Raw genomic sequence first — 288,358 nt, 5'->3', positions numbered from 1 at the left:
TAAGTGCTGCACGAAGAGGAAACCTAAAAGATCTGTGAGAACATTTCAGAGAGCCGTGTGCTGCAGAGGCTTCGCCCTGCCAGCCACACAACATGAATCATGGCCTGACGGCCGCCGACCCTCACAGAAAGACAAGAACTTCCCCAAGGAGCAGAGGGGACGGGACGAAATACGCTTTAGAAGTGGTGAAGTTCACCCATTTATAACTACACAACTTTACCTAAGTACAGAAACAGGTTTTTTTTGTTCCAAAAGATCACAAAAACACTGACTGAACTGCAAATATCACAAAATCTGGTCAATTAATGAAGCCTGATTGCACTATGTGTTAGCAACAGATCACATTTCATTCTTTTAACATTATTTCTGATCTTGTGTCAAAAAAACAGAAGTCAGAAGCAAACAACCGATTCAACTGTGAAACAACCTGCTGGTCTGAACTTTCAGGCCCACCTGATTTAAAAAAAAAAAAAAGAGAAGAAAGATACAATGTCATCCCAGAAGATAAATCCCACAGAAACACCAACATCATTGCATGTTTAAATTAATATTCTGCACTAATAAACATTTATTACACCATAAAGTAAACATTTTCAACAACAATATTTGCTCCAATTCTTACAATCCCTCACTTACAACAATATGTCACCTCTAAAATATAAAATGCCTGTGTGTCTGCAGAGAAGGTGATCTTTAAAACTCTTGATGATTTTCCTTTTTTCGCCTGGGCTGTTGAGGGAAGGACCGAGATGCAGACGCCATCCAGAAGAACCTCTGATGGACGATCCAAAATCAAAACTCACTAAAGTGGAATCATAACAACGAAGGCCGAACTAATCAAAGCATCAACCCACATTCAAGCCAGGAAAACAACCAGTGCACTTTCGGGGAGGCAGACAAGCCAGGAGGGCTCTCCAGACAGGCGACACGCACAAACTAACCCTGATATGTGGACAGACTGAGACTGAGACATCCACACCAGAGGGAGGGAAACGAGACCTCGCTGTGACTTCAGGAGTGTGCTTCACTAAGCTCTGAGCACAAGGCCACAAACTCAAACTAGAGAGAAGGGGAATGAAACAAAAAGAGGCTGCGATCTAAACGACACTCCCTGCATTTGTGATAGTGAGGATGATGGCTGAATGACAGGGAGGAGGAGATACAGAACAGATTAAAAAGATAAAAAATGTAAAATAATGCAAATTTAATAAGCAATGCAAACCTGATAAAAGGCCAGAGCATGATGAATGTTGCGGGTAAGCCTTACAACAGTTTCTAATTTCAAAGTATGATTTCTTCAACAAATGTCAATTACTGCCTGTCACTGACGTCTCTGCTTTACTTAGTAGATTTTAATACAATAATCTTGTGGGGGTTTTTTTAAAAAATGTGTTGGGGAAGTAGCTCCACATTCACACCCATGGAAAACCCTGGAGGCACAAATGAACTTAGTGTTTGTGGACTGAGGGGGACCTGGAGAAAAAAACCCGAGTTCAGACTCAAACCAGTGATCGTTTTTTTGTGAGGACAGTGTACTTTGCAGCAATGTGTGTTTCTATTTTGATTAATTTATATTATAATTAACAGTACCTGGAGATTTATGAAAACTGACGTTTCTGACGCTTCCTGTAAAGCCCAGGTGACGTATAGTTTCACCTTTCAACTTTCCTTGAAGTGATGGACTTTTTATTTCTGATCGAAGCCTCAAAAGTGAACGTGTTTTGCTCGACTGAGGTTTAGAATCTCACTTAACATGGCTCCTAACGCCCTGTGCAATCCACGTCTTATACGGCCCAATGAAACACACCCAGAGTCCAAACAGGAAATAAGACAAGGAGACCAGAACAATCTGACTGGGAACAATGTGGGAATCTGACTGTGAAACACCACGAAGACACAGAAAGCCACAGAACATGTGTCTGTACTGTACTGTATACACTCAAGCTCTAAATACATTCTTCTTTAAATGTAACTGATGTAATTTAAAGTTTAAGTTGACATGAAAACTTCAGACAAGTTGCAAACTATACAAAGTGAAATGATTCACGATGCGGTGAAACTATTTTTGAATTCATTCATCAAACTGAGTCTGAATCACAGAATCTGCTGACACTTTTTAAACAACTGTGAAAAATGAGGCAACATTTCAAGGAAATGCAAGTAAACACACATTCATGCTCTTATTGGTGCCCTTTTAGAAAGGCCAGCCAAATGTACAGAGTCCAATTAATGATGTGCTCTCTCTCCATCATCTTCATATCTACGCTCATCATCTGTCTGCCTCTCATGGAGCTGCCGCCTGAGCTCCGGCACCTCCTGTCCTGTCCACAATATTCAAACGTGGCTCTTTTCTCTTCCCTCGGGACCAACTTGCTGCTGCTGCCCTCATCACATTCAGCTCCTATATATAGGGGCACGGTCATCAATAATGCAGGGTGCTGTGTAAACAGACAGAGGATATGACCGAGCGGGAGTCACATGGACAAACTCCTGGAGGTTTTGATGTCGTCTCACGTCACTGTCAGGACGCTCGGATTATCAGACGAAGAGATCGATACGATACGGCTGCAGTGCGACAGGCCTTTTAAACTGCATCTCACCTGGAGGAAAGACAGCGAATCCCAAAAGCCCACTTAGTTCTTGAACTGCAAATTAAACTCCAGATCAGAACACGATCTGGTTAGTTCATAACTCAAGCCTCATGAAATCCAATGAATCACCAACTGAGACATGAATATTTACAAGCAAACACGATGTGGATGATGAAGGAGATTGTCTCTCACCTCTCTCAACAGCTGTTGTTATTCCTCAATGGGGGAAGCGTGACCCTCCAGTGTGCTCGTGACAAAGTTGTTGCAGTGTTCCTCGTTACAAATGTGTCAATGTGTAACTATGCAAAGCTGCTCTGCTGTTAATAAATCCTCAGAAGAAGGAACAGTTCCTCAGTTCTGGTCTCGGCTTGTTCTCGTCTCACGCATACTGCGCAAAAGAAGACTTAAATACACCTACAATAGCTATTTTTAGCAGACTTATTACAGTGCAATCGATGCCCGATTGAACAGTGAAAGCGAAACATGCTCACCAGCTCAGAGGCAAATTATCCACAAAGGAAATATGACTGCAGATAATCAACAACAGAGCTGGAAACAAATAAAATAGAAAATAAATCAAACCGTAGCTCGGTGTACGCTACTTTTATTAGCCCGTGTATTTATTGTTTATATGGTTAGGATGCTGAAGGCTCTGCTGGTATAATGCTAGCTTTAAAGGAACAGTGCTTTAATGTTCTACACCTGTCTCGCTACAGGAGTTGGGCTGTATTGAATCTTTTTGTGGATCCAGTTGGATCTGTCTGAAATCTCTGGTTAGTTAGATCTGATGATGAGACGATCAGACCTCTGTAAGCTGTTCATCGCACTCTCTCTTCTACATTATCAGCCCAGCAGCACCACAGCTATTGGCAGCTGTGTTGCATTGTGGGCGACACTGGCGAAACAATCCACAGGATATGTACAGACATCTTTAACCTCTCAGATCGGTTGAGATGAAGTTCATACATTCAAAAAGATAAGCACAGATTAAGGTTCAAGTCTCCTTTAAACCAATAACCTAGCCAAACGCTGTTTCAAATAATTTAATCTAGTTAAAAAAAAACATGATTACAAGCTAATCTGAATTTAAAATATGACCAATAATGAAACCGATGTTGAAAAAGTCATTTGAAGAAGCAAACAACCACAGCTACGTTTGGCAAAACAAACAAACAGACAGACAGACAGACGGAGACATTTCAAAGCGTTGTTCCAGATCAGAGCAGTTACCTAAACCTGGTCTGTCCTGCCGGTGGCTGCTCAGTCCCCAGCGACGCTGCTGCCAATAAATTCTGACAGACTTCACGGACACCTGAGGCTGAAAGTCAAACAGCGTCTCTGCTCGACTGCAATCATTCTGCAGCGTAACACGCCTTTTACACACACGCTCACACGCACACTCACACAAAGCATTGACTTCTCTTGTATGTATCCTCCAACTTCAGCCATAAATACTTTTTTTTTCCTCATCATCCTGTACTGTCAACCTAATCGTTATTTCTGTCCAAACTTTTTAGATTTAAAAAAATGTATATCTTTACATAAATAAAGGATGATACATTTCCATGATGAACAGAGGAATCATTACACATTCATGAATATAAGGGCTTGTTGCCTTTGGTGAGAAATTTCCATTGATGCTAATCACCCCAAAAAAAACAAAAAAAAAACAAAAAACAAAACACTTCTTAAAGTGAACCTTAAAGTGATGCCAAATGGAGTTGGCTCCTTCTCCCCAAGAGAGGGCACGCCCTGATGAGTGTGCTCTGCTCCCGCATTCCCACCCACGCACGCACGCACGCACGCACGCACGCACGCACGCACACACACACACACACAGCAGTGATGAACTTTGACATATCCTTGAGTAGACACATTAGAGCATTAATAATTAGCCAGCTGACTCAAGGCACCCTCATTATTACTTAACCAGGCATCAGGCACAAGAGATAACGGTTATAAAGAGAAAGAGTCAGAAAAAAAAGGAAGAAAGAGGCAAAAAAAAAAAGATGCTTATTACACAACAGGAAGGACAGAAAACTGAGAGACTCGCACAGATCATCAGACCCAGGAGCGAGTCAACATCAGGGTATCAGTTTCAGACGCCCTGCATCCACTCAATCAATACAGGTTTCCTAATGTGAAGGTGAAACAGGAAGTGCAGCAATATTTTTTTTAATTAACTCACACAAAAAGAATAAACAAAGTGTTCGCAACAGAGGGAAGTAGCTTCAGGCGGAAACACTCCGACTAATTAGAGGACAATAACACAAAGCTCTTTAGTAATTTCAAGGCAACTTGTGTGATGAGAGTTAATGGAGACGGTCGCACATCTCCCGTCCACTTTGATAACAAAACAAGCAGCCTCACAACATCGGCCACACGCAGCTCAAGACAGAAACCTGCGGGGACGCTGATCAAATTTGCCGCCCCGAATCCTTCAAGCTATGCAGGAGGCGAAAAGAGCCAGCCCCTCTGTTCAAACAGCCAGACGCTCGTCTGTGCCATCTGTGTGTCATCTAATCATATTTCTCCCTGCGGGGATTGCTCTGTTTGACCCTGGAGTTACATCCCATTATTGCAGGAGGCAATTTACAGCCCCTGTGCAGGCAAAGAGGAATTAAATGGGCTGCAGGTTGCTCTCATAAAAAAAAGAAGAAAAATCATATAATTGAGCATGCTTTCCTGCAGTGGTTTGGATATATTCCTTTCATTGTTGAGGTGGGACTTTTCGGTAAGGTCTGATGCAGTGTCACACACTACTGCTACTTCAAAAAACACTGAATTCTTTGACATTTTGACATCGATGACCTTTGAAGATAGTGATAATATGATCTTTTGGGTATTTTTGGCCAGGTTGGTGTTTTCGTTACATTTCCCAAGAAAGTTTAGATCACTGTTTTCCAACTACACTCATAAAAAAAACCCACCTGAATTGTGTGTGGCCTTCAACAATCCAATAAACCCCTTGTAGCGCCGCATTATGTAATAACGCCGCATTATGTAATAATGTAATAAATTTTCACATCATTATGTAATAACGCCGCATTTTGTAATAACTTGCCGCATTTTGTCATAAAATTCTTGAACGCAATATATAATAAAGTTTGCCGCATTTTGTAATAAGTTGTTACATATTGCACCAGTTATTACAAAATGCGGGTGTTAAAATTTTTTTTTGAAGAAAATGTAATAAATTGGTGCATTACGTAATAAACCACCAAAATGTATGTCTTAAAGGTGCTGTAGGCAGGATTCAGCATCTCCGCCATCTTGCTTAGTTTTACCTAAGCAAGATGGCGATTTGACCCATCTAAGATGGCGATTTGAAACCCAGCACAGCCAATCCTGTCCTGTTTTCTCTGACATTACGCCCTTTTGCAAGTTGAGCCCCTCCCACAAGAACGTGCGACAAACGCCACTCGACCAATCACGGTTAGAGCCTCAGGGGCTCTTCTGATTGGTCAAAGATACCTGGAGCTGTCGAGATTCCTTTTCAGCTCAGAACAGAGACAGATGGAAACGTTGTGCAATTATGCTACACTCCTAAAGGATTATCAATGGATACTCTAACATTTAATCCAAAGAAAACAGAAAAATTAGCACTGACTAGCAAAATCCTGCCTACAGCACCTTTAATTTGAAAAAAAAACATGATAACGTCAGAACAACATTGATTTTAATCATTCTAGCATGACTCAGAACTAAGAATTACTTTTACGAACTAGTAAGATGTTTCATTAGTCAACACTTATTTAAATATAAGTGTTCATTGTAATCATAGAGAACGTGTTTGATAGCTCAGAGACAAAAACTACATTACATGCATGTTACAGACAGAAACATCATCAGTGCACTGAAATGTCAGAAGACACACACACATCTGGATTATGTTATGCATATATATACGTGATAGAAAGCAGACAAAAGACAAAAACTAATATAGAATAGAAAAAAACTTCACTCCAATTCCATTTGTGCTAATGCAACATAGATGTCCTTTTCTATAGTGGTTGCAAGGTGTCAGAAAAGTTCCCACAGGGATAACTGGCTTGTGGCGGCCAAGCGTTCATAGCGACGTTGCTTTTTGATCCTTCGATGTCGGCTCTTCCTATCATTGTGAAGCAGAATTCACCAAGCGTTGGATTGAGGGAACATGAGCTGGGCAAAAATGAGACATTTCTAATCTGTTATTAAAATAAAAAGAAGGATATCCACAGTTGCCTATTAACAAAAAGATTTGCAATATATCCAATATCCAAGACATTTACTTAAGACTTGAAAAAAAGCAATTCCTAGTAGAAGCAGTAGGTCTTGAAAACATTGAGAAACCCTGTTGAATACATCAAGCACTGACATGTCAGAATGTAGTGTTAACTGAATAACATATGACAGCAATTCTGTCGGCAGGTTGGGCATGTCACAATTTCCATCATCATATAGAAGGACATCATCATGGGGTTTATCCAGGGCATCCTGATGGTGTTTATCCGGGGTGCAGTCATCGAGTTTATCCAGCACATGGATAAAAAATGTATGACAATGTTTGTGCTTAATTTTCTCTAAATAATCTGTAATAAAGGAGCAGATAAACAGTCTGTAGTGCCAGAAAAGTGCCAGAAAAAGTCATTTCAGAAACTTCCAAAACCAATCTACCATATTATTGCTAATCAGATCATGATTGAACATGATCATGATGACCTTAAAAGTTTGACCATTCAGTGCGCTGATAATGTTTGTCTGTAACATGCATTTAATGCAGCTTTTGTCTCTGAGCTATCAAACACATTCTCTATGATTACAATGAACACTTATATTTAAATAAGTGTTGACTAATGAAACATCTTACTAGTTCGTAAAAGTAATTCTTAGTTCTGAGTCATGCTAGAATGATTAAAATCAATGTTGTTCTGATGTTATCATGTTTTTTTTTTCAAATTAAGACATACATTTTGGTGGTTTATTACGTAATGCACCAATTTATTACATTTTCTTCAAAAAAAATTTGAACACCCGCATTTTGTAATAACTGGTGCAATATGCAACAACTTATCACAAAATGCGGCAAACTTTATTACATATTGCGTTCAAGAATTTTATGACAAAATGCGGCAAGTTATTACAAAATGCGGCGTTATTACATAATGATGTGAAAATTTATTACATTATTACATAATGCGGCGTTATTACATAATGCGGCGCTACACCCCTCAAGCAGACCTGAAGCTCCCTGGGTGCATGAGTGAAGCACCTCAAAGCAAACTGTGGTGCCCTCGGCATTTATTCCAGTTGAAACTGTGAATTCAGCCAATTCAACATATTAAGAAAATGATATTTGTGGAAGTGTAATAAATATAACATGAGCCACATGCAGTATAAACATTGCAATACATGAGAAAGCTAATTTTGTGACACTAATAAATTCACACATACTTGTACATATATGCAATTGTGCAATTAAAAAAAAAATATTTCTGTCTTTTTATGGCACAATCTCCTTAAATCACTCAGTACCAACATTAAATACCCAATAGTGACACAATTTATGCAACAAAATGCATTTATAAACAGCAACAAAAAAGTGCTTCCCCGTTTGCAAAATGGCAATCTGTCCCCGTTTCTTCAAGAAAAGAAGTCAGGTAGGAAGTCATGCCATGTTCTCCGTACTGGTACTGAGCTAATAAGTAACAGATAATAAATCAAACAGGAAATAGTTGAGAAGAATCAAACTTGCGAAGAATCAAACTTGCGATTAAAAACGGTACCAAATGCCAAACACAGGTATTCTGTCACCTCGACACTCGTGCGGGGAAGAGTTGTGATGAATGTTAGACGCCAAGATAATGCAAGTCAGTAACTCCGACAAGTGGGAGGCTCCTGTGACTTTTGGCCATTGCTCATCAAATCCTTATCGGACCATTCCTGATGGAAAGTCCACCGGTGCATAGGAAGTTCAGAGGAATGTGAGACGATAATGCAAATACACAAGAATGATAAGACGAAAAAAATATTGCTGGTTAAAACTGACATTATCCCTAAAACTCACAGCAGTTTACATTTGGAAATGACTTCAGTTGAATCCTGATCTAAATTTAGCAACTACTATAAAATCTACTGAACTGAGAGGAAATGACGAGCGGGAACAAGCTGAGCTAATCTGCATATTTTGTGTCATCAGGAAGCATGCTGTCGTACATTCGAAGGATTTTAGTTCACAATAACCTTCACTGAGAAGACAAAGGGTACTGCTATGTTCTTATCACTGTTATATATACTGCCCTGCTTTATATGCAGGAGTGTGGCTGTGAAAGCATTATCTTAGTGTTGAATTCATTCATTTCTTCAGTGGGACTGTAGTGAACGCCGTTGCTTTCCCTCCCAGTTTGTTTGCAATCAATAACGTTTTTTCGTCCTGCACACCGCTGGGACGCGGGGCGGACCGGGTGCTCGTTGAAGCCTGCGGTTCAGCTGCTGGAGTCACAGTGTGCAAACACGCCAAGCCCCCGATCGAGTGGAGCTGAAGCCGGGCAGGAATGTCAGTGGGTGAAAACGGAAATGACTCATTCAGCGACTCAAACAGAGCAGGTGCTTCAAGTGGCGAGAGATCAACAACACACACACAGAAGCCTCTGTTGCTCTCAGGGATGAATGAAATCTCCACAGGCTGCTGGACCTGAAAGCCACTCAGAGAAAATGACACTGACGGTGCCTTCAGGTGACTGCAAACCTGATGCTGTATTTACATGGAGTCAAAAAAATTGCGGATGATGCAAAACAAGTGAAACTAAAACATGCCAATCATCCATTCATCATCTGTACCTGCTTTATTCAACTTTGAACCTGGGAAACTGGAGTATCAGCTTTTTTCCATTGTTGCTGTTGATACATCCACAGTCATGCACACACACAGACACAGACGCCTTGCTTTAATGAAGCCGGTCACTATAGCAACGTGAAGCCCTCTTCCTTCCTCCTCACGTGGCCGTAAAGCACTTCACCGCTACAATAAATCTGAAGCTCAGGAGCCTCGCAGGGGCAAAGCAAACCCTCAGCCAACAGCTTCTAATAGCCTCTTCTTGTTCCTCTTCAGCTCTCCGTGGCTTTTGTGATGTAGCATCTATTATAGAGACGTCCCCACACACACAGACACACACACTGATTTATCACACTGTGGAAGGAGGAAGCATGCGCTTCACTTCATGCAGATTATCCGACTGCATCTTCCCGACGACACTCCGCAGGCAGTCAAAGAAGGATGACTTGCATATAAACAACACCGAAAATGTTTTATGAGACATTCGACTTCCACTCTACTTGATGTGAAGCAGTATCCATTTAACACACTGTCATTGGAAATCCAAAGATGGATACGGTTTTACGTCTTCTATGCTTCACTTTATTTCCTTCAAAGGACTCTTGTAGCTGGAAGAAAAGAAATCAGTTCCAAGAAAAAGATTCAAAAAATGTACTTGTTGATAATTTTGTTTTTATATCATCTTCATCATCAAACACATAAATTATAAAAATGAAAAATGTGCACAATGTTGAGAATTTGAGCCGAAGAATCTGTGGAACCTGAACGATTTTGGTTGAGAAGCTTGTTCTGAGCCGGGTTTACTCCTGATCTGCACTGCGCAGCCTGCCGGTTAGATTCCGCTGATTCAGAGTAAAGCCCAAACAGCTGAGTCAGAATTTATAGACACTATTAATGTCTCTGAGGATGTTTATAAAGTAGTTCATACCTTGACAAAATCAGTGTGTTCCATCTCTAGTTCAAGCGTTTGATAAACTTGATAGATTGTTTTTCAATCAGATAAAAGATTTATTTTTTATTTGTTTTTTTTTTTTTTTTCCAATTTTTTAAAAACTTGCGAAACATAGCAAAAAAACAAAATAAATGCGATCAATACATGCACAGACACTGGTGTACTGAGGGGTAATATAAGTGTGTTAATCTGACCTCTCATGATCAGATAAGAGCGGTCATCTGATAAAGTGTATCACTTTAGGCCGCAGTCCTGCATGCTTCCCATGTCTCCCTGCTTCAACACAGCTGATTGTAATGCGGCACCTTATCAGGCTTTCTGCTGAACTTGGTGATTGCACCATCATTAGTGTCACTTTGACAGCCCTGCTTTAGGCTGTTTACGTCACCACTTCAACAATCTGATAACTTCATAAGTTGGATAATAATATAATTTGTAGAGCGTAAGTAAATGAGCTCAGAGAATATAATTAGAAAGCATGAAAACTGATAAGAGTAAGGTAACTATTTTGGCAATTTGTTTCGTGTTACACTGGAGAAGGATGTGTTCCCTTTTCATTTATTTATTTTGTTAAATTCTTTGATTGTCAGTCTCCTAAATGCTAATATTTTCTAGCCTCCCCGTCCTTCGTAATAACTGTAATATGTTTGAACAGTTGGCAGAAAAAGATGCTATTAGTCTGAGAAAACACTGGTCAACTTTCAAAGCTGTGTGACAAATAGGATGATCTTTAAAGCTCTATCTGTATGTTCACACTTAATTTGCTCAGAATTAAAGCCCTCTGCCCTTTTCTGAACCCCAGTAACAGCCAAGGTAAACTCTTACTGATCGAAGCCTAACTGAATCCCTCATGTGAGACACCATCCGGACTGAAACCACAGAGGACAAAAACCCTCGACCTATAAGAAAGCCGCAGCCCTTTATTCTTCCCATCATCCCCAGCGAGGATCCTATCTCAGGATCCAATTACGCCTTACAGTTCAAGGCGAGTTTCATGCAGAGCTGTGACTCTGCTCTCTCCCCTCTCAGCCTGCAGGCCTGACTCACTTTAAGCGATCTTCCATTCGGTGTTATAAATCATAAACTCTAATGTCCGTCCGTAGATATTACACACGGCTGCGTTCAATACGCTCCCTGATTCCACTCATGCATCTCGCTGAGGAGCAGCATGTCAGACTATTATAGCCGACTACATATGGAGGCAATCCTCAGAGCAGCGGAGACAGAACGAAAGTTTTAATTGCATCGATCCACAGTCTGTAGTGAGATGGAAAAGCTCCGGATGTCTGAGGACATCTCAGGATTTAAAAGGCGACTGACACTAAGAGAATAATGTCACTAAACTTAACAGCCTCCATTCAATTATTTCATTTGGGCCTGTGAGCACCAGATGTGACATGTCCAGCTTGTAAGTGCAAATGAAAAAAGTAGGCACCCTGCAGGGTCTTAGCCCTTTGGGGATAACATATTCATAATGACATACACAAAGAGAGGGAGAGTCAGGAAGAAAAGACGACTTGAGGTTTAGTTTAATTAATCAGATTAGAAAAGAACCTTCGTCTGTCATCCCTCCTCCAACGTCACAAATCAATCGAATGTCCCCAATTTGTGAATTAATCTATTTGGGAACTCAAAGAAGCACTTTAACATGCGCGCACGGGGACACACTCATCCACTTAATCGGCCTTTTTAACCCTTTGAACCCCTTGACATGTTTTCTCACCCAGCTTCTTTGCGAAATAATTCATTCAAAATCTCAAAACTTAAAAAAAAAAATAAAGTTAATGATTGTCAGTAGATGTTTTAAGAAAATACAGCTTAACCAAATGGACAATCAAGGTCATTTACTTTTACTTTCTGTCCTGAAATTATGTTGACATGTGTGTGTTTTTAGGATCCGTGTGCAGACAGAGGGGTTCATTCATTACTTCTTGTTTTTTCCCAGTTCCTGTCTAGACACTACATAGAACTAAAAAACAAAAGCAAATGTAGAAGAAATCAGACCATCTGATTGCTTGAGAGATTTACCAGAACTCACCATTTTATGCTCCAAATGGAGGTCTGACACAGCATGATCATATCAGCCAGGACTTATCAACGTCACAGAAGAGGCTGCACTTTGTGCCATTGATTTAAAATACTCTCAGGGGAAATCAAAGATAAAACAGCCAAAAGAATAAATGATCAAAAACCTTCGCCTTCTGCAGTTTGAGTCTAAATTACCTCGGAAGTCATTTTCTGCCTTAAATGGTCCTGAAACAAAGTCATCTTTGTTTTAGCTATGTTTTAGCAGGCTGGCTCAATGAACAGAAATGGGAGAGAATAAACTGCTTATTGTGGCTTCTGAATGTGAATCCAGCAAGAAATAATAACTTTTTAAAACTGTTTTCTAATCTGCAGAACAACATAATAAATAGTTTACTTCATAAATATCAACTTGATTGTCTCGATATCTCTTGAAAATGGTTTGGTTTATCTCACTGCATTCATTCTGAACCTACAAATGTGTTTAAAGGATATTCTAGTCCTCTATTGGACCTCCGGGTAAATTAGAAAATATATTGTCTGATATTTTTTGCAGTGAAAATTACATAATTGATGAACACATTAACGTGTGTTAAAGTATTAGGGGCTGATCAAGCAGCCAGTTTATTATGTGTGACAAGAAAAAGCCAGTTTGTCCACAGTCATGCTGTATTCAGTCTCACTGCAAAGATTCAGCTGGAGAGACTAATGCAGAAGAAGAAGGTTTACTTAAAGCAGGTGATTTGTGAGATGTGCAACTGTCACAGCAGACAGAGGCGGAAAAAATTGAATTGGAAAGAAATAAAGTTTCAGTGTTACAAAACTGCATTGACAGTAATCAAACAGAGGAGGAGGAGAACCCCACAGACTCACAATGTGCACACACACAGACACACACACCGATCTTGGTTATAGATCAAAAGAGTTATAGAAGTGGCTCTTAGTTACTTTCCAGTTGCTTGGTCCTGTCCTGAGCTGCTCACACACTGAACTGATGTATGAGGCATGAACCAAACCTTTGCTGTAGAACCCCCGCCTGCTGCACTTTGAGTACAAGAGTGCAGGAGAGTTCAGAACCGTGGACAGAGCTCGCTCAGAGATGAGAGGCAGCTCAGACGGAGGTCTGTACACTCTGACCTGATCTCCTACCAGCTGCTCTGCAGACATAAATCAAAGAGATGGAGGCAGCACAGGCTCTCCCAGGAGACAAGCCTCTGACTTCACGCATCCCTCCCTGTCCTCTGCTGCAGCCTGCACGCACTGCCACTGAATCTGGACCAAAAAAAAGTCCCGCAAATTATGTTTTCCAGACTCAGCCTTCAAGTTGCATGCATTCTTTTTTTTTTTCTTCTGTTTTTTGCTTATTCTAGGAGTCAAACCGTCAACATGCTGATCCTGTCTTTGAGAGAAAAGCTGGAGCTCAAGTTACACATCCCAAGCACAAACTGTACGTTTGAAGAGAACTGTGGTGTTGTAATATACACCGAGCGCTCCTGTCTCCAAACAACTTTTAAATCCAATGCACTGCAATTTACATTCATTAACAGTCACCTCTTCTCACAGATGCAACGCTGCAGCAATATTTGCAATAAAATCAACCTGCTCCCTCATCCACGTGTGTCCATCCCGAGCAGGCATTCCGAGTTAAAGATATAAAATAACATACCTCAGCAAAAATGATAATCCAGCTTGTTTAAAGGCCCTGGTGTAGGATCATTGTGGTGATCAGAGGGGACTGACTCGGGCTCGGTGGTGTCTCCGGTAGAGAGCCTCCGGTATGGGGGATGGTGCAGGTCCAGGAGAGGATGAAAGGTGGGCAGAATAACCAGGGGAGGATCCGGGAAGCTCTTTACAAATAAAGGCTGCAAAGGAAACGGCCGTCAGTAAACAAGGGGGGAAAGTGTAATGAAGCCAAACCAATGAAACGAGGTTTATTGAAATATTCAAAATAAAGAATGTTATAGATACATATAGAAAACTTTTTTGTCAGAAAACAAACAAAAAAAACCTCACACAAATACACTTGATTGCTAAGTGACTGAAAAAGCTGATGCCTTTCGAACACTGACATATGCTTTGTTGTAGCCACAAGGCAATTTTCGTTTATTTCATTTCAAAGATTCTTTATATATTTTACATATTGAAATCGCTTCAAAAACAATCGGTTATGATGACATTTTGAAAGATACAGAAATTTGCTGTTTAGTACATGCTTCACTCTAACGACTTCCAGTATCCGTCCAGCAGGGGGTGCTCCTCCCTCCTGTCCAGCAGGGGGCGCTTCTTCCTCCTGTCCAGCAGGGGGCGCTGCTCCCTCGTTCTCACCCGGACGGAGAGTAAAACTACGCCGTCAGGAAAAGTCGTTCCTTCCGGCTCCGGTCCCGTATCAAGTGGAAAGGTAAAACGAGCCTGAGCGAAATAATCCACAAATATCTTCAACATCTGTCATTTTATCATATAATTAACTGTTTCTGTTGGTTTTTGTTGAGGTTACAGCTAAAGCCGTAAACATATTTGAGCTGTAGGTTGTGTACAAAGATCGATGTTGGGCTTAGAAGTGAGGAAGAGAGCCGAGCTTCGGTGATCATGACCGGCTGCCATTTCACTACTGTTCGCGGCCCGTGTGCCTTTATGTAATGCAAGTTTAACAGGTGTCCGCTGCTGTGAATGATCTAAACCAACATTGAGATGTTTTGGCTGCCGATTGAGTGGGTGGCTTCATGTCATTTTGTACCCGCGAGTAGTTGTCTGCTAATCAGCTAGCATGCTAATAGCCAGGCTAGTATGTGTTAGTGGAAGCACCTTCCTGATTCCGGACCCCTGCCTTTTATAGATGCTGATGCCCAAGAAGAATCGCATTGCAATCTACGAACTCCTCTTCAAAGAGGGAGTTATGGTGGCCAAGAAAGATGTCCACCTGGCCAAGCATCCCGAGCTTGCTGACAAGAATGTGCCCAACCTTCACGTGATGAAAGCGATGCAGGTGAGAGGCGACCTGATGTGTCCTGAGCATCAGCTGCTCATCGCTGAGCCTCAGTATTCACTCACATTATTTACAGTTGGGCCCCGGCTATTCTGCAAATGTAATCAATACATCTCAAGCTGAATTTCAAACACAAAATAAGTTTCAAAGTCATGTGTAATTGGCATGAGTCTTGAGTCCTTGCTGGTAAAATTGCCACAGCACTCAGTTAAGTCTGTTTTTATGTAATCCAGTTCACAGTAATGCTTCACGATGATGGTCTAGTGTGTTTTTTTCGATTTCTTTGCTGTACTTAATTCAGCTCCTAGAAAGAAATAACATGATTGGATGCTGGCCTTGCTGCACCAACCAGGAAGAACATAGATGATTAAGTATGACACATAAAGGCCAGGCTGTATCTGTGTTCTGTTGACAAGTGATGCCTAAACGGAGATCCACTAGTATCTATTGTATATTAATGTGAGGCAGCAGATGAACTTTGACTGTGATGATGTAATGTAATGTTGAGGATCAAAAAGCTTCAACAATAATACTTAGACTTTTTTCCTCTTGACATGATCTAACTAAACTTTGTGTGGGTTTCCTCCAGTCTCTGAAGTCCTGTGGGTACGTCAAGGAGCAATTTGCCTGGCGCCATTTCTATTGGTACCTCACCAATGAGGGTATCCAGTACCTGAGAGACTTCCTCCACCTTCCCCCAGAGATCGTACCCGCCACCCTGCGCCGCCAGACCCGCCCTGAGACCGCAAGGCCCAGGCCCAAGGGTAGGACACCATTACACACTGTGGATGGACTGCCTTTTAACTTAATTACAGTCTTTTCATTACCAGCAGACAATATTAATTCACAATTGATTAAAATCTTCAAGGATTGTAATTTTATGGGACTATTTGTAAAGACAGTAACACAGCCACATGTCATCAGTGGGAGGAGTTGAACATGGACTGATAGGCTACATGCAGCTCAGTGTGTCTCTTGTGCTTTGTAATCATTTCCATTATTCTCAGTAAGACGTCAGACTGCTGTATAGGCACATCCTCAATTACCAGCTAAACAGGCTGGGAGCTCTGGACTTGCAGAAAGAGAACGAACATGTTATTATTCAATGTGTTTTTCAATGAAAAGATGTTGAAGCTGTTTGATTGCAAAACTAAAGGTAAAATACAAGCAGCTTTTCTTGCACAGGATGTATAATTGATTAATTTAAGCGTTGAGTGTGGGTCATGACGGAACAGAACCCTCTTCAGTTTTTACTGAATGTCTTTATTACAAACACACATCCTGAGCTCGGCTGAAACATCTCAGACTCCACACTGAGATGAATGTGCAGCTTAGCTGTGAAAAGTTTGTTGAAAGGTTTGCCTGAGGCCAAACTTTTATCAAGTCGGAACCTTAAGGATATTCGTTGTGATTCCCCTCAATATTGAAACAAATACTTGGAATTTCCTGTTGTGAAATTTTTTCATCAAATATGATAACCTGTAAACATTGTGGATTTGAAGGTTTTCTGTCTCTTCCCACAGGAATGGAGGGAGAGAGGCCGGCTCGTCTCAACCGTGGGGAGGCCGACAGAGATGCATACAGGCGATCTGCTGCTCCCCGTACGTACATCTGCGCTCACACCAGTCCCATTTGTATAACTTAGCAGTTTGTGTGAGAGGAAGCCCAACTTGGGCTTTCTATGGATTGTGATTTGTGGGTGTTTTTGGATTAGGATTTAGTTTTTTGTCAACGAAATACAAACAAGGTTTCATTCACCGTTATATCCTTTATTTAACCAGGTAAAAGCCTCGCTGAGATAAAAAATTTCTTTTCTGAGAGGGACTTTGCATGGCAGTAGGAGGCAGTTACAACAACAACAACAAATACAATCACACATCAGTACATGAGAAGAAAGATAAAACGAGTAGTCCTGGAGATAACGGCTCTAAATAGAATGATGGGCACTCAAGAATGAAGTATTCAGAGTCAATCGCCTTGAACTAAATGTTCATCAGACTGGGTTGAAAAGTTTAGCTGAAAAATCAATGTTGCTTGTTTTCAAATGTTTTTTTTAGCTGATCTTAATTATATAGAGTATCACTAACCATAGCGCGAGTGGTTTATACAGTGATCATTTGGTGGATTTAAAGACCCACTTTTTCATGTTGACATGTTCATGTGGCATTTTTCTTGACACGTGTTGTGAAAACCACGCTCGAAATTGCATTTGAGTATTTTGGCATTGAAGTCACTGGGGGTGAGACCAGCAAATTCAGAATCAAGAAGATTGGATTTGTAACTTCATAAGCCCACTGGGCGGGCCGCGAGCTCGCGACGCCCATTTCGACGGGAGGCTTCGGCAGCTGACGCAACCGAGCACGTAGTGTCACGGCTCTGCTCGGAGATTCACAGGCTGCAGGGTCCGCAGAGAGAAAGCCCTGGTGGACAGAACCTTTTGCTGGCTGCGGCCATAGTCGTGCCAGCAGCGGGGCGTCTCAACGGCCGCAGTTAGCAGGCGAAGGCCTGAGCCTCTGGACTGAGCCCAGACACTGCGTGCTGTTTTGTGTTAGCGGAGAAGAGGCACGCATAACGCCTTCAGCCCGGTGTTTCGGATTGACTGGTTTTCCTGTTAACTTGTGACCGACATGTTGAAAGCATGACCAAAACTTGTAGTTGTTCTGGAGAACGTGGGTTACCTGCAGTTACCGTAAATTTCATGTCTTTTGTGAGTCTTATTTTAACGTTTGCTGTTAGCAGCATGCGTTTACAGAAATAATTCACCAGTTAATCTGAATCACCGTGCCCTGTGGGACAGTCAAGCGACAGCCGTGTTTAACTCGAGCATCCCGGTAGTAACGGCCGTCCGTGAGGCCGCGGTGAGCCGGGAGGAGAGGCGATCTGCAGAATCGTTGACTATTACTAGCAGCGCTGACTCCACCCACAACCCATAGACAATTTGCAAGTGAACTCTGGAGATTTGCAGGCACAGAGGCCTGGAAAATGGCACAAGTTTTGTGATTTTGACTAAAAACTTTATAATCACAATTTAAACACACCTGAGAACGCTTTAAAATAGCTTCAACAGAGGATTGGAGTGGGACTATAAATCGATTGTATCTTTGATTCAATTAATCTGAGCACAAATTCATTGACTGTTGTCTTTCTCTGTTCAGCCGGTGCAGACAAGAAAGCCGAGGCTGGTGCTGGAGCAGCCACAGAGTTCCAGTTTGTAAGTACTTTTCTTTTTGTGTGTATATTCCTCCAGTGTTTGACACTGCAGTGAAACAACAGAAACAATCCTGGCCAAAGTGTTGTGGGAGTGACTTTGAGTAGGGAATGCCACGAAGCTATCTATATTCAGTCTGCCTTTTGGATTTTCTTGAACATGTGGTTCTTCTGTTCACCTCCATGTCACTGATAAACTGAACCTTTTCTGTTTCAGAGAGGTGGCTTTGGACGCGGCAGAGGACAGCAGCCTCAGTAATTTTCACTGTTTCTGTACAATAAAGAAAAACAAAATACAACAAATGCCTCTGGTGTGAATCTGCATTTATTTTAGGCCAACTATCGCACTGCCGACTGGCACAGATCCTGGATCTTTTGGTAACGGGCCAATAAGTACCAAGACTCATACTGAAATTATTATTTCTAGGGTGGGCTCATGGGTGTTTATTGTTGTTAAAACTGTCTTCAAGTTCTGTTTTCTGGACCGATAATCATTCTGGGCTCCGACAGGTCCTCAGGTGAGGTGATTGCCGTTTATCATTACTCCTGCTTTTAAAACACATTTAAATAGATCCTCTTCGGTGAAAGATTTTCACTGTTTTTTAAATTTAGTCTTCAAAAAGAAAACAGGTTGCACTGCATACATCTTTCATGTGTTGCTTAGCTAATTTATTAGCACGATGCTGGTGTTCGCAGTTCCCCACTCAGCTATTAATGCAGTGTTGTTGGTGCCGCTTATTGGAGGGCAGAAAGAAAAACGATGGGAAGTAACTTGAGTCTGACAAAAGAAATGAATCAATGAATGTCAGGCGTTGCATTTGAATTCTAGTTTAATAGTATTTCACAACTCATGAAAGAGACCTGCACAGAAGTGCAGCTTGATCTTGTTGCGCAACCTTATGAGGCAGTCAAATGATTTCAGTAACTGTCAATGAGGCGAAATGGCCAAAAACCGGCAATTTTTTTCCACATTTATTTAAATGATGAACCTTCAAGTATGGAGATCAACGTGACTCTGGACTGATTTTGATATGCCTCATGCAAGCACCCCAGGGGGGTTCTGTCATGTGCTCAGTTACCATGGCACCAGCTTGCAGGGACAAAGTCACAATTTCTTCTGGAATTTTCTAGTTTGCTTTTGTCATCGTCAAGCTTTTTGTATCTTCATTCAGAAAAGTGCTGTATAAATAATTTTATTTTTTTATCATGTCTGTTTATTACTTTTTGAATGAAGGAGAAGGACCCCAGAGTGTGGTGGCGGGGTGTGGCTGAAGCTCCACAGCTGAGCTCCAACCACACCCCACCACCCAATTTTTAATTTCTATTTTTATAAAAAATTGTATCTATGTCTTTTTTTCTTACTTTTTAAATGAAGGATATGGGCCCAGAGTGTGGTGGTGGGGTGTGGTTGGAGCACCACAGCTGAGCTCCAACCACACCCCACCACCCAATTTTTAATTTCTATTTTTATAAAAATTTGTATCCATGTCTTTTTCTCTTACTTTTTAAATGAAGCCGAAGGGCCCAGAGTGTGGTGGTGGGGTGTGGTTGGTTGAGCTCCAACCACACCCCACCACCCACGTTTTAATTTTTATTCTTATTTAAAATTTATCCATGTCTTTTTATGACTTATTAAATGCAGGAGAAACTGGAGCCCCCAGAGTCAACCTGCAGGGACAGCCGTGTTTAACCTGACCTGAGGGCAGTTTGGCCACTTCCTCTTTCCCTTTTCTGATCGAACCCGGTCATATCACCGGGCTTGTTTGTTTTGAGCTTTGCTTTTTTTGTTCATACTTACATGATGTCCTTTTTTTTTTGACTTACTAGACTGCAACCCCACCCCCCAACTCTGTGGGGAGGGGAGGTTGCAGAAAACCGCCTTTTGAACTTAAACTTTCTTCAAATGCAGGACGTCTGCTTGTTCATGCCTTCCGAGCTGATTTAAGTTTGGAGCCGGGCACCGATAATTTGAGTTCCTGTGTGGGAACATTCGGTGGACTGACTTTTTTAGAGACTTTCTTTGTCACACAGGATTTAACCTTTTGTGTGACTGGCTTTGTCGCCTTCTCAAGTAACTTTTGGGTCTTCTGAAGCTCTTCTGTTTTTGCATGGTTCGATCTACATATCATAGCTGTGGTCGCTGTCATTTCTGTTAATCCTTTTTGTAAATGATGGATCTTGTTTTTCAAAGCCGTCCTTTCTTTGCCGAATTCTTTGTGAGCTCCCTCCAACTTCTTTTTGGTAAATTCCTGATGTTTTTGGCTGACTTCCAATCTCAGCTGTTCAACGACATCTGTTTTTTCGCACGGTGGTTTTCTGTCGTCCAGGTAGTGTCTTTTCATCGTGAGAAATAACCTATCAAATTTCATACGGTCATGTTTGACATCGGCACATGCTTGTAACTCCTCTTTAAATCTAATTAGTTCAGTTTCCTTCTTGGAGCACATTTCTTTCAGATGGGCTATTTCTTTTTCCTGTGCATGTGCTTTTTGCCTCAGAAACTCAATTTGTTTATCTGCCTTTTCTTTGACTGCCAGGATCTCCCGCGAGGAACACACAAATTCTTTGTTTTTGAGCTCGTCGTTTAACGTTTCGATTTGTTTTTCAAGAGTACCGATTGTGTTTTCTTGCTCGGAGATTTGTTTTGAGAAAACAGCTATTTTTATGAAATGCTCCTTGCATTTTTCCTTCATGTTATTAATATTGTCATTTTGATGTTGAATTTTGTCATTTTTCTCTCTAATAATTTTTTCATTGTTTTTGATCATATCCTTTAACTGAGATATTTCCTTCTCTGCTTTTGCCGTAATTTCTTTGACTTTCATCTTGTGTTTTTCCTCATTCTTTACCTCATTGGCCTTGAGGGCGATTTGATACTGGTGGGATGTTGCGATAACTTCAGCTGAAGGCATCTTAAATGAGCTCAACTCCTTCTTCAGCTTCAAGTTATCTTTTTCCAGGTCGCTTGTCTTGCACTCCAATGTTGTGATTGTTTTTTGGGAATTGTGCTTTTCCAATATTTCCAAATTGAGCTGTTTCTTGAGAGTTTCAACCTCAACCTTGTGAGCATCTACCTCATTTTTGTGTTTTTCTTCTAGTTGTTTGATCTCTTGTTTTGCAGCGAGGAGATCACCTTCTACCTTCTCATGCTGGATCATGTCCTGGTGTCTTTTCTCAAGTGCCTCCTGAAGGCTTTTAGATTTTTCCTGCTCTTCAAGAAGTTCCTGTTTCAGTGACTGGAGTTCAAGTGACATGTCTTCCATTTGACTGTGGATGCCTGATCCAGGCTGATTCCGCATTTCCTTGATCTTATCCTTGTTTTTGTATGACTGTAGGTCAGCCCGCAGAGACCTCACCGTGCCTTCTAGATCTTTAACTCTATCCTTGTAGACCACCAGCTCCTCGAACCAGCGTTGACACTGTGTGTTTCTATCCTTAATTTTCTGCTTCTCACCTCTCTTGAGAGCATCCCGTTCCCTTTTCAGGTTGGATTTGCTTGAGAGATCAGTTAATGGCATCTTCTCTGTAATCTGTGTCACGCTAAGAATGGCTAGAACAATACCTCTCTGCACCTGAGTCTAGTTAAGACTGAAAAGATGAGAATCTGGCGTGGTTGCCGTGAGGAAATATGAAAGCTTTCATCTCTGGTCGGTCGCGATGACGACACAGCAGTCGCGTGAGTGGGGGGGGAGTGACGTCATTGACGCTGCAGCTGGAGCTGAGCGTGACCGCAGCGACATACGGAAACTCTACTTCGACAAACTTTAGTAGGGCGTTCGTCTGTTTAAATTTTAAAAAAGTGATATAGTGGGGAAAAAAAAAAACCTAAAAAAATAAAAACAAATTTTGTTAAACTGCTACGGTTTGGCACCGATCAACATTATACGTGTTTTGCCGAGGTGTATCGCTGTCTTCCGCGGTCCTGGTGCTCCGCAGGTCAGTGACAGCCAGACACCCACACCTGCTTCGGCCGGCGGATCGTCACACTGCGGCTGGCGGCTGAGGCACGACCCGGTGTTTCACACTCCGTGCTTCTGGTCAGCATTTGCGCGCGCGTGTGTGAACAAATATAGATAGGCCAATATCAAAGATTTTTGCATTTTAGAGAGATGCATCTTTCCTATTATCACACTGAGAAATGTATATTTTAATGCTATATATTCAACATAACACATCAAACGAAACCATAAAAGGAAAAGCAAGACGATTTTATTTGTATATCCATTTTTACAGTTTGTCTAAAATTGCTTTAAATTGCATCACAGCATCATCTGTCCTTAAAGCATTACATCCACTGAGGAAAAACTTCTAAGAAAACACTTTAAACGGGGAAAAGGAGAGATCCCTCATCCAAGACAGGTAGACATTAAATGGATGTGTACAGACAAGAAAAGAACTACACAGAGGATGCAAAACAGGTAAACTGGCAGGGAAATCACCAAATAAAGCATAGAAAATAATATTATATCATCAGTCTTACTGATGGAACACATTGTTATTTATTACAAAGTAATTTCCTTATTATTTCAAAGATTTTCTTTGTTGTGATTCATTTAAACACAAGTAATGCTTGTTATTGACAATATCCTCACTGTCTTTATTTCAAAATTGTGTTGTTTTTTGTTCTGTGTACAATATTTTCTGACAAAATCATTGGTTACACGTCTGCTTTTATTTTATTAACATTAATTTTGAAAAGATGCTTTAAGGAATATAATCCCAACAGGCTGCTGAATGGGGAGCAGCCTGTTGTGATTATTTAGGTCAATGTCATAACACACACTTCAGTTCAGCTAGATGGACTTGTGAATGTTGCCTATCATGGGCAATGGAGTATATAGATTTGACACATAACAGTTGCCTAATTACATAACATCCCATTGTTATACAGACCAGAGTATGCAGTCTTTTCATTGCAGTTTACATGACTCAACTCAAGTGTGCAAAGTACAAATCTACAGGCAACAAAGTGCAATTCGTATGTAATATTATTTAGTAGTATAGCACTGTCACACTGGTGTACCTTTGAAAGAACTCTAATCCGATAAAGCCTGTTTCAGGTTGTGGGTCAGTATGGGTCAGCTTCAGTCGCATGCGTGTACTAGCTGTAGTGGTGCTCCTGTGGAGCACTGCAGGCATCAGATGGCAGTTTGATGCACCTCATAATGCTTTTCGTGCACATTGGGACATGCACTTCAAAATATGCACACCAGATGCTTTCAGTCCATTCAGACCATGGTAATGAAGTGACTATGCACCTGCGTATATCCTGCACCACATCACTGTTCACAAGTTCATTATTCAGTATTTTACTCGACTAAGTAGCAAGAACTGGATTACCTTTGTTTATAGTAAAGAGCATATATACAGAATGTACTGTATATGTGGCATGTTCATTGACTTAAGCATGCTGAACTGTGTACAGGATAAAAAAAAAACTGTTAGATTTCCAATGTACAATTACATAATACAAAAATGAAAGACAAAGAATATGCACAGTAAAGCTAAATCTAAAAGAGAGAGAATTTGAGGATAGATGAAAGTTTCAATGGGTGTGGCTGCTTGGTTGAAAGCCCACTCACCACGGGAAAAAGGGAGGGTAGAGTGTGTGGAGCACTGCAGCCAGCAAGGAAAATCTCCAGGTGGTCCATTCTCTCAAAAAGAAATACAAAGGGGTCCTCGGCATTCCGATCCTCTTCCTCTACTGCCACCCTCAAGGCCTCCTTCTCAGGAAGGTTGGCTCTTTCACCTCTCCTGTGAAAAGCCCTGGGTTGCTGTGGACCCACTACACAGCCAGGTGGAGGTCCTTGACGATTTTAGGCTCCTCCTTCAAAAAACATAAATACCTGAAATTGTGATTACTTACAGTGGATATAAAAAAACGTCTACACATCCCTGTTGAAATGCCAGGCTTTCGTAAAGTAAAAAAAATAGCAGCAAGACAAATAATTTCACAACTTTGTCCACCTTTAATGTAACCTATAACCTTTGTAACGCAATTGAAAAAACAAGCAGAAATCTTTCAGGGAGGTGAAGTAAAAATAAAGAACCGAGATAATGTGGTTGCATGAGCATGCACACCCTTGGTCCACAGAGAGCTTCCAAAGCATCAGAGGGATCTCATTATTCAAAGATATCAGTCGGGTGAAGGCTACAAAATAATTTCCATGGGATTAAACACACCATGGAACACGGTTGAAGACCGTCATCATCAAGTGGAGAAAATATGGCACAACAGTGATATTACTTACCAAGAACAGGACGTCCGAAAGTTGACAAGACGAGAAGAAAACTTGTCAGGGACGCTGCCAAGAGGCCAACAGCAACACTGAAGGAGCTGCAGGAATTTCTGGCAAGTACTGGCTATGTCATACATTTGACAACAATCGACCGTCTTCTTTATATGTCTGGGGTAGCAAGACAAAAGCCTCATCTTACAAAGAAAAACATCCAAGCCCAGCTTCATTATGAAGACATCTGAAATCTTCCAAACAGGTGGGAAAATGTGCTATGGTCTGATGAAACCAAGGTTTCACTTTTTGGACATAATTCCTAAAGGTACATTTAGCGCAGAAACAACACTGCACATCATCACAACACCATACCTACAGTGAAGCATGGTGGGGGCAGCATCATGCTTTGGGCCCATTTTTCTTCAGCTGGAACTGGGGCCTTGGTCAGGGCGGATGGAATTATGAACAGTTCAAAATAACAGTCAGTGTTGGCACAAAACCTTCGGCCTTCTGCTAGAAAGCTGAAGATAAAGAGGAACTTCATCTTTCAGCACAATGAACAGGGGTGTGTAGAGTGTTTATGTCCACTGCACGTTTCCAGGTCAATGTTTGTCCTACTCCTGCCTGAAACTGTGAGTAGTGTCACCAAGTCTTGAGGGAATGTAAATGAAGGAAAAATGATTTGACCATATTTGTTTATACTCATTGCAACCCTTGTGTTACCAACCAGTTTCCTGTAAACACATTCGTGAAATTTCACCATGTACATTTTTAATAACATGAGATGTGTAATGAACTGTTTTAACAACAATTTGTGTTGTATGTGTTTCCTGTATTAAAATCAATTTCACATGGCTGCATTGAACGATCCAATGTGTTGGATTACACCAACACAAACTGCTTTTGAAGTTAAGATTTTACATAATTGTGACAAAATCACTTTATCTACAATGCCGTGTTTGGTGATGCAGTACTGAGCAGACAAACAGAGTCAAGACAGTCATCTGAATGTGAAATACTGGTGTTTTTATTTGTTGGCACATTTATATTACAATCTTCAGTCTTCTCACACTGGTTTTATTCCACAGTCCCAAATGACAAAAGAGGAAAATAATATTCCAGTGACAAATATACCTTTGAAAACACAATTACAAGCATGGAACTTCAAGGCTGAGGTCATCAGCGAGAAGTGCCCACGTTAGTTTTGTCATGAATTTGTTTTTTGTACTCATTTTAATTTGGGCTGTCTGTATGAATTTTGAATCACTTTGCATTCGTCAATCATCCAGCTGACAAACAGCTGCTAAAGAAGGTGAACAGTACAATCTTCAGCTGGTCAGAGATGTGCCTTGCATACTTTTGCTTTGGCCACAAGATGGAGCCAGTTAACCCACGTGGCAGAACATATAAACCCTCAAAAACTTTGGTAAATTAAAGAAAGGGACTTCAACAGATAGGTCAATGTGACTGGGGGAGGAAAAAAAAAAAAAAAAAAGAGCCAATTTTGACTTCAGATAGTTGCGCCACCTCATTTCCACACTCATGTGGAAACATTTACTTCATGAAATTGTCTCCTGCACTTCAGCCAGAATGAATCTAAGACAGGCCCTGCATGACTTGCAGTATCAAGGGTTAAAAAAAATCAAAAAAAAAACATGGATTTTTATTGACCGAAGCCAAAGAGCATCCCCTGGCTCTAATGGTGCTGTGTTAGCCGTATGTACAAGACATTAGCTTGCCAATAACACAACAGATTAAAGAACGAACAGGAAAAAAAAAAAAGACAAAGAACAAGTGGTCATTAATTAAAATCACTGGCTATTGATTGTGGAAATCCTCCTCACATTCATTTTGAGAGTACCTATCACCCACATCAAACCGGAGCGAGTGAGTTCAATCATTGCCAATTACTCCTCGGGGGATTTGAGGCTTACGTTTCCCAGCATATGCAGGTTTAACGTCTAATTGCACAATTAGATGAAGACTGACTGAAAGGTCTACTCAACACAAACCGTCATGTGAAATGCCAGGCAGGGCATCGTAAAGCAAGACTTTGGCTACCACGCCTTTCTGATACACAGCAGTAAAATCAGGTCAAAGTCTCAGACTGGAAGAGGCTTCAGTCTCCTTTCAAAATGTACTGCCATGTTAAATCAAACATGTGAGTTCCTGGATTCTTACAGTTCAACATAAGGAGCCTGTCTACAGCTGTATTTGTCGGGACAATGATGCCCCTAAAAAAAAAAGGGGGGGGGGGGGGGGGGGGGGGGGGGGGGGGTTTAAAGTATAGGTGAGAAAACAAAACAAAAAAATTGGCAACCACTGCTGTCTTTCATTTAAGAAAAAGAAAAAGAAAAAAAACAACAACCCTAAATCCTGTCCTACTTTTCTTGATGGAAATTCGTTCCAACGTTTCTCTCGTGAGTCTGAGAATCCTGATACTGGAGTTTTCTGACCACATCCACAACTAAAGGTGTAAATTCAGCAGTGTACACTTCATTTTAACCAAGATCAAAATTAAGTTGCAAATGGAGCTCGCTCCCAGCCGGCACAGAGACCTCGCTCACAACTCATCCGGGAGCCACAACTCAACCACGAATAAAACTTAAGTCTACCCTAGTTTGGAATATCAGATTTATATTTAGTATTCATTTCATTTTTGAAGGTAAAAGGTGCACAGGGTCCATTCTTACAATAAAATACTGAACACTGTGCAAATCTGTGGTTTACAGGCTTTTGATCAAACCGTTTAAGTATTTCAACTGATTACACGGCACTCGTTTCTCCTATCTTTAATGTGTGGATGTTAGCTGCAGCAAAACAGGAGATGAGGACTTTTTTTCTTCAATCTGAAAGTCTGGCAAAAAATGTGGTTGTAAAATTCCCTCTCAAAAACATAACCGTTGATTGTGTAACCAGGCACAGTTTAGCAAACTTGAAAAGTGACAATATGCCAGTTTTGTGCTTTGTATTTCTTCACAAATATACCAACTGCTTTATGATTGAAACTTCAACATATGACCAGTATAGCACAGTATCACTGATAAACCGTTTTTTCGGGGGAAACACCCCCTACAAACACCCCTTTAAAGATGGTGGAAATGGGAAATTCAATGACTCACGCTGGTGTGCAGCTGCTGGCAGGAACAAATTTCAGGCAGGCTTAACTTGACGATAAAAATGGAATCTAATGTCACAGCAATTTTCTTTTTTTATGTTGCTCTAAATAACAAAAAAAAAGGGTCGGGTGGGGGTCGGGTGGAAGGGGGCAATTTTATCAATAATCGTTCATAAATAGGCTTTTCAATGTCACTGACATTCCTTGTTAACCTCAGATGTACAGTACGCCACCTCCGGAGGAAAAACTCCTCCGCAGTTTCAAAGTCGACGCAACAACTTCAGTTTTTCCAGCCTCAGTTGAAAATGACGTGTAGCACTCACAAGGTGTGTAAGAGGTGTTTTGTCATTTGTACTCTCAACTTTGATCTATACAGAAATAAACAATTTACAATAAAAACCTCTTACATGCTATCTACAGCGCCTCCAGTTTCACAGTATGGAGCCGGCTGCCTCGCGCCACGACCAGGCCGAGTGATGCAGCTCGGCTGAAGAGACTTTTGCCAGACATTAGAGAGAGAAGAAGGAAGAAGAAGAAGAAGAAGAAGAAAAAAAAAACTAGTATCCAAAAAGCATTTTACATGTTAAAAACGTGGTCTCAAACTGTACAAGGCTTGTTTGTTCTGCATCTTGCCAAAAAAAAAAAAAAAAAAAAAAAAAATAGATCCATTACTTTCAATGTCAAGCAGGTGTTCCGAGTCTTTTTGGGGATGCAGATTAAATACTAAAGAAGTAAGGGTTAAAAAAAAAAAAAAAAAAAGATAATGACCACAATGAAAAGTGCCCGCTAAAGTCATCTGTGCTAATGTTACGAACACAATGTAAACAATTACTTTTAACCAAACTGAATGTGAGGAGTAAAACATGGAAATGGGTTTTTTTTAATAACTTAAGTGATATGTGCTGCATTTTGAAATTACAAGTCTATGATTCAGAAATCTACTACTTCTACCCTCTCAGTAGGGGGAGGAAGACATTGTAGTTAGTCACGAAAGAAAAAAAAAAGGATTAAAAGGAGGTAAAGACACTGAGGAGAAAGGTGGTTCATGTTACGTTGTGTGTGTTGACATTCTTTCACTCTCCATAGAGCATACAGAGTGAAACCTGTAGTGCTTGGCTAGCTTCCCAAATGAGAGAGAAACACAGTTGACACTTGAAATTGAAAGACTACTGAAATCGAAACAACTACCCAGGGCCCCGTATCCTTCTGGCTTAAAAACAAAACAAGAAAAAAGAAGAAGAAGAAGAAGAAAAAAAAAAGAAGAAGACACCAACCAACTACAGTAAGGAGAGAAATGAAGAAGAGCCAAAGACCTCACAACAAGTCTGTTGCACAGTCGGCATCAAGTCACTCGAGTGAGTGCGACACAACATAACAGTGCTCATGCAAGACAAGTCACTTCCCACGATTCTGTTGGTTCAGATACAGGCAATATTTCCTATCCGGACAATAGGGGGGAGGGGGAGGAGGGGATACACTAATGGGCACATTCATTCACAGAAAAATAACCCAAATAAAAATGGAGGAGACGTTAAAAAGACCACCAAAAGCCTTCAGCTTAAGCACTAAGTATACACTTTTACATTACAACAGTAAAACGTAGTTCTTGCATTCAATAAACACCACGCTAAGGGCGCGTTAAGGAACGGGAGGGGGGGGGGGGGGGGGGGGGGGGGGGGGGGGGGGGGGGGAACAGTTCATGCAGTTGTCAGTAAAAAGAAAAAAGGAGGGGAGGTCAAAAATTACATTTACATTTACAAAGTGTTTCAGACTATTCACCTAACACTTGTCATCAAGTCTGTGCCACCGTTCTGGCACAAAGGAGTTGGCAAGGCAAACCATGTTATTGAGAGGAGAGGAGAGAAGAGAAGAGAAGAGAAGAGAAGAGAAGAGAAGAGAAGAGAAGAGAAGAGAAGAGAAGAGAAGAGAAGAGAAGAGAAGAGAACATAGGCAAGAGCGCAAGTGGTGGCGAAAGCTCCTTGGGGTGTCAGAGTTATGGTTTTAGTTATCTGATACCCGAGACGGAGCTCTGATTGATGCTGTAGGTAGGGGAGAGGTCTTCACCTATCGTGGCCACCAGCGGTGTTCCGTTACTGGTCAGACAACTCTCCTGGAGAGCCTCGAAGTAGGTGGCCTGCACAGGCTTGTGACACTGCAACACTTGTATGGCATCGTCTATTTTAAACCATTCCCTTTTTCTACCTGCGGACAGAACAAACACAAAATGCCGCGCAAAGAGTTGAAACGTTTTGCACAAGATGTAAAAAAAAAACCCAAAAAAACCCAAACAGCATTATTATCAATTAAAGCTAATTAATCAGTGCAGTAAACAGAGTTAATGTGAAAATCTGAGAAGCAGGCACAAAGCTGGTGTTAAAATCTGCAGCAGGAAACACACACTGAAATTCCTGAACTGTAATTTCACTTTTGAAAGCTGGAGAAAATAAATAAACAATTCTACGGTAAAGCATGTGACTGCTTGAGAACTTTATCCATATCAGCATTTTGATAAACAAAACAGTACTTTACCAATGTTAACCGAGTCCTCCCAGTCCTCCAGCACCTCAGTTACAATAAGAACGTACACGTAGGTCCTGTGTTTCCTCTCCTGGTTCTGGAGGAGGAACAAAAAGTGCATGTTTTTAACCAAAAAAAGACATTTCAAGAGTGAAACAAGAAAAAGTAAGCAGAAAAGAGCAGCCACAGTATTTTGTCAAAAACATAACTCAGTATTATTCATATTAAAGTCACAAAAAGAATTTTAGTTTAAGTCAATAAGGTATTGTAAATATTAGTAAATATGTAGTGAATTCAGCCAACTAAATTTAAATGAAAATGACGTGTTTCTTTTTTTTTTTTTTAATCGGCGAACAAAAACACAAGGCTCCTTTAGGAGACATTTTAAGACATACAACAAAGAAAGTGCACAGTCCAAGTGCAACGTTTTAAAAATGTCTGTAAATCTTTATTACAATTCAAGTCAAATTCTGAAGAAAGTGAATTTATGCAAAACATTAAACTATCTTCATTGTCTGACATATTGTGTTAATGGCTGCCATCACTGTTCTGCAATTGACACGCTTCACTGATAACTTCTGCAGACTGACCGATGAAACAAGTCTGTCAGTTACAGTTCCACCTCTTTTTTTTTTTTTTTTTGCATAGTTTACATCTCGTTTTAGTCGGGCCCAAGCACTTCGCCGTGGAAGCAATGAGAAATTTTTCGTCGGTGAAATAACCATTGATAAACGTGCAACCGCTTACCTCAAAAACTCCAACTAAGCGACCTAAAGTCCCCTTCACACCGGCCTGGAGAGAAGAAGGAGAGAACTGGATGGTGAGCTCTACCACAACAAACACCAGCTTTTCTCAAAAATAAACACATGGAGATCAGTCCATTACAAAACGTGTGTACACTGTGATAAACACTCATGACTTCATAAAATTTGTTTTGAAAGTGTGAATCTAAATTCCTGTTAGTCTGCTTTGGGTTTATTTTGATAAAACGATAACTTCCATCAGCGTTTCTTTCCTAAGCTTGACTCAGTCAGTTTTTTTTCACGCATGCTTTAAGGCCTCAAACTGACTTAAACCAAACATCGCTGAAGAACCTCTTTAAATGGGAGGAAAGACCTTAGGATGAGACAACTGAAGGAACCAAAAAGAAATCTACACCCCAATGAGACCAAGCACCCTGCTTTAAAAGACAAGCCTTTCGAGTTTTTCTGGAAAAAACAAAAAACAAAACATGAATGGGAAAGACAGAAAGTTGTTGAAGGCTACCACTTTATTAAATGTGTCTGCACTAAGTGAAGAAGAGCTGATCCTGCCGTGAACTTTTAGAAGCGGCTACAGTGAAAGATGTAGCACAGGTTCCTATTTCAGCTCCCACCATAACTAGATGAATTTGTGAAAAAGCAGAGGATGTTGAGGTGAAGTACACCGGATGTAAGGAACGCGCTTCAGGTTTCACTGTCTCCTCTGAGCCCCAGATGGGCGGCAAGCTCAGGGCTCCACTGAGTCTGTGTGATGGTGAGTTATGTTATATTCTATGAATTAAAATGCAATAATAATAGGAAAAAGCGGATACAATAGAATGACAAATGTATTTACATTATATGTATTGTATTTAATTTAAATGTGATGCACTTCACTGTATTTTGTCATGTGTGTGACCTCCCCTCATACACCCTCCTGCTGAGCCACAGTTATTCAGCTTAAAACTGGAACGTAGTGCAAGAAAACCCGAGGACCACTGGTCCAAATCATTGATCAAAATATTTAAATTGGAAATCAATTCACCAAGGTGTAGTGGTTTTGAATCAGAGTGTCGGATGTCTTGTTTTGTATGACTCAAAAAAATGTAAAAGACAGCAAAAAGGCAAAAAAAAAAAAAAAAAAAAAAACCCTTCAGCCAAGTTCCTGTTGTCACATATCCACAGTCTCTCATAAAACCTCCGAGTGTCATGCAACATTACATAAAGAGGTCAGAGACAGACGGAAAATCCTCATTACATTCTGGTGTTCAGAACTGTTCCTACAATCCTATCAGGAGGCAGGTCTTCCAACATTTTGTCAGTCATCACTGTAAATTAAAAACATGTACTGACAGGAATCTCCAACATTTGGACTCTCAGAGGTGAACAGTAGGTCAGGGGTCCTGGCTGAGACAGGCTGACATCTCTGCAGCTTTTTCTTCTCCTTCTTCCACAGGTTCCAGTTTCAGTCTATAAATACATTTCGACTCCAAGCACTACACCGTGGACTGAGTGTTACTCTCCTCGGGCCTTCAGTGAGATGATATGGGAAAGAACAGACCCAACACTACAAACCCCACAGAGGTGCCAGAGATTAAGTAATAGGCCAAAAGTCAACCTGTGCGTTTTTCTGACATGGAAAAGGTCTCCTGACTCAGGCATTCGTGTAACTAAAGACTACTGGCCAACATCGGGCAGAAAGATATGCAGCACAGACGCAGCACGACAAGTTACACAATGATGTCTTATGTCTTAATGGTTTGACTGTATCATAGCTTAGGAATAAGCTGGGCAAGACAAAAACACAACTGAAACAAAAGGAACTTTGTGTCACCTTTGGCCTGCTCATGACTCTGGTGACTTCACCACTGGCAAGTCTCCAAACCAATAAGCATAAGCAATCACACACACACCGAGCTCATATGGGCATCGGAATGAGCTTGTCAGGATTAGGATATGTCCTGTTACACCACCGTCCAATAAGAGGCTTAGAAAGCCAGAGTATGTGGTCAAGCATTGGGCCCCACTCAAAAGTCCTTCCAAAGTTTCTGAGTCCAGCGCTTTCACACTTTTAACAAACCTCAGCAGACTCGGGACATTGTTATTGACCCCGTGGAAATGTGCTGGCAAGCAACAGTGTCCTGCAACCATCACACTACCAAACAGCTGGAGCCAGGACACGACATGGTATCAGCATCCATCAAAGTGATGGATCACACACAGTGAAGGGGCTTTTATATGGTCAGCTGCCAAGAGCTGACAGCCAGGTGAGAGTCAGTGTCTTCAGTCCCCTGTGTCAATTCTGCTCAACGTGTCAAGAGGGATGAATTACAAATACATGGGAGGAACACCTGATTTAAGCGATGGATGTCGGCGGTTTAAGCTGCATATTGATTTCCAATGGGCTTCAGGACTGTTTACTAATTGCTGTCTGTTATACCCAACGCGCACCAACAAAACACCTTGATTTCTGAAATGAGACTCCTGTTGTAAAAGCGGAACAATGTCAGTTAATTATTCCAAAATCAACAACAGTCAATTTTTATGATGGGGTCATCATATTGGTGGGAATGGATAGTGCTGCAGTGATACTGCGGGGTAGCTAGTGTTCAATCTCAGCGTGACCTCCTTTGACACCCAAACACTGCTTTGTAACATGACGCTACGGTACAGCTTACATGTTGCTAGGCTCTCGCTCTCTGTCCACGCAAACAGGATGACTGCATTGACAAAATGGATTTTGAGAGTAAGGTGTTACACCCTGTGTTAAATACAGTCATGATTTCAGAGAAATGTAATACAATATACCTTATGAACCGCACGCAGTAAATGGAAACATGTTCTTAGAACAATATTCCTGGCGTGGACTAAGTCTAGTAGGGCATGTTTCTCACACACTTCAGTTCAAGTAAAGCTACATATCCATACTTGATCACAGACACAACGGGGGGGAAAACGTTGGACCAAAATTAATGTCAATAATAACAACAAACTCACCTCTTCACACACTTCTCTAGCTGCAGCCACATTGGGTTCCTCCTCAGGCTCCATTCCGCCTCCAGGAACTATCCACTTGTCTGGATGTCGACTACTGCTCACCAGCAGCACCTGCAATGAATCCCACAAAACGCCGGTGAGGTATTTCAGTCCAACTCAATTCAGAGTGTCAACAGTGTTGACAACACATAAGTGTCGCCTCTTAAGAAAGATATTCAGTAAAGCTGTCAACATTTATGACTGTAAACACTACCGCTGGTGCTAAGTGAGCCGGCTGGATATCATGCGAATGTAGCTGAAATTACTCGCTGCAAGATGGGTCAAACCATTTACCCCCTTAAATGGCTACAGCATGAGTCACACATTGTTTTCTTTTGAACATGTATCATTCGTTTTGTCTGCTGATCAGTTTGGGATCAACTTGTACTTGGCCGAGTGCCGATTAGATAAAACTGAAAAACATTGGTTCAAGTTTGTAGCAGCGTGCTGGTTGACTTTCTGTGATTTACCTCCCACATTGTCAATAATCTGGCCTCTTCTACCTCAAGAATGAGGAAGTGATTCAGTCTCATGCTGTATTGTTCCCAAGTACAATATTTATGCAACAACAATGCAGTTTTTCTTTTGAGTGGACACCCACTTTTTATACACATGGAGGAAAGAAGAACTGAAGTGGTCACAATTTCAATAATAAACTTCTGTAACCTGTTTATTCTGTTTGAAAGTATGACTGTCTTAGGTTCCATGTGATTACCACACTTTGGTCAATTGCACTGCAAAAAGTATCAACTAGTATCAACCATGTATTTTTCTGAAGTTGGCACAAAAGAGGAAGAGGGCAGTTCTCTAGAAACACTTTTAATTTTCATGAGGACTTTATCCGAGGTGTGGGAGTATATTCATTATAAATAAGCTGAGGGCCATCAGTCTGCAAAAACAGGATAAAATAAATGCTGTTTAAGGAAAGTTATTTATCTACCAAATTACTAGAATTACAGTACCATTGCCAATTTCCCGTGGCAATTTCAAATTTGAAAGCTGAACTACCTTTTTACACTATCCATGGTCAAAGTTTTGAATGAGTCTTTTTAATATGTACATAATGTATGCTCTTCAAGCTTACAATGTTTCTATATTTAAAACTTGACAATACTGCTTTTCTCCCAAAAGATCTATAGAACTGCACAAGAAAAGAAATAGCTTAAATGTTAGTTTTAAGTAACATGTTGTTATATAAAAGTTTTTACAAAGTGTTACATATATAAATGAGTGTTTGGACTTTTTTTTTCTACATCTTGATCACATTAACATTGATTGTAGTCATACGGATAACTCTGGATGGTTTTAATCCTCACACTAGATTTTCATACCGTTACATCAGTGCAGGATGGTCTGCTAGCTGGAGGCGGTGACAGCTACGTTAACAGGCGATGCGGTCAAGTGTGAAGCAGATTTTAACTCTGTCAACCCGAGACTCCAAATCTCAGCAGTGTCGAGTTTTAAAAACAAAATGAAGGAAATAACTAGATGTAGGAGTTCAGAATCAGCCGGGTGATCATTTGGATTTAGCTGCCGCGGCTAATGGCTACATGTCGCTAAAATCACTGGCTAATAAAACCAGCTCCACAAACTCGATTCACTTAGCAGCCAACATTATTCGAATCAAAATCCTAAATTAAATCCAGCCTGGCACTTTGAAGGTTGGACAGTGATTTTTACACAGAGCGATACAATCACTCAGCGTGGACCGTGGTGGGCTGTGGTCGGTGCCCGGGGTAGCAACACGGCGAGATATCATGCTAACGTTAGCTTTAGCCGGAAGCTAACAGGTTGCTGCTATGTGCAAAGCTACACGGGCTTACATAACACCGGAGTGAGTCTGGGCTCAAAACTAGAGATTCGCAGACAGCCTGGTAACACAAGACAACAAGCCGGGATACGCCCGACTCACTGTTTCAAGCTGACGTAAAACCACAGCTAAAGTATTGATTTCCAGACCGAGGAAACACTGAAAGCACCCCGGCTGCTCGCGTTAGCGCGGCCCGCCAGACGGCGTCATCCCCGGCCTCACCTCCTCCTCACTCTCGCTCCTGAAGCACAGGCAGGCGGCCCGCTTCTTGTAGCCGTCCCCGTCGTACGTCCGGGTTTGATTTGACTTGAGCTTCATCATTTCGGAGGCGCAAAAGTTCAAAAGTACAGCTAAGTTGACCACTTCAAGCGACGATGGTTGTAGACGCAAAGTCCTCCTTCGGGGAACCTCGGCGTTTTACTTAAAAGAAATAACTTCTTCTTCGCTTCATTTTCATAAACCTAGGCACATCTACGGCACGGTCGCCATTACAAGGAGCCGCTACGCCCACGACGTAATTTAACCTTTAATACCTCGGCGAGCGTAAGAAAGTTCCCCAACTCTGCTTGGTGAATCGGAAGAGCGGGGAGGCGGAGGGGGTAAACTGGAGTGAGCCGGTGAAGGAAACTGGCACTTTTGGCTCCAACTAGCTCACCATGGACACTTGTTTGAAACGTGCGTGCTTCTCGGTTTGTTGCACTTTTCTCTGCGAAATGAAAACATCCCACTGTCAAAGCACGAAGCCTTTTAGGGTAATGAGACTCGGAGGCAATCGTTCAGCTTCAGCACCCGCAGGTAATGGACAGCGACAGCAGGATCCTCCAAACTGCCTCAAACACCCGGAGATAAAAAGCCTGCAGGATGGATGGACGTGTTTACCTGTGTTTCCAACAACTTTACGTTCATGTTAATCATTTTAATCACGTTTAAACATGCACGAAAAGGTTTTGCTTTGCCATTTGAACTGAGTGTGATTTGCAGAGAGGGACTGATGAGGGGAAACACCCTCTGGTTTATGTGTCCCCCCATCTGTTTACCTGGATTCATCACAGGGGAGTAACAAGTATCTACCTTGCATGTTGATTAAAGTGGCTTTTTCATTTATTTTCATTCTATCATTTATTTTGAGCAGTAATATTCTTGGCATGAGAGGCTTGCATAAAACCAGATCAATAATACAAGTGCATTCAACTGAAAGGCAAACAAAAAAGAAAAAAAAAACAACCTAGAAAAATTTTCTTTTCTTTGTTTTTTCCCCTCATTCTGTTCTTCATTCCGCTGGAAAGGATTGAGAAGACGAGAACCTGTTTAATCCCACCCAAAAGTCTTTATCAGTCACTTGACCCTGAATTTTCAAATGCTTTCTGTCATCAGCTCAGAAACAACAACAATACCTGAAGTGTAATGGGCTTTCCCATCTGATTGAATGAAATGGATCAAATACACATATTTTATAATTGAGGTAAAGCAAACACATCTGCATGACCTCAGGAAACAGTTTGCTCACATCAAAGAGTAAGTTTTGACTGAATTAACCTAATTTGAATTGAATTTCTTGCAGTTTTAAAATAAAATACATGGTTATCAACAGTAGATACTTTTGCAAAAAATAGTGTTTGATGAGGAGTGCAATTTAGAGGCCAATGCACTGAAAGACTCAGTACCTGGGTGCTTTTCAAACACGAATTCTGATCTCGATCTCCCAGTAATATTTGTTTTATTCTTTCACTAAAACATGAAGTTTTAGTTAATGTATAAAACCTTGTGTTTTGTTTAAGGCTGTGAAAATTATCAATGTTTTAATTCATGAATAATCACATGTTGAATTGCATGTTAAAAATTCATTCATTTCAGCCACTTTGTCCCTTGCAGGGTTGCTGGGTGCTGGAGCCAATTCCATCTATTTCGGGCAAGGGACAACACATCGGGACAGACAACCATGCACACTCATCACATTCACAATTTAGGGTCACCAACCTGAAATGCTTGTTATTTGGACTGTGGTAGGAAGCTGGAGTACGCAAAGGAAACCCCCCCCACACACTCAGGGAGAGCATGCAAACTCCACACAGAATGGCCCCAGGCCCCTGCCAGTATTTTAACCCAGGTCTTTCTTGCTGTGAGACAAGAGTGATAATTGGTGTGGCCCAGTTCTTAAAGCAACACTAAGGAACTTTCAGTTTTCGTTGATTTTGGCGGCGCCAGTGGACAAAAGCGGTAGTGTTTTGCCTGAAAGAATACTACAGTTCCCATGAGGACTAGCGCGAGGCGTCGTAAAATGCTGCTCCCGGTGGCATGCTGTCGGACTGAAATCACCTACATTTGTTTCCAGTGGCTGTGTGAAGGACGGATAGCAACGAGGTCATGAATCTAATGGTGGCTAAACAATGTTATATCATGATGTGACGCATGCAGTAAAGCAGTCCGCACATTTGGAGTTTTTTAGTGTGCAGGGTTCCTACCACCCTCCTCACAGCTGCTTAGTCCAAGTGAAAGCAATACTGACGCCCTCAGCCCGTGACAGAGGGGTCATTCAACTAGTTGTAAGTCGATGTATCGTCACAAAAGATATTAAACTGTTTTATTAAGGCTGAAAAGTTCCTTAGTGTCACTTTAAAATGTTTAAATTTTTTTTTTTTTTTTTTGCATTTCCTCTCTGACTTTTTCTTCGGAAAATCTTATCAGATAACAACATATAATTGAAAGATCACTGTGGTTATTTTAATGTTATGTCGGATGATGCTCTGTAGTTTCCTGCCTGGGGTTACCTGAATGCATCTGTGGGGTGAATTATCAGGTGATTGGCTGAGAGAGAGCAGGGGGCGGGACAACAACGTGAGGTGTCGGCTTCTTTTTTTTTATACGTATGGATGCGCGCACGTGCACACAGGAACGGTATATGTACCCACAGATATGAACCGATATAGATATGAACCCTCTGTATGTCCATGCATGGACCCCGAGGCTCCCTCAGCTGTGCTTCGTCGGCTGCACCCATGGAGCTAAAATAAACCCTCCACGTTATTTAAAACGTGTGTTTTCGCTGGAGGTGGTTGCTCAGAGTGGACGTTCTCCGGTAGTTAAACTCCTTTTGACAAAAGTTACATTTTGACTTGTAAACTTAACTGGACGTTTTTTAAAGTTTAACAAACCGTTCTTTCCATCACCAGATAACTTTACTTCAAACAGGTGCTTCAAGAAAACAAGCTGCTACAGTCAGAGCCGACTACGGGTGAGTAGAAGGGACAAAAATCCTTGTTATTATTATTAGTATTTTTTCATTTGTGTTTTTTGTTATTCGTTATGAATTGCATTCATCTAATCGCGCTTAACGCTGACAGCTCTAGTTTTATTATTCGTATTATTTTATTTTGCCTTTCATTTTTTTTCATTGCTCTTTTATCTGATGTCCTGTCAGCCCTCCTCCACCCCTAAATTCCATTATTCTCAAAAACACCCCACTTCTTAAAAAAAAAGAAGAAATACAAATCACAATTTATATGAACGAATTTATAATAAATTAATTGATAATAGTTAAAGAAAACTTTGGCCCATTATTGGCTAAGATGTCAGCAAATATAGACTCCTTTTTTTTTTTTTTTTTTTTTTCCTTATGGGCTCAAGTCAATGTTGCATTCCCAATGTGAACTATATTGTTCAGTCACTGCAGACAAAAATTCCCATTCACTATTTTAAGCAATTTGACAAAATGAGCACTATTTTCCTGTGGAACAGAACGAGTCTCAGGATGTGCCCAGGTAAATTACAACAGCCAGTCTGCAAGGGTGGCTTGGGCCTCCGAAAATTACTATTTTATCATTATTATGCCTTCAGCTTCAGGCATCTGGCACAGAAGTCACTGTTCCCCAGCGGAGCCCACCCCTCCAGTTTAAAATGGAGCAGCTTCTCTCCTCCTGAAGTCAGAACCCACCCCATTATTTCCTCCAAGCTGGGCGTCTGGAAGAAAAGTCTCCTGACTGCTCAGAATCAGTCCCAATTCAAGCATGTTAATGATCCCAAACTGTTTATGGGTAAATCCACCTTTGATCGGAAGGAATGGGTAGAGAAAGACATCTGGAGCCTGGTGGATTTATATGAGGACAGCACATTGATGTCGTTTGAGGGACTTGTCCAACATATACTTTGCCCAGAAATCAGTTTTGGGATATTTACAACTGAGAATTGCTGGTTAGCATGCTCTCAGTATGGGAAAAGGACCTGGGACACAATTTCAAAGTGATGCAATGGAATGATTTCTCGGGGATTCCCAGCCAGCTCTCCAGGGATATCAAACACGGGTGATACAGTTTAAGATATTCTATTGTTTCTTTTGGGCCCCCTCCAGATTTTCCAGGCTGGGTTTGAAAGAAAACCCAGATGGCTGAACGTGCAGGGCAGAGGAGGGCTCGTTAGTGCATGCTCTTTGGATTTGCCCAAAGATTAGTGAGTTTTGGAACAGCTTTCACCATTATATCCTGGCGATCACAGACACTGAACACGGATTTGGCCATGGGTTGTATGTCCTGGGGAATTCTCGCTATCTTCAGTGTATTTTCAAACCAGTAGCACACTGGATACCAACTAGTATGATCGGCAGGCCTTCGTTCAATGACTGGCTTTTGAAATTAAGCAAAGTAGCAGCTTTCAAAAAGATTTATTTTAACCTGACAGAAGGAAATGAAAACGATGTTGATAAGTCTAATAAAATCCAAATTTATACTCCATATGCAAATGATACGTGAAAGGTATGTGCCACCCTAAACCACCTCTGCACAGCCTGTTTATCAACGCTACATGCACCTCCAACAGTTTTACAGTACGCATAAGACAGTGTGTAGCATATATCTGAGCTTGCTCTGTGCTGCCACATGCACCATGTCACTAGTAATACGTGTATCAGTCATATTTTAATCATGTTTAGCATCTAGCATGTATCATGACTGGGACTTTCGTGCTGCGCAGTTAAACTAATGTGCAATATTTGGCCAACTCTGCCGGTCCAAATGTCTCTGGTGATTAAATTGCAACTGTTTTAATAACTATCTTTCACCCCTTCACTTCATATTTTGGCAGACAATAGAAATATGCACCAAAAATCAGCAGAAATAAATCAGATGCAAAGTTGAAAAATCTCATGCTTTCAGTTGAACCTGTCCCAGAGATGATTTTTTTTTCATTAATCTTAATGTCTCTGGTGTGTTATTTTGCTAATTGTAATGTTTTATGTCTCTCCACTAAAATGCAGTGAAAAATAAAACAAAGCACCCCTGCAAAAGTTTAATTCAACTGAGCAGATAGATGTTTGTGAAATGGTGTACCCACCTCTGACTTTTCTGATATTATAAGATGCACAAGCGAAAAATATAATTAAAAGCCTCGCCCCTGGTCAACAGTAAGCAGTAAGTATGCAACATTACCATACAAATGTAATTAAACTGAGATAACAATATGACTTTTTTCCTTTTTTTCCCTGGTGCTGGAGTCAAAAGTCAACACATTATCGGCTGGAGGAAGAGAAACATGTATTCATACATATTCAACAGCACTGCTCTTACAGTCGATAGCCAGAAGGTGGTAATGAAAGGGCCGTGAAAACATACTGAAGTTGAGGCTGAAAACAACCTACAGTATGCTGCAAAACATAATTTCTCCACAAAAATATGAAGCAAATAATTCAAACAGATCTTCAATAGAAGCTAAAAAACATCCAGAGCTACAGCTAACATTTTTTTTTTATTACTTATCAATCGTCTGATCTCACAGTTGTTTTCTCAGTGGTTTGATATCTTGAAAGCAGGTTAAATAGAGAAAAATATCTTTTTATGAATATACTCATAGTGACTTTTCGACACAAACGAATTGACTTAAAGCAGAAAAAACAGCATTTCCTCATACTGGAGAATTGGAAGTCGAATAAGAAGAATCAATTATCAAAACAGAGATAGAATAATTTTGCTGTGGATTGGTTTCAGCTCTATTAACCTCAGTCTCTCCAAGCACCAGACTGCTGAGTCCACAAGTCAAGACAAGCATGATTTCTTAATTTATTCTTATTTAAATGTAGATGGCCTATTTTAGCTTTAGTGTAACTTCAGTAACAGTCTAACCAAATGAGACTTTTTGAAATTTAGATTTTTAATTTCCAGTGCAAAGAATTTGACATTTTCATACATTTTTGTTGTTGTTGTTGTTTTTGCAAAATTCCATTTCCGCTCTCTTTTCTTTCAGTAGCACCAGAGTAGAGCTTAAACACACTTAAACATATCAGTGGGTCACACTCACGAGATTGCACTCTTACTATCTGCTGTTGCTACGGCAACCCTTTTCTTTGAAAGCCCCTGGTGAACCATTCACATGTTCAGCCGCAGAGCGACTCTCCCTTCTGTGTCCAAAAGAGGGCGCTCGCCTCTTTCTGTTGATGCTCCACTGCTTGGTTTGAAAAGAGAGGGACTCAATAGACTGTGGTTTACAGTTTTTCCTCCATTGGTTTGGCTTATTTCTTGAAACTCAAATTACATTTTCAAAACTCGAAGATCATTTGGCAAAATGGTCTTACAGTTCAGTTCAACACCATAGTTCACTTGCAAAAGCTCATCTCTCTCCCAAAACTGTTCACACGTATTTCAAAGCTACATTTCTTTCACATATAAACAGTCAGAGCCTCCAAAATGTAAAGATCCTTCCCAACAATTTTGGCTCATTTCTCAAAACAGACTGGACGTTCTCAGTTCTCTTGGTTCTCTTGTCAGAAACAACCTGGACGGTTCAGCAACACACCACGGTTCACCTGTCAGAGATCAGCTCTCTTCCAAAACAGTTCACTCAGGTGGAAAAACTAAATTTCTTTCTCAAACAAATGGTCAGTGTCCTCAAAATGCTTTGTCCTTTTGACATTGTGTGAGCACTGACAGTCAAAATGTTTAGGTGTTTTTGACCATTGAAATATTCCTCCTCTACCTTTCTGTCTGAGCCCAGTCCTTCATTCATAATGGTTACTGTGATAGTTTTTATTTTCTTCTTTGGGTTTTTTTTTAGCTAACAGAAAATCGTCTGTTTGCTAATAGAGAGGACAATTATTCTTCCAGGCAAATGCTTAATTTAAAAGTTCAACGTGTTCGTACGACCCTCAAAAGCCAATGTATTACCCGGAGAGGCGTAAATCTATGGAACAGCTTAGATGGGAACCTAAAAAGTGCCATAACTATACATCAATTCAAAAAACTGTATATGCGCCGTATTTTTGATAACTATGCCAAACAAACATAACACACACTGTGTGGCATGCCAGGACATGAATCTTGTACCACATAACACACACACATTCATAGGCAGGCACATGCACATGCTACTGTGTAATGGCCTGGGTATGGATGATAAAATTATGTACAAATACAACAACATTGCCATGTGACCCTCAGTGATATAATTACGAGATATGGGAAGGGGTAGGCACTGATAAGCTTCTGCTTCAGCCTACTCCTTTTGGGCTTCATTGAATGGTTTTGTATATTTTGTTGACATGTTTATGTTATGTGATATGCCCAAATAAACGAAATGAAATACTGTGTATAAGAAACTGAAGACAAAAAGCATTTTGTAAGAAGAACCTTCAAGTTCTGATTCACACATTGCTCTCATACCTCCAAGGAAACTGTTATAATTTTTATTCACACACAAGGCAACTTCCATCCATCGGAGTTCAATGTACTGTAAAATAAAAACAAAGAAAAAACAAAAAAAACAAAAAGGAAAATTGTATGTAGCCCAATGTACTGTAAATGAAGCTGGAGTTTCACAGCTCACTTCTTCACTGGTCCCCCTCCTCACCCTCCTGACTGTCCTCACCTTCATGCAAACACATCCATGTCTGGTATTCATGGTATTGTGTGTGTTTTTGACTAATTTTGACAGTTGAACAGATGATTTTGCAGGTGGTGACTGATACAATGAAATTATGCCGATATGTTTTGGAGAGTACAACCATTAGACTGAGAATCAATCAATCAGTTCAGATCAACATGATATATTCACTTGGGAATTGTGCTAAATCTATCCTTACTGTGCTTAATCATTTGCAAAGATTTTCTGAGACATTGAGACATGTACTAAGACATTTGCAATGTGGTGACATGAATGAGAAATGCTGTTCTCTTGTAAGCAGTTACAGGGTAGTTTGGAGATTTGTTCATGTTGTTTTGAAAATGTAATTTCAGTTTCAAGAAATGAGCCAAACCAATGGAGAAAAACTGTAAAAAAAAAATAAAATAAAATAAAATACCTGAATAATTATGTAACACCCATAAGCTTACCTTCAGTGCAAACATCGGCTTTTATATACATTTATGTATGTCTGGGAAAAAAAAAAATCTGTCCATCAGGACAGTGTAGCATGCCTCTGTAGTCTTAATTTTGTTAATATTTATTTTCTATAAATCCAGTTCCCCTTTTATTCAAGGTTCAAGGCATTTTAAGGATTTCTCTTATTCTGGGGTAGGAAAACTGAATGAGCCTGATATGCCTAACTGCACCGATTACTTTGTGAATTCAAGCTATACTTGAATGTTTGGCTTCAATCTGTAAGAAGCCGAAAAGGGAACCTTAACCCTCCATGCTAAGGCATTTATGTATCCACCTTAGAAATAGTATTTCTACACCAACATGGCGTGGTGGTAACGTGGCAATGTGTGTTTTTTTGTTTTTTTTTGATGGAGCACTCTGTAATTGCAACATAACTTCCATATTTTTCCCTCATCACACTCACAGCAGTGAATGTTGTCAAGAGGATTGCTTATGGGCTCTAGTCACTGATGTTAGGAAGGAAAACGATCTCAGACTCTGGTTTTAACTCCTCCGGCTATCACTGACGAAATGATAAAGGTCACAGAAAAGTTTTTGTCCTGGGCAGATCCGGTGCAGACACGATTCAAAGATGTCTCACAGTCAGGGTTAAAGATGGTGCCACCAGCCTTTCTGTTTCATATTTCACTGCTTGAATTGATGAATGGATAAGATGTACTCCACTTAAGATGACTTCTAAATAACGTAAACCAGGTCACACTGATGAGGTCTAATGAGAGGTCTGCAAGTATCTCAACGTTTTTTATCATCTCTCTTCACTTCCAATATGTATTTTTACATCTGAGACGGGCAGCGGATGCAAAACAAATGATTTCAAAGTTAACAACAGTGGATGTGTCTATCAGACACAGACTTGAACCCAGTGACTAAAAGGAGTAACTGTTGCTAAGATACAGAGCTAAATTGTCTGTGCGAATGCCACTCTGCTAATTCATTGCTAAGGGGAGAGGAATCTCCTATTTGGTTTTTGAAGACATGCTGGTAATGCTGGTTTAAACGGATGGGATTTAAATCACTTAGATAAAGACAACTAATTTGCTAATTGTGTCAATTAGCTACATTAATCACCTTGATCTGACATGTCGTTGAATAACAGCAAAAACAACAACAACCTTTAGTACACTAGGGAAGCATCTTATTTACAGATTACAGGCACAGATTGCTCATATTATATTGTTACAGTTTAATATTTTGTTGCATTATGATTTATGTATATCACATTATCTCAGTGAATATGATATTGGACCCTAGAACGGAGTAGAATAGAAAATAGTTGGACTTTCTTTCTGATTCTTGGATGATATATATATATATATTTTTTTTTTTATTTTATTTTTTTTTTTCCAAAAATATAGTGGTTAGCACAGAATATCACTGCTTTGAGTCTGTGTTTATTTGCATTCTCTGTGTGTAATTTGCATGTTCTCCCTGTGAGTAAATGGGTTTTCTCTGTGTACTCTGGTTTACTCCTCCAGCCCAGAAACGAAAATTTTCCCGTCTCTGTTTGGACTGCTGACCTCTCCAGGTTGTGCCCTGCTTTCACTCATTTAGTCAGCTGTTATTGGTTTCAGCCTCCAGCGACCCTAAACTTGGACAAAGCGGTGTGGAAGACAGATGGATGGCTCGCTCTAAATGACACCACAGGTGTTTCTTAGCAACTCATTTACACATTATTGAGTTCTTCAGGGGCCAGCACATTATTAAGTTTCAGCGATGTAACGACATTTAGTAAACCAGCAGTTTCAAACTAGCGCTCGCAAGAACTTTGGACTGAAGACCTAAACTTTGTAATTTATTTATGAACGTTGGTAGCTGACTGCAGCCAAATACACTCTGCATCCAGTCAATGTTTGGAATGTGCTTTTTTTTTTTTTTTTTTTTTTTTTTTTAAAGATATTATAATAAATTGAAAAAAAAATCAGACAGTGGAATAAAGAATGTAATCTTAAACTGTAACTTAGTGTTCACACACTGGAAGAGTGTGTTTGTGTGGCAAAAGTAGCAAGAAGCAAGAAAATTCAGCTTCAGAGCAGTGTCTCTTTTATAAAGCAGTCCCTGAAGACGTCACGCAACCAACGGCGATGCTGCAGCTGAGGTTTGTTTAATTGAAGACTGCAAAGATATTGGCAACATTAACCTTTCGAGCACCTTTTTTTTTCCTCTAGGTAAATATGCACGTTAATGACTAAATAAGCAGGAGATTGTGTTGTTTTCGCCCAGGGCCTGAATAGATTGTGCTTGGCTTCACACGTAAGAAAAAGCAATTTGCTGTGTTGTGAGTTTCTTGGTTTGAAGTAACAATGCCCTCTCTACATAGGATTTTTTTTTTTTTTTTTTTTTTTTTGGAAGGATGCTACAAGATAGCAATATGTTGATGTCATCTGAAATCATTAGGTTCTTGTAAAAAGATTAGATTCAAGGATTCTTTGTTGTCTTACCCATTACATGAGATAGTACAAAATTCTGTACTGGAGAACAAAATCAACACCAAAATATAGATAACTAATGAATTAAATAGGAATTAATGTAATATAGAATAGATGAGTGATTTAAAGAAGACACATTGAAAACAATATATGCATTGTTTTGAACAGTAAATAGATAAAGTAGTAAACAGATAAATGGAGCTTCTATTCAATACGTACTCTAACACTTTAAAACACAGAATGAGGATGAGCCATTATTAAAATGTACTTGTAAATATCAAATGATTGCACATGAACCACATCACAAATGCATCAGTCCAGACTCACTGCTTTTGATAAATACATATAAATTACACGTTGTTGATGTCTGTTGAAATTTTGAAAATGATAAATCAGTGAAGGAATTTACTGATGTTCAGTGTTGAAACCACCAGGGGCTGCTATCATGCCAGCCACAGAAGGCCTAAGCTTGTTTCCAGATTTTGTTTATACCACATATCAACATTAAATAGATGAAAATACATTTCCCATGAAAATGAATGTGAAGTTTATATTTGTTCTCTTTTTTGAGGAATACTGTTATGAATATACTTAGGCATATGAAGATGATTGCACTTTTAAAATGTGCAGAAATGCACTTCTAAATATATGCACATCATGTTTATATCAAGTAAAGTTTGGTATAGTGTGTAATTTGCTTATTAGATGATGTCCTCTGATGCTGGTTCATATTTACAAGTATTTCTGACCTCTATATGTGCTGTGTCTACTCAGAACACAGAAAGGATTAATGGAGGGAAAGTATTTTATCCTTTGTATGTTTTCACTATTCTTAACTAATCTTCTTTTAGCACAGCTATATTGAACTAACGAAAACTTCAACGGATGTAATATTTACACAGTTATCATCCATTTTATACCCAACAGGAGGAGCTTTAACCCAGTAAGTAATAATTATTGTTATCGTTTTAAGTGTCAGTTACCTTCCTCAATGAGCGATTCGGACCGCGGGAAAGAAACAAACATTATTATTACATGAGAGACGAAGACATCACTAGCCTGCTGTGAGCTTCTCGTCTATATTTTTATTGCTCTAATGAATATGTTGGCGAAGGTATATTTGTTCCTCTGTAGTTTCTCGCTCTGCGCCGGTAATGACATCACTCTTATTAGTAGCATTTTCTATTGTTCACAGGACGACTTCCTGCACGCTGTAATCTAATGCAGCTGTCTCATGGGTTTGGGGGATTTGCTGCAGATCAAGTATTTTTCCCCCCCTCTGCACATATGGTGCTACCACAGATGCAATTTGCTTTGCAGTCAGTTTTTTATTGAACAAAAATAAGTGTTTGAGTTCAAAGGTCACACCCGTGACCACTGTCAACCAGTCAGAACACATAAGTCTAACGTTGAACATATGGCTCAGCCGTCTGCCTCAGCTGGCCTGCTTGGTTTCTGTGAAATATTGGCTTCAAACGGGAGTGACAAACTGACTCATTCCTGTGTCTTCCAGCTCGTGGGAGTGTTAGACAGTCACAGTCTCGTTTTTATATAATCAAATGTCAGCAGATAAACTGTATATCCTCACAGTTTGATATTAGATGACACTGGTGCTAATGAAAAGATGTGGCACACAAACAACATATTTGGTTTCTACTATTAGATTATCCGTGTGAGTGACTGAAGAAAATCCACATTGTCTCTCGTCCTCATCAGTGTTGAGGCAAAAGGCCTCCTAATGGACGAGCAAATCAGACCGCGTCAGACTTCTCATGAGTGTCGGTCTAAGTCAAAGAGCTACAGCAGAAGTTGGGGTATTTAATGAATGCCATCAGTAAAATTAAAATTTACAACCCGGACAATTTACATTTTGATTAATTCCCCTAATATACCCATGAAATGAGAGATGTCTGGGGGCAGCCGATTATGCCTTAGTAGCCAAGTCTTTTTGACTTGGATTTTCAATAGTGGCTGGAATTACCATGGCTTAAACTCTCTCTACCCCATAGCTAATTGAAACAAGTAATCTCCAGAGTTTGCCTTGCACAGAGGAATGCAAAGGAGTGTGCAGCATGACACGAACATGTTATCCTCTGAGCAGACACATTCAACAAGGCTCTGTCCCAGTGCACTGCAGCAGAAAGCGAAGCAGGAACGACTCTCCTGATGGATATAACGTTAGTATCCATTCTCCACAGCTAAATTATTCACTCATGCTCACTATGCTAAACAGAGAGTGAACAGTGGTTTGAGGAGCTGACATATGGAAGGCAGCGGATGCTTTGTGGGGCAATAAATGGATGTAAAACACTGTTCAATAATGTGCACAAGTTCGCTTTGTGATTTTATTTTTCTGCATGGCTTCTGCAGTCCCAGGATACCTCGCAAGACCGTCAGTCAGTCTAGTCATGTAGCTGGAATTTGCTCCAGCAGAGGTGGGGATGAATATTCAGAGGCTCAGCTGCTTCTGAGACCTACAGAGACATGACACACACCCCTCCAAGGACCCCCCACCTCCCCGAGCCCTCTCTTTCCACACTCGCGCCCCTCCTTTTCCCCTTGATGTGGTGGAGGCAGTCCAGCGCTCCACAGGTGTGACCCAGTCAGACCTGTGAAAGCCTCCACACACCACTCGACCCTGTGATCAGGAAGGCAGAAAGAGCAGCTGCGCATACACTGCGACTAAAGGGCGAATTATTACCACGAGGCTTCTTTTGGGCATGGCATGAGGTAAATCAGTCAGGACTGCATGATGCACCGATGCCACAGTCAAACTGATAAAGCCGAGGAGGTCCTTTTGTCTCCTCCCAGACATACTTTGCAGACTTTTGAAGGTTAATAGCCGAAGGATGGGCCAAATCAATCACATTCAAGACCCAAGAAAGGCACTGCATGCCTGGTTTAAAACTAATTTCTCGCATTTTTGCAGGATAATGTTGGACACATAGCCATGCCCTTGGACATAATTTCATGACTGCTGCGCAGAGTGTAGCTGCCGTCAGTCAGTGAAACACACACACATGCACACACACACACACACGCACGCACACACAGTATCTAGATTGAGTTTTCCCACCCAGTGATTGGACTTGATATGTTCGTCATGGGCGACGCGCTGTGAGGCTCAACATGCTGCACGGCGCGCGCGCGCGCGCGCAGCAGCAGCAGCGGGGGCGCGCGCAGCAGCACCTGTAACGTGTGAGTCCACCCAGAAGCGTCATACTTGAAATAATAACACCACATTTTCTGTTGCCGGCGCGAAGATTCAGGTGATTGGGGGGCTTCCTATCGCGCCGCCGCTAATCTCTCAGTTACACAAAAGCTTTTAATTGGGTGAAATTGAATTATTGAGTCTCGTTTTGTCAGTCCAAATGATCTGGCGCGTCTTCTAAATAAGATTAATTGACCGCAATATTAAGACGCTTTTGTTTAATTGGATTTTAACTGTTGGCGGAGGTAGACAGGGTGGTTTTTCCTCTTCTTGTCACTTCGCAGGGGTAAAGCTGAATTCAAAACCCCGCCGCTGAAGTCGGTGCGTGCTGAGAGGTGAGGCAGCAAGCGGCCAAATCGACATCATTTTTTTTTTTTTTTTTCTACAAAACTGAAGCAAAAAAGCTGCATGACACACTCCGGCTGTCTGGCCGGCCAAAGCCCTAGTGGTATTACATGTCGTAATCTGGCATTTACACCTTCCCCCCCGTTCACTGAATGTGCATTTCTGTCTTGATAAAGGCGGGATGCTGCGATGCATTTAACATCAATCACATCCAGCGCACGGAGCGCATATAGTCTTGCGTCTATCAGTTGGAAAGTGCTCTCTCGCCTCGGGTGTGGGATGTGCGCTCCTCCGCTGCATTATTCCGTAAAAAATCAGATCGTCTTTTCGCAGGAGCTGTGTTAGTCAGGAGCTCTGATGGACGTGTATTTTTTCTCCCGTTTGCACGGTGACTAAAGTTGGGACTTGAGACTTTCAGCACCACTTTTCCGTGGACAGCGCTCGCAATGATTTCTGGAGATCGACGCAGCCGCGTAACGCGTGCAGATTTCTCTTGGATACAATTCAGAAACAATGTTTAGATGTTTTTTATTTTATTTTATTTTATTTTTGAAAACCCAGAACTGCTAAGGAAAACCTGCTTTCGCATATTGGTGCACCCAAGAAGATGTGATTTTTGCGTTGGATATGGGTCACTTCTTATGAAAGGATTGCTCGTAGACTGAACAAAAGGGTGAGTATAGTCCTGCATTTCGCAAAGTGGGGCTTCAAATGTTTAAAGATATCGTTAGTGAGATTTAATGAAGTATACATGCAGAGTGTTGAGAAAACCCCGACAATTAGGACTCGTGATTTCAGCCTGAGGATGCACGTAAAAGATTTCTGGTGCTTGTTTCTGTGCGAGTAAGAGCTAAATCTGTGAATGGTTGACAGTGCTGTGACAGTTTTAGGAAAGTAAATGCATGCAATGCCTTTACAAAAGGAGTGCAACGCCCTGAACCGTGAGTGCATTGGTTGTTTTTACGCGTTAAGGCGCAGCAGCTTTTTGTGAGCAGCTCTGTGCGTCGCTGCGCTGCAGAGGCGCCCGAAGTCTCACAGAATTTGATAAAAGAATGACTCAATATCGAAACTGCTGGAGCTGCAGGGTTTTCACCATAACAATAGTTACGTCTTTGAGAGCTCGGATCAAGCCAAAACCCTTCAATAAGTACTTCCCTCCAATGCAAGCACATCCAGGCAACAAACAGGCTGCAAACCACGGCTTCCTCATCCCCAGCTCTCTCAGATTGATCCCATCCCCACCTCTGTCTTCGTGTCTCCCTCAGCCCTGAAACAAGTTGAGTCACGCAGGAGGGGGGGAGCACCCCGGCTGGGTGGTGTTTTGTGGGAGCTTGCCTTGGGTGGGGTGTTGGGGGGTAAACTGTGTGTGTGTGTGTGTGTGTGTGTGAACCATTGATTGTCAGTCACTGTGCTGTGCAGATGTGCAGCCTCCTGGCTGCTGATGGGAGACAGTGGTAGAACTGCTGATGTGAGACTGCTGCTGTGTACCCCACAGCAAACTTTAATAGGTTGTTTAGGCATGCACGGGTGTTACTTCAAGGCCATTGTTGTGTTGGCAGGGATGTCGATTGGGCTTATTTTGTCTGTTGGCACACAATGAAAGACTGTAAATATTGGCCAAGGTTTATAAGATATACCTGACACACAATAAAAGCATGGTTTTAATACTGCTTCCATTTTGGGCTGCTCCCTAAGGCCTTATTGAAGGGCCAGAGATTAGCTTTGTGCTATCATACTCTCATAGCTTCAATTCGTGGTGGGGGGGCTGCTATGATTACAGCCAAATATGCCATTGTCTGCATTCCCTCTGAACTTACAGCCAAGAGGGGAAATGTTCTTCATATCAGTGGGTAATTATCTACAGAGTGTGACTCAGCAGAAGAGAGATTTTAATTCAGTCTCGTCCAGCCTCTCACTTCCCATGAGACAGATTTTGTGTCTCATGTTGGGTTTTTCTTGCTGGCATGTTCTTCACAACTGCAGTGACTGATTGCGTACCTGGATCTCCCAACAAAGCCCGCTTAAGAAATGTCCCTCAGAGAGATTGGGAGGAACACACTGTGTGTAGATTGTAGCCGGCAGAGAGGTTCAGGACTTATTCAGACAGCCTTAGATTTACTTTTTTCCAGCTTTCCCTGGCTTATCTTGTCCTCTGAGTTAGTTTAGCAAGTGCAGACTCAGCGGAAGACCCCCGGTTTGCCTGCTACTTGCTTCTTTTCAGTATGTCATGGGCTGGAGTGTAAGCAGCTATCAGGAGATACTGTAGCATTGCTTCATTCTCTGCTTAATAATAAATGAGGACTCACGAGCATGCTGTAGATCAGCTCGACCAGAGAAAAGAAATGCTTCCTTACGTTTCATTTTATTGGCAGATGGATCAAATAATTTCCAAATCAAATTCACCTGACACAAACTATGATGGTCGAAGTCAGAGAAATCATTGGAGGACCGGGGTGTGTGTGTGTGGGGGGGAGCTGATCCTATTCGCCAGGCTGCATGGAGACGCCGCTATCCACAGCTTTTACTGTAGCTGCTGCTCCGATCCAAGAGCAAGGCTGCAGTAAACAAACATGTGCACTGCTTCCCAAAACAGACCCATGGTTAAATTCCCTGTAGACCCCCGTTGTTCCCTTTTTACAAAGGCTGTAGCTGGAAATGGGGGAAATGTGTGCATGGCGGAGAGTGCCCAGGTTCCAGCTTCTTTTTCCTCCCGACAGACGCCATCTGCTCACTGGGGAGGTTTTCCAAACAATTCTATAGTGAAGACAAGTGAAGTGAGAAACATGTCTGCACAACAAACGCAGCGTGCGTTGTTTTTTTTTCTTTCTTTCTTTTTTGATACTATAAGATAGATAACAGGTTGCCTAGTCTGAGAGAAAATTGATGCATCAGTACACAAATAAATGCATGGCTGCACAAAAAAAACCCTGCAGTATTTTATGCTCTTATGCTGCATTTAGATATTTACATATGTAAACAGTCAAGCATGATTGCGCGCGCACACACACACACACACACACACACACACACACACACACACACACACACACACACACACACACACACACACACACACAGACAAATTGATGTATATATCTCACGTTCCAACTCAATGCTTTTAGAAACATTAGAGGCTGTCTCATATTTGATCTTCTCAGCACAATTACTGAACTGCATTTTGTCCCTTGCCTGGCTTTTTTTTTTAAATGATTCTGTTAATATATATTCCCATTTCATCTGATAGATGAATGTGTATATTGTGTAAGGTAATGCACACATCAAGACCATTTATCCTGTAATTTATTGGTATCCTGCTACATCATGGGGAGATTTTCTATTCTTAGGTTGATGGATGGGAATTAAACGTTTGTCCTTGCAACAGGATATCACCGACAAACAGACACAATTTTCTCTAGAGGGTGATATTATATCAATTGTGTGTATTGGACTGTAAATTCATAATAAAGCAACAGGTAGAAATTAGATCTTCAAATAGCATTTTAATGTTGGTAATACATCTTATGAAGTCATTTGAAGGCAAACGCTGACTTCCTGAGACTGGTGTGAATCCTGCATACAACATGTGTTTTAGTTCTTATTGTTTTAATGATGTTGTTTTTTTTAATTTTAAAATAGTGTGACAAGGGTATCATGTTTGAATTTATTAAGAGAGAACAGAAACAGCAGAAAGATGCAGAAGAGTGATGTTTTGTATTTCCTGACTCATCATACACAGAGGCTTTTCCTAGGGCAGCATTGTGTGAAATGGAGTGTGAAATGAGTGCACTTAACATCCCTGCAGTGGATTATGTGCATTATCTTACACTAGGGTTCGAGAGCATCTTGCCTCATGCCTGTGAGTTTGTCATTGAGTTACATTCACCTTTCCTGAGGTCAATTTAATGCTCCTTGCATGCCTGAATCCACTTGTTCAATAAGTCTGTGTGCGAAGAAAGAATAATAATCTTAAAATAAGTCCTTTACATTTATTTTAATTTCTTCAAGTATGCATTATTAGTGTTTGATATTGCCAGAAAGTCTTTAAACTGTCTACAATTTCTATTGCTTCTGTTTCTTGCCACTCTTGCCAAACTATACAGTAAACTGGAGATCCCTATATATGTGTGTGCTGTGTTTTGGCATATATAAGGAATACACACCTCTCTTATGTACCATATGTTGTACATTTTTAAAAATAATTTAAATAAGTGGCCAAACACTGTAGGTCTGTAGGCACTTCAAGTTTCTCTCTAATGCGGCTTCTCTCAGGTCTCAGGATGCTCTTACCTTTTCAAGCTCTTTTAGGCAATTTTCATAGAAGAACCATGTGAGATTTTGTGTCTGCCAAAAGAGGAGCAGCTCTTTGGTGCACCAGTGATCAGCAATCACACAGGGAGCACTGGACCTACATCACAGGGCAGGAAGCAGTATCACTCTTCCACCTTCACTTTTACTTTCCCAACCATAAGTGGCCCCAATAGACAAAAATGCAGTGGAGGGAAATACTGCATTTTGAGTGAAAGGGACCGCCAAGATCACAGCTGCAACCACATGTTCGCAAACTAGTTGAATTGCTACTTGTATTCAGGCACCCACAGGTCCATATTTATAGAAAATTACTGTAACATGGTCACTCTTCTTCTCCGGGGGTTGTCAAATGGCTTTCTGTGAAGCTGCGACTGTTGGGAAACACTAGCGTGTGACGGAGGTGAATGGAAATGAAAATGTCACCGTTGCTTTATCAAATCATTCCCGGAAAAGATTTATTTTTCCTTTCTGACTTACGCTGTGAATATAATTTAGCTGCTCAAGGATCTTCAGTGTTACAGAGAAAAGCTACACATTGCATACCAGGCTTTTTGGGACCCGAATTCATTAGAAGGTGAATGTGTGATTTGTTAAGCTTAAAATTGTAAAACCATTGTTGAAATACAAAACATTTGGGGACAGTTTATGTGGAGGTAACACATTCTCCCTGAGGGCTTTGTCATAATATTCCATCTTACCACCACCCCCCAGGCTGTTGGCTCATTTGTTGTGAACACGTGTGCCGGGGATTGAGAGTTTCGCTGTGTCAGCTCTGTGACTGACGAGCAATCTTCCTTATGCCTCTGGTCAGCTTTTTGTTCAAAATTTCAAGTTGATATTTTCTTTGCATTTTTAACCCTTTGCAAAGTTGTCCCATGGTCCAGAATGGAGGATCTGGAGGACTGGTTTGGGCCTGCACGCCATATCTTTGACACCCCGAAGCTAGACAGATGAGCAATAGAGATGTATGTTTACTCAGGTCCGAATGGTGACAAAGGAGGAAACCACATACTTGATCTTTAAATTATCTGACCAGAACAATCCATTTGAAGCTTGTCCAGTAAAACTCCTGCATGCTCTCTGCCTGTCAGTAGCTGGAGTGCAGTTCACGAGAGAAAGCGAACGGTTGTCATCTTTAACAAGTAGCACAACCACATCATGTCTCACTCACATGTCAGAAAGCACCCCAAATTACCCATCAAATAACAGATAGTCTCTCAATAAAAACACAGCGACCGCATCATGATTTTTCCTTCCCCTCACCTCCCTCACTTGTCACTGTCTTTGAAAAGCCACTGTTATGTTGTCTCTAGTTTGACATTTTGCTTTATCCAAACTCATTACGGCTTTAGTTGCACGTCTGTGCCGCCGTGCTTTGTGTAACAGTGTAACCTGTTACAAGTAAAAATGGAGCTGGAAATCTTGGCTGCTCTTTTTTCTGTCAGGCCAGAGGATCTGTCGTAATGGTTTCAGCTAATTTGTAATTTGAACTTTCATTGCACGGAGTTGCAAATGTAGCAAACAAGTGTTTTGTTGCCGTAGCATTAGGTTCGATGATAGCAGTCAAGATGTAAAGATCATTTCAAAAAGTAAAACAAAAAAAGTAAAAACTGGTCCATAATACATTGCGTGCTCCAGCTTTGAGAAAACAAGTGTGTCAGGAGTAAGCCCTTCTACTTCATACATTACCAAGTAAAATCCACAAAACCCAGAGATGAAAGCCCTGATCCTGCGGACCCTGCAGCCTCTGCCTTTCATGGCACCTCCTTGCATCCCGCCCATAGCTTCCAGCTAAACTCAACCTCCCTCCGTGCCACCCCTGCTTTTATGCCTCCTACTATCTACACCTATGCATAAATACGCCCCATTAACATATAAACATGGGCAGTTCCAGTGCAATATATATTAATGTGCACAAGCTGAATGCATTCCGTTCTTGACAGGAAATTATGGCAGCCATAAAAAAAAAAAAAAAAAGAGCCACAGACTTTTGTGTTGAGCTTATTTCACTTTCTTCTTTTCCGCCCCAACAATGACGGTCGCAATGATGCCAGAGATGAGAGCCTTGGCTGAGAATGAGAGTTGTGACAGCGCTCGTGTCGCCTGTAACTGCTGCCTCCTCCTCTCCCCCAAGTATCACCTGTGATTTCTTTTCTTCCTATTCACAGTGCGGTTGTGTAATGTTTGCTGATTTCAGTGCTTCTCCTGTATTGCGCCTGCATAATGAAGTGATAGAAATGGTAGCTGTCATTATGTACAATCTACTCAGAAGCCGTATTTCAGCGTACTGGTCCTCCTCACTACCTCGACAACACAGAAAACCTAAGATAGATGGGTTGGTTCAATTGTTGTTTTACTTGAGCTTGAGTAAAATTGAACAGCATAGTAAAACTGTGGATATTCCTACCTCCTCTGAATGTGGGTGAGGCAGAAGTCCACTGTGATCACGCTGCAGTGCACTCTGTGTATCCTATTTGTGCTCACATTCTACTCACACGCTTCTCTGACAATTGTGTATCTGGGTGATTTAAGTTACCTTTTTTTTGTTTTGTTTAGTTTTAGTTCAAATTTTCATCAATATTTCATTCCATTAATATTTAAATGTGGGCTTTGTTTTGTTTGCAAGCCCAGCTTTCAGTGTTTCCTTGCAGTGTTGCCCCCGTAACTCCACCCAACAGTAAGAGAATACTTTTATGTTGCTATAATAAGGTAGGAAGTTAAAAGCACTTGAGGCTAAAGAACACAGGGGGCGTCCGTTGATGTCAAATAGACTCCTAATCCTGCTTTAGTTTATTGTATAGCCACTTGGGGGCACTGAACCAAATTGTAAACATATTATTGCCTTATAAAAATAAAGCAGTTGGCAGAACTATCTTATTGATGTATTCAATAGATATGGAGGAATATCAGCATTAGTTTGGAGTCCTGTTTTTGCTTAAGTATTTTAATCAAGTGTAGTACCTGTCTTCCTTGAAACTCTTTTTAGTATTCCTTTGACTATATCACACCAATAGAAATTTTGAGGAGAAATAAACAGAAGGAAACATAACTATTAATGGAAAAGAAAAATCCAGAATATGAAGCACCATGAGGAAAAATGCTCGATATTTCAAAGAAAGTGTGAAACGTTCAGGTCAAGGATGGTCAGAGCAAATAGCAGCTGCATCCACCATATTCTCAACTTCTTGCACAGACGCTGATGGAGAAACACTCGAGCCCTAACCAGGCACTGGCCCGTCTCCAGGAGTCACACATTCACTGGTGAGACCGGCATAGCTTACCAAGAGGATATGCGGCTGCTACCAACAGAAATATGGTGAACACAACAAACCATATTCCCGCTAATCCCAATATCTGGTATTTGTAGATAACAAATTGGTTTGGACCAGAGCAAATGAGGGACAGATGCTGCTGCTTAACCAGCCTAAATGAAACAAACCATCCATGATACGAGTGTCTGAACTGAATGGCTTCGTGGAAATGCTGTAACTCACAGCTTATTTAGTCATTTGATCCTAATGGCGTATCTCTGAGAAACTACACAGCAGCATTCACATTATGAATCACTACTGATCACATAACTCATTTATATTAATATTTCTGGTGTTTAGTCTTTGCAGACATTTTATTTTGCTTGCAATGCTTTAAAAAAAAGGCAAGAGAAGTCCTAAATTCTTTGAAAGCAAGTTATTTGTGTATTTGTTGATGTTTGTCTTTTTGACATTGTTTGTCTATTGCATGATACAAAGAGGCATTGTTATGATTTGTGGCTGATAGCATATTACCAGGACCTAACAAATCACAGCTGAAAAATGAATCAATGGTTTAAGATAAGGCATTGCTTTATTTGTCATATTTCAAGGCGATTGGATCCATGAGTACAGTAATAACCATCACCCGGTCCAGAGTTTGGGACTGGATGTAGTGGAATCAGGTTTGAATCCGCATCGCGGCAGGAAGGACATCCAGTGTGAAAACTCACCCGGTCCACAGTACAGGTTTCAAAGACTTGCTGTGGTGACCTCTGTAAAATAAGAAGGGCCAAACAAACACTTCTTTTAGGGGAAGATAGTTACTGTGGGTTTAAAATCAGTGCTGCTGTGCTCCATGCTGTCTTTAGAATAGCACAGTGTGAGACTTTTGAAATATTTATTTGAGTTTTGCTGTTTTCTTATTTGTATATGATAGATTTCAGGTACAGACTGGATTGAGAACATTGTGAAATAAAATAAGTAAAAAAAAAATGTGGATTTTGTCACTCTGATAAAACAAGCAAGCAAAAAACAAACAAAACAAAAACCCAAAAACATTAATTGCTGTTTCAAGGCTACAACAGAACAGCACACATGAATGCCAAAGGCACAATGTTGTATTTTTGTTTCAGTGCATCTCTCAACTTTGAGTTGAGTCAAATTATCAAATGAAGATTCAGCATCTCTCTTCCGTTACTTTCCCCCAATCGTCCTAATGACAAAAAAACAAAAACAAAAACATTCTGTATAAAGCACTGATGAAGCTGTCTTTTGGCTTTGTCAGATGACAAAAGTGCAATGATCACAAATGCCCTCTTTATCGATTAAAAAAATACATGCTAATTTCACACAGGCTTCAACATCCCTCTCTGCCTATAGGATGGGGGTGTGCATAAACTAAAGTGTAGCCTTTCAAACAATCACACCCACCGGCGAATAAAACAGATCAGCAACCTAAGTTAGCAACTATAATCATAACCCGCACACTCGCTGTAGCTCACAGTAATTGGTGGGTACCCTGCTGACAGTAGTGCCAGATGTTCCAAAAGATGGAGGCTGGAGGGAGAGACGGTTGCTTCAGCCTTATTCAGCAGTGAAACTAATTAATACATGCATCTCTGTTCTGATTGAATAGAACTAGTAAAACTATCCAGTGTATTGTGATCGCTGCAGATTAAGGTGCAGCAGGTCTTTCTCAGACCTCCATTAATGGGCCTCATCATAGATTTCATATTTCTCATGACCTATAGGAGGTTAAAATAACTAATTCAAGGTGTTCTGCAGATGTAGACATTCAGGAATTCTGAATTCTCATTTCTGCATCTTTTAGGCAGCTGTAAGTGGGAAAGAAAGCACTGATCTGCTATAGGCGAAGAGCTCCTCAAAGTATGGCATCACATCTTTGAGTTAACTCCACCCACAAAAAAATGATGGAACGGTTAAGAAACTATTTCAAACTTTTAAAGCACTGAGTTATTTATCGGCATGTTCAATGAATTCACAAACAGCAAATCTCCGTATTAACTATATACAGGATAATTACACCTCGGCTGGTGCTCAGCAGATACAGTAGCATAAACAAAGTAAACATGCTGTCGCTGAACATTTTGCCGATCCTTTAAATGTGAGCATGTTGTAGCTTGGCAGACATGTTAATTAACATTGTGTCCTCGGTACATGAGCAGAAAACGTCACACACAGATGAGCACGGGACCGCAGGAGTCACAGGATGTACAGGAGATAGGCTTGTTATGGAGGATTTTGGCTGAGCTCAGGAGACTGTAATTTTCAGATTGTTATGACATCAAATGAGCGGATATGTTTTGGAGAATGCAGCGTGTCCCTGAAGCAGACTCTCACAGACTTGGAAAAAAATATATATACCAAGGATCATTAAAGCTGCGTTGGCAGCTCATGGTGTCTCAACTCTCTTCGGAAGCATTTTTACTTCTGTTTTTTTTTTTTTTTTTTTCTTGAATTTAACACCCATGTGTACTTCACAGCAAACCACAAGATTAGCAGTTGGTCGCAAATCCATATGGTTTAAAATGGTTTAAATGCCTCCCTTGTATTCTAAAATGCTCCCTTTGTTCTTATTATTGCAGTCATGGGCACAATAGGATTCATTCTGTTGAGAATAACGCCCCCAAGGATTGGTGTTGAAGGCACCCAGTGCAAACACAGATGTCTGAATGCTCACAATGCAAGAAAATCTCTCCCCAAATGTTGCTCTCCGCATCATGAAAACAGGCCTAAATCTTATATTTCACTTTTGAATTCTACTTGAAACTGCCCGTGTGCATTTTGGCTCAGGTGGTTGCAGCAGTTTATAATGAAGACTTGCAGATGCACCACTGTGCCGCTTCACTCCCAGTTGGGAGACTGTAAAAAAAAAAAAGGAAGAAAGAAAAGAAAGAAATCAGCATTTTTGATGGCAGCTTTAGGTTCTTTTCCAACAGCGAGCAGATGGGTTCTCCACATAGTCATCTCCCATCAACATAGGTTGATAAAGTGTCAACAATTATTGGCTCAGACGTCAGAATTACAAATGAATGCCTGGGCCGTTACCTGGGGACAGCTCCAGCTCTCACAGTCACAGTCTGCTGGCTGGGAGTAAGGTGTTTGATTCAAAAAAAAGAGCTCCACTCCGAAATAGATTCCCGGCTTTGCCATGATGAGATCAGTGAGACGCAGGTTTTGGAGAATTGACAGATTCTAATGAGAGCTCTATAGCTGCTATATGGCTGATGTGCCCTAGAATTAGTGTCAATGGGCACCAAAGTGAAGGCTGAATCCTCTGATGCCCCGCGGTGATTCATTTAACTTTGCAACGGCTGATTAAACTGTCTCTCCTGTCTTTTTAACAAGGCATGACAGGCTGACAGCTGGACAGTGAAACTTGTTTGATTTTGAATCTTTGCAGCTATCGGTGGCCCAGGCAGTGGCTGGTGCAGACACGCAGGCAGACACACAAAGAAATACATTCATTCATGTGACAATATTACCTGTATGTCATATATAGGCTTTGAATTGTAGTTACATATGAGTACATACTCCTTTTATAATTCTGGAACATGAAGAAAGAATTGGAGAGGGCTGCTGTGGTGTACATGACAGCATTAATGCTTTACTGTGAGAATAATATTGGTTAATGCCAGGTACAAGTGAAGTTTGTATGTTCTCTCTGTGTAGTCGTGCTCTGGCTTCCTCTCACAGGCTAAAGACACGTCTGTCTGGTTGCTCTAGTTGCGTGTAGGTGTGTGACTATCCTCCGTTGCATCTGTGATGGACTGGATGATGGATGAAACTAAAGAGTGCAGAAGTCAAGAAATGAAAAAAAAAAAGAAGGATTTGTTCGAAATACAAATCACCTCGACTGCAGGGTAATCTAGTGTATCACTCTTGCCTCACAGTGACAATTTTCCTGACTTACATGAGGGGAGTTTACATTTTCTCCACGTACCATAGTTCTGCCCCTTAATTGTGTACATATGTGCGTGCATCCGTGCATGTGTGTGTGCGTGATAAATTGCTAACCTGTCTAAAGTGTGCCGTCCTTTAGCTCATGACCCTAACTTGGCTAAAGCAGGCAGAGAAGTGATGGATGGAGAAGTAAAGGTGAACAAACAACAGAAGAGAGATTTGTGCTCAGTAGTATTTGTAGGACACATAAATACGTTGATGCAGAACTGACTCTCGTGCATGTGTCATGCAACATGTAGCAAGAATAGGATGAAAAGAAGAAAAGAGATACCACCTTGATGGGGCAAAAAAGCTGAGTTGTTTTAAAGTAGTGTTGCTTAAAATCAGAACCTGCCTGTGCCATGATTTTACCTGCATGAATCAAACACCTGATCTATTGATAGGAAATATGAAATCCACCTAGATTGATTTATAAAACCCTGTCAAATTAGGAACCTAGAAGTCTGAATACAACAGATAAAAACAGTTTTTCCAGCTCCTGCTGTATGCAGCTCAAAATAGCACAAGTTGATTTGTGAGATGTAATGGCGCTGTCCCATTCCCATTCCTAGTACAGTGGCCTCTGAAAACACAAAAATAGTTCATATGTGTGTAGTTTTCATTCCCCAGTGGATAAGGAAAGAACATCCAAGTTTTTTTTTTTTTTTTTTTTTTTTTTTTTTTAAATATAAAACTGTTGAAAAGACTTTCTGTTGAGCCATTTTTGTGGAGATTGGTTCTTCAGGTGAGTAATTAATTTTATTCTGTGGGTGTCTACTTATCTTTGCACTTTCTGTAAAATGTTTTTATAGTAGACGGACTATTCGCACAGCTTTCAATGCCGGGTGAGTTTTTCTGTAAAACCAAAAAGCATACCAGCAGTCTTTCTGCAGTATTCTCAAATAAGACTACCTCCAGCAACGCTGTCTATATTTTGTTTGACTACTACTTCTTCCACTAGTAGTTTCGCTACTTTTTTTCCCTCAGTCCCTTTATTCTACTTCTACTATTACTTCTACTACTGATAGTCTTGTTCTTCTATTTGGTTGCATGCCAACCACTGATCTGTATGTAACGATGAGCGAATGTCCCCCTGCCTTGAAGGAGATTACTTTTCATACACATCGTGAGCACTCAGGTCATGGTTTGCCAGCCAAACGGCACGGTGTGTATGAACGCGGTTTTGTGAGTTGAGATCAGCCTGTTTTGTTGTTTCTCCATGAGGATGTGGACATGCCATGGCTAAATGTGTACATGTTTGTCTTGTCTTTTTGAAATCCCAGCAATTACATTGCTTGATCACACTCATCGGTGCTCACACATGTGAGCGTTTGCTAAATCTCTGCGCATTTGCTTTTAATCTCCAACATGTGGGTATCATTATCAGGGGCTTCCTAAAATAAAAAAAAAATCTAAATCCTATATCTCCTCTGACCGACTGCTGCTCACGCGCGCATAAAAGACAGAATATGATTTAAGTTCTGTGAATATCTGTCTCCACCACATCCACCTACACTTTGAGCGCAGAGCACAAAAGCATACGTACATGGAGCTGAGAGGCCCAGGCAGACACACACGCGCGCGCACACACACACACACACACACACACACACACACACACACACACACACACACACACGTGTAAAATGATGCGTGTTCTGGCGGATAGACACTCATTACCACACGCTACACATATGACGTATTGCACATAAGTACAAACATGCAAATCGCAAAATTCACACTCGGCTAAGGGGGCGGACGCGAAGCGAGTGAGTCCATGAGCTGCATGAGCGCTCTTCTGAGATCCCGCTCGCCCACCGTGGGTGTTTTGTCTTTCCCGCGAGGGATGCTCGTTGTTTTGCGGAGGCAGGTTCAGCACCAGGATTAATGAAAAGCTCCATCTTAGTCATGAAAAGAGCATTTTCACAATCTATTTAACATCATGCATACCAAAGGCTCACATTAGGCACTGTTGACTTATGCTCGCCTACAGCAGTGTTTTCAGATGCATTCATTGCCACTGCTGTGATCTTCAGTGGGTAGGCTGCCCCCCTCCAGTCATGCCCATTGCGTCGCTTGCATTTCTCATGTTCACTGTCAGAAAACTCGTTCCTCTGTGGTAATGTGAAATATGGCACACAACTGGAAGTCAGAGGGATGGATTGAATAAATCAGATTAATAAAGGTTCCCAGGACTTCTGTGTGCTTTTTGATAATGTCTCCCTCCCCCTCTACATTTGGAGATGGATGATTTTCCACAGAAACAGAATATTCACTGGTGCACATCGTGATATTAGCCAATTTAGACAAACCTTTATTGGTCAAACATGACACTTTATAAGCTTGGCGAGAGCGGTGCCCAATCAGAGGATTATAATGCAGGATGTTTCTGTCTCAGTGGCTTCGCTGACCCAACAGAGACTAAAGTAGTGTAATAGGCTGCAGTGGAAACGCTCACAGAGGCGCATTCTGTGAGAGCTGGATGTTATTTCAGCGGTTGCTTCTGGTGAATAATTTAGTGCAAATGGTTGTAATTACACAGTGACTACAGTAAGGGCGATTAGGTTGTGGTGTGTCTCGATCATCGCAGGGATCACAGGACTGCGTGATGAACTCGAAAGCATTCCAGGAATTGCCACACAGTCCCGCTTTGCTATTCCCCACAACCCCCCCCCACTCCCGCGTTTAGCTCTGTCAGCAATTTCTCTCTCTTGAATGGCTGGCGTCAGGCCGGTCTTCTCTGGGCTTTTAAAAGGCTGTTAAAGGTCCTTGTGAGACATAGCCTCTATCCCTGCACTGCCACCCACACCCTTTGCCCAACCCGCCCACAAAAACCCTCCGAGAAATCACAACTTCTCAGGATGTCAGTTAGCATTATGGTAACCCCCCCACTTATGCCGCCGGTCACGGTTCAACCAGGCAAGCGAACTGGGGCAAAACGAAGGCGCTCGCTCGTAGCCGCCAAGAGAGAAACCAGTCAACTCTGCTACACTGACCTTTGAGGGGTTTTTCGAGGATCGTGATGTGATGGCGTGGGCGATGAATGATGGTGAAAGTAATGCTCTGATTCATCTGTTGGTGTAAACACAGAATGACTAGCACAGCAGAATAACACGCGGCAAAGGGCTCAAAAAAGACCCAAATGTCATCCAATTCACTTTTTTTTTTTTTTTTAAGGAGAAGACAACTGGAGGGCCCATTATGTGGCCCCGCTCTACACTCCTGTCCAGGTTGGTTCGTCTGTCAAGGTAAAATGGCAGGACTGCAAATTCTGCTTGACAGCACAAGCTTCCCTTAGGGAGACTAAGTGGCGTCAACCTGTCGTAGTCACACACTGTTGCTGACAAGGTGATGATGAACACCTTTCATTAAAAGGCAGAAGCTCGGCTTTTCCTCAGAGAGACCAGGTTCTACGCTTAATGTCAAAGGGAAAGGACCGGAGCTGGAATATGAAGCCCTGGGCCCAAAATGTTATATGATTTAATATGCCAGGAACTCCTTTATGTCACGATGAGGCACACTCAGAAATTCATAGCACTTACAATCAGAGGCACAGGGAAAAGTTGGAGCAGGAAACTGCAAATTGAGTAAATCTTGTCAGGAGGTATCCACACTAGAGATGCTGAACTAAATGGCTGATTTATATGTTTAAAAAACCTCGATGACTCAAAGTGGCAGCTGACTGGCAGCCATTCTGATCATTTAAATTTCAATAAATAGACGGCAAAGCTCAATGAGTTAGAAAACGTGAAGCTGACTGGTCTCTGATTACATTGAGAGACCCCATGAAATTAAAAATCTATTTTTTTTGTTTCGGTTCTCTCAGCTAATTGCTCTTTTATAATTTCTCACTCTGTAAGTAATACTCGTCCAATGCGTTCATATTTGTCTTACTATAAAATGACTTTAATCGCATAATGAGTCACTGTGACTCCTCAGCATATCCTCTGTCAAGGTTCAACACAAACATTCCACTGAATTTTAATGCATTTCTTTTATTCATTTCGATCCATGTGCAGCTTGTTGTAACGAAACCAGGCTCAGTCAAAATATTACCTTTATTTAGAACGAGGGCCGAGTACACTGGAAAACTAGACATCTCAAAACAGAGACAATGCAGCGCAGAGGAAGATATGAGAGTTAACAGGAAATGGCAGACCAATACAAACATGAAATATGAACCAGAATAAACACAAACATACCCAAATCTCACAGTCTCCTCTTTACCAACAGTAACACTGGCAGACTGGCTCAGACTGGATAATATACGGTACACGCAGTGTGTGTGATCAGAGACTGGGAATGTCAATTTAATCTGGAACATTAAAGTTAAACTTTCTTTTCTCTCAGAAGGAGGATATAAATATACAATTTTAAAGGGGACATAAAGATTTGGAATGAAACATTGCTGGGTCCAGTGTTTATCAAACTATGGTTGTTGATCTTTTTATTAGAAGAAACTCAGTTAGTGATACACAGTGATGTAGTGGTTCACACTCTCATTTTCAGCCCCCAGTTTGAATTCAGGTTTGGTTTCTGTACGAGATTGCCATTTTCCCCATTTGTGTGTGTGTGTGTGTGTGTTTTTCCTATCCACTCCGGTTTGCTCCCACAGTCCAACAACAAACATTTTAGCCTTATTAGTGTCTCTGAATTGCCTGAAGGCGTAATTGTGAGCGTGTGAGGTTGTCTGTCTTCCTGTGTTTGCTCGGTGATGGACTGGCGACCTGTAAAGGATTGACCCTGCCAGTCAGCCACCACAGTCCTCTGGGATCAGCTCCAGACACCCTGCACCCCATGTTGGAAGAAGTGATGCGGAAGATGGATGGGCTGAGGGCTAATCAGTGTGTTATATTTAGGGGGTGCAGGGGGGGGGGTTGCAGGATGTTGTGAGACTTGTGTTTTCAAATGAAAATCTGATCTGTTTCAGCAGCTCCAGTCAGGTTGATTTTGAATAAATAATGTATAATGAAGCTGAAATATTGACTGTTTTTGCCATCACACTGTTACACCGCTGAGCATTTTTGACAGATGTTCGGTATCTGTTGGGGAACTAAGGAGTCATACTGTGTGACATAAAAGCAAATCCCTCCCTGAATTTTCCACAACAGCTCATCACAGGATCCAAATTATGCACCAGCTGCTTTAAGTGCTCCATCATGAGTCCAAAATATCCAAAGCCAACAATAATAATTATGATAATGGTAATAATACTGCTACTGAGACCTTCCCCTTATAGTAAAACCACCATAAACACAATTATAGTGTGCGGTAAGACCAGAAAGATTGAACCCTACATGTCCATTGATTACTCAGTTGAACAAAGACGGAAGATGTGGAGGGCTGGATCCATTAGGGTCCACTTGCTGAATGTAAATTATGACATTAGCAGCAATAAAATTGCTGGGATCTCTCAGTAAACACTACTGTCTGAAGTACTTTGGCAGCCAGCGCACGGCTTGGGATGAGACACAGCTCCTGCACCTTCAATCCATCCACAAATCATTACTGGCCTAATGAGCAACATCAAACCTTGACATCACGACAAGTTGCCACCGTCCCCATGACAACAAGAAAGAGAGTGATCAGGAGCACTTTCCTCTTTTTTTTTTGTCTCAGTACAGGTTTTATACATTGAGACTATCTAACTGGTACTTCAGCCTTTTGAGATCTATTCCGCTTTGCTTCTGCCTGCTTATGTAAGTGCAGGATGCTGCTGCTGCTGCTGCTGCTATCCCTTTTTAACATGACAGAATTGTATCTATACTCACCATCTCAGTGACCACACACTGCTCAATTACATTGATTTTCTTTTACCTCCCCCTATGCCTTTCTTCTAGTTCAGTGGCTTTGAAGGTACACTGTTTTAAAGAAGCAAAATAGAAGAAACGGATGATGTACTTGATACTATTTCTCTGTCAGTTAACTCAAATAATGACTGTGTTTCAAATAATAGTATTAACATACTGCTCAGTTTAATAGCAACCTTGAACTATTCCGAAAATATTTCCTCATATAATCCTAGAAAATTGGAACCTTTCAAAACAAATTGAAAAATGTATGGTTGTCAAATGAAGGCAAGATTTCTTTTATTCCCTATTTCACAGCACCGTGGTGGTCCTAGCTGAGGTGTAACTGGTTTCTAATACAAGCGCTCCCTTTCTTGCAATAAAAAGCAGTTTCTGTATTGTAATTTGAGGGTTTACCGTGTGATATAGTAATGTTAGTCATTAACTGTCAGCTCTGTTAAAAGTAGCAATTATTAGCAGACAAAAAACCCCTCCATGATGTGATGTAGACTATAACCTCTTTATGTATCCTTCACATTTATTATTCAGTGAACAATTGCTCTGTTTGACAGGTATGATGGCGCAGCAGTTTCAGGGCCAAGGATCTTGCACACACGCCTTACATATAGAAGTGTATTTCCGAAGTGATTCAGACTGATGTGAATGTTATGTGCATTGTGCCTCTTTTTATCGAAAGCAGTACTCCAGCTGTCACTGACATTCACAAAAACCGTTCAAGGAATATTTCAGAATGTTCTAGGGCAATCTCCTAAAGTGCATGCATAACAGCCAAAGTCAAATGTATCGTCCTTGATTGCATTTTAAATTTGTGAAACAATTTATGCTCAGATTTTGACTTAATCTGTTTGCATAAAAAGTAAACAAAAGCTAGCATTATGATGGCACGTGGTAAATTATACTTTACGTTATTGAATATCTCTCTTGCAATGCTGCCAGCTGCAGTCCTGACACATCATTACATGAACTGTGACTCCAAGAAAGCTGAACTTTCTTTCACCGGCGGTTCAGCGGTAACAGGAGTACTATATGTATTGTGCTACCTTGCTCAGAGTTTCTCTGTGGGGAGCCCTGGACAGCCTCAATTCTGACACAGACGGAAAGTTATAGCCTATATGGCTTCATAAAGTCAGGGCAGTCATTCAGTGTGGAGTTGCGGGAAACTTTTCCTTCTTTATCACAAACACCGCAGTGGCCTCAGAAATCCTGTGTTGTTGGTGTCACTCTGCTTACAAAAGTTGTTGGTCTTTGAGCGTGTTTGGACATATTTAAAAATTAACGTCAATAATTTGAAATGACTTTCACATCGTGCTGGAAGGCCATTTCAAGTTTTTACAGAAAACATTACACCTGTTCATGCATTTATTCATGTCTCTCAAGCCACACTCCTTTGCATAAGAAGCAGTTTTCATATTCACCAATATTATTGTTTCAAATGGGAATGCAGGACTAGAGTTTATGTGCTTGTATAGTAAAATACAAACACTCATTACAGCCATCTGAATACAGTTAATAAGCAGCACTAACTTTTTAAAAGGAAATTGATTTTTTTTTTTTTTTTTTTTTGGTCGGCCATTTCTTTGTTTACTTATCTCCTCAGACACGGACAAAATAGACTCATCACCTAAATGGATTTCTGAACATTTATTGGTAGGACATTATGTATATGCTGTGAAAATAAAAAGAAAAGTAATCACAAATTGGTTTCTCGTGGTGTGTCAGTTAATTACACCTGATTGAGTGGTCAGCGGAGGTGTGAGTGAACACTGCCAGAAGCATGCCCATTAACCAAAACATGTTTTCAGTGATTTAGTGGGGGAAAAAAAAGGAAGAAAAAATGAGAAATGTTTCACAGGGGCACTTTAAAAACTGCATAATGTGAAAGAAAATAAAACAATTTCTAGATTTATGCAACAAATCTAGCAATGCATTAGTGAAAAAAGAAGCAGTAACACAATCAAAAGGTAGAATTATTAAGAGCTTATATTGCAAATGACAGCAGCAACACGAAATACATCTTAATCAGGAACACTGTCACGTTTTTTTCCTCTTAAGAAATGATCTTTGTGCAGGAATTGACCCCTTATGGTGGCAGTGTTACAAAGAAACTCTCATTAGTAGTCAAGCTTCACGCACTATAAAATTGTCAGTGGCATCCCTCCCTCCTGCCCCTGCAGACTTGTTACAGTGTTCAGGGCAACTTGTGAAGGCATGGCAGTGTAAACTGATGTTTGAATTGTGACATGAATGCAGACCGAGAGGCAGTATTATTTTCTGGGAGAGACGTCTTTCTCCTCCAACAATGTCCCCCTTCTTTTTCATTCAGATAATCTTATTTCAGATTGCATTGTGCCGTCTTCCAAAATGTCACATAGCAATTACACACTTGTAAAGACCTGCGCTCGGCTGCGCGGTTCAGACAGCTGTGTATTATTCTGACTCGATCGCTGATATGTTGCGAAATTCTGATATTTGGTTTGTCTTTGTCCTTTTCAACATGTCAAAATGATGCTGGAGGATTTCTGAGGTTTTGTCTCTTTCTGCCCGGGATGTTGCCCTTACTCACTGACTTAATATGAAATAGCAGGCTGTTTGGTACCGATGTGTGATAAACTCGATTTTTTAACAAGACTGAGACAGACATGGTAGTGAGATTTGTGATCTAGACAACTTATTCTTGTTTTCATACTTTTCTATCTATTCGTTTCTGCTTGTTCTGTAGCGGTTTTAATAATGCATTTAGTATCTTACCCTGTACGCATTTTGCAGATGAGATTCTGGTTGCACTGTGTGTGACATGGCTAATATTACATCCCTAATGATCAATTTATCTCTCATTTTAGTTGTTTTTTTTTTCACACATTTCTCTCTGAAACACAATAGATTTGCGTTTACACCAAAGAATTCCTGACTCTGTGGGCTCTACCTGATTCACTGGGCTTCTTTCATTCTTTGTGACAAGTGTCAAAACTGATTCTCTGCAGCCTGACGCAAATTACAGCAAAGACTTTAGCGCGCTTTATCTCAAGCACAGCGACATCCACATTACCGGCAAAGCCCCTGCTAACTCTATGTGTTTGAGGGGACTTGGGTAAAGATTTGTTAATCCTCATTGAAGCCAAACTATCCTCTTGCCCAGTCATCTGCATTTGCAGAGCAAATAATGTCATAGACTTACATCAGCGGGCTGCACTGAAGGTCTGTGTGGGCCTGTTTCTTTACCGTGCATCTGCCCTCACTTGTAGGATTTTCTACTGCATCCCACATCTCTCACGATCCACTTTCACTTAAAATGAACTCAAACTGAAGTGAGTTACTCCCCCATTTTACTCCAAAAAACGTGACTTGCATGCTCTGTCAAATGATTGGTATAGTTGTTTTAGCATGACAGAGACACACAGAGCTCGGATCCTGTTTCCAGTTGTCGTTCTCCTGCATGTGTGATGTGCAAAAGCTTCTATGCAGCCAGCATGCTGACAATAAATGACAATCCTCACTCTACCAACAACCGCGGCAGGTCTCAAAGGACCTGTGAGCTACGAGCCTGCGAGGGTGTTTGCTTTAGATCCCTACTTAGAGTCGCCTCGACCTTAATGTGTCTCTGTGTTCGTCAGTGGCACCTCCCACTTCTCTCCTCACCTCAGCTGGAGGCCTCAGGTACAGTCGCCGGACTCATTAGAAGCTTGTTGCATAAAAGCTGGAGAGGATACAGATATGTCATGCGGCAACTACTGTGTTTGTGCTCTGGTTGTTCCTTTACAATGATTTTCTGTTTGTTTTGTGTTTTTGTTTTTCTGCTCCACGTCAAGGGAATTGTATTTTAGATATATCGTTCTATTTGCAACCATTTTAAATGCTTTTTTTCAGTTGTAGTTTTAAAATTGTTTTCCTCCTGGTGCAGTATTCCATTATTGGCAGCTACACCTAATCATTCCCCTTACCATTTGTGGGTTGTAAAAGCAACGCAATAATTTTACTACTTTGATTAGTTTTTTAAAAAAAAAACTGTTATCTAATAATGCAAACCAACACTCATACTTTTCCAGAGAGCCTGAAGATTTTTGATTGAAGGCAGCTAAAAGGTTCATTTTCAGGTTAACCAACAGATGTTTGAGCTCATGTGTTGGCATTGCGATTTAATCAATCACACACAAAAGAGATTCCCTCTCTGCAGCTGCAGGTGGCGGCTTTGTCGAGGATCTATAGTTGCTTAATGTGACTCATTAAGCACAAAGATCTAAACATTAACTCGACAGTGAGCACATGTCAGACGGTGAATTGGATTTAAAAATTACCTTGTTCCAAACAGATGATGCACTGATCAATACATGGTCTCGGGCAGACGTTGGTGGCTTCAGCGTGATTGCGGTGATGAATTCTCATCTGACAGAGCATGCCTGAAATTGATCAGAATCTTATGAATACTATGGTCATTAACATGTGTTGTATGGCAGGGCTGCAGCAAAACAAAACTCCTTTGCTGTTTAATCATAATCTAGTGGTGCCTGTTAGATGGCACAATACATGAATACACCGTTAAAGATGAAGGTACTCTGATTATTTGGGGAATTTACTGGATATAATCTATTGCATAATGTATAAAATTCAATAATACTCTCTTATTATAATTTTTTGTGGGTTTTGACCTCTTTGGATGCCATAATACAAGCGTCAGACTGATGGACAACACAGACATAAGTTACTGAACTTCCAGCACCTCAATTATTCCTAGAAAAATGTATTTTCTGCTTGGTAATATAATACATTGTAGTTTAGTTTTGGTGATATCCATTACTGTTTTGATGCCAAGCTAACATCAGACCATGAACACAGAGTGACAAACACAGCTCTAATGTACTTAGATATTATTATTATTATTGCTATTATTATTAGATATTAGATATTATTATTATTATTATTATTATTGTTGTTATTATACTTAGATATTATGGTTACAGGACTTCCAGTGTGTGTCTTTACTTGCAGAAGTGATTGCAGCCAGAGAAATGCCGCCTCGCCAAAAGTCAAAGCAGATGTCAAAAAAAAAAGAATAAAATAAAGTATTGGAAAGAAAGTTTTTAAAAAATTGATTCCAAGTACACATTTTTCTAAAAGCCAACTACAACAAGTCACCAATCAGTGACCAGAAAGGCCTGTTTGTATGAAGATTGATTTATTTTAATCAAAAGTGAAAATTGCAAATATATTTGCTTTACCTTGTCCGCAAAAACCTGCAAGAAAGAAGAAGGAGGATACGCCTCTTTGCCAATGCAACCATAAGTTTTGGTTGATGTTGCTCATGCAGGAACAAAACAACAGGACCGCCTGGCTGCTAACTCTGATCTTATTGTTCAGCTTTCGCCACACTGCAGCTCCCGCCAACACGACCCCTCCAGGCCCGCCTCCAGCCTCTCCATCAGATCAAAGCCTCGGCCCAGCAGAGGGAATGTAAACAATATTCAATTAATAACTGAATAAAACACTGGGAATTATAGAGTGGCAGCAGTATTGTGGAAACTGAAAGAATCAGGAGCGCTGGGCGCTGTGGTGTGAAACAAAGCATGATTAACAAATTCTTTTTTCTGTTATTAATTACTGGAACGGTGTCTGGCTGAGGTCCAAGTTTGCACGTGCTTACTGAGGTTTTGGCTTGATGTCCTCCTACGATCCTAAAACATGCGTTTGAGCATATACTTGTAGATATAGCAACTGAAGTTGAAGTTAATGCTGGCTGTACTTTCCTTTGTGACCAGCGCCTTAACTGCAGCTGTCAGCGTCTGGAGGTATTTCTATTAAATTTGACCTTCCCAAATGATTTTATTGCCTGAAAGTTGCTTTGAATATGAGATGTGAGAACTTCTCAGAAACAGAACCTGAGATGCCAGCTTATGACAGGAGGAAAGAGACATTTAACATCAGCTGAAATATTAATGGGCCGTCCTTATTTTAGAAGCAGCCAAAGTGCAGTCAGTTGGAAACCGTGTTTTATGATGATAATTACGATTAATCGCTATCGAACACTCTCCGGCCATGAAGGACGTAGTCTTCATTTTCAAGTAATTGTTGAGCGAAATGTTATTTGTTCTTGTTAGATGGATTTAGACACGGCAGCAGCACGTCCCGCGGCTGTGCCGTCTGTCCGCCGGACGGCTGTTCTCTGCCGTGGAGGCAGATGTGACGGGACTGGATGTTTTACTGTCAGGAGGAGCTTCAGGTCAGAGGTAGGAAGGTTAAAAGAAATTAAATTCTTAACTGGGAAATCTGTTGATCTGCTCTTCAGATAAATATTGTGGTTTCAGTCCGTTCAGGGACTTAAAATTGAATTAAAGAATGTTAAAATCAATCCTGGCACATTCTCACTTGTAATGTCACATCATTATTCAAAAGCGCTGCGATTCAATTTGATTAATCAAAAGTAGTGTCAGATACTGAGAATTAGTAATCGATTACTATCACATGTTCGCTCTTCAGAAAGTGGGGAAGTTACTTTTTCAGTTTGAGCAAATAAACAGAAATTGGTTATTTCAGAAAGTGAGATTTGTGTTGATTTCCTTCTCTTCAGTGAAGCTCGTCTCGGTCAGGCGGACATGGCGGTACTGTGGAAGTGTTGATTCAGGGTTAATGAAGCTCTGCTATTTCAGTCGGTTTATGCGTCTTCTGGATGGCATTCCACAGTTCGGGTTTGCAGGGGTTGGTCCAGGCGGCGGACACCGACAGGTCGCCAGTCCATCACAGCCCGCAGGATTTTCTATTGGAAGATACCACAAACCTCCAGATAGACGCATGCGACTGTTGCCATCCTCTCCTTCAGCTTCTCGGTTGCCAGAGCGATAAGATGGGATTTATCTCAATATGATTGGTTGTATAAACGATGATGTTCTTGATGAAATGGAGATTTTCTGAAAAGCAGCAGTACAATTGTTGCAAAAAAAAAAAAAAAAAAAAACTGAAAGAAAGAAAACATGCCTGTTTTCGAGGCAGCTGCACACAACTGAATGCACTTCCTCTGAAAGAAACAAGACAAACCGCGTGCTTGAAACATAGCGGCGCTGTGAAGCAGAAAGAATTGAAATAACACAACAGCAAGAGCAGTTTTCTAATGTGTAAATGTACATTGATTGCATTTAAGATACAGCCATCAAAACAAAGAGAAGAAACTTTAGTTACATGAAAAATTATGCAATCCTAGCCCCACAATATGAGAAAACATAGTGTGTAAAGTAGAGTCCTTGAGGATGTAAAAGTTGAACAAAAGTTAAATGAGACCATATTTTGATTTTGCACTTCTTGCAGCATCCCATCTTTTTGTGCTGTGTTGCAGAAGTGACAGTCTCCTGACTACACGGCAGGATTATTTGTACTCAAATCCCCCATTGTCCCCGGCTGTTTCTTGCAGGTTCGCAGGCCCTCCAGGTTGCACGCACTTGAACTTTCACATAACCGGGCCACACTGTGTTTTCGCTGAGACACACAGGCATTAGAAAGTTGTTTTTTGTTTTTTTTTTGTGCTCTGGATCTGGTGCAGATTATGAAGTCGTACTCTAGAGGGAGGCCTTCTTGTTCAGGATTTACTCCCTGGAGTTCCCGCGCCTTATGCATTTTGGATTAGCAGCAGTAGATTAAAAGTGTTTGCACAGTTTTGTGGAGGTGATGCAGGCGATGACTCTGCTGCTACTCAGGCATTTTATTTCATTTCCACAATGATTTATCTAAAGTGAACTAATAGGATTCAGATTTGTCAGACTTTGATCCAGATGATCTCGGCTGCAGCTGTCACTCAAGCACTCAATACTTGACTGTGCATCACGCTGCTGCTATTATCTTGAACAATCTAATAAACACACACCGTACTTCCGAACCACTCCTCCTTGTTGATATGCCCCAGTTTTCCGTATGTTGCAGCTTCGAGTGATTCTGTGGGAAATAGGTCTGTCAGAGGCACAGGTTTGATAAGACATAATTCTTTAATCCTGACAGGCAGGCAGGTCTAGCTGAACAGATACAGTAAATCAATCGGTGTGTCTGAGAAGTAGCAGGCTCCTGTATCGACTGTGACCCCCGACCACCACCAGCCTTTACGCACAGGCGCATTCGAGGACATGCTAGACAGCGATGGCCTACGATATGGTCTCTTCTCACATTCCAGCTCGGTAAATACTATGATTTTTATGGTTCACTAACTAAAATACAAGAGGGGGGGGAAAAAAAATGGAATATTTGAGCCATAAGATGAAGTATGTTAGGCATCATTAAAAAGCACTGCTTAGAGTCAACAGGAGGCTGGAGATGGCTCACCTCATGCCATCTTTTCTCTGGACCATTAAGCAGGCTCAGATCCCGCGAACGACCGAGGAAGAGCGAGAGCCGCTCCCACCGCCGGAGGCTTCAGAAGGCCGAGATGTTTGGGCATATTTTAACCTGTAGATTCAACATTCAAGTCTGCCCTGTGAATCATATTCATCCCAGGCCCCAAGGTGTGCACGTGATGATGGATAGGAAAAGCTTTATAGGGAGAAAACGTCGTAACACTGATGAATACTAAGTAAGCCGGTGCGTTCTTTTTTTTTTTTTTTTTCCCTAAACAAGGCTCTATAGGAGGCTCTGTGAATAAAGGATAAGACTCAGTGAAGATGAAGGGTGGGAACTGAGGATTGTGGGGGTGTGTGTTTCATTGTTTTAGCACGATGATAGTCATTGAATCAGTCAGTCACGAACAGGGAGTCAACAGTTTTTTTTTTTTTTTTAATATGCTTTCTTGACTCCCCCATGGTTCCCCTCGTAGTGTCTTCATCCCTTTTAAGCAGCATGAGATTTCTCTCCCACCGCTCTCTCGGGGCTGGAGAAATCAGGGCCCGTTCTCACATTTCAGTCCATTTATCTTCTGCGAGATGCAGCTCGGTGATCTTAGCCCTCCATTAGCTTGCACCGAAAAGCATCACAGTGCAAGTAAACAAAATTTCTCTCTTTTGTTTCTTTCTTTCTTAACCTCGTCTTTGGAGGAACTTACAGTATCTTTACAAAATCACATTACAGTCACAGTCCTGGTCTCATGTTAGTAAGCCTTGTTTGCATGTCTTCAGATTTCTGTAGCTGGCACAGAAATGGAGCGGCTCTCTGGTGTGGTTGTCATGAAGTTGATATTTCGAGAGATAAATTACACACTTGTTTCCTCAGGGTTCGCAGTGAAGGGAAATCAAACGGCTACAGTCAGATATTGCATAATATCATGTCTTAGCAAGATTTACCACATATCTCAGGGTTATAAATAAATCACAAACGCCAACGACATTTTGCTGTTTCCTTAATTAATGCACCCTAGAGTTAAAATATTCACCCTCCAGGCGCTTTTCTCTCTTTGCGTCAAACAGCAACAAAACCCATCAGATGAGGAGGGAAAGAAATTTTTGACCAATTCGATCATTCTCTCGTCTGTAAAAAGTACTTTCCCTCTGGAGCCCCCGGGAAGCGATGCGCACGATCAATACATCACTCGAGACAAAGTCTCATCAATTTACATGCTGCTCGAAATGTGTGTTTTACTGCACATCTGAAAAGTGTGTGGCGTGTTCCTGCTTCGGGCAGCGCAGTGAACCCAGGCAGCTAACTTTGCACAAAAGGTGGGGGGGGAGGGGGCTGGTTGGAGCACTTTCCCGTGATCTCCTTGTTCATGCATGGATGTTCTTGGGGTAATCCAGTTTCCTCCCACAGTGCAAACAAATATGCTTTTGAGGCTAATTGGCGACTGTAAAATAGAGTGAAGACATGTAGAAGATATATTAAGACATGGATGGATATATTCAGTCTCTTCAAATATTTTTTTTCCACTCTTTTTTCACAAAGTCGTGAATTGATCAAGTTATTATCATGTTATTTGTCACTAAGAAAAACTTCAATCATCCATTTTTAACCCAATTTCTGGACAAGCTTCTTCTAAACTGGGTTTCTCTTCAGTGTAAACTAATACAGCACACACACACAGGGCAGAAGACAGAGTACACATACACACACAATTTTATTATTGCCATGAGGTGACAGTGCTACCCACTGCTCCACTGTGCCTCCCGCCTCTGGTCTCCTTTCTTAAACGTGAAAGTTTGCGTCTTCAGTTTTATTGCTGGAGAGAAAAGCTAAATTGTTATTTACAAATAGAGATAATGATATGAAATTAAAACCATCCCTCTTAATAACACTTTCATTATCCCCACTTGAATCGGGCCCAAGTGGGGGGTAAAATATTCTCTGTGGATGCGGCAATTTAAATAATCTTTCCCACCAGGCTAGTTTATACTATGTGTTATAGACATGGGCGTTTAACACAGATGTTCATACATGTTCTGCATTATTTGATAATGAAATTTTATTTTTAGGTGCTTTCATAAAAAGAATTGATAACTGATAGTTTGTCATACCTTTAAAAATATATATTTACAACAGCACTAGTTTGGCAAAACACAAACAAACATGGCACAAAACCGGGCTCTTGTGAGAACGTCTCATTGCCGTGCATCTTGAAGATGTTAAAATAATTATGTTGTTGTTTTTGTTGGAGGTGTGAACTTTAGACTGAGATGATAAAATGAAGGAGAAGCAAAAAGTTAAGAGGCTGGCGTTAAAATTTGAGGTTGTCATGCAGCAGCGAATTCAAATTACAGGAGGGATATTGAGTTTGCTGACAAACAGCAGGTCTTTCCAGCTGTAATTATTAAGCATGTGCTTCACACTGACAAAACTCTGACTGGTCAGGTAATAAAAAATCACCTCCTACACAGAAAGAGAATGCCGGACGTCTGAGGCTGCGTTGCATTATGCTTCACAGCCATCATCAGGAAGATGGTCACATAAAGAAGACAACTTGGATTAATTGTGCATCTGTATCTTGCTGGTACAGATATGCATCTCTGGAATATTAAAATAATGGTAGAATAATTCCCTTCTCAAAATAAATACAAGTACACCAGTGCAGACATCAGAAGATAACTGGCCCTCATGCAAGCATACCAAGAAAAGCCAAAAAAAACAAAAAAAAAAAAAAACAACTCATCCACACGCTCATGTTGATCTGCTTTGTCCTTCAGTAAAGAGGCAACATCGACAGAGCTCAATGTGCTGATCGTCTGTGTGAAGACGCCGCTACAGAGCTCAGCAGAAAGCTACAAACACAACAGCCGTCCCTCATGACGCGCAGAGCTTCTCGTCCATACTCCCAAATAATACACTTTGTTGTCCGTATAATGTCCATCCACTGGGACATCTCAGCCGGCCCGTGAGGGCCGACGTTCAACTCTCCTCCACCCTCTGGAAACCTGAGGGTGTGGATCTCATACGCCGTCTGTGGTTTCTCCTCGTGCAGATGCACGCGAACCACAGTCTGACTCTCGTCTCTGCTGCTGCTGTGGCCTCCGCAGCAGCCCTCAGCTTGCAAGGATGGGCGTGATCACTTCTCTTTAATATTTCAGAGGAATTTTTTAAAAGGCAAAACTTTTACAAGGTTAAACTTGTATTTGTTTTTATCAAAAGACTTTGAGAAACTGATGAATGGCGATACATGTAATGAAGACCATAAATGGGGTATACTTGTATTGTAAAACTAGGAATCCAACAGCAGTAAAGTTGGACGCTACATATAAAGACATAGCATGATATATGTTTCAAAGAAAATTACATTTCAAAATACTTCATAAAATTCTGCTTGTTGCCCTTGCATTCCTTCGGGTGGTTACATATTTTAACATGAAACACATAAAAATTCGAGTGTTTTGTCAATATTGAGTGCTTGACATGTGAGTGAGAATTTGAAACTGAATGCTCGAAATTCAGTCCCAGTGCTTGAGAGAGAATTAAGAGCCATATTTTACATTTTTCCAGTTCAAAAATGATTCGATAACAGGAAACAACATTTTTCAAGCCCTGAACAGGTCCCTGTAATTGAATTATCTATTATGTTGTGTCAAAAATGAGTTGATTTTCAGCAATACAAGAATCTGTTATGTAAAATAAAGATTTTAAGTATTTTCAAATGTGCTTATAAATGGGGACGACGCTGAATCTACACTAGAAACTCTCAAAGTTTGAGGGATGAAAAAAGACAGCATGAAAGGAGTAATTAATGACAGAATTGATTCTGATATGCTGTAGACTAACTCATCAATGTATCCCAGGTCTATTTGTGCAGTGCAAATGGTTGAATAAAGAATTGATGTGCAAGCAGGTAGAAGAAATTACTGCCGTGTTGGTGGACTGAGGTTCTGCAGCTCACGTGCGCAAGAAAGACGATCCTCACACTCAGACTGCAAAGATCTGGGTATCTGCATTTTTCTCTGCTATGAAAAAACTAAAGGAAAAAAACAACAACACACAGACAAGCATCATGATCGCTCATCTCAAACACAGAGTTTGACAGCTGGCGGTTAAAAAAAAAAATCTTTTCATCAAGACCTCTCTGTAGTGCTGCATGGAGGCGTATGAAGATTTACATTATCAGAATTATGCATAATTTAGTAGCAGCTGTGCGGTGATGGAAGTCTTCACACTTCTTGATTATTTCCTCCTCTGAAACATATGACACAGATCATTGTGCTTTGCTTTGTGCATGTTGATGACACGATATGCTCACGAGTTCGTGTTTCACTTTGTGCGTCTCAGGGTGTGGTATATAGAGTGGTTTTACAAAGCAGTGTGAGTGCCAGATATTAGAAAACGTAGCAAAGTTCAGGTAAAGTAAACACATTGTGTACTTTCAGTGAGGGGACAGACTTATTAGGCAGGGACAGACTCGATTACGAGGCTGAGAAGCCGCTCAGTGACAGATGGGCGGCTCAGTTTGGAGCTCTGATTGGATTTTAGTATTTTGATTTCGCAACTCTCCCCCTAAAAAAAGTAGTACCCTCAGATCACTTACAAGTTTGATCCACTGTATCAATATATCCTTTCAAGGCTCATTTCTGTATTTTTTTTTTCCTTCCATTTGAAATGTAGTGGCAGTCTTTCCCAGGCTCTCAAATGTGTGTGTGCAGCTAAGCACTGCTCTCTCCATTCATTTTCCTCAGGGCAGCCTACTTCTACCTTCTTATTGATCTGCTGTGCAGCATCAACATGCTGGAGTGTCAATTAGAGAGCCCCTCCCACCCATCTGTGAGAGGAGAGCTGCAGCATCTCTAAAAGTTTCCCCGGCTGGTCTGACCATCCAGCAGCTGCTCTGGCCTCACAAGATGAAGAGGGGAATAATCAGCTGGAAAATAAATAATACATTCGCTTCAGATGTATCCTTGTTTGTATTTCTAATGTTCCTTTTGCAGTACTGATTGGATGCTTGGACTGCAGCTTGGAAATTTCTACAGTGAGGTGATAAAAATGCGAGAGGGTTTATAGGTGCAGGGGCAGGGCTGCGTAACAAATGTGTCCGCTTGAAGGAGAACAGATTTTTCTTTTTCCTTTTTTTTTTTTTTTTTTTTTAGGTAAAGTGCATTCATGAGGGCAGATGGATTGAGAAGCTCAGAAGAAATGAATGCTTTTTAGTGAAAATAAATCATGTTGTGGCCTTGTTACTCTGAGCAACCAAAGTCTCCAGTATGTTTGCAGCATTTCTTCAGATTCCACCTCCGCCGCCAGTCTCTTTAGTGTTTACTGTACTAACTCAAATACAACACGCTCTTTTTTTCGTTCTGCGTATTAGCATTCAGAAGTTGTGTAGAGGTTTTCGGTTTTCTTTCACAAGATTGGGACACTCAGACATTCACAACGTGCTTTGCTGGAGAGCATTATTATAATATGGTCCTAATGTTTTATAGCTTTTGTCAAATAAAAGTGTTTATTCATTTTAACTTATCCAGCAGGAGTTTCTGAATCCTGATGTGTGTTGAAAGAAATAACATGAAACAGATTTCCTTATTTTCTTTTGCGTTACTGATGCTTTTATACAAACTCCAATTCCAGAAAACTCAGGATGCTGTGTTTAACGGTAACAAAAAATGAACATGAACAACATATCAGATGTTGAAGTAGGAACAATAAATTGTTTCAAAGAAAACATCTCATTTTGAATTTGATTAAGAAAACAGTTTGGAAAAAGCAACATTGGGAACTGTGTAGCTGATGGAGATCTTCTAAAACTTTAATCTCACTCCCAGCATTGTTGTTGCCTTTACAGATGTATAAGCTGCCCAATGCCACAGGCAGAAATACAACCGGACTTTTGAACTCTCCGTGGAAAACAAGCCAGATGGTCATTCTCCTTCAGCTTGCAGGAAAGCAGCATCCATGTTTTCCAAAACAATTCCCAAATTCTTGTTTATCATAGCACAAGGCAGTTTCCACACGCAGCGATTTGGAGAATCATGCCTGTTCTTACAAGCAAAGTTGTCTGAAACCTGAAAATGCAAGCATCCATTTTCGACCTTCAGCCTCGTCTCTCATTTAGAGACTTCGATTCTTCGACCTCGATTCTTTGAATCTTTTCGTGATATTATGCCCCAGCGGCCTCCAACCCTTTCCCGGAGATCCCTTGCTCTGCATGTTTTAGATGACTCCCTGCTTCAACACACCTGGATGAAATGATTATTTCATCATCGGGCTCCTGAGATCGCCCAGTAATGAGTCCTTCATTGTAATCAGGTGCTGCTGCTGCTGCAGAGAGGGACCTAAAACATGCAGGACTGGTCATTTCCAGGAGCCTTGTTATACACTATAGGAAGTAGCGTCTTCAAAGTCTTCACAATTTTACCAAGTGGAAATGTATTCTGAAATTGTTTCGCAATTTTTCGATGCAGTTTGACATGGTGAGCCTCTGCCAATCCATTCAATCCATTCAATCTTTTTTGAGACGTTTTTGCCTTTTGTCGAATTCAAAATAGGCCAATATTTCCCTCTAATGATGCATCTTGCACTCATTGTGGCCAGAGTATTAATGAGGACGATTCAAGCTCTTAGTTGAGGTCAAAGTAAATTCTCTTCACTGTAATAGACTCCCTGTTTGTATGATCTGATTTCACCTGCTCAGTTTTGATGAGATGAGCAGATTAAAAAACAAAAAAAAAGTGAGGCTGATGTCAAATTACAAGCGTGGCTTATAAAATTCAAGTACTTAGGAGGAAACTGACTTGAATGACTGCTTTAAGAAAAAAACAAAAACTAAACAAAGTGTAACCCCCGTTACAAATAAACATAGCATTTAATGATTGAGAAAATGGGTCAATAAATAGGAATAAATAACTTTATTAAAAACATTACAAAAACAGTTAAATATTATTTTAAATATTGTTATCATTTATATAAGTAATTCATTGGTTTTCATTTTGTTTAAAAAGAAAAAGTATTTTACACTTTTGTTTCAATAAAGTTTTTCAAACGCGCCCCTCCCCCACCCGTGCGAGCTGCGGGAGACGGAGAGAGCAGCCGCTGCAGCACGATGATCTCGCCTGCACGCAGATCTGATATTAACAGAAAGCTACGAGAAATACTACGAGATATCAGCGCAAAACTGTTGTCTAACCGAACCGGAGGAGGGGTGTGAGCCAAAAAAGGAGTTTTAGCCACTACCAGAGGAGTTTTGGCCAGGTTTCTGATTCCCCCCGGAGGAGTTGGGAGAAGTTTCTGGGGTTGAACTTTTCACTGTGACACAGAGGCGAGCCTGCCCAAGGGGCACAACTCATCGGACTGCACTACATCATCACGTGGTCCTTTTCTACACAGCCAACACAACCCACGAACTCACTGCCAAGGTTTCGGTAGGAGATTGACATTTTTTTCTGTGGATCCAAAGACTTTAAAGGTTCATTTTCATCAACGGGACACGTTGCTGAAAGGACATAAGAAGTGTTTGCTAGGCCAAAGAACATTTAGAAAAAGCTGTTCTGAAGTCGCTTTTGCATTTTGTATTGTTTTTATTTTGATTTTTGACAATTTTGTAAACTTTAAAGGTGCCATTGGTGTAAACTTGAAGTTGCAAAACTGATTCAAAAGGTGACAAAGGGTGAACATATAGAACATAAAATAGAGCTTAAACCCAAAATTAAGCAGTTTATTTTAGTTTCTAACTGAAAACCCATAAAATTACATGACCGGTCATCTGAACTAAAAATAGATTGAAACATAAAAAGGAACTAAACTAAACCTTTTGTTTAAACTATAACTGAAAGATTAAGGTGAAATCAACTTAAAGGGTTCTTTCAAGGGTGCGTTAACTGAGTTAAGTGCCAGTATTTGTTATTTGTTTGTCAACTTGTAAATAAATTTATGCCGGCTTTTCCATTTGAATTTAACCTGGCTGTGGTTGTTTATTCATTCACTCACCACTACATCGAGCCTATATCTGGTCCAGTAGCTTGATTATCTTTGCCTGATAGCATAGGTGCTACAAAAGGCAAATGGAATAGAAGTAATGCTTTGCTTTTTTCTTAAAAAAAAAAAACAACAAAAACCTATTAATCAAGAAATGAAATGTAGCTGCAGAGGAATAAAAGGGAAAAGGACATATTAAGTGTTTAGTGCAGAAGTAAACGGAGGGAAATCTGTCAAACACCCAGGAAGATGATGAGGTCTTAAAAACTGTCTGAATGTTGTTCACTGTGGGGAAAATGATTTTGATCACTTCAAGAGTCTGACAGAGAGCTGAGTCAGATTGTGTGATTCTTTGTTGTTTTTTTTTTTTTGACAGAAAAACTGGGAGCGATTAAATTTTTAGAGGACGACTGTTAAAGTTATTCACATGTTTGCAAACGTGTGGTTTTCTTCTCGTCACTGACATCCCGTATACGATGGATATATTTGTCCATATGGTGTGATCTGCCCCAGTACTTCCCGTAAACATCAACATATTGTTCAAACACTTCCTGAATATTTAAAATGTTTGTGCACAACTTGCCCCGGTAACAGATGCATGAGCAAAACAAGAGAGCGTCTGATGTAAAACAACACCCACACCATGTCTTCTCATGCCCATTAAAAACTATTGACAACCATTTTGGCATTTCAGTCATAAATCCACTTCAGGGTAAGCCTTTGGTAATGGATTTAAACAGATAATTAGCTAACGTCAAGACTTTAAAGACACAAGCAATCACAAAAGAATTCTTCAAGCCACTGTAATAGGTTTTGACTCGGAATTAAGAAATCTCTGTAAATTCAGCCTTTGCAGTAGCTTTGCAAGGCCATATAACTTTTTATTTGCCTGAAGGTTATTGTATGGCCTTTTGAAATGAATGCAAAGTCTGATCTGAAATATGCCTTTGTACCTGAGGAAAGGTTGTCCTCTTGATATGAATTGCCAGTAATTCCTGCAGCTGTCTTTGACATTTTGTGGCTGGTGTTGTTTTTCTTAAGCCTGTGTCGAACATGCTCATAGAGGTATGCCATTACGCCTCCATTCCGAGCCTTTGTGACATTGTTTTGTTTGGGATCATTGTTTTGGTCGCAGTGCATCGAAAGCAAAGCAAAAAATTGTGGTACATTTTGCAGGCTTAGGAAATGAGATATTCTCCTGAATCACTGACAGCGTGCAGCCTGATTTCTCATCCTGCTTTTTAATATGAGTCACTACATTATTGCATGTCATGCTATATAAAAGTCTGAAGGTGGTTTTTGCTGACCCTTGTGCTTCATTAAAATAGGAATCCGCTTTCATATGATATGTTGTGAGATGATTTATTCAGAGGATATTAGGCAGCCAGTATAGATCTTCCAAATTACAGGAATAATTATCTGCTTTCTGGTCAAAGAGATAGTGCCCCAAGATATATGCACCTGAAAAGAGAGAAAAACAAGACCATTAATAGAATAATAACGCCTGTGATCTTGTGAGGTGTGAGATCTTTTCCCCCTCACTTGCACCTGAGACAACCTTGCAGATTGGCTGGTGTTTCTCAGTCTGAAGCAGACATATGAGCTGTCACCCCACTGACTTTTCTTTAGTACAAACACAAAGTTTGATGAGATCTGTCTTGAAATCTGCTGTCTTGCACAACAGTTTCTTATTTGAACTGCTCAGTGTTTACAGCTGGGTCTCTTCTAGTTTAGTTTTTTTTTTTTTTTTTTTTCCCAAGCTCTATGTGCACAGGGCTATGGAGGCAGCCGCAGCGACTCTCACTGCCTTTATCTCAGTGTTTGCTTGAATGTCAGATATGCTGCTGCATGATTTGGTCTGTATTTGGTCATGGGGGCTAAGGTGAGTTGGCTGCCTTTCCACTTGTCATCTGCTCTGCAGCAGTTTAAGTGGACCTGCAGTGAATCAAGTCTGAAAAATTACTTCTCACTCAGTAGGAGATAGTTGGGTGTATTCAAAGGACCTTGTCACTTCCAATATGCTCTCAATGAATCTCAGCCTTTGCCGATCCAAGGCCTCAACCCACTCCGCTGGAAAACCAATGTGTACAGCCCTATTCTGAGCCTCTGTGCTGGGAGATTGTTCCTTCAGAGCCTATTACAGCTTCAGAAATGAACAGGGCAGAGACATGTACATACAAGATGGCCTGCAGAGGCATATTATGTGCGTCTCGCTGGCATGGGCGTATTGTGTGCATGACGTGTGTGTGTGTGTGTGTGACTATCAGGTAGAGAAAGTAGCAGGGAGGGAATAATGGTGTTGGAGGATGTCAACGTGCCTTCCAGGATGATGCTTAGGAAGTGAAAAGCCCTGCATTAAATCCACATTATGTAGCTGACAATCTTGTTTACGACACATGAATTGGCAAAGAAAATTCATCTAATAATCCTCACAAGCAGTGAAAGAATAAACAAACGCATCTGGGCACAGCCACCATCAAAGATCTGAGAGTCTGGTTTTAATGACTCAAAGTCTGTATATGTGATCATCATATACATGTCCCTGTATGGAAACACTTTCTGCCATTGAAGAGGCTGCTTCCAGTCATGAGCCAGTTGTGATAATGCAATGACTTCTTAGGATTGATGTGTTTCTTCTTGTTATCTGTAAAAGCTACTCGTGAAGTGGAGCGGCCCGTCATGTGACGAGACGAAGATTATTCCGAACAGAATTATTATAGCGATCCATCTTGTCGTGCTGTTATTGAATTTGTTCAAAAAAAGTGCTGATGTACAAACTGATTTTGTTTCAGCAAATTTCACATTGAATACGTTTCAGCAAGGTGGGGCAGTAATTATTTCTCTCTCCTCCCTGCCTGGTTTCAGCCTGCTGGCTGATGGGGCAGTTCTGTGTGTGGGGGCCGCTTCAGATCCCTTCTATTTGAAATATGACTGCAATATCTGGCCTGCATGGTGGTGCATTGGTTAGCACTCTCATCTCACAGCGAGAGTATTTCCAATTGAAGGTCATTCTGAGGGTTTTTCTTTTTTTTTTTTGGGGGGGGGGGGGGGAGTTTGCATGTTCTCCCTTTTTGTGCCTGGCTTTTTGTTGCAGCTTCCCACCATCAAGTGGGGTTGGCTCCCCCGAATTCACAGATGGATCACAAGATTTTTTTTCTCTTCACTTTGCACATACTTGCTTTGCCTGTGTTGGTTTTTCACTCCAGTTTTCTGAAAGGAAATACTTGTTAAGTTAAAAAAAGTTACTGATGACTCTACAGTGCGTATGTACCTGCCTGCATGTGTGTGTTTGTTAGCGCTGTGATAGAATGGCAGCCGGTCAAAGATATATTCTGTCTTTTACCTTGTGTTTGCTGGGACAGGGCGACCAAGTGGTCATATAGGAAAGATACTGAGCTGACTTTTTCAATCATATTTCGTGATATTCTCTCAGCCATGAGTGTAAAGATGAACTCTCTCTCCACTCTGTACTCATGGCAACCAAGTCGTTGAAGCTTTTTTTTTTTTTATTTATTAACAATCTCTTACACAATTCCTTTAGAATAAACAAGGTCATTCGCCACATGCTGCATTTTCCTTTGGGCTCATATCACAGCATCTGCTCTCTATGTTATGACTCAAAAGAAAACCTTGTTTCCTACACATGTTGCAAAAACTGTTATTGTCACTGGTTATAACTGGGCATTGTTGACTTAACAGAATCTACTTTTGTTTTGTTTATTGCACTTTACAGTCCTGAAAGGCACAGACAAGCGAGACTATGAGAGTGCATGTGAAATTCATCATAATATATTCATTGATTTCCGTCTCTTCTATGCAGAAATATTGAGTAATGCAGTAGTGATCCATTTGGCACAAAGAAACATCAACTCCATGAGTGGCTTATTCTGTCCTTTTGAGGCTCCCTTTGAACTTTTGACGTATGCAATGATTTCACAGGCTTTGAAGGAGCTTGTAAGTGTAGCAACCGCCGTCCCAAAAATAATTTCTCCACAAAGCGCAGCCTCAGAGCACCAGCCTAATTGCTCCTTCCACTGGCGATAGCGCAGCCTTTTGTGAGAGAAATCATAAAGCCACTTTCTCAATTTGTTCGTTTTGTGCATGACAAAAATCGGAAACGTGATGTTTGAGGATGTCACAGTGTTGTGATAATGACTAAGTGCGTCCATTGACGAGGCTGATAGGTGAAAATGAAAAACGTGGGTTGTGACTCTCAGCTCTGTCAACCTTGAGAGTCCATGGCAACCTTTTGAATTCTGAGCATTAAATGTAGGCAGACTCTATAGGAGACAGAAATTAGTTTGGGAGCAGAATGGCGTCTTTAATTCATGTAAAACTGAGCTGAAAAGCTTAAGAGAAAAAAAGTGGTATTGGAAAAACTCACACCAATACAAATCCCTGCATCTTTCTTTTCTGTTTTCTTTGTGCACTCTCTCACTCTTCTTCTCTTTTTCATCTTTCAGGAATTTGCTGTGAAGCCTGTGGACCTATGCAGGCCTGAGGGCTCTGACATAAACCAAATCCCTGCCCAGGGGAGCGGAGGAGATTAAAAACATCTGATTGAGGTGGAGAGGGAAGAGACGGAGCGAAGGAGGGAGAAACGGGGAAAAAAAAAAAAGCTTATCATTCACCTTTGTTCTTCCTAATGCCCCAAGTGAAGGATCTCCATAGGAAGGTCTGAATAAGAAGAACAGCTGCCCACTACTGTGGTCATATGATGGAAGGAGGGAGTGAATGAGGAGAAACGAGCAGGATTACATCCTGTGAGAGAGCCTACCTCATATTCTGCATTAATTGAATGCCTGGAAGAGAGAAGAGACATGAGAGGAAAGCTTTTTTGTGCCAACTGCTTCAAGAGGTATTGCAATTAACCCTCTGGCCAACATAAAATAATACCTGGCTTTTGTTGTTCTCCGATCGCCGGGGCTTGGTCGTGTGCTGCTGATGCGCTCTTGGGCTGTGGTCATGTATAAGCCTCTGGCATGCAGACCGGATCGGACCGGCAGTCAGAGAAAAAGCTTGACTCAGTTTCTGCTGCTGCTGCTGCTGCTTCTCTTCGGCTCCCTGAAGGCCGCTCAGGCTGCCAAACCCAAAGGGCCGGGACACACACATTTGAACTCCATCCGCATTGACGGAGATATCTCCTTAGGTGGTCTCTTCCCAGTACACGCCAGGGGCCATGATGGAAAGCCGTGCGGGGAGCTGAAGAAGGAGAAGGGTATACACAGACTAGAAGCCATGCTCTTCGCCCTTGACCGCATCAATAATGACAACAATCTGCTGCCTAACATCACACTGGGAGCGCGGATCCTGGACACCTGTTCCAGGGACACTCACGCCTTGGAGCAGTCGCTCACCTTCGTGCAGGCTCTGATCGAGAAGGACGGGACGGACGTCAAGTGTCTGGGCGGGGGGGCGCCCATCATCACCAAACCCGAGAGGGTGGTTGGGGTCATCGGAGCCTCCTCCAGCTCCGTTTCCATCATGGTGGCCAACATACTCCGCCTCTTTAAGGTAAGATGCATCAAAACGTTTCACTGGCTTGTTCGATCACTTGTTGAATGAAAAGAGCAAAGAGAACAGAAGGGAGTCGGCTGAACACTGGAAAAACAGCATTTGTGAAAATTATTTTTTTGGGCTTTATTGATCCTCTTATATACAGTTTTGTTTGAATAATTAATAACTCTGGCTGGGAAAACAACATGAGCTGCTGAACCGTGTGAGAGAGTGATATGGGTTTGATATCTGCTGCCACACAATGGACACTTTGATAGCTTAAGAAAGAAGATTCCCTTGTAAATCTCATCACTGTGGCCCCCGGAGGAGTTGGTTGTGAAGCAGTGAAGTATGGCCTGTCACAATATTGAAGTGATTAATGGAAGTTAATTTCATTTTTAGCTCATAACCTTTCTCTTGAGTTTGATTCTGACATTATAGAGCCAGTAAGATCAATCCATAGACATTTGGTGATATTTTAACGCATATATACGTTTTACAATCCATTCATTGAACTTATAAGCTGACTTTATGGTGGTGGAGTGAAGAGGGACGGGATGGAAGGATTAGCACGTCAGCTGAAGGTGTTCTGTCTGTGAGTCAGCAGTGCGAACTAACCACGACTCCAGTGCGCAGCCCTCCTCTCAGCTATGATGGCTCTAATAGTTCCTGCCACGCTTACGGCGTGACTGCTGTTCATCGCTCATCTCACTGATAAATATTGCACCTTGTTTTCACTTCAGAGGAAAAACACTTCTTTAAAAGTCCTGTCGTGAGCTTGGAACGGTTTTGTGGGTAATTACACATTTGATTTCAAATATCACTCAAATCACGTTCGCCGGTAACGGAGAGTCGGCGGCTCATTTAAAGTCTGTGCTGATGAAAGGGAGGGAGTCTTTCCCCGAGAAAACACTCAGACTTACAAAGCAAGAACGCACCTTTAAAATGCATTCCAGGTCCTTAGAGTTAGTCCTGACTTCTGATTTTTACCTTCACCCCCATGTCTCATGAAAATTAATTTCCAATCGAAACGCTGCTCCTTCACGTCTTGCTTAAAAGCACTGCGAGGTCGAAGGCTGACTCCATCCCTGCAGCTCACTCGGAGTCTTGCTTGAGGACACTCCAGCAGGCCAGGTGTTTATTGTCACCGCAGAGGGCTCTCGCTGACTGACTGCATCACTTCAGATATTATTGCGTTTTTTTTTTTTTTTTTTTTTAGAGCCACTCCATCAGTGTCAGCGATTTGAAGCAGCAGCTGAGGAGCTGCGGGTTCAACTTCAGGCGTGCTGTTGAACATTTTATAAAGTCATATCGTTGCACAGCGAACAACACAGGATCAACGGAGTCCTTGAAAACATCACATCTGCAGATGTTGAACACAGAGAGGAGTAAACAATGAAAATTAATCAATTTTTTTATTTTCTTAACATTGGCTTGTCTTTGTGGAAAATAGTTACTTTTACGATCAGGAGTCTACTTTTCAGAAAACTACCAAAGAAATTAAATCGGACTCTGGTAAACTAAAATTTGATAAATTAGATCAAATTATGAGAAAAATGATATTGTAATCTTCAGTGATAAAAAAAAAAAAAAAGAATTCAGTGTAAGATTGTCCCTGTGTGCTCTGAGCTCCGGCGCTAAATGCTCGACCTGCTCAATGGACCACACTCCTGCACGACCTCACTGAAGTGACGAGTGTGTCGGCGGCGTGCAGGGGGAACGCTGCGCAGCGTGAGGACATGTTGCCACTGAGCTGTTATGAGGACATGATGTTGTTGTGTTTTCTTTTTATTTCCTGTTGATTCAATATCACATTAAGGTGTGTGTGAGAGCTGCAGTAACAGGAAGTTAGCGCAGGGTGACTTGTTTGTTGTTGAGCTGATGCAGTGTTACCGGACAGAACTAATGAATGCAAACAGCATTAGTCATAATTCTTTGCAGGGTCGACTAATGTTAAAAATTAAAACCAACAAACAAATAAATGTCCCTAAGCAGAAAACACAGTGAGAAGAAAAAGGGGTTTTTATTTGATGTGGTAAATTTTGGTACACTATGTAATTAAACTAAAACAGGATAAGAGAAATACAAACATTATTATAGCGGTAAAAACTTTTTTTTAACAACAGCAATAGTTTAATATCTCATTACAAATAAATCTGAATTTTCCATTTGTTATACTGATCCCATGCCTCTTCTGCTCATTTGGCTGGGAGATAATTTAGCAGAATTGGCCAAATATTAAGATTTCAACCGTTTTCATCGTAGCTTTTAATTTCTGTTTTCAGCACAGGTAATGGCAGCTGGCTGAGAGCCTGTGCACTAAGTGGATGGATCAAAATGTAATTTGTTATTAATTTATGCTTGCTGAACAGGTGTATTGATTAAACATTTTCAAAGCTATTTCTGCACTTTATCTCGGATACGAGTCTAGCTATCGCAGTGTTCAAGTCATCCTTTTCCTCACCAGGGCTACTTTCCATGGGATGAATCCTCTTCAATCAGCGTGAACTTTATGTGACAGAACACACATACCTGCAAAGACACACACTTTTACACATACTAAGGCTTTGAGCATCTTTTATATCTTTTTAATATATACACTTCTGCCTTTTTTTTTTAATTTTAATTGTGTAAGTCTGTGTGTAGTTTTGTGTCAGAGACGAAAAAACTTCATTAGAACCCCTGTGCGGGAGCTCGATGTTTCTCTCTGTCTCCTTCTCATAAAATATGCCTGTAGGGGAGCTCACACAGGTAGGAGCTGGATGTGGCCAGCAGTAATGAGCATCTCATTCAGCGCTGTTCTTCATCCTGCTCTCACAGAGAAGCCTGAGTGCCTTTGTCATTAGACAGCGTTCGGCTCTCCTTCATCAACATGCGTAAGCGATGTCCTTGCATATTTAATCTGGATTTCTCTGATCTCCCCTTCTCGTCATCCTCAATGTATACATTAGCGTTCCCTCCTTTTTCTTCTTTTTAAATCTCAGACAGCTGGAGGTTAACAAAGCGGCTTCAGTCCGACAGCAGCAGGTTGAGCCGACCGGCACACCGAGAAGTCGCTGGGACTTCTGACTCACGCCATTGAAAATCAAACATTTTCAAAGGCAGTCGGCAAATCAATCAGCATCCACTCTAATTGAATAACGGTCATTACAACAATCAAAAGAGAGAGTGACCTCCTCACGTGATGTAATGTAGTCTGCTTGGTTACATGGATTAAACAGTAAACCCTTAATGGAGAGTGGTGGGTGGTCATTGAGGCAGACTCTTGAATTATGGCTTTCTGGGGATCCATAGGTCAGCCAGATGCCAGGCAGTTCTGCTGGACCTGATGGAGCTGCTGAAAGCCCCGGAAGGTTTTAACTTTACTGCCTTCTCCTGCACAGGCAAGACCTCATTTGCTGCATGAGCCGACGTGCAGAGGGGAGGACACAGCTACGTCTGGGAGCGCTGCGGCTAGACATAAATGTTTGCTTTAAGTGGAGGCAACGCATGCACCGGAGCGCCAGCTCAGCATACTGATGAAGGCAAACACACTCTCAGACATGTATACATGCACACTAATACACATTTCAGAAACCACATGCACACACCGGTTGAAATGGTTGCACTGAAACACACACACACACATGCACACACAAACACAAAGCAACACAGCCGTATACAAAAGCAATCAAGCACATTTGCACGCAGACCACTTTAAAGCCAGCAGCGGCAGCCACCCCGGTGTAGTTAGCAGGTTTACAGAAAGTGTTTCCTCAGCACTCAGCTGCATACAGATGTGGTCCAGCAGCCTGATGAATATTTTACTCCAACCTTATGTAACGGTAACACAGGGACCAGGAGTTGCAGCTCAAGAACATTTCAGTGTAGCTCGCCGAGAAGAGGGAGCCGCTGCGACAAGCATTTGGGGAAAAGATAATTCATGATCACAGACGAGCTATGTCAGGTGATTACATTATTCATTTGCGGAGCAGATGTGCTCACTCGGCTGACACGTAACATCTACGACACGGATTACACGACCAGGTCTGTCTGCCCCCCCCCCCCCCCCCCCCCCCCCCTCGATTATTCAGCTCAGCAGGAGGCTCTGAAAAGGGATTTCCTCTTCAACGCAACTGTGGCTCAATCCTGTTAGTTTTCCAGAGAAAATCTGTGAATTTTTTTTTTTTTTTCCTGTTTTTGCTCCACTGTGTCATGAAAACAAGCAGCACCATAGTTAGTCACTGACCCAGGGATAAGAAGCTCAGGGCCTTGTAGCCCTTAATGCTCACTGGAAAGCATTTTGCAGGCTCCCTGCTCTGACAGTACAGTTTACTGTTGGCTGGGCAGAGCATCTCACATTTACTGAACGGCTAGTTTTTTTTTCGCAACAAAAAAAAAAAAAAAAGTCCAAAGACAAGTTTTGAAAAGAAGATCCATTTAGTAGGAGAAAAAGAAAAATAATTTCTCATGCAAGAGCACACAGGCCTTCAGCAACCCACTCATTCTGACATTTTCCCTTCCCCTCAGTTCATGTTGTTGTTTCTAAGTTTAACACTGGAGACACAGAAGCCGACCTACCGGGGCATTGTTTATGCTGCTGCACTTTATAAGGGAGTCTTCACAACTGTCTCACAAAGGTAAATCATACCTGTTATTTCTAAAGGTCTCGGAAGCAAAAACAAAACATTAAATCCCGCGTTAACTTCCTTTTCCCCCCATACTTGCTCGGCCTGTGTAGTTACTGTGCTTCTTGCACGCGGCATTTCTGTAATTCGTGTCAGGCGGTTTAATTGGTCTGACCTCTCATGGGTTAAATGCTTCAAACTGTCAACTAAGTGGAAAGTGATATTTAGCGCTCGGAACGGGATGAACACAATGGATAATGAATAGTGCATTAGAGATTGCCTTGAGCTGCCATTTTGAGCCTTATTTTCTCATGAATTATTGTGGGATTTTGTACACAATAGCATTAAAAGCATGTAAATAATGAACCGCAGTGCTGAATAATGCATCAATGTAAGGGAAATTAGCAAATATACTCTCCAGTACTTCAAGGATTGTGATCTAATAGACTGACCCAAGTTATGTTGTGTTTAAGAATTCTGATTCTGATCATATTTTATTTATTTTCTTATCTCATACGAAATACTGCTTTGTAAGCCGGATGCACGGCAGGGTACATATTTTTTTTTGATTAGAAAGTTGCGATACCATTCAAAATCCAACTTATAGTCCGTATTAGCTTGCGTTTGCTCTTGCTAGTGTTTCTTTTTCTGTCGTGTCATTTTGCAGTGTGCTCGGGTGGTAAAATGTAGTAAAGCTGCACTCACATGACAGCTTTTGGGGTAAAAAGCTACTGGTGTTAATCTCTTTAAGAAGCGTATGTTTATGGCGTAGCATCAGTCACAAAGCAACAGCGAGAGCCGCAGCGAGGACGGCAGCGATCATGGCTAGGTGACGCTTTCCTTTGTGGTCTCTTGAATGAGTGAGCTGCGGCTCTGCCACATGTTTCTTTCCCAGAGGTGCTCACCATCTGCTTTCTAGCAACCTCTTTTCGTGAGTTAATGGTTATTTCCCTTCAGTCGAAGCTCTGCTGGTGTATGCATATCAGCTGGGTGAAATCCATAAAAGGCAGGTAGGTGTGATCACTTACTCATCGCCTTTCTTTAATACTGAAGGAGCAGTAAAGGATCTTGATTTCCTAAAGGTTTTACCTTTGTTAGCATGAGTTTTATTTCGAGGTACTTTGAATATATTCATAAAAGTACAATATGAAGAGAGCTATTACCAAATATCAGCTCTCTTGTGTATAAAATATCATCATATCTGCTAGTTTTTTCTGGTATTTTTATCCCATCTGTCTATTTTTCTGATATATAATATGTATTCCATGCATTTACACGAAAGTACGGCATGTTCTGCTTGTTACATTTTAGGGCATGTGTGTTGATGATTCAGACGAATTCAAGTGTTTCAATATCCAAACCGTTTTTTCTCATTTTGCCTCTTTTGTGTCTCTCATATGGCGAGACACAAAAAAATATGGGCCATGAAATTTCATGCCTTGCCTCACCTTGTTCCGATGGTTTTTATTCTCCTATAAACCTTCCAGTGACACCGCAGAGTGACGGCCTCGTGCCAGAATTGATTTAGCAGCTCATTTGGGAGAATGACAGCTAAATCAAGATTAACTAGTATCAGCCCATCGAGGCATCTCGCTTCGACCAAGCCCCCTCGTTCAGCGAGCCAGTGACAAGATGATTGTTCACACTGACTGCTTCACTATGAAGCAACAAAGGCCAATTTCCCCCCTGTTGTGCACCAACTTTAGTTTTATGTTGCAGAGTGGAACATTAGAACGTGAGAGTGGAACTGTAAGTGAAGTTAATTTGCTGCATTTAATACTGTGTCCGTTGCTTAAACAAGAATTTGTAGATATTTAATGTTTTGCTTTTTTTTTTTTCTTTTCTCTTTGATTGAAGATCATGTTAGAATAACAGTTTATAGAATTTATTTCGAATAGGGAAATATGACTTTTTTTAGGGGGGAAAAATAATGGATGGTATCATTTTCCCTCCTAAAGTGATACTGCGGGACAAACAGAAAGGTGGTATAGGCCATTATTACTTTGTAATTTCAAAATGACAGCCATTTTTGGCCGGAGCACTGTAAGTCATTGTGAGCTGTGGATAATAATCCTGCTCAGTTCAGGGAGGTGATAACTTTCCTTTTTTTTCCATTTTCTATATTTCCCTATGCCATATTGTCTTTTTTCACTCCTTCTCCTTTGCCCTCTCCGTCATCCAACTATTCCATTAACCAAGTGCTGACCATCTGATTGCAGCCATTAAGCCATCTCTTTCTTTCTCCTCTTTTGATATCCAATATACAGTACATGCAGTACTTGTATTCATCCACCTCGGGTTTTCATTTTCATCAACTTGGGGATTATTAGGCACGGTAAACCACAGTCCTTTAACCACCGGAGGGGCTTCAGCATCATCTAAGCCATTTCATTCTGCTCATGCACAGCTGCCTTCACCTACAGTGCAAGGCTCTGTCTGGATCAACACATGAGAGGGGCATTTAGAGGAAGGAGTTTTCAGCCTTGATTTGGTCGAAATCCTGAATCAGACCCCCCAAAAAAATGCTGCCTTCCACAGTGTGACCTGGGTTTTATGGATCTGCTTCAAAGTCATTTTTCTGCAGCTCTAGCAGGAAGAGACTAGTCTGATCTCATGTTTTTGTGTTTTCTGGCTGGTTATTCTCAGATCTTATTTCTCTTTTCAGCCTCTCACTCCTGAAAGCATTTGGACTTATTGTTCTCTTTTTGATTACTGTGTGATTATGTGGTGGAAGGCTGTTTACATGTTTTTTTTTTCCTTATAAATGCGTCTCAATATTCCACACAAATATATCAGTCTTCAGAAAATTTCTATGAGTTTGACACAAGCATCCACAGGGGATCAGATCGCTCGTGAAATTTCACTAGTCAAAGGTTAAGTTCACCCGTGACTTTAGAGAATAAATAAGTAAATAAATGAATAAATAAATAAACAGGTTGACATCCACACAAGCATCCATCCGTCTTCTATACTGGCTTCATCCAAGGTGAGGCTGCGGGAAATGAAGCCGATCCCAGCTGACTCCATGCCAACGGCAGGCTGCACCCGAGGTCCCTACTCCATCACAGAACTAACCCGGAGAGACAGATAATCACTCACGTAGTCAAACTTACAAGCTATCTGGAGTCACCAATTAACTGATTGTGGGAGGAAATCAGAGTACACTGAGAAAAAGGTCAAGCTGACATGTTTTACAGACGACCTGGAGGCAAACAGAGGAGAGTGCAAGCCACAACACACCACCACAGCCCAGATTTGTTGATCTAATTCATAAATCTGATGCTATTGTTGACATTTACAAAAATTTACCTAAAGTTGTCACTTGGTCACCGTCCCACAGTCTGGTATTTCTGAAGCAGACCCGAGAACAGTAACAACAAAAAAGCCTCAGAATGGGGCAATTTGTTAAATTTTACTTTAATATTACCTCACTACTTTTTACACCAACTATTCAGCTGAAAACTGTTGATTTCCAAAAGTTAATCTGTCTTTGAGATGTAATAGGCCATATAAACTAGTTTGGCAAAATAATATTTGATCATATTTCACATTGAAAGATTCAAAGTATTCTTAAATACTTAAATGCCTGATCAGATTAGCAAAAGACTTCTCGGTCCACTCCACTTCCACATCTGCCTTCTACAATTAATTTCACGTGTGTGCTGCACAAATTATTTATGAATATTTATTTATGTTGTTGACTGACCTTTGTGGGATAAATGAAGTTGTCTGAACTGAACAAATACATACATACATGGCCAAGTGTACAGGCAATAGTGCAAAGGCAAGAAATCTTGAAGGCAAGAATAAAATATAAATGAGTGAAATAAAATGAATTATTAAATTAACCAGAATCCAAGACGGTGACATTCTGCTGTACCAGTTGGGGTTAGAGGATTGTAAGAGAGAAACGGATCGGACAGAGACGAGGCTCTAGCTGGTATCATCTAATCCTCACGCAGCAGGAGGCTTCAGTCATGAACTTCCAGTTCCTCTGTCAGAGATCCTGCAGGGACGAACAGGGAGAGAGACGAGACGGCAGATTACAGGACAGACCGAATGTTCGCGACAATGCTGACATGTGTATAATAGAGAGAACCAGAGGAGAGACGTTCAGTGTCGTAAAAACAAAACTCTCTCAAAAGTGTCAACCTATAGAAGCTTAACTAGAAAATGTTGAAGGGTAACTTGAGCCAGCCCTAATTATTTCTTCAGCAAAAGGAAAGTTTGAAGCTGGATGGTGAATGTAGAGACTGTGTTCGCCTCCCTCACTGAAACTGGAAGATGGTTTCACATGTAAAGGAGCCTGATAGCATCTGCCTCCCGATCTCCTTTTAGAAATTCTCAGTCTCTTATAAGTGGCATTCTGAGAATGAAGTGGTTTTAACAAATCCAAAAATTAAGATGTGATCAAATTTTGGTGTAAAGAACTTTACATTTATCATACAAAATGAATTATTACATTTTAAAAATCAAATCAAGTTTAAACTTTCATATAAAGAGTTATTCTAATAGTTCAAATGATGTATGAGATGTAAAAAGAAAAAGCATTGGTCAGATATTTCATTTCAGAAAAAGTCTCAAATATTTTATGAGTTGATGTCTTTTTTTGACCCCTCGTTTGTCTATATTTTATTTAAATTGAATTGCTTTGCAAGGATTCAAATGATCATGTCTTCTTATACACAAAGTTGGTGTACAAAGGGCTTTTACAACATTTTCAAAGAGCTGGTCAGAAGCTGACTTAGCGCCATGAAACAGAGTTTGAGTAAAATAACTTCTAAATAACCGCATTCATGGACAGAGGCAATACTATTATTTTTGTTTCACAAAAGTAAAAGCTGCTTATGAAAGAGGTGAGCGTTCGGTCGGTTTAAAGATTGATGCTGACCGACAAAATACAAAAGAACAGAAAAGAAAAAGCTTTGTATCTTCTTTCAGGACCAGGATCTGGAGAGGAAAAATGTCTCGCCTGTGACTGGAGGCTTTGTAGTCGTGAAAGTGCCAGACATGTTTTATTTGCAGGGCACAGTGAGCGTGGGGTGTGTGCAGACCTGAATATAGGGACTCAGATAGGTGGAGGCCGCTTTGTAAGCAAGTGTCAAGGCTTTGAATTTGGTGCTCGCTGCAACCGGGAGCCGGTGGCGGGAGACGAGCAGAGCGGCGACGAGGCCTTTCAGGCTGGCTTAAGATCAGACCTGCTGCCACGCTTCGGATCTGAAGCGGACATCTGGGTGTTTATACAGACAGACCTGCTTGAATGGATACACAGTGGTTGTTTTAACAAAGGCCAGTTGCAGGTGTGGCGATACAGTCATCATGATTGAGCGTCTAAAGCCACGTGAACCTTTAAGAGTAGCTGCTCATGAAAAATGACACCGATAATTCAGGCAGGTCTTGTGGGAATGACTGGATTGACCCAGGGTTGGTATTGATTTGTATGTGGGACGAGGCAGGATGATTTGACTCGGTGATCTGAAGGCACCCTCCTGTTCATGAAATGTTTAGATGACAGTAAGATGAAATGGAATTTGTGCAAAGAGTGAAAACTTTAGCTCCGGTGATGCTGAAAAGAACCGAGCAACATCAGGGTGGCAGTGAAAGAGAAACCAAAAGACTCGATGATCAAACATGGAGAATCGAAGGGCACCACTTACTGACTCTTTTAGGATCCTTGTGTTAAGTGTCCTAGAAAAGAAGAATGTGAAGCGGTGGATGGAAGATGGTGAATTAAGTCCTTAATCGAGCTGCAGACAGCAGATAGATCACCGGTGATGGAGTGATCACCCAACACAGCGGTTCTGTTACTGGAGAGCGGAGACGGCGGTACGGCTAAAGTAAGATCGGTTCTGGTGAAAGTTGTTGTCTGAAAAAAATTCTCAACAATCCGACCAGGTGCTCAAGTCTGAATCATTTATTTAATTTTTTTTAATTTATGTATGTATTTTTAGAAAGAGCTTTACACACACAGTGGTTCGCAATATTGGGGCACTTGGAGCAAAAATGATATTCAATATTCAAGACCTCCATTCAGAAATGAGAATATTCACAATTGATACATTTGCAGAGATCAAATAACTTTCAATGACGGTGGATTTCCGGTGGGTCATGCGAAAGCTAAAAGTTTCTTCAGAAATGTTCTTTAAAAGTTTGTCATTTCTGTCAACATAAAGGAATTAAGTCCAGTGTTTGTTTTAATAAAGTCAAAACTAAAGTTATTGTGAAGTAAATAAATCTCAATAGATCTCAATCTCCTGATGTTTAGTGAAAAAAAACAAAACAAAACAAACAAAAAACACTGACAGCAACACGAACTCCCAGTGACTGGTGTTTATTTTGTCAACTTCATTTAAGAAGAAATGTCCTGAATTGCAAACAAATAGTGGTCTGCCTCAAACTACCAGCTGCAGCCAAATGCACCAGCATTTCAAACTGGAACAAATTCAGCAATATTTAATTTGTGATTCATGCAAGTTGCAAGCAACATTTTAAATTGCAAACAGCCATGAATAAATGTTAAAGTTAAGCAAAGTTTTGGCAACATGTCTGAGTCTGTGACCTACTGGCGTTTGACATATTTCACATTGATTGATGAAAAGTTGCCAGATGATCTTGGAAATGGCTTTGAAAGCATGTGGGGGTCTTCTTTTTTCACAATCCAGACACATGTAGGTTAATTTGTGGCTCTCAATTGGCTGCAGGTTGGATTGAGTCTGTGATTGACGCGCGGTGAAGTGATGAGCGGTCCGGGGTGATCTCCACCTACACACCTCTGTGACCTCACCTTTGTTGAAGTGGTTAGGAAAAAAAAGAAAATCAATCTTTTCATCTTCGATGATTGAATTCTGCTTTTATTCCAAGAGGTATGTGCCAGCCACTCAGCAGTGACCTGTCAAATAAAGGGATGAAATGTAATCCAAGTGCTAGAAAAAAAAGATAAGTATCTTTATTATTGCTAGATTTTCTATTTGTTTTTATTTTATTTACTGCTGTATGGGTAAGCAGTGATTCACCGTGACTCATCTGGAAAGAAAACAAAAAGTTCTGACAAAACACAAGGCCACGAATGAGACGCTTAGATTGAAGCCAACGCATGACGTGCAGTGGGTTAAATGACTTTCTTTGTCAGGAACAATTTTTGATTAGAGTTTGTATGTTTTTTTGTTTTGTTTTTTTTTTTTATAAAAAATGTTTTTCTTGCTGTTTCTTTTCTTGCAGTAAAAAGCAAATTGCAGGCAGCAGGTGTTAGCCTCCTCTGTAGGATTTCTTTCAGATACATTTTGTGTATGCCTGTCTAATTACATCTTTTTTTTTGTAGTCTGTAATTATATTGTCCCTTATCTGTGTTCTCATAGTACCAGATACAAGTGATGGATTTAGTGTTTTGAGTCTACAGTCTTCGACAAACACCCATCCAGAATTGAGATCAGGATCTTTTGCCATCTGTCAGTTTTCTTTACATGCCAGCCACTCTCATATCTGTGTAGGTGTGTGTGTGTGTGTGTGTGTGTGTGTGTGTGTGTGTGTGTGTGTGTGTGTGTGTGTGTGTGTGTGTGTGTGTGTGTGTGTGTGTGTGTGTGTGTGTGTGTGTGTGTGTGTGTGTGTGTGTGTGTGTGTGTGTGTGTGTGTGTGTGTGTGTGTGTGTGTGTGTGTGTGTGTGTGTGTGTGTGAGAGAGGCTGTGTGTTAACACTCAAGTGCGTGTGTGCCTTACAGGCTGCTTGTTTGCATATTCCCATTCAGCCACATGAAACATTTTCCCCTGGCTAATGGATACATGTTTTTGGTGAAACACATAAACACAAACAAACGGCATGAAAACTGTCACCGTCCCCTCGTGGCTCAATATACCGTCTGCGGAAAACAAGCGTGTGCGCCGCTTCTACTCATGCATGTTTCTTTGAAACCACTGACAGCCCCAGTGCTGCGTACTAACGTTGCTTTTATTGGAGAGCAAAACAGATATCTGTAAGCCCCTTAACGTTGTTGACGATAAAAAAGCGTGAACATCTACAGTTAGAGGCGTGTTCAGACTCAGGACGATAATTGTTGTTTTCTTGCACTGGACTGTTTCACTCTGGGTTTTAACACGAGGTGGAGCTTGAACAAGATGTCTATTAGGGGTACTTAACTCTTCTGAAACAAGAGCTACTTTGAGGCTACTGAATGATACGGAGAGCTAATTGACAGCGTGCTTCCTCAATAATTACTTTGAGAATTTTTTTTTTTTTTTTTTTTTTTTTTTTGGATATAAGCATCAGAGGAAAACATTTTGGACTTGCTGGATCAATAATCTGCAAACTGCTTTTTGTGTCACTATGTTGTGTTGATGTGTCTGACTCAATTTAAAGTAGAAGTAAAACGAAAGCTTTCTTTCACTCAAGCATTTAGAATGAAAAAATGAATTAAATCCTCATAATTCAAATTAGAGTATATCATGGAGCATTGCAAAAGTAATGACTGCAACATTTGGTTTGAATTTGTTGAAACTGGTTTACCCAAATTTGTATAAATTGGGGTTCAGCCCAAGCTGAGGCCCTCCTGCAAAAAAAAGAATTAAAAAGCAAAAAAGAAAAACGGTTGTTCCAGTGTTGTTTAGTGTCATTTATTAGTGTTGAGTAAGATTTAACATTTTATTCTCATTAATCACATGATCTCCAGTGATTAATGGCAGTATTAGCAAGATGCAGTAATGAATTCAAATGTAGTGTGAATTTTCAAAGGGACTGCAACATAAACAACAGGACAATACTATTTGGATTATCAACACGTGTGCTTTTAAACAGCTGCGGTCCCTTTTACACGGTTGCTGTTGACATATTTTTACTCGACTTAAAAACTGAAATGATCAATTTCAGTAGCAATTGTCCATGCCAGTGTCCAGAGTGTTAATCAGTCCGCAGTTTTTCACTTTTCTAAGCCTTATTTGGCTTGTTGTGCTCTTTCCAGCACAGTTTCAGTGGCCTTGGGTGAAATGGCAGGATTGGCCCAAACTGAAAGGAAACTATCAGGCCCTCGTGACCGATAACGTCTCTCTACTATATCATAGAACTGAGAGTAACTAGTTATCTGGTGAAGTAACTGTTGTGTTACTTTTACTGCACTTTGATTCTCCATGAAAAACCAAACTTTCAACACTTCTGGGTCTAATCGGGTTTAATCACCGATTCACTCTTTACACTCAGTGAAACTTGCATAGTTTAGTAAAAAGTCATATATTGTTGTGTACATGCTGTTTCGAGCCGTTTGAAAGTATCCAAGATTAATGAAATTGGGCATATTGAGGGCAATGACATTTCCAATAGTCACAGCCTTTACAGGACGTGTACGGATGTTGACATTTTCTTAATTATTATAGATAAAGTGAATAACAAGCTCATTTTTTACCTTACACATCGTAGGAAATGGGATTTGTCCTCTAAACCCTTTTTTTTGGTAATAAGATGAGGTCTTCAACACAAACAGAAGCCACACACATAATGGGTGTCCTGTTCAAGTCAAATTCTGCTGAATAACATTTCTCCCAGTGCTTTATGTTCATGTCTTCTGGAGATACACCCCAATCTCAACTTTTTGTCAGCATATTTGTGTAATCTGTCACTTGTAAAACTTGTACTGCGGAGAAAATGTGAACAGTGAGAAATTCTTGCAAAGCATCTCTAAAGGGAACTGTAACTGTGATCATTTTAAGAACTTCCTTCCGATTCTGAGGATCGAGTTTGACAGCGAACTAGAAGAACTTGAATCAAGGACCAAACCAATTATAATCCAGCTTATCCGGAGCAGCAGTTTGATAAACTCACTCAGTTCAGCCACAGGGAGTCACATGAAGCAGATAGAAGTAGCTTATGCATGTTTCTCCCTTCAAACTGTTCAACTTACCGTGGTAAACGCAGAGTTTGTGTCTTTTTTGTGAAATCTCTTTTTTAAAAACCTGAAAAAAACAGATCTAAATCTGTCAGTCAATATTATCACAAGCAAAGACTTAAACTTAAGATAAATACGCAGAAAAAAACAAAGCCAATGTGAACAGCTTATCCTCTTTTTTGACAGTTTTCGGATACCTTCTTGTAAAATGAGCGATTTTTTCCAGTTTATGTCGTGCTGAATCTGACTTGAAATCCTTTTTGTTACCTTATTTGCCATCTGCTCATCTAGTTTTAAAGATGTTAGTGCCGCTGAGAGCTCCAGCATGTCCACAGTGTCATCAGCTAAAAGGCGGAGTACTTCCTGGACGTGTCGCCCAACCATCAGCGGGCCAGCACAGACAGACACACAACCTCCCACACACACATTCACAATCACACCCGTGGCCAATTTCAGGTCACCAATTAGCCTAACAAGCATATTGTTAGATAGCGGCACAGGAAGCCGGAGTATCAGGAGGAAACCCACGCAGACACAGCAGACAAAAAGTTGACCAGTTGAATTTATCGGTGACATATGGACTGGTTTTAACTCCTGAAGCTGATGTGACACAATGAACTGATTTTCTGTTTTCCTTCACTTTGACCAAACATAATTGTCTCAAAGGTAAGGGTTAATTCTGCCTAATTGACTATATAAGTCATTGAGAGAACAAGAGTTAACCTTTGCTGAGATGACAAGACGTTTTGGTTGCAAATTTGGAGGAAAATATCCCCTTACTGCTTGAACTGACTGCTAATTAGAGGTCTGGGTTGAACTTGAATACTTCTTTTAAATGTGAAAAAAACAACTTGACTTCCAGAGCCTGTAGTTTTGCACTCTGGTGCAGCTTTGAACTACAGACTCAGAGGAGCTTATTGTTCAGGGTGGAGACAGAACAAGGTTCGCAAGCAGATGTTCTAGTATGGTTGAAGTTTCTCAGGTGGACTTTTGTAATCTGATGATCACTCGTCCATCACAGAACAAATATAATTGGTCGAATGGGAACTTTATATATAGGCCAGATCAGTGTTAGGACTGTGGAACCATTCCAGAGTATGTGGAGAAAAATATGCTCAATAACTGGAAACACACCAAGCATTTTCACTGTCAGGTGATCCTGTGCCATTTTTTTTTTGGCACTCTGAGATTTTCAGATGTAAATTACTCTACAAATATGAAATTCAATTTTTTATTTCATTTTCCTACTTGATCTGATTTTGTCATATATTTTAGCTTCTTTTATTATTAATATTGATGTAAAACCTGGTTTGCTTGAACACAACTTGGAAAAGAGCCCTTATATATGCGGACCGCAAATGGCACTTATCACTCATTTCCAGAAATAGATGCACAGTCCCGAGACAAAGGAATGAGTGATTAAAGAAAGGAGCTGTAATCTGTACATATGAAGACACAGAGCTGGAGGGGGGGACCTGATTTGAGAGGAAGAAGGTTGATAATAAATAAAAACTATCATGGATGAAGCTTATAAGCTATACCTTACCTCCCAAGATCATCAGCTGATTAAACAGCTCTTCCTCTTTATATGAATTATTTTAAATATTTTTTTAAAGACATGTTCTAAAAAAAAAGAGCTGTAATCACTTTGTTTTTATTTATGCCTTTTAATTAATAACAACATATTGGTGCATTTATTTGTAAATCCTTTATAACAGATAAAAATGCTATTTTGGACCCATGATGCTCCCAACCTCCACAAACCGGCTGCACTGGCTTTCAATCTGTTTTTTTTTTTTTTTTTTTAGTTGGATGGAGATCAGCTGTCAAATCTCTCTTCTTGGCCTTTTTCTGTGCGCTCACCTCAGGCTGGTGTGACCGTGGTGCTGATGCTCCAGTTTCTCTCTCTGTCCAAACACATGTAGGTCAGGTCAGTGCGGAGACTCTGAATCATCTACAGGTGTGACCACGTGTCAGTTCTTTTACGTTTCTGTTTAAAGCAAAACGGTTTTCAGACAAGACTCTCAATTAGGGTGTACTAAAACATGTAAAATATTGATTCATTACCTCAAATCAAGGGAAAAGCACTTGAAGAGAAAAGTGGGACAAGCTGATTTCTGAAGTTATACTTTTGATATACCTTTGTTTGATTATGAAAAAGTACAACTTAATTTATTCGTCTAGAACAGTTTTAGTTCAACGACTGTTAGATTTTACTTGTGATTCTTAATAATAACCAAACCTTACATTCATGTTGGATTGTGCTATTTTCCTCCAAAGAGCAATAATTTTCTTTTCCTCAAAACACCACAGAATTATATCTCTGCAAAACTGGTGTTACATATTTTTTGGGGACGACGGAAATGTCCATAATAGATCCAAACAGGAGGACCTATCATGAATAAAACTGTTGGGAACACACAAGGACATCGACACTCGCGCTCGCGCTTTGGAAGAAGGAGACGCAGGTGTTAAGCCAAATGAAGAACTTACCTCATAATGGCTGCAAGACAACAACAGGAAAACTCCATGAAACTCCATGGAAAAAACAATATAAAAAACTAAATACCAGGGCAATCACAAAGAAAATTATATTATAATTTAAAATGATTATCACTTTCACTGAAAGATATTAACAAGGGGAAAAAAAAATCTCTGCTTTTGTGGCTGTACAGTGGTAATGTGGTTTCCATTCTCACAGTTCCACTAATCTGGACTGGGGGGAGATGTGCAAACATTACATTCCCTAACCCACCTGCTTGAGGTAAATTGTTGATTCATTAAAACTGCCTGTAGGAGTGATTGTGATGGAGTGGAGGGTGGATCCTGCCTCCAGCCAGAGTCAGCTGTGACAGAAAGCTGGGCAAATCCATCCAGAAGAACAACGTAAGGATGAATGTTTAGCATCATGCATAATAATGTCTTTTTAATTTTGTCTTTGGTAGGATTGTTGGGTTCCTTTTCCTCCAGTCAACAGACGTAACACAGTGTGGTTCTCTGCTTCTGTAGTCCATCTGCTTCAGGGCTGTTTTGTGGGGCGAGACATCCACCTTGTTGTTGTTGTTTTTTTTTTTTTCCTTCTTCTTTTTAACAGCACAAACAAGTCTATCCAGGCATTCTTCTCTGAGCTCTGCCATCAACAAAGCGTTTGTGCCCTGAGATGTGCCGCTCACTGGGTGGTTTCATCTTTTTCAACCATTCTCAGTTAACCCTGGAGATGGTTGTTTGTGGAAATCCCAGCAGATCACTCTCAAAAATACAAAAAAAAAACAAACAAACATCCAGTCAGGCATCAATATTACGAGTTTCATGTACCGCCTTTTACCCCCAGAATCTTCATGTTTTGTATGCACACTAACACACCCTTTGGCTGTGTCTGTGAGGTCTGAATGCACTGGAAGTCTCACATATCTGGTGATTGGTGAATCTCTATGTGCTGCAATAAACTTTAACCTAAAAAGTGATCAATAGATGCTTAAAATTTAAAATGATGCCTGTTCATGTTTGAGAATTTTTGGACTTTTGATGCTGTTTTCATTTGGACTGAAAATTGAAGATTCAAACAAACTGAAATGTTTTCATCATTGGTTATGCACATTTTTATTATTTGAAAGTTGAAGTAATGAAATATTATTCATGGAAATAATCAGGTGCTTATTGCAAAAAGAAATAAATGCCAGGCTGAGATTTCAGTCCAGTTCTTGATGCATTGTATAAGATATTTTCCCTCTTAACAACCAGACAGAATACGACAGTACACCATTGTTCTCTGCTGTCTTATTTCAAAGCAGCAGTGAACATAATGCTCTTCCTCTCCTGTTCAAGTTTCCTCTCTCTGTCTGCTGTACACGCATCAAACACAGAGGACCCACTCATGTCTTTTAGCTGCGTTACAGAAGTGATTCTGGAAAATGAGGTAAAAGTAGAGAAAGCAGGATGCATGAAAGCGAGCTCGCCGAAAATGAAAGCGCACACTATTCAATCCCGAAATGTTCCTGCACTGCGGTTTTTCTACTACCCATGTGGCACGGTAACAAAGAACGGTTTAGCATTTATTGGGCCAATGAAATTCATAATCGTACAAAACACAACTTTACTTCTGAATGCAGTCTAAATCTACTAGTAGCGTAAATTATTTCTACTTTAATATAAATATGCATGCACTGACATGTTCAACCTAATATTGCCAGAAACAGATTGCTAAATAATTGACAATAGCAGTCACTACTTCTGCATTTGCAGTGTTTCTGTGATTGCTGGGTCCACTGAACTTAGTGCGGAGATGTTTTTCATCCTTCATCTTCACTTGGAAGACCATGTGATTTGGAGCAGATAAGGCTGACCGCAGTGTCAGCCCTCTGCCTGTAGCTGCCGTGGCCTTTGGCATGTGCTAATCTGACTGTGAAGAAATGGAAGGGTATTGATTTTACCCTGACGTGCACTGGCATGATTAAATATTTTCATGGCCACATTTACAGATCAGTGAACTACATGATTGTGCGATATTCTCTGTATACTGTGGGTGAAATGAAATAGACCAGAAATGTGGCGTTTTGTTGTATCTTGCTGATGTGATGGCATGTCTCACTTATGTATACATGCTGATTTAGCCAACGGGATGCGCTCTGATATCAGCCTAACATGAAGGCTACGTATCTCTCCCTCACCTAATATAACTGTCGACAGGCGAAAGGTCAATGTAGTTTGTTATTGGACAAGATGATGTATCGATCTTTGATGGTCGGGGTTGGTCTTTGGTGGCTCAGCTATGCTCTTTTCATCCTTATCATTCCCACAACACCGACACAGGTGATTACAGCTGCTTACTGACGACTGCTGTTATAGACTGGTGTCAGGCCGGGAAAAGGCCAGACTGTGTCCACAAAACATAATCAGCTGTCTATGGGAAGTCTGAGCACTTCTTATCAGGCGGCTCGGCTGAACAGCACAGATCGATTGTCGAGATGCTGTAATGTTAGACTGACCACGGAGAGGAGAGAAGTCAAATCCTGTTATGGCACTTTTTTCTTTTTTTTTTTTTTCCCTCACCCCAAGAGACCTCTCAAATTCATTCAATTCAACATATTGTAATCTGTCGAAACATTAAGAGGCCCAGTCCTCCTCCTGGCGCAGCTGGTGTACGTCTGACTGAGTAATTATTTAGGCAAGCTTGTTTTCAAGACTCCTTGGACAACAGGCAATTTGGTTTGACCTATTGTGATTGTCAACTTGACACCGGAGTCAACAAATGCCAAGCAGTGCGGAGAAAACCGCAAACAAACTCTTGCACTTTCCATTGTGCGTGTGCCGCGGTGCGCACGTGGACACACACTCTTCCGATGTAGACGTGTGGGCTCGTGTGTTTGCGCTTAAGTGCCTCCAACCTGTGTGTGCCGCCCGGATGTCTGTTTGTGAAAAGGCCACTGGACCGGTCGGGAATTGCGGAAAAGCGTTTGTCAAACTTTCCCGACAAGCAAATCTGTCCGTGGTTTTCTGAGACTGAAGACGGTCCGCAGTGAGGCATAGGAGGGCCCATTACACACACGTCTGGCGTGCTCTCGATGATGAAGAGATCTGGGAGAAACCCCCCCTCCCCCCCTCCCCTCACTGAAAACTGCCTGTGGCAGAGAGGCTGCATGTAGTTTATACAGCAGGACCCCAGTCAAGCATCCAACTCTCCTGATGTATAATACACACGCTGAAAGCTGGACTTGTGCCACACTCAAGTGTTGATGCTCAGGAGAAATGAAAAATTACAGGGCTTGTCTTTCTGAAAAGGAAACGCATCCCCCGAGGGCTGCAGTCACTGTTAGGTCTTTCTGGTGTGTTCATTTAAATATTTGTTGTGAAATGAATAGTTTTTCAGCAGGTTAGCACAGACCTGGTTAATCTGAGTGAGCGGTAATTTGTTTCTGTCACATTCAGTTATTTCTGGAAGCTGCATTACAACACGGGGGGAGGGGGTGGGGGTGTACCTATTATAATAGTCTCATGGGTTTGCTCTCTCTTCTCTCATGGCATTAAATGCCAGGCTCATGTTCTGTGTGAGAAAACAGCATCAACGAAGCAATTAGGGGAATTCTGGCTGCCCGGGAATGTTAAGTAAACCACATAGTGTGTCCGTCTGATCAATTCTGACCAATATCTTCAGAGCTGCGTTAGCAGAGGCAGCGTGGCTGGGAGAGCTGCACATGGGAGTCTGGAGGTTTCTCACGATTTGATTTAGATTCAGGATGCTTTGCTCTCTCCACTGATATCGACGCATCTTGTTTGATTCATTCTTTGTTTTTTTTAATTGAGACTATAGTTTGAATAGCAATGCTCACTATCGTCGTCAAAGATTACAAACCACAATGCCAGAGTAACATATAGACACACTCACTAGAAGTCTAATCATCTCCATACAGTTCATTTTAAAATGCACTAAATGACCTTTATGAATTGCATGCTTTCTCTTGAAACCATGTATATTTTATATGTTTTCCACGAAGCCAGTTGGCATGAGAATGTCAATGGATGTTTACTTCTTCCCTCTGTGGGAGAAATTAATCTTTTGTCTTTGTCTTGACAATATTGTAAACCTTGAACACACAAAGCCTGTGTACGAGCCAGACTCCATTATTATTTTTTTTTTTTTTTTGTTGGAGCTGCATCCTCATCTCCGCTCCCTGCTTGCCTGGCAGTGTGAGCGGCAGTGACTGTCACAGCTCAGCTCTCTGTCTATGGGATGCCGCGTTGTGTTGGGTGCGTACACGCTCACAATTGGCCGTCGACGCAGGAACGACAGTCATGCCTTCTGTTTGTAGCTTGCTCACAAATGAAAGACATAACAAAAAAAAAAAAAAAAAGAAAGCTATTATGCTTGATCTAGATGCTTTTCCAAATCAAAGAAGATGCCTGCGTAATTACAGTCAACTCTGAGAATTTGATTCAACGTCATTGGGTATGCTGGTCCGGATCTGCTGGGTCAATTAAGCAGCATCAAGCAGCAGATTTTGGTTGAACTGACTCTTAGCATGCTTATGATTGTAGAACCCAAACATTAAAGTTCTTAGGAAAGCAGAAATCAGACGGACAGCAAAAAAGTGAGCCGCCACATCAAACCTAATTCTAGTTGAGTTTCTGCGCCTGCGCTGAGCATTAAAGAGAGACGCCACGACTCAAAACACATTTTCTCACAGCTTGAAGGCATGACTCTGCAATAACCTCCAGAACACAGGGATATCTTTAAAAAGTAAAGAAAATACCTTAAATCTCCAGCAACATTGAAGTACATCCCCAAATAAAAGAGTAATACTGGCATCTTTTACTTCTTTCAGACTTTATATTCTTGCAGGCAGTTCAGCTGCTGATAAGAGCTCAGTTGGCCTAAAACAGTGGACTGAAAGCCCTGAAACCTTGTTCATAGAATATACTGAATCTACCAAACAAGATAACAAAAAGGGTTAAAAATAAAGTCTTTACATGCAATGTTTGCTTCATTTATAGTTTTATCCATCCATCTATTTGCTGCACTTTATCTCGATAACTCGAGTCTATCACACCGAACAGTGACTGAGAGAAAGGTTACAAGCTGGCTGGTTTTGTAAGTCTTACTAAAAGCTAACAAACGCACATGCAGGCACCCACACACACACCTCAAGGCGATTTGGAGTGTATTAATATTAACCCTACAAATACAGTAATACATTCCTTTTGATTGCTGGAGGAAGACACATGTTCTTTCAAAACCTTTTATGAACTTTTACAAAACTTCAGCATTACAGAGAGACGAGCCTGATTCTGAGCTGAGGCCTCTCAGTCTGGAGTTTCTATGTTTCCCTGTTCTCTCCATCCAAAGGCAACAAGTGTTTGGCAACTCTAACTTGCCTCCAGCTGTGCACAAGTGATTCTCTGCCATGCGGAGGAAAAATTCCACATGTTGACACTTCAAAAGCTGCGAGTGTGGCCACATTTTGCAAGTGGCCCAATAACCTAAAATACCCTTGGCAAAAAAAATAGCCGACGACTTTTTAACAGGATCGACTGGACAATATTTAAAGGCGCTGTACAATAAAAAGCTGGGATTTGCTGCAGCTTTTTGCAACCCTAACTTGGATGGAATGTTTTGAATAAGTTTGATGGATCAGATCTGGTGAGATGTTAGTTTTAGAAGTATTGGTTCATGCTCCACTCTAATCATAATCCGAAGCATGTAGGAAGCTACACGTTCCAGCTGACATCAGCTGAATGAAGTCGCATAATAATCACCAGAAATGCTCAGGAAATTAGCATTTTGCTGAGCATTAACATGGGGTCACACACACACACACACACACGCTCACACACGCACGCACGCATGCACAGACACACACACACTTGAGCATTTTGAGACCTTTTTGTTGAAAGTTTCCAATTAAGAGTGAAAAGCACAAAGTATTCCAAAGATGTAGAGGTGCAGAGAACGTGTCAGCGCAGGACCTCACCAAGATCAGGCTGTCGATCCAAGATGGATGATGGTGCAAAGGGAGGGTCATCATGGGGGCCAAGAGTCCACAGTAACCTTAAAACACGGGCAGTGCTGAATGGCAGACTCGCTGCACTGTGACTTTAAAAGCCATCCTCGGTGTCTTGTGCTGACCGAGGTTGGCTGAGAAAATGTTCATTTTTAACTGCATAGGAAGCCATGAGGTAATCTTCAGTACAGCCTGAGGAAACACACATAAAATGCTGAATAATTATAACATTTGTGTTTGGCAAACGGCTCAACAGTGCACTGTAACTCTTTGAATTCACCACAAAAGATGCATTTATTCACACCTGTCAGATTCACAGTGTGGAGTGTTTACTGAGAAGCAGCTGCAGGCTTCGCTTCACCAGGGACAAAGGCTCTGGTCAGGCTGCAGGGGAAAATGAATCGCTCCAAATACCAACATACGCTAAGCTCTGGGGGAGAAAAAAAAAAAAAAAAAACCTAAAAATGTGCTGGCCTCTGCACTAAAATCAACACGGAAGAATGATTTCATATTTCAGAATTGCAATGATCTTACACATCAAATCACATGAACGGATGGTGTAAATAGTTTTAAAGGGAAACGGTTTTAAAACTGATGCATTTCAGAGGGAAATCATCAAAAACATAGTCCATCCTTTCTCGAAAGCCTAATGTCTATAATGTTGATATATAGCAGAGGTCATTTTAAACTCCACTGGCGTTCAACATTTGGTCATGTTGAGTCTCCTCAACTGAACCTATAAAGCCTGATTGATTGAAAACTCCTTAAAGAAATCAAATTCTACCTAAAAAGACTGTGAATGCCTTTTTACACTTGAGAGGAATCTTACTTGCAAACACATAAAAGGTCTTAACATGAGCCCTTTAAACAAAGTAACATTTTATGGAGAAATAAAAGGTAAAATAATATTTGAGGATTTTGCACTGCTAATGATTATGCCAACCGTTAATCGGGTGAAGAACAGAGGTCTCATCAGGAAAACCATGACAAAGCAGTTTAGCGTTTATGTTTCTGTATCCTGGGAAGGGTCTCAAACTCTCCTCTGGGCATCTTTAAATGTGTTGGAAAGCAGCCATAGTGCAGCTTCGGTTTCTGCACAGGGCAGAGTAACTCGCCTTCTCTTTCCCATTCTGAATCCACCTCAGGTTTGGAGTGAAAACCCTCTTTATTCCAACTGATCAGGAGGATTTTCATTACTTGAACATGTTGGATCCACAATGTTTGCCTGAGAGTGAGGTGCCTTCAGTGTGTTCAAACAGCAGTTTCATACCAGCATTACCACTGGTGTAAATAGTAATCTTAAGCATTAGTGGATTAATATTAATATTTCACAGACACAGTTTTGCTTCTTTCAGCTCTTCAGTGTTCCATAGTTGGAATTTCCCAGTTAATTGGAGTTTAGATCTGTATTTTTCTTTCTCAGTTTAGACATTTCCGACGTCCCAGTCACTCATTCACATGAGTTTACCTATCAAATTATGGAGAAGCGGCTCTGTCCGGTCTTCTACATTAGTGTAGCGTCTTATTCCAAGAGATCTGTAATAAGATCCAGTAGAGACGCAGTTACCAGATAGGAGATATTGGTGGGAAAGGAAAAACAAAAAGCTTGTCTCCACCCTAATCGGCACTACTGCGGGCCCTTGAGCATTTCCCCTAAACACTTGAATGCTCCCACACAGTGGCTGAACACTGCTCCTTTAGGACGGGATTAATGCAGAGGACACATCTCACTCTGCTGCCAGAAGACTTTAACTTCTCTCTTTTCTTTTTCTATCCAGTGCAATCTGAGCCTGTCCTCTTCCAGTGATGCAGTGTCGCTATTAAAGCAGAGCGATGGTTCAGAGTCTTTCTGTTGAGATGTTTCAAATTTCACTACATCGTTGTTTACCTTTTCAGGTATTTGCTTTGAATTCACACTTAGAGTGAATGTTGAAAACATTTTGCTGTCAACCTGATGAGTATGAGTTAATATTACTGAGACGGATGATGGCCAAAAGTAGAAAAAATCCAACGCTATCATGAAAAGGTGATGATGAAACGATTTTCGTTCCAGGGCTGCACATCTTGCCTCCAAGTGTTAATTGAACATTTTGAGCAGCTACGTGTTTGAGAGTCTTTTGTTTCTCAGTTTCAGCACTCTGTCGAATGCACACAGCACGGCGAACAAAGTGCAAGAAAGCACAGTGAACACCAAAAAGCTCCTGGCAGAGCGCCGCGGAATGACGCAACAAGGTGTGCAACTGTTCACACTTGTTCTAAAAAAAAAAAAAAACAAAAAAAACAGAAAAGCCATAAACTCTAAGTGAGCCAAATATAGGAGGCGGTGGAGTGAATGTCAGCCTGTGTTCCTGCTGCTGCAAGTGCTTGGCTGCAAACGGCTCGGATAATGCAACAGCAGCCGTTTAGAGAAATATGAGGAATGAAAGGATTACGTGATGGATGCACTACCGGGAACAGGTGTTAGTCTCACTTTGAACAAGTGAGGGGTAAAAGAAAAGTTGTTTTTGGTTAAAGTGGCGTATGGACGTTTACAAGATGCACGCGGATGCTGTATTTACCTCCTCCAATGGGAGCAATGTTTTCAGTGCTTCGCTGTCAGCAGGATTTTGGAAAGATCTGACTCCAGGGGGGCGAATCCACCAAATAGTTTTCACTTCCATCCACAGATGAGGCATTGGCAAGCGTATCCTGACGCTGACTCACAGCATCATCTCTGGTTAGTGTTACGAACATGAGCTCACTTCACTTCCCCGCCTCACAGTCGGCGGACGGATGAATTCACTCATTTCCCGCCGCGCTACCTACCACTATTTCAAGTGCCAATAATTAAATTTGAAATGGCACGCAGAGGTTAACTGCTTTAACACACTTGTCTGAAACGTTACATTGATGATGGTTTTAAACGTCTTAGCTGTCATCACAGAAGCTGAAAGGTCAGCCCCTGACAGATGGCGCCATCGGAGATCTCAATTCTGACAAAGGAACTGAAAGCATTCGCAAGTCTTACTTGATGTCTAAATGTGCCCACCGTCTTGACAGAGAGCAGTTTATATTCAGTACACGATCTTGCACTACATTTTGAAAGTAGATGCAGAAAGCCAGTCAGCTGCAGTTGAGGGATTTCTGACAGCTATGACAATTTTCACAGCCCCAGGATTATCTCACAAACAGCTCACTAATTCCTGAAAACCTTTTAGACAGCTTTTCTACAACTTTATTTGCATGTGGGGTGTGGTTTTAGAAAAAAAGAGGGGGATTGATTTTCACAGGGAAGTACAACATTTTGAGGAAAAACTAAAATCTATTGAATACAACAAATTCTGAATTTTACAAAACTGCATGAATCAGTGTGAGACAAACCGGGTGCATGGTGACTGAGTTTAGAGTTATCGGCATGAGTTTGACTCTCAGTGTGAGAAATCAAAGCACAGCTTCACTTTGGTTTTAAGATTTAAAGACATCTGATGTGTTTATTTTGCTAATGAAGTAGCTGTAATCACAATGAAGGGAATCTAAACTCCTTCCCATCTGAGCCTAAACAAAACTAAAACCAAGAATTGATTGGACCCTGTTTGCATGTACAGTTATGGTGACGATGGTAAGATGTATGGAATGTTTTGACTTCAATTTGTTTTGACTTAAAGTTCCTGAGATGCTGTGGAAAGGCTGCACTGTTTGGGAAAAAGTTTTTCAACTTGGATATTCATTCATTTTGTGTCAGTTGTATTGCCACTACACCAAAATTTTCCAAACTGATGACAATAATCATTAAAAATGTTATTTACCTAGTTGAAATTGATTTGAAAACTTAAAATTATTATTTTATTTTTTTTTTTTTTTAAATTCCTAATCATAAATTCATTCCATCATAATTGCAAATTTTTAAAATGCTCAGTCAGGAACGTGCCCCGTATTTATTACCAGCGTGCAGAATTCAAACATGTAACAGACGTGCAGACGTGACTTATGTTCACTCGTTTCAACACATTTCTTAGAATCTCATCCAAATATTATATTTTACATCCGATGCCATCATATCCATCGACTCCATGCTTCAACGAACCGTCAGTGGTATCCAGACTAAATCTGCTGCGATGAACGAACACATAACAACAGCTTCACTATTATGTCAAATAAGCAATCGGCACAGTGAGTCAATTCACACAGCAAACAAAAGTCAGAGTAGTAATCACTTTGTCTTATTGTCTCTTGATTAGACTGAAGTGGACAACAAGACAGTCGGTCTTCAACTTTTCTCACTTTTTACGGCAAAAGTTTACAGCAAACTGTTTCTTCCACAAAAGCATGCATGTATTTCAGTGTGGAGTCTTCATGTTCTGAGGTACTGAGGTTCCTTCTCACAGTCTGGGATCAGATCCAGCTTCTCTATGACTCAAGTCAGGAAATCAGGTAAAGAACTGTTTGTTTGTTTGTTTGTTTTTTTTTTCATATATATAAAAGCTCTATAGATGCCTGGCTGAAAACAGCAATGTGGAAATCCATACTGTTAGTTTATAAATTTTACAGTGGAATGCCTGCCTGCGGTTTTCAACACCACACTCACAGCTTGACAAGCCAAACTCACCATGAGTGCAGCTCCAAGGAGACGCAGTGTTTGGCTAACAGGAAAGATGAGGAAGCTACCATGAGGGGCTTACCTGCCGGCGTAAAAACACATTCTATCCTCCAAATTCACAGACTCTGCTTTTTAAAGAGCCGAGCACAAGGACGTCTGCAGATCCTCTCCCTCATTTCTGATTTGCCAAATCACTGTCTGACACCAAAAGTTGGCTGGAATAACCCCCAATCTCAGCAACACACAGAAGTAGAAGCTTGTAAAAAGAATCTTTTCCATGCCTCTTCTAGATGCTATAAAGTGCATTATTCTGGTTTCTTTGGACATGCTTGAATGTATTTGGAAGATACCAAAATTACAGTTCGGACTGTATTCATAAGCTGAAGGATATATATGAAAATCTAAAGGTTTTTAACCTCCATCACAAAAAAACATAAACAAATAGAGTACTTTCATGAGATTAATGCTGATTTATTAATTCAATGAGTCCCAGCAACCTTGTGAACTGAGCTTCTTTCACTGTGCTGCTGATATGTTATCTAAAAATAGAAGCAAACAAACAAAACAAACAGCATATCACCATCTGCACGTCCATCACTATGGACACAGGTTGTGGTTTATTCATGAAACGTTCTCCACTGCAGCAAACACGTTTCATGTGTTTTCATATTTGGAGCTATGCCAGTCTTACGCTGACGCCGTAAATATTTTATGTTGTGAATGTAATGAGTCGTGTCCAGTGTGTGTGTGTGTTTACGACACACTGTTTATTACTGGATGATTTCAGTGGTGTAATGAGTGAATTCAAAGAATTTGTCTCAAACATTGACTTTTTTTTTAATTTCATTGAATCTTTTCGCTGTTTGTTTTTCTTTCTTTATTTTCTTGCGGGGTCATTAAAAGTTGGAAACTATATGGAATTGTATATTCTCACTACCTCAATACACAAATTAAATAAAATTAAAATATAATCACACACAATTTCTTTGGAAAAACTGGCATTCTAGCAACTTACTCTCGCCATTGTCAGTTTTCTGTCGTCATTTGATCGTACGAAGTGTTTTGTCCTCATCAAAATGCAAAACCGCAGCTGTCTTCTGATGTCAAATTTGCTTCTCTGAGCTCCTCTGATATATTCTGGAGCATAGATGTATTTTTCCCACTATGAAGATGGAACTAATAAAGCCATCAATAGTTTAAACTCACTGTCTAATGTTGTCGGGATAAATATGTAATAATGCCTTCAGATGTATGTGTGTGTGTGTGTGTGTGTGTGTGTGTGTGTGTGTGTGTGTGTGTTTATAAATTATTAAGTCACACCACAGTGAGGGTTTCTTCTTGTTTGATATCCATTTCATGTCTGAACTTTTAAAAGCGATTTCTCAAGAAAAATGCAACATCAATAATCTGTTTGGAGGTTTCCAAGGAATCACTTAGCACTTCTAAGCTTTAAAGTTGTCAGTGTTTAATGTCTTTTCCTTTTCCTCATTTTGTTCATGCTAATGTCTCGCAGTGAAGCTCACTGTAAAGCCAAAGAGAAGGAAACCTTTGAGTCGCTCGAAGTCGACATGTTTATCACCGTACTGGCGAAGCGTGCAAAAGCATATTAAATGTTTGTGTGATGTGTCGGAGATGAGGGAGACCTTTTGTAGACGCTCCCAATGCCGGCTACCTCTGACATGCCAGGAAGTGATCTGAGAGGAGAATGCTATCTGTCCCTTACAGCCAGTGAGCTGAAAGTCGGTGAACTGCAGGTCTGGGAGTTGGAAGGAAACTGTTCCTCAAATGCTTTGCTGACAGGTGTGACAGTCTTTAAGAGCCTCTTTCGGTGGGTTTCAGGGGAGTGTGTAACATCTAACCAATGGAGCCGCTGAAAATGTTCAGAAAATGTGAAATTAGGAGTTTTTCTTTTTGATGATAATTGAATTGTCAGGAATTAGTGTAGCACATGATTGTACTTTTTGACGTTGTGCAAGGGAGAGCTTATTTTTTAAAAATTGAGCTCAGAGGTGAACAAGATGAAGTTAATTAAGCGTCCCGTCCTTACGGCGTGTATCTGAACCTGTGGGAGTAAAACGATGATGATTTTAACTTTTTAAGAGTGGAAAATCCCCCCCTTCTCCTCTGCTCCAGCATCATTACCTCAGTTTTCTTCTTCGTTTTCACTTTTATGGCCTCAGTGTCAACCTCTTTGTTGTCTCTATCTGAAAAAGTGTTTTGTCACTTTCCTCTTTCCATTTAAATTGAAGCCTCTTTCTGTTACATAGTATTTTTTTTCATCCTCTTGTTGATAGGGGCTCTCGGTGGACGAATGAATTCTCTCCCATTCTGTTATCCTCACTTCCTTCTGCTGACGATGGCCCATTCAGCTCGGGAGTCTCCGAGGGGCCCGGCGGTGGAGCGAGTGTCTCCAATATTACGGAGATTGATAGCATTTGTTGAACCGTAGCTTCTGCCGTGAAATAATAAAAGTCTGGCGTGTCAGCGAGGGTATCATTTGAAATATACTACTAAAAGAAGGAGGTGATTATATTCAAAAAGACAATGAACCTTCAATGATGGTTTTTGCCTCTTCGTCTCCGTTAAGTTTTGGAGACATGGTCGTAGTTATTTTAATTAAACTGCCCTACTTTGAATGGCGCCACTTCTGTCAGGCATATTCATCTTCTGTGGCCTTTATCAGGGGCCAATGCAATTTTCTCCCCTCCACCACATATCACAGGCACAAAAACTCAACTCTGATGGCGACTATAGGACGCAGTCTTTCAAAGGAACTCCAGTGGGTATTCATGAAAAATGCATGAGTGCCAACTGCACATGGATGCTCCCTCAAGCTGAGGCTCTGAAAATATGACAGTGACAAACAATGGTCTGATATGTCAGCATTACCACAAGGAATCTGAATGACTGTGTGGGTGTGCGGCGTGCTTATATGTATATTACGGACTCAGTGGAGCCGGTCACGGTCCCCAAGGCCCAGTCTTGATCCCCTCGAAACCTCAGAGGTATTTTCTGCACTTCAGCTACAAGTAGAGTGGAGTTGACTCTGTACAAGAAGAAACACTCGGGTCGACTCTTGTTGCTGTTGCATGTTAAATCGACTTTTGTCAAGCTGCATTCCCCCCCCCCCCCCCCCGCGTCTCTGAATTTGACATTGTGTGCTCAAAGGAAAGACCAATAAAACCACTCAAAGAGGAAATTGTTATTCTTTCTTTTGCGTGCGGCTGCCCATGTAGTCATGAGATAACAAAACGGATGCAGAAACGGCAAACCAGCAGGTGCTAATAGTGTTTGATCAATTGTCGGCGACAGACAGTGAAGATGCGTTCTGCTTAATTCGGTCGTCCCGAGCAGTCCGCGTTGCTTCGTATTCCCTCAGCGGACCTCGACTTATTAGAACTGTAATTGTGATGCTTTGGCGCCTCATGAAATACGACCTTCCAATCTCGAACCTTTACCTTGATCCTCCAAAACAACAGCCCCCAAATCAAATTGAACGATTTAAGTATGAAACAGGGCAATAAATTAATGCTTGTAATGTCTTCCTGTAATGCTGTTTTGTGGTCACACTTATCGCATGGCTGAGACGTCGTGGGGGTAGAGGAGGGGTGGCTGATAAGCCGGAGTCACGCTCACATGAAAGACACGAGCAGCTAGCAGGGCGAACGCTAAGCCCATTTCTCCTCTAATGCCGATAGTCATGGTCTATTTTAACCAGACTGCACCGAGCTGATAACTTCACTGTTACATGCTGCGATCGCAGAAGCTCGGGAGGTGAGGGAAGACAGTGGAGGAGGTGCAGAGGAGGTCCTGCACCATCCATCCATCCATCCATCCATTAGTAATGGCAATATCGAGATCTAGATATGAAATCCAGACATCTCTGTCTCCTTCAGCTTCCTCCAGCTCTTCTGGTAGGCCCCCAATGAGTCTTGTTCCTCCTCCCAGACAGGGGTCCCCAGGCTATGTAGGTCTAACATCTGTGAAATTCAACATGCAAGAGAGTTGGGAGTCGTGTGGCATTGTGGGCCGCTGCAGCAGAAACCGGCTCCATCCAACTGCCCCTTCGCTGGTCCATTCAACTTGTGGTCGCTGATGTATGCACCTATATTTCAGTACACTTAAACATTTACATTACAATGGCACACAAAATTGCGATCTATCATGCATGGCTTTCAGTTTTAGAGGAGACTGAGAACAAGCAAGGAGAACATGCAAAGTTTTCCCGTTGAAGAAAAGCAAGGCAGCTTTATATCCAGTTTTTAGCACCATTAAGACTGAAGGTCACAGAGCTCCAGAAGAAAAGAACATGCAGCAAAATAAAGAAGAAATGTAAATGCTTTATTTAAGTCAAGGTAAATAAATAAGCAAAATCTTTTGTTTGTTGGAAAGCCTGAGTAAATAAAAACGTGCTCCGGACGGATTTAAAGAAGTGTGTGTCAGCAGTTCTCAAGTGTTCAGGAAGTTTGTTCCACAGGGGAAGAGTGGAGGAACTAAAAGCTGCTTCACATTGTTTAGCTCTGAGTAACCTTCTTCCTGAAGACCTGAGGGGTCTGGATGTTTCATATTCTGTGAGTAAATCTGGGACCTAAGACCATTCAAAGCTTCATAAACCAGAAGTGAGATTTTGAAGTTGATCCCTCATACCGCCTTAACACTTTACATCCTGATCTATTATGTGAAATAAATGAAACATGGCTGTGTTTCAGGGTAGTCAAAGAACCAAAAATAAAAACAACAGTTATGTTTAGATGAGAACAGGAGAGAGAAGAGATGACAAGTTGTTGCTGCGAACAGAGTGAAAAGCAAAATGAGGTTTCAGCCAAATGTGAAAAGGAGTGAAAACAGCTGTTTGACATGTGTTCTTGCAAAATGTGGCACAAATGCAACGCTTTGCTTCGTCCCAGAAGTAGCATTTTGATAGATTCATTTTGACTGGGTGTTGCTGTACCTTCATTTTTGACTCATGCCCATTAGTAATGAGAATGAGCCACACCATTTATTTTTTGGTGAATCCTCCCTATTTCATTTAAAAAAAAAAACAAAAAAAATACAACAAGAATTTACATTAAGTGTGGATTTTCATGAGCTATCTTGTACAACTTAAATTCCCACGCTATTGTAGCATATTTAAAAAAAAAATAAAGAAAAAACACGGAACCATCACTTAAAATAATCACCGGCAAAATGATGGAGGAGTGCATGGGAATATGTTTTCCCGTCCCTGTCTGTTAGCACTACTTGTTAGAGTGCGCACCATTTTCTTATGTGGGAGAGGAGATGATGCCATTACACATTCTTCAGGGACCATTGCTTTCAAAACGTCTGCTCTGTAACGAATGGATGCCAATGCTAAAAAGACCCGAGTATAACAAAAAAGACAAATTTCAACCCTCGAAATAAATGTTCCTGCAACCTGAGTCTTTCGTTGTAACTGTCAAAATGTGTAAGGGCCCCCATCAATCTGAGGAAAACAGAGGAAATCTCTGATGTTACAACAGGGAACGCCGCCACCAAATGGAAAGTTCGCACTTGCCGATATTTATGTTTGCTCTGCCCCGTCGAGCACATTGGTTGTGCCACGATTTGACACACTCACTACAATATTGTGCAAAGATTTATGTCCCAGGTGGTCCTGTTCACAGTATTGGACATATTTGTGATATTGAGCTGCACATAAAAGATACTGATCTATCCGGGCTGATGTTATTGCATATGGGTGAGCCATTGATAAGAGCTGTCTAATTGAAACAGCAAGTTGAAAAAGGAATCAATGGTTACACTGGTGTAGAGAGCTCTCCTTGTGCGAGTGGTATTATTAGATTTCATACAATCTGATAACCCTTTTGCTTTTGATTGATCTTTTCCATTTCAAACAACCAGACCCTGGATCAATGGTTCTGCCCTACAGCTACTACTGTCAAAGTCGTGGCAGGTCTGGAAAAAAAGCGGGATGCGGTCATTCTGCGATACCCACATTTTTGAGTGAAGACATAAATTGTTATTGTTTGGACTGAGAAAATGTTGCGCAGTAGAGTCAGGCATTGTTGTTTTCAACGCTTGCGAATCAAACGAAAGCTGCTCTTGTATAATCTGCTCTTTTTTGACAGGTTTCGCTGAATAATTAAGACATTTTGGTGCTTGTACAGATTTAGTCAGATGAGAATCAAACCGAGCCTTTTAGTTCTGGCATTATGTCATCTGATCTTTCCTCTGTGTGCCTCCGAAAGAACTGAGATTTGACAGTGAAGGGAGGAGAGAAAGCGGAGCTAAGTGCCCCTCTGCCTGACTCTCCCAGCCTCGTCTCTGGAGATGGCCCAGTGGAGCTGGTGGGTGTAGCTTTATGAACCGAGGGGCTGGATGATCCGTAATGAGATTAGTAAGTACAGCGCACAGGAACAACCGCTTTATGGGGCTGAATGGCGGGTATTAAATATCTTCCTCCAGTCTCTCTCGCTGCTGGATTCGTCCTGCGTTTTGTATGTTGTTCGAAAATTGGAAAATGTAAGCCTAAAAGACATGACTGCAAAGTGCACAGACATGTGCAGATCTTTATTATCAAAGGCCCGATTGCCTGCAGATCCCATGTAAGGCCATTTGTCATTTACACAGTAAAGTGTCCTCACTTCGCCATTAAGCATAGAATGAGAAAAAGGTGAAGCACCAGCCGTGAAAGTCGTCAACCATGCTATAAATAAACCCAGTTTATCCCTTTTACAACACAAACCATGAGGCAGACAGACGAGTCTGTGTTATTCCTCACTGATATCTTGGGAATTAATGTTTTTTTCACAGAATATTTCGAGTCACTTTTGAAATGTTTCCCAATATCAAGTGTGTCCAGATTTTTTTCATGATAATAAAATGTATTATTGTGTAATTAGAGAGCAAATTGTCAGCCGTTTCAATCTCATAAACTCTGAAACTTATAATGAAATTTCTTTCATAATGAATAGTTTGGCTTACACTTGACTCTGCTCAAAATTTCACTCTTATGGTTATAATACAAGTGTTGTCATGATGAGTTTTTTTTTTTTTTTTTTTAATCATTAAGCCTATTTCTTTTCAGACTGATGCACATGAATGAAGTAATTGCATGAGGTCCTAAAGAATTATGACCTAAATCCACAAATACACCTGAAGCATGGGATGGAATATGGATCATTTGCTGCCGTGAAGCCAAACATGCAGCTTATGTTAGGCTCACTGATGTCAAAACACAGATGTCTCACACCTGAGCAATTTTTTCCTTCTTTTGATCTCGGCACTGTGAAAAACAGCAATATGATAAGTCTGTAACAATCCATTGCTTAATTTTGATAGAAATCAGAAATTTTCTGTATTGTTTTGGATAACAGGAATTATACAATAGTGGTTTCTTTATTATTCACCTTGAATAAAGACCAGAGGTAAGTGTGATATTATTTATCATCATTTTAGTCATGGCAGCTTTATTAATGTATTTCTCTTCATATACACTTCAATGTGGTTTACATGATAAACACTTTGAGCCCAAAAACAGAATAAATCCTGATTCTAAAAAGACAATTAATATAAACTCTTCATCGTGTCATCATAATTCATATCTTGTGCATCTTTCTGTAATTTGTCAACTAATCACACTCATCTACATAGAAAACTACTTTTTTCCCACGCATTCAGTTCATCCAGTTTGTCATATTTGGTGTACTTGGTGAACTAAATAACATATTATAAAGTACAAGGACAGCATAATAATGAACCGGTGATCTTCATGGAGGGATAAAAACCGTTTAGAGATTGTTTTCACAGAAAAATAAGGACATTTGTTAGTTACGCTCAATTTCATGGCACTTTCTAGGAGATTAATTAGCATAAATGCAATGTAAAGATGTATATCTGTAATGCCACTTAGATTACAACTATATTATAAGCATAGCATTTTCCTTGAACACATTTTGGGGTTAAAAGTGTAAATTTCCACGAATTTCAGTGAGTTTTTAAAGGGGCTGTATCATGCAAAATTCACTTTTTGTATGTTTTAACCTTGTTATATGGCTATGTACTCACCAAAAACACCCCCAAAGCGTTTTTTTCCTTCGTGCCTGCATGTTTGAGCTTTCCTCCTTGTTGTGCTGCTCAGAGAGGCAGCCCCTCCCGCACCCGTGAAAATGCTCTGTTTTCCCACGTTCACGTCACACGGAGAAGATGGCTCCCTTGAGCCCCCCTCCCGCAGGCCCTCTGCAATCAGCGTTGCCGCTTTTTTCTAACTCTGATTACGGAGATAAACTTTAACCATCGTCTGAAAGCAACAGTCAAGCAAGAGCAAGAGTCTGAAAGGTCTGCGCTTGGTGAGTTTCTCACAGGAAAAGACGTTTTCGCGTGTATTTCCGTGTAGAGAAGCTAGAGCTAAAGAGCTAAAGCTAGCCCTTAGAGACGCTAACGAAGCGCTGATTGGTTGAAGTACGCTGTCAGTCAAAGTCCACAGGGGGAGAGGCGGGATTTTCAGTGAAACAGAGCGTTTTCTCTTTCGGGTTTCAGAATTAGCCCCAGAAAATCTTTTATTTCACACAAAATGACTTTTCCTTTGCGCCAAAAATAAACTATTACCATGTTAATGCCATTTCTAGGGTTTGGACGAGCTAAAAAAGCATGATACAGCCCCTTTAACAAAACAAAAACATTACTATTGATACAATAATTAAAATTGATTATTTTTTCCTTTTCAGAAAAAGGTCAATCAAGTACAAGAGAAGTGTTTTTAATCTAACTTTGTGGCTGACTTAAGGTCTTTAAGCAGTTGATGTTCATTTGCAGAACACTCCCTCCGGTCGTATTTAAGGGTCACAGTTACTATAGAACAGCTCCTACCGTTTTATGACGATGTGCCAAGTTTAGTTTGCAGAGTAACACACGTCTGTTTTTAACTCCCTTCCTTTCTTTGTTCTAAGTGAGGAAGTCATGGCTCTCATGTTGCAGTGCACATACCGTATGTTATAATGGCTTTAAGGGATCTTTCATAAATACATTAGAGGCGCCAGGTTCAGCCAGAGAGGCCATTCTTTTTGTTCCTTTTCATTCTAAAATACTCAACCTTGATCATAGCTAGAAAGTGTTTTAAGTGGAAGGTATGAGTGAAGCGCTGATGGAAGCCCCTCCCTCCCTCCCTCCCTCCCTTTCTCCTCTGCAGAGTCCTTTTCACAGAGCTCGCTGACATGGACGGCTTCCAGTTGCTGGGGCTTTCATGTCTTTACAATCATAGCGCCAGAAAAGAGGGAGAGCAAAGCAAACTGGATGTGGGACAGCTATGTTCAATCACAACTTAGTTGTGACACTTTTAAAATTGTCTGCACGGACATATGCAATCTGATTATGAAACATAAACATGAGGTAAGAAAGCACGTCTTGGCATTAAACGGCCTTAGAAGGCTGGATGATGTAAGACATGCCGTCTTGTCTCTGTTGAAGATGTAATGAAGAGCTGACGTCGCCAGTGGCCATAGTTTCCCTGTCTGCCTGCTGTCTGTCTGCTGCCTGAAACTGATATCTGTTTTTGAGGCTGCAGCTACAGTTCGACTGCAGTGATATGAATAGTTATAGAAGAGAAGATTACAGATTCATGCCAATGCATTGCAGGGGAAAACAATGAGTTGATAACTTGAAGGACGATTGGAAAAATCTTGGTCAGATGAACCTTAATGTATCAATAATGTAACATTTAGTCCGTGTTTCATTGACGGACAGATGAACCCTGCATTCAGTCAAACACTCTAAATATTGTTATCAAGGATTACCTGAAAAAATCCTTTTAACATATGTAGTTTTTTCAAAATATAGTGAAAGATGTACTACATATGGTGAAACGCATCTGCACGTCACTGTTTACTTGTAGCAGAAATGTTTTAGGTGACCAGAAAAAAATGGGATTTTCAACCTTTAGCTTATTTGCACTGATGCATGAAATTGCAAATAACAAAATGATTATCTTTTGTTACTGCACAAAATAAATAAATAACGATAGCGTGCGGCTTCAGAAGCAATTTAAAAAATTATATTGGATTATTCTGACAAACCATATAAACATCCTTGAACACTGGACTGTGCAAAAACCACCGATCACTATTTTATCAATACCATTCTGGTTCATCTTTCAAATGTATTATAATGGTATCATTACATTCCAACTCTCAAATATCCAATAAACAGGAAAAATATCCACTGTAGATTTTGCTTTTTAGCAACTTCTGTTATTCTTAGAGACTTACTATGTGTGTGTATTTCTCTCTGATTACGTAAGAATGTGGCTTTACCATTAATATTCTGTAAAATCACTCAGCTGATCTGTATGCACTGCAGCGTGTGAGGAAGCATAAAAGATTTCACACAATATATGAATTTTGTCAGCTGCACATTTAATCACACTGATCACACAGTAGTATTTATGCTCAGTGGTAAATCTCAATAAAACTACTCCAGAGAATAAAACCGAATTTATGATAAACATCAAAGTTGTTGCGCGACTCATTATTGGACTCAATATGACTTCCCCATGTAGTGCTCATGTTAATTGCTGGCCTGTCAACTCCCGATGTTTATCTTAGCTTTTATTTTATTTATTTATTTCGAGTGGCCTTATTGTTCGAGGAGATCAAAACAAAAGTGCATCATTTTGTGGAATTTCTTTGCTATTCTGCCTCACTGATGAAATTCAGATCTGACATTTCAGTTTTATAATAAAAAAGCCCTCTGTAGTTCACACACTGCATGCTTTTTACCCTTGAATTCTTCCCCATGAAAAGTTAATGTGCTCTCATATACAAGCAGAGAAAAGATCAGCAGCTGATGAAGGGAATACAAGCAGCAAACTCTCCCCAGTGAGCCTCCATATTTTAAAACAAGCGAAAGCCCAAGCAAAAATAACACAGTTACGCTCAGGCTTCTCATTTTACCTTATTAAGCCCAAACATGCGCGCACACATACTGAATTAAAGATGAAATATCCAAAATAACAAATGCTACTCTTGGTTACAACTTAACCGTGAAGCCGCTGCAGGCTGCTCCAACAGACATGAATTCATTTAGTGCTCATTAGTGACACCATGAAGGGAGGCTGCTTATCACAAATGATATTGTTTACCCTTTAATCAGGTTCAACCTCCGCAAGGACCTTTAGCTTCCCCCGGACCACCTACACTAATCATTCAGACAGGCCAACCAGGAGGAATCCTCTCCTGGTCTTCCTCCTTTAAAATCCGTAGCCGCCCATGTTATCTTTATTTATGGTAAATGAGCAGAAATGCCCTCTCGCCTGCACTCTGGACCTCGCGGCCGTGTGCTACCGGCCTGTTTTTAATAATCGCTTCTCTACTGATGCTAAACGATGGGAAGTCACGGGTGGGCTTGCAGCGGTTAAATTCATCTGGTCAAATCCAACGAAAATGTGGTGCATTATCTCTTAAGCATGAGCCAGTTAGCTTAAAGCCAATATTGATTAACATATTTCTCATAAAATGCGCTCTCTACTTGTACAGTAATAATTGCTCCCCGCGACCCCGATGATCTGTGGTGCAGTCGCTAATGAGCTTATGAAAATCATAAGTTCCTGGCAGGAGCGGTGATCAATATTAATGAACAAACCCTGAGATGATTTAGGATATGAAATTGGATATGAGGACGAAGCACGCTATCTCAAAGTGTGGATGTATTTCCTTTTGTTATAGCTGACAACCACTGCAGCGCCCCATATTAGCGGGAGCGTAGACAATAAGGACGAATGAGGACAGGGTCGGCCAAATTGGAGAGAGAACGAATGGGCGTGTGTGCGCGCGTGTGTGTGCACGTGAGTGTGTGTCTGTGCGTGCGGGTCAAAGACGGCGAGATTGAGAGGCAGTCTGCATAATTAGGTGCAGTAATTAGGTTGTATTAATCAGTCACACAACATAATAACAGTCTTGGATGCGTCTCTATTTATGCAGAGGGAAGAAGGACCAATCCAAGACCCCAATGAACATTTATTAAATCATCAGAAATTAAATGTGAGTTCTTGCCAATTAATTGATTAGTTACTTGACTTACAAAGTAAAACTGAAAAGCATCTGCAAGTCTTTCTTTTTCCAGATCACAAAATAGAAAAAGATTTATTTATCGTCGGTTAGTGTTGGATGGGCTGGTGGTGATTAATTAAAATGAAAGTTTGGCGTCTTTTGATCTGACAAGCTGCTAATTCCCACAGTTTTGAATCTTCTACTCTTAGACTACTTTGTTTCTCTTCTTTTTCTTTCTCTGGTGCAATACCTTTTGGACTTTCACTACTTTGTATTTTAGTGATTCTGCCTGAGTTTCAGTTTTCTTCCTGTCTGTCCAATGTTACATAATGTCTGGCCTAGAAGATGTGTTTGTTCTTCATGCACCTTGCACTGTTTTGTGCTCTGTTCTTCTCTCCCAGTGCATTGTGCTCATGTATCGTCGTCAGTCTAGAAGAAAGGAGATTGAAGGAATAAAGCAGTTTTGTGATATTTGAATACGTGAGATTAAATTAGCTGATTTTTAGCACATTTTGAGTGCATACATACTCTGTGTTTTATTGCTCATAGTTTGGAGTTGGATGGTGTTTCAGAGCTGATTTACCTGTTAATTTTAACCAAAGTTGAAGTTCGACATCTGAAGATGTCACAGTCACAGTTCAGTGACTTGGCTGTCTTAATTCAGGAGCACCTTCAAAGCGATCTGCCAAACGTGTCCTTTGTTTCTTCTACAGAGAGAAAACTGAACATAATCCTGCTGCTCCTATAGATACCAGAGTTCTGCATGTTTTCAGTGTCTCCCTGCTGCTGCGAAGCAAAATCTAATGAACGTCTCATCACGAAACTCTTCAGAAAACCTCATAATGAGCCACTCATTATAATCACGTGTTTTGGTGCAGGTGGTCTTGTGGTAATTGGGGAATAGCAGCCTTCAAATGTCACATTTTTATTGAGTTTGAGCTCCAGTATACTGTATTCAGCCCCCCAGAATGTCAAAAACGCTGATGGATCAGAGTCACCATTGCACCATTGTTTGTCCATCAGTTCAGTTCCTGAACTGAATCTTAGAGAAGTGGATTTTGGGATTGGGAGTTTGCATGTTTGAATCCCATAGTTGATGTGTCACCACTGTGGCCCCCTGGAGTGCCGTAATGTAGCTGCACCTCCAGAAAACCCTTGATGGAAACACTGTCCAATTACAGTTCAGGTTAAGTCGAGCAGTGACTTAAAAGACTGTGTCAAGTCGAGGAGCCCCGCATGGCGTCGTCGACCTTTGTTGGTGTACAGATGCTGCAGCGTTGAAGGTTTAATAATTAAATACCGCCCGTGACCTTGCCGTGTGGCTTCTGTGTTTGTAATCCCCAGTGACCTTCATTTACACTTGGTATACATGACTGACTTCATCTTCACCTGTCAAATTCAATATTTCTTCTAACATCATGATTATGAATAGATTACATTTTAACTCATTTTCTGCTGCCTGCCAGATCTAATTACCCAGGGGTAGCCCGCGATTGTATTCTTTTTTTTTTTTTTCTTCCTCCCCCGCCTTCCTCCCCTTCCTGTCAAGGAGCGACTTGCCAGGCCTGTGACCCCGTCTGTGTTATGAAGCTGCCCATCATGCTGTTTTAATCATTTATCCGACCGGTCCTGAAAGCTAGCTGTGAACTGCCAATCCCCGCCGCCATGCGCCTGGCTGCCTGAGCCTCCTCATCAAGGAACACATGCCAGGATTGTAATGTCCAGGGACGCCGTCCCAGAGCTGTGACACATTTCCTCAACTATCCATCAGTAAACTGTCTCTTGTTGCCTCTAACACTTGTCTGAAAAGACGTTTCCCGGTGTAGGTCTGCAACTCTGAAATCCACAGAATGGCGTTTAAAGACACGAGGACAAAATAGTGTGATGGACTTCTCTCTATCAGAGAAGAACAGGCTCCCCGAACACACGTCTCGACAAGTTTGTGCAGGCAGAACAGGAGAGACTGCATCTTATTGAAAGTGTTAATTACTTGGCGTATTGCGACTTGAAGCCCGATAGAAGGATCTCATTAGAAACATGCCACACCTTCCTGAAGAGGGAAAGGATGATTTCATGGGAGAGGCCCACCGCTCTGAGACTCCCATTTTCAATGACTTGCTGTGACCAATAGCATTTTCTCCAGCTGTTGCAATTCTCCAGCTTATTCTTGGGGCTGGGGAGACTATCTTAACCGACTTGCCAATAAAATGTCTGTTGCCACTGGGAAAGAGCAGGAACCGTCAATTGGTTTCACCTTATCTACCTTAAACATGCCTCTGCTGACTTCATGCTTCTTCCCATTTCTTTTCCATTTCTGTTGTTCATTGTTTTGCTTTTTTCGCCCCCTCTATCCCATTCTCCCACCACACTTGCACCCACAGAAATTAGTCAATTACTGAAAATGCATTAGCTTTTAGGGTTTTTTTTTTTTTTTTTTTTTTTAAAGAGACATTGGGCAGAGATTACACAAGTGAATGTGCTCCATGAGGAGAAAAAAAAAAATAAAGGTCTGTGAACTGTTTTTAATTGTTGTGTGTGCTGAACATTGAGTAAGGGAAGTGTTTCTAAATAAATGAATCGTTTCAATGGATTCTGTCGTTCTGCTGCAAGTACGCTTGAATACCAGGAGACTTGCAGATAATAAAGCGGGCATGCACTATATGACAAGAAATGGATATCTCCTCATCTCTGGAGAGAAGAAGAGGTCAGCCGAGGTAAATCTGATCAGTTTCTGAGAGCTCCTCCAAATCAGGGCTTCAAACATGGGTGGAAATACAGATGACAAAGCCCGGTCAGGGAATTGCTTTCAAAAGGTCTGATTGAAAGCTCATGTCAGGGAGGCTGCAGCAATCAAAGGACTTGTGTATTTCAAGTCAAAAGAGGTCATGTTGAGAGCATGATGAATCCAACTTCCTGATCAGCCATTCAAAGGCAGCTGTTTTCACTTGTTGCTGCTTCTCTGTACTCTCTGAAATACTGCGTCCTTTTGCCTTGATGTGCAACAATTTCCCAGTGAAAGAGGCTGCATTGTGGCTGCAGTCAAAGCTAATTTTATCGCCTGTCATATAAATTACACAACATGAGCCTGATACATTGTCATGTTAAAAATCTGCAAATATATAGAAATGTGTGAAGTTTCCATGGAAACTTATAGAAGTTAAGGTGAGGAAGATGTTCTGAGGTGTCTTTCCTTGAAGCTTAGAAACAACTGGCTAATTGAGATGCTGCTTGTTGCTTCACAAGGCTGCCAAAGTGCCAATTAGCAGAGACACCAAGTACCTGCTTGGTTTGAACTATAACAAAAAACATAGAAGCAGGCAGAATCTCAGCTCATTGACCACATATAAGGCACATCCTATCCTGCTTGTGTTTACTGTGAGCGAACGACGCTGCTGGTTGAGCTGTGAAGAACCAGTCGTGTCGTATCAATCCCAGCAACCTGCTTCCCACTTCTGCTTTCCAGGGGATTTGAGATTATTTTCAGCTCATTTTATTGGTTGTGTGGTCAGAACTTTCAGGAGGACCCAGTGATTCCTGTGGGGAATACTGGTGAGACTATAGATTTGGATGATACAGTTTGAGCTAATTTATAAATGCGGAAATTGTTCTTATATTTTCTTTTTTAATTCTCCATGAAGTGGACCCTGTTTCTGCTGCTGCGCCATCAATCAGTCAGTTTACAATGAGCAATAAAAACAAACAACAAAATAAATGTCTGTACAGTCTGAGAGGCATCTGAGTGCATAATTCAAATAACTGCTGTGAGTCTGAAAAACAGCAGTTTGAAAAAATACCAAAAAATGCACTTTTCATGGATTGACTTTTATGATTGATTTGATGTTTTCTCTTAAAATGAGTGAAATTTGATTGTGTGTCACAATCAAAGTGACTTCCTGTGACCGCATGTTTTTGAAAATTGAATCAGGAAAAAAAAAATCAATGAATTAAAAATTTTAAATTCAAAACTAAATGGGAAAAAAATCATGGTGCAAAACTGCAAGAGGACAGTTTATTTTTTTAAGAATGGTTTGTGAATAAAAATGATCTGACACAAGAGCTGTACACACACAAACTATGCTGTATATTTTTCATTTATATTTTAGTTTTTAATTAATCAAAATACATTACTTACCCAGATGATTAGAGACTCTTTCAGCTGCTGATGCGCTTCACCTTTACCAATCCTTTGGTCAGCTGCTCCAGGCAAAATGATCTTTAAAATTGTTGATGACATTTGCTGTGAAAACGATGTCATGCCAGTGTTTCCAGTTTAACCACGAATCATCCATCCATCCATCTCTCCTACTCCAGATGATGTAAAAATATAAGAGCGTTATTAATACTAAATTTAATGTAAAACCAGGAATTAGTGAGCATCCCATTGCTAATCATCACTTTTAATTGAAAGTTTTTTTTTTTTTTTTTGTAATCTTAAATCCACAATATCACCTGCATTAACCCCCACGTCTCATTTTAGCCACGGGCACATTTTAATAATGAAGGCAGGCTTGAGTTCATCAATAATTGAGACATTTATTCATTTAAATAACAGAAGAGAAGCAGCAGGACTGAAGTCTGTCCAAGAAATCTGCTCCATTCATTTCAGAATAAGCCTGATCTTCAGGCTGCAGAATGAACCAAACAAGTTTGTGAGTTACATCGTGGGAGTGGTGTCTCTTGCGGTTTTGCAGACAGGTTCTCCGGCAGGATGACAGATACGTGGTATGGATAATTGGGCTGGCGAACTGTCGTCTGGACACTTAAAGAAGATAATCAGCTTTCAGTTTGACAGCTCAGTTAGGGTTATCTGATTTTTTACTCCCTCTACATACATTTTCTAAAAATGGACCAGTTCTTTCTGCCAATTACAGGCTGAGATGTTTGATATGTCAAGTTTATATTGTTCTGAAATTCATAGCATCAGTCGTCTCCCTCACCTACCTCTTATCACAATGCAGATAAAGGTTGGTCGTGAGTCTAATGTCTTAGCTTAACTGTTGAAGGAGGAAGAAAGAAGCCTGTAAGTATTGCACCATCTCATGTATTTTTCTTTTTTACAACACTTTTCCTTGGCTTTGCAAACTGTGTAGATATTGTATGGCAGAGATGCTGCCATCAGCACCTTGCATACTAATGGAAATCATGAGAAGAACTGTCATTATTGCACTCCAAATTTATTCACTATTAGCAGCCTAGCAGCTACTCATCCCATGAAAAAAAGGGAAATAATAAAGAAAGGAGCCTTTGATACTTGTAGCTTTCTGTGCTTCTGCTTGAAAAGAGTGATACTCTGTGCAGGCAGGGGAGTAATGGGAAGTGTTGTTTTGCTGAATTAATTAATTTGTGACTCATTCAGTGATGAGTCCATGATGGACCCTGTTTTCAAAGCCCACACTTAGACAAGCAGGTAGAGACTTAGAAACAAAAGTACCGATCTGCCCTTGACAAGCTTTTTTTTTTTTTTTCTCAATTGAGTGCAAATAAGAAAACGTACTTAAGCTGAATTGAGGATTTTTCTTCCCTATAGCGAGTTAAATGCAAATGTAAGATTGCATTTTAGTCTGTAGCATCAAATCAGGCCACTGTTTCCAATAAGGTTGTGGTAATGATGATTTATCACAGAAACCAGAATGAGAGAGAGGGGGGAAAAAAACATCCCTATACCTGTACACGCGTTCAGTCACACAGCCCAAATCATGACAAACAGACTCAGTGACTGTGAGGCTCATTGATGGGATTTATTCGCAGCTATTTATTTTCATTCTCCAGATGAGGAGCGCCTCTATTGGAGCTGAACAGTGCGTGGTTAGCACGGCGCGTACTGTTGGAGGTTTGTGACTAAACTCCTATTTACCACCTTTATCCATGCATGCTGAATAAATGAGTCTTCGTAAACATGGATTTGATGAAGAATCAAGCAACTCCAGGCTTCAGTTTGTTGTCCAAACAGCTCCATAACCGAGCTTGAGTGTGTTGGGAAGAATTAAAAATGATTTAGGACAACAGATCCGTGTTGCCCCCCATCAGTGGGGGTATCCATCAGGTCGACTTATGATGGATTATTAAAGCAGCCTTTATTGCATCTCAAGTCAGACTGCATCAGATTGTGGACTATAGAGACTATAGAGACTTTCGAATAGCTCAAACATCAGCATTTCACCTCACATCCAAATTAATGTTCAAAACCAGAATAAAAACCTGCAGCCCTGTCCTCCACATAAGTGGTATCTAAATATATATCTGGATCTATGGCTGTGCAATAAAGCACTTACTCCATTTCCACCTGCATACATTATCACCTTCTGAAAAGAAATGTTTGCATCAGTTATACAAAATATGTTCCCAGACTTTGAAAAGAAATATGTGCTCTTTTAGTTCCTAAATGTTAAATATTGGTTGTATTTAGAGCTTTTTTGCAGCTTCGGGTAAAAATGATGTTTATAAATTTAGAGGTGAGTCAGTCGAGTCTCTCTATCAAGGGCCACTGCAAGACTTTGTTTTATTACTCTACACAAGGGTCTTTACTTATTGGGCACATAGCTTTTAATGGGAACCCATCATGTTGTTTGGTTACCCTTTTTTTCTTTTAAACTTCCCTTTTATGTAGCATTTGAGGTAATTTCATCTGAATCAAGGCATTTTAGGCTCTGTCCCTTAATTTTGTGCCCCCTCACCTTCCTTAATTAAAAGTCACTTTATTGCTGTTTTGCATAAGTTTCTACCTCAAAATGTATCCCGATGTTCCGGTAATTTCACCCCTGGCTCATTTTCATGGATGCTGCTGGTGTCCCTGAAGCGGCTGACCACATAAAGACAAACTGATGCCATGCGATACGGCACTAAACTCAGCTTTCACTTTAGTTTCAAGCCTGATCTTTCCCTTTAGATGATGCTCTTCCATACATCTTCTGTCCTGCCTTATGAAAACATGGGTTGTAGAGGACTGAGTCAGTTCCAGCTGACGACATTGTGCTCCCTGGATCAGTCCATCGTTTGGGCAAACACAGAGAGACAGCCAACCACGGACACTCACGTTCCCTTTTCCTCAAACTCATGTTTCCAATTGTAAACGAAAACCAAATTATCATGAGATAACCTGCTGTTATACAAGAGGAAAATGCAAACGCCATACCAGAAGATTACTGAGCTTTAAAAAAAAATAAGAAAAAAGTGCTCTGCATTGTGTACCAGAGGGATAAAATATCCTCTCCTAAAAAAAGCTTGTGATGCTGACTGTAGGGCAACATCCATGTATCTGTCTTGCCTGTATCTCTCGTAGTTACTTCGCTCACACATTTTCTGTGCTAACTTTTATTTCTTTGGATCCTGCGTTCTTAATACTCAATACCTCACAGCCACAGATCAATACACTCGTAATAGAGATACATGAAGAAAATTCAGAGGAGAGACTTATTATTCATGAGTAAAGGTTCATATGCAGCCACTTCAGCAGAGATCTATAATGGGGTACTGACCCACACTTGAATGAGAATAATGTTAGCTTGAAGAAATGTATTCTTTTCACCATTTACCGTTTTTTTTTTTTTTTTTTTAATGTAAAAGAGATTTAAAGAAAATCTTTAATTGGACCGTGGCACATTTGGCATCCTGTGGGGTCTGTGCATAAATATGCAAAGATGTGGGGAGTGGAAGTTTACAGGGAAAGTAGAGCCGAGGTGCTTTGAGCTCAACGTTATGACTTTTCACCCCGTTTTTTTTTTTGTGTGAAAGACTCTGGCGTTTTATGTTTGTTTAGGAACGTAGCGCATCAACATTAAAGAAGAGAAAATCACACAGAATTTTAAATCAGCCCTCAAATGCTGTAGTTCCTCTTTATTCCCATCTGTTGAAGGGGTAGCCGCAAGTTGGAAACGAAAGCTGTTTAGATGTAAAGCCGCACAAAAGGCGAACATAACCTCAAAACATAACCTGCCACTACTGATAAGACGAGATTCGCTCAAAACTTTGTGTGTAAAGTCATGGATTTAAGGAGGGCGAGAGAAGACACAGACCTTTTTGAGGGTCAGTGAATGTGACACTTGATACGATTTTGAGGTCTGTCGGTTTGGAAAATAATTTGGCCCAGGAAAGCAGCGCGCCTCTTCTTTTGCTTCGACAGCAGCGCAATAACTCTGACGGTTTGGTATTGATGATATCTCGGGGTCTTCGCGGGGACGTGCTGTACCTGTGTTATTAAGTGGCATTTTATTGGATTGCGAGGTTTTACCAGGGGCATTTTTAAACACACACAGACTTGGCAGGCAATGGCTTTCCGCCGTCTCCCCTTTTATTTTACGAGCAATTAATAATTTCTGCCAATTGTTGTGATGGATCAGTCACCCTTTATTTAAGTCTGGAGTGTCATCACAGTGCATGATACAACATTTTGTTGGAAGCCGGAGGGTCTTTAAAAGCCAAAGAAAATTCTGTCACGAGGATTTATCTTCAAAGATGTGGCGCCGCTGTTCATCATTAAGCTTCGTTTTAACGTTTAATTCACCCCCAAACCGTCCCTAAAACTGCCCCCTCATTAGCTACTGCCTGGTGGATGCACTGCCAGAGTACCTGTGTGTTTTACACCACCAGATGGTGGCTTCCCTTACAGGGCGTCACGGTGCTGCTGCTCGCCTCGGTGGACCTGTAAGACTCTGCTGCAACTGTGTGTGTAGCGTGTTGTCTTCTGAGCTCGTGGCTCGTTTTCATCATTCACTCTGAAGTTTTTTCTGGCTACATCAGCTTTTTATGAACATGTGGCTGCGCAGCGTTCCCTCGAAGTGCTGTATGTTGTGGAATAGGTTGCTGATTTTTTTTTTTTTTTTTTTTTTTTTTACTGGTGTCTACTTTGCATGCTGATTGCCCGGGTTAGTTTTGATTTATGGTCGAAATTCTGGAAGCACTTCGAGTCCGTCTTCAGATCTTTTACGCTGCCAAATAAAATCAAGTAGGGCGCCCTGTGAAGGTGGACTGTGCTCCTTAAATCATGAATAAATCACTGTACTGCTCCTCATTTATATCCCTCCTTAAAGTAGAGATCTTGACTCTCCTGAGCAGGAAATGGCCATTTGTAATCACAGTTAACAATGTTTTAACTTTCACATTCGTCCTGTCACATCGCATTCTGACTTGCAGTGATGACACCTAAACAAACCTGATCTGAGTCAAAGAAGATTGAATGATCACATTTATGATAAATATGATTTGAATCGTCTTTGACACAATCTTTGACACATTTTTGAAACTTGATATTAAAATTGACTTTTTTTTTTGTACTTTTAAATGATCCAACAAATAACTGTAAATGGAAATCGTATAATTTTTGAAACCATTTTGCATTGACTTCTAATTTTCATGTTAAAAGTTCAGGTCTCAAAGAAACAAATTGAACAAACAACTAGCTTAGCAGTTTGTAGAAATCCAGAAGACAAAGTTCAAGTCAAACAGCGATAATCCTTTTACTGTTTTGTCGTGGGCAACTTGAATACAAAATTTCCAATGTTGACTGTGAATATTTTTGAATTTGCAAAATACAAAAGTCACATGGTTGAATTCACATTGTTTGGAAAAACAAAACAAAACAGTGTGATGCTATCGCCGTTTTGACTTTTGACTTGAGTCTTATTGAAACACAACTGTTCCGTCTCTCATGTTTTTCAAATTTTAATTCTCCTCCAAGCTGAGATTCCCCTCTGTCCTCCTCCAAAATGTTTTGGAGATCCATTTGCATAAAATTTGCACTATTCATAACCACCTACTCTTAATTCTACTCAATGAATAATGCAAATTTCCCGACTCTGGGTATACTGTGAATAATGGCTGGTGCTAAAGATGCCAAACTTGTGAACTGGAGTCTTATCCGGAATCTGAAGGGGAAGAACCTGCTGTGGCTTCAAGACCTCAACAGGATGTTCCAGATCCACATATTTGGGTTTAAGTCACCTGATATTTATGTTTCATTTTTTTGTTTAATTGAATTTTAATATTGTTCTCCTAAACAATTGGTATACACAGTGTCTTGTTGTAAAATACTAAGCCCTCAACAATCACATTTTATTTTCAAGTATTTGCTTCAATGTGTGTGTGAGTTAACATAAAGCAATTTGGGACTGCTGACATTTATGTTCCAGAATCTATAGATTTCTGGTGATACTTAAAACTCCAAAAAACATTAAAAAGAGCCTTTAATTATGTGAATTTTTACCAAATGCTTGTTCTAGTTCCATTTAATTATCTTGATTTACTAGTCTATCAAACTCCCACACATACAGAGGTTGGAGGAAAATGAGCATGAAGCATTCAACAGTGTCTGAAAGGTGGAATACAGGAAGGAAGGATGGATTTAAAAATGGAAATGGAAACAAGAGGAGAACAGAGGAAGGAAAAAAAAACCAATCCAAGATGTATATCATTTAATCAGCTGTGTTGTTCCTGTGCGACACTCTTAAATGAATTCAAGATACACGGCAGCACTAATTATCGATGTTTACCTCGGTCATAACAAACTAAGAAAATGAAAAATAACCATTACAGGAATTTAAACTGTTTAGTTTTCTCACAATGCACTGTTGCTGAGTGTTTTTTTTCTTCTTCAGTGGTTATTTTTGCAGGCAGGTTGTGGTCATAATGAACTAAACTGGGCCGTTCTTAGATATGTTTATAAGTCCACCATTAAAAGTATAAATGTGGCAATGCAAGAGACTGTTGTGCAAATAGGTAGAACAAATAGCATCAATCCAATTAAAAGCCTTAAGAAACATGTCGATACGATTTCTCCCGGCACAGAAACCCTTCCCCCTGTTGTTGATCTCATTATGTGTGATCATCCTCAACTCATTAGTTATGTGTAACCATTCATTAGCTCGTTTTGCTTCCTTATCAAATGATGCAGCGTAAAGAAAAGTGAGTGCGCTCCGTGAGTTGACAGCTTCCTTCCAGGCTAATATAGGGCCCGGGTGAAAATCCTCATCGTCACTGATGAATCCGATGTGAATCACTAGCCTGGAGCTGCAATGTGAATATTTAAATTGTTAAATGTCAGTGATCTCCTGGATTTGACTCATGCTTGACATGACGGATGTCTGCCCATGTGCACAGGCGCAAGAAGAGCCGGGCGACTTAAGCAAGTCGGATGGGTCAAACAGGTGTCTGTCCCGGCCGGCAGGGTCGGGGAAAATCCTGGCCCTGATCCTCGCTTTGTTATTGTGCAGGTATGTACGTGATGAAGCGCAGCCGGCTCTCGATAACCCCCTCGGTGGTCTGAGTGACACGCTTCCCCCGGAGCAGTGGGAGGCAGAGCCGTATCAGCCTGTGATGGATGGTGTGGGGATGCTTTCAGTGATGGATCCGTGGGTCTGGACCGGGACTGACTGTGACACACCGAGCTGCCAGAAACGCTGCTCGGGTAACTTCCTCTGAGATGAGATTGAAGATATTGTCATCCTGTTGTCTCATGAAATTTGAACAGCGTTCAGATAGCTGATTACAGATAGAGCTGATCCTTTAGGTTTGCGCGGGGGGAAAAAAAAAATCGGTCTCAACACTGGATTGAGAGTATTAAGTTGTTTTTCTTTTTTTCTGCCCTCTGAAACAGCAGCCAGGCTTCTCATGTCTCGACGAAGGACTCAGCTGTGTTTTCTCCGAACTTCAGCAGCTTTAAGGGGTCACCAGAGGTGCCGTCTTTGGTGCACACAGAGAGGAGTACAGGGAGACAGAGACCCAGATAGCAGGGAGTCGATTCCTCACACTGTGTCATAAGGTCTTTAACAGATGGGGGGGTGCTATGTTTAGCACAGATGAGAAGTGCTTCAAAGAAACTTGTATGCTTGGAGATGTCCAAAGGGACCCGAGAGGAACTGCAGGATGGAGGTTACACTTCCAACACGCACCACCACACTACGCATTACAGTTTATCTATATTTAAATTTCTGTTTTTAATACTTGGGTGCCATATTCATTAATAGTAAATTACCTTTGATTTCACTGGATTTTTCATTTATTTATTTATTTTAGTATGCAATGTCAAACTAAAAATGCCTCACTTAGGCTGATCGTCATGAAATAATTAATATCCTGTCTGGTGCACATTTTAATCAAGAGACCTGAATTAGCTCTAGGATATATTTTCAGCTGTGTGTGTGTGTCTATCGAGTCCATCACAAAACGAGGAAATGAAGAAGATTAAAAGAACCAGTCATCAAGAGAGGCAGAATGTTTTTCAGGGATTTTCAGTCAAACTTCTTGGTCGCCACAAAGCAGGATCTGGTTTGCAGCTTAGCGTGTTTTTCACGTTCCCTCTTGGCTCTCTGGCATGTCCAGTGTTTCTCTGAAAGTTACAGCCAGTCGAAGAGTGGACATGGCATCATTGACAGGTGGCCTAATTAAACGGGCCGTTACCTTGATTAAAATTATAGATTTCCCTGGCTGTTGGTGGTTATCTCTGTCGCCACACAGAAACAGCGCTGTGAGTGTGAATGTGTGTCCGCGTGGCTTTTTATTGTCCGCTGTGTACTTCCCACCAGCCGTCCAGAGACTTGCCTATTAGGCTAATGGGTGGCTCCAACTGGCTGGAGGTGCGCTCGTGTGTTTTTCTTTCTGCCAAACCTCTGTTTAGCTTGTTTGTTCGAAAGTTGTAGTCTCTTCCCTTTTTGTGCGACATGCTCCTGCCACTGAAACAAAGCTTCACAGCCCAGCACAGGCTCACAGTCACCACGCACAGGTTATAGAAAGCATAATCCATTCATAAAAATCTCTCTTTTGAATTCATGTCTGTGTAAAACAAAGAGATGTGCTAGCTGGTGAGGCTGAGAAATGTCACCTTGCACTGCCAGTCAAAATCCAAAGCAAAGTTCTCCCTTAAACATGTGTTGTAAGTTAGTTGGTGATTCTCATATTGCCTGCAGGTGCAGATGTGAGTGTTTATGATCGTCTGCCTCGCTCTGCCATGTGATGGACCGGCAGCCTGCTCAGGGCCGACCCCCCCCTTTATGGCATAACTTTAAGCTAATATTTCCTGCAGGTTTGTTGGATTGTCTGACTTCTGTGTTGACCCTGTGAGGGTCTGTCGTCCTGACCGGGTTATAGCCGCATCTTTACACACTGTCAGCTGAGATTTGCTCCAGCTCTCCCTGACCTTACCAACACAGTGGTATAGAAGAGGCGGAATATGTTCTATGTCAGTTTTAGCTTCACTCAGACATAACTTTTGCTGCACAGACATGATGAACTTCAGACTTGCAGAGTTGGAGCATTCAGATCCAGCTTGGGAATGTCCACCCAAAAGATATGAGCCATTCTCTGACAGTGACTGTATCAAAGAGGGCTTGATAGTCCCTGCAGTTCTTATAAGTCCCACAAGGTTTTCATCTCCAGGTCAGCTGTACTGATAAGTATTCACGACAATGCAGAATATTTGTAGCTTCAATTCCTCAAACAACTACAGTTCTTCTTCTTCTTACTTTTGGACCGCAGCTGTGATCTCAGTAACACAGCATGGCTACTCTCTGTACGCGCAACAACAAAAGACTGGCAGACGACAGAAGAGACGGCAGCAACAGAGGGGGTGATGACCGGCAGATACGTGTTTACAGATGTAAATTCTGGACGGCTGTAGGGAAAACAAAGGTTAAGCACTGCTCTAAAGGATAACGCACACATCGAAGAAGGATGTTTTCCATAGCCTCTTTCATGTGGGTTTAGTTTCGAGGTTGTCGTGCCCTTTTATCACTTTGCCATTTGCGTGGGTGGCACGGAGGTGGAGTGGCAGAATTATCAGCTCTGCCTCTAAAACCAGTCTTATCAGCCTTTGGAGGGAGTGTATGAGATGCAACAGAAACCAAACAATGTCTGAATGGATGAACCCGCGCACGTTAATGAGTAGGGCGCTCGGCCGTTGTGGCGGCTCTGTTGCTTTGATGTGATGGGTTTCAGTGATCACACACACTGGGTGGCCCTGCTGCAGTTCTGTGTGAACTCCTGAAATTTGTCACAATGTTGCCACGACACAGATATGTCAAATTAACTTTATTGAAAACTAAAACTTTACCATTCTGCCCATATTCCGATATTTAGCCCTATTAGAAACTAACGCTGAAGTTTTTTTTTTTTTTTTTTTTTTTTTAGCCTTGTGGTTAGTTTTTCATAACAAGAGAAAATAATGCATCAAACAGTACAGAATAATTTATTTTAAACTCATCCTTTCACTGTAAACTCTTTTGGACCATTCACAAAAGAACTGAGGCACTTTTATTCAAGCAACTTTCTGCACAAGCTGCTCCTTTGAAGAGTGGGAAACCATATGGTTCTGATGAAAACATCCGGACTGTAACTATTTCTAAACTGTATGGTGATCAGCATATATTTTTTTTTATAAATCAGTGAACATTTTGTCCACGCTGACATGAAAGCGCAAATAGCTTAAAAAAAATATTCAATTGAATATTTTTCTACTTATCTAAATTTCATATATGTAATTATTTGGGTCTTCTGTGATATATGGGGACATCCAGCAATAAATGTGGGAGTGAAAAAAACAACTTTCACTCAGTTGATTTCAACACGTCTGTTGCTGGAAATCATTGCTCTTCAGAAGCATAAACTGTGGATGAAGTGAATCTTACAAACAACCTTTTGCATTTCTTTTTTTTTTAAATCTTTGCATCCATTTACGATTCTCATCAGTTTTCCTCTGGCGTTTTGTCTTGTTTTTCTTTTGGTAATCTCTGGTTTACTCACCATTTCCTCGCCTGTATGGGAGCTCTGATCAGCCAGGCGCTGATTCATGCATGCATTGCACTTTGATAAACAAACAAAAACAAGACAACCACCATCATACACGAGGCCCTGTGCAGAACAAACTTTCAGGGTTAGATTAGTGGAGCTATGATTCACCCTGCAGCTCTGAAATATCCTCGCTTCCTGCCATGGAGAGAAGCAGCGATCACTCACCGGGTGAAGCAATAAACTCTGTGATCCTGCACTGTGACATCTTCACTTATGTGTCATTATTGTTACCTGACTTCCTCCGTTCAATATTGAAAAACGTCAGCATCTCATTACGGGGGGAATCCACAGGGTTCTGCCAACAAAAAAACAAAAAAAATAAACATTTATCAGCTTCAGTTTTTTTTTTCTTGCTGCACAAAACAGATTGTGATCCAGGAGGTTTTTCAGGAAACTCTTGGAAGTTGTCCAAAACCTGAAGACATGCTGTATTTTATTTCATTTTATTTTTTTAAGTTGTATTTTGGAAGCCAGTGTGAATAACATGACTTCTGCTGAGTGCTGGGACTTTTAATAGAGTCGCAGGTCAAACTAAATGCTCTGCTCAGTGTAACAGACGGGATCATCTGTCGCATCAGTTTCATCCAAAATCAAAGTGATGACAAGCAGTAGCATTAACCTGAGCATGCAAAGCAGGAGAGCAGTGCCAAAATCAATATCTGCTGGTCTTTCCGCAGAAAGCAGACAGTCATGCAGAACCATGCAGGAAGAGTTTCAGCTGTGTGCTATTGCTCATGTGTGACTGTCAGGATCATTTGATTACAGTGTGAAAAGTTATCAGCATGATTCACTTCAATTTTTGGTCAATTCCACAATAAAATTCTAGGGACCTATAAAATAATCAATTCATATATATTTCTATTCTTTGAGAAAAAAAGAAATTAAAACATTTTTTACTGTGATTCAAAGCACTTTCTTATATATCAGTAATTTATTAAAGTTGAAAATTCAGTTTCTTGAGAAAACAAAGCTTTGCTTCTTTACATTCTCATAAAAAAATGGTGTCATGTAAGAATATCCTCCAGAAGAATCCTCTGAAAAATGTTATTTATTTTTTAATAATGAGCTGGTGCGAATGACATATTTTATTATTAAAACACCAGATTTTCTGGTATTCAGCTAAAGTTGACAGCTTGCATCGGAAGTAGCTTTAATGGTGGGGAAGAACATTTTATCCTCATAGATGTATAAAATAATTCCCCTGATGAGAGGAGAATGCAGACAGGAAGAGACGCCCGCTCCATCTCCTCTCAAGAGGCTCTCATCTGGCAATTTCAATCACTATGAAATAGGTCTCCAATTTTTTTTTTTTTTTTTCACAGTATGAACAATGTTTAAATACATATAATTGACAGTCAGTACACCACTTTGCCACTTTGGAAAAAAAAGAAGTTGGCTCTCTGACATTTAGGTGTAAATACATCACACTTTTAAAAATGTCAGTTAACTAAAAAAAGAAATGTAAAAAATATGGGGAAATTTAAATGTAAAAAGATCAAATGGAAAAAGATAAACATATACCTAACCTGGCTTGTAAAGCTGCTTGGATTAGTTTTGCCTGGTTTTATTTCTACTGGAGAACATTTTCATGAATGAATCCATTTAACAGTTTGTTTCAGATCACTGGAGGATGGATAGAGGTTGTTTTTTTTTTCTTTCCTCCAGATTTGAGGGTAAACATCTTGAAGTGCCTCATCCTTAACGGTCACATCAGCAGCAGGTTCAGCTCGACACACAAATCCTTTCCAACGAGTTAGCATCACTTCAGCAGAGCCGGAGTGGCGGAGAGACGTTGGTTTCCCAGAGTGATCTGCATGATTGAAGCGGGCTGATGTCGGTCTCTGTGGAAGACAAAGCAGGATGAGCTCAGTGTTATTGGCTCTCCCTTCTCCCCTCAATTCAGTCGAATGTCAAAATATTAAAGGTCAAATTTGAGGGATGGAAATATTATGAAAAGGTCTGAAGCATGCTCAGAGTTTTTATCGCCAGTCTCCCGAGGCCCAACATTTGACAGTGGGCAGTGTCGTCACGCCGCTCCGCCGATTCAGGCTGTGAAGAATCGGAATTGGAAAGCATTGTCCCGGACTCGCACGTTACCATTTAGGGATAATTAGGCCCATTATGAGCGCACGGTGCATCCAAATGCACCCGCATGCACGGAAGAAAGGAAGCGTCACTTTTGTGAAAATCCAAGAAAATAAGATAATGATGATGAACTAATTTCCATTGATACTTTTGCCCTTTATGTACTAATGCATGTGTCTGAATCACAGCCAAATGTCTCCAATCTATTTATTGCTATGTTGTTGTTCACTCGCATTGCTCCGAGATTCTGTTTTGTTATATCGTTATGCAGGAATTGGTTTTCTATTCAGGAGCTTCAGCTATTTGCTGCTCCACTTACCCTGACAGTAACAAAGTGAAACTTTAATCTTCCCTCAGTGTCAACAGCAGCTGATAGCAATTAAGGAGAAAGCCTGGATACCGGAGTGGTGCGCTTGACTCAAAGAGTTCACTCACATCCTTCTCTGCTAAATCAAGCCGACTTCTCTTTGAGTTTTCAGTTGCTGTCAGGGTCCAAATTTCTTTTCTGGCTTCAGGAATGGATGTGTGTAGAATAGTGATGCCATTAAGCAGGTGCAGGTTTTTAGCATGCACAAACTCAAAAAAAAATGTTATTGTCACTTTCACCGCGTATTCCACTTCCCTCCTGAAGCAGCCAATATTTATTCAAACAATGTAAATGAAGTGTTTTCATTTAAGTAAATTTAATCTGCCCTGAAGTCAGAGCCGAAAACTTGCAGACATTATCTCGGCCTAAGTGCGGTGAGCGTGATGCCATTTCACCCACCGACACTTAGATACAATGCAGCCATGGCTGCACCGCTGCACAGCCGGCACACAAAGCTCCTGCTGCGTGAGAGTGAGGAGCTTTTTGCACGCCAAGCTCTGCTTTCTCTGACACAGAGCAAAACAATGCAGGAGCCCACTGTTCACGGAGCACAGAAAACAAACCTTGAACTGTTGGCGCTCTGGGGTCTGCTGGATGCTTTGTCGTGTGATTATTTTGACTCTTTGTTTCTACGTTTATACTTGTTTAAAGATGCTAGGCTGAGCTGACGAGCACGGCAGATGTCTGTAGGTTGAGCAGGTGAAAACAGGTGGTTTTAGATTAACGTGTGTCCCTGCGAGGTTCATGTGTTTACATCTTATGCAAGATTGTTTTGTTACTCCAGTTCTACCATGAATAAAAGGCAATGAAATGATACATGCATACATTATGTCAGGATGCACCAACAACGTGGTGCGGAATTGCATTTTCAAAAGTAAAATTTCCAAATTTTTGTTCCAATAGCGTGCATGAGAACCTGTTTTACAAACACTGTGTGGAGACTTTGTTTTTGTACAATAACCTAACAAAGTGTTTACTCACTAAGCTGCATCTTTGAAGTCTTCAGTCGCCTTCTGAAGGTTTAAAACTTCAGAAATCTTACATCCTTGTTTTCTCACCAAAGCTGTGCTTCTTCTCCTGTCGTTAGTTTCACGTTGCTGGATTTGAGACGTCCCCGTCACCTGTAAATATGGGAAATTGTGAAGTCTGGCGCTGTCTATCTATTCTTTTATATCCTAATATTTCAAAGGACATTATTATCATCAAAGTCATTACAACTAATACTGTTATACATTTTATCTCAGAGAACTAAACACTTTGTTTAAATGCAAATGTTTGTTTGGAAAATGTTGATCAAACAGAAGGGGGATTTTCTTTTAGCAATGATGGGGAAAGAAAATTAAGAAGCGGTAATAATGGAACATGTATAGATGTTCTTGAAGAACACAAATCTTTTCAACTGTAATCCCCCTTAAAGTTTTTTATATTACTTAATCAATTTATTTAACGTGGCAAGTCGGCAAAATAACATGCAAGAACATTGAACTAACACTGGTCAAGTAATGTGGCATACTACCTTTAGATCTTCTGTTGACGACAAAATATTTCAGTTTGAAATTACAAGAAATCAGGAGTTTAATCTAAATTCCCTCATCGCTGTGAGGCGCACAGTGTGCAACTTTCACTGCAAGAGAGATGAAAGCTCTGCTTTACTTGGATTTTATTAGACATTTGGTTAATGCGTTTCATCTGGTTTGCTGCTAAAGTAACTTTAATCACTATGCGGGGGTGGGGGGGTGGGGGGATACATTTTTTTTCCTGCGTTCCATAAAAATCCTCAAGAGAAAAAGCGGGATGCACGGACCAGAAAGACATATATCCCTCTGAGTAAATTGCACAGTTGGCTTTGTGTGATATTTTATTTAAAAACTTCATTCTTTCGAGGCGCAGTGCTGGTGGTGCTTTGCCATCACACGACTGGAAGCTTCCAGAATGAGCTCACGCCGCACGGAAAGTCAGCATTCTTCAGCGGTGGAATGGGATTGTCAAGTCATAAGTATGAAGTCTGTTTTCTCATTCATGTTTTCCATGCAGCCTGATTGAAGCAGATGCTCTGCGTTCGGGCTGCACTGCAGGTTGCGAGGATCTGTCAGGTGTCTGAATTACACATGCAAATATAGTCAGCTACTCTGCATTCCAGCGTCATTTGCACAGAAGCATACCGCCACGTACACCTTGAATCCCAACAATGTTATCATTAAGTTGCTTCTCATCTCAACAGGACGCGCACAAAGCAAACAGCGGAGATAAATGTTGCACCACACAGTCGCTAAACGGTCCTCTGAAATGGCCTGTGAAACATAAAAGCAGGCAGCATCAACATTTTCTCTGCCAAGTTTTAATTTCAGGAGACCTATCAGGACCCTACGTTATCCTCGGATGTCTGGAAATGTTACTGTCGGCGCACAAAATCAGATTTTTGAAACGGGGTTTCAGCTCCCACATGGAACTGAAGTGTAAAGCTGCACAGCTGCATATCTCAGGGAAAAAAAATGAAAGGAATACTTATATGATGTAAGTTTATTTGCTTTAGAATGAACCAACACTTAGACTTTGCAGAGCAGTAGAAAGGGCCACGAGATACAGCAGGAAAAAATATCTTTTTTATAGTCATGATGCCATGTGATGCCAGGATTTGGATACATTTCTTTGCCTCTCATGGCTGCATTCACAGAGAGGGGCGCTAAACGTAAAAAGCTCAAAGCCAAGTTCACAGGTGTGATCCTGAAATAGATGGAAAATTTACACGTCTTTAATAGCAGAAAAGCAGCTCGTCACCTCTGCAGCATCTGACAGATTGTCAGAGTGACATGGCGCCATAGAAATCTGTTATTTCTGGCCCCGGCCTGTACCTGCTAATAGTCACAACAATTAAACAGCTTCGCACTCTGCTGGGTTCTCAGCGGTGAACATGTTGGGTGTCAGAGCAGAGAAAGTCACATGCCAGGCAGGGGGACGTAATTGTTGACGTGTTATTTGTTTTCTGTCAAGACATCCACTCAGAACGATGCACTTTTGTTCATTTCACATGCAAGGTAAATAACAGGAGGATTTAGAGCTTAATCCATGCAGCATGCTGTGCATATCTAAAGCTTATTGCATATTGAGCAGCCCACCTTGGATGAGTTCAGTCAATATTTCTTTCTTTTTTTTTAAAAAAAGCTTGATCATTTGATGCAGTGTTGGCCTCTGCGACTCTTTAAAGGGATTGTAGGTTTGTTATATTTATCTTATTGTGACTTTAAATGTAGAAAATAAGGACGAAACAAGAAGCTTAAAAGTAGAGAAACAGCAGACAATAAAACAGAACCTTAATTTGGAAACTCATTTCTCAAGAATTACAAGAACATATAAACAATATGACCTCAATTAGAAGGACACAAAGTGTTACTAAATGTAATGTACTTCCAGAGGTGCCCGTCAAAATTATTAGAAATGACACAAGCACAGCTAAATAGGAAAGTAATAACAGAAAAGCAAACAACAACAGGAACAGAAACCCTAAAAATATAAGCATTCTTCAAAGAGCCTTTCAGCTGCGTTGCCCTTTTTCCAAAATAACCTCTATCAGTATTATGTTATGGTTGGTTAGGCAAGCTCTTTAAAAAAATCCAGTCTCTGAATACATTTTGTTCCATTATTATGTTATTCTATATTATTATTTCATGTTTTCGCTCACAACAGTTCAGCCGGGGAATCATCGTAAGGTTCTGGCTCTGCGGTGAAGTATCTCACTCTCGGTGACTCTGGCCGGTCTTCATGAATACATTGAGAGTGAGCCCGACTCTGCTTGGACAAGCACGCAGTGGACAGGACTGGAATACTATAAATCACGAAAATGAACAGGAGACTGGCTTTAGATTGTTTAAAGATGCAAACTTTATTACAACAGAGGTTTGATCCTGAGATAAACTGTCTGACCTGAGGAACGACAGACAGGCTCTGCTGATTAAATTGTAGGCTACAGTTTGGGAAATAGATTTTGCTCGAGCAGAACGTTTCACCTTTCATATGACTGTTTTTGCTTTTGCGATCTGCAATCTATTTTCCACCTGTTAGCAGTACATTAAACTACTTAATGCATTGCCTTATGGGAAACTAGTATTTATTCACTAAGGATGACTAAATAGATTTCCACACTTATTTACTGACTTGCATGTTTTATCCAATTTATCTATTTACTTGTTCATTCATTGCAATGTAGTATATTGAAAATAAACAAAGTGCTGCACTGATGGTGATTGGAACCCAGGGAATGTAAACAGCAATGGTAAAAACCTTATTTTGACATCAGTGATTCAAATATATTGTCATGTAGACATATTATGGTAGAAACATGTTGAGGTTTAGCATTAAATGGTTTGCAAGTACTGATAATACCACCATTTATGTTCTATCAATAAAGCTACATCTTTTCTTTTTATATTCCTTTCTTAGCCTGATAATGTTCATCTACCACTGCCTTGTTTGCTTCCACACCTGGAGACAGCCACTTGTTTGGCCACTTAACTTAAAATAGGCCTTTATTTAAAATAGCTGCAAACTAACCTCAGTGTTATAAAGTGTTATTGCTCATTTCATTTTTTTTTTTTTTTTTTAGAGAAAGAGAGAGCAAAATAAAATTTATATTGTAAATGTCCAGATCTCCACCCTGTAAATGTGTTTATTTAAGCTCATCATTGGTTCTTGAATGAAATTGTTTTGGACCGGAGGAGGAAAAAGAGTTGACAAACTGAAGTTAACTGACTAATCGTAACGTTCTTGACTCAGTGAAGCATCAAACGCCTGCAGTCTCTTCCTCATTGCTTTAGCTTCAGTGCCCTGATTTTACCTTTGACAGGTACATGATAGGTGACAGCAAATCCAACATGTTTCCAGTTCACTTTCCATCTGTTAAGTCATTGTTTCCAGTCACTGTGCTTTGTTGTAGCTTTACTTTAAAGAAAATTGTGACTAGACTTCTAAAGGTTCTGTTGTTTGGTTCATTCAGAAAGCTGCTGACCCTTATGACGAATGTTTATCCAGGTGAATGATTGTGGTGCCATAACTGTCACTCCATCATATTATAACCCTCAGAGCCTACAGACAGGTCACAGTGTTTTTTAAAGGACTCTTTTTCCATGTTTTTCTATTCAAACTACTGAAAACCAGTTCATTGTTACAGGTATTTATATAACATGACATATAGTTACTCTACTAGTGACTGAAAATAAAACATTCCTCGCTACTTGGAAGTCAGTTGTGCCATATTCTCTTCAGTGGGATGTTTTAATCATTTACTCATCATTGTATTACTGCTGCGACACATTAGCTGAGCTGTGTGTGTAAGTGCATCGGTTAGTTGGGAGTCGTATGGTTGTGCAGACATTGTTTTGGTCTCTTTCAGATCATTAGTCACTGTTAAAGCCAGGCATTATTCAGCTGCAAGCCTTCCCACCAGGGGGATGTGACTGCTGCTGGTCATGGAGAACCTGCCATAACACTTGTTGTTGAAAGAAGGGGGTTTATGATCTAATAAAAATGAGACAAAGCCACAACAAAACAACCGGGATAAACCTCCCACACACAGCCAGGCCTCAGAAATTGAAGCTCCTCTTTATATAGGCCAGATAATGCATCACATGAGGCACGCCGGTGCTGATGTTACCTGCAGTGCGACATCGTTCACATTCTTTTCAGAAAAAAATCAATAAGTTCTGGGTTGATGAGGCTGCTCTGTTGTGAACAGGAGGTTAGTGCAATAGTAAAACCAGCAAAGGTAACCGCCAGCATGGGGAGCAGAGAGGGGAGACAGCAGCTCAGCAGCTGTTTTCATGAAAGACAATATTAATAACAAGTAACTAACTCACAACTTCAAGATGTATTCAGATCCAGAGCCAGTAAAGCTGTATGAGAAAAGTTGTTTTACTGAAACTGTGAAACAAGATTAAGTTTAAAGCCATTGTTGTACATTTGTGGCATATTTTTTGGGACGTGACTTTGAGTAGTTTTGATGTGAACTATTCACCGGCGAGTATTTCACATTTCCCTGCTGTTTATTCATCATGGCCTAGCAGGGTGAAAGGATTTCATATAAACAATAAAAATTATATATAAAACAGCTCATCACATTACATGTAACAGCAGATGATGCATTCAAAGTGACTTGTTTATTCGCAGTCATCTTCACTTATTGTTCATTAGATCATGTCTCTCACTTTTTTTCCATCTTCTGCTTCCCTGCTCTTCTATTTTCTCTTTTTGTTTACTGTGCCAGAGCGGATCTGTTGCCACTGGCCAGTGGAGATAAATCCTCCAGTTTAGTTTTCATCGATATACTTTTACCTAAATAAATGAAGTGGGCTACAGAAGCGTTTATCTTCGTGAGAGGATGTTGCCTTTAAGTTCAATGTTTAATATCAAGGGTTATCTGAGTGTGCGTGTGTCCCACCCTACAGGTCTGCTGTCTCTGATAATGAAATGCTGCATGTAGCAAAGAAGTGCCTCGGGTGGGTGAAACAGGGCTGTTTTCATTAGGATCATGTTTTACGGAGTGCACCTTCGCCTCAATTTGTTCAGAGACACAAAAACATGACGACAGGTCCTCATCAGAAAGGCTCTATGTGTATCATTACCAGGAAACACCCCTGCCTTCTGTCTGGTTTGCTCACTGTCTGCCATAGGGATGAAAAATTCCATTTACACAAACACAGTTTATCTATTATAAAAACTGATGTGGCGCAATCCCCGAAAACAGCCACCGCCATGAGAAAATCTCATATGAAATGATGACCACTCAAGAAAGCCTCTGTGCTTCAGCCGACCTATTTACTCTTCTATTTAAATGTGTTTCTTTTTCTGGGCGCAACAGAAACTTGCCACGGTACCACATCTCGCAAGTGTGAAGCTTGAAAAGATTCTGCTGTGTAACCTGCAGAAAAAGGCAAGAGAAAGACAGAGAAATTATTTTGTTTTAGAAAAGTGTGAAGCCACACAGGAGGCGAGTAGTAAACAAGCCGAGCCTTTCTGAGTCATGAAGCCTGCTCATGTTTAATAAGTGACCCCTGCTCATGTGTAACATCATCTTCTCTGTGTAGTCTGCTGTATCGTAACGGAGCAGTGATGCGCTGTGATATTAAAAAACCGGCGAGATGTTTGCTGAATCACTGGCTCTGTTTTGAGCCTCTCAGGGAGCACATCTTTTCCAGGTCGGACTCCATTCGGTTGAAATGGTGTTCATTCGACGCTGATGAGGAACAATTAAAGGTCAGCTTCATTGGCTCATCATCAGAAACAAAGCCCGAAAACCTGTTTGCAAAGCATCCAGTTTAATCATTAACAAAGTCAAACGAGGTCAAAGATGTCGCTCATGCTTAACAGCTCGCAAATAATGAAGAAACCAATGATGCAATTTTTTGAACGGATTATTAATAAGTAATACCTGAAATATATGACTAATAACTTGTGTATTTCTTTGATGTTTTTCTATCTATCCCAAGTGATCTAACAATATCATCATCATGTATAGTATGAGGACATAACAATATCATAAAAGCTACAGTATACTGCAAATCCATCAGTGTGACAGGTGCAGTAGATACAGAATTAATATGGAAACTCAGTGTTTGAGTTTAGTAGTCTGTGTCTGGAACAGCTGTTCAAGGCAATATCTTACGGTATTGACCCAAGCATTACTTGATATGAGTTATATGTGACCTATGCAAAGGCAAATGTTGACTTTGGTTCATTCGGTGGACGTACAGTGTGGTTAGAAGCACATTCCATTACTGTTGCTGCGGCAGTTTGTGGGAAGCGTCAGTGTAAAGTAAACAGTTGGGGATTTTTTGCACACCGAGTTTTGCGGTTTCTCATGAAAACAGTTAACAGTTCAGCTCTAAAAACCCCGTGGATGTCACTCAGATAAATCTGCACACAAATAAAAACTGCTTGCGAAGTCAATATTATCAGTAGACTTGGCTTCCACTGGAAGTGGAAATATGTTTTTTTTTTTTTTTGTGTCTATCAAGCCAAGCTGATGAAATGTGGGGGTTTTTTTTCACAGAAACTGATCCAAACTGAAAGTGTATTGCTCCATTCACTTTTTATGTACCACATATCTCGAACAAGCTTGTAAAAAAGGCACCATTGCCTTTTATTAAATTAAATATGGCAGGATTTATGAGTGTCTACATTGTAATTTTCTTCTATATTGTTGGTATTTTTTTTTATCCTATTTCAATGACTTTTTTTTATTTATTTTTTGTCCATTTTAAATCCAATTCATTGGTCTGTTTATGCCACACCGCATTTCTTTCATATCTTGTCTTGATGTGTTTTATGTTTTGAGTAAAGCACTTTGAATTCCCCTGTTGTCAAACGATGCTACATAAACAAACTTGCGGAGGCTATTCCCCGTGGTCTTCGCTCTACTTTCCCCAACTATCTTCGCAAGAAGCAACTTTACGCTGATAATTACTGTCGATATTTGTTTATCCGCAGATACCCCAGGTGAGCTACGCCTCCACTGCTCCGGAGCTCAGTGACAACACCCGCTACGACTTCTTCTCCCGCGTGGTGCCTCCAGACACGTACCAAGCCCAGGCCATGGTAGACATTGTCAAAGCTATGCGCTGGAACTACGTGTCCACGGTGGCCTCGGAGGGAAACTACGGAGAAAGCGGCGTCGATGCCTTCATCCAGAGGTCTCGGGAGGACGGTGAGCACGCTCCGCCTCATATATCATCGCTGCTTCTGCACCGCCGCGCATAGTAAGGTGTTATCCGTGGGAACTTTGCTGGAGTTCAGAAAAGAGACGTGCAACAAAAAAATCAATTAGTGAGGTCAGATGTTAGATTTTGCTCCGGAATGTGTAAACAGGTGGAGCCTGTCGGTTTGTCGCTGCTTTACATTTGGTTGTGATGTGAAAGGCTTTGAAGCTTCACTGACTCACGCAGGAATCATACGACAGAAGACTGCTGTTGCACCCCCAACCCGTGACCTTTGAAGCCCCCGCCTGTACTATAGATCTGTAGGGTCTTTGCTTCAATGATCTACTTTCCGTTCCGCTTTGATGCTGTTTTAGCTGCTGTGATGTGGGTTGATGTCAGGATATACATATCATCTCCCAGTCAGCCAGAACTGACTGACAGATGACACCGGTTTTACTTTCTTCTCTGAGACAATCACAGCCAGTGTTCCCAAAATTTTTCTGTGAAACTAATACTGGATTCAGAAACCAAAAGAAACTACTGAGTTTGATTGTCTATAGTAGCGTGTAAGTCCTCAGCCCTCTGCTCCCATGTGTACAAGATATATACAGTATATATGTGGCAGCTGTGGCTCAGGTGGTGAAGATGGCGGTTTTTCAATTCTGAGAATGTTGGCATGCTCCCCATCCTGCCTTTCTATGTATTACAGTGTTCTTGCAAACCATGCATGACATGATACACAACTGTTGGAAAAATAGGGTGAATAAGTCCATTATAATGCACTTTATTGTCAACCTTAATCAGGAGAGATACAGGCAACTCAGAAATACTGAAGGAGCAAAAACTGAAATGTAGTTTTAAATCAGGACTGCATTGTGACTGTCCAGTTCGAAGCTACTGTATGCAACTATGTCAGAAACCACACTTGAGATCAGAGTGACACATGCAAACTGGAAGTGAAGCATGGCTGTGGCGTTTGGGTTTTCTGTGTCCAGTGTAGTGGTGTGTCTGAGTGTTCATTGTTTTTGGCTCTCCAGCCTGAATAGAAACTCTTGTACCTCATCAGTCAGTCCACCGGTGCAAAACTGCAAACAGCGGTTTCCCAACATGTCCAAGCAAGTACAGTGGAAACTACCACAAAAATCACATTAGACTACTGCACTGGCAAAGAGAGCTCGACATCAGTCTGTTTTCTGAGGATCTGATGGGAACAAAACCATTTTTTTCCAAAGTTCACAAAATTCTTGTTTTCCCTTCATTTGTTTTGATATCTTTAATTTTTTTTTTCTAATGTAAAGAAGTTTCAAACTGGAATGAGGCCAAAAGACATTTTTGTTTTTTGCCAAAATACATATAATATGAACCTGTGTTTTTATTATAAACCAATAGCTGAATGAATAGTCGAGTGTCTGTGGATTGACTGTTGATTTTTGTGATTTTGTCACGACTGTATATCCCTGTAACCCTGAAAGTAGCTACTTCAGATTCAACTCAGTATGTTTAGAAATTCAGGGAGTGCAACTTGACAGCGTTTTATTGTACTGAGAGGAAAGCTGCACTTGAGAAGCATCCTGTCTCTCTCACAGGGAAGCTCAGAGATGTAGTGCTTTTCACTCCTGCCTCTCTATGACTCGCTTTTGCTTCCTGCTTCCTCTCTGTGTGGAGTTTACTTGTTCACCTTGTTTTGCTCTGGAAACTCCAGCTTTCTCCCACAATCCAAACACATATTTGTGAGGTTAATTGGTGACTCAGACTTGCCCGTTGGTGTAAAACTGCTTGCTTGGGGTTGTGTGTGTATATGTGTGTGTTTGTTTGTCTCGTTGTGTTAGTCCTCTGGTTAAGTGGCTGGGGGTGTTCAGGATGTACTCTGACACTAGCCCTATGTTGACTGGAACCAGCTTCACCCACTGTGATCCTAACGTGGAAGAATTGAGTACAGAATATGGATGAACAAATGAATTTTCCTCACAAAGGACCCTCGGTGTTCTGAATATGTTTTTGAACCTTTTGTGTTAAATCTCTCCAGGCAAATTCAATCCTGAGGAGTTTTTTGGGCGACATAGTGCAGGTGTAATTAAAAGGATGGGATTTTGGGTTGCTCCGGTCACGCCTCTGGCTTGCACTATGCTTGAGCAGAATGAGACCGGCTTGGCTGTGGTTGTGCATCAATTATGTCTGTTGCTCTTTGAACCTTTAATCACTTGGGGACAATTCAGAGACAGGTAAGATTGGAAGAGAAATTATGCTGGGAGAAAACAGTGGAGGAGCCTATTAGAGCTGGACGATAAGGGAATATCTCCTCCAACATTCTAGATAACTACACAACGTCCATTCATAGCCGGCATTACGATGCACGTCGTGCGATCGAGCAGACGGGACTGGACCACATGGAAGTACAACCATTGCAATCACAGCTTCGTTTTTGTGCATTTTGAGCACAAGCAACGTGCTGCTTCTGGATAGCGCCGTTCGATGTTATTCTACAAATAATAGCAACAGTGAGGCTCCTGTGTAGGCTTGCCAGCTAGTATTCACTATCACTCTCTCCTGCCGTCACTCCAGACTGTGTTTCAGTAAGATCATATCTTGAATAGTGGCAGCTTGGACCACAGCTGAAATAAAAGCATCTGCGTAGTTCAGTGTTTGCCTCGACTTGTGTCTTCAGCATTCCAGTGGTCGAGGAAAGCTTTTTCTTCTCCATCAAAAAACATATTCTGTTGTTATTTTTCTCAGAAAGCAAGCAAAGGAGTGACATGTGGAAAATGTGACCCCATTGTGGACACTGGAGACGCGATCAGGCGTAATGCTCATCAGGTTGTAATCATATTGAGATACAAGCTGGGAATGAGACCCAGTTTTCCGCCAGCTTCAAATTAAATGTGTGATTAGATTTCAGAAGAATGTATTAACCTTGTTGAGGTACAGTTCACTTGGCAGTGTCAAAACCTGGGTTGGATTTGAGGGCTCCTTAAAGACAAGGCTTAATGATTATCTGCTCAAGTGTTCCTGGATATATTGAATCTGTAGGACAGACTCGCCGCCTCTTGCTTTCGATAGATTTTGGTCTGGCTTGCACATTTTATAATCCCCATGCTTTTGGACAAAAATGAAGGTAATTTATGCACATCATTGATGGAAATCAGAAACCATTCCTGAGCACAGTTCAGCCTGCTTCTGTATTTGATAGTTGTAGGTAAAGTGTTTAGTCTCATAATATCTTTATTTTGCAGAAAATGTCATTGAACAAGCAGTTTGTTTGAATTGAAAAAGGCTGAAATTGCTCTATTTTCCTATTTCAGATCTAAAAATGTTCTTGAAATAAATCTGCAGATAATTACAGTATTGAATAAATTAGTCATTATTGGCATCCTAACTGTGAAGTGCTTTTTATTTGATACATAGGTTACTGTCCTCTGTAGTTACAATTGAAAAATAAGTTATGTTATTTTTGCACTATTTAATAATCAAAATTATATTTTATCTTGTGCTTTCATCCTCCAGTAACTGCACTTGTCATTATTGGCAGATACTTCATCCATCCCGATTTAGGCTGTAGGGAGACAAGCTCTCGACTTATGTGTAAGAAATTAGCTCTGCAAATTTAGAGAATCAGCGTTTTTCTGGTTTTTTTTCTATCCTGCTCAATAATCGGCGTAAAGTTTGAGCCCTTAATTGAAATTCTCTTCTCCATATTGTATTCCTACAATAATGAATGAGCCACTTCCTGTGACGCAGAAGCATTCTATGCAGCTAAATATACCAAATACATACGTCGTGCTATCCCGCTGATGCGTTTGCGGTCCTACTTTGCCATGTATTATTGTTTGGAGCTGAATGCACCGAGAAAATAACCTGAAAAGGCAGATTATCTGAGTCAGCTCCCACAGCAACAACCCTGGCAGCCCAGGAGCCACTTGCTTGGAGTTGCACCAGCACAGCTTTCTCCCTTTGTCTCCCTGAAGAGAGCTAGTAAATATAACAGAGTACGATGTGGGTAAAAAGTAGATGATGAAAGGTAAATATGAATTCCAGGTGGGTTTTTTTTTTTTTATCTTTGCTTTTGTATCTGGTGGAAAAGCGCCTGGAGCTGAGAACCGGTGTCCTTTAGTGTTTCCCTTCGTGGACTATCTGAGGTGACTCATCTCCACTGCACTGACCCAGGATCTCACCTGAGATATAAGAGCAGATATAGGAAAATACATTACTTTGCCTTGTACAAAACACTTTAGGAATGAAAAGATCTAAGTTTTTTTTTTTTTTTTTTTGTCTCTCAAATATTAACCCAGAACAAATCATATTGACAGTCATATGGCTGAGGTTGTATCGTGTCATATTAAAACAGCAGCATTTTATAGACCTTTTGTTCAGTGTTACAGCCTCCCAGAGGACCATTTCTTCTGCCAGTGAGCGTATCACGGGCAAAGAGGTACAAATTACTGAAGCCATCAGCCTAAAAAACGTTACGTTGCAGAGACCTCTTCAACAGAAGTCTTTAGAGACCGGCGCTGTCCTGCTGCAGACAAATAAAGCTTTATTTCTCTAATTTGACAAAATCAATTTAATGAAGGGCACACATAGTTCACAGAAGTCATCCGGGGTCTACTCTGGTGCTGCTTTCTGGATTCTACCTCAGTATTTATTAAGATGCTCTCTGAGTGGGAAGGTTAGGAAACACAGAGGAGGCAGAGAGGCCGGTGGAGTGTGGGCCCGGTGGAGTGTGAGCCCGAGAGTCCCATCTTTGACTGCAGACGGCCCTTCTCTGCAGAGACGTTGATTACTATGGAGCATGCCCCAATAGATGCCATTAATCAAGTTAATGAAACACAATGTCAATAAGAACCCTAACAAGATTCCCTTGCAAACCAATGGCCTGGCTGACATCAACATGAGAAACCCTGCTAATGGAGTAACTGCCGCCCCTGTGTGACGGGGAGGATTACAAGCATTAGCCGCAGAGTTGAGATGAATAAGCTCATGTGGGGAATGTAAAACGAAGAGGCAGAAAAAAGGGGAGCACAAACAACTCAGCATCGCTCCTGGGTTATTTATTTGTGGATTCGCAGAAAAGAACATTTTAGGCCAGGTTGATGTTATCCCTGGTAACAGGAAATAGAAGATGAACTCGCTGAACGGAGGGATTTTTATGTTTTATTAACCAGGTCTAAGTGAAATGATGTTTTGGATTAGTCAAAGTGGTTGTGATTCAATTGATAAAGCTGGAGGGTTATTGAGCTTTTGTCTACCTTTGATATTAGAGTCCCATCCACTCAGTCATCTCCTAAACCACATTATCCAACTTTGGGTTGAGGAGGTGGAGCTGATCTCAGCTGATATGGATGAGCAGGGTAAACCTCGGGCAGCTCACCAGTCCATCAAAAAGTTAGTAATCAACCTTAAGAAAACCCATGCATGCACGGGGAGAACATGCAAACTGTGGCTCCCTCATCCTTTCCTCATACCAGGTGAACCACGACTACGCTGACTAGTGTCCCACTTAAATCACAACACAAATGAAAATCTTATTTGAAATAGAAACAGCTCCTATACAAATACTTAATTTTCCTGAAAAGGCTCAATATGATTGTAAAACTGTACAAGTTTTTCACAAACATCTGTTATGCCGCAGTACCGAGGGCTTTTATTGGTGTTGAAAACAAAAATATGGTGTTTGGGAGGCTTGACTTAAAACACGGTGCGACAAAAGGCGTCTCAGTGCAGTAATTCAATTTTATGACAAAGCGGAGAAATTGATGTTGTGTTTATGAGTTTGCTTCTTCATGGTTTTTTTGAACTTCGATGACATGAAGACACAAAGCAATCATATCAATTATTAATAAAACTGCACGCAGGCTTCAGGGTAAATGATGCTGAAGCTGCAGAATGTGAGAAAAGCGTAGCTGCACCCAGAGCAACGAGGAGACCTTTGAACATCTGTATTCTAAACGACTGCGTTCGCAGAGGGAGACGATCGCAGCGCACTCAGCAATGTTTCCGTGCCTTTCCATATGGCCCCTTAATCGCCAGTTCACAGCCGTGCGTCGTGTGTCAGCCAGTTATGTCTTTATTCATCATTTGACATCTCGCAAATGACCCCTGAGAGCCTCAGATATGTCCTGTTACAATTTGTTTAAACAATTACTTGTCTTTGCTTAATTGGGCATCGCGAACGGTTGAATGATCATCACTCATCTACTCTAGCTTTCCTACTCCCAGTCTACCCCGCCTCCATCATTGACATAATGGTTATGTATTGCTCTTAATGCGGAGATATTGTAAAAAGCAATTTTCTTAAGCAAGCACCGATACATGAACTTGGATCTGAAGCAATACTCTCTAGAAACATTAGTAAAGCACACTGGATTTTTAGTGGCATGATCATGCTGTGCTAATGGACACGGAGTGGTAGACACAAGGTGTAGCACTGTCTCATATGAGAGCATGTACTTTGGTACTGTAAATGTACATGTGTATCCATTTATGCAAAGAAAAGAACTGCAGAAAGTTTGAGTTGCAGAAATGAAACCGTCGGCTGTGGATTAAGGTGTGGGGGAGGTTACGGAGGATTCTGGAGTTTAATTTAGCCTGAAGTATCTGGGGGATGCTGCACAAATTGGCTACAGAAGGGGACTATGTGAATCCATATAGATAAGGGTGGTGACAGTATATGAATATAAAAATAAAAAAAAAAGAACAGTGATTAACACTGATCAACCTCATATTTTCTTTTAGTCAAAAGGCTTGTATGTATCAGCTTATGTGACATTTTCTGGGTGTCAAGTCACATCAAGCAACTGCAGATCCTCAGTTTAATGCACAAGTCCAGATCTGGCTATAACCAATTTTACCTCAGGTGTACAAATCTCTCTCTCTTTATGCTCGATGAAAAAATTTCGGAAAGTTAATTAAAAGTATGGAGAAGTTCAGGATAACTGATTTAATTTTTTTTTTTTTTTTAAAGATACTTTTTAAAATCTGACACCTCCTTTTTCCACTCTGCAGGAGGGAAACAAATTTCAATTAGACCTACGTGAGACAAAAAAATGTAAATTGAATAGCTCAAGCAGCTAATCTGGATTACCAGTCTATAATCCATACACGGTAGCTCCTCTTCATTAGAACATATCAATATCACTTTTGTCAGGGGGATAAGATTTTGTTAGCACCCAGAAAGTACTTTCTAAATGGCTTTATATTATCGTCATCAGAATAGGCTTAAACACTGCGTCAGTCAGTGCTCTCCTCATGTTACGGCAGTTTGAGTAGAAAATGAACTGCAATGCTGACGTCCTTGATAAAACTATAACTATCTTGCATTGTAAATGTTAATTTAGACTTTTTTTTTTTACCTGTCCTGTCAGCATGGAAGCAGCAGAATGGAGGTCTGGCTGCTGTTACGTTCCTGACAGATTTGTTCTTCCAAGAGGAGCTTATCAGTATAAAGCTCCTCTTGTTTACATGCTTTCTTACTTTACTTTATTTGAGTACTGATACATGATATTGCTGGACCTGACAGGGGGACAGAAAGACAGATAAAGAGACGGAAAGTGAAAGAAAAAAACAAGTGAACAGACAAGCAAACAACAACAACAAAAAAGAGTGCAGAGAAGGAAGACAGTGCAAACGTATGACGTCTTTAAATTAATATCAAAACTCCAGACGACCGGCTACTGCACCTGCATAAAGATATGACAGAGAGCATTCTATGGACTTTTGTTGGAGAACATAACTGGTAGAGAACTGGGGCGTGCAAACTGAGGATCAAGGTATGAAATTACACCAGAGCATCAGGAGAGGCCTATTGCAGATCACCATTAGTCTAACCCTCCACAAGAAAACAAGGTGACCGAGTCCACATGCAGAATATGAAGAGTGATTAAAGATCAGTGTGATCATGCAAATATGACAGTGATCATGTATATATGCCCGTTTGACCCATGAGAAGACCAGAAGCAGGTCAGAGAAGTCATCGGGGCCCAGACAATCGGTGGCCATCCTAGAGCCCAGATCCAACCCCAGGCAGACATCCACACACTGGTCCAGAAGGGGGCAGAGGAAGGCCCCGGCCGGGAACCCCGGCAGCCACGGGCCCCGGGCCCCAGGGAGCCAAGAGCGGCAGGCGCCGGCCAACCCCCCCACCCCCACCCTCCACATTGATGCATCTGAAGTCTTCATATCCTGTAACTGTAGGTGAGGATGTTATTTAAATCTCAGGTGCATATTATTATCTCCCAGCATTTTAATCTCCCTGTCACAAAAACGGCATGGGAATAACACACGAATCTGTTATCTGTATATTGCAAGATGCAGAAAAAAATATGATGGCATATGACTTTAAACAAAATATTTAATGAGCACCACCAACTCAGATTTAAAAGCACTGTTGGCTAAAAATGTTCCCTAGCCATTTCCTCTACCAGCTTCCTGGAAACTGGACCTAAATAACATTATAATGAGCACTTACACATCACACACACACTCAGCAGCCAATTTAACTGTTAACGAGAGCAACACAGTAACTCAGTGGTAAATTGCACCTTTACAGAGATAATAATTTGGAGTTTTGATTGACACGTCTGCATATTTTATCTGGATATATTTATTTTTAGGATGTAGTTTGCTGGTATGAAACCCAGTAATGATATTCTCAGATGCATTGCATAAAATCCACTGATTATGTATGTTTTAATGCACTTTCAAACATACAAGGATGTGAAGCAGAAAAAGTGGAGAACCTTCACTCAATGCACAATAACACTGAGCACATAATTGAATCTTTCATTAAAAAGTAATGAAGATATAATATAGTTTTTCTAATGAGTGCATTTCACAGATGTGCTTCTTTACAAATAGGAATAATTGTTCCTATGTGAAATATATAAATTATCCGTAAAACAAAGGGCTTTGGATTTCTCCCAGTGATGCATCTGCAGAGCTCTCACACCAGTCAAGTGTTTCTGCAGAGTTACACACTTGGACCAGATTAAACACCATTAAACCCTGTGTCATCTTAACAATCACAACATAATAGAAGTGGACTTTTGATTCATAGGACATTTATGTAAAGTACGTGCGGTGTTTGTTTGATAACGATTTTATTGTTCATTTGCTTTCCACATAGATGACAGCTTTTGTTGGGATTTTTACACCGCTCCTCCCAGAGGTCACTTTGCAATTAATCAGTGTGGACAGAACTGTGACATTCATTTCCTCAGCTTTTTGTTGCTTTAAATCAAGAAAATCTTTTCCTCGTCAGCCGGGGTGCCTGCTGTTGGTGCTTAGGCTAAGAGGCTGAATTCTTAATTGGATTCATCCACACAAATCAATGTTACTGCGCCTGAAAATAATCTTGTAACATTTGGAAACGAGTCGCAGCAGTTTGTGCGTGCCAGACAGGCTGCACAACACTGCAGCAGACTAAAAACAGATCCTGAGAACCTGTTTTCTGGGAACGCACCCCAAACATGATCCCAAACCGAAAACAATTCCAGGAAACAGAGGCTGTCAATACATGTCAAGAAGAGTCAGATTAATTTTGATTATTTTAGCACTGCGTGCGTACTGAGAAGACCTAATTAAGTTCATTTCACTTTCATGTCATATTTGCTGCTGTTGCTTTTCGCTCACACAGTCACTGGCCGCCACTTTGACATCTGGATTACTGGGCTCCTGCGGCCTCTGGCAGAACCGCATCTTTAAATTGGTTTATTGAGATGAAAGTTATTGGTTGGTTTTGGGGGGGATTTGGTCATAACAGTGGCAAAAGGGTTTTGGCATGGAGAAAAGCACAGAATGCATTCTGAGAGATCTTAAATGATCGAAAAGGAGGCAGTTCATGTAAGGACAGTTTTGTGGGCAGGAAGTTAATTAATGAATGCTCTGTTGACCTATTGACATCTCACTCAGCGGCAGTGTAATGGGAAGGGCTTTGGTTTCCCTCTGGTAGAGTTGAAATCATTATTTCTGTTAATGTGCAGGAGTTCCCGTCACTTACAGTGTCTGCGTTTGATCCGACTTTCCCTAACAACTCTTGTAAACTGTCTCAAGTGCGAGTGTGTGTGTGTGTGTGTGTGTGTGTGTGTGTGTGTATATAGCTCTACACAGCATGGATCCCTGCACCACAAAGTCCAGAAGGAAGACAAACACATGTGCCAATACGTTTTCCCTCAGAACTTTTCCTTCTTTCAAGAGAGTTTCCTCCTAATGAGCAGGTGGGAAAGAATGTTGTTTAGTTAGCTTCTCATCTCACTTGAATCGTTTTCCGTGCAAACAGCCTCTCTCCAAAACTGAAGTTTCAGGTAGAACTCGCAGACTTCTCTGCTGGTATTATTACCTGCGCTAACCCCGGTGTTTGCAGTGTTATGCGATCGTGAATCTCCTGGTGGAAGAAAGGTGGAGTTTGTCTCCGCTGTGAGCCGAGAGGCTGTTCCTTATGGAGGAAAACATAGTAGGACTCTTTTGTTGTTTGGTCTGAGTGAATTACGAGGTCATCAGCAGGACTGTGTTGTTTTGCAAGAATAAGCATTTTCCTTAAAGTTTAAGCAGAGCTGCACTAATTTAGGAATTTCTCAAAATGTGTGAGCTGAACACACTCTTCTCATGGGTGTAGTTTAATGACGCATAATCCCTGGTGATATTTTATTTTAGTTATTTTAGATTTTATTTTCAATGTGTTAAAAATCCCACAATCAGCCTCTGGTTTGAAAATGATTTTATGGATTATGTTCCACATTTATAAAACTAATAATACTGCGGCTGTATGACTGATCACAAAAATTTAAATCTTGAGTTAAAACTGAAAAAAACTGTCAAACTGACAGGAAAATAAACCTAGTGAGTGAAAGATGCTCATCTCAGTAACTACATTTAAAGAAGACAAGAAAGAAGACAAGAAGCAAAATATATATATATATATATATATATATATATATATATATATATATATATATATATATATATATATATATAATTATTACATTAATGCCACATTTTTGCCAGAGAAAAGACAAACATGCCTTGATTGCCTGGTCTGACCTTCAGGTGAGCGGCACTCAGTCATCAGTTAAAACCTGCTCAACTTGAAGCAGTAGATTGAGCATTAATGCACACCACATACATGTCTGTATGTTTTCTCCCTTATGGTTCTAACCTTGTGATTAGCAGTATTTGTTGAGCACTGTAATTTCAGTGGATCTCCCTGATTTCCTATTCAAGTGTGAATCATTTCCTTAATGACATCCCTTTCCATCTAAGGTGAGGAAAGGGATGTCACGTGCATGGGAAAACTTTTCCACATACCTGCTAGACTCCTAACGTGGGTTTTTTTTAAGTCACCTTTTAACAAAAATCGTGTTTTGTCACAACAATTGTATGACTTTGCAGTGCTGATATCCTTCATACTCGAAGCAATTCCTTAAATCCGTAGGCTTCTGCTAATGGAGGATAAATATAATTTCATTTCTGCACAAGGACTTTGAAAGGTCAATTTGAAAACCCTTATGTTAGAGAGGTAGAGGGATCACTATCCGGTGAGGGATGAACAAGGGCTTTGCTGAACTCCGTGATGAAAAAATATGGTCTTGAATCAACCGGTGACTGTCAGGGACAAGCAATCTCCATACACAGTATGCTGAAAATAACCTTGATGGTGGAAACTGAATTTGATTTAGCTAGGGGGGGAAAAAAACTAAACAGTGATGCCGTATTTTCAAGTCAGTTCCCACAAGGCAGCACAGTGAGACACAAATAGGATTTCAATTGTCCTATTAGTTGTGATGAAATCAGGGAAATGCCTGGCCTGGGCCAAACATCCAGAGCTGATTGAAGGGAATGTCAGAGGAACTACAGCTACTCCCAAGCTAGAAGGGCAGTTATTCTGAGGTAATCTTGCATTGCTTCCATTGCATTAAGACTTTCCTGTAACCTCCATCAGGGTAAAAGTCACCTTCTTTAAAGGATAAGCATGCACCCATTAGTGTGTTCACCAGCTGCCTGATTAATGAGTTTTGTGTGTGTGTGTGTGTGTGTGTGTGTGTGTGTGTGTGTGTGTGTGTTTAGTATTTCAGACCAGTGAAACAGTTCCCTTCAGCTTTATTTTCCTCACCTTTTCCACCTTATTAGAACATCATTTTACTTAAGAACCTTTCACAGCTTCATAAAAATGTAACGCCGCGCATCAATCTCCAACAGAAACTTTTATGCCAATGCCATAAAAGTCCAACTCTCTGTTGAGGCGTGAAAAGAGGCCGCTATTTCAGTTGAGAAGGAGGGGAGCAAATAAGCTTTCATTTGTTTGCTTCCATTTAAAAGCGCTAACATAATCCTTCAGTTTTTGTGTGTGTGTGTGTGTGTGTGTGTGTGTGTGTGTGTGTGTGTGTGTGTGTGTGTGTGTGTGTGTGTGTGTGTGTGTGTGTGTGTGTGTGTGTGTGTGTGTGTGTGTGTGTGTTTTTCCCCCTCAGCTGATTTTAAACTCACTGTAGAGGTGTGCAAGTTTTCAGCTTCCTCAGCAGAATCGGAGGAGTGGAAGACGTGACGCTGGCTCGTACTCAAGATTTTAAGTGTTATTGAAGACATTAAACCGGCGCTCTTTTTGAAGTTATGAGGGCTCCGCGAGACTATTTCTAATTTCATTCTGAAAGAGGAATAAAGAAAGTGTGATTCAGCCTGGCAGGAATTGGTGGATAAATTTCTGACATAATGTCACTTTGACTCAAGGCGTGTCATTTCCATTAGAAATGACAAGGCGCTTAACAGTGGGCTGAATAGGGAGCGGGGGCGGGAGAGGAGCGTGGGACAGTCGGAGGGATTCGATTTGAAGGTTGTGGAAAGGGAAATGTTTGCAGAGAGCGAGGAAGCGGTTGTTTGATCTGCCAGCCGCAGTGAGGGAGCCGCTGTAACGTTTCATTACTGATTAGTTATGTTATCACGCTGATGAGGAAGCGATCGCATTCAAACTCTTCATTGTTTGCTGTTTCTGTAACACAAAGAAGCACTTGACTGTGATCACGATGCGGCTTTTCCCTGCATAATTTCTCTTTTGAGAATATAACACAACCTTCCCACTTCCTTGTAGTCTTGGCGTCAATCATGAGCACAGGGTCAAGATGAGCATTGCTTCATTTTTTTCAGAAATGCATTCATTTTTTTTTTGGCCTTAAACTTTCATTTCTTCTGTTGTATCGATCGTGTTCTGTGCCATCTGCAAGCTTTGTGAATGGATTACTCTACCACGCAAACAAAGGGAATGTGCTGTCCCAACATCAACGGTGGAGATCAATGGCAGAGACAGCCCAGGTCAACAATTTCGATGCCTGTGTTTACTGAGGCAAAGTATTGGAGAAAGACGGGCTGGTGGAATAGAGGGTGCAAACTAGAATCAATACAACAGCTATCATCATTTGCAGGCCTTATTAATGGCTTTGCCCCGAGCAGGCACAGAGAATAACACTCGCTTGCATTTAGGCAACCAACGCTCCAGCGTTTATGCAGCTTGCTTACTATCAATCATCTCAGCGCCGGTTGCTCTCAGCAATGGTCGCGCTACCTACACTCACCTCACCAAAACGCCCCCCCCTCCCCCCCTCCCCACCTCCTCAATCACGTAATGAATAGCATCAATTATATGGCCGAGCTGCCAGGACAGACAAATTGATACTGGGTCAAAGTCTAAAGGCTGGCCAAAGTGGCTGCACGAGGCTCCGCTTAATTCACTCTCTTTCGCTCGGTTCCTTGCCACGGCTCAATAGAGTTTTCATGAATCTTAAAAGATATATCCTCCTGTTCACCACTGACAACAGCATCAGTCACAAAAGATACAGCCAACAGGCAACCAGCTTTCCCACCAACAGGTGCTGCCTATCCTCGTGGTAGTCGGCGAATTTCCCCCTCGGTAAGAAAAAAAAAAAAAAAATCCTTCCTGCTCAGAGATGACTGAATGTGTCATCTGCTACATCAGAAGGCAGAAAAGAACCACATGGTGCTTTTCATGGCAGCTGAATTGTTTCTACAGAAGAGCAAGGCCTGAAAAGCATATCCGTTCTTCATGCTTTTAAATAAAACTGTTGAATGCTGGCTATGGAAAAACAAACAACAACAAAAATAACATCTAGACAAAAATGTTTCACAGAGATTTATCATTAATACACAGAAAGATATTGCCCAGATGAAAATGTTGTCAATAAACCTCATCAGAGCAAGCTGAAAAACATCACTTGACAACATCTGTAGATGTCAGCAGAAAGTTAACACACTGTTTAACACTGGGTATGAGTGGAAAAAACAATGAATACAAGCTGTTGTTTTTGTTATTTTTACAAACAAGACAATGAAAAGCAAGACATGTTTACCTATAAAGATGCGACTGATCACAAAACTATTAACTTCAAGTTGAAATAATGAAGGCTTCAAAGATTATTAGGGATATAAGAATATCGATAACATCAACAAACAAGCTGAAAGCACAAATCCTGCCAAACATATAGAAACAAAATCAAAAGATGGATAAACAATCATCAGTCGTAATGATAAAGTGAATATTAACTGATGGGATCAAAGCCCAAATCAAACACGTGAACAATATCAGAGAGAAATGATTTTAGTACTGTCAGGATGGTTGATGGATCTATGAAACAGTGACACACTGATCCTTGACGATGTTTCAAACTCCCAAAAACATTAAACAGAGTTACATATAAAAAATATGTCTGAAATAATATATTGCAGTGAGAAATCAATCAGCTATGTTCTATATTTCTGAATAATCGGTAGCGTAACCTGCTTCTAGTTCTCCATGGCCGTCCACCCTCTAGCCGTCACGCATTACGCTGCCGCGCTGCCGAACAGTACGGTCCTCTGTCCACAGGATTAGCTCTACTTAGCACAGCTTCTCCTGCCCTGACCCACACTCTCGAAATCATGGTCCTGCTTGACAAAGTCTGCTCCACAGGCCAACTAGTCACATCTTGGATTACCACATTCAGGGCCCGAAGCTCTGAAGTGCACTGACATGAGTAGTGGTGCAGAGATCTCGCAGTGATGCTCCTTCCCTTTTCGTTTGCTGTCATCTTCTTTGCAGCTTAAGAAGGTGGAAATAAATCTGCATTTCTTTATCTGAGTCGTCAGCGCATCTGCAGTACCTGAAGCAGCATAATGATGTTCAAAAATCCACAAGAAGCGTTTTTCAAGGTGCATTCATATCGCAGTTAATGCACGGATGCTGTCACTTCACAAGTCAAACAAGACAAAAGAAAAAAGGGAAGAAAAGATGACAAGATTAGAAAATGCGGAGGTGTGGGTGCATGATTAATTGGAGTCATGTGTTAATTATTTTCTGCTTTCCTTGCATTCCTTCATCAAGTGTTTCCTTTTTTTGTAAAACCAGGAAACACATTGTACTGAGAATCTTCTCAGTATACAGTATAGGTAAAACTGAACTGCTAGAAAAACACTGTTACACATTGATTCTGCCGAAGCCAATATTTAACGAACAAAAGATTTTCTGAGGATCCAAAAAGAAGTGTGGTTACCAAGAGGGAAAATGGTAGTATTTAATGAAAAAAAGCGTGTTGCTTATCTGTAACATATCCAAGACTGTAATCAGCAACAAAGCTCCATCTAATATTATAGTTAATTTTTCATTTTTTTGAATAAATGGCACTTTCAAATACAGCCTGGAACCTGAAGGGTTAAAGTCCTGAAAGTGATTGAATGCTTAATAGAAATGAAAAAGATTAAGGTTGATTGAAGTGAATCATGAAAAAAGGCAGCAGAATTATTGATGTGAACAAAAGGACAGAACATTTTGAGGAGGGCAGAAGAGTTACATGAGTGAGGTTAAGAAATATCTTCAAAGACACTGCTGATTTTCAGCTACTTCTTTATTTTTTTTTTACAGATGTGCCGCAAATCTGCACTGCACATTAGTTAATCTGAATTATTTTTAAACAAATTGCTCACCCACAGTTTGCTTTCAGTCAGAATGTTTATATTAACAGCACCACGCATACTGGATTCAAATTATTCCACAGAAATGACTTGGGCTGGCTGAGTGGTTGATATGTGATGTCTTCAGGAGATCATCAATATCCTGCAGCAGGCAACCCAGAGGCCTCTGGCAAATTAAAGTCTCATCATTATCTGATTCCACCCACATTGTTCATACCATAAGAAATGAACGGGACTGTGTCTGTGAGGAAATGGGTGAGAAGGTGATGCGGCGGCATGTCATGATTAAAATGGAGGGGGGGAAATAGGTGGGGTCCTGCTGAAGCCTCTGGGTTCGGGAGTCTGTATTGTAACGGAAAGTTTCCCGGTTTGAAGATGTGCTTGAACTGGAAGAGGCAGGCTGTAGGGGGCTGGATTGACTTTGTAACTACTGTCAGCATGTGCCTCAACGAGGCACTGAAGCCAAATCCTTCAGCGCCTGAAGGCCTGGCAAGGAGTATTATTACTGTAGAAAATATATGCAAGTAAAGAAATGCATGTCCTCACACTGCTGTGAAACCGTTTCAGTGCGTGAATGGTTGACCCAGTGGAGATGCACTGTGTCAGCACCGGACAGCTCCCATGTGAAGGAGCAGGAAAGTCTGCTCACCTGAATTTGGACAAGTTCAGTGAGTATTATTTACACAGGCCAAGGTCCCGACTGAGAGAGGGGACGCTTTGAAATCTGTAAAACATGCAGCACTGCAGTTTGTCATTATGGATTCAGGAAAATATGTTCGACTTCCAATAAATATTGCAAATCGCGCTTGAATCACAATGCAATTACATTCTATAGATAAATAAGCTGTGCGCATTCATCTCAAATGTGTGAGTGTTTGGAGGAAATGAGTAGAGACAGTACAGATAGTGTGCAGGCATATATACAGCAGCAGCAAGAGGATCTGCACCGACGAGACAACACATTATGACCCAGTCTGCCTAATATCCTGTTGATTCTTATAGTGTGCTGACAAACCCGCTCCGACTCGCCGAGGCGTGAATTCTGCACGTCCTCTGAAAGTGTCCCATGGTATTTTACACCAATGTTATGAGCAGATCCATTAACGACTGAGACGCTCCCGTGTCCATTCAGTTAGCGTCTAATGGATCCCGGACCTTGACACGCCTGACATGCCAGCCGAACAAGATAATCAAGGAAATGGTTCGAGGTAATTAGAGATAAAATGGGAATCTGTGCAGGAACTGTTAAAATGAATAAGTATGATGGAGAAATATCAGGCTTGAAAGAATACAAACTTGATTCATGCATTATGCTGTGTAATTTTTGACATTGGTCAGTAAAAAGGGCACATTTGAATTGTGTAGAATGAAGAACGCTGCATTTGCAGGGAAAATATTGCCATATGAGATTTCAGGGGAAATTATATCACTGTCGCTTTGAATTCTTTTCATCTTGCTCCTTTGATTCAAAATTGGTTTGGTGGCGCTGAGCACTCAACAACATCACAGGGTGTGTGAAATATTTTCCTTTCTCCGCACAAAAACACTGAATCCTCGAATCCTGTTTGGGGATAGTTTCTTTTCTTTGAGTGCAGAAAAAACCCCCCCACAACGTTCTTTGTTCAGTGTTATCTCCTTAGTGCAGTATTAAGATTCATGTGTCCAATGGCCTCTCTGTTTTTTGTTTTTAAAGGCGGTCTGTCATTAACAGAACTGAGAGATGGTTGTTAAAATACCAATAATTAGGAGATGTTTCTGAAATTGTTTGTCTGAGGACAAACTGACTTTCAGGGAGGGCAATCAGGGGATGCAGATGAGCCAAGTTCTGTCTGTGGTAAATTGCAGCATGCAAACAAGCACGAGTTAAGAGACATAAATTAAAATACCGAGAAGCAGAATGTAATCCACCAGTATTTCTCACGGCTTGGCCTGCCTGTCTCACGAAACAAGATTATGTGACAGATATGTCCCAGTGGCAGCCCGCGCACATACCCTTAGTAACCCAATATGCTGGATATGATGGCGAACATTGACCTCACTTTAAAGCTGGAATGCATTAAGGCACAAGCCGCCCACACAGAATGCCTCCAGTTACATTCGAGCATGCCTGTCTGCTGCCATTTATTCAGCGTTTAGCTGTGAGTTGCCATGTCAGCATCCTCACAAAGAAATCACACCCTGTCGTATTTATTATATTATCCTAATAGATTTTGATATATCGCACTGAGAACCAAGCTGCTGGTAATGGTTTTAGTAGTTTTTGCTGCAGAAATGAGTAAATCAGGTAATCATTGAATCAACCTAAGCAATTAAAAAACATTTTCACAGTAATTTTACGTGATGTACATGTGTTAATTAATTTTCAGCCCATGATGCACTGTGATTCAGGAGCCGTTGTCTAACCCTTTAAGGCATTACAGAGAATTTCTGAACTCTTAGTTTTGTTACTGTTGGCAGATGTTTTTGTCAAAGCAGTATTAAATGTAGAGGATTATAAAACGATGATGATGGGGATGACAAGCTCACCTTCTTTTGCAATGTAAAGGGAGCGACTGGATGTTGTTTGTGTTTTTCTCGTTTTAACATTCAGTAAATGATGCTGTTCCAGTAATATAACAACTGATAAGAAAAGTCACGACGGAGAAATGTTTTGTTCTTAAAATAATTCATGTCTGCTGAAAGTACGCTGTTGGTGTCCAAGTCTGTTCTTCATAGCTGAACATTTGGATAATTTTTAACTTCAGACACATTTGTGCTGTGGGAATAGGCAACACTCTGTCTGTCCTCCAGTCTGTTCTTACACAAACAAACACAGATTCAGGACCAACACAGACTCTTCCGTCACGACTGCAGTTAAAATAAGTGAGCAATGTTAAATAATATCAGGTAAAAGAGAGGAAAATTAACTTGTAGAGTCATGTCTGAGATATTTTCTAGCCTTCTTTGGAACTTGGAAAGGCTTGTAATGCTTAGTAGAGAGATTTTACATGAGTGAATGGCTGACCAACAGCTGACCATCATCCAGCGGCCCTGAAGCCGCGCTGCAAACAAATTAACACAGTCTGAGTGTTATCATGTCTCACTGAAGCTCAATCAGAATCACTGGTGACCTGCATAAAGCATCGCACTGAGCTGTTAATCCAGGATAACCCAGAAAAATTCAGAGAGAGCCCGGCGATGTTGAACTTTCTTAATGTGCCAGGTCCCCGTCTGTTGCTGGCACCATCACTGCGGCGCTCGCTTCATAATGGAGCGAGGCAGCTGCCAAAATGCTTTGTGGGTATTTTGTGCTGAAATGCGTAGCTACTGTCTGTCCTGCTGGTTTTCCTGCTGGCATAAAAATAACCATACAGTCAAATCAACCCTCGCTAGCAGCTTTACTAAACGCAAACACCGCAAGCTCTGTAATTATCCTCTTAATAGTACTCTGTGGTGTATATTTACATTATTCTCATCTTTTTTTAACTGATCATTTCTACACACATTTAGTCAATTCTTTAATAGTTTTTTTTTTTTTTTTTTTTAACTGGTGATTCCTGCCTAAATTCAGAAAGACTGTTTGCATGTTCTCTCTGTGCATAGTCCAAGCACATTTGTGTCATTCAGCCACCCATTTTTTCTCGCGCTTTGACAAATGCAGGGTTTTCGGGCATTGGAAATACTCCCAGCTGACTGTAGACTCAGATAAGATTCACCCCAGAGAGGTCTCCTGTCCATCACAGGACACATTTCATAGGTCTGGTATCTTCTCATGAATACTGTTAGCTCAGCTACATGCTCTGTATTTCCTATATGGTATGTTGCAAAAAGTATATATAGTGATCCTGTCATTAGAAATAACCACAGTAAGAGTTGCTTAAGACCAATAGATAGTTTACAGAGTTCTTTTGTGATGCTTATTATAAGTCTCATAACTTCTAGAGTAATACTGTATTCACTTGTGGAAACACTGTGTTGGCATGTTTACCTGCAGAGAACTTATTTCGACTTATAAAGTGTATAAATGAGTCAAAACAGCGCAGACTGCCATGATCTGCAGCAAGGAGAAGTTGATTTCAGAGTCTTGTCACATCCTGTGTGTGGCCCCCACACAAAATTCCAGCCTGTGCTTTGTTCATACTTTAATCAAGTTCATCCAGAGGGAGATCGAACCATTTGCTGCACTCCAGGATTCGACTGGAAGCGCGCACACTTTGTCCAAATAAGCTGCACTGATAGAACAATCACAGAAGAGTTTGTTTTAATTTAAACCTGCTTAAGAATGCTTCCGAAAGTCTGTCCTCCGCGTTTCTTTATGGACATCACTTTCCTTTGTTCCTTCATAAGTGTGCTTTGATTTGATGGGAACACTTTGTGCAATTTCCATTATTTAATGGATGAATAAACTGGAGCCTGAATCTGAGGATGTGAACTTTAGCATTAAAGATCAAATTTTACACTATTACACATCCCTGCAAAAAAAGTATGGATATTGTGTTCCTTTCATCTAGAACTACCAGAGCTGGAAATAACCATGAGATCTCACAATGAAACTCTTGTTTGAAAGAATTTCTTTTTTTAATTTCTTGCCTGAAAAGAGCTAAGGCTTTATTCTACGTCACATAATTTCAAACTTTGAGAAGATTCTCCCACAAAAACCCCAACCAAGAATGACAAACAGTTTGAAGCTCTCATGAAGAAATAGTCTTAGAAAAAAAAAAATTACTTCACGGACAGAAATTATCCCGAAGGGTGAAGTAGATATAAGCTCTCCTGAGAATAGAAAAGTCCTCAACAATGGCTCATCCTCAGAGCTGGACAGCTCTCAATGCATAAACCAAGCAACAATAACAACCAAATATTTTAAACAACTCCCACACTGGGCAGTCACTCAATCTTTTGCAAGCTCAGATTTCAGATGTATTTATAAATGCACTAGAAATGTGTTCAGTTCTGCATTATTTCTGCCCGCATTTATCTGTATTCTACAGGGACTCTACAGCAACAACAAATTAGCAAAACAAAACACTTGACTTTTCATGTTTTTCTGTTATTTTTTTCCCCCATTGTTGTTGTTGCTCTATTTCCTCAGTCAACGTACTGCATGAATTCACAAATGATGTTTATATCACCTCCCCACATCGGTGCGCCCGCTAAAGCTGCATTCTATAAATCAAATGAAACACTGTCGGCGTCACATCATAAAAACATCTTATAGGGTGATGGGGAAACGGGCGAATCAATCAGTCAATTAGGAGATGAAAGCAGCTGCATCCGCTGCAGCGTTTTGGGGCGTTTAATTGGTGAGGAGGCGATGACGACGAGCGAGCGGAGGTCGTTCTTCATTCTCCAGGACGGACGCTTTGTTCGGCCTCGGCTTGTAGATGGAAATCTGGAAAGAGTTGGAGGGGCTGAACAGCTTTTCCTTTTAGTCTGCGTGAGTCTTTTCTCCATGTCAGTCTGCAGGTTGCACTTGTTTTTCACTCTGTTATAGAGTTTATAGGAAAGCATTCCTCCGGGTCTTTTTTATTATGTGTAACATTATGTATGACTTCTTGCACCGAGTTTAATGAATGGGCAGGATGGACGTCCTTGTTGTCATATTTGCACACATCTCTGCAGTTGTGATCCTGCAGCTCTGTTATCTCCGTGGGCTGGCAGCTTAAGGGCCTGGATTTTCCTCCTTGGAAGCTCCTGTGCACCCAGGCAACAGGTCCCTCTAATGATGGGAAATTATGCTTGTGGCATGTCAATTATGGTGCAAAAATACTCCGGAGCAGCTGTGTATCATTTCCCGAGGCTTAGCATTTCTCACATAAGAGGTTTTCTGTGCTATTGCAGGTTCGTTCCCACTCACAGGCACCTCTTACAATAGCACCGATAAATTATTAAGCATAAAAATATACGCTTGGCAAATATATCAGAATTTGCTCCACAAGAACTACTTCACGGGAAAACAACAAATTGGGCCTCTCTTCAGTGAAGTGACATTTAATTTTCACAATTTGACAAGTCAGGAGCGACAAATCGGTGTGGCCAAATTTGTGAGTGAGCCATGTGCGATCCAACTGAGCAGATTTATGAAGCACCGGCGGCCTGTGAAGACCTATTACCTAATCATTGTCGGTCTGTCACTCCAGATGACCTCCCCTCAACAGAAACTCGGAGAGAAGCAGGAAGGTGAAATTCCATAACGGCGTGAGCCTGCTGCCGGGGAGCCTGCTCCATATGGCGCCAGGATTTCCCCCCCTTTTTTTAATTAACGGTCTTTTGAAGGTACGCAGCGGTCCCTTTTCGCACAGGTCAGGTGTTAAAAACAGTAGCTGGAAACAGTCCAGGCAGGATTGGGAGGAGCACCCTATTAATGTAATGATCCCAGTTTACCCAGGAAATAAAACCTCGAACATGAGTTCAAGTGGATAGCGAGTTCTTAATTTTGCCCGATGGCCGCGTGGAATTGACTCAAGTTCCATATGACTGTTAGATTTCTCAGAGAAGGATCTGGACAGAGGGATGCCTAATTGGGAGAAAATGTCTAAAACAAGCATCAAACATTTAACTTATGGTCTCCTACTTTTGAGATTCTGTTTTTGTGTGTGTGTGTTTTTTTTTAGATCCCACTACTTTATGTGGAGTCATATTTCAGTTATTTAGTCTAGCTTCCTTCCACTGTGTCCTGCTGAGTTGTGTAACTTCCTCTGTCTGGCATTACATGCTGGACAGGCAGACAAGCTGCTGTGGCCAAAAACTGAACTAATGAGAGCAATGGGAATTAATCAAAACAGTAATGTTGAGGGTCTAAACACTGAAATGGTGGTGTGAAAACCACCTGAAGGCAGGGAGAGATGAGGAGAGCTGCTGAGTCATGTGATTATTAATGAACGGTTGTCCTTTAGGGCTACGCCCACCACATTCAAGAAGTCCTCGGACCCAGCTGCTGACGTATAAATATCGATTAGTCAAGCTTTCAGAGGACGGCATGCTGCAAGTCATATTTAAAGAGCATCTGAAATTCCACTGGTCTTTTTCTGGGTTTTATGCAGCGGTTTGTATGAAGTTTTTTTTTAGGCATCACTGACATCAAAATCCGCGCTTGTAATTTCACACCAGCCTCATCAAACTTGCTGCTGCTGTGTCTCGTGATGAGTCTTAATATAGAAATACATAATAAGTTGGCAACCAGATCTGCAAAGCCAGCTGGAGCTTGATGTACCTCCTGATACATCATTTCATTATTTGACAAATTAAAGTTTAGTTAAATTCTACATATGTGACATTAAATATAGAAATGAGTAAAAAAAAAAAAAAAAAACTCTGCTTGCATTTTTTTCAATGCAAAAATGTTGAGATTCTTTTTAAATGATTTTATACAGATAGGATCTTTATGTGGAACTTAGTCAGCTCTAAATGTGAATAATACGACGTCACACAGTCGTGGTTTAGTTGCTGCTCTTTGTATTGCAGGTCATAAACTTGCTGCTGCTCGAAGAGGCCCTTTTCTCATTTTTCAGGGTATCATTGTCGCCAAAGTGTGCTTGAAAATTCAGTCAATTTGGTGGCAGTGAACTATGACACTGTTACAAAGTCAATTAGGTAGGAGGCAGTTTGAAGTGCTGCGTTTCTTAAGGCGCAGAGTGCAGATTCAGCTCCGCCTCAGGCGAGTCTGCGCTGTAGTCGTTGGAACGAGGTCAGGCAGAAGTCAATTGTTTTGATTGAAGCCTTTGCCCTTTCCTGAGCGGAGAGATGAAAAACAAAACTGGAGCTATTATGCATCTATGTAGTGTCTTTTTTTTTTTTTTTTTAATCTTGCACTTTGAGAGACCTTTATCTGTGTACTAATGAGACATCTGTGAAGATTTATTAAAAGAATCAGAAGACTGGTTGGCTTAATGAAGAGGCTTTGAAATTAAATTCACTTTATCGTTATTGTTGATTTGAATGTAATTTTAGAGAGGTCAGTTCAAACTGATGCCTCTGAAACTTTGAGCGATGATTCATCGTGGCGCTGCGATCTGCTGCTGAAAGACATTATGGTGATTAGCTCGATAGAGGCGACGCTAACTAAAGGTCACAATTTGAAAACAAACAGGTTCTGACCGGTTCCCTCTGGACCCACCCCAAGCCTTAAAACAATGGAGTCATTTCAGTTCAGCCCATCCCACCTTCGACGGCAGCTTTAGAGTGACTTTCCACAACAGATGGCGTATTTGACGTACTTTTTCTGTCTGTGAGGAAGTCAGAGGCAGCAGAAACGAGTTCTGTCCCGAAGTGCTGCAACCGGACGTATTTGTCAAAAAGTCCAATTCGTCTGGCCGCCATGGATGCAGGCGTTGCTTTGTTTTATTGTTTGCCAGTGTACCAGTAAACGAAAAGAGAAAGAAAGCAAAGACATTAAGCTTTTTGACATTTCGGAGCGGACCACAGTGGAACAAAGCCTCAAAAACAAAATGCAAATGTGGCACTTTTTAAACTGGCGATGTTAGTTTTTGTATTTCTTGGGGTTGGCCTGTATGGCTTGAATTAAACTGCATTATAATGCAGCACGCTGAGTTTGACATCAAATATAACTTAATGTCACCAAAATTCCTGGCTGTACTCGGATTTATGCCATATGGAGCATTATAAGTAATAATTCTGTCTACTGAGCACAGTGTTTCCCAACAAATAAAAGCAAGTCTGCATTATCAGTGTAAGGATAAAAACTCTTTTTGCACATCCGAGTTTTAAGGTTGTTACCTTTTCTTACACACAATTGCTAATGTGTGGAAGTGTGCTCATATTAACTTAGATGTCAAATTAGATGCTTGCTATATGAATAAAGTACAAAGAGACACTACTTAATGACAGACAGGGCACAAAACTAAAACAAAAATATATCTGTTTTAACACGGACATAACAAAAGGCCAAATGTTTGTCGACTTTTTATGCTCCAGGAATGAACATTTGTTCCAGTGAGTTTCATCTCCACACAATGAAGGTGTTCCTGAAAATGAGATGAGATTCACCTGTTTGTTTCTCCTCTTTTAAGAATTTTTGTTCACATTATCAGTTCACACAGAGGATAGGTGAGAGCAGGACAGTAACATGAGAGTGTGAAAAGGAACATCTAAACTAACATGACTGTTAACCATCACATAGAGTAGAATTATGTGAACAGACTGTAATTATTTTATATTCCGCTTTCCCATTTGCCTGTAACAACAGCAGAAAATTTTACCTTGCTCTCCACTTCTCCCCCTTGTTTATTTATTTTTTTCGATATTGTCAGTTTCCCCCAGTTCTTTCGCTTTGTTTTAATGCGCTTCAGCTCAGCCCCACCAAGTGTTTATCTTGAGATGTTCAGCTTATAATATTTAACCAAACACACTTCTTAAGCGTTTTGAAGAAAGTCAAGCACGACAGTGAGAATGAGAAATGACAGCCTGATTTCCTGACAGGAGGCACTTTGCAGCTCGCTATACTATAAGAAATAGGCATAATGTCATATAAAGATACGAAATACAATTGAATATGATAGATGAATATTATATTGCGTGTCAGATAGCATTCTCCAGCTAATCCCTCACTTATTTTCTTCTTAAGCATTAACTCACATCTCACAAGTCGCTCATGCTGAACAGACAAGAAAAGTGCGTGTCAAATAAAAGCAATCTCACTTACTTAAGATTTACCTTTTTTTTTCGTCCAGAATTGTTCAACATTTGAAATTCTAATTTTGACAATCTCAGCAGAAACATTTCCCAGCTGTCAATAATTTGTCAGCCCTCTCTTAAAACACAAACCTGACACGGAGATGTGATTTAGAATTTGTTGCTGCTGAGGCGTTGTATAAAAACTAGAAAAGGCTTTGATGGTTCCCATTGATCATTTGAAATTTGGATCAGATGCTTTTTCCATATATTCCCTATATAATAAAGACCAGGCATGTTGGCTGGCTGAGTAGTTTTACCATTGTTGAAAATGAAAATGAGCATCTTTATCATGTCTGTCAGCTTGAAGTGCATTAAAACATCCTTCCACACGACTGTGCTGACTTTGGACTTGGTTAAACACAGTGGTGCAAAACCTCTCATTTGTCCTCCAGGTAACTTTTCCCCTAACGCGCTTCGATCGAGCTCTCTGTGGCAAACCAAAGCGCTTCTGGACAACTGCCACGGAAATAAGTAGCATAGAGGTTTAAAAATGGTTGTCGCTTGACAGCATCATGATTTATGGCTGTTTTTTCTTTTTCTTAACTCAAAACGATTTTTTCTACAAAAAAAAAAAAAAAAATCATTTATGCAGTTTCAAAAGTACCATCTGGTAAATAGTCTAAGTTAGAAAAAAAAGGTCTTTTTTTGGGTGAACAGATTCAGCTTTTCTCCAGAAAATAATCACTTAGCCTTTGGCAAAGGTTCGCACCAGATTTCACTGAAATGCAATATTTTTGGAAAGACCCTGCCAACTAACAGAAGAAATACAATCTTCCTGGCAGAGAGGGAAAAAAAGGACTAAATCTGAAATTGATTTTTAGTTTATTTTTTCAGTATTTTTGACCAGTTAGGCCACTTTAACTCTCACAACTCTCACCAAGGCTAAAATATAGTTTGACCCTCTTGTCTCTGAAAACGGAATCCCTAAATAACGTTGTGCTCTTTTCATTTGTTATCCTCGCAGGCCTTTTTTCGCTTTTTCCACAAATAATTTTTCAGTATATATCTTTTTTTTTTTTTCATAGTGAGAATCGTGTAAAACACACCAGAGAGGAGAAAAGAAATCACACAGCTGCGTTCCACATGTTAATTATTTACTTGAGTGGCTCTACAGACTAAACACAGAAAGAGACATGTGTGCCGAACAAATAACAGAGGAAGGATGTACAATTAGGAAAGTCAGCAGAGCAGAAAAACAACAAATTGTGTTTTCGGGACTAATACTTTTGTGTTCCAATGGTTTAATTGAACATGAACTCAGCTTGGTCACATCTTAACACAGAACGCAACAAGCCTTTTACCGGTGTGGGGACCTGCGGTAAAAAAACATAGAAACTCATTTTGACAAATGAATACCAGCAGTGAGGCATTATTTTTCCCCTTCCCTGGCACGTCAGACCTACACAGCAGTTAAAGTTATGCAGCGCGCACTTGGCAAGAAAAGAGAATAATTTGCAAAGAGACAATTTCAAATCTCCTCACATATCCACAAAAACAACCTCCTGACTCAAAGCAAGCCGGCGCGAAACCTGGAAGATTCAACTTTGTATTGTAAATGCAGCAGGAAGGTAGAGTCATCACAGGAAAAGTTATCTTTTGCATCAAACTATTTCTCAGGATTGGGTTTTGCTCTTTGAATATGCTCTCAGCTCACTGCTTTAACTCCTCCATGAACTTTAGTGACTTTTCTGCATTTCACATTTCATTTGTGAAGCCGCGGCGCAGCTCCCAAGAGCAGTAAACAGTTCATATTTGTCATTAAATGTCAGGCTGCAACAGTCTCTCACACACACACACACACACACACACACACACACACACACACACACACACACACACACACACACAAACACACACACACACACGGAGCCCATTCAGCACTGACCTCCATCAGATTACTTGCTGGCAGACATCCTTATTATAACACACTGACTCATCACTATTGGTGAATTAATGCCGGCTATTGTCTTCACGAGTGTGTATGCGTCTTCCTTGATTCCTTCCTTTTTACGAAATAGTGTTACTCACAGAGAGAAAGGTCGTCGTGTTATTTATTCAGATTCGAGCATGGGGCAAAATGCTGTTGTTTGCAGTGGGATGGAAAAAAAAAAGCTGTTTTTTTATGGGCCTATTGCAAGGTTAGAAAACTCACTGCTCTTTTTACAAGCTGCGACTCAAGCAGGAAATTAAAGTAAGGGTTACCTCGCATTATTACGTGAAAGCCATGACATGGAAAATCTGCTGTCGTTTACCTGAAATTCCAGTCCAGCTCATGCAGTGTTGAGCATCCTTGCAGATTTAACCCAGAGTTGCTGTGGTTTAGTTTTTCAACAATGCAAAGAGCGGATTCTGCTCAATTTTTTTCCACTATAAATACAGACTGTTGCCAGTACACTTTGCATTTCACTAATGTTATGCTTTAGATTATCTAATGCATCAGTCAGCTGAAACACTGAGGGTCATGAGAACCTTATCATATGTTTTGATTTTTCTTTGAAAACTTCAGAAACAAAAACATTAAAGAAAAACAGAATGTTGTCTGCAGGGTGCAGGACCCGAACCCCAGTGGTGTTTTTGGCCTTGGTACTCTGAGCTCTTCATATTAGGGTGTTCTGATGGTGTGTTGTGGCCCCCAAAGCTCCAGAGCACCACTATATATAGACAGTGCGGTGAGGGGGGGAGGTCCAGTTGGGGCTCACTGGTAGCCGGGCCCTAATGAGGCAAGGAGCGCTCTGCTCCTCCCCCATAGCCCACCTGTCCTACTTCACCAGATCTTTGTGACGTGGGGTCTGAGGTGGGGGTCAGGACTGCGTCACTGTGGCCTGGTCCCTCATCTCACCTTGCACCATGGTCTTCTGTACTTAGGCGGTTAGATCAACAACAGCCTCCAGAGTGTTGTGATTTTTTTCCACTTACTGTTTTCCATATTGTCTATAATTATCTATCATTACATATAATTATGCTCGTCTTGTATTAATTTATTCATGTTTGATTTTATCTCTGAGCGGAGAGCCTTCCTGCTATCACTTTATATGGTTGACAAACCAAAACTGTTGACAAACCATCAATAAAATCATCCCCCAACAACAGTCGTCAAATATTTCATATCCTTTCAGTTCTTTTTTAGAGCTGAAAGGATTTGAAATGAACTGTCAGCAGCTTTGAAAAAAAAAGAAGAAAAAAAGAGTCAGCAGTAAAGGTATGAGCTGTAACGCCAAAATGAACTAAAAGACTATAAAACACTTTGTAAAGCTGAAGGGAAGGTGAAGATAAGAGAAACAGGTACAGCTTTAAGTGAGTTCAAACATGCAATGACAACATCTTCACCATTTCAACATGTTAGATCAGTTACAGAAATTGATTAAACTGGTGACACACAGGCTGATAAGTACTGATGTTCTGGGTATTTTTGACATTTTTAGGGTTTGTCCATCTCCTATGCTCTGGTGTCCAGTTCAGGGTGACATACACCCACATTTACTGTCGATAATTAACCTCCAAAGCATGTTTAAGGGGGAAACCAGGGTCCCTCGAGAATTAAAGTTAAGCTGAATCAAACCAGGGGTTTCCATGCTGTGAGCCAATACAGCCAACCACTACTACACCATTTGACACTTATTTTTGAGATGTTATTTAATATCCTAACAGCTTTCTCAGACACCACAGTTTCTTTCGGTAGTTTGAAGAACATTGATTCGTTGCCTGATATTTCAGTATCCCCTTCATGACATTATAGAAGGACGAAAGCATTTCAAGCATCGCCACACAGAAGAGGAATAAGCTGCACTTGATCTCTTTGCAAAACTCAAACTGATGGGCCAAAATAGCAACGCTCTGTAAATCTATATAAAAACAGGCCTGCAGTGAGCATCTCATCCTATAAGAAGAAAAATGCTTGACTGACTAATTGATTTGAGTTCGGCTTCTGATGAATTTGTCATTAAATGCATAAATCAGCTCATACTTTGACAGTTTTGCGTGTCTTCTGCGAAATGCTCACTCTGCTGTTTGAATCTAATTCTTGGTTTATCGGCTCGTGAAGCGTTGTGCCCACTGTGACATAATCTGATTTGTGTTGGTAGAATCTGACGTCCACATGATTCAAACAATACAAAAAAAAAATCGGCATATTTTCTGTTTGACTGCATTATCTAGTACAGTACAGACAGTATGCTGTGCATGACTGTTCATGGCTCCCACACTATAAACGAAACAGAAATACTAAAAGTAGAGACTGCGATCGACCATGGTGACAGAGACGGACTGCGTGTTTGCGGCTGCCCTGACACTGCCCCTGCTATCTGTCACTATTAGCTTCCATTAGTTTTAGTGAAGACATTGTTAAGATAACGCGACGATGGTCTTCGGCCGCGGCACGTGAGAAACTGCACGCCGTGAATGCTTTTCACTTATCTGAACCCATCCATTTAGGTAAACACCCAAAATGACCAATAATGGAGTCTGTCTGAGTCAACTGGACAAGTGGGTCATCGCACACAAATGGCTGAAGTGATGAAATGCTTTCACAACTGCAATCAAGGCGCGCGCGTCCCGCGGCAGCGTAGCGTAAACTGAAGGATGATCTGAGGCATAAAGACTGCTATAGAGTGTATTTATCTGTTTCTTTGGGATGCTTTTTTGATCTAAAAGCTCATTCTTTTCATGAGAATTTCATCTTCTGTGCCGCTGCTTGGATTTGTTGTGGTTCAGTGACACAAATGGGTCAGGTATTGTGGTCATGTGCAGCTGTTTACCCCAACTGGAGGATGAAATGGCCAAGCAAGGGTTTGCTGGATTAAAGTAGGATTGTTGTCTTCCTGCAGAGCTAGTTGTCTCCCGAGTTCACATGTTGCAGAAACACACACGATATTCTCTCAAATAGAAGTGGAAATTCTTGTTGAACAAAAAAAAAAAACCTTGTTAATCTAAAAAACTTGTTTTTGTAGTCAATTAAACGAAACTAGACAAAGAGCCACTGAATCGTACATTAATTACGATAGTGTAAAGTAAGTGTTTAAAGGACATTTCTGGTTGTTTCTGTTCTGGTTCTTTCACAATTTGAAAGTTTTCTTCTAAATAAGACCCAAGATGGCCCTGTCTGATCTATTGGGATCAGGATTTTATTTTTCTATCTTTAATTAATGATTTCAAGTTTCAGTTATAAAATATAATAAACATCATCTTTAAACAAAGCGATGCAAGCAGAATTCTATGTGTGTAAACTTTTAGACCTGGATTGTACATGTTACTGTTGCGACGAGCTAACGTGGAAAAAGCACATGAGATTGAGGCCTTGGTACATCCTGGGCATGTTGCCAGTTACAAAGGACCTACACAGAGAGGCAGACAATGGCTCTCACACACTTTAGAGTCATGCAATTAGCTTATAATTACTTCATAGGAAAAACCCTACGAAGTGGAAAAAAGAGGACCTGAAAGGCTTCATTTGCCATATTCAAACCCTGGGTTTTTTTATTTTGGTGGTAAGAACGGAATCAAAGTGCTGCCACTTCCAAATGATTTAAGGTGAAGTCAGTCCTGATGTTTGGGAGGGATTCTATGATACAAAATAATGAAAAATCATTTATATAGAAATTAATATGAAATCATAATGTTATTGTATAGAAGTCCCCTTCAAAAATGTGGCATGAAATATATAGAAATAATGATAATAAAAGAAATAAAGACCAGATATTGATTAGTTGTTGGTACTCAGCGGTGAGCTGCTTGGAGATGTACCGGTCCGTATTGTCACCTCACTATAAAAAATACCCAAAGTTCAAGTGAAGCTTGGAAACTTCTGTGTGTTTGCATAGATTTGTCACTTAAGTTTCCTCCCTCAGTCCAAAGTGTTTGAGGTTAACTGATCACCATAAATTGCTCACTGATTAAAATGTGAGCGTGTCTGTGCATCTCTCTTTGTCTGTTCCTTTGACGGACCGGCGATTTGTTCAGGGTGTACGCTGCCTTCAGCCAAAAGTAATCCAAGACTTAATTTGGATGGATTGATGGGTAAATCCACTGTGGACGGGTCTTAACAAATGGTAAGGAGTAAAACTTTCAAACTCAGTGAGTTGTGGTGCAGCATTTCTCTTGATGTGAGGACAGAACTAATCCAACTTGTCTGACAAGATGAATGAAAGGAAAGTGTTTTTATTGGACCTTTGTAACTTGTCCAAGGGAAAAATATGCAGAATTTAAGAAAAAAAAAAGAAAGTCTTTACATATCTGGACCTTTCAAATGAAACGCGTGTGTTTCTTCTCATGTTGACATAGCGACAACGCGCAGACGGGGGTCGCACATGAAAAGAATTTGTACTTGGCTGTGTTTGTGAAGGATCTAGATAGCCTGCTGGTTTGCTCATTTTCTGCCTTTTTATGTCTCAATTCTGTCAAAACTAATTAGGAGAAAAGAGAAGGTAAGAAAATATGCTGGTTTTGCATGAATTTACTCTGGAAAGCAAGAAAAAAAAAAAAAGGAAAAATCTGAAGGTCTATATGTCAAAGCTGGAGGAGAGCTTCCTTACTGGGGCCCGGAGGCAGACGGTGCCTTTAACTGTCAAAGGGAGCAGGAAAGCTTCACGTTTCTTTGGAATCGCCATCGTAAGTCTCCGCATGTGCAAGGACTGCGTCTGAAGTTTCGTGTGACCTTCTCAAACTTAACAAGGCCTGGCGACGTGAGCTCTGTCTCAAACCTGGAGACGGTGAAATTGGGGCAGCTTTTCCTCATTGAGCTGAGCAGCAGAGCAGAAGTCGACCGACTGACAGGAGTCTAGACTGTAAAGCAACGATAATCATCCGCCCAGTTTCACCTCTCTGTGACCGTGCTGCCGATGCATAAACACATGACTCGGCTAGTTTTTAGCAACGTGTGACTTTTAATTATTTTCGAGTTCGCTGTTTCTTAATTTGTAGTCATCTCATTATGTGGCTTTGTTTGCCCTGATTGCTTTTCAGAGAACAACTCATGACTGTAAATAAACACTCTTCCAAGTGAGTGAAACTGAAAATAACTAAGCTAGTGTCCATGTACATGTGCGATATTCCCAGTGTGTGTTCTGTGTTGGACGAACAGAGTAAAGCTGATATGGAGATGTGTCTTGGTACCATGTCCCACACACACACACACACACACACACACACACTGCATACTCACATTGCAGCATCCTGTTGCTGTTTTTTTTCTCCTTTTCAATTGGTTTATCCTGTTTTAATGTGCATTTACTTTAATGTTTACTTATTTTAAGTGTGTGCTGAGCAGTGGGAAAGGACCGTCCTTAGTGACAATCAGCACTTTATTACAAAGCACCATCCCAGCATTTAATTTGCAGGGAATCAGAGAATCGCACACACACTTATTTGTGACTCAGTAGTTACAAAGATTCCAGTTGCCAACGTGAATTCAACCAACGTGACTCAACCTTCACCTAGTGATTCACTAAACCTCACATCCAGTCTGTCAATATTCAGCCTAAATATTTCATTTAATAGTTTTGAAATAAAGTACTTTTCCTTTTACCTTCTGAGCAGAACATGACTCTCAGAAGTAACGTGTCACCATTCCTATATAATCTGTAACAAATAAAGTGCAGCTTCTCTGAATCGGCTCTGTTGTTGGTGTCATCCGGTTTGCTTTAATCTCCTGAGTCACAGACGCTTTATCATTTTGTCACGTTGTCATTTTTTAATTTCAATCAATGCTCTGTTGAATTGTGATTCTCTTTTCACAGTGTGAGGTAAAATACACATTAAGATGAGTTCTACAGACTTTCTTCAGGGAAATTACCCAACCTAAACATAATTTTGTAAACCCTGTATATTCTGAAGGTTTAGACTTTTGTTGCTGCTGTTGTGTCTTTTCTGGCTGATGACACTGTTGGCTGCTTTTTTGGATGCTTCTTTAACATCTTATTCTTGTTTCCATATTGAAACCAATGCAGTGTTGACCGTGTGAACTGGGATTTTTAATGTGACAACGTGCTTAGTTTTCCACTGTTTGTGGAATCACACTGTATCAAAGTTATTGTTGAGTGAAGTAACTTTTCCTGCCAGAGAAACTTGAGATGACCTCTGAGAACTGAATGGGTTCTGTGTATTGCTGCTCCCCAAGGTTCACAACACTTTCTTTTGTCTTAAAATGAAAATATTTTTGTCAATGCTTGTCAGAAATGCCAAAAATATGTTCTAAGTGATTGCACTCACTCGGTTTAGGAACATGTATTTGACTTTACTAAGTCTCAAAGTGCTTGTTGTTTATTAGTCTTCCTCCGCCTGTCACCCTGAAGCAGAATTCAGTCTCATTTTAGACGTGTTTTTGATTGACATTGTCTGGATGTACTGAAATCTATTGACTGCAAAGTTATGAAAGCAAAGTTCACAACACAACTTGAAAGAGTCCTCGTCGTGCCTTTATTGATTGCTACGTTGCTGCTGTATGCTTGCTTTTCTGTGATAGTGCTGGCAAAGGTGAAAGTTTGTTTTGACAGATTATACAAAGTATCTTACAACATCTTTAAATGTCTTTCAGGTGGTGTTTGCATCTCCCAGTCAGTCAAGATTCCCCGGGAGCCGAAGCCGGGGGAGTTTGACAAGGTCATCCGGCGGCTCAGAGAAAATCCAAATGCTAGAGTTGTCATACTTTTCGCCAACGAAGACGATATCAGGTGAGGCCTGGTAATAGCTATGTAAGACTTCTTTGAAGATTAGAAAACAGGACTGCAGCAGACAGTTGGGAAACATGTGGGAAACAGCAGTTTGAGCGCGGCTCTGCCAGGCCACGGCGGAATGAATTGCAAAAACAAAATCAAAGTATAGCTGCTTGGGTTGCTGACCTTATCCGTGGTAACATCTGTTTCCTCACCTTTCGCAGGCGGCTACTCCACGCGGCGAAAAAGGCCAACCAGACAGGTCATTTCATCTGGGTGGGTTCGGACAGCTGGGGCTCAAAGATCTCTCCGGTCGTGCAGCAGGAGGAGATGGCAGAGGGAGCAGTCACCATCTTGCCCAAGCGGCAGTCCATCAAAGGTACAAAGGCGGCCACTGTGCAGGCATCTGATGCCGGGCTCCGCTGAAGCCAGTCACACGTTTCAGGGAAATCAAGTTTTCTTGGAAAGAGACAATACTTAAAAAGACAATACTTAATCCTTATTATTCAAAACTATCAATCATACAAACAAATTAGGCAAACTAAGTGCACAGCGTTGTATACAGCTTGTTTACAGCTTGTAGTTTCACTGTTGTTTACACTGACAGTGACTGTGTCAATGACAATGAATCCATTGATCCGTCCAGGGTTTGATCGTTACTTCATCAGCCGCACGCTGGAGAACAACAGAAGGAATATCTGGTTTGCCGAGTTCTGGGAGAACAACTTCAACTGCAAACTCAGCCGTCACGCGGTGAAGAAAGGGTCCGGGCTCAAAAAGTGCACAAGTAAGAAATTCTCCTGTTGAGAAAGAGCTGCTCGTTGTTCCTTTCGGTTTAAAGTTTCAACCGGCTTCAAAACATCCGTCTTTTGATCTCCCGAAGTGTGTGACACATTTGGCTCATGGTGAAGTGGTTTTGACAGCATCTCCCACCCATTAAAAGTGCAGCAGCTTTACATTCAATATTCAGAATCACCGTTCATCTCCCAGCTCATTTCACGGCTGCTGTATATTTCTGCCGAGTCAGCTGTGTTTACCCGCACGGCCATTACAAATGAATGGTTTATCTGTGCTGCTTTGTTAAAGCTTCACACTCCTTCCACCTAACTTCCCACCACTGTAGATAACACAGACTCTCTCTGCTGAAAGAACTCGCAGCATATTTTATCATCATTAAAACAAGTGCAACATACATCATAGAAGGAGACTCTGAAACTGTTGTCTACTTTATAGAAAATCTTTTTTTTCTTCTTCTTCTCCTGAATGCTAATGAGTCAGTCGAGAGGTTAAAATCTGGGGAGAAAGGAAAAACTGACATTAAGCGTCATGTTGTAAGAGAGGCTAATTATGTGTTGCATATCATGTGGAGTGTGTAATTATATATGAGGCTGATATTCTGGAACGTATCATTTGACATGACCTGCCACAAGCTGGCATTGTTGTATTCAGGACTTTTACGCATGCCTCCATAACCAGCGGGGTTTCAGTAACACATTGTGGAGACTCAAATGTAAGGTCTGACCCAGAATATTTCTGTTCCTGTTTCTGCTTCTGTTTTCTGTTTTTTCTCTTTTTTTTTTTTTTCTGGGTTTTTTCTCCCCAAGTCCAGTCTTGTTTGGTGGTGACTCTAAATTGGCTGGATGTATGAATTTGGATGCAGGAGGAGACTGTCTGTCTTCCACGTCTTGGCCCTGTATTCATCCAACAGCTTTTGCGCTCTTTTGTGTGTTTTGTTGATGTACAACAAAATGATTGCTGGACTGCGGAGAGAACCAGTTTACATGGTCAAGAATCCTCACTTGATTCAAGGTGTCAATTCAGTCTGATTCCAGTTCAGAATTGTTGCTAATTTGCAAACCTTCCTTCATTTTTGTGTCTCCGACTAATCACCGGCTAAGGCAGGCCAGCAGCATGTAGGCTTTAATTGAAAACAGGGATGTCAAACACACGTCAGTTCAGGTGCCACATACAGCCGATTTCATCTTGAGTCAGCCAGACGAGTAAAATAGTCTTATATTGACATTTAAATTTAAACCAAACTTTTTTTGTTTTTGTGCAGGGTATGACCAAAGTGTCTGTCAATCTCCAGTTTTATTGATGGATTCTGATGCAAAATATAGTGAAATGTCCAACATGACTTTGAGGCTGATTAGATAGCGGGAGGTCATGACCTTTCATGGCAGCATCACCAATTTTTCACCCTGGGTCTCAGTGTGACATTCTTGCAATTTCACAATTTGCTTGGTGTTTTGGCAGGCCGGATTGGAGCCACTTGATTGCCAGTTTTGGCCCATAGACCTTATGTTTGACACCTCCGGTCTAAGTGATGAAGATGAGTGAAGACTTTTCTAAATTAATGTATTCACTAAATCGGTTAAACATGAGGTAAAATGTTGAAAGAAAACAAAATGTTTGTTAGTTCTTTCTTGTAGATGTGCTGGTCCTAAAATGTTTCAGTGGGAATCATGGTGAGGTGTTGGTATCTGCAGGCGATGGAACGCAACCACACTGCTGACTGACTAAAGCTGGATTTTCAATCAATTGCACAATGTTCTTCTTGTTAGTTTTACAGAACATTGTGTTACCAGCCGGGGTGGCTCCGGCGTTTTTGCTCAAGTGGGTCTTGTCAAGACGTTGTAAGCTGTTAACATCATGTTTGTAGTTTGCAGCAGGGGTTTTCTCTGAGTTCATTTAAGACCTGTCTGTGTGCACATCTGCACAGCCGGGTGGGACACACCTGCACCCGAGGCAGCACAAGTTTGTTCCTCACAGCAGCTTGTAAAAGTGTTTTTATAAAAAAACACCTGTAAAAAGATTTCTGTGCATGTCTTTAAAGCTGGCCACTGCGTATTTACGTTAAAGACAATGCAACTTTCATTTATAGAAACATTTTCTGTCGGTTTAGAGGGGAGGAAAAAAAAACTGCGTCAGGATCCGTGTGTGTCTTCGTGCAGATGCAGGGCAGTTTAACATGTGAGGCAGTGATAATGTCGCAATGGAATTATTCCAAAGGAAAGAGCTTGCTAATTTTGCAACTGAGAGATTATAGTTTTTCTGTAAGGCGGCTAAAGTTATTTATTTAGTTATTTGATTATTTGTTTGTTTTTTATTCATAAACAGTAATTCCCAGATGCCGAGTATTCAATACAGCAATGTTTGAGTAAATTTTCAGCTTGTTTTTTTTTCTTTTTTAATATGTATTTCATTTAATTGCATTGCTACTAATTATCTGCCATAATTTAACATATCAAAGACATGAAGCACTGCTTTCACATGAACAACAATCAAGTGTTTTCTTGACAAAGCAAGTCATTTTCAGATTGATTAATCTGACATTAGAAAACCAAAAAAAATGTGATATACATGTTAAAATATTACATTACTGGAATATCATGGCTTTTCACAGCAGTTGTAATGGGAGAGCAGCTCTGTTTGAGTTTCAGTAAACTCCTGTTACATGGATTAGCAGTGCTTCAGTAATCCTGGATTAACTCAGTCTTGTCAGTAGCAATAATTAAATTAAAACTAAATTGCAGTATTATTTATATAGCACCAAATACTACAAAGTCATTTCAAGGCACTTTTACAGAGAGAAATCCCAACCATTCCACAAAAGCAAGCACAGGAAGTGTTGGAAAGGAAAAACTCCCTTTGAACAGGAGGAAAGCTGCAGAACCAGGCTCAGAGGTGGCTCTCGCTTTATGATGTTTTACTCAGAGCGCAGAGAAAACGATGGAGAGAAAACAACAAGCAACAAACAGTCACCACAGAGTCAGTTGCATTGCCAGGGGAAACGGATTGCTGAGAGATTCAAGCTGTGGTTCTGGTCAACATCAGCCAATATTTAATATTACTGTGTGTTACAAGTGTGACACATGCTCTTCAACAGTCACACAGCAGACGTTGTGTGGACATTCTTTAATGAATGGTTGGTAGATGCAAGGCCCCATTCGCCTGCTTTCTCATAATGCAAAGCACTGACAGCGTAGGAGCTGCGGTTGTGAGAAATATGAATGCCAAATCTGTCAGGAGCGATAGGACAGAAATATAAAGGTTACATGTATCCCCAGCACCGACAATGCATTCACATTATCAGCCCTAATTAACATTAGCCGACCTGTCTGCCGCTGTCCTCATGATGGTTGTTAATCTCAGCTGTTTTGTTGCTGCTTGTCTCTTTTTTTTTTCCCTCAGGATTAGGATGAGGATTCAAATTTGCTGTCATTAAACCTGTACAAGTAATGAAAAATCATTTGGCATTGTTATGTACAGAACGTGCGTAATTATATATCTATATATGCGTGTATGTAGAGAAAAAAGACGCATAATTATCTTATTATACAGCCTGAAGGCAATGGTCTGAATTATATCATCAGATGTAGGCATTGTGAGTTTAAACTAGTGTCCTTTATACTGTATTTAAGCAAAAGAAGCAAAAAATTTAATGAAACATGTAATATACTTTCACCGTAGCCACACACGTATTGACTTTCCCATTTCCTTTTGAGGTTATAGACGAAGAAGTGGAAAATCTCTGACGCTTAGATTCTGGCCAGTGGATAGAGAAAGTCCGCTTAACCTGGAGAGTTTAATCCTTTTCAAAGTGGGATCTTTAAGGCCTGATTTGATCTGTTGTGACAACAGTTATGTCAGGTAGCAGCCCACAGAGTTTACCAGCCTGCAGGCTTCACCAAAACAAAATCACGACAGTGAAAGCTGTGTCACAAACACTTCTGTTTTGTATCTACGGGCACTTTACGTTTGTATGGTGAAATTCTTCACATATCTTACATGCTACACAAGTCAGGTCACTGTGTCTGTTTTTGTCTTTGTAGCAAAATAGCACATAATAATCATTGGGTCTCTTCAATAATGAGGTTATACAACAATATCTCAAAACCGGTTGATGTTATTAATGTAATCTTTAGGTGCTTTTTGTTTTTTAAATAAGTGATGACCACAGATTTATTTACAAATATCTTAGCCACTGATACTCAAACTGAACTTTCTTGTAGCCTGAATGTGTAATTAACGTTAAAGGATACCTGCCAGAGGCACAGAGGAAAAGAGTTGCAGCAAAGTCAAAGTGCGTCATCGTTGCCGCCATCCGCCGAATAATTGCTCCAGATGTAATTGAAATGTAAGATCTAAGTGGTATGAAGACGTTAAAACTTAATAATTGGATTGCTCCGGCAGTATTCTTCCACCACTGACTTTTATTTGAACTTCTGTTTCAACCGTCTGCAATTGAAAACAACAACCTAAACACTGTTGATACTGTTGACAGTGTGGCCAGCTCCATAACAGTCACGTGTCTGTGTGTGTGTGGTTGAACATCTCGTTTCTGCTTTGTCCCTCATCGCGTCTTGTGCTTTCGTTAATTGACACAAAAGGCTCACCTAAGAAAAAGAAAGGGGGGGGGGGGAAGTGAAATATTGAGATGTACCTTAAGGTGAAAGGTTTAATCACCACTGTGAGACTATTTCTCAAGTGCTTGATTGCAAAAAGTTTTAATTTATGTAAAAGTATCAAGGTATAGGTTAAATGAATCAGATATTAATCTGCAGGTACTCTTGTTTGTTCTTCCACAGTAATGAGGCCACCTGAGGACTGCATTATCCTTTCTGAGTCAGTCACAAAGAAAAAGTCTCACTTTTAAATCAGAACCATGCCTGAAAGAAGGATTATTTGCTGCTACGCACAGACAGAAACGTGTGATGAAAGTTCAATTTGGTGGGACAGTGATTGGTGTGCACATACTCAGAACTTTGTTGGAGCTTACATGTTGTATGTGTATTTATATGTCTATACATGTTCATGAATTCAGTAACTAAAAAATAAGGACATATAGAAAAGCTCACCTCATATTAAGGACACAGGGAAGAAACATGGTCTTACGTTATATTGCATAATCGGACGAGGAGTGGAGTAGTGGGGCAGAACAGTAAATCAGCACATCATTAGACAGCATAAAGATGGAAAATCACTCCCTCCTGCACTCAAGGCAGTTTTTTTTTTTTATTCTCTTGTGACTGAATTGAGTATCTTAAGGCAGGAAGCATGCAAAGTCCAGAGAATCAAAGAGAATCAAAGTAAGTACCTTGTTGCTGTGAGGGGTCAGTGATAAATGCTAAATCAAGCAGACTGTCCCACAGCAGTTTTTTTTTTCTCCCTCATAAACACCAATGTTTGTGAGCAATAGTGTGCCGTGACAGCGCGTACACAGCGGTAATCCACACGCCATTTCACTGAGCTGAGTTTCAAATACTGCTGCATTACGACCGAGGAAAAGGAAATCATCAAAGGATGAATCCCAGCAACATTTCCAGTCTGGGAACTACACAGATCTATACACAACTGCCAAAAAAAAAAAAAAAAAAATACTGTGATATATGTAAGAACAAATGTAGCCATGTAAAAGTGCGGTGTTGTTTTAAGTGCAAACAGATTGTCAAAAAGTAGTGAAAAAACAACAGGGGACCAAGTGTTTTCTCTGAGTGAAGTGCAAAAAAAAAAAAAAATAAAATAAATATATATATATATATATATATATATATATATATATATATATATATATATATATATATATATATATATATATCTGAACACAATATGTACCCTTAACGCCATTATTGCCCCCAAATTTAAAGATAATTAAATTAGTTCTTCAAACAGATTCACAAAGCAAATAACACTTGTTTGGGCTGAGCGTTCAGTGACCATATAACCTTATTTATTCAACAAATGATGTTTTCATTGCAAAAGCAGGACTGGTTCTTTTTGGTGAACAGGCAAGCTGTTTCACAGGATGAGAACTGTCTTTTTTATCTTTCTTTTATTTATTTTAATCAAAAATAATACAATCCCTACGGGAAAAAAGAAAGGTCTTGTTTGAATGTTATCAAGAAGTTTCACAGTCACATAAGTGTTAATATGCTTCCCACGGTAAGAGGACATTCAATGAGAGAAGTCTGCAAAGGTTGGCGAGCATTATGAAGGAAAACCCACGTAAGACTTCTAAAGAGCTTCGGGCTCAGTTGGAACAAACTGGAGCTGTAGTTTCTGTCCGTATCAAACGTCTCACACAAAACCAGGTTTGGACTTCACGGGCGGAGGTCAAGGACAACACTGCTGAAAGAAAGGCACTAAAAGGCACAACTAATGCTCGCAAAACTGTCAAAAGTAAGTTTTTCTTCTGAGATCAGCCCCTGTGGGGAGATAGAAACCACATGAAATGTCATTAGGATTGTGAATCACTTTGTTTCTAGGGTTTCTATTGTGCTCCGGGGCAGCTTTGTTGCCTTTGGTACTGGATATATTGAACATATCAAAAGAATGATGAAATCTGAAGACATTTTTGAGAGGGGAATGTGGAAAAAAAAAAAAATCCAGGTTTGCAGTAAAGGTTTACGGTCTTAAACCAGGACAACGAGTCAAAGCTCGCACCGAGTAGAACAAAAGAACAGTTGAAAAAGAAAACTGGCCAGCAATGACTTTTCTCCTAAATCCACTGGAAAATCTCTAGTGAGACCTGCAGCCACTGCAGGATGAACTCCTGCAAACTTAAAAAGCTTGAATATAATAACAGAGACGGTCAAATCCTCGAATGTTTGTGATAATTTCTTCAACCACTTTTTTCGTCCCACAGTCCACAGAAATGCTTGTTGGGTTTAAACTGGCTCCTTGTTTTTGACTCATCTGGCAGTCGGCCTGCTGTGAACCCAGCAGGTCAGTAAGTGTAAGCTTGTACATGTTACAGCACTTTCCCATCAGACACTTATCGACACAAGATTCATGAACTACATATTGTGTTTCAATGTCACCTTTATTAACGGCACTGTTACTGGGAAGATTAAACGTCTGATGGGCCAAGTATGTTATAACATATCGAAAATGCACGGATTGAACTTACCTCCGCTGAAAACTACACATTTTGAATTTAATTATTATTTTGGTGAAAAAAAAAAAATAAAAAAATAAGGAATCAAATGTAAGAACGAGTTAGTGTTGCAACAAAGAAACAAGACAGAAGTGGCTACAGCTTGTGAGAAAGAGAAACTAAAAGCAGCATTTGTCATGAGGAATTTCGTTATTTTACACTGCGGCGATGATCATACGATGATTCAAAACAAAACTTTCTTTTTCAATAATATAATGAAGATCTTTGGTGTGCCTGAATAACCCTCAAGGAGACGTTCTCGTGCGATTATCTGTGAAGTGACTCAATTTTCTGAAAAAAGAAATCAAATGTTTTTAGGTTTCTGAATTAAAATTACATAAACAGTGAAGCACATCAGCACTCGTCCTTCATAGCGATTATTAAACAGGAGGTGAAGGTGGAGGAAGACTTGTTTTTCTACTTGTTTTGTTTCCTTCAGAGTTTTAAAAATAAAATAGAAATAATTATCTAAAATAGATAGTTGTTGTGTCTGTTATGATTATGAATATTATTAGTGTAGTAACAGTAGCATTAGAATTGTATTTTCAAAGATACAAACCACGCTAATGTTCCTGAAATAACAGAAAGAAATGATCATGAATGGATTGTTTCCTAATTTCTTTTGAGTAGACTTCGCTCTGAATCGGTTGCTACAAAACAAAACAAAAAAGCAAAAGGTTTGTACAAAAAGGATGAGGACTTAAGATCCACTCCAGGGTACGAAGGTACAGTTAACGGGGCCGGATGGCAACCTCACACTGACCACCATATGTGGCAAAGTCATCCACTTCAAATTCTTACAGTTTCACAGCCTAAATGAATCAAGACAAAACAAAAAGATTCAGATCCATGCACATGCAGATAGATCCCTTCCTGTGGGAGTGATCACCGTCATATACAGTAGTTCTGCCGTTATAATGTGTGAAATGATGAATACAAGAGGAAGACAAGAGCTCCGAGATTCAAAACTCAAGGGATGTTATTATTTATAGACAGAGGACAGCACTGGCAACACAATAAACAGCAAAGAATTACCCGATTCACCAGAGACAAACCACAGCTTTTACTCAAGAGATAGGCTTCAAAACCAACAGCTGGTGTTCGGTTGGAAGGCGGTAAATCCCAGCAATGAGCGCTCCGGAGAGATAACACGGGGGTTATATGTATGTAGGGTAGGACTCCAGGATATTACAGATACAGGAGTTAGTCTTCTGATTGGAGTGACCCTCAGTTACCTGCCGGCGAGAGCGTGGCGAGATCCTCAGGGAGGTCTGGGAACGAGTGTGTCGTGTGATCAGCATCCTGCTACGCTCAAACGTGTGTTCACGTTCTCCTCGTAAGTGAAGTTTGAAACAACGGGTTTAAATTTGAAATTGGCACAGAAGAAGCCATACGGTTCCGCATTATACTGAGCCTTGTAAATCTTTAAAGGGTTTTATGTATCTGTCCCTGGAGTCACGATACAACGAGGCTGCTGGAATATGTACAAGTATCGATGTCAGTTTACTGGAAAGCACGAAAGTGAGTGTAAAATGAAGAAATGCAGGCTATTTCCACGTGCAAGATAATGTCAGAAAATGTATTTGTTGAGACAGATGTCATCTAATAATTTACATTTGAAATCATGTTTTACTGTGACGTGTATATCTCAGGTCTGAAGCTCTAAATCAAAGCTGTCAAGCTGAACAGCTGTGGAGTTCAGTCTGGCCTGTGGGATGGCAGCGATGTGAAAGCTCACTCCCTGTTGATAGAATATCATCAAAGTCTTACCATCAGGGTGAGTTAGTGAAAACATGCGTGCTGAAAGCTGCAGAAGTCCCGTGTTCTGGAGGAACAATCAGGCACACTTCTTTTTCAATTAAATCAATTTGGCAGAAATATTTGCTTCAAAACAGATTCTGTCATAGGTGCAAAAAAATATATATATATGTATGAACATTTTCAAGATCTAATAATGTTTTTTGTAGTACAGAAGGGAAAGAATGTTAGAGTTGTTGGTATTGGTGATTGATTATTGGTGTATCTGCCCCCTGATCTAGGATGAGTCTGACACCCCTGTCATGCATGCATCCATCCATCCATCCATCCATCCATCCATCCATCCATCCATCCTTATCCATGTGGGTTTAAGAATTTTACTCCAGGAAGTGTCACCACGTGGAAAAATGAAGTGCAGAATTATACCTCCAATTTTTGAGGATTGAGGAAAAGCTGCTCTACCACCTGAGATACCACTGAAAATGAAGAAGGGAAGATATTTGTTTTTAATTGAGCTCAAGTGCCATGTACTTTAAAGAGTTTTGGTTCTCTGTTTGTTCTGATCTTTCATTGACAATAAAAAGATGCATCATTAATACTCAAATCATAAACGTACAAAAGAAATTGCGTATCAATATAAAGGTAGTCACAATATTTCTATCAAATATACGAGTAATTGGTGAGTAAAGCTAAAACTTAGAATGAGGGGCCAAATGTGTTGTTATTACTCATGTTGTTGATAATGATCTGAGCATGTATTTAGGAACCTAAAGATCAAACAATCAGTGAATCTATATACTATGATTATGTATCTTATTTCCTACTATGAGGTCTAAAACTAGTAAATGTTATCTTATGACTCCCCTGGTTAGGAGGATTTACCAGGGTGATAATGAATGTTTAGTGTTTGTCTCTCACTACTTATTTAGACACCAGCCTAACCTTCATGGTAATGATCATGTTTTCATCAGGAAACATCACTCACTATAATATATTTATTTTTAGCAATAATACAACAAAGAAACTGATTAGAATTTGCATTTTTAGGTCTTGTTTTGTTCTTATTCAAAACCAGGTAGTTTAAATTAAGATTTATTTCAACTTAAAACATCTGTTTGTGATCAAACTAGAGGTTTTTTTTTTCTTGTTGTAAGGTGCAGATAGGAGCACAGATTGTAGAAGGTTGGCACACTGAAATTAAAATTCAATTTGTTTATTTAATGCAGCCTTTGATTATAATTAACAGTAATCTTTGATTTGGTTTGGTTTCGGTTTGAGTAAACATACCTCCTATTTACTTATATGCTTAAACAAAGTCAAACACATTCAGAAACTGCAGAACTAATTTGTTTACACAAAATGAGAATCAGCCTGAACACAAACAGATGTTTGAATACATCCAAACAAGACTCTACACCATGAAAGACCTGTGCTGTATGGAAATCTGTGTTTAATGTTCTTTTAAGTTCTGTAAGCAGGTGTGGCTGGAAGGGAGAATGAACAGATTCCAGGAGTAGCTGATGTCGTGTCATGCCTCTGCACCAAACCCATGGTTACTTTGTTAGAAAACCTCCATACATCTACCCATACAATTCTATACTTACAACACAATAGGTTGGTCACAGCACACACTCGGTCATGATGGCTCGCAAACAAGCATTCGCCTCAAAGCCATGTTGTCAGGGTGAGTTTGTGAAAACATGCTTGCACAACTCTACAAAATGCAACAGCTCAAGTTGTTTTTTTGGACATTTTACTCCAGTTTGCGTCATTAAGATTTAGTTGTTCACATTATTATGGCTTGTCAGCTTAAGTGCTAAACCATTGATAGATACACGAACAAATTCCTAGAGAATGATAAAATTTTCATCATCGACCTTGGAAAACATCTACGCATCTTTTTGTTTCGACCATATAATTTATAACTGCTAAAAAAAAATACATCAGCATAACATTCTCGTAGTGGGAATGGATGCTCTATAGGCACCTGCATAATGCAGGAAGTCGCTGTTCAATCACTTGCTGTGCTCATTACAGACATTTCAGTGCTAAATTTTACTGTCAGCCTGCTTCACAGGGAGCCAGCGACCACGGAATGTGTTTGAGGTTAAAGTGTGACGCTTGTGACGCCTCTCCGCTGGTGGAGAGCGCCGCAGTGCCCCCGAGCACAGCCGTGTGCGAGAGCCGCGTGGGACACGCTGCAGAATTGCCAGTGTCCTGAGAGGGTTAGACTCCTTAGTGTGATCAAAGGATAAGGAGGGCATGAGTGACGAGGAAAAACAGGTGAGACTTGTCTTTCATCTGAGAATGAAGGAGATGTAAAACTGATATTGATCAACTCGGAACGGTGCTAGAAGGTAGAGCGGGGACCCATCGCGCAGACGCCGTTTCTCCTCGACGGTAATGATGTGGGGGAGCGGCGGGAAACAAAGCAACACAGATAAAGACAGGATGTGCTTTTCCATCCAGCCATCTATTTTTTAAACCGCTTATCCTGAACAGGGTTGCAGGGCGGCTGGAGTGTTTCCCAGCATGCACTGGGCGAGAGACAGTGAATATGTTGGACAGCTTGCCAGTTTCTGACAGAATTTCTTTTTTTTTTTTTTTTTTTTTATAAAGTGGGGTGGGGGGTAAAACTGAATACAATACAGAACAGGGTGAAATGATTGGGGACTTCTTTTGACCACAGTGGTAACGGAGATTAGAATTCAAGGCTCGATATGGTAGCTTTTGTGTTAAAAATGAACGATGGCAATGAAAATGGGCTGATGTGACGTGAAATCCAAAAAACTTGAACAAAGCACAACATACATTGCCTAAGCAGCTCCAAACTAGCTTTATGGATTATGTCTCATAAACTTTTAAAGAAGGTCAATTCAAATAGTATTAAGTTTTTCTGCTGCTGGGATTCCCTCTCTCCCTACCTGCTACATAATGCAATCATATAGATCCAGAAGATATAAACAAATCCTAGCTCGATTTCCCCGCTTGTATTTTACTTTATTGCATAAAATGAACAGAAAGTTGATCTTGTTACTTGCTGAGCCAACACAACTGATATCAGCTGAATTATTTGCCGGCAACAGTTGTCTTCAGATCCAATAAAATTAGCCAGACAATGGCTGATCTTTGATTAAACCTTTTCAGAGCTGACTAAGACATTGTTGCTGTAATCTATCTTACAGTGTGAAAGTGCTGCCAATCAAAAGACTGTTTTAAATGTAATATCTGTGTTCTTTTCTCCAATCAAATGATTTGCAAAATCTTTATTACAGAGGAAAAGATGCATTTTAGCTTCCAAAAACCAAAAATCTGTCTAAATCTTTAACAATTTGGCGGATTTGTTGAGGAATTATGTATATTTATACTTATAGAGTGCCTGTTCAATAACTAATAACTGGCATTAAAAATGAATGAAAAACTTAATAGTTTTGCCTCTAAAATACACAAAAGTCAGCTTACGCTGTAAAGTCACATGAAAGAAAACAAAAGTCAATATCACACATAATAAAAGACAAGGCTGGGACGTATAACAGCAGTGTCAGAGTGATTTAAGAGACTGTGTGACTGCCGTGGCTGGAAAAGACTGGATGGCCCATGGCCAGTCGCAAAATGAAAAAAATAAAAAAAAGTCAGAGGTCCTGTGCCCACACTCTCTGTCACAGGATGTCTTGTGCGATACCTCCACGGAGGACACCCACACTTTGCCTCTGCTTTGCCTAATCTAAATGGATTTCTCTGAAAGCAAAACGCCAGCCTGTAAAATCTGTGTGAGAGAGCCAAAATGCCAATGAGGAGGGAGCTATAGAGAGACATTGGTTGGGGGGGGGTGCAGGGAAATGGTCTTATGGAGAGGAAACAATACAAAGTTAGTGTGGGTGGCCTGCCAAGCCTGCAAGAGAAATAACACTCTCACACCCTCTTTGGCTCGCAGGAATCCCCATGGCATAGGCACGGCAGCCAAACTGTGACAATCTCCGTCCAATCAGGGCCCCGTGGCCCTTAATTACTGAGCCGTAACCTCCAACAATAATTCATGCATTTCCAAGGCTCATGAGATTATCTGGGACATTAAAACCCCTCTGGTCTGCGGCGAGGAGCTGGAGATGCAGCAAATGAAATATGGCTGACAGAAGGAGACCTCTGCCGATTTGGGGGCTAGCACTCTCTCAGATTGAAGTGGCCACTGAAAATAGCTTGAACCTTCAGAGCACAGATGTTGCATAACAAATGACTATTGGTTACACAATGTTCAGTTCTGGAACTTTAGCATTGATTTGCCCAAAAAAGACAATGGCAGCACAGACAGACGCTGTCACATCAAACATCAAAGAAAAATAATAATAATTATTGACACAAGTATTCATGCCGATTGCAATTCCTGTTTTTATCTTGTTTTTCACAGTTTTTAATCAAATCGTCCTACCTCTGTGTCAGATGCTTAAAGCCGCGATACAGCTATCCGGACCTCAGCACAGTCACAAAACATGTTCGCTCCTTTACTTACTGAATTGAAATAAATTAATTGAAATGAAACTTGAATCAACACAGATTTCTTGTTCAAACCTCTGGGCCATAAGAAAAACATACAAAATATATGTTTTCTTTGTAATGCATGTTCAAAAAAAAAAAAAAAAAGACATGAAAACACCTCAAATTGAAAAAGGAAATTGAGTGCACTGAAAGCCATTTAGGCTTAATTTCACTTGATGTGCCCCAGTACCCCTGATCCATTTAGGTGCTTCTTGCTTTTTATTTACAAGCAATAAGGTTATCATTAAGTGTGATTGCAGATGAGGCCAAGTATCACAGTTATTTGCAGCCTGTACATCATACTCTTTTTTTTTTGTTTGTTTGCTGTTTTGATGAGTATTTTTTTAACTGCTGAATGAGAGACAAACACAAAACAAAACATATATTTGAATGCACCTGTTTTGTTATCACTCCATTTGGTAAGTTGTTACTGAAAAAAATTGTCATAATCATTAACAACCCCCAATTCAAAAAAGGGAAATATGCTAATGAGCAGAATGCAGATTCGTAGTTTTCACAGTCGTATTTCTTTACATAAACTACACGCTGTATCATAGGTTTAAAATGACGCACTCTCACCATTTTGTGGAATGGAATCCATAAAAGTGATCGTCTTGCTCATGAAAAAAACAGTGTGCAACATAAAAGGAATAAGCGGAGCCTTTTAGAGAGACAAGCGTAAAGATGGGCAGAGCTGAAGGCAGTTTGTATGTCTTTGAAGGCTCCACCAATGCTGGAAAGTACGATATATCAAGGAAATGGAGGAACTGATTCTCTCTGCCAGAGTCTCTCTCATTGAATGGCTCTCATTTTCCAGCTCAACAATACTGGACTATCGAGATGGATAGACACTTCATTCATCCCTGTGCGGAAATTCACAGGCGTGCATATATGGTGCATCCAACAGTATGGCTTTAGAAGAGAAGAGAAGAGAAGAGAAGAATTAGAATTAGAATAGAATTAGAATTAGAATTGTCTTTATTGTCATCGCAACAAGTTACCGAAGTTACAAGTGCAACGAAATTGCATGGGTTTTTAAGATGCCCAGGCAGCCAATTACGGCACTCCGTCTTGAAAAGGAAACAGAGTTAAAGAAACTCAGACAGAAATTAGGGGAGGGGGGGAGGGGGGGGAGGGGGTGGTAAAAAAAGATACATCAATTCAGATCACGGTTCCGAAGGGAGTCGTGTTTAGAAGTGAGAGACCAAAAAAAGCCAACCTGCGCACATACATAGCAAAAAAAAACACGAGACAAGTTGCTATCAGACTAACGGATCAGCGGTCGCAGCTATACATCAGCGCAACACGTCATCACCACTAGTCGTCAGCAGAAAGGTGTGGTGGAGACGTTGAAAATGGGGGAGGGAGTGTGTGTGGCATGTATGTGGCATTTCAGTTCATCAGTCCGTGTACGCGTGTGTGTGGTTTGGCCCGCCTCCCCTTTGTGCTCCAACTCAGATGGTAGTTGCCGGGCCGGCCTTGAATGAAGCGGTCCAAAGTGAACTTGGGTTGCAGCTGAGAGTGAGAGAGGGAAAATAGACAAAGCAATCAGTCTTGTCTTGAATCTTCAGGGAGATTTGTTTAGTCTTCCAGGGGCACCAAACACAATCAGAAGTTATCTTGTTTTGGTGTGGAAGGAGCCGTTTGACCTTCCTTTGCTCGGTTTCTCCACATTTCAGACAGAAGTTGGCTTAACCCTCTCGGCGATGGTGACATCCAACTTGCGTCTCAATCGTCCATAACCCAAAATGTCCACCTTTCGAAAGAGTTCGCACAAACAGTCAGTCTCAGCTTTTGCCCGTTGATTTGAAAAGACCGTCCTCCCTTGGACGTCTTTTGTGGTGGCGGTCTTCTTAATCCTCCAGAGGATCAGGTCGCAGCACCGGCCAATCAGCAGCAGACCGATCATCATAAATCCGAAAATGTAATCATCCACAATGACCTCGACAGACAGGGGTGCCAGGCATGTGACACCCCTCCACTTCTCCCGGGCATCCATCACATACCCAGCATGCCGAGTCCCGCCCGGACAGGCAGGATCCCCCGCTCCTGTGCTCTTTGTTGAAAGACTCATATCAATTGCGTAGAGAGACCAGCTGATCAATTCCATAGTTGATATTTGGTTTGTTCGAAAAACCAAGTCAAGTGATTCCTCCAGTAAAACAGACGAGACAGAGAGCAGCAAGCAGAGACGATAGGGAGGGAGAAGCAAAGTAGGGAGCGATAGAAAAAGCGTCCGCCTCCTCCGAGAGCCAGCAAAGAATTAACTAGTCAATAAAATTAATTCCAGTTAGGAACTCTTCACCATATTGCTCCACACACTGAAGAGACAGGGTAGTGCTCACTACCACAGACTCACCTTCAGGATGGTCTGGCAGACGTTAAAGGACTTCAGCCACCTCAGAAGGTAGAGACTGCTTTGGCCCATCCTGTAGAGAGTGATGGTGTTTTTAGTCGGTTTATTTAGAACTCTTGTCCTCCTCAGTGTCCGCGCTGGTCGCCTGTATGGACATGGGTCTCGCAGGCACCATGCTCGTCTTCAGGTCCACCGCTTCACTTAACTGGAGGCTTTTCTGGTGACACTAAGTGATAACCGCAGTTCACTTATCTCTTTCAACATTTTCCCGTTCAGCCACATCAGATCATCTTTTTCTGATTCCCTCTGTTACTTCTAGTCTTTCATCACATCAAAGTCCATCACTGCATCCACGAACCTCCTCATTGGACCGACTCCTCTCCCCTCTACCAGCCACAGCTTCATTCTCAGCATCCTTCTCTCAACACAGCCGTCTATTGTCTCTCTCACTTTCTCACCAACCTGTCCAACATAAGCTGTCCCTTTATGTGCTCAATCTTTCGACTGTCCAATTTTCACCGACAGAAAATATTTGGCGCATGAAACAAAAACTGGCAAAGAAAATACTGGACTGTTGAGCTGTGAGAATCCTGGATCACACAAGAGTTTGACAGGATTTATCTCTCAAAATTGCAGGAATCAAACTTGTCATCTTGTTGTCTTTTACATAATCTTGGAAGAAGAGGGGGGACATGCAACACATTGGTGGGAATGGTCCGGATCCAACACTGCTGTCATCAAACTCAAAATTAGCTAGCACTGGCAAGTCACTGCTTTCCAGATACTGTATGTTACACAATGTCACAGTTATTTTGGAAATTTGTTTTTCTTTGTTACAGAAAAGGCTGGTTCGGGAAATTACAGTCATGTTTTCTGACCAGGGTATTTCAAATTAAAAAAAGACTGTTCATGTGCATTAACCAAATCAATTGTGTATGACGATACCTAATTTGTTACAACTATGGCAATATTTTTTTTTATATCTATTTAATATTTTTTTGGCTTCAGGCAGGTTGGTTAAACTCTTCCACACACCATCACAGAGTTTTTTTTTCCACCCAGCATTATTATGTGATTATGGTAAGAATTTCAGCAGCAGACTCCCTGCTGGGCGCTTATTACCTTGCAAAGCTTAATTGAATTCCATTTGGCAGTTATATAAATATATGCTGCTCTATCATTAGCTCATCCCGGGTAATTAGGCTATTGTTAATCCTAATTGAACACACCTGCTTTTTATAATCCCTCATGCACATGCGGCAGTTACAATAAGACAGCTTTAGGGTTTGAGGCTTGCAAGGGGAGAAGACGACTTAGGATTGGCATGTTATAGCTCCCTCTCAGAGCCCAGCCCCTCACCGCAATTAACAACCACAAAAACCTACACAACAACCTGGGCAAGGATTAATAAACTCCTATCAGGAGTTATTACATTGAGCCTATAAGGGGATTATCCCTGTCCTGTGAATGGATGACTCTATTCCCCACTTCTTTGATTCTCTTTAAATACACCCAGACAATGAACACTGAATTCACAGCTGGTCAAGTCGAGCAGGCCAGGAATCAGGGAGTCACTCAAATGAATGCTGGGAAGTGGCATATATCTAGTTAATGACAAAGCCATGTTTGCCCGAGACGTAATGTTAGCAGAATCACTCTGAGGGAAATCTATGTATTCCTTCTGGAGATACAAAAAATAGTTTTTGTTTTAAATTGATGAGATTTCCCACAGGAGAAAACCTCGCGCTGCAGATATTGGAATTGATTCGCTCCTCTGCGGCGATCCAGATATTCACCTTCTAGCTAATTGCAAGAGGCAAGACCCATTGAGTAGAGAAGAATAAGGCTCACAGAGGAGCCTTTTGGACCAGCCGCTGCTGCCTGTATTTATGGGTTTGACTGGATCCGAGAGCTTTGCCCAGTCCTTTCCAACCTGAGTTACTCCACAGTGGGAACGACACAGGAGATTGGAATTCAAAAGATCAGTACAGAATGAATGAGTTTTTTTTTTTTTAACCAATATGCTGCTTTATCATTAACCTACTTAATGGCAAAGGGTAAGGGACAAACTCTCAAGTAATTCTTTAAGCTGGATCCACTTATGAAAACCACTCCAGCTTTTAAATTAGCACTTTATTATTTTTTTTTTTTTTTTGTTCTTGATTGCATTGAGAGGAATTCAGATCTTCTTCCTGATGAAGCATTTTAATTTTACTTGTAAAAATCATTTCCAGTCTCCTTCACAATTGCTTAACAACATAGATACCAACGCTGAACTCAACTTTACACTTGACACGGTGAACGACGACCCAGGTGAGCGCCCACAGAAGATACATTTTCCACCGTGTAGATGCTTGTGACCAATTACCACGGACGCACAGCACAGATCAAGCATGTGATGTGTTTAATTTGCATCCGCCTTTGTGTCTAACAGATCAGGAGCGAATAGGGAAGGACTCCCATTACGAGCAGGAGGGGAAGGTGCAGTTCGTTATCGACGCGGTCTACTCGATGGCTCACGCCTTGCACAACATGCACCAGGAGCTCTGCCCCGGCAAGGTGGGCCTCTGCGCCAGGATGGACCCCATCAACGGCACTCATCTGCTCAAGCACATCCGCCGCCTCAACTTCGCAGGTCAGTTGTTTTTATTGATCCCGGGGCTTATGCGCTCAACAGGTATTTCATTAACAGAGAAAGCAGAACAATGCACTTCTATTTTTCAGTCGATAAGCATGTTTCCACTTTTAAAAAAAAAAAAAAATGAGGGGTGGCCCAGTTTCATGACAGAAGGAGCGTTGATACATTACAGTTATTACACATCATAAAGCCCATACATCATCCGCACGGCCAATGTAGGAAAAACAAATAAGCAGGAAAAATGTGCTCTATACTGTTGATTACATTCATGCATGCAGGAACACACCGAGGGAATTATGTAGACTTTATTGATCCTTTGACCACGATGACCCACTGCCTTCCACATACTGCCTTATATGTACTATTAAAGTGCTTCTGTTATCATGACTTCTTTCACATACAATGCAAACATGTCAATGGAAATGAAATATTTGGGGAACACAGTCTCTCAGTTTTCTCTAATGTTGCAAATCTATTGAATTTTCTTACTGAATATTTAAAAAAAAATTCTCCTTGACTGTTTTTACATCAGTACCATTTGATTGCAGGTTTTTAATCCTGTTATCATGTCAGTGTTCGAACGTTAAAAGAGCCCACAGCCGTAGTTTGTGTGAGAATGTTGCTGTTTTTAAGCGTAGCGGGCTTTGTTGTAATTGCGAACACCAGCTGTCTAACTCACAGTGACGTCATGTTGTTCAGGTGATGGTATGTTTGCGGCGTTCGGCGTCTCATTTGTGTGTGTTACTATAGATGCACTCTCTAATTAGAGGAGACGGATATATTTGGACATTGCCACCTTCATCCATTGTGCATGAAGAAAGAAGTAAGGTCAATAAGTAGCCCTGCAACACTTTTTATGAAGTTGATGATAGCTGTTTCGGAGCCAGTTAATATGGATTTAATAGCCATATAGTTTGCACGATAAGTAAGAGGTGAAAAATATTTTTCCTCTCTCGTTTACAGATAAATAAATGTTTTGAAGCATGCTTATAAGTTATTCCTCATCTGCAGTCGCTGCCAAAAAGGTTGCAAACATTATAATTTTAATGTCTACTTATATGAGTGTGCTCACAAGAAAAGAGTTGTTTGACTTTTTTTTTTAAACTGGAAAACATCTTCTTCATACAGATGTCATTTTCATGACCCAGAGCTTCATCTTCATACTTAATTTCTGTATTATATGACCTACTTTCCTTCTCTTCGTGTAGAATTACATTATACCCAGTTATCAGTCAAGTTCACATTCATGACTGGCATATTAATAATTGGCTGCTTTCACACAAAGAGCAGTGAGTCGCGGTTTCATTATATAGACACTGCTTTTTCTTTTTCTTTTTTACATTGAAGCAATTCAAGACAATTAAAAATATTTCAAAGAGACTTGAGTGTGCAGTGTTTGTATAGATAAATTATTCATTTGTACTACTGCTCTTCAAGCTAATTTGTCATTCTAATATCTTCTTATTACATTGGCAGAATGTCAATTTAATGTTTAATTCATGTTTGAGAGGTTAAAAAAAAAATGAAATATTTTCCTTCAGAATGAAAAAGTTGGAATAGGCAGGACTTCTCGTCACTAAAGATAAAAGACATTTTGATGATGGAATGAGTTAATAGATGCCTGTTTTGAAACTGTCAAGCTTGTGAAGTAGTATTTGTTCTGTGGCAAAAAATATCAATAACTTGTCGGTCTTGTCGTGTAAAGTGTTGCTGGAGTCGATTACAAGCTTTTTCCAAACTGTCCTCATCCACAGGACACAAAAGTTTTGTACATATTTCAGTTTTTTATAGGACAGTATCAGGATGACGACTGAAACACCACATCATCATCATCATCAGTAGAGGAAAACTAACCTGAGCTTTTATGTAACAATGGTACAACATAATAAATGATATACAGTATCATGATAAAACTGTGTAATATCACAACCTTTTCCCTAAACGAACAGAATACGTCATGTGCATTAACCTTGAAATGTGTCAGTCTCTCCTTTGGACCATAATCGAAAAGCGTGCGATCATCCTGCAAAAAACTTTTTGCTTTGTGAATCTGACAGTGTTTAATTAAGCTCCTGACTTGACTGACGTATATGGACAGGCCTGCTATTATCTGGGCTAAAACGAGATGGTGATAGCCGTCATTCCCTAACAGAGATCCACAGTGTAGAGCATGTTGTCCTCTAATTGCAGGGGTTGGTGCTTTCATCCCCTCCTCCTGTCTCAGCCTTGAAGTGTCCTTGAGCAAAACACCAAAGCCCAAGGTGCTCGCAAAAGCTGACGAGCAGCTATGTCAGAGAGAGTGTGTGTGTGCGTGTGTGTGTGTGTTTGAATGGGTGAATGTAATTGAAATTCTAAAACACTGTGAGATGACTATGTTGAAAATGCACCATAGAGCAGTGTATTGCCACCCTGTGGGAACGTTATCACAGTGTCAGTCCTGAATGAAGACCAAATCAAATGGCTATTCGATACGAATTACCACACTAGCGATGAACATAAATGTAGTTGCTTTCAGTACCACAGTGAGGATCATTAGCTTTTAGAAGTTGTTACTGTTGCAGGAAGCAACAGGTAAAATGTGCATCGTGTTCAGTAAAGACGTCGGCTCTAACCAATTATCCCAGAAATTAGGCCCAGTTTTATTTCTTCATATAATATTTGGACTTATTTCAGATGTGAGTGTCATTGGTTTGCCGATGTACAGCGGCTGATTAGAATGGCATGGCTTCTTATGAAATATGGTGGAAAAAAATAAACAGTCCCCCTCAGTCGTGGCTGTTCAGATGCCATCTCCTGCTTGTCTGACCTGCTCAGCCGCTGCCAGTTCAATCGTATTCAGGAGAAAAACAATGGATGGGTTACAGGTCACTAAATGCAGCAGGTTGAATTCAGCAGCTCTCAGATTTAACTTGAAAACAGATTCCGTGTGATCCTTTTCATTCACGGCAGCGTCATTATCTGCAAAGTGAACATGCTGTCTTTTCATTATCCTATATTTTTAATGTACTACTAAGCCTGAGGTCTCCGAGGCCTCCACCATGGAGTATTAAGGCTGACTTTTGGCCCAGATGTCTGAATTCCACTGAAAGCTTTTCAGCTTTGAGAATAAGGAAAAACTGAAGGGAACTTCTGATGTTCACGCACACATTCTGTCACATACATAATATTATTAGGTTGACACATGGGGGATTTCTCCCCCTCTGGTCAATATTTCCCCGCTTCGTCTGAATTACTGTTATCACACTGGGGGTTCACATCAAAAGACAGTATTGCTGACTTCTTTAGTGCTCCAGAGGCAAATACATAGATACTGTTTTCTGACTCGGAAAGCCGTGGTAAGTCTCTGAAATCTGTATATATAGTTCTTACATTTGTATTTTACTCATTAATAATGATAATAATACGATAAAAACGATTGGGATGGAACGTGCCAAAAACATTTAGTTTTAGCCTGATTCCTTCAATCCTCCATCATGGGTTTCACTTTATTTTATTTCCGTCAGACAAAGCTGCAGCTGGTGAGACAAAGAAGCAGGTGTCAAATTACACTGAACAACTTTGCTTTGTCTCATTTTAATTGTCCCATCAGTGGAAATTGCCTTTTCAGGTAGCCTGAACTCTGGAGCTGAAAAGAGGCCAATCGATTCCCTTTAGAATTAATGAATGATGAATGCAATGCTCATGCAGGAACAGAAATGATCCTAACAAAGAGCGAAAGCTCTCACAATAGGAACCAACATTGTTTTAATTTGACAGTTTGTACAATGAGGATTGAGTGGCGCTCCTTTGTGAAGTGGTTTCAGCGAGGTTTTTTTTTTTTTTTTTTAGCCTGTTGGCAGAAACGTGAGGCTCGTGTTCGGTATGTACTTCTCAGCTGTATTTTGTTCTTATCAGGCAGACTGTATTCACACCATCTGACCTGAGGGGTTGCCTTGAGGTTACACTGCACTTCATCTAATTGCATCAGCACACAGCAGAACAGGGAACTTGTCCACACGCACAAAACAGCTCAGCTGCTGAGACGGAACCTGGTCTCGCCGCGAATCATACTTTCAGAGATAATATTAACCTCTGTTGTGTGATATTAGTATGCTACGCGCCAGTAAACAAACAGAGCACTTATCCCATTTTCCTTGCGAACAGCGATCGGCGGTAATGTACGTGGAAGTAGGTCAATTTTGGGTTGTGATGAATCACGCTTGATTCCCAGACAGCCGCAATCTGTTGTTACAAATTTTGCTCATTGTCAGCAGTTTTTAGCAGACATCTGCTTTTTTTTTTTTTTTTTTTTTTTGTTTCCCCCACTACTGAACTGCACAGCAGTGAGACCATATCCATGACAAATGTATACTGTCTGAAGCTGCAATGTAAAACCCGATGATAAAGGTCAACAAGCTCTTTTAGAAGCTGAAGATGCTCAGAGTGGTCTCTACTCCGACCACAAAAAAAATGTTTTGATGTCCGTGTGGACTGTAAGGATCTCAAAAGGGGGATACACTCCGCTCACATGACAGATAACCTTTTAGAAAAGATGAAAAACAAACAAAAGGCTTGTTTTCACTGGTTGAAGAGGACTCTTTTTCCCAGTCATTTATTCCACAGAGATGTTTGTGGAGTTTCTAATGACTGGATTTGCAAGTGCTTGTCTTTGGTTCTTGTAGGTTTTTGCCAAAGCGGAGAATCAAACACACTAAGTCCGTCTTTATTCAGTGTTTGACTCTCTTCAAAGCTTTCCTCCGTCTTCTGCCTCCGTGTTCCCTCCCTTGCGTTGGATGTCTCATAGTCATTCAGACCGGAGTGAATTGAATGAAGCTTCCTGTCAGTGTTTCCTGTCTCTCACAATCAGATCAGGAGGAGGTGTTTTTTTGTTCTACCGCAGTGGCCTTTCCTCTGTCGCTCTCACCGGGGACAGCGGTGATGAGCGGCGAATAAAGGCGAGCTCTCTGAGTTCTTTTTTTTTCCCATTCCTCCACACCTCATTCTCTCCTTCTCTTTTCAAGGATGCGCAGAGGCTTCATTGTCGCGGAGCTCAAAGGATGATTCTAACTGACATATTTCTTGCATAGCGCAAACATTTCCTTAAAGCTGGCATGACACCAGGCACGGTGATTCAACAATTTCTGTCTGTATCTAACATGGTGAGAATAGATGTCCTTCAATATGAAACATTTTATTATGTTGAATGTACTTAAGAAAATTGTCCCAAAATGTATTTCACAGACAGTGTAGAGATAGAGCTTCAGAAAGGCTGGGTAGGTACATTAAAATAAACAATAATCAATGAAACTAGAACAGAAAACAAAAAATTAATTAGATGAATAGATAGATAGATAGATAGATAGATAGATAGATAGAGAGATAGATAGGACTTTCTGGTTGATATATTTTCAGTGTAAATATAGCACTAGCTATAAATGATTACGGTACTCTCCCAATACCATTTTAAGCTTTTAATATCTACCTGTATGTAACATATGAGTGGTTCATGAATAGTAAGCACATGCTACAAGTCAGTGTGTCGGGAAAAATCTACCTGAAAGGTATTGAATGAGACTGTGCGGTGTGACAGAGAGTCCGACGGAGCTCTGGAGAAATAAACCAGCCACCCACATTTAAGTGTCTTCGTCTTTTGCAGACATGGGCGGTGCTGCAGGCCTTCATCGGTCATTAGAAGCCCATTTGACTTCTGTGGAAAGTGTCTGTGTGGGCACCTGTAATTGCTCAGATAATTTCTCCACAAGAGAGGCATTGTTAGTATATACCATAACAAAGCGGCTTATGCGCTTTTACCTTCAGTTTATCCGCGCTACATATCTTTTAAAGCTGAATACATTCAGTTGTCAGCATGTTTTGGTGTTTACTGCAAATAAAGAGAACTCTTCAGTCCAGGAAAACGGTCTGGCGCATTTTCAAACTGTACAAGTTCAGCCATACACACAAACACAAAGCTGCAATAAAAAGTGCTCGACTATTAGAGTTCAGTGTCTTTGCCAAGGACGGATCGACATTTAGATGTAAGAATTTAACCACTGACCCTGTAATCATGAGATGAGCTGCTCAACCACCTGAGCCCACAACCGCCACTGTGACGCTCCAGGTGCAAAACAGCACTTCTCTTTTTTTTTTAAAATATATATATATATATATATATATATATATATATATATATATATATATATATATATATATATATATATATATATATATGAAGAAGGTGACAAACTCCTCTTTTTGATCTCCTTTTTTAACTGTCAGTGGGTGTCATGGGGGATCAGAAAAACTGTTTCATAAACTAAATTAAACACAAATATGGATGCTTTTGAGTTACGATTACAAAGCAGGTTCATTATTTAGGGGAAAATAACACAATGAAAAAAATGTGTTTCACAATAATCAAGATATCCTATTCTCAAAAGACATGGTAAGTTTAGTTACATTTTTATAAACTAACACAGGCAGCTCGTTTGAAAGTGTTTGCATGTGTGAATCACTGTGCAGAGGGGTAGTGGTTAGCTCATAACTCTGATTTGAGTCTAGGTTGAGCTGGGAGGCCTTTCTGTTTTGAGGTAGAACCAATCCAAAGCGCGTGTGTGTGGCTAACTAGTAAGTCTACATTGCTTGCAGGTGTGACTGTGAGTGTGTATATTTGTTTAAACTTGAACGAACTGGCTTAATCAGCGAGAATCAACTTCAACATCAAGCAACTCCGAGTTTCAGGAAACAATATCTAGGATAACAGAGTTTCCTCAATGTCCCCCCCACTGCTGTGGAGCACATAACTGCAATACCTGGGAAAGCGACACTCATATTTACTGCATTTTATCTTTCTCTTTATATTTCTTATTATTGTGTACATTCCTGTTAGATTGTAGTGTTCATCTGAAGTTGCTTTAATCTGGAACTTAGTGCTTCTTGATAAAAAAAAAACAAAACAAAACACTGATTTACCAACTGATGATGAGAAACAGTGGCGATGAATTACAAACATGCAGACAGCAGCAGAGACGTCTCATAAAGGTAAACACTTTCATCTCAGCCTGTGATGCTTCACGGGTTAGAATGAGGCATCTTTCATGTTGCTGTCAGGACTAAGTTTAGTTCAGGATTAATGATGCACTCCTCCTCTATTAAACATAAATAAACATAAGTCAGTCAAATAGAGACTGAGCTGCTCTTCATTTGAGACTGGAGCTGATGCTGATGGTCAACTCAGTGAGCAGGACAGAGAGAGACAGCAGCTCTGAAGCACTCTGCCTCACACTGGCAAAAGAAAGAAACCAGCTGAAACTCACAAAAATGTACATCCAAGATGTAACAGATGAGGGAAATGTGATCATGAATACTTGCATGAATTTCCCTTAAAATTAACCCGACAGCAGAGCAGAGTCAGTCTGCCATGACCTTGATGGCTTCTGCGAAAACATGCATAACAGGAATATTCCCCTCAGCCAGCCTTTTTTCAAAAGCTGTTCTACATTCTTTGAGCACAGCCATTGTTTGGAAAAGCACTTCACTGCGAGCTCTTTTACATGACGAGCCTTCAAGTGTCTATCCTTTCACTTGAATTTTCAGCATTTTTATGTCACTTATAGCATTTAATTGAAGTTGCTGTTTTTTTAACACGGCACTGTCGGTAAAACCACTTCAGTTGTTTCAATAAAAAAGTATTCAAGTGTCCATCCTGTTGCTTGAATGTGGAACACTGTGGGTCAGATAGTACCGTCAGTTCCTCCAAACGTACGGCTGTGGGAATATTAATCTTTCCAATGGTGAATATGATATACCTGAAGTTTTTCAATTGTGCCAGGGTTGTTGAAAACTTATTATTAACCTAATTATATCCAATTTAGCATGAGCCTGATAGTGGTTAAATAACATCTCCACACCACCTTTTATTTGACCGTTTTTTTTTAGCAACTTCCATTTCTTTTTTCTTTATTTTGCCTTAAAATAATGATTTCAATGAACATTTTGATAAGTTGTGTTTGGATGGAAAATGGCCAACTTGGGAGCACAGGCAGTAATGTAAAGGAGGGATAGCACACTCCAGAAGTGAAGTGGATTGAGAGTAAACGCCACCTTCCTTGCCTGCGTACAGGCCATTAAGAGTTAATGACCAGCTGCCATGTTGGTGTCACTCACCAAGGTGTTCCGGTTGTGCAGCGATGCAGAACAAGCACTGGTTGGATTAATGACCGTAGCCCAGCAATTATTAAAGAGTGTATGTACACATCTAATTGGGATCCCAGCAGCGGTGAAGGCGGAATGGGGGAGGGGTCATGGTCGTAAAATATAACACAGTAACAAGCACTTCATTAACCCTAACATTTCTTTAAGAGCATACGCAAAATAAGCAAATGAATAACAGGTGATGTTTACATGAGTGACCGCCGCATTGACGCAAATTGAAGTGGAGAATCCCCACTGGACCTTATCATGCCCCCTTTTGACTTTTGAGCGGACTGTTCAGGCAAGAAAGTCATCTTTAGTCCCCAATCTGCGTCTTAAGCATTGATTAAAATGTCTCTAAATGCTCCTCCCCCTTCACTCTACATAAAGATTGATACATCTGTATGTTGAAAAATGACATACTTGGAGATAATTGGACCACCCATTCCTCATGGTGCATACACTTTGTTAATTTAGACAATGAGCCGGACAGAAATGCCAAAAATCTTTTAAATCTAATAGTGTCAACTCTGTCTTTCTGGTGGTATTGCTGCTTTATTCTTCAAAAGCCACTCTGGTACGATTCTCAATTTTCTTCTTACAATGTCAATAGTGTCCACAGAAGCTAACTTTGGGGGTTTAAGGAATCCACTTGAGGTTATGTGCTCAACCATGACAGTGGAGGCAGACAGCCATGGCAGAGGGGAGGAGACAGTTTAAAAACTGTCTTCAAAATGTCACTCTGGACATAAATGGAGGGAGGGAAGGAAAAAAAAAAATAACAAGATTGGTATGATTAGCTCGTTGGCAGAAAATAAGACAGCTTACCAACAATTTTGATGGGCCTAATATGTCTATATAAACATAATGCCTCCCTGCGTTGAAAAGTCAGTGTAATCCTTCCGTGATCACTAACTGCTTTGTGATGTGGGCGGCATTGTCACACAGGCGAGGCTGAGTGAAACGGTAATGCAGTAATCCAACAGGGCTGACTCATCGAGATGTGGATTAGGGCTCAGCATCCTCCAGAGTGGAAACAAAGAGGGAGAGAAAAAATACTCATCAGCAGAAATCTATCAGCGGCAATTGGCCATGTCCACCCTTTTGTTCTTAACTAGGATGTTCAGTGCGGTTGGGAAACTTGATAATAAACCAAGCATGGCAAAAAAGAATAAAATGAATAAATTTAAAAAGGAACGCTGGGGGTTACGGTTTTTAATAGCATTTAAAGGTATACATGTTTTTGAATGTTGATATGGAAAGTAGTTCTCTGACTGTCCCTCTCAGGATAAGATTTCCAAGTTTAATAAGTTGTAAAGTTTTCACTGACGAGCTGAAGAACGAACCGTTGAGAGTACACTTGTTCTGACACTGTGCTTTGCCTAATACAGCACACTGGAATATATATTTCTGATGATTGATACGGTAGGCTCTTGAGATGAATCAGGCTATTCTACCCAAAAACAATCACACCAGCACATTTAAAATGCAGCGTGAGTCAGACTGTATTCACAAAAATGCTGAATTACCGTCCTTTCTACCGAGCCAATTGCCCAACCGACCAACCCGACATCCAACCAACCGAACAACGAACCAACCGCATAAACATTACATTGATGGCAGACACTGAAAAACCAAAATAGACGTGCCCAACTCACAAACTCAGTTACACAACAGAAGAGAAAAACAAACATTTGATTTTGATTGCAAAAAAGTTACATTCATAACATGCAAAAGTGAACAAATTTCCCCCCAAAAAAGTATATAAAGCAAAAAATGAAGAATAGAATATTTTTTTTTTCTTATTGTGATGATCATTTTAGGATATTATTGTCAGATGATGGCCAGTTTCAAAGCTTCACAGACAGTAACAAAGTCCAAAATTGATCAGTTTGGACTCTTTTTTGCATACACACACACGCACGCGTAATGGTGTTGAATTAAACTCAAACTTGTGCACGGCGAAAACGCACCCAGATAAGGAGCAATCGAATAAACTCTGCACACAAAGGTCTGGACTCAAACTGGGTATTAAATTTCTGTGAGTCAAGAGTGCTAACCACTGCGCCACCATGTCGTGACCTGCTTCATTTAGTTTTGGCAAAGTGATTAACTGCAGTGAGGGGCTTGTGCAAAATAAAACCCATTTGAAAGCTAGTGTAATTAATTTACTCTGTGGTGTATTTAGTGTTTTTCTTTGTTTTCTTTCTGTGACTCAGAGCCACGCTGTAAATCCTTGCCTGACCTCAGTAATTTATTACCTCTACTTTTGGGGGAGTTAGAAAACATGAAGGTGTTGCACTTGGAGCTTAAAATTCCAATTATTCTCAAGTTCATTTAGCATGTCCTATTGAAGGAATCCCACTGGTAAATGAGTGGAAATGACATTGTGTCTCAGTCTTTCTCTAACAAGCTTTTTGTTGTGAAGGATTTAACACGGCACTGTTAAAGTTTTAGTCCCTATTCTGACTTTGGTGTTTGGTTTTATCTCATCAAAGTAGGAATTTACCTGCTGGACAACCATCGCAACTTTACTCACAATCCTCTCTACATTTAGACGTCACGGTTTTTCATCGGCCAACAATATAGTCTATCCTGTCGAGCTTTAAAAGTAAATACATTCAGATTTGCAGAAACCTCAGACATGGAGCATCAACTGTTGTAATGACAGCGCATTAGCGCGCACTCACAATTCAGCTCTCACGAGGCAGAAAATAATCTGATAATGTGCATTACATGACGATGATAATCATTCTCTCATTTAGGCATAGCTGGGAACCCGGTGCTTTTCAACGAGAACGGAGATGCTCCCGGACGCTACGAGATCTACCAGTACCAGATCAGAAACCGAACGGCGGAATACAAGATCATCGGACACTGGACTGATCAGCTCCATCTAAATGTGAGTTTGGTTTTTTTTTCTCTCTCTCTCTCCCTTCTACAGCAAAAGTTGATCTTTACATTAAAATAAAACCTAAAATGTTTATTTTATTTCACCTGTGCAGCTATGCGTTGGATCTCTAACTCCTCCCAAACCATTTGATCGTGCTTTGTTCCATCTTCAAAGGTGTAAATATCCAGCGGGCGCTTAAATGATTAACACTGCAGACTGTGATGAAAACAAAGCCACCAGAGCTTAAGGACAGACATATTTAATATCATCTCTCCAGACAGCATCACTGACTTCCAAGAACAATACTGTGGGCAGACAGAGTGATGAAGTAACAGTATTATAACAGCAAATTACATAAAGGAACCAAACAAATTGTGTTTTCAAAAAATGGAGAGCGGGCCTTGGGCAGGCAAAACAGTACAATTGAAGACATGAAGCAGATTGAGAGGATTTTATTGTTTTCTGTGTAACGTACAGCCGAAAGAACAAGAAAGAAAGTAAGGTTTGTGATGGGTACCTACTGAGAAACATGGCACTTATAATTCTAAAGCAGCACCATTTAATTAGGGTTCTTTGAGTCCTTAATTAAATGCACACTTAAAGACAGATTCTCCAGCGGAGAATGAAAAGACACAATTGCATAAAACTGATAACTTCAAAGACAGCAGACCCCGTTTGAAATGACAAATTTGATTTAAACGTCTGGTGTTGAAATCCGAAAATCCACAAAACGGAGAAATCTCTTGAAATGAAGTTTATCTTTTGCTCTTCTCTCTGATTGATCTGCGAACACAAATATATTCCAAAGGCAAGGAGAGGTGAAAACCAGTACGATTATTATTTTTTTTTTTTTGCAGTCACTGCAGTGCAAACTGAGTTTTCCTTGGACGTTACTGTGGCCTCACACTGAGAGGAACGCCTGATTCAACCTCTTCGTTTGCCCTTTTTCACCTCCTTCACTCACAAAAGTAGAGCAAAGCAGGCAGTCCAGCCCAGGTTCCAACACACACACAGCAAGTAGCTGTCGCCTGTCGTGGATTGTCCTTGACCTCCAGGGTCACCGACGATTCCTCTTGATCAATAGAGCTGCAGACGTTCTCCATGCCTCTGTCACAAAGAACGCAGCGGGCTTTGTTCTCTGCAAATCTCCCCTTAAATGTTCTGATCACTCACTCTGTGTCCATTCGTGTCTGTGTGTGTTCCTCTGCCTCTTTTGTAGGTCCGCACGATGCAGTGGCCCGGCGGTGTCCGTCAGATCCCTTCCTCAATCTGCAGCCATCCCTGTCAGGCCGGCGAGCGTAAAAAGATTGTGAAGGGCATTCCTTGCTGTTGGCACTGCGAGCGCTGCGATGGCTATCACTACCAGGCCGACACTTACACGTGTAAGATGTGTCGCTTTGATTTGCGGCCCAATGAGAATCACACGGGCTGCGTTCCCATCCCCATTGTCAAGCTGGAATGGAGCTCTCCGTGGGCAGTCATCCCCGTGCTCATCGCTGTCGTTGGCATCATGGCCACTCTGTTTGTGGTGGTCACCTTCGTCCGCTACAATGACACTCCAATTGTGAAGGCATCGGGGCGAGAGCTCAGCTACGTGTTGCTCACTGGCATCTTCCTCTGTTACGCCACCACGTTCCTGATGATTTCGGCTCCGGATGTAGGAATTTGCTCCCTTCGCAGGATCTTTCTTGGCCTGGGTATGAGCATCAGTTATGCCGCTCTGCTCACCAAAACCAATCGTATTTACCGCATCTTTGAGCAGGGCACTATGTCTGTGAGCGCTCCCCGGTTCATTTCTCCAGCCTCGCAGCTCGTTATCACGTTCACACTGGCCTCAGTGCAGCTTCTAGGCGTGTGCATCTGGTTTGGCGTGGATCCCTCCAAGGCCATCATTGACTACGAAGACCAGAGGACATCAAACCCGGTGCTCGCTCGCGGGGTGCTCAAGTGTGACATCTCTGACCTGTCACTCATCTGCCTGCTGGGCTACAGCATGCTGCTCATGGTCACCTGCACGGTGTACGCCATCAAAACCAGAGGGGTGCCGGAGACCTTCAACGAGGCCAAGCCCATTGGTTTCACCATGTACACCACCTGCATTATTTGGCTAGCATTCATCCCAATCTTCTTTGGCACGTCGCAGTCCACAGAAAAGGTACGTTCATGACCGTGACACAGTGTCTTTTGTCTTGTTGTTGCTCAAAAACTGAACTATTTCCTTGCACCTTGTCATTGCAAACTCTGCACAATAAAAAAAAACAATACACTATGATATAGTCAGTTTCAGAAACGTACAGTATGCTGGCTGCTTCACCCCATCTTACATTGAAACAGCTGCTGCAGCCTACAGCTCCTTACCAACCAACAGAAGGTAAAACACATGAACCAATACTAATTTCTGATTTCTTACTCTTCTTATATTTTTCTACCAAGCACATAAATTCAATGAGCGAAATGGCCTTAATCTTTGTTCCTCTGTTTATGTTTGCATATTGATGATGTGCCATATAATGTTGTTTATGCATATTAACATAGGAGCTTCTTCGTCAGCTCAGTTTTTAACGCTATGCAGTCAAACTTAATTTCACACTATAATAGTTGAGCTTGTACTGTGACATGTAATAAACATGTGACGTGAGATACATTGCATGTGGGGGAAAGAAGACAAATAAAATGCAGCATAAACAAAATGAGAACAAACAAAAACAGATGTTTTCCAATGCATATTATGTTGGGCTTTCTTACGAGTATGTGAGGAAGTCACTGGGCCTTTTGACACCTGGCATAAACTGACATTTCAGGTGAGCAGATCACATTCAGTGACCCCAAAAGACAAGTGTAAATCAGCTCAAAGGCATTTTATCCACAGATCACTTCCCCAGGTGGTTTGGGAATCATCTGACCATAGAGGCTTTGTAGTGTCAAGAGTCATGCGTTGAAAATGTGCTCCAGAACAGTGGTGTAGCAGGGAAATTTATCAAAACTGATCCGTAAGTGTCATCAGTGTGCGTCATGTTTTCATTTAAGTTTTCAGTCTTTGTAAGTTTCCAAAGAAAGTATTGTAAAAAAATACTGATGTTCCGCCTGGGGGTCTGCAGAAACACAGCGTCCACCGGTGCATCTCTTCTGTTGCTCTTCTTTCCCACAGATTTCACATCACCATGGATCATCTCTCATATTGCATTTTTCTATTTTTTCTCGCTAGATTTGGTTTAATTTATTGTAACACTGTTATATTTGATAACTTCCTCTACTAATATTCTCCCAGCTGCGTGGTATTACATTTCATGTTGTACTTATGGGGAATCTGTGCTTTATCCAATCACACCCACTTCCCCATGGGTCCATGGGTTAACAATATTTACTGCAGCATTTCTCATCTGAATGCTTATGAACATGATGTCACATATGGCGTGATCCATAGTTGGTCACCCACTCAGCACATGGTCACCAAACGGCACAATCTATTCATGTGAGCTTGCTGTACCTGAGGACTGTTGTCTTATTCCTCTTTATTGTATAACAACTGATTTATCTCTGGAAGAAAATAATCCCCTTAAAAAGGAAATTTCATGTGGAAGTTTTAGATTATGAACAAAACAAGCCATGGAAATGTGAATGCGGTCTGAAATCGCTCTGAAGGCAGCGCGCCTGAAGCCTGTGACTCGCTTATACATAAGTGACGGCTGTGTGCCACAATGCATTAGAGACCTATGAGCTGCTTACACAAACACAAGCCCACACTCATATTCCCATGTTAAATCAGTGTGTCCGACCTCTTGAACCGTGGACCTGGACCACATCCAGTGGGAGCGCTGGAGGGCCACAGGTCAAAAGGGATCCAAAAAGGGATGTGGCAACGGAAGCTGGGCTTGGACCGCACAGTCAGAGGAGACTGTCCGGGTACGACGCCAAAGGGGTACAACAATGAGGGAGTAGAAATGTGTAGATGCAGTTGAAAGAGGTGTTTTGGCATGGCAACAAAAGGGGTTTAGTGGCTACAAGAGAGGGCATTGGTGAGGGAAAAGCCTCATACTGGCATGGACACTATCAGCAGTGCCAGCATGGGTCTGACAGATGCAACAAATTAATCCTTACCTCCTCCCTTTTGGGATTAAACAAAACAATGCATCAAAATGCTGGCTTGGAAAACTGGCTGTGATAGTTAGCGTTGTGGAAAACATTCTTAAGAGTGAGTATGGTAATTTCTATAGCATACAGCAATGTGGAAAATCAAACGACTTCAACCAATTGTATTACATTAATAATACAATATGTGACCAGCAGTACAATGAATTCATTCCACATGCTCCATGTTGCTGTCACACAACAAAATCCAAATGGTTAAGAATGTGCATATCGGTCTTTCTTCAGCCTGTGTGCGTTCTGGCATAAACAACAGCACTGGAAACAATCAGAAGCTGACTTTGTTTAATACGTCCTGCTTGTTTTCTCCTGCATTTACTGAAATGTATTTAAAAATTGTATGAATTGTTTTTGGTTATCAGTATGCGATCTCATTATCATACACGTTGCATACACAGTCAAGAAAAAGCAGCCAGAGTGCAAAGCCCACATTATTTTTTAATGCCAGTGTTGCACATCTTGAGTCGCATGTCAACAGCCAGCCGCCGTGGATATCACTGAGTTCTTTGTTTAATCATCCCATCTTCCCTCTCTGAAGATGAAAGAGAATTATACAATCACCGAGAGATTGAACAGCTTTTTGGGGGGATGAGGTAATCCATTAGCCAGCATGGTCTTGAATAGTAAAATAAAAGTGGAAAAAAGAAATCCTTAAAGGGTATGTGAAGTTCTACTTTTTGTTTCTTCCTCTACACCTCCAAAGAGTTTAATTTACAAACCCTGATAAAACTTCCCCTGCCCAGGATTAATCTTTAACACCCTGTATCCAGCCTCACTTTGTATGAGTCACTCATTAATTATTATTTTCTGCATAAAATTGTACACACAATGACTGGAGGATAGTTTTGCTTTCATCGTTCAAACTTCTGCCATTGCCTTGAGCTAAGTTAAGGTAAGACACAAAATGGAACACAGAATTTAAGTTTAGCTTCGGGGAAATGTCCTACATTTTTTTTCTTTCCTCATTTGAGAGAGAATAATCATATTTAATATATAAGCAAAAATGCCTGTGAGAGTTCAGTTTGGAAAACTTAATTTAAATCGCACTCTAATTGATCCAGTCTTGCCGTGTCAAGTAACACGATCTCACTTTGCTTTGTGAACAGAGGGAATTGCTGGAGCAGGGACTTTGATATTTGGACCGTTGGTTTTCTCTGACCACAAACATCATCATATGCCAAACTTAAAAAGAAATCATATTTTGAACTATTCATGCTGGAAAGACAAGGACACTAAAAGAAAATACTTTGACATCAGTCAACTATCAGCACCCTGTATTCAGGCTCAACATATTCCATTAAATTAACAAGGATAAGTTCAATCACATCTTGCAGGGTCATTGTCATGATGAGCTGCTTTATCTTTTTTTTTTTTTTTTTTTTTTAATTATTCCAGATCTCTGGGTAAGCTATGTAGCCTGAGGGTGGCTTGATGTTTTTGGACTGTTCAAGGAAGTTGGACCAAACACAGTAGAAATATTCTAACTCCTTAAAGAAAAGCATCCTGGTCCATCCCAGCCTCGGACTTGTAGTCTGGAATTCTCCCAGTTTGGCGCAGAGCGCTCACCTCTACATGGCTGTGCCGGAGCTGTCATTTCATGGTGGCCATTATCTAAAAGCTTGACTTGAATTCGGTTGTGCGTCGCTCCAGTTGAATGCTTATGAAACTTCCCACCTCATTGTATTCGAGCGCTGCTGTGTGGAGGAGGACTGCTGCCGGACGGCTTTGTACCCCTGACTACCGGTGCATTGGTACAGCTGCACGATATTCAAGCAGTGCATGAATAAAACACAATCACTTGCTAACAAACGGACAGACATTTACTCGTGTTGTTGAGTAGTCACCACATTTTTTAATCATACAGTATAGTTCCAGAGAATATTCAAGTTGTGCAATATAGAATGGAGTGAATGTAAAGGATGATTAAAATAGCACAGTCTATATCATTGGCTTGAAAAAGGGTTTGATTTGATCAAAATTATGTTCCTTTTTAAGCATTTCCAACATTCACACCAAATCTATAAAGGCTCTCTAATGCCAAAATAAAAAAAAAAAAAACCAGACTGGCATGCGTTTTGAAAATCACGGACCAATTTGTTCTCCTGCTGTTCACTGACAAACTGCGTATCACAGAGACCTCGCAGGCTGGAAATTGAAGGTAGTCCGTTACGGTGTGCCAGACATGATGTGGGAAAAGAGAAGACCCTCTCACTGATTCGCTGAGCTGTTACGTAAACAATGTTCTTATTTAAGGAATTAACATGTCAAAGCAAACACACCTCATTATCACCGTACTGTAAATGACAGGCCCCACAAAGCCTCACAGCCCACGTCTACACGTCTTTCAGAGCAATTAAATGCTCCACTTCCTCTGGGTCTTGATTTACCTTATCTAGCCGCCTGTGCTCTCATCACCGGTTTACAGCGGGCCTCTGCCTCGGCGTTCCAAGCGCAGTCATTTATTTGTCATCTGGTGCCGGGATGAATGTAACGAACGCCACGGGAGGCTTTCTCTATCATTCGAACAAAGACATCTGGTCTATCTACGAGGTGTCATCGCTGAACTATACGCTCGCTGCAGAAACAGATCTGACACCTGGCTTACCTGGGGAGACGGTCTAAATCAGCGGCTGTCCTGAAGGACCGAGGCCGGAGGGGGAGCGCCAGACAAAAGCGTGCATGGGAGTGAGGCCTCAGCACAATAGGCTCAGCTCAAATTCAATCAGCCCACACACAAGAGGTCCTGCCATCGCAGTGCGTTATTGCACTGATGAATCGAGTGCTGTTTATTTCTCTATGAAGTCCCCATCACACTATTGGCACCGTCAACAAGATGACTGCGAAATCTGCTGCTAGCGCACTAGTCAGACAAAGAGTGGGCGTTACGATGAGTTCAACGAGACCAGAGTCGGACAGAAGTGTGCTTGTGACAGCCGTTGTTTGCGCCTGCTACCTGTTGCCCCCGCCGCCCCCCCCTCTCCACTCCCGGCTCCTTTGCATGAGCTTGTTTTTGCCTCTCCTCAGTCGTAAGATAAACAGCATCATTCACAGCAACTCCCCGCAGGCCTGGTAATAAATAATGAAGATTGATGCTGTGGAGCGGAGGGAGCTGTGAAGATGTCGGACTTCAGAGAGCAGTCGTTGCCTTCATTAGGCCCACAGCACTACGGCCCTCTGGGTCTCGCCTGCTGACCTTTGGGTGCTCCAATAATGGTTGAATGGGCCAACAAAGCTAATCAAGGCCAGAGAATTGTGATCTTTATAAATGGCACTCTCTCATGGAGCTATATTATGGTGTCCCCCAAGGCTTCTGTTTGTTTATTGGCTTAATTAGAGCGCAATTATATTGAATTCTCACGCAGCAAGCCTCTCTGCTGAACATTTCCATAGCGTGCTGAAAAATAACGCAGAGGCTTAATGTAGAGTGGGAATTAAACAGTTTATATCAATTTGATAGTTTGAATCCTGAAGCAGCGCCTCTCCGGTGTCTTTGGTCGAAAATAAAATGTGGTTACATTTATTAACTCTGAAATTAATCCTACGTCAGCATCTATCTTAGATGTTCTCACCAAGTTGCTCCATCGTCCTTCTCTGGTGTACGGCCTGATAGATTCTGGGTGTTTTCACAGCTTGGAGTTCAGTCATTACTGCGGCCATGAGCCGCGTTCTCCTGTGTTTTGCCTCAGGCCAGATCTGCTGACGGCAGCGTGATGATAGAAGTGCTCTATATACTATACAGCAGCTCTCTTTTATGAGCTGCGTTCACTGAATACTCAGGTGCTGCGCAATCAGGAGGAAACAAATTAATGGAGTGAATCACCGATTCAGTCTGACACTGGAAACAAAACTCGCGACAAACCCCCACACCAAGAGAGTGTTTGGAGGTTTGGTTTCTAAGAGTCTTTATGATGAATTACCACACAGAAGAATATTGATTTTACAGGCTCCAAAATTATTTCATTGATGAATGTCACTCAGATATCAATAAATATGCCTTTGTGGTGAATCATACTTTGACAAAATGATACATCTACAGCTAGATTTTTAGGGCTGAAATTATTTTATTTGCAAAATGGTTGACAGAATTGAAAACATTAATGAGAAAAACAGTGATGAAAGACAGCTTTTTCCAAAGCAAAGAATTCAGTCATGCTATGATGTAGTGACAATTGAAATAAAACAGAAAAAAACATGTTCAAGTTCAGGCCTTCAATAGTAAATGTGATACTAGAGAATGAATTTTGGTGGCCCCATTTCTGTGTCGCCACAGTGAGAGAAGCATGTTTTGATCTGACCAAAGTTTACACCAGATAAATTGATGAATCTTGAGCAGTCAAGGGTGAAGTCAGCAGGTTAAAGGTCACTCCCAGGACTTACCGTCATCAGTGGATTTATACCAGAGAACTTCTGGTTACCAAGGCAGCTCACTGAGCCTTCAGCCACCCCTGCCCCAATATATGTGATTGTATAAAGGATAAAAATCATATTATCAGATTTATATCTGATACATGTAATGTAGCGCAGACTACAGTATTAAGAGATCTAAGTGCCATATGCTGTATATATTGCCAATAGTTTAATTTTTTTTTCTATCTCCCCCCTTTTGTCGTTGGCTTTGTTGTTTGTAAGTTGTACCAATTGTAGAATATTCTTAGTTAAAGGATAGACATAAATAACCCACTGACTTCATATTCCTTTTCCTGGTCAGTGATTGTGATCAGTATTTTTTGGTGTTTGATTTTATATGTGCTGAATTCTTACCAGAAATAAATCATTCATTCATTCCTTCCTTCCTAAATGTTATTTTTTTCAGTATATATTGTTCTCTGACACTGAACCCAGAAGCATGACTTTGCTGCTTCAGGTTACATCTTATGAGATCTTTTCTTTATTTTCATTTTCACCCAACATGTCCAAAGTGTATATTCGGTGTGAAATAGAGTGACTTTAAAGACATTATTCTCGGGTGAAAGGCGGCAGCACGCTTTCTTTTCTGTTTATGGGAGGAACAGCTTGGGTTCAATAGTCCGTCCCCGAGGCGCCGCTGAACCGAGCCCCGAGCAGTTCACTGGTTAACGCTCCCCGCAGCTGGGAAGGGACCGCTGCAGCTGTCCCTCTATCACGCCGCCTCCATTCTTCTCTCCAGCCAGCCAGCAGTCCCACGTGGTACCAGGCCTGGCTGAGATGAGATACAGGCAGTCTGGAGGGAAAGCACCAATAAAAGTCACAAATAATGAAAACAAACAAGATATTCCAGCGGAGGTCACATCTGGGGAACTAATTGCTGCTTTGCTTTGATGAAAAAAACATCAGTAAACCTACCGAGGGGGGCAGGAAAGAAAGAGCTTTGACGACAGAGGTTTTCATCACACACAATCCTCACAATTACAACTTTATATGTGAGGGATTTTATTTGGCGTCTTTAACGTCACAGGCACAAAGAGCTGGCGTGTTCGTATGTAAATCATATGTGTGAATGTTTCAGTCAGTTTGAGCTGTAAATCCGGCGTCATGGTAGCTTGGAGAACAATTGTCCTTAGATTATATTTTTTCTGTTTGTTTGTTTCAATCCAAAACCTCACTTCCACCAAGAGTCACATCATTCTGCCCACAGCAATGTTTCAGACTCAAAATCTGCACGGAAAACAAGACGCATGTGGGATTTTTTTTTTTTTTTTTTTTTTTCCCAAGAAATATTATTTTGGTACTACTTAATGAAGTCTGCTTAAGCACAAAAGGTTAAAGTGCACCATAGAAAACATTTGTTGTTTTTTTAAAATTGAGGTTTAGGGTTTTTCTAATGAATTTTTTTTATTATTATTATTACAATGAAAATGCAATGTTGAGACAGATATAAATAATGTGAATTATAAAATTTTAGGTTCAGACCACTCCGTGCAGGTGGAAGTGTTCTTCAGGACATCTCCTCATCTGTTTGAATCTCTCTATATAAATCCAAGCTCGAAGAATTTGTAATTCTCTCTTAAATGACACTTTGAACTCTTTCCTAATCTTTCCTACTATCCTCTCTAATCATTCTAAGCTCTTTATTGTATTCAGTGTCATTTAGACACACAGTCTCTGTAAGTCTCTCCTGTTTGTACTGCACCGTACTGTTCCTCCTCTGAGAACTAATGTAATCTGTCCATCCTTTCACCTACCTACCCATCCACTTATCCAATTATTAATTTATCCACGCATTCATTCATCTATCCGTCCATCTCTTCATTCTTTAATTTCCTCAGTCATTCATCCAACCATCCACCCCCCCCCCCCCACGCCTGCACAAACACATACGTACGTGGCCATATCCAGTATAAGGCCCAGGTCGATCTTGGATATTGTTATTGTCAAGGTAACAGACAGTTTCAATTAAAGTCACATTGTATTTAATGCCTAGTTGTTCGCTCTTACTTAGGATTCTCTATATTCCAGCTTGGATGCTTCACTGAAAGTCTGTAATTTTTCTTGTCTTGTAACTTGTATAAATTACATGATAATTATTCTGAAATGACCAATCTGTCAAGACACGTTGTAAGGTCCTCCTGTCTTTAATTGTCTTTTTTCAGTTTCAGAGTTAAAAGAGACTGAGTGAGGATGATAGTCTGTGTTTTCCTCCCTGGTGATTTAGATAACTCAGCCATGTGTAAAATTTTCACGAGCTTGTTATTCTTACGGTCTTTTTTTTTTTTTTCTTTTTTTTTTTTTTCAATTTTTAATGGGCCCGCTTGTTATGACTCAGAACAGGATCCAATTGACTGGTCATATCTGTACTCAGGCTGATGCGATGGCCGTATGAAAACTAGCATGGCAGAAAATTAAACAAACACGGTGGCCTCGCCATAAAATCTGATAAGATGATGATTTAAAACAGGCTCCATCGCTTTAGGTGTATTAAATAAATTAGAAATTGAAAACAGTTGAGTCCACTCTAACAGCCGCTTGGCCAGTGAACGGGTCATTGGATGCTTTTAATGTGGTCAGTGCAGTCAAATCTGATCTCACTGCTGGTGTGTGTGCGTGTGTGTGTGTGTGTTTGCAGATGTACATCCAAACCACCACGCTGACCATCTCCGTGAGCCTGAGTGCGTCAGTGTCCCTCGGGCTGCTCTACATGCCAAAGGTCTACGTGGTCCTCTTCCACCCCGAGCAGAACGTGCCCAAGCGCACACGCAGCCTCAAGGCCGTGGTCACCGCCGCCACCATGTCCAACAAGTTCAACCCCAAGGCCGGACTCAGACCCAACGGAGAGGCCAAGACGGAGCTGTGCGAGAGCCTGGAAACACAATGTAAGAAACGCACGGCCTCATTAGCTGGAACGCTTTTCTCTCAGGGCTGGTTTGTCCTCCGCTATCTGTGAGCGTAACGCGCTGATGTGACGATAGGAGGCTGAGTAAAAAATAATTACTTATCAACAGATGTGTAGCATGTTATTTAACACTCCACTGAATCCAGTGAGTGTGCCGCCGTTCTTTTGCTCGGCGGGGGGTGGATGGCGCGAGGAAACAATGCCGGATTCTCAATTATATCTGTGGGGGGTTGAAGTCACAAGGAAATTGATTTCAGAGTAAAGAAACTCCTCTTTGGGAGAACTTCAGTGTTTTCTTCTGGTGTGATCATTTTTTGTTATTTTAATGTCATTTTGATACTCTCCAACAGGAAAGGGGCTTTTTACCTTTTCACTGTGCTTACTCTGTTCACACTCCCGCTGCAGTGATTGATTAATTTGGACAACTGAGAGGAATTTCATAGTTTTAACAACTGATCACTTGTCTGAGACAGGACTCTCTGGTGGCTGCTGTTGGACTATTTCTTGGCTGGGAGCAGAGTGACTTTGGTAAGTCTCCGCCGGTCGCTCCACAGCTGCTCCCACCCAGAAATAGTCAGCCATGAAATGGGGAAATTTTCATTTTCACACTTTGATTTTTTTTGTACAAATTAAACTCTGAAGTCATAAAGTTTTAATTGGTGAACTTTAAAGCAATTTCCTCATGTTTCCAGTGTTTTTACACAATTTTATTTCTATTTATCTGGGATGTCTTTGCTAGAACAAAGGCTTGTCTTGTTCGGGACACCTGGAAAAGGTAACAGCCACTAAAATCCACTCAAAAAACCAAACATGTGTTCAAGTACAACAAGAAACCGCAGTCATAAATATTCAGAGACTTAAATACACTTCAGTTGATACATTTCTAAGGATACCCTTGAAATGATTCCTAGATGTTAACTAGAGATCTTGTTGTGAGTTATTTCGTGACCAGCTTCTACAGTATAAAGTTTATTTTCATGAGTTGTTCCAATCGTTAAATTCATTAAAATACAAAATTGCCTTTTTAAGCTTTGAGAAGTGGTTGTCGGCTGTAAGCCAATATGCATGAATAGTTTAAAGAACAACAAATAGGAATTGGGAGCTATTTTGCATTTATTTTGTTTTCGAAACAACTAAAAAAAAAAAATCCATAATTCAAAAGCCATTATCTTATGTCAACTTTATAATCGATTTCTCAACATGTTTGTTGAGATGTGTTTTAATGCTCCGACCATTTGTATTTAAAAATATCTGCAGGCCACAGAAATGTCCTGAATTGAAATGTGTTGTAGTGCTCCCATCAGTGTGTTCTTGCTTGTGTGTTGTGCTAAATCATCAACCTGCCCTCAAACCTTTTACATTCTGAGAACCTTTTTTTTTTTTTTTTTTGTGAAATTCACACTAGATAATAAGTAACTTAAATTGAGTAAAATGCCAGTGAGAATCTAACAAAAGTTTATATTTTTACAGCAAGTATGAAATAAAATGCAGTTATCATGAGGATTGTCAGTTCGATTGCAGTGTTTTTCCTGTAAAATCTAAAATATAATGAGCTATAAATTAGCAATTTAAATGAAGTCAAGTCACGCTAATTAACAGATTCCCAAAAAGTCTGCAGTACTTGTTTTTCTCTGGACTCGAAATTTTTTTGAGGTAGCAAAAAAATCTGTTTTCTTAACTACAGTTTTTATTCTTATTGAAAGATATTGAAAGATTTCAAGCAAGATGTTAGTTTTTGCACACTTCTGCTACCAGTTGTGTCTCTGAACTTGGACTTGCTCCTCTGACCTCTTGGCCACTGCTGCCTCAGGTAGTTGGATTCTGAAATCACAGTTAGTATTACATTACTGTAACATTAGATTTAAAAAGAAACCCTTAAAAATGTTCTAATAAAACCCATGATTCACATTCCTCGTGTGCTAAAAATGACAAATTAACCGAATCATTAATCAGTTGATCTCAAATCGTGCTCTAATTTCAACAGATTACAGTCAGAGAGCATCAAACTGGCTCTTCTCTGAAGTCTCAGCTTGAACTTCCTCCCCCCCGAGTCTCAGCATTAATAAAAGCGCTCGGCGCCGCTGTATCAGTCACACACCCTGGATTTATACAAGCAAAGTAAATAATGACTTTTGACTCAGCAGAAATTACTCCTGTGACGTCCAGCACGCTCTTCCTCTGCACGCCTCGGGCAGGAAAAGGTTTTAATCGGTCACGTCTGTCAACAGGGATGCGTACATTCCCACCATCTGGCTCCGACTCTGAAGGCACGGAGCCTTTAGTGACACGTTTAAAAGCTGCTTTTTTTTTTTTTTTTTTATTTCTTTACTTTTAATAGTGGCAGCAGTGAGAAATGATCTCTTTCAAAGAAGAATAAAAAAGCTGACGGTGTATTTACTGTTAACACAAAACCAGAAATCAATATAAACTGTATAACAATGCACTGCAGGAACAATGGTGCTGTGCTGTGAGAGCCGTCAGCTACAGCGGCCACATGTAAACACGCAGAGAAGCATTAATTCAATTCTGACTCGGAGTCTCTGAGGTTAATAAGGCCTTTTGTTCCCATAAGTGGGGAGAAGGCGCAGATGCACAATTGATAGCTGGCCGCACTTTATCCTGATGGGGTTACCTTTTACAGGGGCTGTACAGTGCGTGGATATTTGAATAAGCGCCATTTGTCATTGTCATCGCCGATGTGGATATACGGCTTGATGAAATTGAAAAATTCCTGTCCGGGCCGGCTCCCACAACTGCCGCGATCCGGTGGCGATATGTCAGGATTTATCTGCTCCACCTCAGCGGATCGGCTAACACGGTCTGTGGAGACAACAGCAAAGTCGAGTCCTGATAGCTGCAGGAAAAAAAAAAAAAAGGAGCTGGTGGTGATTTCTGTTGGGTCTAGACCAGGGGTGGGCAATTAATTTTCCCCTGAGGCCACAAAAAACTAAGATTGCTGTGGAGAGCAAGTTTTAATATACTGTATCTCCTAATAAAAAGCTACATGTTAGACTTTTTCTGTGCTCATTGAGTTGGTACGTTTAAAAAAAGGTAAAACATTAATGTTCCTTGCATTACATTTATTCAGTATCATTTGATCCACACAGAACCTCTGAAGACAACCAGAGGTCACAATAATGTAAAGATCTCATATAAATGAAGGAAAATATTATTCTCTGTTAATCATTCATTGTTGAGTAATTTTTGAAGTCACTGTCTGACATTTCATTTCAAACTTTTCAGCCCAAAAAAACCGAACGAGTGCCGCTCACCGTACTGATTACAACAGCACACCTTAACTCTGAGACTCAATCTCCCTTATCCCTCTTCTCTTTCAGCTTTCTCGACAAAGCAAACCTACATCAGCTACAGCAACCATGCAATCTAAGGGACAAAGGTTCTTATCACAATTTGGGATTTTCACCCCGGCAGTGAAAGATGAAGAAGAAAAAGGAGGAAAAAAAAAAAAAACAACAACAACAAAAATGGAATTTGGAATCTCACGCAGCTGGCAAAAATACATACATGAATAAAAATGGATGTGGGAGTGTGCGGGTGGATTTCACGTGACCATTGCCCAAAGACGTGACACGACGCGGAGGGAACACGGTGACGGGCGGCGGCGGACAATACCAGGGACCAGAACAGATAAAGACCCATCTACTGTCTGCCTCACAAGAATACACACAAAAGAAGAAAAATGAGAAATCCTTGTACGGCTGCGGCTGAGAGACTGAAGGACGGAGCTTCTCCTTTAGAGTGTTTACATTCCTGTAATGCCCTCTTTCATGGACTTCACCGGCATCCTGAGCAGAACTGACTGAATTCAAGGAAATATTCAGGTGTTCTTGATGTTGTCCGCAAGTTTTACAAACGATAATTAATCTCGAATTGTTGAGGCATCACAAGGATTAAGACAACACCAAAAAGGCATGAAAATACAGTCCGTGGTGTGGAGTTAAAAAAAAAATACAAACAAAAAAAATAAAAACAAGGGAGGGCTTGTATTTGTTTTTGTTTCTAAATGTATTCTGGTCTCATGATGACAGGAAATGTTGATCATCTCCGGACCAAATGCAACAGAAACTTACCAGACACAACCTATTTTTGTCTCCTCCTCTGGGATCCCACTGAGTTCACAATACTGACTTTGTGTGTGAGATGGTCTTTGCCGATTTTGAGCATGCCAGTTTCAACATCCTGTGTTGTGTTGTTAAAAAATAAATGAAAAGAAAAAAAAAAAAACAAAGGGGAAAAAAAAAACATACTATCTTTGGAATGCGTTTGAACTCTGTTGCGGCGTTGTTAACAATTGTTTGGGCCCAAAGCCTATCGTCCGTCAAAAAAAACTGTTCTCAAATGGTGAAGGTCTAGTGAGTGATCGTTTCTCTGTGCTTACGTGAGGCCATGATTTGTATTACCAGCTAGCCCAAGGCTGCCACTGCCCTCCGCGTACCTGTATGTGCTTTGAAAACAGTGGCTCGTGGTTGAACTGAACAGTGTTTTAGCCAGGAGATCTCACTGTGAGCAGCCATCCAGGATGACCCCCCCCCCCCTCCACCACCACCACCACCCATCACTGCCACCAGCTACTCTCTTGGTCTCACGTATGTCGCATAAGGGTGAAGCTTAGCTGTACAGATCCATTAGTGGGGAGGAGGTGGGGGGAGAATTAAGATGAAGTATGCCCTTGAGAGGATCATGCAATATGCCCTGAAGGTGATATCCATAATGGACCAGCTACTTAGAAAATTCATTACCGTACATGTCCTCCTCAGGCACTCCCACGATAAGGAAGAGGTGTCAGGAAGTTGTAAGGCTTCTCCACAAATGAAAATCTAATTGCAAAGCGATACAATATCTCGATCAATCACCCTGAGTTCAGTGATCAGATTAATAGTTGGTTTGCTCGGTGTGGTACAAAAAGCCCTCTAATGTCTTGGGGAAAAAAAAGAAAAAGAAAAAAAAAACATAGTGGGGGTCATTTGTGTTGTGAATTCAATGCTGCTTTCCATGCCTCCCTCTGTATTACTTTCAACACCATTTGTGTTGCAGAATAAAATGTGAGTGCTGGCCAAATTAAATGGCAAGTTAATGTATGTTATTAAATAGATTGATGATGTCCGCTTTATGTCCTGACATATTCTAAAATTGGGGAAAATGTACAAAAAGATACAGTGCCTGGCTATCTGACTATGTACTTGTAAAATCTCATGAAAACTAATGAAGTGTGTGAAGCATGTTTAGGTTTTTTTTTTTGTTCGTTTGATTTTTTTTTTATATACAAAAATTTAATTTCTATTAAAAATGTTTCCAATCTTCAATGTCTGTTTTTTTAAGTTTTATTCTAAGAAATCCGCCTCAGTGTGCATAAAGTGGGTTATTTCATTCAAAAGACGGAAAGAAAGGAAGAAATATCCTCAAATCGTTTATTAAAGTCAACACACGTCTTGCACGGTGTTATCTCATTAAAATACCAAAGGATACTTTAACAAACTTATATTATCCTCAGTTACATGATTGGACGAGCCTGTGTTTGTTATATTGTTGTGAAGAAATGATGATGATTAAAACAACAACAAGTTTATGCACCCAAAGGGAAGGAAGACCGTGGCGGCCGTCCTCTGAATAACATGTTGCTGCGATTGCTCTGTTAATGGCACTGCAAGGACGGAGAGCCAGTGGAAGGAAACATGAAATTATATCAAATGAATGGGTAGGCTCTGCTTAAATCCAAGGCTTCTGCACGCGGGGAGCTCTGTGCATCTATCATCTCCACGCCCCCCCACCAGTGCTGAAGCTCGCCACACAAACGCCTTGCAAATAACAGTTGTTTGCAGAGCAAGGGTGTTAAATGCATGCCCAAGTGCAGGATTACAGCAATATCTGCAGCTGAATATACGTCATCTTCACACAGCACGATGCGGCATCTGCAGTGGTTCTTACTGCAGCTACCTCCTTTTTTTTATTATTATTATTATTACAGCAAATTCAGAAATACGGCGTCCTGTTCCGAGTGAAATAATGGAAATCACAGTGCTACATGAAACTTTTTGGGTAATCTCGTGCATCATTGTGCATTTGCTCAAAGGAAATATTTGCTGAGGAATTGAACTAGAAGTCAAACTCGCAGACTTTGAAGGCCGTCTGCACTACACACAGAAGAGGAAATAATTAATGCAAAGTTAGAAGGGGGGAAAAGAGAATTTTGGCTGGCTGCCAAATAAAATCTATGTTGGAGACACACTGCAGGACCCCGACGTGGGAAATGAACTAAATAACCTGTAATGTGATATATTATTCATTAAAACTGAGCCCAACAGCAGCTGCAAATAGCTTTGTTTTTCCTTGATACCTAAAAACTGTAATATTCAGTCCCTCGACGGTCTCAGCATTTTTTCCTTTTTTTTATTTATTTATTTCTTTTGGGTAACTCCAGGAAAATAAAGTCAGTGTGTGGCTGCTCCATTAAGAGATGATTCAACATTCCTCCCACAAAGTTTATAAAACCACTGAGGCTTCGTGACATAATCTGAACATTTACGACAACTCAGCCGAAAGTCAGCAGCATCGCAACATTGCAAACAGTGCAGGGCCACATTGAAGCCTCCTGTGGGTTGGTTTTGTCCCGCGGGCCTTATGTTTGACACCCTTGGTCTAGACTCTAGAGCATCTTCCTCCAACAAACTGGTGTAACTATAAGAGAACTTGTCATGAAAATGCTAAACTGAACGGATGAGGTGGAATTGGTTTCTGGCGGTGATTTTTTTTTTTTTTTTGGGTCGTGATAAAAACTGATGACATCCACTCAATTTAGCCGACAGCAATTAATTAAAATGACAAGTAACTCATTAGAAAGGTGCAGTGTACAATTAAATAAAAGAGAATGAATTCATTAAAGAAAGGAAAAGTCAATCAACACAATGTATTTAATGATTTGGCAAATAAGGTGGATCCTAAACGAAAAGCAATGCTGTGAAAGATAAACATTAAACTGAGACAACTTTTCTTTTAACTGATCAGCTCATCAGCGACTTCAGTATCTAAACCTTAAGGCCTCCTTCATGCCTGTGGAGAGGATGGCAGGATGTGCTGGCCTTTCCGCGGCTCGGCACATTTCAGCCTGAAAGAAAGTGGATTTTCTGCAGGAAACCTGAAGAATATTTTTGGACAACTTGAGATGTTGCTGTGAGGCTCAGCGGCACGACGCATTCAGGAACAAATCTGTGTGGGCAATCGTAACGACGAGACTGTTGGGGAATTCAATGCAATCTGCTGGAGTGTGTTATTGCAGATAGAGAGATACAATTTCTCAGATAGAGGTGGAGAGGTCTGTCCACAGAAGTTAATGACTTATATGTGAATGCAGGCAACAAAATACAAAGAGTGAAAAAAAAAAGCTTCCCCCCTGAGTGTCAACCTCTTCAGATCACGATGTGATCACAGTGACAAAGACAGCTGCTTTAGATTAGAAGAGGAAATGAATTCAAATGCCTTTTCACTCAGTGGGGAATATTAAATGTGGAGGATACACAAAACTCATCACATGAGCAGCGGCTCGCAGGGCAATTATTAATCCTTTCATGTGCTCTTCAAATGGTCTTGGCACACTTTCCCAAGACAATTGAATCACACTAAAGTCCATGAGAAGCACAAATGCTAACCGTCTTCTGTGCAAGACGGCTGTGCAGAAGTAATTCAATTTGGTATTAGCCATCAAAAAACAATTAATTCCATGAACCATTTAAACGGAGTCCGACTGCAGTGTGGACGCAGAGGCAGTCCTCGCGCACGTATGAATAGCTGAGTGGGTAAAATGTTTATCCACGAGGCGCAGCCCTTTTCCCGGTGCACCTGAAGATAGCACAATGCAACTGCCCTCAGGTGACAGAACGGGCGCCGGAGCACATTCATCTGGAGTGGAGCGCCAACACAAGCCAGGATTGTGCCGAGAGTTGCAGTGACGTTCCCTCTCTGGGGTCCTGTGGCTGAGTTCTCTCAGCTGTGCAGCCGCACTATTGTACGCCGTCACAAACAGGCTCGGCGCTGTCAGGGGCTGCTCTGCTGTAAAAAGTCTGATCTGGAGGCAGCGCCGGTGGCAGCGGGCTCAAGCAATTCACGGCGTGCAGACGCAGAAGTGACACCCGGTGTGTCTGTGAAGAATAATTCATGCAAATTAACTGGAAGTGTTTGAAAATCTGCACCCCCCCCCCCCCCCCCCCCCCCCCCCACCACCACCATTTCATTCATCTTTTGTCTTAGCGGTGAGTGATCAGAGCGGCGCTACTGTAGCTTATACGGAGTGCATACACTATGTTGCTAGGAAACAGCACCTCATGAATATCTCGCAGTTATTGTACAATCAAAGGAGTAATGCCCTGACAGTTCAGCGAAGGCAAAAGCAAAGATACATTCACATGGATCTACATTTTAATAGAAATTATTAATTGTCTTTAATATCATGATGAAGCCCGTTGTTTCATGCATGAATTGCGTTCGTTTACGTTTCCTTTCATTCTGTGTTTTCTCTGCCATTTTATTTCTATTTATACAAGTATGCACGAGCTGTCTGCACACTGGTGTTTAGTTATGTGTTTTTATTTTCTGTTTTTCTCTGTTTTCATGCTGCCTTATGTCTTCCCAGTGTCAGTTTTCCCACGTTGTTCTCAATGCTGCCTGCTCCTAATCACCTTCTGTATCTCATTCTCCTCCACTTTCCCCAGTGTGTGTGTGTGTGTGTGTGTTTGTGTGTGTTCTCTCTGTGTTGATTAGCCCTCACCCGGGTTCTTTCACTTGTGCCATGTTTCTCCCTCCTGGTTTTAAAGCCTTCGTCTGACCTTTGCCTCCCTGTCAGTCAGGCTCTGAGTTACTTGTTAGTGTTGCTGTTTTGTTTCTCGTTCTCTTTCCCAGCACCGTTTCCTGGGTTCTTTCCTCATTTCTTACTAAGCTTTTTGTTTTTTGTATTTTCCTAAAGTGAGTTTCACGTCACTTGCATATTACACATGGCCCTCTTTCCATTCACTGTGATACAGCCTGGAAAACCTTCTCATCCCGACCCGTCTGCAGAAGAACTGTTTGAACAAGACGGGTTTGCACAGAGTGATAAAGAGCTGATAGGCCAAGTGCCACCATGGAGGGGTTATGAAAAATGCTAGCGGTTGAGAACGGTTCTTTCGGTACCATTCACAACTTTAGTCAGTGGAAACGCACGACAGCCTGCCCCGACCGACCCCAACCCGCCTCGTATAATCACAAACTGCACAGTGGAAACAAGGCTAACATTTTAGTGCAAAGTTCTTTTTCAACCCTTCATCTTTTCTTCTGCTTCATCCCACACAAGTTAACTAAGAGCAAAGGCCTCTTGATGATAGTCCTTCATTTACCAGAGCTGTTTTCATCCCTTGTCACTGGAAAAGTTTGAAGAGACTTTGTCGATTGTCATCATTGTAAATTTGGAAATGCAGTTTGCTTCATGCACAGAGAAGGATATTCCGCTTCTCATATATGAGTCATCTGCAAAATTATAATTTTTTCTGTCTTATTTTATTACAGTGATTGATTTGCTAATACTTTTGAGAAATGGTGACACAATGAGATACTCATGGCAATGATCCTCAAGGCTTCTACGATTTGACTGGCGAATAGATGAGATTTCCCCTGATTTCACACATTTTTCACATGCACTGTCAAAAACATTACCTAATGTTGATGAACAGAATGTTTCAGTTATCTAAAAAAGAGACAGTAGCTGAAAAACCAGGCAGCCATTATAGTCATAAAACGTTGAACAACACACACACGGGAATGAACGTGGGTTGATCAGTGCACACTTGTTTAAAAACTGTAATTATACAAAATAAGTTAATACAGTAAAATGACGACTATTACACACCACAAAGTGAACCACATCATTGTTATTGCAATAACTGTTTAAGCCATGTAATACTGACTTAATAGAAAGGTGAATGTAATAGAGTCTTAATAATTACCAACTTTATTTAGCTTTAATCTGGAATTAGATTTAATTAATTTGCTCTCCTCCAAGTCCTCCTCCTCCTCATAATGCCAGTGTGCCGCTCTGATCTGCAGCAGATGAAGACGTCAGAAGGAATTTCATCACAGAGGTTGAGTTTTTTTTTTTTTTTCAACTGAATACAGTTGTCTTTTTTCAGGATGCAAAGGAGTGATCATTTTTTTCTGTGAAGTCCACTCAACGATGTTTCTAATTGAGCCCCGGGGAAGACGAGAAACCAGACGAGTGCCATACGCAGAGATGCCCAGGTTAAAGAGAGACACTTGGGTAACATGTTTCCCTCGGGGAGAAGAAGGGGGAAAAAAAAAAAAAAAAACAAGTGTGAGGAGGTGGGCAAGCCTTTACAGTGAAACTAGGCCATCCTAACAAGGACTGGAAAAGACTGTGACAGTCGAACAGAGAGCGGAGTATACCACAGCCAGGGCCTCTCATATTCACCGCCAATATTGCTTTCATTTGCTATGCACCATTTCACCCTCTTCTTTAAGCTCCGCCGCCCTCAAATGCATTCTGATGAGGTATATAGTAAATATACGTTCTCCAGGTGTTGTGCCAGCGGCTGCTTCCACTGCATGTATGAGGATGTTGATTGTTCAAATAATGATGGAAAACTATATCGCAGCAGATACATCAGCACACCGCCACATGAATACAGACAAGGTATTCTTTTAATATTGTAGCTATTTTGTAAATGTTAATGCCGTTCACTCTTTCAAATTTCTGTTTTGTGTGTGTTTTTCTTTGGCATCAACACATCGGCCCTCATTTAGCAATCCATCTTTCAAACGGGTGTAATTCTGAGTGGTGAGCTCATCCTACGACGGGGCATTAATGAAACTTCCACACTTCGCTGATCTCGTTTGAGGTTTGCTTTATAATCATTTTCATGCTCTTCCAGGTTTTTCTGTGCTGCACCGCAAATCCACACTGACTCAAACTTGCGTACACGATGTCAGACCTGTCGTGAGATTTCATCTTTCCGAACGATCGCGATCACATTGATAAATGCCGATCCCGTCTTTCATATGTTCGTACGACGGGCGCATGCCCATATACCGTCGTGCGATCGTTTGATAAATGAGGGCCACTGTGTTCCCAAACTACAGGACCGACAGCTGTGAGAGTTCTTATGGAGACTAACAGAGAATTTGCACTGCTTTAAGACGTGAAGTTTCCCCCACCAGAACACGTTGGCATTCATCTAATTCAGCCCCAACCTGTTCAGTTCATTCCTCTATTCTCAATGAAACTTTGACTCAGAGGCTGCTGGACCGATCCCAGCTGACTCTGGGCGAAGGTCTAGTACACCGTGGGCAGGTCATAAGACCCACGATCACAAAGAGACAACTACATACACTCACATTCACACACACAGACAGTATTAGCGTCACCAATTAATCTCAAAAGGCTGTTTTCAAGGGAAAGTTGGAGGAAATTGAGCAACATCAGAAAATATGGAAAGTAAAAAAAAAAACACTTTTTTCAATTTCGATATTTTAAAATCACTTATATTTGGGATTTAATATGAGTCTCTGTAGCTATAGTTGCTAATTATCTAGTTCATGGCAAGAAGAGAAAGGATTCGCAGCCATATGTTGAACTGATCTGCAAAAAGGTGTAAGTGTAAAAAGATTTAGCATGTTAAGTGTGTTTCCTTCATGAATATGAAATATCGTGCCTGTTCCTTGTTAATAATTGTCCATGCTAACAGATTAATGTGCAATGAGCAATGTGATTTGCTATGTGTGAAAACGTTTGTGTTGTCTATGACTGTATCTTTCTTCGAATGTTTGAAAAGAAGGTGCAAATGAGCTCAGCCTTCGACAGAGCTGCTGCTGTTATTGTCATAATAATGAAGTTCTTCCATTTGATCGTGCTTTTCCGGACACCCAAGGTCACTGTACATAATGAGCAAGTTAAAAGACAAGAAAAAAAAATGCTGATAGGAAGAGATGAGTGCCATCCACTTAGCAATGAGACTGTATATTGTATTTACGGAAAATATGGTCAAAGAGGAATAGAGAGACAATGAAGACGACTGGATCCAGAACCGACCCCTGAGGGACACCAGATAGGAAATAGCTGGGATGTGATATCAGGATAAAATGAGTGGGATCAGAAAAATTTGACTTGATCCAGTCCAGGATCCAACAGATACTCCAACAGATAGTAATTTGTCTCGGAGGGTGGAGTGGAAGGTAGTGTCAAAAGACTCAGATTGAGGAGGAAGAGGATGGATAAATGTCCGGAGTCAGGTCGTTAGTGACTTTGAGAAGCATTGTTTCTTCTGTTGTGTTGAGGACAGAAACCAGACAGAGAGGTGAGAGTGAAGTGATGAGACGCATTTCATCTGCTGACTCTCCACACGGGTTATTTGCAGATTTGCTCAGAACAGTTTGCCATTCGACAATCTGTTCTGAGTCTCTTTTGTTGCTCCTCTGTTTTCCACACAGCTTTGACTTTGTGACCCATCATCTCCCCGTCTCCCATGCCGCGTTCTTGCCTCAAAACACTTCACTTCTTGGTTTAAGATCAAAACATGCAATTTCTGTTTGTGTTGCTGCAGCAGTGTACAAGTGTAGTTTCCATCAAGTTATGGAAGCATTAGCTCAAAAGAAGTCTTAGGTCTTGATAGAAAAGTCAAACGTGTTACAGCTCTCCAAGGTCTCCCTGTATATATTTTCTGTACATTAATGATTTCAGTGATCCCTGGAGTTTTCCTTCAGAGACTACAGCAAATTATTGGTTATTTTTTTATGCATCCACACTCGGGGAGAGGGAGCAATGTCATTATTCGGTGTTATACGCTACCGAGCTACCACTGAATTTACATGTTTACATTCCTACACGCTGAATTATGATGGCAAACATGACACATATTGATATTTATGCGCCTGATTGGAAGATTATGTAAGGGAGTGTGTCAGAATCTGGATATTATATCCATTCTTGGTGTAGCTGCAGACTTGTACTCAGGATGCCTAAGATCTGTTCACATTTTTCCGCACTGCTGACAAGTGAGTGAAAAGGCAGTGCAGTCTGCAACTGCTGAGAGACTGGCAATATGGAAATTGCCTTAAGTTTGTTGAGCAGGAGTACGTGAATGTGACAGTGAAGAGCACAAGCAGCGCAGGCAGCCAAGCCTCGGTCTTGCTACAAATCTTCTGTGAAGTGCTCTTCGGACTGTTTTTCACTAGCTAGTCCATGAGCAGACTTTTTTTTTTAATTATTATTATTATTAAAGAGCAATAAAGAGATGTTGTTTGTTCTTCTTTTGAGAGAATAGATTCGTGTTGTTAATATAATGCAATGAATTGTGTGACAAATTAAAAAGGTTAAAAATAAACTTGTTTTTAACATCTCCATACAACTGCGTGCCACAACACTCAAATTCTTGCAATAATATTCTCAGCCAGATTAAAGTGAGTGAAACACTGCTGTAATTTTGAAGTTTCTGAAATCAGTAACTTCCAGTGGGATAACTGATATTTTCTGACATTCTGACATGGAAGCAGTTGGAGGTCTGCTGTCTCTCGACGCCCTGCTCTCTGAACAAACTGCTAACAGTAATATCATTATCTCCGAAGAACAGTTTGTTATTGTTGTTTTCTGTTGCCTCTCGCCTCCTCCCTCTTTGTGTTCTTCACAGGTTTGCAGCCTGGAAGCAGTCAGTGATCAGGAGGTAATAAGAACAGGAGTGGAGATCAGGAGGAAGGCGTTTCAGCTGCATTTTTGTTCTGCTCCATTTTTTTTTTTTTTTTGTTTGGTTTGTCATTCTAGCTTGGGTCAGAGGTAGTAGTCCTGTCGCTTAGGAATTAGCTCTTCTTTTGTCTTTTCTTAGGTTTAGAGGAAAAGATCTGGGTCTGATGATGTCCCAGTCACAATCCGATCCGAAATTTAATACGATCCGAGTGAATGGCATCCACTTCGGTGTGTATATGAGGCGTTTACAATCCGTTTGACCTCACACTATTATTATAAGGAGGATTTTTAGACTCATGTAAACAGGGTAAGTGTGAGGTTGGCCCAGCGTCTTCCCTTCCTTTCAGCTGAGATCTCCTTCCCCTTTTACTCTACTCTATTTTGTCCATGTTAATCAGAATTCTTGATTAAACCCCACTCAACCCTTTTATTTCAGATATTGCAGACTCATTTCATTCATGCTTTTTTAGATCATAGCAAGGCCAATCCTGAGGCTTAGCACTTACCAAGTCACATACAGTATCAACTCAGTGTGATCAGAGTGAGTCCATGTTGCAAAAGCATTACAGACCACAAAATAACAAAACAGGAAAAAGAAATAAAACAGTACAATCATTTGCACAGACCTGGTACTGACTATCCCCTTTGGGGGTTTGTCACAGTAAGTCAATCATCCTGACACCAGCATGTAGCTGCCTCAAAACAAGTCAAAAGAGATCAGTTGACGTCCCAATTTGAGCTTAAATACATCCATCAATCATTTTTTTTATAGTGCTTTATTCAGTTCTGGAGCCAATCCCAGCTAACTCTGTGAAGAGTATAGGACTGAACCCTAATCTGGCCTGGGATTCCAACCCACAGCATTTGTTTTTTTTTTTTTCCTGAAACATCTGACATCTGAGTTTCACACTTTTTGACTGTCACTCTCGATGAGGTTGTTATTCTGAAAGGCTACTGACAGTAACTGAAGATTGGTGCTACTCCACCAATCAGTGTCTCAGGGCATAACTTTTTGTTTTTATTCCTCTGTTTTTAAAATGTCCTCCTAATTAACAGCATAGTGTGCTTCTGAAAGCACTAAAAAAGCACCAATCGTAAGTTTTAATAAATAATGATATCAAGATTTAGTAGAATACATGTAATCACTAATTTCAGTTAAACAGAACACATAATAACGATGTATCATTTCTATTGGATTTTAAGACAATTTCTTTTTAAATGAATAAAAATATATGATCCTTTCATGAAAAACTTTAGCATACATGACAACAGAAAAGTTGTGTGAGAGTCATATGTCAGGTCTGCAGCACTGTCAAGATGTTGTATGAATCCGTAATCAGTTTTTTTTTTTTTTTTAATAACAATTCAGTGATCTGATCAATCAAAAAAGAGACAACAGCAAAGAAAAATTCTTTGGCACTGGAAGAAAATATTTGGGATTTTTTTTCATGGATGGATTTTACATATTTGGCACTTCCACAAATCCCACAAATGCATGTGGCTTTATAAAAAACAAACAAATCATCTATCAAACGCAAATTGCTTTTTGGCACATGGTCTGAAGGCCATTTGCAGCAAACGTAACCTTGAGAATCATCCAGTGACGCTAAAACAATTTGTCATTCAATCGGTTGAGGTACTAATCGTTGGTAACTCCTGGCTTCTGTAACGCCACAAGCTCCAGCTTCAAGCTTTTGGATCAGCTACGGCTCAGTTGGCTGAGTGGATCGGCTCCCAGTTGGAAGGCTGAAGTTACCAGATCGACCTCCTGTTCATCCTGTATGTCAAAGTGTCCTTGAGCAAGACATTGAACCGCTGACTGCTCTCAATGGGTGGACTGAGAGGCTGGGAAGGCAGCTGGGTGAATGGGGCTAATAACCTAAAGTGCACTGTTACATTAGTGGAAGAAGTGTCACAGAGGTGAAGTCCATATGTATGGAAATTGAAAACCTTGCAGTGAGACCATTTCTCAAGAAACTGAGACGCATTTTTAATTTTGAAACGAAAAAGGAAGTGTACGCTTTCTGTGTTTTTTAATAGTTTTCTACAGTTTTTATCAGCCACTTTAAATTGCCTCAAGTCAGTATTGCACGTTTTAATTACATATGTGTGAGAACCGGCTGCTCTCAGGCAGTGCTGCTGTTACAAACACCCCCACCTGCAGATTGCAGTGAACCGGACGACTGAGGGTTAAAATATTTCTTCTGCCTGATGTTGGATGAGAGCAGTGATTGTGTCTGTGTATTACTGGTGAAATGACAAAGAGGACGACGACTGCTAAGGGAAGATCCACATTTATCTTTTCTCCCACAAGGGACTCCAACTCCAACTTCATGTGGACTTTCGTAAGAAGTAGGTCAAGTCTAGATAGAGGTGAACTCAATCCCTCCCTGAAGCTGTTAAAAATCATGATTTATTGCGGGCGATTCAAAACCCCTCGCACCACAGTGTCACGGCGTAAGACACCGCAGGTAAATAACATGCATAGGCTGAGAATTATTCTGTTTTTATGAGTAGAGAATGGTGTCTGGTCACGACACGGACAGGAGCCCACGCTCTAATATATCTACAGAGAGAAACAAAATTGGTAAGACCGAATAGCTCCCCGTTTTTTAATGCGGTTCCACCTTCAGCCCATCCCTCCTAATATGACCACTCACACTTGCTTTGATTATATTCAAAAGACTTTTCTTTTCCACCAACAAGAATTAATGAGTAAAACATTCTGCTCCAGTTCCACTGAGGTAGGTCGGGAACCAACTACAACCATTATCAGCTAAAAGGAAGCGTTTGTCTCCTTCAGACGCGCATTTATACCAAAGAAACTATTATTTCACGGGATTGATTTAGCTGCTAAATCCTCTATTGAGATTAATATCAAATCCACGTCTGTACCTGAAAATAAAACTGATTTTTAAGAATTATTCTTTGAGCTCAGAAGCTGTGATGCTGAATCTTAAGCTCCTCTCATGGAGTAGATCAGACTTTCATCCCATAGGCCACATGTGGTGCCTGTCTGCTTTTTTATTTTTTTAATGGGAGGATGAAGGTCAAGTAACCACATTTGAATCAAATATCACATGCAAGTCCTCCTTAAATAAATGAATGGTTTATAAAGCTACTTTGTCATCTCCTGAAATAATGCAGGTCAGCTACTTGTTCACTTATAAAGTTAAAACTGGCTTTTCAGAACGGTACAGCAAAAGACCGATGTAAGAACCAGTGGATGATTGTGAATTCAGGCAAACAGTTCTGCGCCTGTAATCTTTGCAGTTTGCAATGTAGGATGAATCTCCCAACCATAAATGACCCACATCTGTGTTTTTCAGTAAAATTAAGTATTTATTATGACTGTAAGAGGAGAACAGGTGCTGTGATTCAGCATGCTGTTGTAAATGTTCGTTCACACGTGGATTTTGGTGGGATTAGAAGAAGCCCTTGGAGCAGTGGCTGTGTCAGTTCGGGGCATTTGGATCAGTGTGAATGCTGCAAATACTCAAGTGTAAATTAAACAGCAACTTTTTCCAAAGTTTGGTCTGTTGACAGCGCTTTTTATTCCTGTTGCATCCAGATTCCAATCAACTGATCCGCATCACACCCACATCTGAAGCGTTTACACCACCTGGAGACATCACCTGCACCGGGGTGTGTTCCACCTGGGTGGAAACCGACAAGTGTGAAGACAACTTTTATGAAGTGTGAGTCGTTCACTCATTTAGTCGTGCCTGTTTGTGCTCATCCCCTCTCCACAGCAACGAGCAGCACGGTGTCGGTATTATTAGCCGCAGTCGTTTTTCTGTGTATTTCACTCTGGTTGGAGAGTTCATTTGGGTTTTTTTTTCACCTTGTGTTTATGGATTAAAAATACATCCTCAAGCTGCAATAACTAAGTGCTCTGCTGTTTCATTACTTTGTTTTGAGCTGCATTCCTCAAACCTTTGTTTATTTTGACTTTGCCATAAATGAAAAATAGTTTCTATGCAAATAAATATGTTTGCATTTGCCAGGTTTATGTAATGTTTATGTGACTGGGTTATTTTTGCAAAATATATAGTAGGAGGTTAGTACCTTACCAGCATAACAAACTATTTTTACAAAGAAAACGAGAGAATGTAAAATCAAGACAACTGAACACAACGGGACCACTAACACGTGGACCAGACTGCATTTTAAAATCAGAAGAAAAATCAATTGTTATAATCAAAGCATGTGTTGTGGTTCACTCTAATAGTTTGCATGTGGATGATAAAATTCAGTGAAATCACAGTTTAACAGTTCAGTTTGTTTAAAAAAAAAAAAAAAGCTACAAGTCTACAACAAATCAGCCAAAACAAGCTTCTTACTCAGATTGTGTTCTTTTTTTTCTTTTCACAATCTGGTCTTCTGGCATTGTGTGTATGTGTTAATTATTTCCGTCACTCTTGTCAGATGTCTTGATTTCCCTTCCCCACGTTTCATGAGGTTCCTGCTTCCTGTCATGACGCGCTCGTGTCTTCTTTAGATCCTCCTCCATCGGGCATATCCGTCGCTTTCTTCCAGTGTTGCTGTTTTCTCTCTCTGGTTCTTGCTTCTTCCTGCCTACCGATGCTTTTTGTACCTTTTAATAAGCATTCTCGACAGTTCTTAGATAGAAATTTGGATTAAGCCCAAACTGTTTTCCTGCACTCCTGACTCGGTCATGCTTTTAAATCTTCTGATCAGGCGTGTGAGACGCTTTACTAAACACTAATATTCTTATCAAAATTTGAATGAGAGCTTAAAGAGGTTTTTGGAATTACTTTGATATTAAAAAGAAAAATGATAAGCCACTAAATGAATTATTCTTTAATGCACATTTTATTTTTTGCACATGTGACTTCAAACGGCTCTCCTTCTAAATGAAATGAATTTCGACAGGCGAAATGCGGAAGCCTTTAATCGTGTATTATTCAGTTTGGGGAGGAAAGATTAAACCTGCCTTTAAAAAAAAAAAAAAAGAAATTTGTACAATAAAAATGCCAATTGTATTTTAGATTCCTCAGTGGAGAATATATATATATATATATATATATATATATATATATATATATATATATATATATATATATATATATATATATATATATATATATATATATATATATAAAACCATAATAAACAAGTACGGATCATGTACTTCCATTGCCATACGGCTCCAGTTTCCCAACAGTGTTGTATGTGAAGCAGAAACAGCTGAAGTGAGTCAATGAAAGCTGTATATCTCACACTTTGAGCCTTGAACTGTGCTCCTTTATTTATTTTTTAACGTGAAAAACCCTCAATTCAGTTCAAAATAGCTGCACAATTGTAAGAACTTTGAACTTTACACATTTGAAATCCTTGAAAAAAAACCCTCTTTTTTCCCACCACCGCAGTGAGATTCCACCTCACAAAAAGTGTTCATCTAAATATCTGCAACAACACATCAACGTGTTAGGAAACATTTATGTCAGCGAAGCACACAGCCTTGTTATACTTGATCCGACAGCAGCTGAAATGCAGCAAACCCGAACCCCAAAGGGAGCTGTGAACAGTTGGTAACCTTCTAAAGATAATGGCAAATTAAAGATCATTTACTCATTGCTGGGGACAGCAAATACTCTCTGAGTGCTCGGATAGTGTATACGAACATTCGGAGCGATACTTACAGTAAGTCAAGTTAATAATGTCAACCTCTGCAACTGTATGTTCAGCCTTGTTGAACACAATATGTTCTCAGGCAATTCGCACTGTGAAGCGTTTCAAACCACTGGATTAAAACACTCAAGTATCAAATAAGTAAGCACACAAAAAAGAAGCAGATATTGATGTTTACTTCGCAATATTAATATGTAGGAGCCACACAGCGGCTAAACACATACACAGAGAAAGGACTGACAGTAAAAACTATTTACAAAGAAGTGTTGGTGGCCTCGGAGCGAACAACTGTTCCCTGTGAACAAGTCTGTCATCAGAATGGAAAAAAAAAAAGAAGAAAGAAATCAGAGTAAAACTCACCAACTGGGAAGAAATAAACCAGAAATCAAGAAAAAAATGTTCAAAGGCAGAAAAAATGTAATTTGAGTTAAATGGGAAACTGATTTACAGTTCAAATCACTGGATAAATGCATCCACTGAATTTAGAGCGCACATCCATCCAGAGGTTAAACAATACTTTGTTGGTGAAACATTCATTTCTATTTGGATTCAAAATTTCTTGTGGTTGATGATTATAATGATATAGTGCTACATTCAGTGCACAGTATATTTTATTACATTTTATATCCTGACTGTCTGGATGGTGTGGTTTACCAGTCTGCAGAGGGGGGATAAGCCCTCTTGGTCTGTGTACTACGTACTTAATTATTTGAACCACAGGGAGGCATAAAATGTACCTCCTTTGCATAGTTATTAAAACTTCCTCACCTGCACAATGGACAACACACCTCAAATAAAAGTATTTAAAAATGTGCAGAGCGATCTCCTCTTGTCTGCATTACGGTCATCGAAACAGTTTTTACTAAAGCATAAAGTGGTATTTTTATGTGTTTTAATCCAATCTTTATGCTTTTTTGTGTCATTCCATTTGTTGCTATCTTCCTTTAGTTTCACTGCTTGTTTGAGTTCGTTTCTAATTTGTCTTCAGCCGTTTCATTTAGAGGTTGGCGCCTGTTGATTAGTGTTTCTACACCGCGCGTCTGCGTGTCTCTCTGTGTTAGATAAACCTGTTATATAACCCGGTATAAAAGATTTGTTGGATCGATACACCCTGAACAGGTTGAATGCTAATCCACCAAAGTAGTGAGAGAGCGAGAGGTGATAAAACACACCTTTACACATTCAAATTAGACTTACCGATTAACTGGAGCCTGGAGTATTCAATTTAATTTTATTGATATTGCACCAAGTTGGCCTCGCATGGACAACAAGGACATGGAAAGTTCGCACAGAGGAAGCCATAGATCTCAGACACACCAGAGATAAACGCCACACACTGTAACGACCTCCAACAGCAAACTGAACAGAAAAGTGACTCAGGACTCAAAATTCACACTTAAACTGTTAAACACAAATGTGTGTCAGTGCAGCTGTAGATGTGTTTGCATGAAAACGTTCTTTCAATTTCTCAAATCTGAGGTCTAAACTTTCACATCTGAAATCCTTGTTTTGTATTTTTGGTTTGGCGTCTCTGTACAGTCGGCTCCTCGGTGGGGCGCCGGCCGCCTGCGGTGTCCTGACCTTCCCTTCAGGGCACAACGTCATTTCTAAATGGACCCGCGGCAGCACGCACTGAACAAAACTGACAGCTGTAGCCCGATATCCTACATTAATATCCTTTTAATGTGGGTGTCAAAACCCGAGACTGGCTTGCGGTTTGGAATAACAATTTGCGCAGCATTATTTTTTTTTCCAGTGCAGAAGGAAAAACATGACACTGCTGCTTTTTGCCCGAAGGCAAATTTTGAATTCACCACTGGGTGTGAACAAAGTCTCCACATACAAAGACAAATGTATGTTCAACAGCCTGTGACGAACGCTATTAGTCAAACGGTCCCTCTGATGTGGAAAGCCTGACACAGGGACCCATCGACTGTTATCCAACATAATCACATGGAGTTTAAAGTCTTGATGAGCGCACAAGGCAAAAAAAGTGTCTCCTTCGCTCTCACTTCATCTGTCGCCTCAAGGCTTCGCTCGGCGCGCTTACAATCGCGGCAACAAAAATATATTTTGCAAAAAAAAAAATGCAGAGATGTCAGGGTTTCTAATTCTTTTCATGTGGGAAGATGCGCTGAACAAAACAAAAACAATGGCTGCTAAAGGATAATGGCTTCAAAGAGCAGATATGCTGTGGCAATCAAAAGCTAATCCAAACAGCTGATTAGACCGTAAACTGAGCCGGGCCAAAAATAAGAAATGCAGTGTGGAGGTAATGGGCACATTCATGGTAGCCACATTGCATCTTTTGTCAGCATCTTAACCACACCAGTCCTCACTGGCGGTCAATTAGGTGTGAGGAATAACAGGGTGCAGTCTGGTTTCTGTGCTGAGTGCAGCCAACTACAATGCTCATAAAAGTGACATATTTCAGCCTCCTAATTATCAACCACCATCTGCATGGTGTCTGAGGGAATAGGATGATTTGTTTAGGGAATCTTAAATAATGAGACCTGACAAAGGAACTGTGGCACAAGGAAAGCTAATAACATATAGATGAGACAGATTAAAAGGAGAGAGAAAAAAAAAATCAACGTTAAGTGTCTTGTTGTGGATTCAGTTCACCACCTGCCACCGGATCAGCTTCAATGCAGCCACTCATTGATTTCCCAACTTGCTGAAACCCTTTTAAGGAGGATAAACATCATTCCTTGTATAGATATCCTTCTTTTTGGGTCTTTGATGACGTTGGCAAAGAGTGTCATCTACTGGTTTTCTCCACCGCCACTCTCACTGATGCTGACATAAAATGAGCTCAGCCTATAATTCACATTCATTAGTCTACAAGCGTCTAATCCTGGTCCTGAAGGCCCACAATCCTGCGTGTTCTCCATGTTCTCCTGTTCCAACACCACTGACTTTAATGAACTTTGGCTGATAACTGTGAAGGGAATGTAGCACATTTACAACGACATTTAGCAGACTTGATGTACTTTCCTTTCTCCGCTCACACAACGGCTGATATACAAAGCGCTTTCCCAAAATGAGTAGCAACCTGGGGTTTGGTGTCTCACTCAAGGTCATACAAAGAAGGTGGCTCAAACCACCAGCTGTGACAACGGAGGATGACTCGCTCTGAGGCTCCATTGACATTTTGACATTTTGGAGGAGACATGTCACTTTTATGTTTTCGTTTCAGAAAAGTTCCACAGTGACGCGGCAACGTTCTGAAAACGATGTCTGTCTACACGACAATGACCGAAACACTTAAAATGGTTGTTTCTTTGTGCAATGAAACCACACATGCACACGTGTGCAGAGAAAAACACGATATAAGTAATAACAATGGTGAGAACATAACAGCATTAGATTGCAATCACAGTGACTCTCACTTCTAAACCTGTCAAGTCCCAGGAGAATGTCAACTGGGCGTCACGGCACTCTGGAGGCCAACATAGATCGTCAATCACAACAAGGTCGACCTTGTTGTGATTGACGATCTATGCTTACGTGCATCACATGCTCTTTTAAGCAAATATGTCAATATACGAAAAACACTAACATGTAAATAATTGTACCAATACTTAAATTAATTTTAGCCACATACTAAAAATGCATTTCATTCAGACATAACAGTCAGACATCACGCTTGAGTGAAGTTGTCAGAAGTTCTTCAGTGTTGTGTTAATGCTGCACTTAAACAGGGGTTTAGTGAAACAGTAACAGGGCTGCTCGTCCTCTTAAAAATAATCGCTGTTCTACTTCTTCTGACATTTCCGAATTACATTTCCCATTAGCTCATAATGTGATTGTCCAAATCTTTATTATTAACTGCAAATGCAAACATATCATTTTCACTACTAAGTGAAACAGAAACTCCAGACCAAAGAGATTAACCGTATCTCCAATGCACTGAAGCTACACAGAAAAGAGAGAAGAGAACGTTTTTGTTTTTTGCTCTCTTCTTGTCGTCTAAGTGCTGAATATGAATACTGATGAGGGGCATGAGTTATGTATTCCTCCTTTTTTATCTGTTTATACACAGATAAAAAAAAAAGTCTTTGTGTATACACAAAGAAATGTAAAAACTGCATTGTATGGCTTAAGAGGATTATATGCATACCAAAAATTTAATGTTAGTCACACCCACACGAGATTTCAAGAAATAATCTCATTGAACTCTTTGGAAACAGAAACCCGGGTATGTCTTTTCAGAAGTGTTGAACAATCCTTGTAATACTACTAATAACAAATGAGAATTCAGAAACGAGTCCCACTGTGCATGTTAAGCCTCCCTTAGGCCTAAAAATAATGTTCATGGCAACGATCTTCAACCTTTGAAAAGATCCAGAGCCAAATTCTTAAGCACTGCAAAGGAGTCCAAAGAGGAATGGGGAGCGATTCAAAACGTGCTCTCAGAAAGCTAAACAAATCTTACAGAATTGTTGAGAGCACTCAAGGAAATGAGTCCTGGGAACTGCTCTGCATATGTGTGAAAGTTTAGACGGCATAGAGAATCACTGCGGCTCCCTTCACTCAGTCTTACAAGGTGTGACAACTCGCACACGTTTTCCTGGCACTCCATCTGTCTGGTTTCAGTCTGAAAATTGGGCTGCCAATAGATATTACCTCTTATAGATGTGCTTAACTTAAGATGTAGCACCGGGAATAAGTGTCAAGGAGGCTCACAAGTGTCTGTTCTTTGTCCAAAGAAAGAAATGTTTTCCATTACTGTTTTGCTGCAGCCTTCTTCCTGCCTCTTTTTGGCCTGACAGAGATCCTCTCTATCTGCTGGGATCTGACACATCTGCCCCCCTGACTGATACAGTAATTGAAGGACAGGTGATAGACTGTTTTTCCGGCTTCTTACAACATGTATGCTTAGTGCTGATAGGGAAAAAGATTAAATGGGCTGCGGATAACAGCCAGCACTCTGAAAGCAGTGCTGCTGTCCAATTAGAGGTTATAGATTACAAATAAGTCATCATCCACATGGAAACCTGCTCTGTGTGTAAACAGATAAGTGAATCGATGCTAACCTGTCATCCTACTGACTCTATTTTCTCTTTAGTTGTAACAGAAGGTGAGGGATTTATCGTGTGTGTGTGTGTGTGTGTGCATGGACACTAACTTCTAAATGTTGCTTTTTTTTTTTTTTTTTTTTTTTTTTTTTTTACAATTATTTGCAAATAAATAAGTGAGGTAAAAAGCCACTCAACCAATTCAGTCAATACTGAACCACCCATTCAGAAAGTGAATTAATCAATTCATTAAATAACCAACCAGAAAGTAAAAAAACAAATGAAGAAAACAACTGTTAAAAGTTAGATTTGTTGCCAATTACCTGGCATTTGCTGTAAATGTGTTTCCACTGTAAAATAACAAAGTTTATGATGGCATTCTAAATAACATACTGAGTAATTTGCTGTCGGAAAAATATAGATAAATACAGAAATACTCATTATACATTCTTGAGTAATTAATGAAGCTGCGGTGGGAGGCGAGGCCAAAACAGCACCGGAGGTAGATCAACATCCTTTTGTCCTGTTTTCTCTTGAAAATATATAATATATGGAGGCAGCAGTAATCATGACTTCTATTTCCAAAAAAATGTAAAGGTTTCATGAGATAATTCCTAGATTCGACCAGCTGTTTTGGGATCTCCATTAAGCTCTTCTTCTTTTCGAAAAGCACAAAATCCACGCAGCTTATAAAACTACATTCACATACAGTGCATATTGTTACAGTGTGAATTAATGAAAGCTTGGAGAGACCCTCACAACACAGTGCAGATATTAGATGAACCAACAGTTTCGCAGCCGGCAGGTGCTCGGTTAATTCACCGCTGCACTGCCTGTCAGCTCTTTGGAGAGCCTCCCCGCTGTTTTTGTTTTAGTACAATCACGAGTCCTCAGAGCTGACACACTGCTTTCATCCGGTTTTAATGACTGAAGACACTGACGAGGAACAAACAGCACAAGAGGAAGCACCTTCTCTGGTTTTCGTTGTTTGTTTTTTTTTTCCACGCAGGTTAAACAGTCAAATGATTGGCCCTCACCAGACGCTCTCACGACGCATGACCTCCAGTCGGCAGTGAATGAAGCGAGTGAATCACACGATCCCGTTCCATAGAAATGGTGTGTAGTGGCAGGATCCTGGAGGAAGAAGAAGGAGAAAAAAAAAACATGCCTGTGTGATTAGTCTCATTGTTGCAGCTATTAGTGCTGCGCAGTGTAATGACTTTAACAAGAATGGAAACACAGATGATGTTTACATCAATTGAAACTTTAAAATTCACTAAAAGTAATGTCACTTCTCTAATGAATACATCAGTAAACAAATAAATACATGATTAAATATTTTCTAATTTAACACTCAATTGAGGATTTAAGGGAGATGTCACATCTATGCATGAACGTATCACCACCTAACCCTAAACCCTAACCCTTTTTTTAAGGTAAAGAAAAAAAGCTACGGAAATACAATCTATTGTTTGTGGAGCTTCACCTGTAAAAGTGATGTGAATTACAACTAAACGTCATGAAATCAAAGGCTGAGATTCATAATAATGATTACAGACTGCAAATGTCTGGAGCTTCTTCAGCTCCTAACACAGTAGCAGAGCTCGTCTGTGAAACGCACGAGGTAAAGAAAGGATGGTTCATGTCTTTGTGTTGTCATACATACAGTTTTAAATGACAGACCTCTCACATCTTTCTACAAAGCACACCAGGGTTTTGAAGCATTGTTGTATTGATAAGAAAATGAGTGCAAGCTCACCAGACTACTAGTCTGCTTTGTCAATCCTTCACGATTTCATGGATGCCTGAAGGTAAATAAGAGAGAGAGAGAAAAAATGAAGTTCTGTTATGACATTCGGTGTGTAACTTGAGGCTGAAAACTCATTTGAACCCTGACCAGGATGTACACAATTGTTTTAACCGCAGGAAAAAAAACATGTAGTCTGGGCTAATTTCACTGATTGCCAGTCAATTATTCTTCTTCGTTCTGCATTGCATTTGTGCCAGATTGACACGTTTAAGTCTTTGGAAATGCACTTTGATAAAACATCAGATGCAGATCACATTTTAAGATCACCCCAAAAACAAAAATACAATTTCTTGTTAATTCTGTTTGGTTAACATATTTCAACAAATCAACTCTAAGTGATGTTTTTAGAGTCTGTTCGTGTATTATCAGCCTGTACAATATTTCGTAGTTTTGGCTCTTGTCAGAAACGGTGCTGCCAAGGATGAAGTCATTTCCTGACGAGTGAAAGCGAGTCACCAAATCATTTGCACGGCAGCCAGGAATAACCAGTAACTGAGACAATGAGCAATAAACAACCACGGAGAACGCTCTCTGTGGGAGGAAATAAGTTCAACTGTTTGCAGAAACATCTCCAATTTTGGTGTAGGCCTGGGGGGGGGGGGGGGGGGGGGTCTTGCTTCACAGTGTGCGTGTGCACGATAAAGAACCCAGAAAGATGAGCACATGAGTTTACACCCAACGCAAATACATGAAATGACTCACACCGTGATACTTATTCCTGTAAATTAGGACGCTACACTCTGGGTCTGGACTTTACTGTGACAGTATAGTAAGGAAATATTTGAACACAATGTATTTTTCTGCTGAGGTGTGAGTGCTAACCACTACACCACAGTGCCGCCCTGCATGAATCGAACATGTTAATTTGAGTCGACATTAGTAAAATGAAAGATGAATACGTATCACTGCTCATGGTTCGGAGTGATGAAATCCCAGCAGTTTGTTCAAAGTCATGTTTTATGAAATGCCTTTAAAATATTTAAGATTGCGAAGAATTGGAATGAGGAAAGCTTGTAAGCACCGGATATAATAACACATCACATATCTCTGCAACTCAAACCTCCTAAAAAGACCTGACAAGACATTTCACTGGAATCTGACATCGCCCTAACTCCAAATCCTCGTGCGTGGTGCTGTAGACTGGAATCTTGCTTTGCTATGAATTTGCTTTAGCTCGATATGACAGCTGCAAGAACATAAAAAAGACATTACTAAACACTTCTGGTAAGTGCGCGCCCTGGAGATCGGTAACATGATGCCAGAACGATGATAACAAGATAATGTAGAGGAAGTGAGAGTGATGGTGAGAGGCCGGACAGTGAGAGTAGTTTAGCTTCATGCTTTTTATACACGCTTGAATATCAGTTGTAGCAGAGCGGCCGATATCACACTCATCCAATGAGTCAAAGACACTTTCTTGAGGGGGAATCATCCAGTGAAATCCTGGATTTAGGGAGGTTTCCTTTATTAACGTTATATTTTTTTTCTTCTATTCTTTTTAGCTGCAGGAGTTTGGAATAAGCTGCTCTCACAGTGTAACAAGTGGAGAGCCTGGAGAGATGACCGTTTTTTTCCTGAAAAACCATAGTGCCGTGGCTTCTTACCCTTTGACCTTGAGGCTACACAAATGTCGGTCTCACCTACACATGCTCAAACCATGTGCATGTCATCTACGGCATCTGGAATATATGTAAAGGCTCATTTGGTCAAACGATGTACACGTCTTCCCTCTATATTTCTCTTCACTCTGTTTCTCATTGCTGTGTCCCACTGCAGTTTTATTGCTGCATCTTTCTTTGTTTTTCGATACAGTGAGAGAGGTTTGGGGTTGGATCAGCCATACCAGAAGAAAAATAGTTGTTATGATGGAAGGTGATAGACTGAGCAATCACAGTTGTTATTTTCCCCTCCTTATTGGCTGTTTCCAAAGCCAGAAAGAGCCCAGACAGCAGAAAGGATTAAATGAGCAATTCTACTCCACATATAAAAAAATTCTACTTGTGTTTGTGAGTTTTCCTCTCCGGCTAATTCTTTCCACAAGAAGTCTTTATCCGCTTAAAATTGGTCATCCATCACCTTTCTGAAAAAGAAAAGGCTTTCTTTGCAGAGATCCGTTTTGTATGAGATTGAGCTCTAAACAGGTCGCAGGTATGAAACTCTTCATTGCTTTCATTCCAAGACGAATTGTACAATCTGAGCGGCTGCACTGCGCGGTTATTTCAAGCTTGCAGTCTTTGCTCTGGTGCGAGTTCGGTGATTACCTAAAGGTGACTCGCATGCCTGAATAGCCTTGACAGGGATCACAGGTCAAGTAACAAAAGGCCATCTGATTTGTTATTCGGATTCCAAATTGGCCTTTTCTCCGTCCTGATCCACAGCAAGAAGCAGAGATGGGAGGAGTGTCTCACCAGGCCATTACTCGGACGTTTATCAGGAAGCTTATCAGCGCCGGGCAGACGGATGGCATTCAGCATAGGCAGAGTCTGAGATTGGGACTTTAAGATATTACGTTAACTGATGACCACTATTTTGCTCGGCGGAGGATGAGCCTGTTTGGTGTTAAATAATGGCCACAAAGGCCCGAAAAAGAGAAATGCTTCCAGAGGGCACATTACACACATATTACAAATAACAGGCTTTTACTCAGCTGTGCACCACGTGTTTTAAAAGTGGTGTGATGGCGATTGCATTGTTACCAGCATGTAATAGTTATGTTTGAAGGCTTTTCTGCAAAATACTGACATTACAGCAGAAGTACAACTAAGCTGAAGGTGTGATTACTGTAGGAGCTGCAGTGATTTATGCGTGACTGTGTGAACAGGTCAGCAGATTTAATGTTAACTACAGTCGGGGATTTAGTTCTGTTGATTTTAGGTTTTTACTTTATTTGCTTTTCTCCACAAATGATGGACTGAATTCAGATGAAGAACCAGCTTTGCAGGAATTTCATTATAAAGCATCACACAGAATTGAGTGAGATCGCACTGAAGTTACCTCTGCGGTTCCGCATTATCTCACCGCAGCAGTTTGATTTGAGGTGAAGACTGACATTTCTACCTCAACACACCAGAGAAGAAGAAGAAAAGATTTGTTGTTTTCATTGTTTAGTTAAGCAGACGATTTGAACAGCTGCATTTGAAAATAAATAACACTTTCTCATTACTGACATCCTCTATGTATCCAAGGAACCTTAAATCAAAGCAAATTAATTTCAGCACAGATGCCATGCTGAGAGAGAAAGCGTCATAGACGGGTATATTTTCCTCTCAGGTGTGTGCTGGTTCAGCCGGTACTGTGCTCTAGCCTCACTGTGCTGCTTCACCAACAGCTACAGCAGTTTTATTGATACTGATTCTTCAGCAACGTCTCAAGGCTCCTCACTGAACAACATCCTGTTGTCAGACCCAGCACGCTTCACACACAGTATTATGGTCAGTTCAGTTAAAACTTTGTACTGAGGAGCAGTTATTGATGTCGAATCTCAGAGTTCATTTCCATCAACATTAAGGTCATCGTCTTGTGAAAACATACTACAGAGGTTCATAGTGCAACTAAGAAACACCACCTGTGTCCGCTCTGTGCAACCTCTGAAGTCAAGGAGTCTGATGTGGCTCAATTAGACGAGGACGTCTGCCTCTGAATGCAGGTGAGAGGGACAGACAGGCGAACTTCAAGTCTTAGACAACAATGCTAGTTGCTAAGATGTGATTTTTCCCTTAACAACGAGTCACATAAGAGCTCCCACTTCTCATTCAGATTTAGTTCAAGGGAGCAGAACCACACGGGAAAAAAGCTTGATAAAACGTATCATCAAAGCTTTATCAAACACGCACAAGAAAAGAAGAAATACCGACTTTCGAAAGTGAGGATTTGAGAACATCTGAGGGGGTTTTCAAGTTTTAGAAGTGACAAGGATGCAGATTTGGTGGTGGACTCAAGTACAAATTGATACAGTTTAGTGTGGTAAGTTTGTCTTTACACTAAATCTTGGGCCTCCGGTTTAAATATTGAATAAAATACCAGGTCTGATGATGTGAAACGCCTCAGAAACAAGCAACAAGTCTTTTTGAGCTAAACCTCGACTGTGCATTTAAGGCAGTTGGTGGATTTGTTGGAACAGAATGTGTTTATTCACATACTGCTGCACTGTTCTCACTCCTAAAACTGAACTTGGCCTGAAAATAGCACATGTGAAAGCATCTTTTTTTCCTTCAATGCCCATCTTGGGAAAAGACCAGAGCAAACAAGTCCTGTCACGAAGCCCAAGGCTGCACACAGACACACAGACTGCGAAAACCCATAAACATGCCTTGTAGCCATCATTGAATTTGTCCCACATGGTTGAATTGAAGTCTATAATAGTGAAATATTTTAATACTTTGTTCTTCGGGTGAAATGACAGCGGGTTAAACATTGTGTTGTTGTTGGAGTGAGATGGAATCAGAGAATTCAATATTTGTGAAAACTATGCAGGTACGCTCTGCAGTGTCAGCCCTTCAATGTTGCATTATTCATCCCAAGTGTGTACTGAACTTAAAAGTAAATATTCATTGTTTGCTGGAACATTTCAGTCAAAATGACACTCGGGAACATGATGCTGGCGGATAAAAGCAACTCAGAAGAAGCCAACGGTCTTGGTGAACTTCAAGAGAGCACTTTGGCTTTAAAGTAAGCAGGCTGCTTTAAAACGCTGGTCAGATCCACTCCTGACACCAGCTCCAGACGTTTGCCGCACGAGCAAAAGAAAGCATATCTGCGGAGTTCTCTTCAGGGCGAACGGAGGACAAATTATTCTGTAAAGTGACAACCTTGAGCATCTCAGAGACACACGGGAGTTGTGCGGGGACTTCAGTCTCCTGTGTCTTTTCCCTCTCGAGATTTCCCACAAAAGGATCCTCCTTCAAAGGAGTGTGTTTTATTAAGAGTACATTCCTGCAACAGCGGCTCGTCTGTCATCATGGCTGTGTGCAGAGGTCCATTATTACAGCAGAGTTATCGCTCCTGTCCGTGGTAACACGGCACTACTCAAAACGGCTACTAGAGGGAAGAGTTATGGTGACCAAGACAGAGAGATATATAACGGCCAAACATCACACGATGTATCATCGCTTTGCCTGGACGGATCTGTTGGTACTTAGGGTCGGCTGTGATATACACCAAAAAGCTGCGGCACGATACAAAAGTGGTTTTGTTTGTCAGAAAAGTTGGGCTTCCGATAGGCCGGCAACCTCAGAGACGTGAGGTGAGAAGGAAAAAAAAACAGAACAAAAGCGTTTGGGTTGCAGCACATGCTCTCTACTCTACAGTGATGAAAACAATGAACACCGAACGTGGAAATTCATGTATGACCCCATTATGCTGTTGTTTTCACTAGAAATACATTCTCCATCCACTTAGATCTGCAGGTGGCCACTTCCAATTGTTATGTTTCATTAACACGCCACCTGTGCTCATACATGTTTCCCATTATGCCCCCACTTTCACCTTTTTAATTTTCAATATACCCCATTAAGTTTTATATCTTACCAATTTTATGGAAACTTGAGAAATGTAACAAGTCAACAATTCCCATATCGCAGTGGATAAAAGTGTACAGTATAACATGTATTCATTTCAATTATCTGCATGAGAATACACCATAAAAATATATAAATTCGATATTCAGGGAACCATTTATTTTACATTATTTCAACGCAGCTACTGTCACAACACACATTTACGTTATTACATGCCCCAATTTTAAAGTTAAAAGATACTGTTGCCATTGGCAACAATCTATCTGATCTATAGTCAATGCACAACATTTGTTATTCTGTGAGTTTGCAAGCTTTTCTTTGTCTGTTTTGTGTATTGCTTTAAATTACGGCAATTGTATAAATTAGAATCTGCCTCATTACATTTATTACATTAATTTTCATGCAAACCGTTTGCTTGCATATTTTTATGCTTTAAATAATTCTATGAATTTAAACTTATTGCTTGCTATTATCATTTCTTTATTTATATTATTTTCTTGTTTCTTCACAAATTGCATCCATAATACATTGCTCAAGACTAATTTATTGCAACTAAATATGGCAGTTCACATTTTAAATGACTGAAAACTGCAGTCAAAACTGAAAACTGCAAAAGACAGAGAGCATGCATGCAGACATCTTTAAACTGTTTGTGTGATTAAAAAGAGATTGGTTTACAAGAACAGAGCTGTGATTAAGGTTTTCTTTAAAAAAAAAAAAAAAAATCATTTGAACTGTAAGAACCAATGGCCACTGCCAATCCTTTCCAGTGAAGACAGCTGGCATTCGGCACGTTCTCTGGCGACGTTCCACATGGACCACAGCCAGGGTTTAACCTTCATCCGATCCTCAGCAAGTCAAACATACAATCATCAGGGAACGCTATTATGTGACTGACTTGGCCTGTGTTTAAGTCAAGAACATGTGTGTGCTGATAACCTTACGCATGTTCATCTTCAAAGCAACATACACACTGACAAATAAAAGGCACTTTCTGAAAATAGTACAAAAAACGAGGAAATGTGTCCATCAGTCCATCTTCTGTACACACATTATCCACAGGGGAGCTGAGCTCAGCAAGAATCAACCTGGACAGGTCAGCAATCAGAGCAGGAAAACACACACACACACACACACACACACACACACACACACACACACACACACACACACACGCGCAGTCTTGTATTTCTATCCTTGTGGGGACCGTCCATTGACTCCCATTCATGTCTAGCCCCAAACCCTGACCCTTACCCTAACCCTAACCCACACCACAATAAAGCCTAACCCTAAAGAAATGTTTTTGCACTTTTACTTTTTTCAGTAACAACAACATGGTCAAGAAAACACTGTTTCTCCTACTTAGGACCGGAAAAAGGTCCCCACAAGGCACGTCGTTCCACGTTTTGCTATCCTTGTGGGGACATTTGGCCCCAACAAGGATAGAAATACGAGAACACACACACACGCACACACACACACACACACACACACAAACTTTGCCTAACAAGCCTGTCTTGTGACAGGCAGGACAAATCCTCGGAGGACTCAGACCAGAGGTTCTGCACTACGATGTGAGAGCACTGGACACATCCTGTGGTAATTATTTGTTGTAATTTATATTTTACCATTTGACATTTTATTTTCATTTCATTTTTTGTAAAGAAAACCCATCTGTGGGATGAACAGCAGAGCTGAGTTTAAGGGTTTCAGTCATAGTGGTGAAACTTGTGTTCCTGCAGTCACAGAACATGACGCCTGTTGCCTCTAAAGCTCAGCGCCATACAGTTGTAGAGATGCCATTTAAAAGGATTAATAACAATTTAGAGGTCATATATCAGCAATATGCTAATATCATATAGAAGAGAAGAAGAGAAATAATACCTGAGCTTTTGTTTTATTTCTGTTGAAAAGAAGCAATTTCAGATTTGGTGCTTGAAATGCTTTTGTCAGAAAAAGAAGAATGTGCTAATCGTCTCTAAAAAGAGCTGCAGGGTGATGAATCATCCTATTGTTAGGTTTGTCATTAAGGTGAATGCATAACTACCCCTAAGCCCTTTTAGAAAACCATCTTTTACTATTACCAATAGCTCCAGCAGCTCCTCAGGTGACCTCCTGCTTTGAACCTTCATGCTTTGAATTGCTGCTACAAGATGTTGAATCTTTTCATTTATCAGTTGCGAAGGTCCACACAGTGCTTGGTGAAGATGTTTGCAAGGCAAACATACAAATCCACTCATAAAACCTTTAATTATTGATTCAAGTTTTACAAATTAAACATTTGCTTGTTGTGGTTTTGCTTTCTCCACATCTAGACAGCCATATGGCTTTCAGTCCACTATAGCTTTGATTCTGCATTCATCATGTCTATGACAGCGTGTAATCTCTGAATTTATATTCCATGCAAACAAACAGCATAAACTGTCAGTCGGTGACACCTCCAGTATGTTTTCCACGTGGCTGATGTGTGTGAAGAAAAAGAAAAAGGATTGTTTTCCCCTCAGTGAAGGTATATAACAGCATGAAGGGAAAAAGATTCAATTAGCATTACCGTCCTCTGCCTTCAGCGCACTGCTGCTAAGAAATAGATGGCCATTATGAAATGGAGGTTTATGAATATACATATTCCAAGACACCACTCATCGTCTGAGTGAATTTCATAATGCAGTCAATACTTCAGGGTCATGCTGAATGCATCAACACGATCGCAGCCGGACCTCAAAACCACGCTGGAACTGAGGGTCTATAAATTTTGACCAGTGAGCTGCAGACTACTCCTCAACTTTATTTCTCGTTGATGCATTGAACTCATCCACTTCGGTGAAGAGGAGGTGTCCAGAGGGCGGTGCAAACACAATAAAGTATGAGAATGCCATCTAGTGGCAGCAGCAGACACAGAGAGGGACAGAGTTCAAGGAATCCAGTGGACCTCCTGCGTTTCTCTGTGCGAGCAGGACCGATCAACTGAAATGACTCTGCTCAAGCAGTTCGTCTGTAACGTCGCTCCATAACTGCTGACGGGCTCCTTTATGGCTTGTCCTCGTTTGGACACTGAGAAGAAATGCGATCCGCGTGGTTTTCACTGCTGCTCAGCACACGCGATCACTCCCGCTACCACCCCCCCCTTTACGAGAACTATTTTAAACCCTGCTGGCCACACACGCCAGAGCATTCCTCTGGGCTTCATCTGGTGCTGAAAGATTGCAGCTCTGCAGGTTCATGCGACCCAGCTCAATGGCGACTGAAGCAATAATCCTTTTTCCCAACATTCAGCCTGATGTGTACAGTGTAAGAAAGGCCACACCACCCTGACACTTCAACAGCTTCAGTCTTAGCCTAAGTAAGAGCGTGATCGATGAGGCCGCCCGGGGATCGATTCTCTCCAAATAGTCTCCCGACCAGTCACGAGGAGTCATCTTCAGTTCCACCTGAACCGCCCGGATGTGGTGACCTACTTTAACACACAACATCAGTTCCACTGTTTGTGAGATGTTAGAAAGAAAACAATACATGAAGTTGCTCTGTTCAACAATGCTGCTTCATCTGGCGACAGAAGACTTTTTTTTTTTTTTTTTTCTTTGGTTTTCAGGATGTTGTCTACCTGCCTGTCTGGCTCTCTGACAACCTATCTCTGCTGCTGTCAGGATTCCTACCTAATGAAGCCTGTGGAAAAGAAATGAAGTGGCCCAGTAGTCATGGAGACTAAAGAGAATTAAAGAGGAAGAGGTCGTGAAATAATAATAAAGCTAATATTTGAAGCATAAACTAAACTACTGGCTGTAACTCTGTGTTGTTGAGGTGAACCACAGAACTCATCAGATCTTCAAATCTTTAAACAATAGGAATTCTTTGATTATGCAACCTGATTGCTGCAGCAGCTGGTTTCAGACCATCTTGGAGGTGAAGAGGCTGGATGTGGAGGTCCTGAGCTGGTGTGGTTACAGGTGGTCCGCGGTTGAGATGCTGGCTGGATGTACTGCCAGATCCTCTGGAAATATGGTTGTGAAATTAACATTCAATTTATGAGCAATGGCGTTGGTGGATATTCCCGCAATCAGAATGCCAGCTGCACGCTCCCTGAAAACCTGCAGCACCCGTGGCGTTGTGCTGTGTGATAAAACTGCACATTTGAGAGCGACCTTTTATTTTGACCTTTTATTGTGGCCAGTGACCCACCCATTCAATAATCCTGTTGTCTAATCAGCATCTTGAGATGCCACACCTGAGAGGTGGATGGATTATCTCCACAGAGGGGAAGTGCTCACGAACACAGATTGAGACAAATTTGTCAGAAAAGTGTTGTGTTTCTATTTTTTTTTTCAATAAATGAGTGTGATGACTATGCCACATTATACTTTCATGTTTTCTTAAATTATTAGCTGCCTTTATTATATCTTGAAATGATTTTTAGAAGCTATTGATACATTACTGTCAAAATTATATTATAATAACGGCTCAAATATCCTATTACACTGTTGACAAATTATTACATTATTGGCTTTTATTAAATTCTTCATTGTTCCTCTTTTGTGATCAGATCTCTCATATAAAAGACATTAACACAGCCTTTAACAGCATTAAACATTTTCAATACAGTTTAAATCCACAATGGCAGAAAACACCTGAAGAGCCACTTTCAGAGTCAGTGTGTTTTCCACTTCTTTGCTTCTCTCTGTGAACGCCATTTTGATTTGTGGGATTGAAATCAATAATGTTAAGATTTGAGTCACAGATTGCAAGTTCAGGAGAAAAAAAAAATCCATCTAAAAATGAGAGGTGAAAACAGATGTAGTAAAGAGGAGAGCGTTTTACCCAGCGCCTGGTAGAAAATCCAATCATTGGCTTCTACCTTCTTTTAAAGCTCTTCTGGGAGTTGCAGTTGGTGGTACTTCTATAAGTCACAATGGCGCTACACACACACACACACACACACACACACACACACACACACACACACACACACACACACACACACACGCACGCACACACACACACCTTTTAAGAGGCATCATCATGAACCATTCAGTATGGTAAATTTACAGTCAAAATTCATTACTTGAAATATTTGTGGAAGTTTGCCACACTTGACTCAAGCTTTTAATATCAGTTACATTGTTTTGTGGTGGAAGACTTGGAATTGAACAGGAAAAGAAAAATTCAGGAGCTCTTTGTTTGTTTGCTTGCTTTGGTAGTCTTTCAAAAAAAAAAAAAAAAAACTATTTCGCTGTTGCGCAAGGTACAAATGGAACATGTATTCTAGATAAATGAATTTAAAAAAAAAATCTGAGTGAGTGTAACAAAAATAACTATCCCTACTTAAGACTACATCATCAATGAATGGAATCCTTAGTGATTTATTTACTCTTTTAAATTGTATTATACTGTTAATCCCCGTCATTGAAATCCCTTCACCAAACTGACCCATCGGTTGGCAGACACAGAGCAGCATTCAGGGGGAGCCGCTGGAGGGCGAGGGTCTTGTTCAGGGACCCACTGTGCATATTTTGGGACTGTGGGAGGAAACCAGGTTACCGGACAAAACACACACACACAGACACACACACGGGGACAAAATGAAAACTCCATACAGGAAGGCCCCAGGTGGTATTTGACCCACATCAACTATCAATACCAGTCACTTTTCATAAGTTCTGCTTTTATTTTTTACTTTTCAGTTGTTGCTATGAACAGCAACAACAACAATAATAGTAATAGTGATAAACACTGTTAAATTAAAAAATCTTGAATTTGTTATTTGGCAGCTAATGGAGGGATCTTTTAAAAAACCTAAGTGAAAGTTAGGTAAGTTGGTCTCATTGCAAAAGTTGAAAGAGTGCATAAAGTGGATGACGTGGATAGAAAGATAATCACAATGAGGAAAATTAAAAAAAAAATGGAAAAAGAAGGGATTTCGTTAACTGTGAAACTGTGAAACCGTCTTGAAACTCTGCTCTGTGGAGAAACACCGGAGGAGAGGCGAAATGAAAAAGCTGTTCATATGAGAATATGCTGGTGGCTCAAATGTCGAGAGGCGCCTATGTTTACTGTTGCAGGAGTCGGGTCGAAATGGGTCAGACGCTTTGGACCAGAGACTCATCCATCACCTGCAGTGCAGGGCGGGACAGAGGGAAGCTGACACTCAGGCTGCTCCAGCTGATGATAGAGACAGAATCATCACTGTCCTGAGAAATTAATCACTTTACGACTGATCATGGAAAAAAAGAAATCAGGAAAGTGGAGGAAAAATTAAACTATTTTATCCAGGTGTGGGTTTTGGTAGTCGAGGTGCAAAAACCCTAAAAAAAAACTCTACTGTTTTCAATGAAACTGTCTTTCAGGACCCCAACTGTGATGATTAAGCTGGCGAGTCCGGCTGTTCCTACTGCCAGGCAGAGTACAGTCCCCGAGCAATCACCATGAATTAAACCATGGCGGGTAATATATAAAATTAGAAATTGTTTGATATGATGAAAATTTGTGAAACTTCCTGGTGGTACAGAAGCTGCCTGATGAAACTGTGTGAAGTCCCTCACGTTGACAGTTTCCTCAAAGATTACGGGAGTGAAGATTGGACGTCGTTTTGTGACTTTGGCTTTCTCCGGCGCGTTGGCCTTTGAGAGAGGATGAAACAAACAGAAGCGCTCACAGGATGTTCTCGCTTTTCATCAGTCTTGTCACAAGTTAAAGGAACGCACTTATCGGTGCTAATTGTACAGTTTCATGGTCACTGTTGAACTAAATTCCTCTCTATCGGGCCTGCAGCAAATTACATCAGTGCTTCATTATTAGCAAATGTTTGGGCGTCATTAATCAGTAAAAACAGATTTAAAGGTTTGTATGACTGATATGTGTTATCAGAAGCTGCACAGCTGGGCAGTGCTCCTATTATCCTGCTGTGAGACGAGGTTGAGCTTCAGGGCCTTTGCATGTTTTCCCTGTGCACGCACGGCTTTCTCCAAAACACGCACTGAGGGTTTAAAGGGTGACTCTGGATTGCTCACAGCCAGCTGGGATCAGTTCCACGCTGGAAGAAGCTGCAAAGGAGACGGATGAACATGTGATATAACCAAGTATATAATTACAGCCTCATGCATCGCAAGTATGGTCGAGGCTGAGCAAGGAAGTTTATAATCCAAGCCAGGTCGCGATCTGAAGTTTAAGATTCTACATTCAGTGATTATTTTGATATTAAGCACCAAGCTTTTTTTGCACCTGGCAGATGCAACAGCTAGTTGAAAATCTCTCCTTCTTTTTTTTGTGGCAAATAAGTTTAAGTTAAGATAAGATTTCACAATTTCCTTTCTACAAGTGTGCAAATGCAAAATCAAATCTTAGCTCAATATAGTGTTGCTTATCCTGAAGATAAAAGTAAGTGGAGAAACTGAAAACCTCTCAAACTTTTTTTTTTTTTAAGGAACAGTACTCGTTCTCACAAGAAAATATGCTTGCCAGTTTGATCAGAAGCTCTACTAATTGTTGAAAAATATCAATATAACAACGAAAATCCAAGTAAGTGCCTTTCAGGACACCCAAGGTCACAGTACAAAATGAAGATGTTAAAATAAAGCTCAAAAAACAGGTAAAAAAACAGAAACAACATTCAAAAACATTCAGGGATTTGCCATAGCTGCTTGCTGAACAGGGTTACTTTAAGGTGAGATTTCAAACTGTCGGGGATCAAATGTTTCTAATGTTGGGTAGGAGGGCGTTCCAGAGGTGGGGGGGCTGAGCGGCTGAAGACTCTGAACCCCATGGACCCCCAGACACGTAATTCCATGGATATCATCCAAAGCTTTGCAGCTTTATTGATCCTATTCCAAAAATGACTTTTAACAATGTTCTGGACACAATGGTCATAATGAACATCAGTACCGGTCCACTGTTGATCACTGATCACATTCTGAAGTTAATACTGCAGTTATAGTGACTGAAGTTTCAGTGGATTTTTTTTTTTTAAGATTTTGTCACACAAACAGTCGAAGAGCTGCAGAGCTGCTGTCTCAGTTTATCCTTCTTACCGGGCCAATTGTTCCTTTATGCTCAGCTGCTTCATCACTAAACCTGTGTCTCCTGGAAAAGGGTCGTCTCATTACTCCTGAGTGCTCCTGAAAGCATCATCAAACATGTCTGCCTGCAACAAGCCTCAACTCTTTTGATGTTGCTTCTTCTTTTATTGAAGCATCAGTGAGGTCCATCTTATAGAGCATCTTCCTCCACTTCAGTTCAGTTTAATAAGTGATTTTGAGGAACCCATGAATTGATGAAATTCGAGCTAATATCACCTCCCTGAACATTTTCTCTTTTGTTTATATCTATCGCATCTATCTCACTCTGGACCACCTTTGTTCCTGATTCCTAACTCCAACAGCCGCTAGAGGGCCTTGTGGGGTAAAAGTTGTCATGGGTCGTAATAGTAATTTCACAGCAAATATTGTAATTCATGTGAGCAGGAACACGCATCTGACAGTCTATGTCAGAGGTGGAATGGATGTGAGACAGACCTGAAATATGATACAGTCTGTTTAGCTGCACCTATGCGAGTCAAGGAACACAATCTACAGTTCATCCTGTCGGTTGAAAAAACAAAAAAGTGAAGGCAAAAATACGCAGCTTTTCCAATTTTTTTTCAGGTTTCCATCGACTATCTAGCAGTGGATTGAACAGTATTACACACACTGCGCAGAGCCAAGCAAAGTGACGCATGCCCCAGCAACAGGTGGAGCCTTTATGGGTGTCCCGGGTGTTACGTGACAGAAACAGCTCTGGGTTTACGGTCATGTCCAAACCGAGAGACAGATGAGGGGACAGGGCACAGGAGTCGAAGTGTGGTGGTCAGGAAAGCAAAAGCAAGGAAAAATAAAATACGAAACAGGGGGAAATGTGAAGGAAAGTTCAAGTTGCGCTACGGCGTTTCTTTTCATGTGACGTAAAGAAGTGACACAGGTCATTCGTCAGCTGAAAATAGAGACATCTCGGCTATTCCAAGCTGTCTTTGAGTGGCGCATGATGAACAGAGAATTCCAGGGAGGGTACGCCAATTTTCAAAAAGCCAAAAAAAGACCTCTCAAACTAAACAAAGCCAAAAAAATATCACTCGATATCTTCCAATCCTTTCAGATCAGGTCGATCGGTGGAAACATTCAGTGTAACATTAGCAGCATGTTATGATACGGAGAAAGTAAAGCGGCATTAAATCATTGGAGCTGATCAACAGCTTCACATGTTTTGCAATCGACAAAATAGTGTTGAGCTGCTCGTTCGGTAAATGTAGGACACGATCCTCGGACGTCACGGGGGGTCAAAGTCGACTCCCCCTGACTCAGTGGGCCGAGCTGACCCACATCCTCACTGATCCACTCCCACAGCAGGATGACTGAAGGCGAAAACACTCGCAGGGTCAATCAGTGTCACAACATATAACACCCACAATCAACCACTAAACCCCCTCCATCTCTCATTCTATACATATCTTTAAATTCGCTTTCATTTAATTATAAACATGTTTTCCTTTTCTTTTTTTCAATTTCAGAATTGTAAGTAGTTTACTTTCACTGAATTCTTTTTTGATCTTTGTTTTAATTTCACTCACTTTTGATAATCATAACTTTTTTATATGTTCTTTAAAAAAATTTTTTTATTTTTCAGTGAATTTATACTTTTTTGGTTTTATTGTAATTCATTTGATTAACTGTGAAGCAGTTTAAATTCCATTACAAATAAAGCAGAATTGAGAATCTGACTTACTAACAGCACTGCCCACTGGCTCACAGCACACAAGTTGGAACTTAAACCTAAAAGTTGGAAAATTCCCTTTTGTATATTGGGAGAATTTGTATGACAACAACAAAGACAACAAACAAATCAACCTTATAAATCTTGCTGACAAATAATAAATACTGCCATCACCCACACAAATCGATCGATTTTTTTAGCTCCAAAAGGTTTTCTTAATTACAGAGAGCATTATTACTGAATTCTATGACTTCAGTTGATGTGTGAATGTGTCCTTCACTTTCCCATCCTCCTTTGTAGGAACTTCCCACTCACAAGTTGTAACTTTCCCACCTCCCAGTTACTCATGAGGACAGACTGTGTATCTGCGCACCACACCAACTGTGTCTTTGAGGGGTATCTAATCACCACAGACATGCTTACACCCTTCCTAATTAATATCTAATCTTGATGGTGTTAAACTTGATTTGTGAGCTGTTCGAGCTCCCTGTGAGGAATGCTTTACTTCAGTGACAGCTTGACACCGGCTCCGGCTCCGGCGATGGCCACGAGCCAACATGTGACCATTTCACATTCCCTCTAAATTGTCAATTAACATGTATGAAGACGGGATCATCCCTCATATAGTAGCGGTGCTCACGTCTGTTGGGCCATCTGTCGGCTGGGGCCCGCTGGAGCTGCGTAGGTGCCGTCCGGCCGCGGAGCATCCGGTTTCCCCCGCTCGCACACTTCTCTGCTCATTACACGAGATTAATTCGATGAATGGTACAGAGATCCACAGCCTGGAAAACGGAGATAGTCATTTATTTTAAACGTTCAGGAAATCTAACACATCAGAGCTGTATTTAACATCCCAGCTGTTGAGCTCCATCTACTTTTAATAACTGTTAAGTAAGAAATATGTGTGGACTGAAGCACATTTTTTTCAAGTACTATTGTTATTTTATTATTAAACTCTCTGCATCATCAGAAAATCAGCTTCCACAAACGTGTCCATACAAAACTAACCACCTCGCATCATTAAAAAAAAAAAGTATATTTACAATGACAAAACCAATTATTCAAAAAGTGTTCGTATCTGGGTTTATGCAAATATGATTTCAGAATGGGAGAACTTTTTTTATGAGGGATATTTTTCATCATGATGTATTCTTGCAGGGTAAACGACTGAAAGATGAGAAAGCTTCTTTCACCACTGTCAGTTTGATTTACCTGAGAAATAAAAAGGATGGGCTTTCACGTCGACACCGGGCTGAACATCATGTTCCTCGCTGCGCCGCTGATCACCGCGATTATTCAATGTACGGCTGACGACTCTTATGACATGGAGATGGAAGCTAAAACCCGTCCCGGCAGCCTCCTCAGTGTGTGCGCGTCTCACCAAAAGCCGGATGGAGGTAATACTGCATGTATAGTGCAGACCTCAGGCTTTCCGGGGGCGATAAGCCCTTTGCTAAGAGGACGTCTGCGGTCAATGTCTCATAGTACATGTTCAGAAGAAGTAATCCTTTGAAAGTATAATTCTGCCAGAATTGAGTTTTCCACACTGTTGAGTCCATGACGGGGACAGGATGAGCGCCACTTTAGGGTCAGAGGAGTGTGAAAAGCAAGCATTCAATTATTCTGGAGTTAAAAGGAGAAGTTCAACTGCTTCTGCCTCCTCACTGGTTGAATATATATAGGGTGCTTTGGGAAGGTGGAAAGTGTCAAAAAAAGAAGAAGAAGAAGAAGAAATGTTCTTAAAACTGGTTAAGAGGTCATGTGAAGGACAAATCTAGACAGAGATAAAAACTTTATCAAGTGACTGTTTTGTACAGCATGGATATATGTCACATTTTATGACAGCCAAGAATAGAGACAGTTTAGAAAAGGATTGACAGGCGTGAGCATAGCGATAAACTTAGTACTCGGTGTGAACTCGGCGACAAAAAAAAAAAAAAAGAAGAGTCAAACCGCCTTTCATTTCTACAAGCGGAGGTATCAGAAACACGGGCTGATTTATAGGCGCTGCAGCGACGGCGGTCCGGAGCTGCAGCAACGCCGGAGGGACAGTAAATCAGTCACATGGAGGGACCTCATCACACATTCATCTCTCATGAGGATTGGGGGCATCACCTTTCCTGAGCACATGGCCTTCTCCCTAAAGCCCCCCCACCCCCACCCCCACCCCCACCCCCCACCCACCCCCAAAAAAGATTCACAGTTGATATAAACATCCATCTGATTTTGGCGCTATTAAAATAATCCAGGTAAAAATAGCACAGTCATGAAAGCCTGGACGAAGATCTGGGGGCTGTACTGCACTGTTGGTTAGCAAAAGGACGAACAAATAAATAGATAAATGAATAAACCTAACGCAAAGCAGGTTTTAGAAGTAAATCAAACAAACTGTTGATATTTATTACAAAATACATCATATAATCATGACAAACTGTGTAGAGGTTTGAGGAAGAAATGCTGCAAAGCACGTCACTGATTTCCCACACAATCAATCAAAACATGAAAAGTAAATGAAAGAGGGAATGTATTTACAGTATTTACAAGATGTGCCAAACATCTTACAGAATAAAGCACACCATGGAATTCCCCCATCTCTCCCTGAAAGCCACCGCAGACTCCACCCTGTTGAAACAGACTCTCTGTGGTCCTACAGAGGGATTACCACTTTAAAGACCCTCTGTTCTTCCTACTGCAGATACTTCCTGGTTGTATTTTTGGCAACAGTGCCCTAAAATACAGAACAAACCTGAAGCCAATCAGACGTTCGCTGCTAGAGTGACACTTTAATCCCACAGCTGTGTGCAGCGCTGTAAATTTATACAGTAAATATCCATAATTTATGTCACAGGTCATATATTATCATTGTTATTGGTATTGGCAACATAGTATAACTTTCTCTCTCCACGCTTTATTTTCATTTGTGTTTATTTTCAATCTCTCTCTTTAATAGAAGTTACTATCGCTCACAAAACGAGGTGGGAGAGTAAATCTCTGCAGTCGTGATCCCTGCAATATTTTCTCTCTGGAATAAATACTTTACGGGGGTTAGCTATAGGAAGCAAAAAGAGCACAATAAATGATGCACACATAAACAATCACCTCGCCCACAAACGTTCGGCTGGGCTGTGATATTACATTGACTGTGTTGAATCAAAATGACGGCGCAAGATAAGACATTGCTTGAGGGAGTGCACACAAAGAAAGGAGTGGAATATCAAAGAAAAGGTAGAAATGGACGGTAAATGAAGTGGAAGGATGGCGACGGCACGCCAGAGGAGTGTGAATTATGAGACGGACCATTAGAAACAGATGTTGACAGTTGTAAAGAAACTGTTGGATGTAGGTCAGGGGATTTGTAGAATCTGAAGCCATCCCGGCATGTTGTGCCTGATTGTTTTAGTCAGGAAGACAGCGACAGTTTAAAACTCTGGAGAGGACACTCTGACTTTCGTGCAAGCTGTTTTTTTGTTTTTTAAATGACGTATGACCACAGGAGAAACGTGACTTCTGGAGTATTCGGACGAAGTGAGGTGAGGGCCACGTCCAAAGGTGGTGAAATGAATATATGAGATGTGCTGATTGGAAAGGAAGACAGCTCTGAACAAATCACAAGGTAAAGCAGAGTTCCAGTCTGAAGGATGGATATTAATAAGAGTTGCGTCTAATACTCGATCTGTGAGCACATGACTTTTGATCCTTTGAAAGTTTTCATCTTTATACTTTTATCAGAATTAAAGTCTGTAAGAGCCACAAAAATAATGTTTCAAGTCTTAAATGGGTCACGCAACACCATGCAAGCTGCCATTGCTCCTGCATTGTTATAGCCCCACCGCAGGACTTACTATTAATATTGTGTGTATTATGGAACAATGAGCCAGTGTTTCCACTGTCAATTCAAATTCTGTGAACCTGTCTTTCTTATTTTGAATGCAAAAAGTCTTTAAAGTTCTGAACTTAAGGTTGAAACTGTAAGTAACTTAGTTAAAAGTTTACAAAAGTTACAAATTATAAATAATGCTCATTTCACTTGTCTCTCTTCCCCTTTTACCTCTTTTTTTGATTAAATCTTAAATTAAAACTGACAGACTGCACACTATCCAGGCACTATTGTTGCTGCAGACAGCTACATTTCAAACATCAAAAGGGGATCTCTTGGAGTTCCTGTCATTTTAGTGTGAAATTCCCTCTTTGTGCTGCTGTCAATCCCAATCACGGAGAAGATTGCGGAAATAAAATACATGTAACTTCATTTGGCTCACTTCAAAAGGTCTCCCGCTTCATGCTTCTTTAAAGAAGCTTTTTGGGTCAGAATACACACAGCGAATGTCTCTTCATCTCTTCCACCAGGAGGAGCTTATTAATCTCCACTGTGAACTCCAGGAAAATGTTCAGAGGAACATAAACACGTCTGAAGCAACGTATTGGTGCCTGACTGTTTGAAAAGAGAAACATATATTTACATCAGCCACTTCAGAACTGGCGATCCACTCAAAAACAAAATGCTGCTATCTGAAAAATAAATCATGTACGTGTGTATCACTCTTACGTAAAGCAGTAAAATTCTGGACCACTCAAAACGCATGCAAAGGTATTGTTGCTTGTTGTTTTCGTTTAAAGGAAACCACATTTTTATGCAACTGTTTAATACATCCACCCGTCTTGCACCGCTTTATTCAGCCCAGGGTAGTTAACCCGCCCCCTGGACAGTTCACCAAGTCCATCATAGGTCAAATACAGAGGCTGGTAACTAAACTACACAGGCAAATTAAAAAAATGAAAAAAAATGAAAACTCTCTCCAGACAGCCTCTAAACCTGCTATGAAACACTAATGTTCTCGCTCTGTGTCGAGAGTGCTAACCACTAAAACACTTCACTGCTCTCCAGACTACATATTAGTCATGTACACCTTCAAAGCTGTTGTTTACTGATCAACAACTCCCAATAAACTGACAACAATGCAATGAAGTACTCGTGTTTTTTTTTAAGGTTTCATCAATTAAGATACACTTGTCTAATTTATTGCGAAAATGTGAAAGTTAAAACATCAACAACACCTGAGATCTTCTACATAAACAAGACAAATTTGTTTGCACAATGCATAAAAAAGTTGCCAAAATTGATCAAACTTCTGCATTAAAACTCAATGAGTTTTATTTTACTATATGAGTATTCTGCATAATGATTTCAGATAATCTCTTTAAACCCGTCACAATCCTGCCTTTAGCAGCATAATGTTGTGGCCATCTCTGCCTTATCACATTAACACGATTGTGTATTATAAGTGGTTTGATACCACAGCCGTCTAAAAATAACAGTGGACGGCTTTTTCGTGCTCCCTTCAGCCCCCTGCGGACCCCCACATGACCAGACGACACGACTAAACCAATAAAGCAGAGCACGCCTCCAGCGGTGTCAGCTTCCCATGCTGGTGGAGAAGTAAGCCTGCTAAGTAGCTGACAGATATGTATGTATGTTAAGGCATTAAGTTCTTATGATTGTGGGACATAAAGAAAGACATTAACTGCTGCCTGTGTGAATGTGTTAGACAGCAAAGTCCCACGTGTAACACTTTTTGAACTACCGACGAGCGAGCTATCAAACTGTATTAACAAAACGGGCTTTTACTTTAAGTTTTGATCCTGCAAAATCTTAAAATATTTTTGATTAATACTTCAAATCTGGTTTTGATCTACTGTACCGGTCAGCCCCAAGGAGCCGCTGACCTGAGACCAGCTGCCAGAAGATGATACCTGGTGGCATATTTCTTCAAGTATGGCAGGTTTATGGGTGTTGTTGTTGCTAAAGACCCAGTTTACTGTCCAGATGGGAGACAGGCATGTGTGGTTGAAAAAACCTAAACCTCGCTCATAAATCAGCGTCACCGCTTAACCGCGGTTAGCCCAGTTTCAGTGTTTAACACAAAGATCGATGCAAAAATGGATGCATGTACTTAAAATGAATAAATAAATCACCGAGAGGCAATTTTTGTTTGATAAGACTGGCAGTGGACAGAAAAAAAATAATCAGGGAGCTGTGAAAATGCTTAAAAAAAACAAAACGTGCCACATACCAGGACAACACCAACAGTGAAGCACACAAGTTTGCTTGTATAAATCATGATTAATTCATTTTAATTAGCTAAATGCCTCTACATACACGCAATTACAGGCCACTGTGTGGTGGACTGAAAAATGCATCTAGCATGACTTTTGTTTGTTTTTTTGTTTCCTCCCACATAAATATGGATACCTTGGCTTGTGGACAGTCATTCTTTTTTTTCATTATTAATATTATACTTGCATGTGTGTGTGCATTCGTGTGTTGAGCTTAAGCAACACTTGTAAAATCCTCTTGATCAGATTTCACTTGTGGGAACATGACAAACTTGTAACAGCTGTTTTCCGCGACCCCCGGAGAGAAAGGACAATGTGACACACCTACAGTACATGCCACGTCTTTATTTAAGCCTCTGCAGACCGTGGCTGCCAACTTTTACCTTGTATCTTAAAAATAATACAACTCTTGACAAGACGAGCGCCTGGGATGCCAGAGTGTGTAATGGAAGCGATTAATGTCGCAGCTTTCAACCTCCATTTAAATTTGGACCTTTTCTTGTGTAGTTTATGATAAATACAGACTAACTGGGTCCAAGTAGATCTATTTCCAGATTCATGTCGTGAAAGGAGTTATTTTAAATCTCCGGAGACTGCACCAAATACCATATTCATAGTGTTTCTGTGGTTTATCAAATCATATCAACTATTTAGAACGTTTTTATTTTCTTAATAAAATGTAGCATGATTGTAATCACAATGTTTCACTTGTAGGGAATTGATTACTTTACTATTACTATTGAATGCCAAAAATCTGTTTATGAGTCTGTAAAAGCTCTGAGCAGCTCTGAAGTCATCCGTGCTCACAGTGTAATGTGGATTTTAGTGCTCATCAGGTGGAAAGCGGCTCCTTGTTCCCAGGTTATAATGAAGCAGTGTGTCATATAAGCCTGAGACTGACGTGAATTATGTCCACTGTGTTTATCCTGAATGTCGTATTTCTCAGGAATCACAGCAATAAAGCAAAACGAGTCTAAAGCACTTGGACTGTTACTTCTTTATTTTCATCACAAACTGTTACAGAAAATATGGAAATCATAACAAGTTCAGTATCACGGAATATCACGGCACTCATCCAGGAGCCAGATCGGCTCTAGAACCTGCAAACTCAGATACATTCAAATCTGAGACCTGTAAACAAACTTCCTCGTCATTTGTGTCCTCACATCGCTCTTTGGGACGTATTCAACCTGCTGCTTGACACACCCTTCCCAGTGCCCCCCTGCTCCACCGCCCACCCAACCTCCAATGTCTTTGGAGTCGCCACAAATACAAAAAAGCCTAACCAGCTTTTGGCAGTCACTGGGTCCAAGCAGTGGAAGAGGCATCGGTCACAGACTTGCACGCTGCTGGAAGGATCTATTACATTGAAAAAATTAGAAGAAGGCACAGTGTGAGCAGACTGCTGCCTGAAAGGGACGAGAGCAGAGAGCAGTGAGGACTGAGAGCAGGTAGGTGGCCCTCAAAATGAAGGCTGGATGAGAAAAATGAACCGAGCTGAGTTGGGGGAAATGATTACATGACCTTTTTTTTTTATCTTTCATTTTGTTTTTTGTTTTTTTGCAAGTCAGCACCTGCTGCATTATCGGAGGAAATCCAGAGCCTGGCACGAGCAGGTGAAGTTAAAAACCTTCAGTGGTGCATGATCAAGCAATGAGGACCAGCTTCTATTTTTCTCCGCTTGCTGTCTTCAAAAGAAAGCCATAAACCTGCTTACAAAATATAAAATTTTATTTGCTATCGGGTTTCCGCTGCTCAAATGTCTCACTTGTATAACCATACTTTTAATTTAGATATACATTCAACATGGCGGAGGATTTAGTTACATAGAGGATGCAGATTTAGTGCTGCTGCTTAAAATCACTTCTGTGAGGCATGCGGTCTTCTCAGTTTGAATTTCACAGTTTTAAATCCGGGAAGCTGGATCACAGCAGCCCGGTCAGAGCTGCGAGGTTGTTGGGTGATGACTAACTTCAGACGAAGGTATCAAATCAATACGTAACCTGAGATTCGGGGAGCCGCTTGCAGGGAGGCAGTGGGCTGAGTTTTGGCAGAAAACAGGATTCCGTCTAGCATTGATGAGATACACAGGGACAGAGCTGATACGGCCTCTTTCACAGCAACTCCACACAGCTGCGTTCCACCACCGACTGCCGCTTGAAGTGGGAAAAACTCTTTAGTGTAATTCACACATTTAAAAGGAAACCGCTTCGTGCAAGTTTTCAATGGCGTTGTACGTACTACCTCATCAGCTCTCTTCCAGAAAGTGAAGAAATGGGGGGGAAAAGTCATTGGAAAGTTCAGATCGCACCATTACCGTTCATGTGACACCGCAAGGCCTTGTTATCAGGGTCTGCTTTTGTGCGACTTACAGAGCCGGAGCCATTCCTTTCTGTCTCTTACACTGGGCTGCAATCAGTGATGTGTGGAGAAATGCAGCGAGGGACATTTGAGAAGCTACAGATGCCATTTCCAGAGTATGTGGTCAGCGGTGCAGTCATCTGCCACGCTCCCTGAAACATGTCACGTACCGCTGAGACATTAGACGTAATCCCGTTGTCTCCAGCGCTAAACCTCTCGTATATTTAAAGACTGTTGCCATGAGAGGAGTCCATCAAAATCAAAGGTATGCAGAGATGTGAGTCAGGATATGGGAAAGTGCTGCATCCATCCATCGCATCTTATCAGTGCTTCGCTCTCTTTTCTTCATGCAAGGACACAGACACGCATTTATATAAATATCAACTATGAAGGGAACGGTGAAACATAAGAGAGCAGCTCCCAGTGCAAACAGAAACTGATCTGGATGTGTTTTCTTTCTGCAGCGGTCCAACATTTCAGATAGCGCATCTCTAATTTTAATCTTTGCGACTCGTGCATGAGCCTCCAAGGACAGCCAGCCCGAGCCCGCCAGCAGGCAGCCTACATATTGCTCAAACGAAACAGTGTTGTTGGGATATTTTTAAGGTGGCAGAACTATTCACTAAAAGGCAGCAGCCTACAGCAAGAAAATTCCAGGACAGATGTTTGGGCTGTATTGACAACAATTTTGTTGACAGTAACTCCTCCCCCGCAAGTCAGAGTACATTAAAGCGGAGGAGAGCGACAGCCAAAACATGAGCGTCTGAACGTAATGAGCTAAAACAGCAGAAGTGCTGTGTGGAGGGGCGGACGAGTGGGTTTCCTTTAATGCGCTGGCCCTCCTGCCAACGTGTCTCCTCTTGCAGGCTGTTTTGCTTTTACCATATGCGCGGTGTAGTTCATTTTCAAGACGCGCCACGAGCCAAGATTGCTGCTGGAGCTAAGAACCTATCTGAACATATGCCGGAGTACGTCTGCGACTAAAAATAAAACGCTTGTTTCACAAGATGGCAGATTTTATTTTCAGGTCGAACACACCAGAGGCTGTAAATGTTCAAAAACTGAGGGGTAAACTGTTTTTAATAATAAAGTAAGATCTCTTGAAAAGTCTACTTTTCTTGAATTATTTTGACGAGTACAGATTAGCAGAGTTTTTGAGGCATCATCTATCAATAAATAGGAAAACTTTACATTTCTGAAGAAATCTCACTGCTCACAAGGTTAGGGGGAGTTCAACAACCTGGTAGCAGACTATAATAGAGACATTTCTATCATAACATCCATTTGATCAAGAATTGTGCAAAGTGAGCACACACATGCAGGCTCATACAGATTCATTTACATTAAATCAGTTTAGTCTGAATATTGAAGTAAGCACTAAAAACAAAGTAATTTCCAGCTATTTTGCGCTGCCAGGATGAAAATCAATTACCGATCAGTAAAATAATAAAATAATAAATAATAGTGTAGCAGTCAGACAGCGCTCACCTCCTCACGTTATCTTCTGAGATTCTACACTGAGCTCGAAAGTAATCATGATAATAATATTGATTCTCCATAAGCAGCCACACCTTTTTCAAACACCCGTCCAATGAGAAGGTTAAAACGTCTTAACCTGAGTCTTTAGGTCAAATTTTACAAGAAGAGAAAATAGCAATGGCACGAAGCCGTACATGTGACCTTTCATAGCCAGGGAGGCGTGACACAGCCGGAACAGTCAAACCAGCGACACATGAGTCTGTAAATTACATAAGCGGCAAGCTGCATGAAATGTTTTCTGATGTGAAACTTCGGGTTCAGTACATTACAGCCAAATCATGTCTGGGTTTTAAAGCTCAAATAAATTACCTTGAATAAAAGTAAAAACTATATTTTAAAATGTATTGGATGCCAGTTTTCAGAAGCCAGACTTATTTCAAACAGGAAAGAACAAAGATTGTGCACCAATGTTAGGACTATTAAAAAGAAACTAAAAAAAAAAAAAAGCATATTTTGTGTACTTAGAAGTATTTTTTTCTTCACATATTTTCAATAATTGTAAGTTGTATCAAACAAAAACAAAACGGTGCACATCTGTTAGTCGGCATCAACTTTGTACAAAGAAAATAAAGAGAAAAAGAATTCCAATATTTTGTGGGATTAGAGGACATCGGTCAACCTGGAGCACCGGGCAAACATTCAAGAAACGGTACTTTTTAAATTAAAAAGTATAAAGCTGCAGTGACTTCATCAGTGGTAGAAATCTGCATGATCCATCATTTTTTTATTTTTCAAGCCTGTGAGATTAGCTTTATGTTATCAACAAGCTGTCCAGTGTTGTTTAATCACTTAAGTTTTGAGATTCTTAATTTAATCCACAGTACAGAAGCAATCTAAGCATAAACAAAGTGAAATATTTCCACCATTCAGGATTCCTGCAGCGGCTGTTTAAAAGTGTCCAGAGCTGATCTGATTCAGCTGAGTACTGAGTTCCCATTTTATATAATGTTCAATGAATTGTTTTAAACTTGGATGTTATTCATGAGACTATTTATAGAGTTTTGTTTTGGCTTTACACAGCGCGTTTGTGAACTCTGAATAAAATGTGGACTTTGGTCGTTGAAGCCGTGTTTCAGAGCCGAGCCAAACTCTTGACTTGGTTTCTAAACGCTCCAGCGGGGCTCTCACTTCATTAACACTCGGCTGAAAAGGATCCTGGAGCTGGGCATCCATCCCGTCCTGAAGCCAGCATTTTCTGGAAATGACACTGGCTGCTGCCTCTTACTGACTGGTCTGAGTAACTGCAAAAGTAATGTGCATTTAAAAACACAGTGGGAATTCTGGAGATGCTGAACTTCGACTACAAAATAACTCTAAGTCATTTTAACTGATTTGTGTTGTGATATAAGATGTGCAAAAGATGAATTTGTATATTTTTTTTCTTATTTGGTGCAGAGTCTTCTGAAACAGCGAAGCTCAAAAGGAAGACAGGATGTGGAAGAGGTCAAAGGTGACCGATCAAACTGCCGCAGGGCAGCAGGGTAAGTGCAAATGATCATCCAAGGTTTGTATTGAAGGTCTAAACCTTTTTTTTTCCTCTTATCTCAGCGATGATGATGAACGAGGTTCATTTCACCAATATAAAATCTAATTTACTATAACATGTGATAGAAAATTCTACCTGCAAGACAACAAAATATCTGGGTACACAACATGTCTTATAAAACAAAAGAAAAAAAAAAAGAGAAATCTATTTTCAAGATGCAGAAGATGAAAGAAATCTGAGAAATGTTGGATCAAGTCAAGACTTGGCCGTTTTTGAGGTGAAACAATGAAGCCAAGCAACACGTCATTGGACAAAACAAGAATTGGAAGCAAAGCACGGAACAGACGGCTCTCTTCAGTGTTTTTGTCCAACAAGTACACTTCACTTTGACCAACCTGACTTGCGTCGGCTGTGAAGGTTTGATGCTCATCAATCTCCAGCTTCTTCCTCCAAAGGACGCGATCATGAAGAGGTTTCCCAACAAAGAGATCAGCGGCGTCACAAATGCCAGAAGAGGAGACGAGAACGAGCTGTAAACACCAAACAAGAGCATAATGCGATGAACAAAGAAAACAAGATGCTTGGATGAAGAAGAGCCAGAGTTCATCTGAGGGACAACATCCGCCTGGAGCTGCTGATGAGGACGATCAATAGAAATCTTGTGAGAGGATCAATGGGACGCACACTTGAAGCTGCTATAACAGAAGACAGATTTAAAATTTAAAGGTTGCCCTTGTTTAATAGAAGATAAAATGAAGGCTTTTTATTAAAAAAAAAAAAAAAAACAAATTCTCCAATTTGTCTCTACTCAAGAGTTATTTCCCCTCAAGCACTGCACAGGAATCATCCTGAGATGTCTGCATTGACAAAATGCGTTCAGCGTGTTTCAAATCTAATCAGGTGTTGCACAGCGCAGCTGTTCATGTGGTGTTTTCACGCCGCACTCCTAACCCTGTTTTACTTTGTTGTCTCTCACTAACTAATTGTATGTTGTGTAATGTGTGAATATTGTTGTCCTCCGCCCAGGGAGCGTCTGTGTTTGTGCTTCCCACCCCTGGGCCATACACTGTATTTTGTTGTGTTTTCTGTGTTGATTATGTGTCCGTAATCCTGTCGAAGTCCCAACCTTCCATGGTGCTTTTGTCAGGATTTCAAAAATTTACCTGTCCTGTTCCTTCTCCCGCTGTCATGTTGCGTGTTAAGTCGACGGTTCTGAAGGAATTCACCCAGACGACAAAGGTATGCGAACTAAAGAAAAAAAAAAAAAAGAAAAGAAAAGAAAAGAAAAAAAGAACTCGAACACACCGACAATTCACCTTCTTTGAATGCATGACTCCATGTTGGGTGAGTTGCATGCATGATGTGGTATTCATCATCTTTTGAAAGCTGTCATCCTGACGGGATGACAGTACTTTCAGTGTCACAACAGATGCATTTCATTGTGACATTTTTCCATAAACCTCCATACAAATACTAGCTCCAGGCTGTTTGCTACAGGGCACTGCAGTTGACTGTCATATTGGTACTTCAGATTGTGATCTAAAGAAAAAAAAATGCCACATTTTAAACATATCCAAATGCTGATTAGTCTTGTACAACGTAACCACACAGTTCAGTCTCAAACAGTGAAGTTGCTCAACAGGATCTCCCTCAAAACCCAACTAATCTCCCAGAATCCTCCAGTGGTCGACATAAAGACACCGACACCTTCAAACCCAATCATATTTAACCTGTTATCTCAGTTTATTACAGCTGAATTGTAAACAGCATGAATTTGGTTCTAGTAAAGAAATCACCATTAAATGATATCAAAGAATGTATTTTTACACCAAGAGCATTGGTGCAAAACAGAGTCAGCCCTTAAAATCAACCTGTCAGGTTCCCTGGAGATTATTTTTTACCTTTTCATGTCGTGCCCACATGTGACTGTCACAGATACAAAATTGCAATTTCTGTGATCCCGGCAGTTCAAAGCAGGTCTTAAAAAAAAAAAAAAAAAAAGAAAGCCATGTGCTGTCAAGTTAGCGGCGAGGTCTGCAGGTAATCAGCTCCAACGACGCTCCTGACATCCAGAGGCACCAACCAAACTGTTGATATCTTTTGATTTCCTGTATTCCTGTGACAATTACTCACTGACAATATCCTCGCACTCAATTCTCCAAGAAATCAAGTTCACTTCAGACATCAGAAAAGGCTGTCTCGTGTTTCTCTTTTAACAAGCCGGCGGAGTAACGAGGAAACGGTGTTTGCTGCAAACCTCAGTGTTTGCATATAATATTCAGAGGGTACGAAAGAAACCAGAGTTTGAAGGGACACATTTTGAACCGAATACTGATCATATAAAGTATAGCGCAAAAACAAACAACAGACGTGACGACTGATTTAGTGCTGCGACACGCCACAACTATTAAGTTAAAAGCATCAGAAAAAAAGTTTTTTTGATGCATTTAAAACCCAACAACCATTAAAAATAATGTGTTTTGTGTGGGGGGAAAAAATTAAAGGATTACTAGCATTTAACAAGAAATTATTAAATTACCACTATGCATGCAATAAAAGGCATTAGTGGAATTGGGAGTGTTAAAAAAAAAAAGTATGATGTCAGCCTGAATATGTTTGTTTCCCTCTAGTGATAAAAACAAAGTCAAAAGAAAGCTGAGAGATGTACATGAGGAATATATGAGCGCTAATGGCGTTTAAAACATGGACGCAGAGCAGAGGGAAGCAGACAAATTAAACAAATAAAAAACAGCTTATGAATCTTTTCATTATGGGTGCAATTTGCAAATGTGCAAGTACATACTGGAAAATAGATGAAACTTTTATATTTTTATTACTTCGTGTTGGAATATTTTGTCTTCCTTTGCACTTTAACACAGTATCTACAGAGCAATGGCTGTCATCGTGTCTGGTAATATCAATAATGTCAATAATCTGAAGTTTAATAAGCACCAAGGCTGCTGTCGTAAATGCGCTCATCAACTGAAAGGCTCGGCTGAATAAGTCTAAGTCATGTAGGATATATTTAAAAAAAAACCTGACATGTATCATTTCTGTCTAAAGCTGAACAGACTTTAAAGCAGTGATTACAGTTTGCTAAATGCTTCAATGAAAAGTGAGTAATTGACAGCCTGACAGACGCCTTTACGATGACGGATGAGGCTGTAATTTCAGTCGCAGCTGAGGACAAATCCACGTGTAAAATCTGAACGTGAGAGTAAAGATTGCTCCCTCTTCCTTCAGAGAGATGACAGACAAATGGCAAAATCAGTAATACTCATAAAACCTGACACGAGGTAATAAACTAATATCCAAAATGATGCGCCTCGACTTTGCTCTTTGACTTGGACAGCTTGATTGAGGAAATGAAAAATCAAAAAGCAGGAGGAGAAGAGGAGCTCAAGGATGGCTGAAATCAACAAACGCAGAAACTTGGGTAAACCTGCTTCCTGGGAGTACAGCCAGACGACTGGCTCCAAATAAACAACGGCCCTAATAAAGACAATGACTTCGAGATTAGCTGTGGGGATGAGTTTTCGAGCTATCATATCGGGGAGTCCCACTAGCCAAAACTGGCAGCTGGCGAAAGCTGGGAAGATGGAAATAAAAACAATATGCTTAGTATGCTACAAAAACAACCGGGGAGCCTGCCGGAGAGTCAGCAGGTTTTTAACAGAGCTCCGAATGTGTCCTCTTTATCATTCATTCGCTCTTTTGTTCATTTATTTATTCACCAAGGCAAGCCAAGTGTACTTATAAAAAGCATCAGTCGTAGAGAAAGACATTTCAAAGTGCTTTATGAGACATAAAAGACATGGAATAAGAAGAAACATAAATTCACAAAGCTTGGAAAAATAAAAAAAAAGATGAAAGCGCGGAGCCATAAACTAAGAAAAAGCGCAGCATTCAACTGCACAGCGTTAGTACTTAATATTCACTTTCCAAGGTGTCGAGTGTTAATAAGGCTGAAATACTCTATCCGTGTTTGTTTCAAGTCTCTGTAGCTTTTTGGTGAAACTCTGCAAAAGAAATGCATATGTTTCATTCAAACACCCATCAGCGATGCACTCCTGCCGCTATATTTAGTGCAGAATAAATCACATGGTATAGCAGGAATTAAAAAGAAAAGTGAATGACTAAATACAGAGGAGGGTTGGGAGTACTTGGGGGGGGGGGGGGGGACATTCCATTTTCTGCGTTTATTCCTGATAAATGGCATTATTTTGATCTTCATGCATATTCTGATAGCAGTTCATTCTCAGGAAGCTCAGCGACAATAAATGAGTTCATTCTTGGAAACGCTACCTTACAGGATGGAAAAATATGGCCATTAAAAACAAAGCTTTGCCCAGTAAAAAAATTTAATGGTGCGTCCCACAATCCGACTGTGAGAAATGTAAAAAAAAAAAAAAAAAAAAACCCTGACATTTGTTGTTTTTCTTTATT

At 40.7% G+C, this 288,358-nt stretch overlaps 3 protein-coding genes across 4 annotated transcripts; 2 read left to right on the top strand and 1 right to left on the bottom strand.

Moving 5' to 3' along the window:
* The first annotated feature begins 14,707 nt into the window (after positions 1-14,707).
* rps10 (ribosomal protein S10) lies at positions 14,708-18,871 on the top strand. Its single transcript, XM_030092173.1, has 6 exons — positions 14,708-14,780; positions 15,216-15,365; positions 15,955-16,129; positions 16,889-16,966; positions 18,521-18,576; positions 18,790-18,871. Exons 2-6 carry the CDS (start codon positions 15,216-15,218, stop codon positions 18,829-18,831), a joined length of 501 nt encoding a protein of 166 aa, XP_029948033.1. The 5' UTR covers positions 14,708-14,780; the 3' UTR covers positions 18,832-18,871.
* A 9,336-nt stretch (positions 18,872-28,207) lies between these two features.
* nudt3b (nudix (nucleoside diphosphate linked moiety X)-type motif 3b) lies at positions 28,208-36,521 on the bottom strand. Its single transcript, XM_030092014.1, has 5 exons — positions 36,249-36,521; positions 34,178-34,288; positions 31,188-31,232; positions 30,453-30,537; positions 28,208-30,125 (listed from the first exon to the last, which is right to left on the bottom strand). Exons 1-5 carry the CDS (start codon positions 36,345-36,347, stop codon positions 29,929-29,931), a joined length of 537 nt encoding a protein of 178 aa, XP_029947874.1. The 5' UTR covers positions 36,348-36,521; the 3' UTR covers positions 28,208-29,928.
* Positions 36,522-88,574: 52,053 nt separating this feature from the next.
* On the top strand, positions 88,575-235,172 carry LOC115388087 (metabotropic glutamate receptor 4-like). Of its 2 annotated transcripts, XR_003931450.1 has the most exons (11): positions 88,575-89,484; positions 154,738-154,954; positions 189,085-189,220; positions 189,427-189,581; positions 189,849-189,989; positions 208,223-208,423; positions 219,361-219,497; positions 220,708-221,643; positions 230,677-230,923; positions 231,417-231,471; positions 234,282-234,363. XR_003931450.1 is itself a non-coding variant. In XM_030091019.1 (10 exons), exons 1-10 carry the CDS (start codon positions 88,915-88,917, stop codon positions 234,329-234,331), a joined length of 2,790 nt encoding a protein of 929 aa, XP_029946879.1. In that variant the 5' UTR covers positions 88,576-88,914; the 3' UTR covers positions 234,332-235,172. The 2 variants fall into 2 exon arrangements, 1 of the variants encoding a protein (XP_029946879.1); XM_030091019.1 differs by lacking the exon at positions 231,417-231,471 and having other exon boundaries at positions 88,576-89,484; positions 234,282-235,172.
* Positions 235,173-288,358: the final 53,186 nt, after the last annotated feature.

Source organism: Salarias fasciatus, chromosome 5 (assembly GCF_902148845.1).
Source record: "Salarias fasciatus chromosome 5, fSalaFa1.1, whole genome shotgun sequence".
NCBI classification, from domain to species: Eukaryota; Metazoa; Chordata; class Actinopteri; order Blenniiformes; family Blenniidae; genus Salarias; species Salarias fasciatus.
The sequence above is the reverse complement of the archived record's forward strand: the minus strand, read 5'-3'. Positions and strand labels throughout refer to the sequence as shown.

Coding starts and splice junctions, on each gene's coding strand:
- rps10 (XM_030092173.1), top strand. CDS start 15,216: ATGCTGATGCCCAAGAAGAATCGCATTGCAATCTACGAACTCCTCTTC. Junction 16,130..16,888: donor CGCAAGGCCCAGGCCCAAGG/GTAGGACACCAT, acceptor CTCTTCCCACAG/GAATGGAGGGAGAGAGGCCG. Junction 16,967..18,520: donor CAGGCGATCTGCTGCTCCCC/GTACGTACATCT, acceptor TTCTCTGTTCAG/CCGGTGCAGACAAGAAAGCC.
- LOC115388087 (XM_030091019.1), top strand. CDS start 88,915: ATGCGCTCTTGGGCTGTGGTCATGTATAAGCCTCTGGCATGCAGACCG. Junction 189,582..189,848: donor CAAGCGGCAGTCCATCAAAG/GTACAAAGGCGG, acceptor TGATCCGTCCAG/GGTTTGATCGTTACTTCATC. Junction 221,644..230,676: donor CGTCGCAGTCCACAGAAAAG/GTACGTTCATGA, acceptor GTGTGTTTGCAG/ATGTACATCCAAACCACCAC.
- nudt3b (XM_030092014.1), bottom strand. CDS start 36,347: ATGATGAAGCTCAAGTCAAATCAAACCCGGACGTACGACGGGGACGGC. Junction 30,538..31,187: donor GCTTAGTTGGAGTTTTTGAG/GTAAGCGGTTGC, acceptor TTCCTCCTCCAG/AACCAGGAGAGGAAACACAG. Junction 30,126..30,452: donor GGAGGACTCGGTTAACATTG/GTAAAGTACTGT, acceptor TTCTGTCCGCAG/GTAGAAAAAGGGAATGGTTT.